This window comes from Megalobrama amblycephala, linkage group LG12 (assembly GCF_018812025.1).
Source record: "Megalobrama amblycephala isolate DHTTF-2021 linkage group LG12, ASM1881202v1, whole genome shotgun sequence".
Taxonomy (NCBI): Eukaryota; Metazoa; Chordata; class Actinopteri; order Cypriniformes; family Xenocyprididae; genus Megalobrama; species Megalobrama amblycephala.
Window position 1 is genome coordinate 14,044,378 of NC_063055.1, and position 288,358 is coordinate 14,332,735.

The 288,358-nt window shown below is 37.2% G+C and overlaps 1 protein-coding gene and 3 long non-coding RNA genes across 5 annotated transcripts; 2 read left to right on the top strand and 2 right to left on the bottom strand.

The window, feature by feature from the left end:
- The first annotated feature begins 36,212 nt into the window (after window positions 1-36,212).
- On the top strand, window positions 36,213-158,576 carry ajap1 (adherens junctions associated protein 1). Of its 2 annotated transcripts, XM_048210415.1 has the most exons (7): window positions 36,213-36,488; window positions 38,889-39,019; window positions 130,274-131,004; window positions 149,439-149,526; window positions 153,974-154,216; window positions 155,291-155,413; window positions 157,070-158,576. In XM_048210415.1, exons 3-6 carry the CDS (start codon window positions 130,278-130,280, stop codon window positions 155,361-155,363), a joined length of 1,131 nt encoding a protein of 376 aa, XP_048066372.1. In that variant the 5' UTR covers window positions 36,213-36,488; window positions 38,889-39,019; window positions 130,274-130,277; the 3' UTR covers window positions 155,364-155,413; window positions 157,070-158,576. The 2 variants fall into 2 exon arrangements, with proteins under 2 accessions (XP_048066372.1, XP_048066371.1); XM_048210414.1 differs by lacking the exons at window positions 36,213-36,488; window positions 38,889-39,019 and adding an exon at window positions 105,080-106,022.
- Window positions 158,577-165,326: 6,750 nt separating this feature from the next.
- On the top strand, window positions 165,327-169,386 carry LOC125280232. Its single transcript, XR_007187559.1, has 3 exons — window positions 165,327-165,383; window positions 168,323-168,564; window positions 168,819-169,386. It is a non-coding gene; the product is annotated as an uncharacterized LOC125280232 (long non-coding RNA).
- Window positions 169,387-250,296: 80,910 nt separating this feature from the next.
- Window positions 250,297-252,515, bottom strand: LOC125280688. Its single transcript, XR_007187698.1, has 3 exons — window positions 252,421-252,515; window positions 251,847-251,949; window positions 250,297-251,368 (listed from the first exon to the last, which is right to left on the bottom strand). It is a non-coding gene; the product is annotated as an uncharacterized LOC125280688 (long non-coding RNA).
- Window positions 252,516-268,302: 15,787 nt separating this feature from the next.
- Window positions 268,303-270,245, bottom strand: LOC125279382. The gene is made up of 4 exons (XR_007187376.1): window positions 269,953-270,245; window positions 268,679-268,850; window positions 268,483-268,571; window positions 268,303-268,348 (listed from the first exon to the last, which is right to left on the bottom strand). It is a non-coding gene; the product is annotated as an uncharacterized LOC125279382 (long non-coding RNA).
- Window positions 270,246-288,358: the final 18,113 nt, after the last annotated feature.

Below are 288,358 nucleotides of genomic sequence, written 5' to 3' on the forward strand. Positions count from 1 at the left end.
TCTAAATCGTCTGCAGTCATCACACATGTATTTTGCATAATTTAAGGCTCATACATCATGAGCTGTCCATCAGTTTTCCTGGGGCTTTTTATCAGATGATTCACATATGACGACATTAACTCTCTTTTTTCGCCCCCTCTGCTGCTCACCCGCTGCCAGTGCAAGGCTGAAAATTAGCAAATATTTTGGAAATTTACTTCAAAAATACCAGATTTTTTAAACAGACAACTCTCACTCTGGCTAGGGATTGACAAACATATTTAATAGCCCAAAAGCTTGTGACAGAACACATTTTTTGCATTCCACTGTGCTGTTTTTCTATAGTTTTTTTTTTTTTTGTGCTAGAGAGACGAGTTTGACCATTGCGCCTTGAATATTTTGCAATGTCTTACGCATAACACAGCCTTTTAAAAACATGGCACTCAAGAAGATCTACTTTAAAAACATGTCTCTAGACCAGTGTTGGGGAAAGTTACTTTTAAAAGTATTGCTTTACAGTATTGTGCTACTCCCTAAAAATTTTACTAATTGCATTAATTAGTTACTTTTTATAGAAAGTGATGTGTTGTGTTATTATTTGTGTTGCCTTTTCTGACCTGGGCTGGGCTTGCTTGTTTATTTTTTAATAACAAAAACAACAAAAATTTTGGTAAATGTAAAGGCCTTTTCACACAAAAAGCTAAATGAATAAGCCTCAGGCTGAAGGAAATGCAAATTCACGGCTGTACATTAGAGGGCGCAGCTCTTTATCATTCTGGATTGTAGAAGAATAGGAAGCAGGAGAGGAAAGTTCAATACTCATATTTCAGCCATTTTTTGCTTATGGTATTGTTGAATTGGATCATCGAAGGTTAGCAGCAAAAACATTAGTTAATAAAGTGAGATTAAATACATAAAGTGTATTAGTATTATTTAACATTTAATTATTGCTGGTTTGCGAAATATATGATGAGTTTTTCATTATGCTGTGTTTATTCATTTTGAGGAATAATGAATCAGTGAGTAAGCTCACGTTTTTACACTGCGCATTGTGTGCAAAAAATTCAAGACCTCCTGGGAAGTTGTGTTTATGACGTCAGGTGCGCTCAAGGATGCATTCCGCTCCAGTTTTAGACAAGCACTCGCAAACTTCCCTATAAGCACTTCCCCTCGGGGGAATCCCTGCCGCCATTTTGAAGTGCGTTCCACTTCGTGAAGTGGATGAGGGAAGTTTATATAGACAGACACTCGCTCCCCCGATTTTGACAGAGTCTACTTCATATGTACACTTCAGGCAGCTTCATATCCCACAATGCAACACGATTGTGACGTCACTGCATATCGCATTTAATTTACCCACCACAAACAACTCTATGATATATTATTTTTTTAATATATTTAAAACACCCAAACACACATATATACATATAGAATCCTGCCTTAAACAATTTTGTAAGGGGAAAAAACAAATCAACTCCATAGCGGATTCTATAACCCAAGTCACTTTCGTTGGAGCAAGATGGCAGTGTACCTTCTCTTAACTTCACAAAAATACAGCAAGGTTTTTTAACTCTACTTCTAGAATATGAAGAACCAATAATGTGCATCAGGTGTGTTTCGCTTTTTTAAATGTTTTTAATTCATTTAGGAAGCCAGTTTAAACTTTATTGTATTGTAACAATTCTATCATATTTTATGCAGGCAGTTTGCTTATGGTGTTGTAAATAAAAAAGCCTGACAATGTCACTGCTAAATACCTGTAAGTATTGTGGTATTCCACCATGTTTCTCACAGACATGCCCCCATTTACAGATTGGGGCTCAAAGAAAATCCCAAGTTTACCACTGATTTTTACGACTTTGTGTCAAATTTGTGTTGACTTTGTTTCGAAATGATTGTTCATATGCATTCAACTCGGTAAATATAACCGACATTACTCCTGATTTCTCTCAACATGGAGACAGGAGATTTGTCAGTCCGTAAGTCCACGAGATCTTGAGACTGAGTGACACTGAAGGTTCAGGAGACCGAAGCAGAGCCTCCACGAGCATCTGAGGTGGAGCCAGGGTGCCAGAGGACTGAGGAGGAGCCGGTTGGACTGAGGGAGCCCAGTGGAGTTGTAAAGACAATGGTTTCCAGGTGGAGCCGAGGGAGGGAGGAACCAAGGTGGAGCTGACAGGTTGACAAGCCAAGTTGGGCTCGGCAGCTGGAGCAGGTGGGAGTGGGAGGCTAAGTGGGATCTCTGGAGACACAGAAGACTTTGAACTGGGTGGGAGCAGCGGAGACACAGGAAACTTTGAGCTGGGCGGGACCGGTGGAGAAGCAGGAGACTTGAAGCTGGGCGGGACCAGCGAAGATTGGAAATTCAGGGAAATATTCCCTTTTTAAAATCATAAAAAACTGCAGAGGCCAGCTGCAGTTAACCCTCAGCAGCAGGAGTGTGGACAGGGCTCCATTCCATCATCACAAACTCCGTGAGCAGTCCCACAGGCAAGGACGGTATAGCTGGCTGGTCAGACTTTTCCATTGACTCGGGCTCTGGGTGATGCTTGGCTCAGTCCTCTTTACTGGCTCTTTCATCACGGCAGGCTCAGGCTCTCAGTCTGCGGTTGGCTTGAGCGTCTTGTCCGTGAGAGGTGTGGGAGGATGCTTGACGACCGGTAAGTTAGTTTATCACACTTTTAGGTCTGGTATTCTGTCACGTTAGAGTGGTTTCAGAAAGTGCATGACACAGGAAAATATAACAAATAGTCTTTAATAATAATTCCAAAGGGAATCACGCAGGAGAATAACAAGCCGTAAAAGCAATACCGAACCAAGAACAGACAGAACTCAGGGTTTAAATACACAGGGAGAAATAATTAACAGAACTAGGAACAGTTGTGGGATTAATTAACAACTAAGAAAGCTAACTATGGAACAGAACTCAGTCAAAGCAAAACAGGGAACAGAATGAAAAGAAACCAAAACAGAACATACATGTTACAACTGTCTTGCAATTTTAACCACAAAAACATGTTATGTTTGTTAACTTTCATTAATTTGACACAATCTGAACATGTCAGCTCCATTGACTTCACAACCATTGGCTGTCGTGGCATTTCATCACAGTTTGCATAGTTGTGCTTAACTTTAAATGTTTATGGTTGTTTTGCGACTGCAAATCGCTATCTATGTAAAGAACACATCAACAGTAAAAAATCAGAAATTAGTTGTCTTTAATGTCTCAATTTCTTTAAAAGAGAGCTGAATTATTAATTCTCCTGCTTCTCAGAGTTTTCTCTTGAGAAAAATACCCCAGTCACCTTGCATGAGTTTTAGAGACCAAAGTCTGCAATCATCACTCAGAGATTTCAATATGAACTCACATCAAAAGCACCAGTTGAGGTCGCACCCAACACCCTTTAATTTTCGATTGATATGAAAATTGAGAGGTCATTTAAGTCTCCTGAGATATGAAAGTACATCCTCTGAGCAATTTTGCTCTGGGCATGCACTTTCACATTCAGCAAAAAGCATTTCCCCAAACTCCCACAGTCTTTCCACACATTTTTGTGGCTCAAGTTCATGTGTCTAAGGTCTATAATTTCCGGGCAGAGGGCAGACTTGTGGGTGGACAGTTTCCTGAATCTTTTCACATGAATTACTCAGAAAACACTGAGCATATTGAAGTCATCAACCTGATGACAGATAAGATCATCCAAGAATAACGATGAGATGACTTTGTGACATGTTCATTGAGAAAATTGACGAAACATATTTAGCAAGAATCACATGCAATCATAAAAGTTAGATGACATTCTGTCACTAGACAACAGAAATCACAGTTCATAATTATGAACCTAATATTTTGTAGCTGCTGCAGTCTACTGTGAACAACTTTTCTCTGCATGTTCGTATTAAGAGTCTAGATACTGCTTCTAGAAATAAATCTGACACATTTACTTGTTGGATCTATTATACTTGGCTTATTTACAGGTAGGCCTACATCAGTTCTGAAGGCGAAAGAGAGGTTTTTAATCTGAGCCAAAGTGGCGCAGTGGAGCATAATATCCTGTGATTCATTTGTGTAATTGCTCATCCAGAGAGAGTTTGGAGTTGTTGACAATGACTTGTATGCTGAATGTGTGCTTTTGTAAAATGAGACACACTGTACTTCATGTTGGATTTTGAAGATGATTTGTCTTTTTATTTTCTTTAAGCAGTAGTCTGGTGTAACTTCACTAGCAGATGAAGTGCATGGGATTAATTAAGCGTTGGCATCATATAAAATCAGTAGCTTGTTTTTTTTGTTTGTTTTTTGTTTTTTAAAGCTGCTGTCTGTAACTTTTTTTGGTTAAAAATTGTCCAAAATCAATTTTTGAGCAAGTACATAACCGGCCATCTCCTTACCACAGTCCGATTGTTACGGTCACCGTCATGCTCTGTTTGTTTTGGTTTGCATTTTGTCACGTGTTCCTTTGTTCTGTTTTCCCGCCACCTTTTAGTTGTCATGGTAATTCACGTAATCATCACAGGTGTTCGTTATTAGTTCCCTCATTTGCCTTGTATTTAAGTTCCTGCCTTTTCACTCTTGAGTTGTCTGGTATTGTTTGTGTTAACCCGTGTTGTAGCACACTGTTGTTTTTGGATTACCTTTAAGTCTTGTAAATAAAACTTGTTGGATTTCTATATTTGCCTGGAGCAACTGTAACAGAATACCAGACCAAGAATGAAAGGAGCAAGAGACATTGCTTCGATTAATGTTGCCCCGATGAGGGGCAACAAACTACTTTTGGAGGGAAGTACTGTTTTTGTGTTCCAGAGCGGCAGAGACTTGGAGCTTTACGTGGAGGAGTTCCTCAACATCTGCCATCACGCCACCTGCGAGGATGTCTGTCTTATGGAGGGATTTCGGTGTGGTCTGGACCAAGATCTCCGCTTCGTCATGCCCCGTGGTGATCCCTGCTGGACCCTAGTGAGCTACATCAACTTCGCGCTGTGGTCGAGCGGATCCGAGTTCACAGTGGACAAAGTTTCCCACCTCCTCCGGGCTGGCCGTCCACCTCCAGAACCCCCTCCAGCCCTCCCTTTTGATGGTACTTTAAGGCGCGAAGATGCGCCTACCGGGAAGGGGGGGTAGTGTTACGGTCACCGTCATGTTCTGTTTGTTTTGGTTTGCATTTTGTCATGTGTTCCTTTGTTCTGTTTTTCCGCCACCTTTTGAAACTGTAACACCGATTCACAACAGTAAGCTTGTAATAATGTTTTCGAATTTCGGGTGGTATTGGTAGAACAAAAGTAGCAGATTTGTTACTTGTTCAGATGACATTCTCTGATGAAAATTCTTATTTTGGTCATACTTCCAAGACTACAATCTGTGATTCTGAAGTACCTGTACAGTATCCACTGGTGCGGTGACTGACAGTCACACATTCTCCTCAAAACATTAGATTCGTCCGCGCCGAGGAGCCGTGTCGATGCACGACCCATGTAAGGATGATAATTCCACAAATAACTGCAATTGTAGGTTTCGAACAGAGATGGTGACAAAGAGGCAAAACTTACAGAGTGCAGCTTTTTATTCAGGATGTATATGTAAATTGATCAAAAGTCACAGTAAAGACATTTATAATGTTGTAAAGTTCTATTTCAAATGCTGTTCTGCATTCTTTCTATTCATCAAAGAATGCTGGAAAAAATTATGGTTTCCACAAAAAATATTAAACAGCTTTCAACTTATGTGACACTGAAAACTGAAGTAAAAAATCAGCTTTGTCGTCACAGGAATAAATTACGTTTTAAAATAGAAAACAGTTGTTTTAAATGATTTCACAATATTATTTTTTTGTCTGTATTTGATTGAATAAATACAGCCTTGTAAGCATAAGAGAAAACAAAACATTATGTGATTTTTTTTATTTTTTATTTTTTTTAATACAATATTATAAAGTATAAAATATATAATGTAAATGATTCATTAGTTGAGTAAATATGATTCATTATTTGAATTAATTATTCAGCTCAGTCCCTGATTGTGGTTCATTCTGTCACACTGAGAATCCAGTTGGAAAACAGCTTCATTTCCTCTTCTCAAGAGTTAGAGTGTGTGCAGCTCCTAAACTGAGAGAGGAAGTGTTATCTGTGCCCTGCACTCTGCCTCCAGACAGAGTCAGTCAGTCAGTCTCAGACTGAGTGCGGAAGGGCTTACCGAAGCCTTTTCAGGGGTGTCGAGTTGGGGATGAAGCTATCTGTGAGCAGCGCTCTGGAGTTTTCTTAAGGAAGGAGTGCAGCTTGTGAGATATATATGTGTGCGCTCTCTCTCACACACACACAAACTTGCACACAAAGTTCAAACATCTTCACTGGCAAACAGGAAGATGTGTGTGATAATTTGACTTTAAAAGCATTCCGCTTCCAGAAACGAGTGGAAATATCTGTGGCAGGCCTGAATCTGAGCTCTCAGAAGTATATGCGCTGCATTAATAAGCTCCGCTCGCCTGTGCGAATTTATACAGACCTACACAAACTACAAATAAGGAATCAATAGTAGGAGTACCTATCTTACACACATAAACACACATATATGAGATGGAGACAGGGTATTTGAAATATATACAGTTAGATCAGAGAACCAATATACTTTTGATACCATAGCTGCTTGGTAGAAGATTATGGACCATTTTGAGACTAAAGATCATCTGTAAATGCCTTTAAACTTTTAAAACACACTTTGAAAAAGTTTGCAGTTACACTTTTACAAGATTACAGAAAATATCAAGGCCATAATGCATAGCAAACGTCACACTGCAGCCGATCTATATTTGTGCCCTGAAAAACATTCATCCCTGACAGTGAAATTTGCTTTGTTGAAAGTGAAGGAAAACAACAGCACAAAACTGTAAGGTTATTTATCTTTAAACTCAGCTTTCACATAGTATGCAAGCAGCTTTTCTGAGATAGCCTGACCCTGTCAAGACTGACAAGAATGTCAAAGAAGCAAGAAACAAATCTTTCACTGAATACTGGAGTCTCCCTGCTCAACAAACTCCTATTTCCAAACTTGTCAGTTTACTGTATGTAGAGCTGAGCAGTATTTCTAGTGCTAGTACTTCATATGTTTCTGAAGAGAGACCTCTTCCTCCATCTAGCCATCTGACCATTACTGACTCTGACAGAGAGCCTCTAAATTTCATTTTCATTTTAAAGGTGTAACATGAATTATACAGAACGGTGGCTTACCAAAGAGCATAATCAGAATAGCCTCTTCCACCCCAAACTACCACTTCAAAGTCACTGCTCATTTGCTTTTATCTTAGCAGGTACAGCTTTCTCACACATGACCTGAGGTGACTTTTCTGGTGCGGTTTTCCCATAATTAGAAAAAATAAAAAATAATAGTAGGGGTGGGCGATACGATCTAAATCCCATGTCACGAAATGTGTCATTTTATTTCACAATAACGATATATATCACAAGATACTTTAAATAAGGTTTTTATGCTACCAAAACTTTTGATACCATTGAAATTTCATAATTCTTGTCACCATTTTCAGTATTGCAAAAAACTAATACTAGCCTAAGTAAAAAAACAAAAACAAGTTTACTGTAGTAAACAGTGATTAAAATAAGAACAACGAAACAAGCATATAGGAAAACAAACTACAATACAACAAAGACACAAATTAAATAGACCTACCTGATAAACTTCAAGCACCAGGCTAATTACAATTATTCTTATTAAACTTACAAAAGAGATTCATGATTTTCTCTCTTTTGTTGTTTGATTAACATTAAAGGGCATATTGCAGGTTAGAGCTTTAGTGATTCAATGTGTAGAAAAATAATGTATGAAATAGATTTTCTTGAAAAAAACACGCATAAATACGCTACATAGGCTTCTGGAGTCGTTTTTTGTGAGAATTTTACTTCCGCATCTGAAAAATGCCAAATCGGACGTGACGTCACTGAAGGGAACGCGATCAATATAAACTATAGGAAAACAATGGATCGCAATGACAGTTCGGATGCTGAGGAAATTGTAAATGCTTATTTATACTCGTATAACTAATCACAGCCATACAATTAGGCCTGCTATGTGGTCAAGAGAGCAGGACAGGCCAGAATTAGACAGAATAACGGTCAAAAGAGACAATTTGAGCTGTTGTGTGAGGAGAAGCAGTGGAGAACAGGACAGAGACTGGTGTTAGCTTATAGATATAACGTTAACGACATGTGCTCAGATCACAATATTGTACAGATTATTATCATGAATCAGGCAATAGCAAAGCTATTGGTCATCTAGGAGTAGGCCTAACTGATTACTAATAACAGAAACGAATAAACTTTGATCAAGCGTATGTCACACGCGTTAATATCCGTCCACACTAACGTTACGTGATATAGCCGTTTCTCATCACGACTGATTTGGTAGTTAGCAAATGTAATAATCAAACACAAAACTTAAAATGTGCACCGTAAGTCTTCATCGAGCTGCATCTCTGACGGATCCGTGATCATGTCTCCCGCCGGCGGCCAAACATATAATGTTAACTTACTGTATGTATTTCATGTTATCCCCCAGCTAACACACGACGTAACAGTTATGTAATGTATTCGTACTTTTTGGTAATGTCATGACTTACTAACTGACAACGTAACTACGACGTCGCATGCCAGTAATTTCATTACCTTCAGATTACCATCTCACAACGTCGTCAGTACGTTCTCCTAACGTTATAAGATTACCAAGAACGTTCCAGATACGTCCTCTATTCGTAATATATTGGTAATTCCATGACTTACTAGTAACGTAACTACAACGTTGTATGCCCGTAATAATATTACCATCAAATTACCATATCAAAACGTCGTCAGTACGTTCTCCTAACGTTACAAGATTACCAAGGACGTTCCAGATACGTCCTCTATTCGTAATATATTGGTCATTCCATGACTTACTGGCAACGTAACAGCAACGTCATGTGCTCGTAATTTCATTACCATCATTTACACATTCTTTATATGTTATTATTACCAGAATTTGCAATATAAAACGTGTAATTAAATGTCAGACACAAGACTGAAATGTCCCTTAAGAAAAAAAAAAATGTTTCTTTTCACCAAATCAGAGTATGGATGACTGCTTTTTATATATAGTGACGTGACATACAGCGCGCGCCTCCACAAATGGAGTGCGCGCCGCGCGCACACTACAGTATGTTGATAAGAGTGTAAAGTTAATTTTTCTGAGAGAAGAATTTATTTTTCCGAGGTGACAACGAATAAATGGCTTTTATAAAAATGTATAAAGTTAACTTTGGAAAGACGCAAAACATTTTTTTATTGTTATGTTTACGTTAGTGCCGGTGTCTTGTTAGAGTTGCCATGGCAACCGGGAAAACATTCAAGCTGCTGGAGAGGACAGCGTCAACGTTTCTCCGTGTTTCTCGTCAGTTTTATAGCAATAAAGTTCAACAACTGCGTGAGATTGGTTAAGTAACATTACCCACAGTCTACTTTAAGTACTTTTGTTAATATTTTTATCTCTGTGATTTCCTTGATCGTCTGAAATATATGTTAGCAAAATGGTACGTTAGCATAGCATATGTTTTTAATGATACTGAGAGCAAAATGTCTTGAATGCTTTTATTTTATGTTTCGCTGTAGGCTATATGTTTTTATTTATAGTTTGAGTGTATTTTATTATTTTTATTTGGAGTTTTGTTCATGTTCTGTGTGTTTTTCAAAATAAATGAATTGAATTCATTTCGAGTCTGCATTCATCGTTCACAGCTGTTGGAATAGCCTTTACATTAGTTTGGGCAAATGAGGACATAAATTAGGTTAAACTACTGCATGTCCGCCCATAGAAAAATAAATAAATATAAGAATTACCAACTGATGACCAACACACAACTATTGATACACAACGTTGCCACGACGTCACAGTTACTAACTGGCAACGTCACAAAGTTACGTTGTGGCGATGTATAGGCACCTTTCACTTTTCCGGTTGCCACGACGTAACTAGTTACGTCGCCACGACGAAAGTTTGGTCACCAAATTACGTTGCAGTTACGTAACAGTCACGTATTAATTCTGTGTTATGAGTTTATTCCGTGCCCATTCACTGATTGTGTGAGGATGTATGACGCCGTGATTATGTAGTTGTGTGAACTTGAATGTATATATAAGTTTACATACATGGCATGCATGAAATTGGAGTATTTACATTACCAGCACATCATTCAAAACTGTTTTGTATGAGTGTGAGACTGTATGCATGTGTACATAATTTGTATTCATCAGTGTTGAAATTGATTCAAGTAAAAACGGTGAAGAAGCATAGCGTGTGTAAGTTTATTCATTTAATATAATCATTTACAGAAGTATTACAATGTTGAACTCCATCATACCGCCAGGATGATAATCCTCCAGTCTAAAATGAACGCGTTTTTCGACGCAGATGCAGAAGTGAAGTCCCGTCTCTTCACCTGCACAAAACAAACCCCGGCACAGAAGATAGCAGCGTAGTTTTTCTTGTTAGTAAACCTCTGTACTCGATGCCCTGACAGGCTGAAGTTTGTGCAACCTCCACAAACACAATAATTTACCATTACGATGATAAATAGAATACAAAAACTACCGAAAACACACTGATTCACGGCCGCTGTTGCTAAATACCAATATATTCTGCACTGAATCAACACAGAGCTCTGCGAACATCTCCCTGTAGTGACGTAAAATGACGCAACGCTGAAAAAAAAGCGGTTTTTACAGAGACCGTCACTTTATCTACTAAATTAATGCCCTTATGTCTCGCAAAACATTTTTAAACCCTGCAGTACCTTTTTATATGGTATTTTTGTACAAGGTTATATATTCATCTCGAAAAAAATGTTAAACCTGCAATATGCACTTTAATGACAGACAGCAGCAGGTTTATTAGGCTGCTGTCACTTTAAGACCGAATGTATGGATCCAATATACTGATTCACATGCGTTTTAACAGTGTTTAGGGTTTGTATTTAATGGGCATTTTGATGGGCATTTTGGCACATAAGTATGTGTATTTAACTGAATAATTCATTACTCACATGCTCTCTTTACTCTCTCAGACATACAGAGTCATCCACAGCATGACTATATTATCTTCGGCACATACTCATTTTTCTGCTTAAAACCAAGTGCATTAAAGTAAGTCACATGACATGCAAGAAAAAAAAATCGTGTGCATGATTTACTAATTCCTTCCCTCAATTCACTAAATCGTGCACACGATTTACTAAAACATGCGCATGATTTACTATTTCGTTCCCTTGATTTATAAATCATGCATGTGATTTATTATAATAAATAAATATATATATAAATCGTGCGCACATTTTAGTAAGTCAAAGGAATAAATTAGTATATCGTGTGCACGATTTAGCCTACTATTTCTTTCCTGCATGTCGTGTCCGGGGCTCCGTACAGACAGCGCACACATATAGCAATATGAGATCTCAGGACTTGATAGTGACACCTATTGGAATGGATGTATAAGGTTTGTTTTTCTCTGACACATACTACAAACATCAACAAAATGGACTTTCTTAAATTCAATCCCAAAACATTTTCATGCATTTCACGTGGCTGGAATTATGACATTGCTGCAACTGATGTCCATGTGTTTATCCTAAAAGTGATACAAAGTAAATGTGTTATTATTGTTGTGTTAATATTACATATATTACCTGACATGACATGGCTGGATTCTCATGTGAGTGTGCATATTTTAATTCATATTTTCCAAAATTTCTGTTAATTTGCTTATGTGTAAAACATTTTTAAATAGCAAAAAATTACTGAGTGCACCCCAGTAAATATTTATAAGAAAATAATGGGAAAAATTATGCAATGGAAAGACTGCTCATGTGCGATAAGAGTTTGAATATGAAAAAGCAACAAAAAAACAAAACAACATATTTTTCTTATTTTAGATCAGCGTCCACAGCATGACTATGATTATCTTCAGCACATGCTCATTTCTCTGCTTAAAACTAGGTGCATTAAAGTAAGTCATCTTGTATTTTGTTTACTGTAAGGTCCTCCGTCGTTAATGTGAATCATGGGATATTTTGGGATACATTTGGCATATCCACCTGCAGGATAAACCAGAACAGCCTGAAACAGACCTTAAATTATTACTCTCCTATCTCATGATTATTCATCAAATATTTTGGACAGACTGATAGTGTCCATTCATCTGAGCTGCATAATATAATTTAATTATGCATTTTCAAGTCATACCCAAGACAATCTGATAAAGACATTCAGATGCTCCCGCTGTCTCTCCACCATTACAAATTCATCATGTGGTCCACATCCACGCTAACAGTCACACTTGTTTTTCCATAAATTCAAACATAACTCTGGGCTTGTCAGTAGGATGAGATCTCCTGAGACGACAATCAGAGGAGCAAATTCAATTATGAGCAGCATGTTGAAAAATCCCATTCTCGCTCTGACCCAGACAAGCTGTTGTGTTGCCGGAATGAACTTTGTAGGATAACTTCAGCTGGTTTGATAATTGGTTTTTCAGCCATGAAAAATAAGGATGACATTTGTATCAGGGGCAGGAGATTGCGATTAAATGTGTTGGTATTTGCTTCACTGGTAGATCCCGCTGGGAAAATTTCTTTTAAATATTGCACATGGATCAACAGCAACAAAAAAATCAAATCACTTTTGGGTGATAAATAAATGAGCAAATACAAATCAAGGACTTCAGCCATTATATGAAATATGGTGAAAGTATTTATGTCAGTTTTAGTTATAAATCAAACGCATAAACTGCTTATTTTCCCATTTCGTTGCATTGCGGTCCTATCACCTGTTGGCAACACCATCAACAGTAGGCAAAAATACCTGGATAATCTGCTGTATGCTGAAATTCTGAAGCGAGATTCTATCCCATAAGGCCACAGGAGCTGAGGAGACAGCAGATTTGAAAGTTGAAAAACAGTATAAGCATCTTTTTTCAAGTATACAAACTGTCCCTGTTTAAAAGGGTACTGTTATGCTGTTTTACTTTTTTTTACTTTTTCAACTTTCTTTAGTGTAATGTTGCTGTTTGAGCATGAAAAATCTCTGTAAAGTTACAAAGCATAAAGTCCACTACAAAGGGAGTTATTCTCTTAATCAGTAAGTGCTGTTGGAATTCTTGAGGAATGTACACATCCCAAAATCCCTCATTTAAATAATTCCTGCACAAAATATGCAAAAAAACAAAAACAAAAAAAAAGGTACGATGCTTGTAGTGTGTAGGAAACTCACGGTTCTGGTAAGGGACGTGACATTTCCTAAACATGCTTGAATGGGTTGACAAATCACAAGACACTGATCTAGCTGACCAATCAGAGCACATTATGCTTTTTGGGAGGCAGGGCTTCTTTGAGACTGGAACTAAACAGGGGTGCTTTTCCCAAAAGCATCGCTAGCCAACTAACATCGCAAGTTCCCTTGTTACAAATATACAGTAGTTCGACGTTTTGGTGTTTCCTGAAACCATAGTTCAACCAAACATTCACAAAGTGCATCGCAAACTTGTGTGTTTGGAACGACAGCTCTCGGGCTGTTGTTAGAAGCATAGTTTCTTGTTTTTATGACGTGAACTTGATAAATCGTTATCGTGCGCAAAATAAGCAAGCTGACATTAAGTACAATGTATATCTTTTATTTTAAATATATACAATATCATGTCATTTACAAAGAGATTTTAAGCATTTTTGAGGAGTGTGCATGTGCTTACGTGCTCTAGTATGTAAGAATGAGCCTATGATTGTATCTGGAAACAAAGCAAAATCACTGAGAAAATAAGAATTAATCCTCAGATGCCATGCAAAAAATCTAGCATTAACTCGATTTCAAACAAATTCATTTAAAGAAGTTATTACTCCACCACCTGCGTGGCTGAACGTCAGGTTTGTGACAATATGATTTCGGGAAACAGTTGTGACTAGCTAGTTGATTTGTTCAACGACACATCGTACTATGTATAACTCCTCTTGTTCTAACCGCCCGCTCTAAGCAGGACTCGAACCCGGGTCCACCGGCATGGGAGTCGGCCGCTCTAACAAGTAGGCTAAAGACCACAGTCTAAACCTCTATCCCATCCGGGTCACGGCACCAATGTAACCCATCCTGTTTAAACCGGCCGCTCTTAGCGGGACTCGAACCCTGGTCTGCTGGCATGGGAGTCAATAGTTTCTAGTTTCAATCACTAGAGCGCCTCTTGAGATCAGGAGAGTGAGGTTTACACACACAGTTTTTACCAGCCTACATCCATTACATATGGTAGTAAAGCAGCGAGTTATGTCATTGTACGATAAATGCACCTGAGCGTTACTGACAGACTGGGAAGAGAGGTGCTGCAACAATGTAAAATATGTGAAAAAATATGTGTTTTTTGAACATTCAAGTGTGAAAACCTGTTCTAGCAGAGAGCAAAAACAAAATCAAGAGCATAATAGGTCCCCTTAAAAAGCACATGAATACATTATTTTTGTGGTTGTTAGTCCATCACAGGTCAAAGTACATAGAACAATGGTACCATGGCAAATATCCAGGAATGTATTTTATGCTACACACCGGCATACCGAATGTACTTCATCATCAACAGTCGAGAAGCATTGAATTCAGAACATGAATTTATACACTGGAGAATGACACAAATAATGTTGTTTATTCATAAAAATTAATCTACTTCCTTTTACCATTAACCCACTTCCTGAAATAGATCCTCCCCATTCACACTCACAAGTGTTCCAAGGAGAGATATTGCTTCTGGCGGCCAGTGTCCTACATTATGCCATTATGTAAACTCAAAAGATGAGGAGGAGATGAAACAGACTTAAATGAAAGAAAAAAAAAATAATACATACAGGAGCATATACAAAACTGATAAATGACAGCAAAGCGAAGCACCTGATAAGGGCCCACACAGAAAGGATGTGATGTCATAGATGGGTTTTGGTTTCATGATTGCCCATGAATATTTGAAATCTGCCTTAGGTAAAAACAGACCTCAAAAGAAATTTCAATGATGGAATACTCATTTTAAATTTTCGAAAAAAAAACTTATAGCCACAATCAGATTTTGCATGGCAACCATCATTAACCATCATTTTTCACAATTCACCCTCCTCACAAAATGACTTTTGTGGTACTAATGTACTGAACAGTTCAAATAGAAATTTATAAAATGTGTGCATTTGCGATAAATTAGCCTACTACTCATTTTCTCCTAAACAGATCAAATATTAATATTCATAAAGCCATCATTCATCAACATAAAATAATGCTGAAAATGAGCCATGAGAATGAGAGGCTCAGTGAAGGCTAAGTATTTCATTCACTCACTCAGACAGTTCTGCAGTGGACTGAAGCCACACGGCTCATTTCCGCAAACCCCTCTCTGCCTCCCCTTCATGGGCCGGTAATTGAAAGTGAGAAAAATTGGTTTTTAAAACATTTCTTTTACTCTTGACAGACAGATAATCTTTATATTTCCTTATAAATCAGTCCTAGCTCATCGAAACGTTATGATCAGGCACTTTCCTGTTGCAGAGGTGATTGGAGACGATGTGTCCTGTCAATATATTATATCAAACATGCTGATCTGGAGGAAGCGCTGGAATGGAGGTTTTGGGGCACAGATCAGACAGGATAAGGAATAATGTAGCCTAATAACATCTGGAATCACATAAGGGATAGTACAGTCAGCTGCAGCTGTTTGCATAAGTGATTTATGTATTCACTCTAGAAATCAGAAGTTGAGAAAACCTAAAACTTTAAGGCAACCAGTAGACTTTTTTGAGTAGGGTATATTCAAATTTCGATCACGTTAAAAGGCAGGTCTGCGAGCCTTACACCGTGTCTACACTGCAACATGTCAAAAGACAATATAACCCATTATAATCAGTGAGATTGTCTACACTGGATGCAGTGCGGCTTGATTCCCCTTCCTATTTCTGACGTAGTCCAAGTGCTTTGCAACGGTCGGTCTGTCGCGTTCAGTGTAGACAGCTTTTAGTGGTAGCGAAGTGGGGACAGTTTTGAATTCCACCTATCATTTTGTAAGACTTGAGTGGCCCAATAACTAGACATTGGTGGGCAGAGCTAGTGTAAATAGCATTTGCCAACAAGGGGCGCTATTTACACTTAGTGTAAATAGATACTCCATTACTGATATTGCACATTATTTATGTAGAAATTTCTCATTTTGGAAGACTTTTCCACTAAAGTGTTTAAATTTGCTTAACTTGTGTATTAGTTAGTTGCACAAACTCAGAAGGTCATATTATTTCTATGCACCAAAAATAAAGAAGCTTACTAAATACTAAATAAAGATAAAACAACTAATTCTAAATATTTGCATGTACTTATAGGTCACATGCTCCAACCAAAAACGCATGATTCAGGGTTTTTTTTTTTTTTTTTTTTTTTTTTTACATTTACAATCAGTTTTTAAAGGTGCCCTAGAACTTTTTTTTAAAAGATGTAATATAAGTCTAAGGTGTCCCTTGAATGTGTCTGTGAAGTTTCAGCTCAAAATACCCCATAGATTTTTTTTTAATTCATTTTTTTGACTGCCTATTTTGGGGCATAATTAGAAATGAGCCAATTCAGGGTGTGTGGCCCTTTAAATCTCGTGCTCCACACCCCAAGAGCTCGTGCTTGCCTCAAACAACATAAAAAAATTTCAAACGGCTAATATAACCCTCAAAATGGATCTTTACAAAGTGGTCGTCATGCAGCATGTCTAATCGCGTAAGTACAGTGTTTATTTTGATGTTTACATTGATTCTGAATGAGTTTGAGGCTATGCTCCGTGGCTAATGGCTAATGCTACACTGTTGGAGAGATTTATAAAGAATGAAGTTGTGTTTATGCATTATACAGACTGCAAGAGTTTAAAAATGAAAATAGCGACGGCTCTTGTCTCCGTGAATACAGTAAGAAATGATGGTAACTTTAACCACATTTAACAGTACATTAGCAAGATGCTAACGAAACATTTAGAAAGACAATTTACAAATATCACTAAAAATATCATGTTATCTTGAATCATGTCAGTTATTATTGCTCCATCTGCCATTGTTTGCTATTGTCCTTGCTTGCTTACCTAGTCTGTTGATTCAGCTGTGCACATCCAGACGTTCTGCCCTTGTCTAATGCCTTTCATAATGTTGGGAACATGGGCTGGCATATGCAAATATTGGGGGCGTACACCCCGACTGTTACGTAACAGTCGGTGTTATGCTGAGATTTGCCTGTTCTTCTGAGGTCTTTTAAACAAATGAGATTTATATAATAAGGAGGAAACAATGGAGTTTGAGACTCACTGTATGTCTTTTCCATGTACTGAACTCTTGTTATTCAACTATGTCGAGGTAAATTCAATTTTTGAATCTAGGGCACCTTTAAAATAGAGTTTGTCTGACAAAATGTCTCAGACAAATATTATATTTTGATAGTTTTATCTCAAAATACCATGTACAAAACAAAACTGACAGACACTGAAAATCATTAGGCTATTTACTCTGTCTAGAAAAGAAACAAACGCCCTTATTACTGAACATTTATTTTTTATATTCTCAAAATATAAACTCAAAAATATATACTCAAAATGCCACACTGTCTTAACATTTATCAATGTTAACAAACAAAGACGGTTAAACTATGGAAACTGTTACAAACCATGAAAGGTAGAGATGCTCACACACTGTTGAATATTCACTAATACAATTAATTTCTGCTTCATGAATGTCAATTATCTGTTTCATATGATAGCTTCAGATGACATGCGTGTTCAGAACAAGAAATGTAATATGAAATGTGTTGAAAGTGTTGAAACAGACCCACTGACTCACACCAGACATTTCTGGCCATGTAGCACAGTTTGGTCTCCTTTTCTGCAGTTCAATGAGTCTGTCACAGCCTCTTTCCAAGATACAGTCAGTTTTATTGACACAGCAATTTGTGAAAAGACTCTATAGCGGGAAGGAAGATTACGAGTAGAAACTGTGGCAGATAATTTAAATGAAAAGTTCACTCAAAAATGAAACTTCTGTCATTATTTACTCGCCCTGATGCCATTCCAAACCCGTATGATTTATTTCTTCTGTGCAACATAAAAAGGTTAATTTTTGCACAAACCACATGGACTACTTTATGATACTTTTATGGCACTTTTGTGTCCTTTAGAAGTTGAAATCTCCAGTCTTCATTTATTGTAACTGCACGGATCAGCAAATTATGAAAAACTCTTTCCACAGAAGAAAAAGGTCAAGTTTAGAATGACTTGAAGGTGAGAAATGATGACAAAATGCTTCAATGATGCCAAGATAATCTTTATAATAAAAAAAAAGAAACCGTTCTGTTCCTTTGATATTATGTCCAACCTTGTTAATACTTTTCTGTCTCAGAGATTTATCTGCAGCATTTTTATTAGCAGACAGTGACTATTGAATACTGCTGGACAGCCTGATTAAAGCTCAATACTGTGCATAAGCAGCTCTCATCGATTCATTCAATACTTTAGAGTAATAAGGAGCCAGGAGCTTCGATTGGTTGATTATATATACACATCTTTTCTCAAAATGAAAACAATTACCTGTAATTTTTTCCCCTTACATGACCCCTCTGGATCTCATTTAAAAACAAAGAGATTTTAACATTAAAGGCACCATCCAGAACACTGAGAACTGTAACAACAACAACATCAGTAACTGTTAACATCAACCTAGGAGCTGTGATTCAGAACACAGATCTAATTGCATGGTTTCGTTTTAGAGAGTGGAATACATAAATATACAATGGTTGTTAATTGAGTTGTTAATGAGGGAATATGCTTTTATAGTTTTATTATTTTAAACATTAACTATTATTTTATATTTTTGCAGGTAGAAATATGAGTTTTGTAGTACAAGCAAGGGGTCAAGTTTTGGCTGGTTATAGCATGGATCCGTTAGCCCCTGCTGGTAGAAAACTGTAAGGTTATATTGAGTAATATTAATTAACTACATGTAACTACTATAGAGTTATGGTTAGGGTTTGGGTTTGTTTTAGAGTTAGTTACTTGTAATTATACATAATTTACTGTTATTACATAGTAAGTACATGTAATAACGTGTAACTACGTCACTAAAATAAAGTGTTACCATTTGGCTGCAAAATCTTTCTCCTTTGAGAGCCATTCAAAAATGTGTGAATTGCTGTGGGGGGTGGAATCATTAATTAGTCACATTTCTAGCTCATCTGACCAGGTCAAAAGAGGCAGAACCTGAGTATCATGCAAAATATTTTTTTGAGTTTGACACAAACGCTGGAAAATTTTAAGCCGATTCCTCTTGAAAGAACTAAGGAATTGCTAATAATGTACGTGGCACCTGTTGCTTTGTTTCTGTCTCCTCCTCTGTCTTCATTAATTGCTTATTGACATGTGTGTGCTTTAGCATGAAATCTCCTAATTGGTTTATTGGGCTCGTTAGAAACACAATTTACCCACAATCCAAAGTGAAGTGGCTGTATTGACCTCAGCATTGAATTGGAAAATCCATCATAAAATAATACATTGAACCTAAATATGTTGTCTTTTATCAGGATCACTTATGATGCGTAATTAAAATACAGTTCTTATGATTGACAGATCAAAAGATTTATATGTTTGCCTGCGAGAAAAGTTACATTTTGATATTTGCATACTTCAAAAGTACATAAATAAACAAAAACAACATCATTTTTATCCTTTAAATACTGACGTTACGATTAACAGCTTTGATCTTTTCCCCACAGAGAAAATATTTTGATAGGATGATAGCATCTCAGAGCCGCAGAAGAATTTTGATGGGGTATCATCATGTAAATCTGTTAAACTGAGCTCAGTTTATCTGGGGTCACTGACTGTTGTGCATTATCAGTCTTCCTTCGTCTGCTCTAACAGCCGTTTAATTCTGCTCCTCTGGTTCAGGATGTTGGATCTTATTGGATTCCCACCTGCGTGATCTGTCATGATCAATCGCCACTGCAGCCATAGGGATAATGAATATAGTTAACGATGGGGACGCCGGTGGAGAATACTGCCTGCCTGTTAACTTATCTAATTAAAACATTGCATCACCAGACAATTAGACTGGCATTGCTCTTTCTTTTCTCAGGCCAAAATCAGAGCCATTAAGGATCTAAGTCTAATTAGAAAAAGTATTTTCTGCACCGTGGGGTGTCCTGCTGAGGTGAAAACACATAAAACACTATCGATCTGTCCTGTTTGCCCTTAATTTTTTTTAGGTCACTGGATACAGAGACAAAGAAGGAAAGCAACTGACAGAATGGACAATGTAAAAAGAGAAGAATGCAATTTGGAATAAGAGAAAGAGGCTCTTACAAATGTTGAGAATTTTCACTCTTTATTGCTTTTCCATATTCATTTTCAGAAACTACATTCATATAACTAAGAATAATTCACTAAGAATAAACAATGGACTGCAAGACATAAAAGGGTTTTTGAATGTTACACGCTGTTGACCTTTGGAAAACAAACCAAAACTTAACCCAAAAGTTAAATCCGACTTTCCAGTCTTATCTGAATTCTCTAGTACTAAAAGTGAAGGGTGATAAATTTTCCCCACTGGCTTCTCATTACACACCTCTGCATTGGACTACAGACAGTCTGCTGATACTGGCTATAGTGTAAATGTTACATGGTCATTGGTATATAAGATCTAAATATATGAACAGAAAATCGAATACACTGAACAAAATTATAAACGCAACACTTTTGTTTTTGCCCCCAGTTTTCATGAGCTGAACTCAAAGATCTAAGACTTTTTCTATGTACACAAAAGGCCTATTTCTCTCAAATATTGTTCACAAATCTGTCTAAATCTGTGTTAGTGAGCACTTCTTCTTTGCAGAGATACTGTAATCCATCCACCTCACAGGTGTGGCATATCAAGATGCTGATTAGACAGCATGATTATTGCACAGGTGTGCCTTAGGCTGGCCGAGTACATTGACTTCTTTCCTTTAATAGGAATAAAGGCAGATGAGAATGGACAATTTAAAAAAAAAAAAGGAAAAAGAAAAAAGAAGTTTACTTGAATGCTATGTAGTTTCACAGAAAATGAACTGAGATTTGGCCATAGTTCAGAGATGTTTATTCCTCTCCAACACACCTGCCTGGAAGTTTCAATTGATCCTAATGGCCTTAGCTGCTTCAGGTGTGTTTAATTAAAGCTGGAAATAAACTTGGGTGGAAAGATTGGACACTTTACCATTCTTGTGTTATTGAAGTGTTGATAAATAGATTAGGCTACATATACAGTACAGTACAGTCCAAAAGTTTGGAACCACTAAGATTTTTAATGTTTTTAAAAGAAGTTTCGTCTGCTCACCAAGGCTACATTTATTTAATTAAAAATACAGTAAAAAACAGTAATATTGTGAAATATTATTACAATTTAAAATAACTGTGTACTATTTAAATATATTTGACAAAGTAATTTATTCCTGTGATGCAAAGCTGAATTTTCAGCATTGTTACTCCAGTCTTCAGTGTCACATGATCCTTCAGAAATCATTCTAATATGCTGATTTGCTGCTCAATAAACATTTATGATTATTTTCAATGTTGAAAACAGTTGTGTACTTTTTTTTTTCAGGATTCCTTGATGAATAGAAAGTTCAAAAGAACAGCATTTATCTGAAATACAAAGCCTCTGTAGCATTATACACTACCGTTCAAAAGTTTGGGGTCAGTAAGAATTTTTATTTTTATTTTTTTGAAAAGAAATTAAAGAAATGAATACTTTTATTCAGCAAGGATGCATTAAATCAATCAAAAGTGGCAGTAAAGACATTTATAATGTTACAAAAGATTATATTTCAGATAAACACTGTTCTTTTGAACTTTCTATTCATCAAATAATCCTGAAAAAAAAATATTGTACACAAATATTTTGTACAATTGTACACATTAAATGTTTCTTGAGCAGCAGATCATCATATTAGAATGATTTCTGAAGGATCATGTGACACTGAAGACTGGAGTAATGATGCTGAAAATTCAGCTTTGCATCACAGGAATAAATTACTTTGTGAAATATATTCAAATAGAAAACAGTTATTTTAAATTGTAATAATATTTCACAATATTACTGTTTTTACTGTATTTTTAATTAAATAAATGTAGCCTTGGTGAGCAGACGAAACTTATTTTAAAAACATTAAAAATCTTAGTGGTTCCAAACTTTTGGACTGTACTGTATATATAATTTAACAGTATTTATAAAAAGTTAATTATATTGTGTTTAGCATATTAACATGACTGTGACTATGTATGGCAACTGAATTGACTTGTTCTTAATTAACATCATGCTTTCTTTTTCAGATTTCAGAGAACCCAAAGGAAAAGAGGCAGTTGTCTGATGCAAGCCAGATTTTGAAAACTTTGGACCACTTGTAGTTATGATGACGTAAGACTTCTGAAAGTAGTTATTTTTAAAGGTTAAAATACTTTTGTCCTTTTTGCCCCACTCTCAAATAATTTAATTTTCTATCTCTTTGTCATTGAATGTGTTTAACTGTCAAAAAAAAAAAAAAAACTGACTCAATTGCTGGAAAGGTGTCATTTATGCTTTAAAATGTTTTCACAAAACTTTGAAATGGTCAGAAATTTGTTGACGTACCATTGAAGTGTAGCTGAAATATTAATGTTGTTCAGAACATTGTTTTATGTTGACATTTCAGTTCAATCCGCATCACATTAAATTTTCTATCTCTTTGTCATTGAATGTGTTTAACTGTCAAATAAAAAAAAAAAACTGACTCAATTGCTGGAAAGGTGTCATTTATGCTTTAAAATGTTTTCCCAAAACTTTGAAATGGTCAGAAATTTGTTGACGTACCATTGAAGTGTAGCTGAAATATTAATGTTGTTCAGAACATTGTTTTATGTTGACATTTCAGTTCAATCCGCATCACATTAACATTGATCAAACAATATTACAAATTATTATTAATTTCAATATTGATTCAACAGCAGTGATGTAGAATCAACATAACATTGATTCAACAATATTACCATTGATTATTTTTGTAAATTTCAATGTTGCCTCAACATCAGTGATGTAGAATCAATCATAGTGTAATGTTGATTCAGTAGCGTTACCGTTGATTTTTTTGTTCACCATTGTTTCAACATTAAATGTGGGTGCAAACGTGAAATTGAACCAACAGCACCTCATAATGTTGACTCAATAATATTGCCATTGATTTGTGGTTGAAATCTCAACATTGCTTCAACATTAACTAAGGGTGCAAGAGTGATGCTAAAGCAACATCACTTTGTAACGTTAATTCAATGTAATTGGCGTTGACGCATCAACAGTGACTCAACATTGTTTCAGTGTGACCATGCTATCTGGGTAGCGCTTTATCATATCATGAGATTTTAATCATGAGATTTCAACAAGCGCCCATACAGCTACAATAAACTTTATATACTGTACGATAATGAAAACATAATCCGATGCACTTACTACCTCAAATGTGACTGTTTCAGTGAGAGACAAAATATCGCTGGTCAAAAACCTCGTAGCTCAATTTGATTTTCATAAAATGTTAATATTATATGACATGTGTAAGTCTGCTATATAATAGCTATATAAAGCCACAATACCAACTTCGATGACAGTGTTTAATTAAATACGAGGTGTAAATTTAAAGCAACGATATGTAATTTTTTTTTTTTTTTATCACTAACATAATACTTGACCTTATATGTGTTCTTACCTGACTCAAGCTCAAGTTAAGCATTAAATGTGAGCCTACTACTTTTAATATAATATTTTTATATGCCGTTTGAAGCAACGCATGTTTGTGCAGTTTTGTTATATATTTTTTAAAGTGGTGTTGGGAAACACTGTCCTAGAGTCACTGAGTGAGACCAGATGGTAAACTGTCAAATTAGAGATGTCTTCGTAGCTCTTCAAAAATGAAAAGATGAGGGCAGAGAGAGAGAGAGAGAGAGAGAGAGAAAACCGGCCGACAATTACTCGAAAATTACTACAGTTTTTCGAAAACAAAGGTATATGTTCATTTACGGAGCTTCCTTTGCTGTAATGTTAGCTCTAGTTGTCTCTAGTGCTTAATTGATTATTAAAAGTCACTGTTGCAGTGTATTGCATTGCACTTTCTTCATGTTTAATATAATGTATGTTTAACCATTGTTTAAGAATGTTGCATTTTCTATGAATATCTGATTACTGTATTTGTCTAAATACATTTTCATTTGAATAATAAATCATCTGTTAGCTACAGCCATGGTAGGTCTCTGACTAAATACTGATACCTAGTGGTCAAAAACAATAGCAAAAGTAATAGGTCGGTATTAGTAAATGTAGACAAAGATTTTGGTTGGCTTATATGTTTGGTGCGGAATGGGGGCGGTAGGGGGCCCAACCTCATAGGGCCTAAAATTGCTAGCGGTGCCCCTGCGCCAAAGTCACATGATTTTAGTATATGACACTTTGTTACGTCATAAGTGTTTTGAAATTTCAATAGTTCATGTAACTTTGGCAGTTTGATACGTGATCCGAATCACTGATTCGAAACAAAGATTAGTAAAGCTTCGAAGCAGTGTTTTGAAATCGGCCATCACTAAATATTGTTGAAAAGTCATTTTTTTGCCGCACAAAAAGTATTATCGTTGCTTTATTATATTAAGGTTGAACCACTGTAGTCACATGAACTGTTTTTAAATATGTTTTTAGTACCTTTCTGGGCATCTGAAAGTGTTCATTTCCAGTCATCGGATTTCATCAAAAAAAATCTTAATTTGTGTTCTGGAGATGAACAAAGGTCTTACAGGTGTAGAACGACATTAGGGTGAGTAATTAATGACAGAATTTTCATTTTTGGGTGAACTAACCCTTTGCTAACACTTTATTTTGATGCTCCCCCATCAGACATTCTACTGACTATAAGTAACTTTGCAACTATCAACTTATTCTAACCCCTAATCTAAACCTACAGTCTTCTAACAGTCTACTAATACTCTAATGACAGAGTTGACATGTAATTATTTATAGTTAGCAGAATGTCTAAAGTGGACCATTGAAATAAAGTGTAACCCAATAAGACAGCTATAGTTTTAAATATTCATGAAAAATAATTAAACCATCCTATGTAATATTAAAAGGGGCAGGGCATGTGCATGTGGCTGAGACTAGTTTCACATCGGCTTCTGTAGAAAATCTTTCACAGATGAATCTGGATACAGTTACAGCAAAAACTGCCTTTTGCCCTAGCTGCTGCTTTCCTAATATTGTAACATCTGCCAAAGAGTCTAGTAAATCTCAGCAAAATCCCTACAACACTGCTAAAAAGAAAGTCTATGAGAATGTCTGAGGTCAGCTGTAAGCCTCTTTCTACCAATCACCTACATGTTTACTGAGAGAAAATGACACATGTAAAGGCCCGCACTGTTTCCCTCAGATTCACCCACAACATGCAGGTGCATTATCACCATGGCAACTGCTGATGCGATCAAGAAGGGCTCACTCCAACTTTTGTGTTACAACATGTCTATTTGAACCAGACAGAATGTGTCACAGGTGTAACATCCGAATAATAATGACTTCCAGGTGTATGAGGATCAAAAGAACAATCAAGGATCACAAACTGGCAGCTCCAAAATATTTGTGCTGACAGTGACAGGGTTTCATAAAGTTATCTAAGTGAAGCTTTGCTTGGAACCGGTTGTAATAATGCTAATGCTATTATGTATCCTTTCTGGAGGAACATTTACTTCATTCCCATTTATATCCATGACAACAAGCATCCTTGTGATCCTTAATTGCTAAAACCAATAGTGTTTGCTCGCTTCAGCAATCTGTAGGATGTCTTAATCTGCTCCAGTTCACAGGATTAGAATTTAACAGCTCCAAGCCCACCTCGAAATGTCATTAGGACAAGATCCTCCCTTAAAAACAAGGAAGATGAAGAAAAAAAAACACTCCCTGTGTTCAAATCCAGCATTTTAAATATATAATGACCCACTCAGACAGGGCAGACTCAATCTGTTTCACTGAGAGGAACATGTTATTACAGAGCAGTGGAGAGATCTGCTTTATTTTTGCCTCCTCCTGCACTTGCTTGCATGGAGATGTTTTTACTATATTTATGTAATTCTCCGAAGTGGCGGCACGCATCGCTGGCATGTGATATGACTTCAAGCTCACAATGATAAAACATTCATGTCCTGCATCCTCTTAGCTGGGGTTACAGGCAGACTGCTCACAAATTCATTACAAAAATGGTGTGCTTTGGAAAGAAACATTTTGAGTCGTCCGCAATTAAATGTTGAATGGTGTCAAAAGTTTGACAAAATGCGTCCCATTGTTGACGCTTTGAGATTTTTCAAAATTTCACCGTCAATTAACTTTTCAAAGTTGATAAAACCTTAAATTCATGTTTATTTAATGTTACACATCTTTTTTTTTTAATTGTGAATTTCTGTTAAAAAGATGTATGAATGTCATATTTTATCTTTCTTGTTAGACATGAAACGCCGACGTCGGGATGCCAGAAAAGATCAAACACAGGTACGTGCGTTATGTTTTGATGTTCAGGAGATTGAGTTTATTATTCACACACTCTGATTTTTCTGATTGATAAGTGTATCTCTGCGTATATTTCAGTCTGCATATATTCAAAAACAATCACAGGCAGACACAGACAGAAGTAACAGCCAACAAAGAACACTTCAGGATCTAAAGAGAATGTTAGATGGTGTGTGAAGGTCATAGGTGAGTAATGCGCCATCTAAGCTGGAGATCAGTCTGAAATCACCAGCTGGCAATGTCACACTTTTTCAAACTGCAGCATTTAATCTTGTGACTGAAATAAATCACATCTGTCAGTATTTTGCTTTGCCACTGAGGAACCTTGTTGAGTTTCACTTTTATATGATGCATGTTATTTAAACAAAATGTAATAAAAAAAGTTGAAACAGAAGTTGTGGTAGTCTTTTCTTCCCTATTGTAACGTATCCAAGTGAAACAGCTTCTCAAACGTGAAAAAATGTAAAGTGGGACTTGATTTTGTCTATTGGGAATTAATTGGATCATTGTGGTTTGCTATCGCCTTTGTGCATCATCAGAGAAGAGATTTTTTTTAAATGAATTAAAAAAATAATGATGTGCACTGGTAAATCATTAATAACAAATATTCCATAAAAAAATTAAATAGTCAATTTTATATTTCTTGGTGACTTTAAAGGGGAACTATAATGCCCCTTTTACAAGATGTAATGTAATTCTCTGGTGTCCCCAGAAAGTGTCTGTGAAGTTTCAGCTCAAAATATCCCACAGATCATTTATTATAACTTGTCAGATTTGCCCTTATTTGGGTGTGAGCAAAAACACACCGTTTTTGTGTGTTCTCCCAGTCACTTTCCAAAAGGTGGAGCTTTAACAGCTCGTGCTTAGTTTGCTCAACAATAAAAAAGCTGGAGAATCTCACGCAGCCAAAATGACAATTGTCAGTAACGGTGTTCAGTCTTACATTATTCAAACCGGAGTCTATTCAAACCAGCCGTTTGTCATCCTTAAACAGCTAATTCTTTGAAAGAAAATATCTCCCTTTGCATTGAACTTTGAGCGTCGTAACTTTGCTGATATTGTTTATACTCTAAAAGCTACATTACACACTAACTAATGTTATAAAAGTGAAATCATAATCAATCACCTCTTTAAAGCAAAATTTTATGATTTAAAGGTGCCCTAGATTGTTTTTTTACAAGATGTAATATAAGTCCTAGGTGTCCCCTGAATGTGTCTGTGAAGTTTCAGCTCAAAATACCGCATAGATTTTTTTTAATTAATTTTTTTTAACTGCCTTTTGGGGCATCATTAACTATGCACTGATTTTTTCAGCACGGCCCCTTTAAGAGATGCGCTCCCTCTGCCCCACGAGCTCTTGACTATATATACATCGCATAAACAAGTTCACGAAGCTAATATAACCCTCAAATGGATCTTTACAAGATGTTCGTCATGCATGCTGTATGCATGCTTCGAATTATGTGAGTAAAGTATTTATTTAGATGGTTACGTTTGATTCTGTGTGAGTTTGAGGCTATGCTCTGTGGCTAAAGCTAACATTACACACTGTTGGAGAGATTTATAAAGAATGAAGTTGTGTTTATGCATTATACAGACTGCCTGTGTTTAAAAATGAAAATAGCAACGACTCTCGTCTCCGTGAATACAGTAAGAAACGATGGTAACTTTAATCACATTTAACAGTATATTAGCAACATGCTAATGAAACATTTAGAAAGACAATTTACAAATATCACTAAAAATATCATGATATCATGGATCATGTCAGTTATTATTGCTCCATCTGCCATTTTTCGCTGTTGTTCTTGCTTGCTTACCTTGTCTGTGCACAGATCCAGCCGTTAATACTGCCTTTCCTTTTCTAATGCGTCGAATGGGCTGGCATTATGCAAATATTGGGGTCATACATATTAATGATCCCGACTGTTACGTAACAGTCGGTGTTATGTTGAGATCCAAGTGTTTTCCGGAAGTCTTTTAAAGGTGCCCTCGAATCAAAAATTGAATTTTCCTTAGCATAGTTGAATAACAAGAGTTCAGTACATGGAAAAGACATGCACTGAGTTTCAAACCCCATTGTTTCCTCCTTCTTATATAAACCTCATTTGTTTAAAATACATCCGGAGAACAGGCGAATCTCAACATAACACCGACTGTTACGTAACAGTCGGGGACTCCGCCCCCAATATTTGCATATGCTCATGATCCAGGCCAGGCGGAACCGCCCAGCGGAATCATCGGAAGTTCTGCAAGCAGAGTGAAGAAACAAGCCAAGCGAGGATAACAGCGAAAATGGCAGATCATGGAAATAAATGTTATGTTCCAGGCTGTGAAGGGGATGTGAAAACTTTTCATAGTCTTCCTCCAGAAAAAAACTGTCAAAAGGCATGGCTGATGTTTATCTATAACCGGATACCGGAACAATTTAACTCAAAGTTGTTAGTTTGCTCTGCCCATTTCACCACGGACAGCTTTTCTAACCTGGGACAATATCAAGCAGGCTTCGCTCAGCGTTTGACACTGAAGAAAGGGGTAATTCCAACTATATTCCCGCAAGCAGTAAGTAGTGCTTTTATCCACATCTTGGCTGTAGAAACTATTTCTGATTAAATGTAAAGTTTCTTAGTGAGCTAACAACATTAACGACCATGTACCCAGTGTTGTCTAGATCTAATGCAAGATGCTAGTACAGTAACAAATAGCAAAGTTTACGTAACTACTATTAACGGTGAGGTTAAAATTTATTACTGTCTTTGTTATATAAATCTATAACATAACCGTAGATACATATGCCAATTCTCTTTTGTCGGATATAATTATAATTTGACCTATATTTAACCAACAACACATTACACCGAAGCTAACTATGTTAGTTTACTTGCTTACAGATAGCTACAGATACTCGATCCTTCTAGCTAACTTTCTACACCGTTCAAACTGAAACGATAGTCATTTGACAAGACATTTAGTCACTTTTTTTCAAATATTTTTATTTTTGAGAACTTGTATGACTTGTATGCGTACACCTGTGGAAAAAGATATTTATAGACGATGTAAGTTTTTGTTACTAATAGCTAAATCGTAATCACACTACGGCAGCTGAGTAGTAAACATGACACTGCTTTTTTGGAATGTCTTCTATGCTTTACTTTGGTTGGCTAAATAAATCAAATTTAAAATCATATCGGTAATGTCAATATATTAGAAACAAATTTTCGTTCGTTGTTTAGAGTTGTTATTGCAAAGTGAAGAAGCTATCATTGTAAAACCATACAGCGACACATTATTACAATTTTTTTTTTTACAATGCTAAAAACAAAGTTGCAAATACTGACGTTATGAGTTATAGTGTAAAGTTAACGCTATATGCTAGTTCCATTGACGTAACAGTTACGTTTTGCAGGTGCATACTGAAAATAAAGACTAACTTACCACTCAGAAACGTCTATGGCCAATCGCAACAAAATTGGTTGTTCCTCTACATCTGCATCTTCGTCAGAAACAGGCTCAAACATATAAGGTTGAATACCAAAACTCTCCATCGTTCACGCCGTACAGTACAGATTTGTTCGCTATCAGTGTGAGCTACTGGAAGGAGCCGAACAGTGAAACAGCCAATCAGAGCGGAGCACCATATTACTATTCATGAGCCTTCCAAATAAGGCAAAAACAGACCTTTTCATTCTAGGGGCTATTTGTGGGGTTATAAATGGAGCTGTAAAACCATATCTGGACAATTTTCGGCCATAAAAAAGCCACATACCCTCTATGTAGATATCAGGGAACAATTTAAAATGTTTTTTCAAATCACTCAAGGGCACCTTTAAAATGTTGCTCTGCAGACAGAAAATTAGCTTTCTGTTTGTGGTCAAGCAGAGTTGCAGAGAGGGGTTGAAAGTGACAAGATGTGTGTCTCTATCAGCTCCCATAATCAGTAGTCAGGACACTGATCAGGGAGTCAGCCGTTTTAAGGCCTGTCTCAATGGCAGAATCCTTCCAGTACACTGTAACGATCGCTCCCTAAAAAAACCCACAATGCCCTGCAAAAACCAGGGAGCATCGATGCTAGCTATGATCCCTTGCCAGAAATTATGTCACATTTCTGAAGCGCGAAACATAAAACGCATGAGCCAACTCAATATATATATATATAATGACAGGCAATAGAAGATTTGAAGATTGTTTTTTATTATATGTCAGCATAAACACACATCACAGACACTAGTGAACACATCTAGTTAAAATATATTAATCCAAAAATAAACAGAAAAAAAAGCTAAATTAAAGCAGCAGTCCTTCACGAACGACCGCTACATAAACAGTCATCACTCTCGTCTTATCACTCCTACTTTTATACTTCCAGAGGTCCTCTGCGGGACTCGAGACCAGTGTGGCACACAGGTGATGCTCATTAGCACTTGCACCACTGGCCTTGCTCCGTTCCCGCGGCTCTCTGCCACCCTGCTTGCCACAGTCATGTTCTAATGTTGTACCTTGACGTTGTACGTAGTCATGTCTCCGGATATTGAGTAATCACTGTCCCAGGGTCTTTACGAGTGCCAGGATTTATGTACACATCACAATATACTGATTTACAAGCTCAGGAGCTAGGGAGCTTTTATTGAGGCTTTTACTGACATATAAACATTGATCAGTGAACCAAACCTGAATGACGTGCAAGAACAAACCTCTTCCAGAAGCTCAAACATGCTGCGTCACATACAAGAACGAACCTTATTGGTTACGTATGAGCTTCCGCAAGAGGTTTGTTCTCGCACGTCATTCAGGTTAGGTTGAGCGTCTGTTTATGTTCTTTGATCAAGGATTATAGGTGAGTAAAAACCTAAATTAAATCTGTTCATCATAAAAAGTGACACGAGGATGAGTAATTAATGACAGAATTTTCATTTTTGGGTGATCTAACCATTTAAATAAGCATTTCTGATTTGAAATACCAGTTAGTATTTCTAACTGTCCATTGTAATGAAGCAGTGTTTAGAATAAAATATTGTTTTGAGGATGGTTGTATACTGTGCAGTGAAATTTCATCCATAATATTTATGCATTTGGCAGACACTGATCCACTTTTGATCAGACATCCACAGAGGGTCAAAACTGCAGTGGAAATGAATGATTTTGTCTGTCGTTTGTCTTAAACAGTGAAAAGGCCTATTAAGAAATGAGTGGAGGATGAGAATGAGACTTGGCAAGAGTGAAGAAAAACAGTGGAAGGAGTGGATAAGGAAAATGAGATGGAGAATGAGACTTTTTTTCATTCTTTCATGTATAATTGCTCTTGAATCTCACTCAACTATGGTAGTAGTTCTTAAATTTCTATTCAGTTTTGTAAATGCGTTCATTCATGTGTGACACTCCTGCTGTGTGCGAGCCTGTAATGCGGTAGCATTGGTCGTTTATTTTGATATTTTTGTCTGGCTTGTATCTAAGGAAGAAAAAAGATGCAAATTAAATATTTAAACCCCACTTTTGCCAGACACCTATGAGGTCATGTGATATCAGAGCCCCTCCTCACCCTTGCGTGCTTTCTGACATTTTTGTCAGCCAGATCTCATGAGAAAAATGTGACTATGCATACATTTATGCAAAACCCAAAATACATACCTGATGGTACAAATCATGGTTTCAATTTTCAATCAAATTTTATGTTATCCAACTCACTTTTTAATCAAACCCAACCAACAGGAATAAATTGATACCTATTCACATTTTGCAACAACATAATCAAATTTTTCCCATGAGACTACACTGAAAAAATATTTGAAGTAGGATTTACTTGAAAAAAGCTTGGAAACAATTTTCACTCAGAAAACGCTAGTAAATTGCCAAGTAAAAGCCTAAACATAATTATTAGTAGCTTTAATTAGAAATGTTTAAGTTAAGTTTACTTGGGAATTCCCAGTAAATTTTATTGACTCTTTGTTCGTAAAATTTGCTTAAGTAATGCTTATAAATTTATTATGATTTATTGCATTTTTTATACAAGAGTATATCACTGAAAAAACAATATGTAAAATTGACTTTGCAAGTTTTGCACACATATTTAAGTCAATTTTACATATGGAATTAAGTAAACTCTACTTAACTAAGTAAAATTAACAAAGAAAATAAATAATTTTAACATTGCCAGTTGGCTTGAAAGGTTGAGTAATTTCTACTTAGTTTAAGTTTTCTTTGTAATACATTTTACTCAAAAAATACACTTTTAAAGTGTATGCTTTACTTAAAAACATCTTAGTTAATAATACAATAGATATTGAGTAGACACCATAACTACATTTTAGAAGTATAATATGGTACCTGAACACAGAGACCTCGATTGGTACACAATACACAATGACGGTTGCATTCGATGGGTTGTTTTTTTTTTTTAGTGTGAATGTGCCATTTTGAGCAGAAAATGAACTCCAAATGTCACAAAAATGGCATGTTACTAAACATAACCACAAAAGCAATGATAAAACAGTGTAAATACAGCTGGAAAACAGCAAAAAAAAAAATCGACCTCATTAATTATTCAAGGCCCAGTGCATGATGGGAACACCAGTATCAGAAAAGTTGATATTATAATGTTGACATTTACACTTTAATTTCTACAAGCTTAAATTGAGTACTAATATAGAATTTACTTAGTTCAGGCAAGAATTTAAAAAACTAACTTTTTCATGCAATTTACATTTGTTTTTTTCTGTAGTATTTACTTCACCATAAAATCATTTTTTACAGTGTAGGTAGCATTTTTTTTTTTTTTTTTTTTTAAATATAAGTAGTATTTCATGACATTTTTGTGACTCGAAAAACCATTCATCACTGCTTGTGCATTTGAGGAGATCCTGGAGTGTTGGAGTGGCTGTTTCAGTACATGCTGAGATTTTACAGTCTCCCTAAGTGCTGACTGGAAATTGTTGGCTGTCAGAAAGGAAATGTCAATAATTCACTTGCAAACAAACGTCTCACAGAATCAGCACAGAAAACAAGACTAAATTCAGACTTACATTTATGTTTCAATTGAGATGGCTCAGAGTGTATTTGGTTTGAGCTTGCAGCTTCATCATTTGTTTGCATTAAATAATTTGGAAAAATTGTCTGCATACACTGTACAATGTCTTGGGAAGAAACCAGCTCATAGTACGATAACCACATAACTGAAGCCAAGATTTCTCTCATATTCCTCAGCATAAAAAGCCCTGGGTTATAGTGCCTCATTAAACTAAATGTAAGATGATACTAACCTTTTGGTCAAATCACTAGCCCTGATTTCTGTCACCTGAGTCTGAGCTCTTTTGTCAGATACAGAAAAGACCTGTTTTAATATTCAGCCTGCAGCGTGACGATGACCATAACCTCAGTGCCACGAATACGGCTCAGGTTATTTTAATTTCTTTGTCGCTCACACTAATTAGATTTCCTGCTCATCTTTTACAGCGGCGGCTTTTGAATGGCGCTTTGAACTTGGCTCCTCTCTGAGGTGGTAAAGGAAGGCGAAACGATAAGAGAGAAAACCGTAGGATGGTTAAAGAGAACTTCCTCGTGGAGGCGAGCCTTGAGAGATTAGGATCTAAGATGAGCCCTGGCTGTCTCTCCCTCCCTTGAAAAAACGCTAGGTCTCATGTGTTGTAAAGACAAAAACAGACCTGCCGTGGAGTAGATTCTATATCTATATATTATAACATGTGTGAGTTCATGTGTGCTTAGTTTCTTCATCTAAACTGCTTAGATAGGAAGAGGAACAGAGCAGCTCCAGCCGCATACATTTCCTCCTTATGTGTTGCATCAAAATAAACATGTTACACGTTTCCCGCATTTGTCATCATACAGTGTTCTCTGGATTTATCAGTATTAGATTTGAAAGAAAAAAGCTTGAAACTCGAAATATTATTCAAATGCTTTCCCACCCCCGTGTACTTGTCTCTCCGTCTTTCTTTATCCGTTTTGTCTCTCTCCCCTGCTATCTCTTGCTATCTCTCTCTCTCAGTCTGTCTCTTTCTCTCTGGCTCTTGCGAACTTCACAGACCATAAAATCAGCTATTTCATTGCTAGGCAACTAGCATTTGCAAGAAGCAGGATGGAGAGGAAGCTTCTCTGTGCTGTTTCAAATGTAGAATATGATCATGATTGTTAATGAGAGACACACAACATATTCAGTTGGAATAAACTGTTCATCTGGCATGCTAAAGTCACGACTTTAGACAATGGGAGTTTTATATTACAGTAGCTGTGAGTCTTTACGTGTTTTATGTTTCAGAAAAATGTTTAATATCTGGAATCTAAAGTCACACTTTTTTGTTTAATGCGGATCTTTGACAAGAATGTACTTTTACATAGCACAGTATAACCAGGGCGGCTTTTAAAAAATGGTTTGCAATATTAAAAATTTGTTTTATATAATAAATGACATCTTCAACTTTGTGAACAAAATCTGTTACCAACCTGAGGCTTCTTGCACACACAGGGACGTGCAGCCGATGAAAATATTACTCATTATTATCTGGGTAACTAAAGTTTTTATCATCTCCTCTAGTGTTTTGAACTCTAGAAAAGTTCCCAGGTACATACATGTAAGCTGAACTCAAAATTCACTGATTTTGTTGCTGTACACACAGAGCCTCAATTTTGGATGCGTTTTGGAAAGTATTGAAGGACAAACAAAATAATCAGGGATTTTAAGTGATGAGAAAAAAACATAAACCCTTTTGTGAAATAATGCATGAAACTCGCACCAGGTTTCACCAGCTTTGCTCATGAATATTAATTACGTGATGTGAAACTCACCTAGTCCTAACTGATTTGCTGAAAGACACACATTGAACTTCGACATTCCTCTCAGAGTTATAACACTACGCCTCTGCATTTGATAAACAGTATAATTCACTTGGAAGTATATTTATTATTAGCACAAATAAATAATTCACAAATTGCTAAAATCTAAGGCCTACTTTTGCCAGCTGGCTAATTAGACACAGGTTGTTTATGAGTTTCTCTTCTGTGGGCACTTTCGGCCTTGTGGACTTTTAGGAGGAAAAAAAATCTCTTAAAACAAAGTTTGTTTAATTTATCCACTTACAACGAGTGCATAAGCATCACAGGACAATTCTTCCCAAACCTCAAATTTTAAAAATTCAAACAGTATTTTTTTTTGATAGGAATGACATTTGAAACATTTTATACCCTGAAATCACAAAATTAACAATATAATCTTTTTCCATAATTTGATTGAACATCCTGATAGGAAATGATTCACACTAATAATATTGTTTATATGAACCTTGATGTTCCTCCCACATCACGTCTAATTTTTCATGTCAATCACACTCTTCAAGCTACTGTCTCATTGGTCATATAAAAGTAACGTATGAGAAAACTTTACAGACTTTACAAAATTGTTGGTTGTGATGGAAATAATTTTCATTATAATTTTTTAAATGTAATAATTCATATGTGATGGATTTTCATATTTTAAAAACGTCCGATTCGCAATTCAATCTCCGTGAATCGATCAAAGCCTAGCAAAAAATGTATCATGAATCGGTTCGTGATTCGATCTGAATCATTCGGTCAGTTCATGCACTTACGCGCTGAATTGTTTGGGGGCGGACTGTTCACACTCAATGCGACGCGTCGCGTTATTCCAAAAAACACAGTGCAGTGGAATGGAAAAGAAGGCAGGACCCCAAGGCGAGTTTTTAAAAGTTTAACTTCCTTTAACTTGACATAGAGTCTAAACGCTGCGTCCAGGCTCGAGACGCGTCAAAGATCTTTACTGTAGCTACAACACAGCGAAGGCCACAAACGCATTCTGCTGAACATTTGCATGCGAAGCCTGTGAACACTGTACTGAAGGTAAAGACCATTCAGTTAAAACATTATTACACGAAAGCACTCCAAAAGTAGTATAACATGTATTTTGAACATGTATTATGAATTATTATGTAGCCATGAGATTTAATATCATTTGTAGAAATTACTTGTGATAGTCTTGAAAACGTCATGTCAAACTTTAAGTTGGCTTGAAAAAGCATAGCCAGAAAGTTTGAAGAAGTTTTAAAAGTTTGTAGTTTAAAGCTTTTCATTTTTAAATAGTTTAAGTTTTAGAATTGTAGTTTTAAAAGCTAGCTAGCTAGCTAGCTAGATAGATAGAATTTAATTTGCTATGTGGTTGCTAGGGTACTCAGGGTGGTTGCTAAGGTTGCTATGCAGTTGCTAGGGTACTCGGGGTGGTTGCTAGGGTGTTGCTATGTGGTTGCTAAGGTGTTGCTATATGATAGATAGATAGATAGATAGATAGATAGATTAGAAAGATAGAAATAGATAGATTAGAAAGATAGAAATAGATAGATTCAGTTTGATAGATAGATAGATTAGAAAGATAGATAGATAGATAGATGAGTTTATGAGTTTCAATGAGTTTCAATGGTTTAGAAATAGTACATAGAATGGAGTCTGATGAGCCTCTTCAACTGTCAAAATTTGAATTTTAAAAAAATTGGCTCATTTGAACATTCCGTCAATGAAAGTCAATGGAATTTTTCCAAGTTTTAATCAGCATTTTTAGGAAAACCGTAAGTCTGATCAGTCTGAAAAGATAAAGCAACTCGAGACAGAACAGTCTGAAGGTCTAGTCTGAGTTTGGTGGTTGTAGCTTGAACAGTCTAGGTCTAGGAGAAGTAGCATTTAGAAATTTTAGTCTAAGAAGAATAATAATAAGCTTAAGTAGTAGATCAGTAAGTTGGCTTTTTCAAGCCAACTTAATAAATAATGTTTTGTCTTGTGTGCCATTCTTTCCCAGCAAAAATGATCTGATTATCTTTTTATGATGAGGCCAAAAAAAACATTGAAACTACAGAAAATTTCATTATTATTGAACCTGATAAGACTGGGGTAATCATTCAGTCTCCATGGTACAGTAAATATATCAGAGTAGAGTTCCCAGTAGTAGATACCATCTCTACCGCTGTAATGTATATGGCACTGTCACTGTAGGCAGCTTTTTTGAAAGGTAATTTTGAGAAAATTCAGCTAGTGCTTTGTCATGTGAAGTCTTTGTAGCCCATAGTTACATTAATGCTACACAATAGTAGACCTACTGAAGAAAATGCTGCTCCTAAAGTCACTAGAAATTGAACTCTTTGGTGCTATCATGTTGAAAAAATTTCCCTTCTAGGACCCCTTGCACTAGATTGAAAATAGACATTTTTATTTATTTAACTTTGTCTCACAATACTTATGAAATTCTAGAAATGTCCCTCATATGTGTAATGTACATTTTTGAAAATATTTGGGTTTGCATGTTAACAAACTTTTATTTTTTCTAGTTATGCCTAGTTTCCAAAACAATTTTAATGTGACTTTCATTATAACGAAAGACCTATCATTCTTTCATTAAAAAAAGAGTTCCTGTAGTTAAAGACCCATATGTGAAGAATAAAGCTGGACATTTTCTATATGCTACTAATTTCCAATTTTTTAAATGATTTGTACTCTCTTTTCACCATTCATTAAACTGTTTATGTGTGAGTGTGACGTGCTGGACTGATTGAGAGAGTGTGTGTGAGAGAGAGCGGTGGGATGAAAGATCATTAGAGGAGAGAAAATTATGAGTTAGCTTATCATTCACCCTTATCTGCACTGCTTGTTAACTCGACTTAATCTGCTGCCAGAGAGAGATGGAGATGAGGGAGGTTAGAGAGAACATATAATACATAATTTATTAGTGTGACCACCACTGACTTACACTACCAGTGAAAAGTTGGACCTACCTGATAAAATTTACGCTTCTCATGATCATAAAAACACTTTGATCTAAAGGCTTATGATTAAATGCTTGAATTAATTAGTTTTAGATTTATTATACATTTAAATTTAAATATAAATTGTGCCTACATATGAATTTCTTTACAAAACTATTTTTAATGCATGAAAGGAACCATAAAGTAAAGGAAAGCTGCAAATAGCATAAAGTACTGTACATTACTTCAATACTGTTGGATTACTCCAGAGTTTTTGTTTTGGTTACTGTGTAATTCTCATATTTTCAGTCTTGTTTCTAATATATTTTATGTTGTTGATCAAACTTTTGACTGGTAATGCACATTCTGAACTGTCTAAGCAAGAAATTTTTCTATATTTCTAAAGTGCTATCATTAACGCAAATAACGCAAATTCTTCAAGCATCGCTACACTATTGACAATAGAATGCTAGTGTAAGTTCGCACCTTTATTTTCATTGTCACTTTGTTTCAGATCCCCTGAAGGATCTTGGGCAGTTTCAGGTCAGCAGACTCTTCCAGTCTGCCCATTTTTAAAGTGCAGTCACTGCTGCGCTTCTCCCAGTGGACTTGCAGCAGGGGATCGGTTCATGCAGTGGAAAGCAGGTATCTTCTTTTCTCTTAATTTCGTCAAGCCATGTGTGGCGAGGGTCAGCAAGCTTAGAGACGCCCCTCTCCACAGTTCACAGCCTGAAAAAAACTGATATAAGGCTCTAAAAAAACACAATAAAGAAAGGGCGAGTCGAGAATAAGAGACATGAAAAACACTGTTGTTCCTGATCGCACCTCTCATTCGACATGGGCCGACGAGTCAAGAGCTCTCAGGCGTAACGAGACAGACAGCGTGAGATGGATGTATCACTGTATTGTTGTGGACCTTGACCTTCATGCCAACAAAACACAGGCCTCCCTCACTGAGAAATTGGAAACTGTGGCCTTATTTCAAAACAACTCCAATGTCAAACAATCGACACATTAAATTTAGTGACATACATCCTTGGCCGCCGCTTTGTTTTAAAAAGTGTTCAGGATAGTTGGGTCACTCAGATGGTGTGCATTGGCTTTTTTTGACATCACAACAGAGCGAGTTGTCATTTTTGTAATAAATAAAAAAAATGTAGTATTATTATTGTTTACTTTTATTTAATATTACATTTAATGTAATATTTAATATTATTTATTTAATATCTGGGTCTTTATTTAATAATAAAAAAGTTTTTTAGTACCTTAAATGACGAAGCGTACAATGCCAATAAGCAACAGCCACTTCATATAAATTGAGGGCCTCATCAGTCATAGTTTTTTTGTTTTTGGTGCTCAATTAAAGTGCCCCTATTATGCTTTTTCAAATTTCATGGAATGTGTAATGTAGCTATCTGTGAATGTATCTGCAAAGTTATGAAGCCGAAAGTGCACGATAAATGAAGTTATTGTCTCTCAAAAGAATCGACTCTGAACAGCCTAAATGAGTTGTCAGGAATTCAAATCCCACTTCCGTGAAGGCTACACATCACTGGGTAACACATTTGCCTAACGCCCGCATATGTTTTACGTTGTCCACCCGCAGACAACTTGACCCCCCCTCAAACACTGTAGCTAGCTTTTCGTGTTGTGTACATGTCGAGAAGACACTGTTTTCTGCTGGGGTAAAGCAAATTCTCTTTGTAAACACTTCCAAAGGATGAGGATGTGATTGGTCAGTGGTTAAAATTACCACATCGATACAACAGCAACTTTTTGATGACTGCTTCTCAAATCTCTATGAGGTCTAAATAGGATTTACCAAATGCTTATCCATTAAAGATGGGACAGTACCGACTTTATTAGGACCAACTTGTTCCTTAGAATCACAACGAACCTGTAAATATGATTAATCATTGATGTACAGTATATATTTTCTACCGGGTGTTCAAAATGCGTAGTTTTGTGTTTTACAATGTGTAGGTCTAACTGAGGTCTAAATAGGATTTACCAAATGCTTATCCATTAAAGTTGCCCTAGATTCAAAATTTGAATTTTCCTGGGCATAGTTGAATAACAAGAGTTCAGTACATGGAAAAGACATACATTGAGTTTCAAACTCCATTGCTTTCTCTTTCTTATGTAAATCTCATTTGTTTAAAAGACTTCCGGAAAACACGCGGATCTCAACATAACACGAGTGTTACGTAACAGTCGGGGTGTACGCCCCAATATTTGCATATGCCAGCCCATGTTCCCAACATTATGAAAGGCATTAGACAAGGGCAGCCAGTAACGTCTGGATCTGCACAGCTGAATCAACAGACTAGGTAAGCAAGAATAACAACAGCGAAAATGGCAGATGGAGCAATAATAACTGACATGATCCATGATAGCATGATATTTTTAGTGATATTTGTAAATTGTCTTTCTAAATGTTTTGTTAGCATGTTGCTAATGTACTGTTAAATGAGGTTAAAGTTACCATCGTTTCTTACTGTATTCCCAAAGACAAGAGCCATCGCTATTTTCATTTTTAAACAGTCTTTTTTTCATTTTTAAGCAGTCCGTATAATTCATAAACACAACTTCATTCTTTATAAATCTCTCCAACAGTGTAGCATTAGCCGTTAACCACGGAGCACAGCCTCAAACTCATAGAGAATCAAATATAAACATCAAAATAAATACTTTACTCACATAATTCGAAGCATGCATACAGCATGCATGACGAACATCTTGTAAAGATCCATTTGAGGGTTATATTAGCTGTGTGAACTTTGTAAATGTGCTGTAATATAATAGAGAGCTCGTGTGGCAGGGAGCACGCGAATTAAAGGGGTGGCAAGCTGAAAAAATCAGTGCATAGTTAATGATGCCCCAAAAATAGGCAGTTAAAAAAATTAATTAAAAAAAATCTATGGGGTATTTTGAGCTGAAACTTCACAGACACATTCAGGGGACACCTTAGACTTATATTACATCTTGTGAAAAAGCATATTTGGGCACCTTTAAAGATGGGACAGTACCGACTTTATTTGGACCAACTTGCTCCTTAGAATCACAACGAACCTGTAAATATGATTAATTATTGATGTATATATTTCAAAATGCATAGTTTTGTTTTACAATGTGTAGGTCTAACTCACGTTATTACTGTATTACTTCTGCGAATCAGCTGTGGCCCACTATTACTTACAATTACGTCCAATAATTCAGATTGTCTGTTGTTCTTACTACTCTGAGTAATGATAAAGGATGGAGCAAGATTTGTTTTACAAGCTTTAATGTTACATCTGTCATTCACGTTAGTGCTTGGCTAAAGTATGCGCTGTTACAGTGAATAATGCTGTTCCAACATATGCACCGCAATAAATTATAAATATACACATCGGTTTGTTGATGGACATACACTTGTTAATACTAATGGTGAGGGATTACATTTACAACATCTCATTCTGTACGACAAACTGAGTAGCGTATCACTGAGAAACGTCCTGCTCAAGTCGTCCTTGCGATGGAGGTTCGGGTTGAATAACTAGCTCTTCCAATGTTTTATCATTGTAATCGCATTCGGATTGATAATGGTAAAATCGACACCATCGTTACTGTCTTTACAGTGTGTACAATCGCTGAGCTTTAGGAAGCCTCCGGAGGTGAAGTTCACCTATGGTAATGGGCATTTGTTTCCGCATGCGCTGTAAGCAGTAGACCAATGACAACAGACTGGGCTGACTGGCCAATCAAAGCAGAGTAGGCTCACAGAAAGGAGGGATTTAGAGAGACTGAATCTTCTGACGAGTCGTTTGAAAATCATTGAAAAATGTGGTGATGTGCAATGTATATTATTAGAAAATCAAACCGTTTTTTGACCTTTGATGCATGTAAACTTGTTTTAGGAGATCTTCAAAACAAAATCATTAACCTTTAAAATAGCATAATAGGGGCACTTTAAGTCTGATGAACAAATAGATGGCTTGTTGGAAGTTTGAAAGGATGTCATCATGACGTACCATAGCAGGTTGGTCTTATTTCAGCATATGTCTGACAGAGGAAATAGGTCACATTTCTGTAATTGCTTTCTCATTTTACTGGTCACATTTCCCACTTTGCACCTGTCTCAGGAGCTGCGCAATCTCAGTCAGATTGACACACCACCTGATTATCACAGTCATGCATCCATCACGATGTATCCGGAGGGGGACTTAAGAGCAACCTTTCATGGAATATGCGTGAAAAGATATCATTTATGATTTTAAATAAATCTTCACCATGCTCAATAGTGCTCCAGATTGCACATATTCTTGTTTTGTGATTAAAATTGTTTATAGTGCTATAACCTCCAGTGTTTGACTCATGAATGGTACATAATGTATGTAAGCTTTTTTATATGAGATAGTGTTCTGATAAGTTTCACTCAGAGGGCTGCAATTTTCCCCCCGATGGCTTGTACACCGTGTCCTCTGTTAGCAGTCATGTTGATTTACCAAGCACTATAGTGCATGCACTCAGAAAATGCTGCATAGGTTTCATATGCAGCAGTCATAAATTATGGGGCGGATTCGTAAACAGGATGGATGGCTTTATGCTTGAGTGCTGTCTTTTTCCACACTGCACCTGGATGGCCGAATTCCAGTTCAGGGCCACGGGCCTTCATCTGCCCCATTGCAACCATTGAGAGACAATATTATTAACATCACTATAACAATAAAATTAGTTTGTAACATTTTTTTTTTTTTTTTTGGCTTAACTAAACAACAACAGTGTTTCAGATGTTACTCTTTGTGTTTGGCTGAACACTCACTAACAATTTGTAACAGTTTTTAGATGCTTTTGTTGAGGTTTCTGTGATGTAACCAAACTGTTGAGGGATCGGAGCCAGGTGAGAGAGTATGCATGCAAATGGAAATCATGACACCCTCACAAAGACGACTTTGCTAATATGTAAAGCCAATGTGAAAAAGATGTGGCTTGTCAACGAGAGGTAGAGCGGGTGAGAGAGGAAACTGCGAGCTTTCTACTGTGGTGACGTTGGAAGGCATCCCATGTTCTGTTTTGCTTTTTGCCAGCGGGTGAGAAAGAGAGATTGAATTGGTCTGTTATCTGCTGGCAGCCCTGTTATTTATTCCATGGTAATTCTGGCCCTCCCACTCCATTCCCTCTCTCTCTTTCTCTCTCTATATTTACAAGCCCATCCCGGCCCACCTCTCTCACACATCTCTCTTCCTGTCCCTTTACTTAGTGCGGTATAAAGATGATAAGGCCACTCGTTTAAGAGTGAACTTTCCAAGGGTTCTTGAGGCACAGGACCAAAGTGCCTCTCACAAAAAAAAAAGGGCTCCAAATAAATTTTATCCCAAAGTTCTCTTTTGATTATTTTATTTTTATTTTTATTTATTTATTTTTTTTTTATTCTTCACACTTTTGTTAATGTGTAACTTCTTAATTTTGATAGATGTTCTCTGTGTTTTGACCAGTGAATGTCAGTTTTTATCTGTCATCACATTACTTTTTCATCAACTTACAGGTTATTGTAGTTATGTGGGCACACATTTTTTTTCTGTCATTTGGCCAAAATCTCATGTTATAAAAGATGAAGTGCTACACACAGGCTATTTAAGGCAGTATTGTCTTAAATAGCCTGTATATAGTGTTTCTTGAATAAAATGCTATACTTATTCAAACAACCAGTTCTTTATTTACCCTAGCAAGCAGAGACAGTCCAACAATGTGTGCAGCACTTTATTCAAGATTGAAGTGGGCTGGAGTTATGAGGTTTTACAGGACAATTTGAAGATTCAATGGAGTTATGAGATTTAATCACAAGCACTTTTTAATACATTTCATTGGTTAAATATTTGCAAAACCCACAGACAGACATAAAGGGTAACTAATAGTAATGGTTTATGGAAGAAAAAAAAACGAAATATGGAGATACAATGGTTCCCCCCGACAGTGACAATATGGTTTAAAGTTGGGCTAAGTGTTTTGTTTGTTTGTTGCCATGCAGTTTTGTGTTAAATTGTTGTGGTGTTTAACTACGGAAGCCATGGATTATTATTTTTTTCTATCTCGAGATCACGAGAAAACAAAATAGAAAAAATATAATAATCCATGGCCGTTTAGGGCTTCCGTAGTTTAACAGTGGAGATTAATCTTCCTTCTAAGTTGAACCTCTTTTCATGTTATTATATTTTTCATATTGAGCATAATATGCAGTATATTACAACACTATTCTACAAATATCTGATAGAAGAAAGCTCAGGAGTAAAGGCTTTCATCAAAGTGTTCATGTAATCATCTGCGTCCTGTTGTAAAAGGCATTATAAAAAATTGAAACATGAAAACAAATCTGTTTGGAAATTACTGCATGTACTTAAAAAGGTTCCTTTTAGCCTTATATGCAAATTTTTGCCACAATTTATCTTAAAAAAAAAAGGTAGTCAAAATAATCATCCCTATAGGCAATTCTAGAGACTGGATGAAGGCAATGACCACCCAGATGGCAAGGATTTGTGTCTGTTTTTAAATGTGTTCCCTTGAGCAGAGAATGTAAGACATTCTCTGTTCTCTTTTCCCCCTTGAGAGCTCTGGCCACTTTTCTTTTTCACATGAAAAGCCAGTTGTTCTCTCAACCTTTCACGTTCATGAACTCTCTAAACGGCTTCTTCAAGTGTCTTTGACTTTGTGGCTTTTGCTCTTCAAGAATAATGAAGATACTTAGAAATGTTTCTTCTCAAACAAACAAAATGCGACAACACAGTGGGAAAGGAAAGAACAGGGGAAGAATTTCTAATGCAGACTGATAAACCAGCAAAAGAGCACGAAAAATGGGGTCATTGTTATGTGGCAATTTTAATTTGTAGCTCATCAGCTCAAGCCCCATAAGGACTCTGAGTCTGAATATGCCTTCCTCATAATCAGGTAAGCTATTATAAATCAAATATTTTTGACAAAGGCAATCAGATTAGATTTTAATACAAGTAACCTCTGTGTGAATCATTTTAATGTATTGTCAAAATCTTCAGTAACTGTAGTATAAGCTGAAGAGCCGAGCATGATACATTTACATGATGTGTTTCAAATCAGATCAACCCTGAGCTAACACTCATCTTGGGTTTTAACCAAAGCTCTTATGTGACTGCATTGCCTACAGTATAATAAGATTTCATATTTTTAGTGCAGTATACAGTACATAGCCTAATTATTACTTGACATGTTAAGTAACAGGTGTAGCACATCTGTAAAATGCCAAGTAAAAATATATTAAATTGTATCAGCATGTTGATATTTCTAAATAAATAATCCTGCATGTAGTTTTAAACTGTAAAACATTAAAAGTTAAGATACTATAATTCATAAGCAATCGCACTGTATAGAACTGAATAGTTAACTTCTCGATGAGCTTCACTGTTTTAGTATTTTACATTTACAGGAACACCATGTTGTTCTTTTATTACATTTTATGATGCACAGTGAACTTTTTTATTTTATTGTAAATATTTGACTTTCTTTTAGTGTATTTACCATTCAAAAGTTTAGGGTCTGTAAGATATTTTTCAAATGTTTTTGAAAGAGGTCTCTAATGCTCACCAAGGCTGCATTTTATTTCAAAAATATTGTGAAATATTTTATATTTTAATATATTTTTAAAAATAATTTATTCCTGTGATGGCAAAGCTGAATTTTCAGCATTATTACTCCAGTCGTCACTGTCACATGATCCTTCAGAAATCATTAATATGCTGAATTTGTGGTCAAGAAACATTTCTTATTATTATCAATGTTGAAAACAGTTGTGCTGCTTAATATATATTTTAAAGGATAGAAATTTCAGAAGAACATCATTTATTTGAAATAGATTTTTTTATTACATTTATAAAAAATTTCATGTATTGTCAAAATCTTCAGTAACTGACAGTATCTGTCACCATGTCTTTACTGTCATGATGTGGCATTGTGGAATAAAAGTATTAATTTCTATAGACCCCAAACTTTTGAATGATAGTGTATTGACTGGTTTTCCTTCAGAATTCAGGACCAATTTTACATTAGACATCAACAAATAAGTGTGAGTTTTGATGGTTTTATGCTGTCAGTAGGCAATAATTCACCACACAAAACACAAACCATGTTTATTTATTGCAGTTGTACCTGTATTAATTTAGTTTGAGTTGTGGATTGTTTCTGGTTTCTGGTTCAGTGTTGGCATGTATAATATGGCTGCTTCCACCAAGTGACTGGCGTTTGATTGGATGCTCAGCCTTTGACATCATGTCAGCTTTAGAAAAAGGGAAACATTTTCTCTCTTTGTTGAAAAGCCTTTGTTTTGCTACCCTAACTATGCATGATTGCATGGTTATTTGCTTTTTATTATTTGCATTGAGCATTGTTTTTTTCACTGCTGTCTTCGACCCTATGTAAACAGATTTGCTAAGTCACGACCCACCAGTTGAGAAGCGCTGTTTTAAAACATTTACTGCCTGCAGCAGTGGAAGCTTCTGAGAGAGACAGAGAAACCATGTTTCCATACTTTCATTAAAATCATAAAAAAAAAAAAACTCTATCCCGAATAATGTCATTTAAAAATTAACTCAGACTTTGCTTCACTTTTAATGAATTTGTTTGTAAGAAGATGCAATAGTGAGAAATTAAAAACAAAACAAAGCCAAAGCCGAATATGAAACCAAGACACAGGAGAGTCAATATCAAATCTCTTAACGCAGAGAGTGTCTGATGTTCTTCTGGATACAGGGCATGGATTATGAAATTATTCAACCCTCTTCCCTCAGCTCAGATGAATAAATGTGCGTTTTAGGAAGCAACCGCTTGCTTGCAGCATAAATTACACATGACGGTCTGTTTAGCTCATCAACATTGTCAGACAACACCTCAAAGAAGAAAACTGATGTAGACTAACTGACGTAATTCAATCAGTCATTGTGAATTGTGAATAATCCATTCAGAGCGATGCTTCTTTTTAAACAATACATTTTAGGTTCAGATATATGGAATCAATAAGCTGCATTCACATGTTTTCAGAATTAGTTTCAGAGGCTTTGAACTCTTTATAAGGGATCGTGGATTTCAGAACAGGAAACTAAACAAAGCCATCACCAGCACATTTCAGAAAAGTGTTATGTGTGTAATAGAAGCATTGAGCCATTCTCATAAATGTCAGATGGCCACCCTTCAGGTCTGTTTTTATGAGGCAGACACAGGGAATATAGCGTGAACTAAAAAGGTCGTTTTGATTTCTGGCTTCAGTCGTTCTTCTGTAATTCCAGGTGGTGCGGATCTTTTCCCTCGAGTTTTACTGTGTGTTTTTATTTTAGTATTGCCTTGTGTCTCACAAACCACACAATACAATCATTCAAAGTTAATGTTATTTGAGAAAAACAGAGAGATCCTTCAGGGTAAGAGCAAGCTACTTTTTAAGAGTTTTAAAATGACTGAAAAAAGAATGTTCTCTGAATATTCAGGAAATGTTTTATTTTTATTTTTTTTTATATTTTAGTGAGAACAGCTTCTGTCTCTCCTTACATAGTTTTGGGGGTAGTGGTAGTTTTATTGATGTTAACATGTTTTTGGGGCTTTTTCATTACAGCAGCTCAAAATCCAAAATGTCCTTTTGAAAACATTCAGAAATGCTTTTTTTGTTGTTGTTGTTGTTTTTTTTTGTTAATGGTTATATAAATTACCCCCACACCACAAAGAGGCAGATCTTGTCTGAGCCTGAGCTTTATTTTAATTGTAAATAGCTTGAAAAGGTCACAGTGTATAGGAATTTAGAAAAGTCATTTCATTTTAAAGAATATGTACTTGTTTGAAATAATTGTTAATTTTTGACTTGATGAATAATATAATTATTATTTAATCTTTTTTTATAATCATGCACTACTGTTTAAAAGTTTAGGGTCAGCAAGATTTTGATTTTGAAGTCTCTTATGCTCCCCAAAGCTGCATTTATTTGCTCAACATACAGTACATTTTGTATACAGTAATACTGTGTAATATTTTATAATAATAAATAACTAAATGCTACATAAATAACTGTATTCCTGTGAAAATTTTTAGCAGCTATTACTCCAGTCCTCAGTGTTGGTGCTCAAAAAACATTTCTTCTGATCAATATTGAAAACAGTTGTGCTCCTTAATATTTTTGTGGAAACTGTGATGCATTTTTTTCAGGAATATTTGATGAATTGAAAGTTCTTTTGTTTTGTTTTTTTTAATGGAAAAGCCTTTACTGTCACTTGCTGAATAAAAGTAATTATTTCTCTGGAAAAAAAATTCAATGATAGTATATTTTTATCAAATATATTTCAGTGTTGTCATTGAGCACTGATTAACGTGCTCTTAAATGAAAATATAAGACCTGTTTTGTCCTGTAAATCTGTTATATTTTTACACAAACAACACATTTACTGTCACCTCAGAGATTATTTATAATAGTGATTTCAACACTGAGCATTACAACTCGACTCGTGTTACACCTCCTGCTCTCCTCGTCTACAGCAGTAACTGTCAGACCATAACAAACATTTCCTTACTGTATTAAAAAGTTCCTGACATTTTAAAAATAGCTTCTTCTCTTTTTAAAATTTCATTTATAGTCTCACTCCTGATCAGAGTTTAGTTGCGTCGTCTGACTTCATGTTATCCTTAGGCAAGATTTCCACATTGCAGAACCAGAGGCTACATAAAGAGAAACAAATTAATGCAAAGGTGAAACACCAGCTTTGCGAAGGCCATAGAAATAAGACAGAGTCAATAACAATACACATACACTTACACCCACACCTTACTGAATTACGACCCTTAAAATGGGCCATTTACACTTTTGGTGCTGCTATAGGAGGCACAAGGCAACATAATACATGTGTTGTTATGTGAGTGGGCCATATTATGTCTTTGTACTTCTGACTGTTGCCCCCCTCGCAGGTCCCTGAGTCTCCGTGCAGTGTACATGATGTGCTTGTGCACGAAGAGACCTTACAGGCTGGAGCCGAGTGCATTCACGTTGCACTGTATATGTGGGAGTGTGTGGGAGTTCTCTTTTTTTCTATGCTCAGAGCTGCCAGATTTTCATACATGCACATTAAAATGCAGGATTTTCTTTTTTTTTTTGTAAGGTAATTTTTCTTTTCTCTGCGAGGCATATAAAGCTTTGTGTTTTGGCCAGGGACTGCTGAGGTTATACAACATGTGTGAGTGACAGGGAAGCCGGCAAAGAAAGAACTGTCATACGCCACAGAAAGACTTTAGTTCCATAGACAGATCAGCTTTGGTTGGAGAGAGCACGAAAACAGAGAGAGAAAGTGTAGAGCTGAAAACAGGTCTATGTTTTTGAATATGCTTATTGAAACTTTTCAGATTTGTAGTTCACATCTGTGGTTCGTAATTTATTAGAACTTTAAAATGACTTGCAAATGCAAATGTTTCTTCTGAAGTTAAAAGGATGGTTCACACAAATTTAAATTTCTGTCATTATTTGGAACTTCATGTTGTTTCAAACTCAAATGACTTTCTTTTTGTAGTGTAACACAGTCATTATTGAAAAAAAAAAAATCTTTATATTGTAATCATTATGATCACAACTTGTAATTATTACTTTAAAAAGCTCATTGTTTCTGCCTAAAATGAATGCATGTTAGCCAACTGCATGTTAGCTTGTACATTTCTGTACAAACATCTAATAAACCTCTTAGAAAAAACAGTTTTACATGCATTCTAAATCATAAACCTCCACGTTTCAAATGTCTATTTAACATCTGACAGGAAACGTCTTAGATACATATTGCAGATAAGCAAACATTCTAAAAAATACATCTTGCAGATGTAAATACAGACATCAAATAGACATATCTGTGATATATGTGAGAGGCGATTTGCTTTTCTTTCTTTTGCTTTTGCATTTGTGTTGTTAATACAGGGGATTCTCGGAAAAAAAAGAAAGCACGTAGAGAACGCAGCATTTGTTGTTGTTTTGATCGAAGCCATTCGCTGTAATACTGAATAAAAGCCATAGCGACCTCTTCTGTTTTGTCATCAGTAAAACATTACAACATGTTTCAATTTTATTTTAAACCAGACTGCAAATGGCAATGTATACGTTCATATTCACTTCATAGAAAAGGATGAACAATGAATAGCCCATGAGAACAACAGTGTGACAATTCCGTTTACACATCATTTTGTCAATTATAACTGTGATAACTCCAAGTACTTACTTATTTTAAAATGCAAAACTGTTACCCAATTATAGCAGTGGGCGTTTACTTCCAAGTCTTGAATGCAGCATGCCTATCAAAACAGAGAGTTCGAAAGAGAGGATAGAAAATAGCTCATTACTTCTAAATTAGGATGTTTTTGATGTAAAAATCTTGACAACATTATACAATTGAGTGCTTGCTTTTGACTTTCGCTTTCGAATTCGCGGTCACGAGTACTCTGCGTGTAGGGAGCAGCGATACTGACCACACATTTTGCAAGATGAGATATTTGTCAATGTCAATAAGACAAACCAGATTCAAATTGCCCGGCAAATTCGTAAAGCAAAGAAAAATCATTTCTAGCTGATCAACATTATGAAAACTGGTAAAACCTTTAGGAACTTTAAAAGATAAAACAGCGAAATTCCTAATATTACTTCCAATATTTCCAAATTATGTTCATTTTCATAGAGCGGGCCAATATCGTGATGATTATTTAAAATCAATCGAGAGAAGCAGATATCGTTATCATGATAAAATACGATTAATCGTGCAGCCCTAATTTAATTTAATTTGACTTGACATTTGATATTCAACAGTATCCTTGACATTTATTCAACAGTGCTTTTGATCTGCCTGCATTGACACTATTCTTTAAAAGGAAAAATTATATACCAATTATCAATGTAAAGCTGCTTTGACACAATCTGCATTGTAAAAAGCGCTATATAAATGAAGGTGACTTGACTTGACTTGACTTGACGCTCAGGATCTGTTGACCACCAAATCCTCTGCCATCGTCCTGTCAGTCATCTCATCTCTCCTTAGACGGTTTCAGTTTATAACTGTAACGTCCATTGTCCAACTGAACTAAATGGTTTTATTTCTATAAAAAAGCAAGACAACGCCGGGGGCAGGGGTGGTTCCGCGGTGTGCAAGTAATGTAATCGGTGTATGGCCGAACACCGTGTAACATCGGTAACACGGACTACTGCAGCAAACCTAATAATGACTAAAATTTCAGGCTTTTTCTCACACAGAGATATCACGTCACTTTAATGCATGTGATAAAGAAAATAGATATATACTGTAACGAGGTCAGTAGATGTGGGAAGAAGGAGGCGGGAACCGGCGAACGTTCAACAAAAGTTTAATTCAAAATAAACAAAGAACAAAACTAAAGTAATGCCGGCAGACCCTCGCGGACGTCTGCCGGCCACACAAACATAATAAAACGTAAAATAAAGTCCAGGCCTGGTCCTCTCTCGTCCTTCACTGATGTCGCTCCTCCTTTTATGCCTCCGGAGCTCCTCCGTGAGAGACTCGAGGCCGGCACGCCTCGCAGGTGACGCTCATTATCACTCGCGTCACCGGCCTCGCGCCGTTCCCTCATGGCTCTCGCCCGCCCTGCTCGTCACATACCCCCAACGCCCCTCGCAGGCCGGGGGGTACTCCCGAGACTGCGCTCAACTCCCCCCCGGGGCCTGTCTCGGCGGCCGCAGCACCTGGGGGTAAGGACAGACGAGACGAGAGAAAGGAGACGGAAGCAAGGGAGCGACCTCGCAGGTGACGCTCATTATCACTCGCGTCACCGGCCTCGCCGCCGTTCCCTCACGGCTCTCGCCCGCCCTGCTCGTCACATATACATACTGTAAGTCATTAAGAACATTTTTGTTGTTTTTTTTGTCATTATAGGACTTGATTGACCCATTTACTCATTTACTTTTATTATTTGCTCACCCTCACCTACCAAATTTATATTTTTGGTGTACTGTTTCTTTAAGGGTTCCTAGTCAAATAAAGTTGATATTCACGAGGTTAAACTGTCTGCTCACTATTTTAATGAGAAAATGAAACATGTACCCACAACAAAGACATTTAAAACTCAAACAATCTTTCACATCTCCTGCATCAACAGGTTCTTTTAGCACATGTTTTTTTTTTCACACAGAAGAAGGTATAAACAGTCTTGTATAATGAAATTTTATTAGACCCTTGGAGCCTTTCAAGTTAATGGAGGAAATAAATGAGGACAAGCACATTTTAAAGGTACTTTCAGTTTTTTGCCCTGATGGAGTATTTTAGTTCAGTTAAATTGTTAAAGTTTCAGTAAAAAAGAAAAAAATTAATTTGCGAAAGTTAAAATGTCTCTGGGCAAAAGCTATAAGTGCCAATATTGTGTCAGTGAGCGAAATGGCACAGTTGCTTTTGAAAAGTTTCAGAGACACAGATCTAGTTCTGGTAAGCTGAAACTTTTCTCCCGTTGTCTTCACAAAAAACTAGAAGACAGCTAAAGACTATAAGATGTCCAGAAACAAATTCATTTTGAAGTAGTATTAACCTAACATGTGCTAAACCGTCCATACCTGCACTCTGCATTACATCTGAAATGATTTAAGTAATGAGGTTTTGCGTACAGATTGCATCATACTTTTGTCAACTATATTGCACTATGTGGCCTAAAACAATTGTGCTAGTGCTCTGTCCTCAATAAAGTTACACTGCTATTAATTTCTGTGGCATAGTTTGAAACCAGTGTCCGAGGGCTGGGGAATTCTTTAAATTATGTCAGCTGTTGTTTGCACTAATGTTATTTCAGTGAGTGGATTATTCTGGGCTCAGCGGGCATGTATATTTTGAAATACCGAAAGCATGTATATCTTGAATACCAATTATCCTGAACACTTGTTGGATTTTGTTCGATAAGTCAGAGAGCTTCATGACTAATGAATGTTCTTTATCTCCTTCCTGATTTAAAGCTTGTGGATGAACCTTTTTGATCTCTCTGTATATTTAAATTTCCGCCTGTTTTTCACAAAAGGCTAACATATGGCTTCAGAAATACTGTCAGATGTAGTGCACAAGTAGTATGGACAAGTTTTATGGCACTTTTTGAAGCTTTTTTTCTATGAAAAGATGGTGAATGTGATTTCACCAAGTACGAAATGTTCCTGATGTTGATCCTGGAACAACATTCCAATCACCAATCAGATTTGAGGGACAAGTTTAACGTTTATGTCAAGTTTAGGCTTGCAACCAGGGTTAGGTGCTTCTACATCAATGTTATTCACCTATCTTTCTCCTCTGATTTTCGGGATAAGTTATGGGTAGGATTAGGTTTAGGGGTAGGAATAGGGTTAAGACTAAATTTTCAGACAGGAATGTTGTTCCAGGATCAACAAAATATGTTGATCCACGAACATGTCTTGGCAAAATCACGGTGACCATGAAAGGATCAGCAAGAACATTTTTTTAAAACAAAATGCATCAGTATTTTTTTTTTTTTTTGTCAGATTTTTCTCTCATCTTAAGCATAAGCCTCACATTTTTATTTTTTCATATTTTATTTAAACTTTTTATACAATATACAAATTGGCAGTATACAAAGGTTTGTAAATGGCTTGCTCTGCCATTTTAACAAATTAGTTCAGTTAAATGAACTGTTATGATGAGTATTTAGAACTTTCTTTTTGAACTCAATATGAACTGTTGTATGAACTAATTTCTTTTAACTTAGACTAACTTAAGTTTAACTGAAACTGGGCTGGGATTTCTATTTCCCAGCATGCTTTGCCCATGGCACTCGAAAGGGAGAGTAAATGCTAAAATTAAGTGTTATATAATGTTTTTTTTGTGCAAAATTAACGGATAAGGGAGATTTAGTAGTGATTTAGTTTTGTTATGCTAATTTAGAAGAGTTTCTGTTAATGTGGGTTTTTGGAGAGTTACCATCATGGTGACAAGTGGTGCATGCTGCTTGGTTTGACAGCAGATAAGTCACGTGTTTTAAGTTGCTGTACTCATTCAGTAAGTGCTATACCATGTTATATTAGCAAATTAGCGAGTTGGTATTTTCAGAACTTTCTTATTAGGGTTTACAGTGAAATAACTCATTTGATTTGGAAGACCTCAAAATAAAAAAGTTAATTAACTAAATATTTTATGTTAATTGCTATCAAAATGTATGAGTTAGCTAACTCAGTACTTCAAGTTAAGAGCAATTATCATGCATGAGTACTACAAACTCAAAACTTGATAGTTCTGCTTACTTAAAATTGGGAACATCATGACTCAAAAAAATTGATGTAACTGATTACCTCAAATTTTTTTGTTATCCCAACTTATTTGGGTTTACCTCACTTATTTTATTATTTTATTGTATAGAATGGACAATTTGACAGCATATGACAGTGAAACAAACATGGTTTGCAAATGATGTCCTCTGCCATTTTGCATAGCTAGCGGCAATTTTGGACACAACACTAGCATGTAGCACAAGACAACATCAGATGACCTTTGGGCCGCCAGCACTTGGTGCCGTACCAAGGAGATTGTGGGTGGTGGCCCACTTCTCTGAGACAGAGACACCCTGCATCAATGGCCCTGATTACAATTTCAGGACATTTTAAATGAGAGGCAGACTCTCTTCATTTTCGCTTTAATTGTCTTTGTTCTCTTGTTCCAAATATCCTGTACTTCATATTACTCTTAAGTGCTCCAGAGGGACCGTTTGAGTCAATGACGTTCCCCTCCCCTTCTCCGTGCACGATGTCTTCAGTACAGCCAGTCAGCATGCTAGTTCTGACTGTCTGCCTGCAATTAAAGTGGCCATGGAGGATAGCGATGCTAAATTAGCCTGTGTTTATAGCTGTTGGTGTAGGCTGAAATGTTGTGCAACACAACACTGAGGGACTCATTAAGTAATGATGTAATATATTGCAGTCTCTCTCTCTCTCTCTATACATCTTCCTCTCTCAACTTGCCTGCTCGCTGGCTCTCTTTGTCATCATGAATGCGTTTATGTCTCACGTAATGGCTGAGTTATTTCGAATGTGAAAAGGTGGGAGAATTCTGTCTCTCTTAATTTCCCCGTGCCGCGTACGCTGTAAGGAGACACTGCTGAGCTCTATTAAGATCTGAATGAACGTAAACAGGAGGCAGATGCTAAAAGAGTTGACACCATTACCCTCATCACACTGTGTGTATCAGCCTCATTGACTTTTAGAGGTTCTCTTTTGTAGCTGTATTACCCTTAATACCAGCTAGGCTGTCAGTGAGATGTGAAGAATGGGGCGAGTGAAAAAAAAATTAGCCCCCATTTATAGCTTACACGTTTGTGATGTCATTATTGCAGGCTGTCGGCGGGACAGATAAACGTAAATGGTAGTTATTACATTACTGAGTGAACATCACCGGAGAGGAGATTATAACCCTCAGTCAATAGTCAAACGCCCCTCTCTCCTCCCGCGCTAAAGTAATAACTCATAATACAATGCGCTGTTTCTCTCTTGCTCACTCTGGTAAGAATGATTAGTGCTTTGTGAATGCCGTTAATGAGCATATTTAGATTTGAATATATCTGCAAGAACATGTTTACTGCTCACGATGAGGCCCTTGTGTCTGTGAAGCAGCCCAACCACAACAGACAGACGAGTTCAACCCTAATGAGGATTAATTGGCTGAAACATCTTCGTATTCATTTGGAATGCATTCATAGTGGTTGGGAAATCCAAAACAAAGAACTATAATGGCAGTAATGAAAGTAATAAATACAATAAATATAGGCGTTTGACAATTAGCTTAAGAATAAAAACAGCCAGAGACCATTACTGTGAATATGTGCTTTGTTTTAAATTTAAATGCAAGATGTGATGACAGTGGTGTGTTTTGGTATGATTTATGGCTGGTGATTGCAGGGGCTGCCTGGCGAGCGAAGTGTAAAAAATGAAATGATGTGTAACAAGATGTGGCCGGGGCGACGGAGGCTCCCTCCTATGCTTAATAATGTCCATTTAATGAGAAGTCGGCCTTCATAAAAATGGCAGCACTTCTCACACAGGGAGTTTATTAATGGATTCATTATGGTGTCAGTATCAGTGTCCTGTTGGTGAAAATAATTTTTTTTTCTGTATTTTCTGCTCAAAAGAAAGGACTAACCGTGACACTATGTCAAATAAACTGGCGTTTTACAAGCAGAATGTCATAGATAATTCTCTCTGCACAATTATTTGCATTTTTTTTCTCTTCTTATCAGGTTTGAACAATTTGATTATATCTAAACCATTATATTTGAGCCTTTTTGTTGTGACATGGAAAGAGTAAGTGCTTATAAGTATATATTTTGCAGTGTTTCTCTGCATGGATGTAGATAAATGACCTTGTTTTTAATCCACTATTATCAATGTGACACGTCTATAATTGCATATCGCCATTTACCTGTAAGAGGATCCAAACATGAGTAAGTGCCTCATCATGAACATTAAACACCCCCTCAAATTCACTTCAGTCCAAAAATGTTTAAAGGGGTCATGAACTGCTTTTTTTTTTTTTTAATTTTATAATTTTATAAAAGGTCCGCTTATAATGTTATCAAGATTTTTACATCAAAAAACATCCAGATTTAGAAGTAATAAGCTATTTTCTTTCCTGTTTTTGACCTTCGCTTTCAAACACTCTGTTTTGATAGGCGTGCCGCATTCAAGACTTGGAAGTGAACGCCCACTTCTATGAATGTTTCTACATATTAAAATCATTTTCGACAGCCTCACCATTACACGCGTGGAATTGTTTTGAGAGCTTCGGATGTTGAAGAAATATTTTGTTACATTGCTGAAACATTTGCCAACAATGTGAAACAATAAGTCTTGGTTATGGCAAATAAAGTTTAAAGGGTTAGTTCACCCAAAAATTAAAATTATGTCATTTATTACTCATCATATTACTCATTTCGTTCCACATAAGACCTTCGTTCATCTTCGGAACACAAATTGACATCAGCGAGGTATATGACTCGTCCATTGACAGCAATTTCAAGGTCTAGAGAGGTACTAAAGACATTGTTAAAAAAGTCGACGTGACTGCAGTGGTTCAACCTTAATTTTATGAAGCAACGAGAATACTTTTTGTGCACAAAAAAAAAAAAAAAAACTTTATTCAACAATAACTTCTCTTCTGTGTCATTCTCATATGCCGTTTATGTTCAACGCTTCCAGGTTCTACGTCAGAATTGGCAGATGCTGTAACGTGAGCAGCATGATGCAGGAGCCGGCTAATAATGAGTCGCCATTCTGATGGCATTCTGACAGCATTCAGGCGTTATTTTTGTTTTTTTTTGCGCTCAAAAAGTATTCTTGTCGCTTCATAAAATTAAGGTTGAACCAATGCAGTCATGTCAATGGTTTTAAAGGGGGGGTATAATGCTATTTCATGTATTCTTACTTATTTACACTGTAAGAGTTGGATTCTCATGCTAAACATGGCCAAGGTTTCAAAACACGAGTTCTATTCAAAAATACTCTTCCAAATCCTCATGAACGTGCACGCGCGCACACGTCGACTAGGGGTGCATTTCCCAAAAGCATCGTTAGCCAACTAACATCGCAAGTTCTGTTGTTACTTACATAGTTCAACGATTTGGTGTTTCCCCAAACCATAGTTCAAACGAACATTCGCAAACTGCATCGCAAACTTGTATGATTGGAACGACAGCCTTCGAGCTGTAGTTGGAAGCATAGTTTCTTGTTTTTATGACATGTGGACTTAATAAATCGTTATCTTGAGCAAAATAAGCAAGCTGACATTAAGTACAATGTATATCTTTTATTACAAATATATACAAATGTCATTTATATATTTTAGTTTGTCAAGAGATTGAAAGCACCGTTTTTGGAGAGTGCACATGTGTGTACGTGCTCTTGTACGTAAGAACAAGCATTTGATTTAATCTGGAAATAAAGCAAAATAACTGAGGAAAATGAGAATTAGTCCTCTAATGCCATGTCCGTAATTTATAGCAAAAAATCGAGCATTAATTCGATCTCAAACGCATTCATTTAAAGAAGTTATTTCTCACCACCTGCGTGACGTCATTCCTCAACGTGGTTGAACGACAGGTTTGCGACAATACGGTTTCGGGAAACGGTCGTGACTAGCTAGTTGATTTGTTCAGAGATGCATCATACTATGGTAGTTCAGCAGCGAGATACATCGTTGTTTGGGAAATGCACCCTAGAGCGAGAGAGCAAGAGCACGCCCATCAACGCGCATCCGGCTTTACGGAAGTCGCCGCTGCACAGGTCACAGGACTTCACAAAATCAACAATGTCACCAAAGAAGTGTGTTTTTGGTTGTGAGGGAAAGATAACCTTGCTTCTTAAAGAACCCAGCGTTAAGTGAGCTGAGAGTTTTGTGCTCACGCATTACATTGATGCGCTCTCGATATTTGTCATTAAAACAACCATAGAAACGATAGTTGCAATCACTTTTTAATTAGTTAAAATGAATGGAGAATATCTCGTGTTTTTCCATGGCTGCTTGAGCCCTCAGGATGGGCTCTTATGGTTTCATAAACAAGTTCTACGCTGGATTTACAGATCGTTTGAAACTGAAAGATGGAGCGGTCACAGCGATAAAAGATCCGCAGTCAGAACCGCAGGTGGTGAGTAAAACGGCTTCAAATGTCTGTTTTGTTGGCAATAGGTGCCTAAGTGCATATAATGCAAACAACACAAACGTAGTGAATTCATAAATTCATTATTCATCATTCACTATACGCTATATTCATTATAGTGATTCAAAAGTTATCCTGAGATAATGCGTTGGTGTATTGTGTGTGTTTAAATACATTTGTTTAGCTGACCATTGATAGCTTGCAGACAATCACTACGCAAAAGCTGCGCGTGCTCATCACTCTTTAGCTCTGCTCACACGGCACACCTCCAGGCGCTCGGTTGTTTTCGGAAAGACTCGGTACAGCTTATGTATCTTTTATAAATATGATAAAACTAAACACTTTTTGGAGATATGAAGGATGCACTACTACTCTATAGGTACTCAAGATTAACACGAGATTGCCAGTAACTGTGTGTGATACCCCCCCTTTAACAATGTCTTTAGTACTTTCTGGACCTTGAAAGTGGTGGTTAAATTGCTGTCTGTGGATGAGTCATATACCTCTTGGATTTCTGTAAAAATATCTTAATTTGTGTTCCGAAGATGAACAAAGGACTTATGGGTGTGGAACGACATGAGGGTGAGTAATTAATGACAGAATTTTCATTTCTGGGTGAACTAACCCTTTAAGTACTAAGTTACCACAGTTATATGAATGAATGTACCATAATTATTATTCAGCCTTCGTGATAAAGTGAAAAACTTATATATTGTCATTTGCAGTGCCGTGCTTTAAATAAAATGAAACGTGTTGTAATGTCTTACTTACTCATTTAAGCTTTTATTCAGGATTACAGCAAATGGCTTTGGTCAAAACAATAACAAAAGCAGTGTTTTATGTGCTTTTTATTGGCAATCCCCGCTTTAACCCCATAAATGCAGAAGCAAAGGAAAGAACAGCAAATCACAACTATTCACAGTTTGACTGCAGTGCAGTATAAATACTCAATGTCAAACTATCTGTAACAAACAAAGCAATAGTGACACATGGTAAAAACATTGTTATTCACATTTATGTGTTGCAACATTACTGTCTGATCCAATATAGTTGGCACTGCATCATCTTTTATTTTCAGTCTCTCTGAAAAGCCTTCGTTTAACTGTGTCTGGTTTAAAAATGAATCCACAGTAAAATGCAGCAAACAAACAAACAGTGTCTTACTGGCTCGATCTGACTGGAACTTTCTTTAAAAATAAAGCTCATTGTGCTTTCTTAACGTTAGGTCACAAGGATTGCAATGCAAAGATTGTGTTTTTCCACCAATTGGTACTTCAGAATATCTTGTAATCCTCAGAGGCATCTTTATCATTTTGTTGCTGGAGTAATCCTGTGTTAGCTTGTCTTGTATTTACAAACCCAATTCCAAAAAAGTTGGGACACTGTACAAATTGTGAATAAAAACAGAATGCAATGATTTGGAAGTTTCAAATTTCAGTATTTTATTCAGAATACAACATAGATGACATATCAAATGTTTAAACTGAGAGAATGTATCATTTTAAGGGAAAAATAAGTTGATTTAAAATTTCATGGCATCAACACATCTCAAAAAAGTTGGGACAAGGCCATGTTTACCATTTTGTGGCATCCCCTCTTCTTTTTATAACAGTCTGCAAACGTCTAGGGACTGAGGAGACAAGTTGCTCAAGTTTAGGAATAGGAATGTTGTCCCATTCTTGTCTAATACAGGCTTCTAGTTGCTCAACTGTCTTAGGGCTTCTTTGTCGCATCTTCCTCTTTATGATGCGCCAAATGTTTTCTATGGGTGAAAGATCTGGACTGCAGGCTGGCCATTTCAGTACCCCAATCCTTCTTCTACGCAGCCATGATGTTGTAACTGATGCAGTATGTGGTCTGGCATTGTCATATTGGAAAATGCAAGGTCTTCTCTGAAAGAGATGACGTCTGGATGGGAGCATATGTTGTTCTGGAACTTGGATATACCTTTCAGCATTGATGGTGCCTTACCAGATGTGTAAGCTGCCCATGCCACACGCACTCATGCAACCCCATACCATCAGAGATGCAGGCTTCTGAACTGAGCGCTGATAACAACTTGGGTTGTCCTTGTCCTCTTTAGTCCGGATGACATGGCGTCCAGTTTTCCAAAAAGAACTTCAAATTTTGATTCGTCTGACCACAGAACAGTTTTCCACTTTGCCACAGTCCATTTTAAATGAGCCTTGGCCCAGAGAAAACGCCTGCGCTTCTGGATCTTGTTTAGATATGGCTTCTTTTTTGACCTATAGAGTTTTAGCCGGCAACGGCGAATGGCACGGTGGATTGTGTTCACCGACAATGTTTTCTGGAAGTATTCTTGAGCCCATGTTGTGATTTCCATTACAGTAGCATTCCTGTATGTGATGCAGTGCCGTCTAAGGGCCCGAAGATCACGGGCATCCAGTATGGTTTTCCGGCCTTGACCCTTACGCACAGAGATTGTTCCAGATTCTCTGAATCTTTGGATGATATTATGCACTGTAGATGATGATAACTTCAAACTCTTTGCAATTTTTCTCTGAGAAACTCCTTTCTGATATTGCTCCACTATTTTTCGCCACAGCATTGGGGGAATTGGTGATTCTCTGCCCATCTTGACTTCTGAAAGACACTGCCACTCTGAGAGGCTCTTTTTATACCCAATCATGTTGCCAATTGACCTAATAAGTTACAAACTGGTCCTCCAGCTGTTCCTTATATGTACATTTAACTTTTCTGGCCTCTTATTGCTACCTGTCCCAACTTTTTTGGAATGTGTAGCTCTCATGAAATCCAAAATGAGCCAATATTTGGCATGACATTTCAAAATGTCTCATTTTCAACATTTGATATGTTATCTATATTCTATTGTGAATAAAATAAGTTTATGAGATTTGTAAATTATTGCATTCCTTTTTTATTCACAATTGCACAGTGTCCCAACTTTTTTGGAATCGAGTTTGTACTACTACATGACATGTCTAAAATGTGGGGGCTAAAGAGGCAATACTTCCCAATGATGTAGAAGTAGGAGATGATCATTTCTACGTCATAGTGTGGAATGACAAAATGACAAAATCTTTCTGAGCTTGGTTTCAATAAAAGCTGTTTTTGGACTAACAAGGAAGTTTTGAGTTCTGAAACTCACAGGATATTTTTATAGTACAATGACCTCTTACATGGCAAAAGATGAAGGAAAATTTTATTTCTTAATTCATGACCACTTTAAAACCTTTTTTTCCCCTACTCACTCTTGAGTGCCTTCATCTACAGTGAGACATTTTGGAATTTTTCATGAATATGGTCTACTTTTGGGGGTCTCTCCTAACAGTTTTTTTATTTATTTATTTTTTTTAAGACATTTAATACTTTTATTCAGCAAGGATACATTTGATCAAAAGTGACAGTAAAGGACATTTATAAAGTTACAGAAGATTTCTATTTCAAATATTTATATTCATCGAAAGAATCCTGAAAAAAATGTATCACAGTTTCCACAAAAAAACAAACAACAAAACAAAAACACCCCAGATGTTTTCAACATTGATTTGAGCAGCAAATCAGCATATTAGAATGATTTCTGAAGGATTATGTGACACTGAAGACTGAAGTAATGACACTGAAAATTCAGCTTTGCCATCACATCTTTTTAAAAATATTAAAATAGAAAATAGCAATTTTAAATTGTAATAATATTTAAGAGAAAATTACAGTTTTACTGTATTTTTAATCAAATAAATGCAGCCTTGGTGAGCATATGAGCAACTTAAAAAAATCTTACTGACTCCGAACATTTGAATGGTAGTGTATGTGAGTTTACTCTCTGGATAAAAATCTATGCAAGAGAATTGTGTGAGAATCATGAAAATTTCCTATTGTTGTGCTATTAATGAGATCTCTCTTCTAATTTTTGTTTCTGGTAGGAACACTTCATACCTGCAGCACAGATTGTACTGACTAACTTGGTTTTTATTCCCAGATGAAGTCCCTGCAGCCTTTAAATCTGAATCTAATGGAGGATTAGACATTCACAGACATGTTCATGTGCAGACATTTGTCCACTCAGTCAGGTGGCCTGATAAAAGCATTCATTTGGACTACAGGTAGCGTCTGACCCTGGTGTGTAGAACAAACCTGCTGCTCACACACTGCTGTGTTTGCTTGGCCTGCAGCGACAGTGATAGAGCTCCGTCTCGCACACTTTTCATTTCCCAGCATGCTCTGCGCTCAAGGCCTAACCCTGCCCCACATATTTAGCACTCATGACACAGTTCTTTCTTTCTTTCTTTCTTTCTTTCTTTCTTTCTTTCTTTCTTTCTTAGTTCAATAGGTTTCATGAACTATTTTAAGTACCTTTTTTGTTTTACAACTATTAATCTACCGTTTAATTTTTTTAAAAATAGAAATGAATACTTTTATTCAGCAAGAATGCATAAAACTGATCAAAAGTGACAGTAAAGATATTGATAATATTACAATAATAAGTGCTGTTCTTTTGAACCTTCTATCAAAGAATTCTGAAAAAAGTATCAAGTTTTCCACAAAATATTACGCAACTGTTTTCAACATTGATAATAATAATAATAAATGTTTCTTGATTAGCAAATCAGCATATTAGAATGATTTCTGAAGGATCATGTGAACCTGAAGCCTGGAGGGTCATGGATCATGTCACATGATCCTTTAGAGATCATTTTAATTTGCTGATTTGGTGCTCAAGAAACATTTCTTCTTATTATTATTAATGTTGAAAACAGTTTTTGCTGCTTAACTATTTTGTACCATTCAAACATTTGTGGTAAAATTAAAAGAAAGAGAGAAATTAATACAAAAATCAAAAAGTGACAGTGATCAAAAGTGACAGTGATATTTATAATGCTACAAAAGATTTCTATTTAATAAATGCTTTAATAAATTTAATAAATAAATTTAATAAATGCAAATAAATGCTTTTCTTTGAACTTTCTATTCATCAAAGTATCCTGAAAAAAGTATCATCATTTCCACAAAAATGTTAAGCAGCACAACTGGTTTCAACATTGATACTAATAATAAGAAATGCTTCTTGGGCATCAAATCAGAATATTAGAATGATTTCTGAAGGATCATGTGACACTGAAGACTGGAGTAATGATGCTGAAAATTCAGCTTTGCATCACAAGAATAAATTACATTTTATATATATTCAAATAGACAGTAACAAACAGTTCTTTTAATTTGTAATAATAATATTTTTGATGAAATAAATGCAGTCTTGGTGAGCATATGAGACTTCCTTCAGAAACATTAAAAATTTTTAATGTTTTCAAACTTTTGACAGGTACTTTATTTAACTTTTTACTATATTTTTTAACAAATAAATAGAGAGACAAAAACACTTTCACAAAGATAAAAAATTGTATTAGCCACAAACATTTGAATGATAGTGTGGGTTCATGTTAATTAATTTTAGTCTGTAATAGATTTAATCAATGTTAATTTATACAACATGAAATGTTAAAAATGTTATTAATATATGTAGAATTTTACCTCGGTTAATAAATGCTATAAAAGTATTGTTCATTTTAGTTCATGATACCTAATGCATTAACTAATGTTAACAAATTCAACCTTAATGTGAAGTGTTACCACGGCCTATGTAAAGTATGCAATTTAATGAAACATTTTTAAATAAATCACTTACATAACCATAGAGGTACACGCATGGTCTTACTGACCAACTTTATACTGAATGTTAATTTTTTTTTTTTAACCGTCTCTATATTCAAGCACTAAATCTGAAGAACATAATAAAGAAAGACAGAAGGATTCTTTACTGCATAAATATTTTAGATGCTCTGAATGTAGATTGTGCATGAACCCACTACTCTGAAATAATGAATCAATGCATTGGAACAAGAAAATATTACATTCAATAACAGACTTCAAGCTAAAAGGAAGCGACGGACAAGTGAGATTATGTTCTGATCAATAGGGATTATAATAGTCATTACACAGCTTGCAGAATACTGCAGTCAATCTTCCCATGCCAGCTGTTCACTGTTTTTCTTTTTTGAGCTCAGTGGGGTCAGAGGGTGGGGAGATGAAGGAAGGTCTCCATTAAAACACCCCCAGCCCAGCCCAGACTCTCTCTGATCCCTATCAAATAATTTATCGTCTCACTATGATGGATGGAAGGAAAAGTAGCATCCAAATCAATAAATAGGGGGTGCCGATAAGCACAAGGAGTGACTGTTGCTCACTGATGTGACAGGTGATGGCATGGAAATCTAAATGAACGCTGACATGTGTGTTTTTAAATGAGATTAAAGTCCCATCCTGAGCAAGAAAAGCATGACATGTATTTAGCTTCCTCTGTAAATAAAGGTGCTGTCGTTAATAGAGTGTTGGCAGTTAGTTGTCCCTTGAGATGTATTCTTGTTGGGTCTGATATCATAAGTATCCACAGTGGTATTTCAGTTTTTAATGCAGGAAAGCCCTTATACAGAAAACCAAGTGTTATTTTAACATCAGACTGTATAATTTGATGGTGCGATATATTATTTTTCACATGATGTAAAAAGCAGCTCTCTCAGCCCACTCTCTTTGTGCGTTCGTTCGCCCCCCTTGAGAACAGAATGCCTTATTTCCTGTCTCTGGGGACAGTTTATTCTGTTTACGGAAGGTGATTGTGCCCATGTTGATTTCCTGTAAGCATGACTGAAGAAGAAATTTAAATAGTTTCCTGGAAATTTGACTTTAAATAGACATTAAATTATCCAAATACTCTGTGCTTTCACATTTTCTTATTTTCTTCTTATTTTTTTTTACTATGGTTGGCAAATCAAATTTGCCATGGTCTAACAGCCTTCAAACTGACACATTGTGCCTCATTTTAATTATTTTTTGCAGAAGGAATCTTGTTTGTGCTGTCTCAGAATGAGTCAAATCTCACCACGGGTCCTCAGGTACACAAATACAAGTGGCAGACATGACAATATGCAGGTCTTTGACTTGATAATCACGAGAAAACAAAGAAAGAGGCAAATGATGAGTTCCCTGTGGCAGGAAATGGAAATGAGTTCATGAATCTTAAAAAATGACTTGTAGAAGAAGCTGGAAAGTGTTGGAATAACTCAAACAGATATTGTACGCTCTGTTGTATGAAAAACTTGACCGTTAAGGGCACTTCCTCCTCCACCTACTGTACATCACCTGTGTGTGGCTCTGTTCCAAAACATAGCGAGCTGTCTCACTGCCAACTGCCTACGTAGACAGTATTAATAAAATATATGTGTACATGTATTATTTATATAAAAAATATACATGTGTTTTATACAGACCCCACATATATTATATAAAATAGAATAAAATAAAATATATTTGTATACATGTGTAATTAAATTCAGTGAATTACCAAACGTATGTATTAAAGGATTAGTTCACTTCAGTATTAAAATTTCCTAATAATTTACTCACCCCCATGTCATCCAAGATATTTATGTCTTACATTCTTCAGTCGAAAAGAAATGAAGGTTTTTGAGGAAAACATTCCAGGATTTTTCTCCATATAGTGCTATACTCCATGTAGGCTTTACACCAGTGGTCGCCAACCCGTCGATCTTTATCACTGTTCCAGTAGCTCGCGAAAAAATAACAGAAATATGAGTACAAAAATACATTACATTTCTCCAGTCTTTGTATTGTATTTTTGTATTTATTTTTATGTTATTTTCTGGAGCTGCTGGGGCAGACAGATAAAGGTAAATAGCCCACATTATGTCTGAGTCTGTAAACGGCCGTTAACAAGAGGCCAGAGACGCTTAAGACGGACGTGAAGAGGAGACAATTCTGTAGCAGGCAGAGCAGCTCACTGTTCACGATGCTCGAAATATAGGAAGAAAATATAAACATTTAATTGTGGGTGAGGGATTATGAATTCATCTCTAAAAGGAGATCAGTCTTCAGAAAGATTTCGATGGCAATGGCATTTTATTTTCCTCTTACCTCCGAATAAAGTAGCTAATTATTAGCGCATTTCAGCTTTGTTTACAGCGGTATCCAAGGAAACACTGTATCACTGCTGCTCCATAAGCGCCACCTGCTGTCAGAGAGTGAATCTGCGTCTCATTCAGCCTGCTGTTTTTGTTTCATACTTTTTTGTGTGTGTAGCATTTATAATTTCACAAAGATAAAGTCAGACCGTTCAGTTTTTGCTTTAAATCTTGAAATTAAATCTAATTCAAATAAAAAACAACTGCTCATGCAATGTGCGTAGCATTTGTTTGGATTGTGATTAAAAAGCAGTGGTTCCCTCTAATTTGAAATGGCTATGTATTTTTGTTTATTATAATAATATTAATAATAAATATCTGCAACCAGTATCAGAATTAGCCAATTTGCTTGTAAAAATAAATAAATAAATAAATCAGAATCTACATTGACTACGAAAAAAATACTAAATACAATCTGGGCTGTCTTTTTCTATCAAGTAGATCTTGTCTTTCAAAAAGGTCGAGGTCAGGGATCTTGGGCTTAAAAAGGTTGGTGACCACTGCTTTACACGATCCCAGCCAAGGAATAAGGGTCTGGCGAAAAAATGTATATACTTTTAACCACAAATGCTCGTCTTGCACTGCTCTGCGATGCACCATGCAATAATCACGTTGGAAAGGTCACGTGTGACGTAGGCAGAAGTACTTCTCATCTCATTTTCTCCTCCAACCTCAAAATCATTTGATATCGTTGTTTTACCTTTTTTTGTAAAGGGAGTTTGACTTAGTCTTTGCACGTTTGCTTTGCAGACACTGGATCGGTACTTCCGCCTACATCAAGTGTGACCTTTCCAACATAATTACATAATGCGTGGCGCATCACAGAGCAGTGCAAGATTTGTGGTTAAAGTATACAAATTTATATATTTTTTAGAAAATGATCAATCGTTTCGCTAGACAAGACCCTTATTCCTCGGCTGGGATCAGGTAGGGCCCTTTGAAGGTGCATTGAAACTGCAATTTGGACCTTCAGCCCGTTGGTAACTGTTGAAGTCCGCTATGTGGAGAAAAATCCTGGAATGTTTTCCTCAAAAAACTTAATTTCTTTTCGACTGAAGAAAGACATAAACATCTTGGATGTTTAAATTTAAATTATTAGGAAATTTTAATTCTGAAGTTAACTAATCCTTTCATACAAAATAAATAAATGAAATAATTTTAAAAAGTTCAGTGTGATTGTAATGGGTTACTTCACTGAATATTTTTGTGTGCTGTGTAATTGTTTGCATATATACAGTACAGTCCAAAAGTTTGGAACCACTAAGATTTTTAATGTTTTTAAAAGAAGTTTCGTCTGCTCACCAAGGCTACATTTATTTAATTAAAAATACAGTAAAAACAGTAATATTGTGAAATATTATTACAATTTAAAATAACTGTTTTCTATTTGAATATATTTCACAAAGTAATTTATTCCTTTGATGGCAAAGCTGAATTTTCAGCATCATTACTCCAGTCTTCAGTGTCACATGATCCTTCAGAAATCATTCTAATATGCTGATCTGCTGCTCAAGAAACATTTAATGTGTACAATTGTACAAAATATTTGTGTACAATATTTTTTTTCAGGATTATTTGATGAATAGAAAGTTCAAAAGAACAGTGTTTATCTGAAATCTAATCTTTTGTAACATTATAAATGTCTTTACTGCCACTTTTGATTGATTTAATGCATCCTTGCTGAATAAAAGTATTCATTTCTTTAATTTCTTTTCAAAAAAATAAAAATAAAAATTCTTACTGACCCCAAACTTTTGAACAGTAGTGTATAATGCTACAGAAGCTTTGTATTTCAGATAAATGCTTTTCTTTTGAACTTTCTATTCATCAAGGAATCCTGAAAAAAAAAAAGTACACAACTGTTTTCAACATTGAAAATAATCATAAATGTTTATTGAGCAGCAAATCAGCATATTAGAATGATTTCTGAAGGATCATGTGACACTGAAGACTGGAGTAATGATGCTGAAAATTCAGCTTTGCATCACAGGAATAAATTACTTTGTCAAATATATTTAAATAGTACACAGTTATTTTAAATTGTAATAATATTTCACAATATTACTGTTTTTTACTGTATTTTTAATTAAATAAATGTAGCCTTGGTGAGCAGACGAAACTTCTTTTAAAAACATTAAAAATCTTAGTGGTTCCAAACTTTTGGACTGTACTGTATATGCTGTGGACAAAATCAATTGTGAGTTGCTGATTTTGTAGATACTTCCAAATTGGCATGTTATAGATTTCCCTAACATTTAATCTCCATATATTTTTATGTTGTCAATTACTCTTTGGCCACAATCATCCCTTCTCTTTTATAGAAAATACAAACACTATGGAGGTTTCGTTATGTGTTACGGTATTGATACTATCCAATTTAAGATTTATCTGAGAGAAAAGCAAAGCAAACATCTATTTGAATTAAAGTACCTCAATGTAAATAAGAACAAGTGTAATTGGATGAACTAAAAGCAGTCTTGTTTTTAATGGTTCATTGAATCTAGTGAATCTAGTTAAAATGTAGAACGTTATACATTAATTTGTGATTTCATAGTAAGTGGAATGGAGCAACGGTGGACATCAGTGTTGTGACTGATGGTATGCTGCACAATACTGTGAACTGTTCAAAGATGAAGTATTTTACTGACGTCAATTAGAGGAAAGGGTTTTTAGTGTCTTAGAAAAGGGCTCTCAAATATTGCATTGATGAGCTGAAGCCGTGATAGTGTGTGCATGTTTGTGTGTGTGTGTTGAGCGGAGGTAGTCTCTTGCAGGTCATGCGCTCTTCAGTTAATTGGACATTAAATCAAACTCTCTGTTGCAGCCTTTCTGTGTGGTCTTTAGTGAATCACCCTGGGCCATTGTGTGCAACCAGCTATAGACATCCATCACTAAATATGAACTTTGTGTATCACTGACTTAGGAAAATACATAATATGCATATAACTCTACTGAAGTCATTTTTTAAAAGAATAACCCTTTGACTGCAATTTAATACATTTCAAAGTGAACCAGTATTCAAAAGAATTGATTTTATGCATCAGGATTGGATGGTTGCTTTACTTTGATGTTATTGGTTAATATACTTTTTTTCAACATGCACAGACTTTGTTACATTAGTGGAAATAATTTCAGTAGAGAAAAGTTAAATTGAAATTTAATTTAATTATTATGAAAGTTTATTTTCAAACAGTGTGCACTATGGATATTTTTTAAACAGTGTATATAGTGCCAGTTATGATTTCCTAATAATTCAATCCTAATTTACATAAAAGGATCCATGTTTGACAAAGAATGACCATAATTTAATTAAAATTTTCACAGCATCACTATTTCATTCATATCACATATGGCTAAAATGGGTGGTTAAAGAATAACCCTTTTTATGCAACTAAAATACCGCACAGAAAAGTGGCACGAAGGTTGAGTGAATTTGCTCCTTAATGAATCTCTTGAAAATCTAGGAGGACGGATTTATTAAGGGCATTTTTAGCAATAAGGTGAAGTAATCGTGATTCTGATTAAACTCTCCAGGTAGTTGTGGCACAGATGGCAAAACTCAATTTCTCAAAAGGGTCAATCAAGCCGAATACCGCTTGCAATAACACTGACAGGCTCCATTGATCCATAAGAGGAGAGCATTAGAACCGCATTAGAGGAATGTTGTTAGAGGAGCATTGTGTTGTGGGAAGGCAGTGTTAGTATTGATATACTCCTGTGGTGAGAAAGTGCAGCAGATGAGGAACTGGAGATTACAGTATAGATTTACACTGCAGCTGCATGTCTTCAATTAACACTCCTTCTTAATGAGGCCAATCAGTGCAGCAAAGCATACTGCACTGCAGAACTACTAGAGAGACTTGGAAATTTGCATGCAAACCAGACTTTTGCTTTTGTGCTCTTGGTCTAAGTATAATTGAAGAAGCATAAAAACCTGGTCTCATTCTTGGTCTTTGATCTCAGACAAGACTGAAGTTTGATGATAACGTTGCACCGCTTCGAATCAGCACAATGTCTTTAGAGGTCTGAGTGATGAATTAATGAATATATGAGGCACTCAAACTGGTGCTTCACCTTCCTTGCTGAAAACACCAGCATCGCTGGTCACCATTATGACTGGGCTCTTTTAAATTTGATGTTTGGCTTGCTGAAATCTGGGTTTCGGCATCTACATCCGGTATTTGTATCCAGTGCTATCGCACACATTACTCAGAGCTTCTGTTTGGATATCACACATAACCCACACATTTCAAATGAGAAGCACAAAACACTTGCTTTTTTTTTTTTTTTACCACCACTTTTTTATTACCACCACTTTTTTATTTCCTTTTTTACTTCTCAATGATCTCAAAAAGACCTTCCCCCTTTCTTATATATTAATTTTTAATCTCTCTCATCTCATTTTTAACTCTTTCCGAAGAAACAACATATATCAACGTAACGTATAGCTCAGAGAAACCTTTGGTACCTTCTGGCATCAGTGATCTGTGATGCAGCAGTATCAGGTTTAGGATGTACAACACTATCTTTCTGAGCATGGTCTTTATCACATGATGTTGAATCTATGGAGGTCTTTGTGGAGAAAGGTATACATTAGCTTTCCCATTAATAAAATATTAGCAATATGTATTGATTTCCAAAGATTTAATTAAGTCTGAACACACTGCTACTTTTAAAAGAGAATCCAAGGAGAAAGAGGCTTTCTGTCCTACATTAAAAGGGTGTATGCTATTTCATGTATTCTGACTTATTTACACTGTTAAACAGTTGGATTCTCATGCTAAACATGGCCAAAGTTTCAAAACATGAGTTGGATGTATGACAGAGTATTTCTTTGCCAAAAATGCTGTTCCAAATCCTCATAAACTTTGCAGTCTTTTTTTCAACTATGGGCGTTCGGCTTTACGGAAGTCGTCAGCAGCGCTGCACAGGTCACAGGACTTCACGAAATCAACAATGTCACCAAAGAAGTGTGTTTTTGGTTGTGATTAGTGATGGGCAAATGAAGCCTCATGAAGCACTGAGGCTTTCCCCTCATTGTTTCGGGAAAAGAGTCAAAGCTTCGAGAGTGTCGAAAACAGAGCCATCTGGTGTTTAGTAAAAATAAAGCCTTCAAAACCCTGTGAAAGAAGTTTCGTCGGACGAAGCAGCCACCATAGAGTTTCATTTTATGTGCTCAAATAAAAGTGTGTGTGTTGAATTTATCTCCGTGATAAATTAATTTACCCATTAAACTGTGGCATTTAATGCCAGTATGGATATCAATATGATGTAAGAGAACAATAAATGTACACATGAATTGCATATGGCAAATATTTTATTTTCCTGAAATAATTTGTATTCTTCATATTACTTGTATAACTAGGTATTTAAAAACGTAATTGAATAAGTCTGAGTGAAAACCTACTCGTAAATTAAGATCTGGGGGTTCAAACATTCCGACACTCAAAGTGAATCGCGCAGGTGATTGGACAGAAAGTGAGGCTTTGTTTGTCATTGGTAGTGTTGTCACGATACCAAAATTTTGACTTCGATACGATACCCAACTTAAATATCACGATACTGATACTTAAACGATACTATGGCAAAAACCTAAAACAGCAGGAAAAGTAAATAAATAACATATGACAGAACTTCTTTCTTCACCAGTGTGCAGGCTGATACTTCTGGATTTGAGCTTCATTGCCATGAAGTTAGAGTTAGATTTAATATAATTTTTAATGTTTATTATTTTCACGCTCAATAAAATTGTAAATTATTTGCTGTTATGCTTTTTTATACATTTAAGTGTTTTTGACAGTAAGATTATTGTAAAAATTATATTACTGTAAATAATTAAAGCAATGTTATTAAGGCATAAATTGGTTTAAAATAACTGTATATACCCTTCACATATTTATGTATTTTTAAATTAATTTTATTTTTGCAACCAGATATCACTTATTAAACTTAGACTCAATAATACACCTCTTTGCGGTCTGCTTGCACGAGTAAAATAAATAAATAACACTCATTTAATGTTTGAGAGCATAAACATAATGCTGGTATCACATTCACTAACCTGTCGCTCTTTAAATTCTTTGTACAAATCGGGATGTTTGACGGCAAGATGCTTTTGACTCCCTTCGCTTGCGTTCTTTTGTAACATCTTTTGCAGACGGGCTTTGTGGTGTCCGTGGGCTTGCCCTGGCTGTCGGCAATGTAAGCAAAATAATGCCATATTTCGCTTTGTGCATCTGTTTTCTCAACAATTTGTGGACGGTCTGCAAGAGCACCTGTATTTGCAACCATACCTCTCGTTTCGTCACCATAAAAGCCGTTGCGCAGTTGAGAGGAATAAACACGCACTCAATGTGCCTTAGAAGCAGCGCGCTGCACGCACACTGCCCCCTGCTGTCGCACATTAGAAAATACAGCTGGCAGTCAAAGTACTGGTACTAATAAAATGAAAAACCGGACCGTTTTTAAAAGCAGGGTATCGCGATACCTTTCTAGTATATTAGAATTAGTATATTGCCGGTATATCGTGCAACACTAGTCATTGGTCACGTGATTTCTACGTCACCAACACAAGCCTCGAATCGAAGCTTCATCTGGCACGCCCATTTATGCTCGGCACAAGCTCTGAAGCCTCGGTTCAAATGTCACATCACTAGTTGTGAGGGAAAGATAACCTTGCTTCCCAAAGAACCCAGCGTTAAGTGGAGCTGAGAGTTTTGTGCTCACGCATTACATTGATGCGCTCTCAATATTTGTCATTAAAACAACCATAGAAACTGATTTGCAATCACTTTTTTATTGGTTAAAATGAATGATTCAAAAGTTATCCTGAGATAATGCAATAGTGTATTGTGTGTGTTTAAATACATTTGTTTAGCTGACCATTGATAGCTTGCAGATGATCGCTACGCAAAAGCTGCACGTGCTTGTCACTCTTTAGCTCTGCTCACACGGCACGCCTCCACGAGCTCGTCTGTTTTCGGAAAGACTCGGTACAGCGTATGTATCTTTTATAAATATGATAAAACTAAAGACTTTTTGGAGATAGGTACTCAAGATTAACATGAGATTGTCAGAAACTGTGTGTGATACCCCCCCTTTAAGACTTCATCAAGTCCTGATGAGAACAGTAATGTAATTATAAAACATGTTTATCATTGATTATATTGCTGTTAAGGAGAATGTTATACATGGAGTCAATCAAAATGCTAATGATGTATAAGTGGCTGCTTGCTTTTTTCTGGTATCACTTCACCTTCCCTTCCCAACTCTACCTTGATTTCTATTAATTAATTACATCTGGAGCTTCATGAGCAAGTCCTTTTATCAGACTCAAAACACTTGGGCCCTCAATTGTCAAACAAACGTAGAAACCAGCATACATCCAAACAAAAAAAAAATCAGCTCACGACAACGCTCACATGTGATTCATTAAACTTTCATATGCGGCCAATTCCGTCGCATGAATGAACGGGTGTTGATAAATGTGGCGGCTGACAACTGTCGGAATTTCAATGTCATGTCCCAAATTTTAGATGCCTTGCCCTATAGTTTACGACTAGGGATGTCCCGATCAGGTTTTTTTGCCCTCGAGTCCGAGTCCGAGTCATTTGATTTTGAGTATCTGCCGATACCGAGTCCCGATCCGATACTTCTATAATACATCAAAAAAAAAGAATAAAGAAGAGCGAAAAAAAAAACAGATCCAGGACGTTCCTTATTTTTTATTTAATTACAAACAGAGCACTTCTGTGAGGTAGCTTGAACAATCAAGTAATAAATAACATAATTTGTTCACTTCACTTCACTTTAGTGCAACAGTAAATATAAAAAAGGCTAATATAAAAACAAATATATTTGTTTTGATTTGGGTATGCTGCAGTCTGTGTAATAACTAAAATAATGTTTATATATATCATATTTTCTGGCTAGTTTACTTTAGTTTTTTATAATACACCATACTTTAACCCAAACTGAATAATAAAAAACAAGTTTAAATGGGTAAATCTTCTATTATTATTTTTGATTCTTAATTTTCTTTTCTGTCATACTCAAATTCTTGCTAAAACACATTAGACATGCGTATTGTGTGCATTTTGAACACTTTTTGTGTGAAATTATATTTATTTTGTCCATCAAAAGTGTGCTTTCACTTTAATTGAGCGTCAGCAGTGCAGCGTGTGTCTCAATCAGCTCCCTAGTTCAGTAGTCAGGACACTGATCAGGGTATCAGCCACATTCACTTTCATTATATACTGATTCACGACCTAGGGAGCTAGGGAGCTGATTGAGACACAGGGATAGACTCGGTGCCGAGACGATCGCGGCACTGCTGCTTACGCGACGCTCCTGCCTGACGCTTTACGAGCTGCTCCTGCTGCCTGTGTGAATGCATCCGTTGGTTAACATGCACGCTGAAAAAAATATGCGCTATTCACGCGCCGCTTACGCTTGCAGTGTGAAACAGGCCTAACTCTGTGCCACCGCATCACTATAGATGTGTTAAAAATAATGAGAATATATATATATACATATATATCCGAGTCCTGATCGGGAGGTAACGTCCGATTCCGATCGAGTCTGAAACCACATGATCGGGCCCGATTTCCGATCACGTGATCGGATCTGGACATCCCTATTTACGACACAGAGAAACGCAACCCGGCCATGAAGAGGAAGTAATCAAAAAAAGAAAAAGAAATGTATCTTACTCTAAAAACACCCCTCAACCTCGTAATTGCAAACAATAAAATTAATTTAAAAAGAAAATACCGGTAAATAAAACGAAAAAAATTACAAACATTATTAAAATATATAAACTTGGTTATTTTAGTACCCCTCTTCACTCCACAGAAAATCCTTAAAATTTATTTTATTCAGAACAGAACAAGAACATTAAAGCTGCAGTCCGGCATTTTTCCTCTTTGTCGCCATCTCTGTTTGAAACCTGCAATTGCAGTCATATGTGGAATTGTTATCGTTACGTGCGTTGTGCCTCGGCACGGCAGTTAATGTTTGCTGTCAGTCACTACACCGGTGTGGATACTGTACTTTAGAATCACAGATTCTACGTCTGGGACTCCTTCCTTTCTGTTTACAGACGTGACGAAATGACGCAAAGACGAACTGCTGCATGCTCGAATTTCCCACAGAAATCCACCAGGTCGCTCTTAATATAAAACATTATTACATGCTTACCTTTGTGAATCGAGCTAAGATAAGGAGATAGTTTTGAACACTGACTGGATATGTACTTGCTCAAAAAATGATTTTGGATTTTTTTTTTAACCAAAAAAAGTTACGGACTGCAGCTTTAAATGATAAATTGAAACACAAATTAGGCTATAGTGGCATTCATTATAAAGAAGAAATTAATTTATTTAAAGCAAAACTGAATTAGGCTCACATAGCCTACCTCTCTCATTTGGGAAGAATCCAAACTTTTCCAGCATCTTTTGAATATTTTAACCCCCTTTCCAGCAGTGACTGTATGATTTTGAGATCCATCTTTTCATACTGAGAACAATTGAGGGACTCAAACACAACTATTAAAAAAGGTTCAAACATTCACTGATGCTCCAGAAGGAAACACAATGCATTAAGAGCTGGGGGGTGAAAACTTTTTGAATTTGAAGATCAAGGTAAATTGTACTTAATTTGTCTTCCAGGAAACATGCAAGTATCTTCTGTTGCTTCGGAAGGGCAGTACTAAATGGGGAAAAAAAAAAAAAAAAATGTATGTATTTTGTATGATCTCTCTTATTTTGTTAAAATTCATATTTTCACAGATTCTGCAAGTGGTTCCCATACTTTTTCATGCAACTGTACTCATACACATAAAAAATGGGATTAACAGTACTTGCATACTAGATATATTATGCACAGTTTTGGATTCCAGCACAAAAACCAGGCTGCTACAGTTCAAAACAATGCAATGGCAGGGAAAAGAGGAAAGGAAAAGTTTTATAGCCATTTCATGATTTGTGCAGCTCAACAACCTTTTGTCACACATCCTTACTGTATCCTCAGGTCTTTCGTGATGGATGACTATAGGAATTTGGCCCATGTGTCACTTCATATTTAGAGCCCAGTGAAACAGGAAGTCATGACTTATCACTTAAGTGTTCCTGATCACTAAGGTGAACTTAAAAACATACCATATGAATAGGAATATACTTCAATCAGATTATTACTCATTAGAATTTGTGAGTTACTAACGGTACCAATATTTGTAGAGCCCACTGTGTGTGTGTGTGTGTGACATATCAGGACACAAATTTGTATAATGACATGGGTATGACATAGGTATTACAAGGAGAGGGTGACTTATTTTTTCTTGCCCATCAAATCAGCAAATTAGAATGATTTCTGCAGGTCTATAGTTGTGAAAACATGGGGCTGCCACTTCTAGCTTGAATTTCTTTAAAGGCATGAAAATGTCTTATTATAGACTATACGTACAGGTCAGGAGGCGTGATTAATTGCGATGATCATTTTTAAATTAATTAATCACTAAATTAACACATTAAATTGACATCCCTAGTAAAAACGGCAATGCTGCAGCAGCAGTAAGATGCCTCTGAAGTCTTTTCTGTGAGCAGGTGATCTGGCGGAGGAGATGAAGGAGATGTACGGCCATCTGATATAGTCTGCGAGTGAGGATTCTGGGCCCTGGGCCACTGTGGTGTGTGTGAAGCTATGGTCTGTGCTGACAATTTTTGATTGCCTTAGGAAGAGACAGAGTGATTGGTCTTATACAGTGCCTCTGTAAAACACCACTACACTTCAGTTTATAGTGTTTTGCTCTTTCTGTTATATGCTTTATCTATTTTTTAGAATTCCCCCCCTCCCCAAAAAATATTCTCCTTTCTTCTGCTTATCCCCATCTCACTCTGACACCCGTGTGATTAATGTTTTTCATTTGATGTCCTCCTCTCGCCTCCACCAAGAACCAACAAATAAAACTCCCAGCCAGAGCGTGCAAATGATCTCTCAAAAGAGCTGTAAAAGAGGAGAGATAAACAGAAGAGGTGGGAGAAACAGCAAGAGAGAGGATGTGTGAGTGTGTGTTGGGCAACATAGGACAATTCAGTAGTTGAAATCTGGCCTTTGGAAAGGAAAACATTTGCGGAGGAATGTGACGGAGGTGTTTCTCGGTGTATAGCTCTCTTCCCTGGAGAAAATCCCTCATTGCTAATCTGCAGTTATTGCGATTGCCAGAGGCACTTTCCAAATTAAAGCAGGAACTCGGGGAGCACTTTAAAACCCCCCAGTTCTACAAAATCGTCATTTCCACTCAGCTGTAACTCTCTCCAGCCTGTTGTTACAGATAAATAATCAGTTGTATGCTCCTTGGTCTGATTTTTTTATAGACACATAGATATGTTCCTCAGGATAAACAAAGATAATGAAGTGTTACTGATATAGACTTGTGGGAGATGTTGATGTGATATTGTTGCAACTTAAAGGGATAGTTCACCCAAAAAAAATAATATTCTGTCATCATTTACTCATGCTCATGTTGTTTCAAACTGGCATGCATTTCTTTAAAATTTTTATTTTTAATATTAAGCTGTGGTTGCCATCATAAAACATACGTAGCAAAATGTTAGGTTTTACGGATTAAACAGTAAAAAAAAGTATATATCAATTACTGATATAATGTTAATTAACCAATGAAATAATAAAATCTGTTTTGTACCTTTATAATACACTGACAACCACCATGAAAACACATGGTAATGAGAAAAACACACATAGAATAGTGAGGCAAAGTCTGATTCATTTCCGCAAACCGGTTCTTTTCAGACAGTTTGGGTCAAGGAACCAGTTCAAAAAGCCGATTCATAGGTTCCTGACAACTCAGTGTCATGTTATATCAATGAAACATTCAAATAAAGTCATTTGTGTCAACACATATTGAAACATTCAAATAAAAAGTTATTTGTGTGAACACATATTGCTTATTATTGCCTTTCATTCACTTAAGTTAAAGGTGCTCTAAGCGATGTCATGCGTTTTTAGGCCAAAACATTTTTTGTCACATACAGCAAACATCTCCTCACTATCCACTAGCTGCCTGTCCCCTGAACAAACTGTAAAAAAACGCGGTCTCTGTAGTCGCCACAAGCTCCAAAAATGGACACAAAAACAAACCACGAAACATAATAAACATGCTCCAGCCAATAATCGACAAGAATGATTTTAAATGCGCGTTCATGACTGTTTCAGGAAGCACGGAGGGGAAAGGAGGAGGAGGAGAAGGGAGGGTCTAGCTAGCCTCTGTTTTGTTTGACAACACTTCGAACGTCAACAGGAAGTTACTCCACCCAGGATCACTTAGAGCACCTTTAATTAAGTTTGTTGTCACAGTTTCATTCACGGATCTTTTGTCAGATGCGACTGACCAATATTGAGTAGTCTACATCTTGGATATCTTGGATACTACTGCACACATTTAATGCACAAATGCGGATATGTTCTACATGTCTAAAGTATATAGAAAGAATAAACCATTTTTATAAACTCATTGATTTCACTTAACAACTTAGAAAAATATATAATCTGCATGTGCAGTAAACCATTGTAAAATTTATTTACATCTCTCCACAGAAAGGTTTTTGTAGCTAATAAAATGTTGTTTAATAACAATAGTCATAATAAGCATATTTCCAGTACGTGCCTTAGCATTGTATCATCAACTCACTCATCAGATTCCTCAGTAATCCTCGGCAAACTTCGACAGTCAGTTGGACCGGCTCGTTCGGTTCATTTTGAGTTTTCGGCAATCCTCTGCAAATTTTGACAGTTGGTTGAACCGACTCATTCGGTTCTTTTTGAGTCAGACATGTTACTTCGGTTGTGCGACCCAGAACTAAAGTTTGATTCAGTTAGATTAATGAACTGGCTCAACTGGTTGCTTCCTGAGAAGCGGAACAAAAGAATGATTCGTTCAAGAATCGTACATCACTAATGTAGAATCAAATCTCATCTCAAGAAGCTTTTCCACAAGCTGAGATCAATACTATTATTTAGAAGTTGCACATAGTGTCATGTACACAAATACAAAACACCATCATGGTGACACTCATGACACTAAAATAATGCAATAAACATTAATTTAAAGGTGCCCTAGATTCAAAAATTGAATTTACCTCGGCATAGTTAAATAACAAGAGTTCAGTACATGGAAAAGACATTCAGTGAGTCTCAAACTCCATTGTTTCCTCCTTCTTATATAAATCTCATTTGTTTAAAAGACCACTGAAGAACAGGCGAATCTCAACATAACACCGACTGTTACGTAACATTCGGGGTGTACTCCCCCAATATTTGCATATGCCAGCCCATGTTTCCAACATTATGAAAGGCATTAGACAAGGGCAGAACATCTGGATGTGCAGAGCAGAATCATCAGACTAGGTAAGCAAGGACAATAGCAAAAAATGGCAGATGGAGCAATAATAACTGACATGATCCATGATATCATGATATTTTTAGTGATATTTGTAAATTGTCTTTCTAAATGTTTCGTTAGCATGTTGCTAATGTACTGTTAAATGTGGTTAAAGTTACCATCGTTTATTACTGTATTCACAGAGTCAAGAGCCGTCGCTATTTTCATTTTTAAACACTTGCAGTCTGTATAATTCATAAACACAACTTCATTCTTTATAAATCTCTCCAACAGTGTAGCATTAGCCGTTAGCCACGGAGCACAGCCTCAAACTCATTCAGAATCAATGTAAACATCAAAATAAACACTGTACTTATGCGATTAGACATGCTGCTTGACGAACACTTTGTAAAGATCCATTTTGAGGGTTATATTAGCTGTTTGAACTTTTTTTTATGTTGTTTAAGGCAAGCGCGAGCACTTGGGGCGTGGAGCACGAGATTTAAAGGGCCACACACCCTGAATCGGCTCATTTCTAATTATGCCCCAAAATAGGCAGTTAAAAAAATGAATTAAAAAAAATCTATGGGGTATTTTGAGCTGAAACTTCACAGACACATTCAGGGGACACCTTAGACTTATATTACATCTTTTAAAAAGACATTCTAGGGCACCTTTAACCACATACGATGTAACCTAAAACCCTAATGTACATGATTACAAAAACTGATTGCTAAGAAACAATTATTTAAAGGTGAGAAATACTGTTGATATTTGAAATCAACCCAAACAAACACACCCCTCCCTTAAACAAAAAAAAACACACCCCTCCTTTAAACACACCCCAAAAAATGAACATACAGTTCACAAGAGTATATACAAGCAAGAGTTGCCAGCAGCACACCAGCTCTCACTCATAATGACACTCAAAACTGTCCTGTTACTATAGTTAACATTACAACAACATATCTTGGTTCTCTGAAACATAGCAAAACCAATGTTTCTCACATATGGAGCAGAAACAATGCAACACCAGTGTCTGTTTTCCATGTCCGTTTACTCTTAGGTCCTTTCTAGTGCTGGTAAGCTTTTCTAATATTAACTAGGAAGAGGGTCAGCATTCTTTATCATTATGACCTGTTGGTGCCTGTTTGCCACAAATGCACTTTCTTATGAGTGAGAACATGGGATTTTGTGCTTGTAATTATAGTAAAACATAGACTGAAAGAGTTACATCTTTCACATTCACAACAAGGGGACGTGAAAAAGTGGAACTGGGAAGAAAACTCTGCAGGGCCTGTTTTATAGTCAATGATCTCATAATATGAACACACATTATGAGGGTAGTTGAAAGGCTAATAAAAAGGCAAGTAAAAAGACTATTTAGACAGTGCAACATAAAAGTGACAATGAGTAAAAGGCAGTAAGTATGATACAGACTGAATTCTTGTTTTGTGGAATGACCCATGATAAACAAGTTACATTTGATATTTCTCTCAGAAAGTTAAACTGCAGTTTTGTAGTACATCATGTGATGTTTTCCTGTACAGATGATGAGGCATTTCCTAGATTTCCATGTCCCTTTGAGGTACTCCTAGACAACAAAAGGCAGTTTGTAAGTCAATTATTTCAGATGTGCATTCAAGCATCAGAAGAAACACATCGAGAAACAGTATATAAACAATTTCGAGCAGATGTTTATATGCAACTTCTCTTGCACATCAATGCGCAACTTTTGAGCAGATGTTTATAGTCAGCCTTTCCTTTCCCGCAGGTTGTTACCAAACTCAGAATTACAGTGGTACTATAAAACTAAATCATGCTGGTGCATATAACATATTCTTTTTTATAGTTTTGTTTTATCTCATCTCTAACCAAGTAAATAAATAGATATTTTTTGTCATTTTTTTTAAGTACCGTTGGTAAGCTGAGATCTTTCTATTTTTTAGAGCACCGGTGGTGAGCTGAAATCTTAGTGATTTGTTTCCCTGCTAAAAAATTTTACATTCCCAGAACATTCTCCGAACATCCCCACTGGTGTTAAGGAACTTTCAGAGTTCAGAACATTAAACTCTAACAGATCTCTCTAGATCTCTGCATCTACAGTACACTTATTACAAACCACTCTGACTTTGTTTCTTTCATACAAATCTTCTTAATGTGTTGATGTTTTATCAAAATTTATAAATGAGGGAATTTATAAATTTATAAATGAGAATTTATAAACGTATTAAAAAATCGAATCAAATGGATGCGGTTGCTCATTGTTGATGATTTTATGATGATTTTTCATTTCAAATTCAAATTTATTTATAAAGCACTGACTAAAAACAACAGCGGCGTTGACCATAGTGCTGCACAAACAATGACACAGTAAGAAACAACTTAAAAAAAAGGGTCACATCCATATAGTTATATAGCCTAAGTAAAAATATAAATAAACCTTAAGACAATCAAAATACATCTTAAACTAGGATCAGAAAAGGCATGATACTAGTAACCTCGCAACCTCCGCAACTTCAATGATCGAACGCTATCGCAAAGAAATACATTTTTAAATGGCTTTTAAACTGGCCGAGCGTCGGTACGTTCCTAATGTATAGCGGCAGGCTATTCCATAATTTAGGGGCAGCAACCGCAAACGTGCGATCCCCTCTAGATTTCATCTTGGTCCGGGGAACAACAAGAACTTTCTGTGACTCAGATCGTAAGGATCTTATTGGCTTTTGTTCCTGAATTAAATCAGCAATATAAGAGGGAGCAATGCCATGTAGGGATTTAAATACAAATAATAAAATTTTAAAATGAATCCTAAAAGAAATAGGCAACCAGTGCAATGATTTTAACACCGGGGTAATATATTCTAATTTACCAATGCCTGTGAGCATTCTTGCAGCTGCATTTTGGACCATTTGCAGTCTGTCTAAGACTTTATTTTGAGCACCATAATATAACGAATTGCAGTAATCTAATCTCGAAACGATAAATGCATGAATAACTGAACATGAATAACAACATTCCTGATCTCTGAATGTTGTATTTCTTTCATGTTGTAGTCAAAAAATCCTGTCCTGCTTTGATATTTTGAAAGTTTTTATCATTCTACAGACTCGTCACACAGAGATCAAAATTCAGCGTATGAACCTCAACAATGGTGACAAAATTTTCAGATAAACAGATTAACTCTGAGCATCACAAAACAAGCTAGTAAAGTCACAAAAAAAGATTTTTGTTTATTGTCACCATTGTTGAGGTTCATACGCTGATTCATGATGTCTGTGTGAGTCTAAAACACACCGCTCATAACTGTCTGTATAAAGAATTTATATAAAAAAAGAAAAAACTAACTGTTAATTAATGAAAAACTAACAGTTAACACTCAGAGTTTGGTCTCTGGAGAGAATCAGTGAATCACAATCATTAAATAGCCAAATCCATCTGAGCAGACTTTCTTTTGCACTTTGTTTCTATAACAAGTGTGTTTTGGAAACACAGTTAAAGCAGCCAGAGAAAATCTATTGTTAAAATATCAAGAATCAAGAGCCCATCTAAAGCAAATGCTCACCTCCATAATGGTGACTTCAAACTTTATTATTTTCTTGAAAACACCCACGTAGAAGGCGACGTTCTCATGTCCTTGTGAAACTTTGCCTAAAAGTTCTCTAAAGGTGACGAAAATTCTGAACCTTTACAAAACATTCGGGACGTTCCTAAAACGTCCTCTTTTGGTAGTGAAAGTGCTGCAGTTCAAGGTTCCTTATGTGACTTTTGGGGGACATTCCAATTTGGTTAATTTTATGGCCACATAAGAACGTTACAATGAGGATATTTGGGACGTTGCCACATGGTCCTCTGTTGGTCATTTAATAACGTTCCCAATATGAGTTTAGGAAGATGTTCTATTTTGGTTATTTTATGGTCGCTTGACAACGTTACAAAGAGGACATTTGGGAATGTCCCCCAAACCTTAAAAGAACATCGTGACCGTCTCTGAACGTTCTGGGAACGTTACTAGACAACGTCCTTAACACCAGTGGGGACGTTCTGAGAATGTTCTGGGAACGTAATATTTCTAGCGCGGTAACCAGAGACGGTCACGATGTCGAGTTCTTTTAAGGTTTGGGGAATGTTATTTGGTGGACCTTCAGGGAACATTCAGGACGTTCTGGGAATGTTTAGGGGACTATTACTATAGGACGATCTGATAACTTTCCAAATGTCCTCTTTGTAACGTTCTTGCGCAACCATAAAATAACCAAAATAGAATGTCCCCCTAAACTCATATTGGGAATGTTATTAAATGACCAACAGAGGACTGTGTGGGAACGTTCTGTTAATGTCCCAAATATCCTCTTTGTAACGTTCTTTTTTGACCATAAAATAATCAAAATGGAACGTCCCCCTAAAGTCATATAAGGAACCTTAAACTGCAGCACTTTAATTACCAAAAGAGGACCTTTTAGGAACGTCCCGAATGTTCTGTAAAGGTTCGGAATTTTCGTCACCTTTAGAGAACTTTTAGAGAACGTTGCCTTCTATGTGGGTTATACCTTGAGACTCTTACTAGAGTGATATTCTTTTCTTAAGGTGACTCTAAACATCTGATTCATCATATAATTTGAGTATTTTGTGTAGGCTATTTTTATAAGAGCCTCTGACTCATTACATCACACAGTGATTTGGTTTATCAGGATAGAACTTTATTATCATGCCTACAGTAAATCTTATGATTTCCTTTAAAAAAGTAATTTAAGAAAAAAAAGGTATTCCTTTATCAATCATAAATAATCAGTTAATCACTTTAACTAGATGAAGTCATATTAATTATATGGAGACTCATTAATCTTTTTATGGAGTCAGATTAATCCGTTCTAACACTTTATCCTTGTACTCAAAACCAACCGTTTTTGGAACACTGACTCGGTTACATCAAAAAATGTTGATAGAAAAGGAGGATGCTGTATTTCTGTATTTCAGAAATTCACTAGAAACTCAGGTTCAGGCAGATTAAAATCAGTAATAATCTAGTTTTCCAGTGATCCTTAAGGAAAAGGGTTTCTTTTTGAATCTGTAGCACTAGCAGTATATATTTCCACTCATATCAGGAAGTTGAGGTGATCATCTGGCAGTTCAAAGTCTTCTGTTCAGGCTTTAGATGTTCTCCAAGTGGATTCATTCTGTTCTCACTCTGTGTGGATGAAAAATGCTGTGCTCATGCACACAAACAGCACTCAGCAGCACATCAGCCTGTCATCCCTCCATGGCAACAGCAGTGAAAGAGAGCTTAGAGTATGTGATTAAACACTGCTTCTCATGTGGATGTTTCAAACAGCACTCTACAAAACCACCACTACCCCTGACTTCTGCATAAAGTCTGGCCCATTTAAGCTTATTACAGCAAAGAACTACAGCCCACTTAGACAGGAAGCAACTGTCTGGTGGTTGTGTGAAATGAGAAATGACCAGCTATAGTTTGCATTTACATGACGTTTAGGGGTCAAATCAAACTATTTTTTGTATAATACACATTAAGGCATGTGAGGTTTACAGATAAAGAAGCAAATGTATTTTTGTTTTCGTGGTGGCACAGCAAGTAAGACGTGCAGCTTAATAGGCCATTGAAATAATGATGCATAAACATTGAACTTGCAGTTCAGTAAGCTATATTTTATGTTGATGCTGTAGCTGCTCTGATTCAAAAAAGTTCGTTCAGTGAAGGATTCGTCTGAATAATTCATATCGATTCTTTTTCAACTATTAGAATTGACTAGTAGTAGTCGTTTTGTTTCTGAATCAGACTACTGGTCAGTGTGGAATATTTTTTTTTTATGTTTTTAAAAAAAGTCTTATACTCACAAAGGTATTAATACGTAACTTTCAAAGACACAAAACGTACATTTTTGTACGTTTAGAAAGGTGCTAAAGCGTACAATATTGATGTAATTACGGCACTAAAATGTAAAAATACTTACGTTTTTACAGTGAAAAAAGTAAAATATTTATGAATCTTTCATGTCATAAAGATATATGTATAATTTCCATTTTATCATTTTGTAGATAAATGTAAGATCCCTAAACCCCACCCCAAACCTAAACCTACCCATTTTATACAGAGTGTTAAAAGAATAAAACATAATGGACAGTAATGTGTAGGAAAATGACAATTTTACTAAAAATATAACATTAAAACGATATTTTGAGCCAATAATCCTACACCTACCCCTAAACCTACCCATAACCATTTCTTAAAACTCTGTACTGTTATAAATAAAGGAATAACAGACAAACAAGTGTAATCACAATAATTTATTTTTTGTGAAAATGTCAAAAGTGTTACCAAAAGTAGTTCAAATGATGATGAGTTCCAGTCACAGTCCTATCTGGCGGTAATAGTTTTTTATAGGGTACAGAGCAGAATTTAATTTATTAATCCATGAAAATATGATGAATTCGGCTTCTCTCCGTGTAGGCGCGCACTCATTTCAAATGTCAATCCGATGAAACACGGCATGTCGCAATCTTTGACGGAGCAGGTGAGAACTAATGAGCATTCAATATCAGTGCCGTAAACCATGTCGTAACGCTTCTCGAGGGTGGCGCTACTTTCAAATTTGAATCATAACGAGCGCAGACTTTGACTGTGACAGTCGCTGTTGCTGAGAATCAAGATGAAGGTCGATGGATAAAGGGCTGAATTTGGATCTGTTCCTTACAAACACATGGATTCTAAAGATATGGAGTACAGCAAACAAATAAAATGGATGTGATTTGTGAATTTATGTTGTGCTTTGGTGTATATTATGGTTGTATTGTCAGTCGCTGCATAGGAGAAAACGCCTTCTGTGTCACACAGTAAACAAACTAAATATTACAAAATGGTTAATTACAGAAATTTTCTTCATAAGGTTTCAAATTGTAGTCTTGTTTAACATTATGTAATCCTCCAAAACGAGTTTGCAGCACAAGTCACGAATAGAAATGTTATTTAATTGAACACAACAGATTGAATACAACAGATTTAAATAATTAAAGCCACATTTTTAATATTAATACATGGGAATTCATATACATGCACACTTTACGTTACATGATTTACCTTTTTTTGCTGTTAATACGTATTATTTTACATTTTAGTGCTATAAATATGTCAATGTTGTACGTTTTTGTGTGTATGAAAACGTAAGTAAATGTGTGGTAGAACCACACTTTACGTAAAAATACACACGTATACTCATGAGATTGAATTATTTGAACAAAAATACAGTAAAATCAGTATATTGAGAATTGGTATATACATTTAAAAATGCCTGTGATGACAAAGCTAAATTTCCAGCAGCCCTTATACTAATCGTCAGTATCATCATTTTCTTCAGAAATCATTCTAATATGCAGATTTGGTGCTCAAATATTAATAACGGTTCTTATTATTATACTTGTTTTGAAATCTTTTGTAACATTATAAATGTCTTTACTGTTACTTTTGATCAATTTTAATGTATCCCAAACTTCTTAATGATAGTGTATCCATCCATACATCCTCTGCAAAAATGGTTTTCAAAATCTTAATTATTCTAAACTTTTGGCCGGTAGTGTATGTGATATTCTTGTGGTGCATCATTTACATCAAGCTCTACCCACCAAGGAACTTGTTTATTAAATTTAAGAACTCATATTTTTCACATTTCTGACGTGGCATGAGCACACCACCATTTTGACAATTTACACGACCCACTTATTCCCACAGTAGGAAAATGGCTGTATTAGACGGTCTGTGAACAGCCCATTGGCAGTTTGTGGGTGGTCTGTGGGCGTGCTGAGACTACAACCTACAAGACACTTCCTAAATATATTACAACACAATGACCAGAGCACACATTTCCCAAACACATTACCACACAGCACTGAAAACACAATATAGGGATGTAACGATGCATCCAGAATCGGTTGAAAATCGATTAAAATATATGACGATTCAAGTCGGTTGAGATGCTAAAAGAATCGTGATACATTTGGGGGCGGGGGTTTATATGAATGTATATCTGAGGAGAGCTGACTGGGTGTTCAGGAAAGTTTAGATGGTATTTTCTTTTCATCTTACTTCCGTACAATGCATTTTAAAGTAGCTTTTATTAAAGTGCAGCGCTGCTTTGTTTACAGTGGTAACCAAGGAAGCTCTGTATTGCCACTGTTCCATAAACGCCACCTGCTGTCAAGACAGTGAATTTGCATTGTCATGCAGCCAGTCTGCTGTTTTATGTAGCATAATTTCAAAGCTAAAGTCTGAAAAAAATTTTTCTCTTCACATTTTAAAAAGTATACAATCTGATTTAAATTAAAAACTGCTCATGCTGCATGTATGTAGCATCTTTGTTGGGATCATGATTAAAATGCAGTGGTTGCCTCTAGTTTTAAATGGATACAATAGAGCAAATAAACATCTTGTTCATGTATTATTCATTTATTTATTTGATTTAGGATTTTTTTTTTAAATTTCAATTCAGTTTTGTTAATTGTTAATTTGTTAATTTCAATTTCACAAAGAAATATGATGCATTTTGTCTGAGAAATAATAAACAGACACTTTCTCGTTTAAATCTCATTTTGTTAAAAAACAAAAAATGTGAGAAAATCATTAGAAACCAATTTGTGAATCCAATATCTTGAAACCGATATCATGAATCGTATCGAATCATGAGTTGAGTGAATCGTTACATCCCTATTAAATGTGTTTGGACATGGTTAAAAAAATGAGTCACAAACACCATTTATAAACTAAAGTAAAATTTTATGTTTACTAGTGCAAACATTACAACCTTTAACACTCATTCAGAAAATTTAGAAACTGTTATAATGTTGCAGTTATTGATTAGTTTGTTGTGTTTTTAGTTTCGAAGACCCTGGGGCATTTAACGAAAGTAGATCCTTAATCAGGGAAGTGCTGGCAAGAGAAGCCAGTTTTATTTGAACAAGACGTAAACCAATACATAGAGCACATTATAAATCAGCGCCATCAGTCAGCATGCACTCTGAGGCCAATCCATCACCTCACTGACACTTGAACCGATAAGTAACACTTTGAAATCCAAGGGCACTGTTCCGAGATCAGCTTTATTCATTAGAATGTGAAAATTAGCTGATCTCACATCAGCAAAGTTACTGAAAGAAATTCAAACAAATGACTGGCAAACAGACCCGACGCAGTTAACTGTTCACTTCATGCCAGTATTTTATGAAGCTTTGGTGCCTCTCAGGAACTAATGATTCTGACTTAATCAGCTTTTATGTATCATGTTTTGCTGAGCTCGGTGGAGAATATTTGAAGGCGAGTACAAAGAAACTCGTATGAGTCAAAGAAGATCTTTTTCTACACTCGCTCTCAGTAAGCACAGTGAAACAGCTTTATGACCAGCAGGAGAACCGCAGTGTAGTTTCTAATAAATACAGCCCTTAGGAGTTTTGTGCATATTTAACATTCAACTAATTAAAGCCCTTCAAAGATGTATGAAACGGCATGATGCAAACTAAGTTTTAGAATTTAAAGTCACAGTTTTAAAAGAAAAACACCTTTAGGTGTTTTTAAGCTTGGTTAGAAATTTAGATAATGTAGTGCAAGATTCATACGAGGCAGGATTTTGCCAATATAACTTGGAGCACGAACCTTACGTACAGACTAAATGTCGATGTTTTGCCTCAACAAATTTCAGTTACATTAAAAGGCAGTTCGTTAATTGAGTCAGGCACTCACAGGAAACAGATGATGTAGAAACAAATTGACATTTCCATTGCAGGACCTCCTAGGGGATTCTCTCTCTCTTTCTCTGCCCATGGAATTGGGTTGTGTCGAAGTATATTGCTAAGACAGGCACAAGCTTTGTTAGATCATTTAATGAAGGTAAAGATTTTTGTCTATGTAGCTAATCTGTCGTGATTTATTGGAGAGCCAACAGAAAACACACATATATTAAATACAAATGTGTTTGATTGGTGGCCGTCAATACTGAAAAGACCACCTTAGTAGGTTTATTACTGATACAAAGTAGTTGGTTAAGCTGGTAGATCAGTATGGTGTTTGTAGTGAAGCTACTGTAGTTGACATAGATGTCAAGCTATATAAAGGGATAGTTTACACCACAATTCTGTCATTTACTCAAACTTGTAATTTCAAAGAACCCTCTCTTTGTATTTACGTTTTTTTTCTTAGAATTGTGAGTTTATATCTCACAATTCTCACTTGCGATTGCATGATATAAAGTCAGAACTGCAAGCTTCCATAAGAAAGGCACTTAAAAGTTTAAAAGTTAAAAGTTTCACACAAAACTATATGTGAGACTTCAGAAGACAGTGCATAAATTATATGATATTTTTACTTCCGTGTCCTTTTTGAAGTTTAAAAGCTTCAGTCCCCATTCATTGTAGTTGTAGTTTTGGGTGAATGTTCGGGAAACTTTTGATCCGTTCGGGAAAACACCAAAGGTGTGAAGAGGTGTGCGGACAGTCAAGAAGACTGAATTAGATTAAATTCATTGCTGTAGTCCACAGGTCATACCGTTATAGACTCGACTAAATCATTCCCGGAAAGCTATAAAAAATGTGACAGCACAGATTTAAGGCACTCTTAGTATGAACTTTCGCTTTAATTCTCTCTCTAGCACTCCGTCTTTCCTTCTCATTCTTTTTCCATACCACCCCGCCCGACTCATTTTCACTCTTTCTCTAACCCCATCCTTTCTGAGGTTGACATTTAGAAAGGAGCCCGTCTGTGTGTGTGTGAGAGAGTGTAGGAAAGAGAGTGATCATCTCTGCTTTATAACTTTAGCCATACACCTTATTCACCCAGCCCCTGTCAGCGAGAAGGAGAGAGATGTGGACCGCTCACAGTTAAACATCAGCTGCTTTAAACCGCATTTATCTGAGATTCTGAAGGATTTTCATCTGAATTGTGTTCACCAGAGTCCTGAACAATCTCCTTGGCATTTCTGCATTCATCTTGTCTCCTTTGATACTTCTTTCATGCTTTCAAAACAATACTGCTCGCCGCGTGTGTGGTGCACTCTGCAGTCACTGAGCTAAATTTAATAAATTGCTGTTTTGACATAAATTAGCATCACGTTTCCTCTTTCTATGGCGTGTGTGCAATGGCCTTTCATAGTGAGCCTAAAGGAACTTCATTTAGACGTATGTTTAAAAGATTATCCAATCAAACCTTGATCGTACTTCATCCTTATTATCTCACAGGAGCTGAGTGTGCCAAGATTGTGAACACTGAATAATGTTTTGGGTCTCTGACATTGAATTTTAAATGGTGTCTTCGGCCTGGAGCTAAGGTTGTGAGTTATTTATTTAATTGTATTTTATTTAAAGTTGCAATTTGTAAATTTTAGGAGGATCTATTGACTGAAATGCAACATAATATACATATAAATATGTTTTCAGTGGTGTATAAAAACCTTACATAATGAATCGTTATGTTTTTATTACCTTAGAATGAGGCATTTCTATCTACATCCACCATGGGTCCCCTTACATGTTAAGTCGTCATTTTGCGGCAACATGTTTCTACAGTAGCCCTAAACGGACAAACTGCTCTACAGAGCTTGTTTGCTTTACTAGCTTCTCTCTGCTGTCTGAGACGACGACATCTTTGTCCTGTGTTGGCCACCGTAGCTTCTCTATATTGCAATTTGCAACCTCATTGCTAGATTCCGCTAAAATGTACACACTGCACCTTTAACGTTTCAATGATTGAAGATTGAATATAGCCTGATTTAAGTCCCCTGAAATCAAAATTTAAGTTTTTAGCTTTTAGTATGAATATGTTAGCCTTAAGGTTATGAATAAACTTGTGTGTTCCAAAACAGTGACACAATTCTCATTTAGGAGATAAAAGCATTCAAATCTTAGTCTCTCACTTCTGCTAAAATGGATCACGGATTTTCATGACATCACCGCTTCTCATCAAATCTTCTGCCCAATCAAATGCTATTTAGAATCTGAAGTCCCGCCCCCTCCTACACTATAAACAGACGCTGAAGCTGCGGCTGAAATCGGTCATTTGTTCACACATTTACTAGTTTCTATATGTTGAATGGCACATAATGCACTATATAGAGGATAGGGAACGATTCAGACAGTGTAAATATGCTTTCCTATGACGCAAATTAAGTCAATTTTTGCGTTTAGTGTCACGCGAACCGCTGCAGCACGAGCGCAGTCTGCTCCGGTCCAGAGACACGAGAGCGGATCATACGCGCGAGTCGGCACAGACCACAAAATGTTTAGGCACATTTGAATTCTGCAAACAGTGCTATATTTTAAAGCAATATGGAGGAGAAACAGTTAGAGATTATGTGGAAAATTGGGTTTTACGAGCTCAACAGCTCTGGCTATTCTATATAGTGCATACTTTTTTCTAACAGTCACGAAATAAGTTTCAAACCAAATGTAGCATGTACTATACAGTATGACGGAACTAGTCACAGGAAGAGCAGAAACAATAGGAATAAGAATATACTTCAAAATAAGATTCCTTAAACACAAGACAGGAATCATAATGACTAAACTGTTACAGTAGCTGTAGAGCATTTCCCTCTTATCAAATATTGTCTATAGGCCTTAGGATACTGGTGGATGTTGTCACATCAAGTTTAACAGGGATGATTTTAATATTCTTTTTCTTTTTTGTTTTCAGAACTCAAAACTACTCAGACTTTAAATAAAAAAACATTAGCATATTGGTTGGCAAATGCTTAAATACATATCAGATTCTTTACTGCCAAGAAATCTTCAATATGTATGAGCATAGTGTCAGGGTACTTTGAAAATAAAGCTGATTTTGCGCAAGTTGCTTTGAACCTTCAGGAGCTTTCTGACTTCTCTCTATTGAGAGATACAGCTTGATAAGCTACAAGATACTGTACATGCCCAAAGCATCAGCTATTTATTATATATGAAGGACACACAGTTAGAGCGGCATGATTTTTGTGATTAGATTCTCTGTTCATGCAATTTAAAAGTGCACAAAGTAGTTTTTTCAGGGTTACACTTTATTTTGATGGTCCACTTTAGACATTCTACTAAAACTGTTAGGTTAGGTTAAGTGCTAGGGTATGGGTGAGTATAATAAGTTTACATGTAGTTGCAAAGTTTACTTATAGTCTGTTTGGGGAGCATCAAAATAAAGGGTTAGCAGATATTAAAGGTCCTCTAAGCGATGTCACGTGTTTTTAGGCCAAAACATTTTTTGTCACATACAGCAAACATCAACTCACTATCCGCTAGCTGCCTGTCCCCTGAACACACTGTAAAAAAACGCGGTCTCTGTAGTCGCCACAAGCTCCAAAAATGGCAACAAAAACAAACTGGTGCAGCCTGTACCACGAAACATAATAAACATGCTCCAGCCAATAATTGACAAGAATGATTTTAAAAGCGCGTTCATGAATGTTTCAGGAAGCACGGATGGAGGAGGAGGAGGGAGGGTCTAGCTGTTTTGTTTGACAACACTTCGAACGTCAACAGAAAGTTACTCCACCCAGGATCACTTAGAGGACCTTTAAGCAGACAGTCTGCTAATACTCTGAGAGTTAGTTGACATAGTTGCAAAGTAACTTATAGTTAGTAAAGTGTCTAAAGTGGGCCATCGGATTAAAGTGGTACCTTTTTCAGGTTTTGGAAAATTTTTCTCACTTCCGACACCTTCTAAAACAAAACACATGTAGAGGTGCATTGAAATTTACACAGATGGTAAGACGAGGGCTGAAAGGGACAGAGGTAGACTTAGGGTCATTTGGAAAAGGGCTGGTGTTTTCACACTCAGATCTCATAAAGTGTCAGGACAGGAAAAAGACTCAGGTCTCACAGGTGACAGCCTGCGCAGAGCCCAAAGAAAGAGCAACCGCTGCCGGCATGTTGAACCTGACCAACGGGGTCACTGAAGGGGTAAGAAGTTGTACTATACAACCCATTAACCACACCGATGTGAGCACATGCTGGGAACATGAGTTCAGGGAAAACACACATATGTCAGTCATTGCCTCTCTCTTTTACTTTAATGCATCCATTCTGTTTTTGTCTTTCCCTTCAAATGGAAAAAGGTCACTAATGATCTATTTAAATACACAAATAACCTAAAAACCAAGTGCAATCACCGATCTCGCCAAAGGCACTCAAATGAACACTTTTATTGCTTGCATACATCAGGGATCCTCTCGTTATTGCTGTCAGTTTATTTTGAGTTCTTCAGCACACATTTCAGTTTCATTTTTGAGGTGATAAAGGACAAGTGAGCTGTCAGATGGAAGAGAAGAAGAGAGGATGTGACAAGACACAGGGTTAATGGGTGTTTCCCCTGTAGCGGAATTAAAATAGATGCACAGATTTCTTCCTTGCCTGTTTGCATGCTATAGTCACTGGCTTAAGTCCATGAAACTCACATACAGGCTGGTATTTCAGCTCCTGTCGATCATTTGCAGTGACGCATACTGATTTTTGAATGTAAATATGAAATTTCACCTTTTAACTCAAAGAAATCACATTGAATATGCATGTTATTCTATTAGAGATTAGGATACTTTTTAAGTGTTTACTGTTTTGGTGCGTTCAAGTCATGTCGGAAAGATCGTATTTACGAGCAGAACCGACATGAACGCCACCACAATGTCGTAAATACCAGTGGGAAGCTCGTAATTTTCTTTAAGCTCCAATCTGTACGAGTTGGGGGCGTGTCAGTCAGAAACATAGTGAAATACCACAATACTAACAGGTATTTAGCAGTGACATTGACAGGCTTTTATATTTACAACGAAGTAAGCTGATTACCAGCAAAAAATACGATAGCATCACAATATCAAAATGTAATATATAACAAAGTTTACGATAGCTTCATAAATTAATTTAAAAACATAAAAAGCAACATACAACTAATGCACATTCTTTGCTCTACATTTTCTAGAAGCAGAAGTGTTGTTATTTTGTGAAATTAATTAAGAGAAGGCACACCGCCATCATACTCCGACGAAAGTGACTTGAACGCACCTACCGTCGTACACACGACTTCCCACCCAAATACGAACTTCCCAGGAGGACTTGAACACACCATTTTATTTTAATGTTAATTTGAAGTATTTTTCAGGTCAAAGAGCTTAAATATCTGCTATGCTTAGGGCTAAAACAATCACAGTAAGAATATAATAAAATATTTGTCCCTGATAAATTAAAGTATGTTGTTTAATTGCAGTAATTTGTGGGCCATTACAGACAACAAACGCCTAAACACTCCTGTTTGCTGTTGCTTTGTCATGGTAGTGACAACAATAAACCATTTAAAAAAAAAAAAAAAAAAAATCATATGGTGACAGTTACTATGGTTTTGGGCTTTAAAATTACAGAATAAATATGGCAAAAATCTCCTGACAAAATTAGTTTGATTTACTGTATGCTTAGAAAAAGACATGGCTATATATATAAGAATAACATGAAGTTATTACAAGAAATATTTGAAAACAATCTGAAAATATTGAAAATATCTGCTTCTGTAAATGTGTCTTGTTTTGAGGATGTCTAAATGATTTAATGTAAATTAAGACAAATACTGTATAAGAAAATGTTTTTGCTGTGTTAGTCAAGCTTTAGGACTTACGTAAGGACTGTCTTACAAAAGATAAAACAACAGCAACCTGCACCTGTTCACGTACACTTGCATTTTCTGAGTTTTAATGGGATCTGCTTTTAGCTGCTTTCAAAGACTTTCAGAAAACCTCTTCATGAGCATTATGAAATGGATGCATCTGGTGACATCACACTATTCATTTCAAAAATGTGTACAGTACAGTCCAAAAGTTTGGAACCACTAAGATTTTAATGTTTTTAAAAGAAGTTTCGTCTGCTCACCAAGGCTACATTTATTTAATTAAAAATACAGTCAAAAACAGTAATATTGTGAAATATTATTACAATTTAAAATAACTGTTTTCTATTTGAATATATTTCACAAAGTAATTTATTCCTGTGATGGCAAAGCTGAATTTTCAGCATCATTACTCCAGTCTTCAGTGTCACATGATCCTTCAGAAATCATTCTAATATGATGATCTGCTGCTCAAGAAACATTTAATGTGTACAATTGTACAAAATATTTGTGTACAATATTTTTTTCAGGATTATTTGATGAATAGAAAGTTCAAAAGAACAGTGTTTATCTGAAATCTAATCTTTTGTAACATTATAAATGTCTTTACTGCCACTTTTGATTGATTTAATGCATCCTTGCTGAATAAAAGTATTCATTTCTTTAATTTCTTTTCAAAAAAATAAAAATAAAAATTCTTACTGACCCCAAACTTTTGAACGGTAGTGTATAATGCTACAGAAGCTTTGTATTTCAGATAAATGCTGTTCTTTTGAACTTTCTATTCATCAAGGAATCCTGAAAAAAAAATACACAACTGTTTTCAACATTGAAAATAATCATAAATGTTTATTGAGCAGCAAATCAGCATATTAGAATGATTTCTGAAGGATCATGTGACACTGAAGACTGGAGTAACGATATATATATACTACTGTTCAAAAGTTTGGGATTGGTAAGATTGATTGGTAAGATTTTTTTATGCTTTTGAAAGAAGTCTCTTATGCTCACCAAAGCTACATTTATTTGATCAAAAATACAGTAAAATCAGTACTACTGTGAAATATTACAATATAAAATAACTATTTTATATTTTAATATATTTAAGATGTTTTTTATTGTTTCTGTTTAGCAAAAATATAGTTCGTAAACTCTAGATGGCCCAGGCTGATACATTCTTAATGCAATCCGCAAACAATGACATCATCTAACATGGCTCGAGCTGATTGGATTTTGCTGATTCTGCAGCCAATGAGCTTGCTGCTTAACTTTTAAATAGTTTGGTCCTTCGTTTGCTGTAAGTAGTTTTGCCAAAACCCTCAACCTCCCCCAGCTCCACCTATATAGATCTGCTATGGGTATTTTATTATATTATATGAACAGCAGCAGCAGCATGTCTTTCATGTTCACAGCAGCATGTCTGTTGATGTATTAGCAGTTGCAATTCTCTGTAGCATAGCAACTATTCCACCAAGACCAAATACATTAACATTATCATATCCATCACCATGCCAAATCCTCAGAGAGTTGTAATTTAAGAACTGAAATTTTTATGGTTAACTAAAATAACCCTGGTAACTAGGCATAGTATATCAAAGTGTCACCTAAGCACATTGATCACAACCAGTTTGATACCATGCAGGTCAGGCAGACTGGCTCTTGGTCTGCTCGTATTTTTTCCCCCCAAAGACTTTGCTGATGCGAATGCACCCTGTAATCTGCCTCCTTCTGTTTTTTTTTTTTTTCAAGTGAATTTCTTCGTTTTCAGTATTATGCCTGTTTCCATAGCAATGACTTTTTCTACACTTCAGCGTTCAGACCCTTCCCAGGTGAGAACTGTGTTACACTCCAGACTCCAGAGGCCTTGTCAGGAATCTTAATCAAAGACAACATCAGATGTCGGGCAAATCTGAGGTCCGCCTCCACAGCCTGGAGGTGAGATTATTGAAATTGCCTGGGCGAAGATCCCCACTTAAAAATGGTCGAAGGTGGTCCGTAATATGTGTCCATATCGGCATCTGCATGTTTATGAGTTCTCAGATACGCTTGTACATCAAACATACACCCGACCTGATGTGTGCTGATAGAAATGCAAATATTTAAAAGTCAATATTCAGCTACACTGTGTATGTCCGTACCAAAGTGTGCATCTCTAGATGGCTGTGTGTGTGTGTGGGGGGGGAGTGGTAATACGTCATGTCTTGCCCTTCAGAGTATAGATGAGCAGAGAATTAATGCACAAGGCCAGGGCTCACCTCCTCATTTGGCTCCTCTTTCTCACTCACTCTGTCCCTGTCATTCTGTTTTATTCCTTGTGCCTCTCATGCACCGTCTATCACTTGTGATTCTTCCCATCATCCTCTTATAGAAGCCTCTAACTACCTGAACGAGAGCTCTGTGCATCAAATGCCAGTTGAACGCTCTGTATGTTTTTGTCTGGAGGGTAAGGCCCAAGTTGGGGCTTATTGCTGGCCTGTTACTCTTAAGAGGTTTGTAAGATAAGTGGCTGTTGAACTGAAAGCCTCACTATTTGCAGAATGACTGATGTAAAATGAGCTTTCTAAAGCAGCTGAGACTCAAACATTTCAAACAAATCTAATTTACACTCTGTATTCTTCACCATAAACACCTGAAATAGAAAATGGATTCCCTGATGTGTACTAAATAATACCATCTGTTGCTCAAGTGCCTACTCAAGACTGCTCTATTGGTGTGCATACTGATATTTTTTCATGTTTAAGACACTGTTTATAAATTCAAGGAATTGTGGCTGTTGAAAAACAAAAGTTGTTTTTGAAAGGTTATAGACCTATTATAGACCTATTTTCTATAGGCACTGTATTTTAAAAAATCTCAAATTCTTCATTTTATTTAAATTTTTGGGTCCATACACCGAAAGTCAGTTGGATGTGTTGTATTGGACTCCACTGACTTTAATTGTATAGACAAAAAGATTGAATCATTCTTCAAAATACCTTCTTTTGTGTTCCGCAGAAGGAAGGGATGGAATGATGCGAGGGTGAGTAAATAATAACTGAATTTTCATTTTTGTATGAAATCTTGCTTGTGAAAAAAAGTGCACTTAATTCTATTTTAGTATATAATATTAGGAAAAAATAAGGCCACTTAAGTGTACTTAAAAAGAGTATGCTTTCATGACTACTTCTTAACACACTTAAAATTAAAAGTATTATTTTAAATAGCATTTTAAATCATTGTTTTAATCTTTTGCCATGCTTTATTTATACATTCAACAGGGCACTTTTAACCATATTTCAAAGACAATAGAAGTAATTATGAAATTACATATACTTACATGGATCAAAAAATCACACTTAAGTGTGTAGTTGAACTTGATTGTAAAAAAGTTTTATTTTGGTGATAACTACTCTTTTTAAAAGTATGCTAAAGTTCTTTTTTACAAGGGGATCCCTTTGAGTCTAATACGTCTAGTATCTCCAGCATCATAATTGGCAACATTTGCTACTTTCTGGAAACCAATCTATAAAAACCTAAACTTCAACGTGTTTATGGACTGCCAGAGTAATGATTAAAACTAGCAAATAAGCCCTTTTGGATGCCCATTGTCCTGTTAACTATCTACGACTCACATTGTGCTCAAATGGGCCCTTTTGTTTCTCTCATCTCCAGCGTTTCACTATCAGATAGAGGAGATGTCCGCTCTTCAGTCCGGTTGTCATGGTCACTGTCTTATTGTTGTGGTAGCTATTTGTGTCTCATGTTGTGTTCAAAGTGATTTGCAATTATTCCACCTTTCAAGGGTTATTACAGCTCTGAATATTGAGAATATTGAGCACATAATGCAGAGTGTTCCTTGAAATATTCAAAGCCTGCTGTTCTTTTGTATGAGTGAAACAATTCTTAGTCATAAAAAAGTTATATAAAAGAAACACAACTGTTATACAATGAAGAGGAATGACCAGGGACATTACTTGTACTTGGGATTCCTATTCATATATCTTTTTAAAAACGAATTGTCATCTTGTAACCGATTATTGATTTGACCCTGGCCAAATATTATATTAGTTTCAAGGTGTTCCACTAATAATTTACTGTGTTTGCAGGTTCAGCTGAAGGATCAATAAATCATTATGTGGTTTTACAGTTCTAAATATAGAGCATTGATTAACCCCTCAAAATATAAACATGTCTTGATTATTGAGTGCTAGTGAGTATCTTGTTAATGAAGTGACAGCTGGGGAATGGAGGTCTGACATTATGCTAACTAGGCACTACTAGTCAAAACTGAAGGGATAGTAAAAAAAAAAGTACTGTATGTGTATCTGATACAAAAATTATGTGTATATTTGGATAGAACCAGGTGTGGGTGGAGTATGAACTGAATGTGCATCAAATCTATTATATTCCACATGATAAATACTGCATGCCTTGTATAATTCATAAAATTATTTATCTTTTTTATTACAACTTAATATGTTAAACATACACTGCCATTCAAAGGTTTAGGGTCAGTAAAGAAATTGAAATAAATTAATACTTTTAATCGTAATGTTTCAAAGAAATGCTATTCTGTTGAACTGTTCTTATTAATTTATTCTATTCATCAAAGAATCTTAAAAAGTCATGATTTTTAAAAAAAATATTAAGCAGCACAACTGTTGCAAATTCGCATGTTAAATTTGCATATTTCTGATGGATCGTGCAACACTGGCTATTGGAGCAATGGCACTTGAAAAAGAGTTTATTTAATCTTCTATTTTGTTCTTCAATGTTGTTCGTTGCATTTTGGTTTGGTTCTGTTGTGTTTCCTTGCCATGTGTATCTTGACCGATTCTGCATCCCAGTTCGCCTACATATACTATGCCCTAATAGTATGTACTGTTTTTGTGAAGAAAAATTACATACTTTTGAGTATGTAGCAGAATAGTAGGCAAGCTTTTGGACATACAGTGCTACTTCATCATAATTGCATCTTTAACGGACAGCTTGGTCGCTTAGTTACATGCGTCCTGACACCATTTAAACTGCCCTGTCAATCATCTTGTCACAGTTAAAATCCTCAACATTCAATTTAATTTCATTTCCTACCATTTTGGAGAGAAATGTAGTAGCACGTTGCTCTGCCAGTCAAGGGTCTTTCATGCGGAGAACTCTCCTCATGTGTTTGCAGTTTGTGTAATGATGCTTTTAAAAGTTAATGACCAAACATTACAAAAAAATCATTCCAAAAGTTCACAGTGCTATTGCAGATGAAATATAATGTGGATAACACTGAACGTATATCTTATCGTCAGGTTAGATACTGATTCTTAGTCACTCAAACCCCTGTATTGAAGATACATAACTGTCTGACTCATACATCCGCCATGTTTGTAGTTTTTTTAACACTTTTAATTCATGTTTGTAGTTCTAATCGAATCCTCATCCAACATGCAATGGGTTGTGGGCAATATTAGCTGTTAGAGTGTGCACAGATCTGATGATAATCAGAAAAAGTAGACCATCCGGGTATGGTTTGGATAACTCATTTTAACATTACCACTATGATTTGGGACTAGTGTTGTTTTTGGTGGCCTGTTTTAATTTTAGTTTTATTCTAGTCTTTGTGTCAAGCTGTCATTTTAGTTTTTATTAGTTTTAGTCACAGTCATACTCTTTTTAGTCTAGTCAAGTTTCAGTCGACTAAAAGTCTGAGCATTTTAGTCTTATTTTAGTCCGAATTATCCATGACTATTTTCGTCTAGTTTTAGTCGACAAAAACTGATGACATTTAGTCTAGTTTTAGTCAATGAAAAGTGTATTTTAGTCTCTTTTTAGTAATGCAATTCTATTTAACCCAGTCAATATAGTATAAGTACCTAGTAGTATAGACAAAACCAAAATTTTCTTTTAGCCAAACCCATTTCAAACAAGGTTATCTTATTATATTATTACCTTATAAAAACTATGCTAAAATGTCTCTTCATTTTCGTCTCGTCTCGTTTTGGTCAACGAAAATGAAGAGACATTTTAGCATTGTTTTTATTTTGTAAACCACATTTAGTCTCGTTTTTATTCATCAACAATATTGCATTATACGTTTAATTATAGTCATCGTCACATGACCAGCATTTACGTTGCATCTCGTCTCGTTTTCATCACGTGATAAAGGTTCGTTGACGACGATATTTAGTCATAATTTTCGTTGACGAAAGCAACACTATTTGGGACACACTAATTCTAATTTCGAATACTATTTAGGACGGATAGTATCCGAATTAGGACGCAACACTAGTTTCTTGTGTTTGCCTGTTGTTAGTATAATTAAGTTCACCTGTTGAGTTTTCTTTACCTCTGTGTATTTAAGTCCTGAGTTTCCTATTTTCATTTGTCCATTCTACGTCATGTACTGTATAGTGGTTGTTTTGCTCTTTAGTGTTCCTAGTGTTTTCATTGCTGTTAAATATATACTATACTGCTGCAAAAATATCCCTCTTTCTCCTTCGTTGCAACCAAGCTGTGACAATATGATGTTGGTCCTGAACATTGAGAGTAAGCTAGAAGTAGTGAATTTATGGTTCTGATTGAAGTACGTTTTGGATTTGGCACAGGGTCACAGTTGGTAGTACTCAAGCGCATGCTATTAAGTTGAATAGCATGTTTGGTTTTGGGTTAAGATTATGTTCTGTGGATGCTTAACACGCTTTACACAATTAAGACGTGCATAAACCTCCTTGCAGATTATAGAAATGCCTTCAGGCTAGGTCTGTCTAGCCCACATCAACAACAAAGCACTCATTTCATCAACTTTGTACCTTCTAAACAACTTTATTTCCAGATGGACTAGTGCACTGCACCCCAACTGTCAAAATTGCAAGCACAGAATCAGATTGACTTGCATCAGGCGGTCAGTGGATGTACTGTGGGCGGTCCGACTAGGGTTAGGGATTTGATTGATAGGATGTTGATCCCATCAACATGTCTGTCTTGTGTAAATCACATTGGGCTCCTATGGACAGTGTGGCGAACGGTGATTCAATATCTGCAATCTCTTTCTAGGCCTGTTTCGAAAAATCTAATCATCATAAAACATCTAAAGCTGAAACAATCCTGCAGCTGCTTCAATAAGGCTGCAGACTGTATCTGTAGGTTTAAAATGAAAGTTTTAAGACAACAATACTTTCATATTTGCATAACTTCTGTCTTGTCCACGCCTTCCCCTTTAGCCTCCCTGACAATATACACTAACTCAGACTAACCCTTGGTCTTGACCCCTCAGCCTTTCAAATGAGAATCAGCTAAATGAATGGAGTGCGATTTGGCTAATTACCAAAGACAGTACCCAGTGAACTCCCCTTTATTTGCATATGATAACACAATTGTCTGAAGCTGAAGTAATAGCTCAATTAAAACAAGACAGATAAGACCTCGGTTTCTTGACAAGTTTAACTAATCACAGTTACTGTATCTAATTATTGCAGGTTAGCCACGTGCCCAAATTGTTATTGAACCTGGAATCGCTGCGGTCGATGTCGTTGTCAAAATGTTATTTTGAGTCAGCATTTAGGGGTCTTTACATTTGGAGGCTTAAATCATCAGTGTAAGGATTACACAGTAATCCTGTGTGAGTAAATACCCAGCCTGATACATACAGAACGTTATGAATAACTCACTCAGCAAAACTGCGCAACTGTTTTCTAAGAACTGCTAGGATTTCATGTTTTACAGGAAGTGAAATGACTGTCTGCTACCATACACACACAGAATATAGATTCTCAATTTGTTAGATTTTTTGCTTATCTTTTTCAGCACAAATTGAACACATATAACTGATATATAATATATTTACACACAGTATATGGTTAAATGCATTGATTTTACAGATTTGATTTGATTTTTTTCTCCGTTACATCAGGCTTAAGAACTCTCAAGTGCATACGGTAGTGTAAATTATCTCTTTACAGATGCTAAAAAATATAGTTTCTCCAAAATACATTTCCAGTAAGATTGTAATGGCGATAAAATGCAGTGCTGCTGGAATCTGCTGAACGTTTGCGTTTTAGGCTGGATTTGATATGCCGTACTGCACTTTAATGCTGCTTATTTATCTCTTCATTTTCTATTTCCACAAACACCCGATTTATACTGGCACAATTTAAAACAGCTTTCCTAGATGATCACAGATGTTGTAAACCTTCTATGCCTCGCATTTAGAGAATATATCTTTTAACTCTGCTTATTTGCTGTATAAAGTGATGTACATATAAACCTGCTATTATGTTGATGTCTTTCCATTGTCTTTATAGTGAGCTAATGATATTTTCTTTCCCTTACCATTAGATGTAACCCTTATTGTATTTTTTTTTTTTTTTTTATTTTTAGATTTTTATTAAGGCATTATTTATTGTGTTTATTAATCTGTTTTCTCATGGGGACCATTAGCTGGTCACCACAATAGGTTTAACTATCCTTGTGGGGATATTTTGGTCCACACAATGAAGGCAAACGTGACATTTCATAACCTCCACACACACTAACATTTTTTTTTAAGAATGTATTTTCTTCATCAGGGTTGTTTTCACAAAGCCTCTCTCTCAAACGCACTGGCTTAATGAGCTTTCCTGCTGTTGCCTGACAGTCTACAGAGTTTTTATTCATTTTCAGCCAGCTAAAGCTATTCCTGTGAAATAAACAGGAATTCAACATTATTCAATACCACCGCTGTCTCTTTCTTCTTCCTATACGGTAAATTGGAGTGGAAGATCAATCATCTTAACAACAAAAAAGAGTTTCTGTGTTTCACAAGGAAGAAAAATGTGGCATTACACTCTCATGTAATTTGCAGGATATGGCTCTATTGCTTCAGTAAACCCACCAGACACTATATTAACCTTGGGATGAGAAACTGATCTCCCCCTTAGTGGAAAGTGCTGTACACTGGTTGAGCTTTTCATAGCCTATATGCAGACTGATATATCTCTGCGAGCAAAGATTGGGATAGAATTGGGTTCGGATGAACTCCTCTGAGGGAAAAAGGGGGAAGGATGTCTAAAATGTTACATATTTTACTTTAAAATGACGTCACGGGTTTGTCAGCTAAAGCAGGACTGGCAGGTTGTTAGTCAGACGGAGGAGGAAAGGAGAGAGAGAGAATGTGAGAGAGAGAGAGAGAGAGGGAGTGAGGGTGGATAGCGCGCGCAGTGGTGATAACACTATCTGTCTATCTATCTACCAAATGACGAGCGTTTCTTTCACGCGCTCCACTCATCACGCGCGTCCGTGAAGTGGTGTTTCATTCCTCACTCTTGTTTTTTTCCCGCATCACCAATTTATTTGGACTCTAGAAAGATTGCGCGAACTATCGAAGAGCTTCTACAGCCGATGTAGGACATGCTTTTGCGCCACGGAAATCTCGATGTTTTATCTTCCGTTTTTGCCTGTGCTCTGTCTCATAATGGCAATGTAGAAAAAGTGCGCGGTGACCGCGAGCGCAGCGCACGGGCGATGTTGACGCCGTCACCTTGCCGTCTGGTTCCCATCGCTTCTTGACTTTTTTTTTTCCAGTGGAGTATAATCTAAATGAACTTGTGAATGTAAAAGAAGGCGGCTGTTGAGAAGCAACTGAACCGTCCAGCTGCCCACGCTGCCGCTGGGTCGCTCTGCACGTCCGTGCGCACTTCTGAGGAGAAAACAGCGAGCAACTAAAAAAGGGGACAAGACGCGTCCTTGTTTTTTGTGAATATTTCGCCCAGTCCTCGTTTGTTGAGCTCTGGAGAGACGTGGAGCTATTTCAAGCTTTCTGTTTCTCGGAATATATAACATTAGAATGCTAGCATCCATAACATTTGGAGTAAGGTGTCTAACTTAAGGTGACCATTACGCTCGAGCGTCGACGTTTGTTGGAACGCATAAATGGACGAATACCAGGAGGACTGATTCGGAATTGTTGTCTGGAAAAATGTGGCTGAAACGGTGTGTCACACGCAGGTAATAAATATCCCTTTTGAAATCTCTCAGCTAAGGGCTGAATGCTTTAAACGCCCATTGCCAAAATCCTGTCATCTGTGAAGAGTTTTGTGGCAAGTTGATGCGCGTCATGCTGTTTTCACTTCACTTGTTTTTAATGCGATGTCTTACTTAAACCTCACAGCTTTGTATTGTTAATATTCCCGAGGAAACATTTTAAGTGATGCTGGTTTTTGAGAATAACTAGAGGGCTCGTAATTAACCAGATTGCGAAACGAGTTGACGTTATTCACACAGCTCTCGCTAGGGGCCGCCAAATAACCGCGATTCAATACCAAATACTTGACGCGCGCAAATTAGGTCGAGTATCAGCTCACACCCTCACATACCACAGTATACCATGCCAGGACAACATTTTCTGTGCGGTCAAGACATTTATGCCATTTTATGAATCATATCTCTCACTGTTTGAGTGACATTTTGATCAGAGGGTTCGAATGATGTGCAATTTGCCAGTGGAAAGTCAGGTTGAGTCAGAATCAGAAGAGCTGTAATGGCCAGGGATTTATTTATGGTTTACACGAGCTCTTAGAACTTACTGCATGTATATGGCAAGAGTAGGATTAAATCCGACACGCATGCAGCAAATCTTTATTACACATTCTGCATGGACAAAAAGTCAGCCAAATGTTAAGTAATACCATGCTCATGAATTACAGAAGCCCATGAGTAAGAGCCATAAAAAGGAAGCACTTTTCATTGAAATGTTCATTACTCCAGCCTAAATAGTTTCCTAGCACTTAGCAACCCCATTCCAAAGATGAAAAATGCACATCTACAAGTTCAGTTATTCAAAGTGGCAGAATTTGACAGCTGTCCTTGCCATTACATCTGTTTGGCAGCTGTTCCAGAGGCATAATGTGGAAAACATGTTTAAGGTGGGAATGATGATGGAGCCAAGTGTGCATTATTGTTCATTCTCTACCTAAGGTACGACGCTGCAATCTTGCATTCAGGGGATCTTCAGAAGGACACAGTGACATACAATAAAGTGAAAATTTTTCTGCATGTTCTGTTTAGATGAATTCTTTCGTTGTAGAGCAATGTCATACTGCCCAAACTGGTCATCAAACACAATACAGCCTGGTTATAGTTGGGCTTACTTAAAAATTGGTGCAAAATCCTTGTTTTTTTTTCCAGAAAATGTTCAGAAACTCAAGGATCTTGGTTTTTAGTGGCTTTTCTCTGCGCTTCATTGATTTAAAGTATCAAAAAACAGTTCAGTATGGTATGACAATAGCAAAGAAGACCATCTTGAGGATCTGGAACAGAGCTCATACGTTTGAGACATTGCTATTGGAGTTTAGCAGCGTGTTACATATGGAGAAAATTAGGTATGAAATTGCTGCTGGGATTTACTGCTAAAAAAACCCAACAAAATACTACAAATTTAGCCTCCCCCATGCATTATATATATCCACATTTTTTTTATTAGTTTTACAATACACAGTGGCAATAAGGCACATGCTTTGTTGCACACCAGCAAGGTCTGAGGTTGATCAGCTGCCAAGTTATGAGACAGCGGGGAATCTCCCTTTAGCGGTTATAAAATTCCTCACTACCCTGAGTAAGCTGAACAGCCTTGATGAAGATTATTAGCCGCATCTCTTAATTGCTCCATCAACTGCTTTAATATCTTCACATCAAGGTTATGCATCCTCTCACGGCTCTGGCTTTCTCTGGAGAGTCTTGATTCTCAGATGTACCTTGAGGGATTATGCTGTTGTACTCATATTAAGACAGCCTGGCGAATGGGTCCTCATATGCAACAGACTGGGCATGTATCTCAGTGTACAGATTAGTGACCTGGAAGCTGTTAGGGGAGTAAACAGTGATATGGGAATGTGGGGAATATCAGCCCGTGTACTGACCTGAGCAGCAGCTGGTTCATTACAGGCTCTGTCACTGGAAAGAATTAGCTTGTTTTTTGCCTTGACACAAGCCGGTGGGTAATTTATTTATTTTTTTAAAATGTTTAAACAACTTAATTTGATCATATTTTTACATTTTCTTCTTCTCCCTGTCAGATGAGTTCCTCTAAGTGCACACTGTACAGCCGTCAATGTCTTAAATGGCAGCACACAACTATCTCATTACCATGTACACTGTAGCGTGTAATAGCATGACACTTCTGTAATTTTTATACCATTTTTTTCTTTCCGGATGTAAGCTCGCTTGCTCGCACACGGTAATGCATGCCTGGTTAGTGCGAGGAGTGCTTTTGCTCTTCATTTGACACTCTTGATGGTCCGATATAATGACAGGACGATTTGATTGTGCCCACCCCCGCTTAAACTGTTATGTAACAACATCTTCAAGGGTTCAATAAGCCAGAAACAACTCTCCATACCACGGTTAATGGCGCAGATGTCAGTAAAACCGAAGTTATCTCAATCAGGAGAGTTTTTAAAGACCAGGCAAATTTGAGTCTGAAAATTTTTTTACAATTCCACTCAGGAATATTCACTCAAGGTTTTGACTACTTCAAAGGCATAAATAAAATTGAGACACCGTGTTCAAAAGTAGAGCTCGACACATTCTAGTTATGTAACTTTTGCCATTTCACAAGGGAAATTGCTGGCATTAGCATATGCACATTCAGAGAGTTTCTTCAAAGCCTTGATCGGAGTCTAGTAAAATATTATATAGCGTTCCGTCAGATTGAACACATAAGTTATAGAGCAGAGGAATTTAACATACAGACTCCAGAGATGCGCACACTCTTAAAAATAAAGGTTATTTATTGACGTCTATAATTCCATGAAGAAACTTTCAATTGCACAAAAGGTTCTTTGTAGTGGAAAAAAAGTACTTCGGATTCTTTAAAAGTTCTTTACACTAAGAAAAAAAAAAGTTTTTTTCTGTTCATTGAAAGCTTCGTTGGAGAATGGAAAATGGTTCTTCTATGGAATCCCTTTTTGGACCTTTATTTATTTATTTTTAGAGTGCACAGTCAGTGTTAATTGTCCAAGTTGAGTCACCATGGCAGCCGAGTGCCCTGTACCCTTCAGCACAGCCTGTCAAACAGGGCAGAGAGGGCACACCTGAACCGCGCACACACACGTTTCATGTAGTGCCTTTGTTCGATCAATACCACCTCTATAAAGCCTCAAATTTATCCGTCATGGCACAAGACCAGCAGTGCCTGCTAAACCTCCAGGGCCATGTCTCTCTCCTTCTTTCTTTTTCCACACACATCTTGAAAATGAACAGTAAACACTTTTATATGAGGTTAAAAGGACTCTGAGGATTTCAAACATTCAGGACGTCTAGGTTTGGCCTGAGAGCGAGTCAATGCCTCTAACAAATGAAACTACACGTTTAGTAATGAAGAAGTGTGTGGTTTTCATTGTTTAAGCTTGCATGTATGTGCTCATGTTTTATTGGGCCTGTGGGCCGTGTACACAGTTATGCTGAGGGATTTTAGTAATGGGTCTGTAAATGCCTGTGGCTGTTCAGGCTCTTTTATCTGCAAACTTTTAGTTTGGAAGATCCCTGCAGTACAAATGCAATGCAGATCTTTTCATCCATAATAACAGCTGATCCTTTCCTCCAAGCCATGTTCTGTATTAGACACAGTTAGAGTCTGTGTGTGTATGTGTGCCAGCACATTTTTGTTGTTGTTTACTGTGTTAAAGTGCCACTTGACTGTACTTACTTGACCTACTATAGCACACACACGCACATATAAGTCATCCAGCACTGGACACAGTCTGTTATCACCAATTACAAAAAGGATAGCGGTTCCTATTTACTTCCAAGGCAGTTTAAACCAGTTTACGTTGTCTCAGCTTAACCCTGATGAGAAATACAATGTGTTCACTCTATTATTTGTGGATAAATTACTAAGTGGGGGCATCAACATTCATTTTCACCAGAACATCTGTTTGACAAACCATAAAATTACATCTGAAAAATATCTATATAATATCTATTAAATAACAAAATGTGTGTAGATGCTGAACAGATTCTAATATCTTTCACAAATCAATTTAAATTGCCTTAGAATTATCAATCAATTCAATTTTTTTGCACAGTTCCACTTATTTTTCACATTTATTTGAGAGGCGATCTCCATTTCAAACAATTTAATCTGCTCAATGGTTTCATTCTGCCAATCAGCCTAATTATTGGATTAAAATTGGATCATTCCTCGGGTTGCTGTTTGGCGTTCGCTGTAGTATTTGTTGGATCTGATCTGAGCATTGTCTTGGCATTTTGGATTTAATGGGAGTAAACAGAATGTAGAAATATGACATTTCACGTTGCAGCCAAACAGTTGTCCTGGGGGAGATGCTAGTGGCATCAGTCCATTATTCATCCACTCAAGAGAAAAGAAAACCATTACATTTATTACGATCAAATTATGTCATAATTTTTCCACTAATCTGTTCTTGTGAATCTGCTAGTAGCAGAGGTGGCAGCTAGCTGTAATGGCTCACAGACTTGTATTCATTCATTATCCATCACTAGCCCTTTCTTGAATTTTAATAATATGTAATTTAGTCACACTGTTTAAATTATGACTGGTTGTAAATGTAAATTGGGGCTGGGCAGTACAGCTAGAACAATTATATCTCAGCATTTGTCTGGTTTTTGACAATATGATAAATGTATCTTAGTATTTATTTATTAGGTCTGAAAATGCTGGGTGATATATTTATTTTTTATTTTTATTTTGAGCAAACAGCTATTGTTGTTAAATTCTAAAACAATAAAAATCTAGCTAAAAATAAGATGTTTCCTTACTATTTTTCACTAAATTACTGATATTTAAAGGCGCTCTAAGCGATTCTGAGCGGAGTAAGTTCCTGTTGACGTTCGAAGTGTTGTCAAACAAAACAGAGGCTAGCTAGACCCTCCCTCCGTGCTTCCTGAAACAGTCATGAACGCGCATTTAAAATGTAAGTAGCTTGCGTATTGACGCTGCTTGTCGGTTATTGGCTGGAGCATGTTTATTATGTTAAGTGGTCCAGGCTGCACCAGTTTGTTTTTATTGCAGTTTTCGGAGCTTGTGGCGACTACAGAGACCGCGTTTTTTTACAGTGTGTTCAGGGGACAGGCAGCTAGCGAATAGTGAGGAGATGTTTGCGGTATGTGACAAAAAAAAAAAAATGGGCCTAAAAACGCGTCAAATCGCTTAGAGGGCCTTTAATCCTTATATTAACATCATCAATATTTAACTTCTTTAGAAAACAATTTTCTATTGATGATGCAAATGATAAAGAAATGATTCAATGAATCTGTGCTCTTTTTTTAAGCCAAGGTGGCATGTTTTATTTAAATTTTTAAGGATTTTATTTTATTTTTTATTTGATTTATTATTATTATTATTATTATTTTCTACATCATCCAGCCCTAGTTTGATTAAGTGAATAATTGAAAACTTTGTCCTCAGACCCTCAGTCTTTGAGTTTCTTTCAGGTTCATATTTTTGCCTGTGGTAATGACTTGCGCTCGAGTTCCCATAACATCGCATCAGAGCAAGCAGACAGGGGAACTTTAGCTTACATGCTAATTACAAGTCTCAGATAGTTTAGAAATGTAATTGGACAGTGTAATTGCTAACTATGCGTGACAGCAATATGGACACCAGGGACACATAAACTGCCACAGAGAGTTCTGGAAGCTAACTGGATGTTTTACATACACTGTGACTTATTGAGGTCAAGCAGGGATCATTTATTTAGCGTGACGAGGCATTAATTTGTGCTGAAATGCAATATATCATGTTAGTGCAAACATGAGCTTCTGTTGGTAGAAGAACTAACAGAAGAGATATAAATTACAGCACTCTGTATGCCAATGAATCCTATGAGTCCATATCAGCTGGTACGCAAAGAGTTGTTTGCGTAGCCATCCACTCTAAGAGACTTTGCACACAGAGGGAACGGATATACCAATAAAGCCATCCTTTCACATTCAATACATAGCAAACAGAGGTAAATCTGGTGGATCAATGCGCTCTGTCATGGCTTGAATGAAATTTAAGTATGTGTGTGTGTGTGTGTGTGTGTGTGTGTGTGTGTGTGTGTGTGTGTGTGTGTGTGTGTGTGTGTACAGTATGTATATATATAGATTATTATTAAAAAAGCTTGGAATCATTAAGATTTTGTAATGCTTTTGAAGGAAATCTCTTATGCTCACCAAAGCTGCATTTATTTGATTAAATACAGTAAAACAGTAATATTGTAAAATATATTACAGGTAAAAGAACTGTTTTCTATCAACCTGAATTGACTCTTATATGAAATGTGATTTATTCATGTGATGGCTAAAGCTGAATATTCAGCATCATTACTCCAGTCCTCAGTGTCACATGATCCTTCAGAAATCAGTGGTTCAATCTTAATGTTATGAAGCAACAAGAATACATTTGTGCGCAAAAACAAAACAAAAATAACAACTTTATTCAACAATTACTTCTCTTCCCTGCCAGTCTCATAAGCTGTTTACATTGTACACAGCACACAGACATAGTGCAGCGCTACCAATAATGAATCAGCATTCTGACATAGAACCCGGAAGCGGTGCACTGTGTGTACAAATGTAACAGCGTAGGAGACAGACAGAAAAGAGAAGAAATTGTTGAATAAAGTTATTTTTGTTTTGTTTTTGCGCACAAAAAGTATTTTCGTCGCTTCATAACATTAAGGTTGAACCACTGCAGTCACATGGACTATTTTAATGATGTCTTTACTACCTTTCTGGGCCTTGAAATTTGTTATGATATTGTTGTGTAGAGGCTGTCTGTTTCATTAATGTTAATTAAACAATTGTGGTGTCATGGGAAAAAAAAGTTGAATATATATTTTTCCTATTTGGTCTTGACTTGGTGTGTGCCATTTTTGGTGTCATTACCAGGGATTTTAAGGTATGGTTGCTAGGTGATTTTGTTTGGGATCCTTCAGAAAACTTAAACTCAATTTTTCTCAAAATTGACTTTGCTGACTCTATCGACCAAACAGGTGTAGCTCATTAATTTTTTTTTTTTTTTTTTTGTCTGATTCCAACAAATCATACATCATTTTGAAGGTTTTTTAATTGAGAATGTGAAAATAGCAATAAATAATTTTTGAAAATTCCTCATGGGTCACATATGCTGATTTGGTGCTTATTATTAGGGCTCAATTATTAATAATGGTTCTTATTATCAGTGTCGAAAACTGGAGTAATTATGCTGAAAATTCAGCTTTGCCATCACATAAATTACATTTTAAAATATATTAAAATTCTTTACACAGTTAAAATTATTTAAACAGTATTGCAGTTTTTACTGTATTATTATCATCAAATAAATGTAGCCTTGGTGAGCACAAGAGACTTATTTCAAAAGAAGTTTTATTTATAGTCTTATTTATTTATTTACTTACTTACTTGCTTGCTTTGGATTTTTTTCTAACACCAGCTTATTCAACATTTTACTTATGCAACATCAACCAATACAAATTCAAGGATTTAGAGGATATTGTTTTAAAATAAAATCCTTTTCTACATGTTTTAATATCATGAACAGTTGTACTTTTTCAATACACTGAAACTAACACTAGGCTGAAACTTAATCAGAATTGGCAAGTCAAAATGAATTCAGTGAACATGTGTTGAAGCTTATGATGTCTCTATGGAGATTTGATTGACATCTCATTTGATTGGACATGAACAGTAATGACAAAGTGGTATAACGTTTGGCAGATAGCAGTAGTAGAGGAGTATGATGGAGAGAAAATAGATGAGTCTGCCCCAGAGGTTGTCCAAGGAGCATGCCGAATCATCTCATGGACACTTTTGAGGTAAAAATATCCAGCTCGGGGGTCAGTAGGAGTTTCACTTGCTTTGATCCAGCAGTTACTGATATTCCATACTCCGATCCATTAAAAGGTCATAAATGTTGTAATGAATCTTGCTCCTTTGAAACTTGATGCTCAGTTTGAGATTTAAGTCATGACCTTGAAACCAGACAGCATTTTAGGCAAAATTCAGCTTCAGTGAAGGTCTCAGACCCCCACGGCCCTCTCCACACTGTTCCATAATTGCCTTCAATGGGGAGCTTTCTACTGAAATATGATTCCATCAAACCGGCTTTATGCTTGGTTAACCAATTAATTTTCTACTGAAGACTTCAATATGAGGAAGATTTGAACATCCTCACATGGGCTAAGCTAAATCTTTTCTCTCTAAGAAAAGAAGACGGCGGTATTCCTTGACAGAGCTCAGCGTTTCGTTCCTGATTAGCAGTAGGCTGTGAGTGAGTAAAGGCTTGTAAAATTGACCACATTCCTGAGAGCTTGCTAGACACAGGAACAAAGAACATTGCATATAACCATCCTTCTTAAAAAATTTGTTAAATTCTTTGATATTTGAGGCATACTTCAGCAGTGTGCAGCATGACGTTATGTTGTGCATCAGAATTCCTGCTGTTTTTGGAATGTAAGTCAGTTTTATTTACTCCCTTTTCCTGCAGTTATGCAATACAGCATACTCAACATGAATCATTTATCTATCAGAAGACTGATTCTGGTATACTACACAAAAAATGCTTTAGATGTACTAACATAAATGTAATGTTTAAACCCAACAGTAATTGTAATGATATTAATATGTGATATATATTAATATTTTTATACCCTAATTATATTATACCCTTATTTACTTACAATTTTTTTACTGAAATAGTAAATATTTAAACTTTTCACTTGGCTAACAAAATAAAACCTTTTAATTAGTTGAGCTAGTTCTTCATTATTCTATTATTAGATTTTATTGCATTCTTCTTCCGACCTCAATGAACCAGGTAGAGGACCTGTTATGCCCTTTTACAAAGTCTTGATTTTGTTTTTGGGGTCTAATAAAACAGGTTTTCATGCTTGAATGTTTAAAAAAACACCTTATTTTTCACATAATTTACATCATTGCACTTTCTACCCAGTCTGTCAGTAACACTCTGTTTAATAGGTTGTTTGATGTCATTGCTGTGGCACAAAATGCAACTGGAGGGCAGGAAGTGATTTTTCTATATAGGAATCACTATCACAAACTCAAAATTCCTATGTTTTGCATCGTTGGTGGTTGCTCAAATCGATCAAACTGAGAAACCACCAGGAGCTTTTATTGTTTACGTAACTTTTATCCTTTTTAACTTTAAAAGTTGTCGCCTTTAATTGCGTTTTGCGTCTGCTGATACTGAAATTAATATGGATACCTGCTTACCTTTTTTTTGTTTGTTTTTTGACTTGGTTAAATATTCACATTCTTCATGGTATCGTTTGCAGGGAAGAGAAGCTATTTTATCCCATTGTGTGATCATTTGGTGTTTTCACTTAAGTTACCGTGAAAACAGTTATGCTCATTCACAAGCTGAGTGAGAGTCATACTCGCAAATTTAATGTTAATTATTAAATCAAACAAAATACAGAACTTTCAAAAACACTCAGCAATGTAATTATTTTATTAAGTGATAGGCAGTGGGTTTAATCAGTGACATTATTAGATTTGCTATATAGCATCTTCCTGTCACCTCCTCAACCTGCTTCCCTTAGTGTTTTTACATGTAGAAAATGCAAAAATTGTATTACACCGTCCAGTTTTTTTTCCCTGAATGATGATATGAGTTCCTATGGCAATTCTCGATTCAGCATGAATGGACTTCAATGACAACATTTTTCACAATCACAACAGAAAATCAAAATACTGCCCTAAACTCACTAGCAGAAAGGCAGCACGATATAAACAAACCAGACTAAAACTCAACACGGCATGACAGCAGCTTCTTATTCTCTATATCTACTGCCTCGATGGCAGGCAAGTCTTTCAATTCAGTAGAAAATCGCTCCTCTTCATAACACAAGGATCACGTCCAACATATGTGGTATATTCTGTTTATATCTATCTTTTGAAATAATGTCGAAAAACCGCTACAAAACAGACTTTCGTCTATGTCTTCCATTCAGTTTCTTTACTTCCTGCCCTCCAGCTGAATTTCGCACATCATCAGAACCACATGATTGCAAACAAGCTATTCATGTCTCGATGAAGCCCCTCCTTCTGAAAAGTGCAATGTGCTCTGATTGGTCGGCTGGATTTTGTGATTGGTCAGCCGCTTCGAGTTTGTTTTGGAAATGTCCCGCCCCTTAACATAACCAAGTTGGATCCTTTGCAGATCTTTTTCATGCTCAAACAGCAACATTACACACTAAAGAAAGTTAAAAATGTGAACAAAAGCATAATAGGTCCTCTTTAAAGATACTCCCAAAGGCAGGTAAGAGCTGGAGAGTATTTTTGGTAACATAAGAACACGAGGGTGAATATTGTTTAGGATTACTTTCTGAGTTGCATGCTCTCTCATCTGAGTGTAATTTATGTACAGGGTATTAATGAATTTTCTGGTTTGCCGAGTCATAAATTGCTTTGACCATCAAATCACGTTGTGGTATAAGGGCACATTATACACACTCGCACATTCATCATCTTAGCAGAGCTCTGGCTCCTCCGCATGCACCGATGTTCCTTTATGTTCAGTAAGGTTAGTAATCTCATCTCACAGATCTGCTTAGGGAAACTCTCTCTCTTTCTCCTTCTCTCACTGTCACTTAATTAGTGTCTTGTCTTTACGGCTCCATATGTGTGTGGTGCGAGACTCGAGTAGAATAATTGCAGGATTAATCTTGGCTTGAGCGTGCACAGGCAGTGCAGAAGAAAATGGAGTCCAGCCCTGCTCATAATTTGCTGTTTGCTCCTCCGGACAGGCGTTTTGCTCAGACACTTGAGCCAGAACCGACCTTAAGGCTTTAAAATGCAGCAGTGTTGACCTCTCTACTCTCTTCAACCTTTATTATTCTGGTCCACTCTGCCTTAAAGGTACAAACTCTTATTAAAGGCAGCGAAAAGAACAAGTCATTGTTTCTTATCTATTGTGAATCCTTCTTCTCAGCTATCTCTCTCTCCTTTTCTTTCTCTAGGGCGGCATTTATGAGCTTTTTGGAGTCCTGACCAGCATTTGATTTCAAGAACCAAAACAAGTAGTTTCTTTAGTACAAAAATTCAAGTAAACAGAAAAAGTTACAACAACGGCTTTAAATGTACAGTTGCTATTGATATATGCTGATCTTTGTAAAATACACATCCATTCACAAGTTTGGAGTTGGTAAGTTTTTTTTTATATTTTTGAAAGAAGTCTCTTATGCTCACCAAGGTTGCATATATTTGATCAAAATACAGTAAAACCAGTAATATTGTGAAATGCTGTTAACATTTAAAATATTTTTTTTTTCTATCTCACAATTCTGACTTTTTTTTTTCTTGCAATTGCGAGTATACATCTCTTGATTCTGACTTTTTCTCAGAATTGCGAGATATAAACTCACAATTCTGACTTTGTATCTTGCGATTTTGACTTTATAACTCACAATTTGGACTTTATAACTCGTAATTGCGAGTTTCATCAGCCATTACTCCAGTCTTCCGAGTCACATGATCCTTCAGAAATCATTCTAATATCCCGATTTAGTGAAACATTTCTCATTATTAACAATGCTGAAAACAGTTGCTGCTTAATATTTTTGTGGAAACTGTAATACACCTTTTTCAGGATTCTTTAATGAATAGAAAGTTAAAATAAAACTGTTTATTTGGAAATATAAATCTTTTGAAACATTATAAACATTTCTTCACTTTTGATCAGTTTAATGTGTCCTTGCTGAATAAAATTCTTATTTTTTTCCCAGTAAGAAATCTTACTGACCCCAAACCTTTGAACAGTAGTGTAGCATAATCTGGCAAGGGTGTTTCCCCCTTCTTTTAGTTGTATTTCATGCTCCCTCACTGCTTGCATCTCAGGCAGGTTACAGGTGAGGCCATGTACAGGTGAGACAGTGCATTTCCTGTCTTGCTCCCACGCCCCGTGCCGGCGTGCATGAGACGACCTCATAGTGCAGCCAAGCTGAAAGCATAGATTATTAATAGAGCAGATATAGCCTGTGGTTTCAGGACCAGAATAAAACAACGTTGATGCTTGTCATTTAGAATTACACTGAGCCACTGAGCATTAAAGAGGCCAGTTTTATAGACAGGTACTCTGTGATCCGGGGTAAGCGAGGACGTGTGGGCTGTCCATTCCCTTTTGCTGATGTATCCACAGAAACCACATTTATTTCATTATTATTATAGTTCTTTCCGCATCAATTTTTTATGGAGAAGTGATTGTCAGTATTATTCCTGTTGGGCACAAAAAAATCTGTCCTTTTCTCTCTCTGAGTGCAGGGGAGGTGCCAAAAGCAAACTTTAAACTCTTCTTCTATAATGAAAGAAGAGAGGGATAAAGCGTATACATTTGGAGGTCATCAGTTGTCTGTTTTCCATCAGACTGCTTTTGGAAAAGGCAAATATCACTGTAAGATAAAGAGAAGAGTGGTTGATGCTCTTGTCTCTCTGTTTCTTTCTATCTATCCATCTATCTTTCTGGCTTTGAATTTAGGCAGTTCCATCCAGTCAGATGAATAGGCATGTTTGATCATGAAGAGTTGCCCCTGGAGCAAGAAATGCGTGAGGGAGAGAAAGAGAGAGAGAGAGAGCAAAAGGACCCTCACGGAGCTATTCATGAGCTTCTTCTAACGCAATGCAAATGAAAGGTTTCTTGTATCTGCTGAGTTCTATTTTAGGTGTGTGAAAAGCAGCATGGAGACTTGCTCAGGGAGATACTCACTATACAACCCAGGAAAGACGGGCTGAATGGACAGGAAGTGTGTGTGTGTGTGTGTGTGTGTGTGTGTGTCTGGCACACATTTACTGTATGCATGTGCTGCTGTGTATGTGTGTACAGGGCTGAGTGTTTGGAGGATCTCATCATTTCAGGGCTGCTCGACCCACTCTGCTCACTAACACTTACACTCTCTTGAGCCACAAGCCATGGTGCTTATCAGAAATCCCCACTGTATAAACACATGATGGATTATGGTTTTCAAAATTACCTCCATCTTCAGTTAAGTTTTCTTCTCTGAATCTTCAGCATAGTGACATCCTCAAAAGCACTCCTTGTCTGCCCTGAGAAGATGAATGCTATTTTTGTCAAATAAATCAATGTCTTTTGCTTGCCCTGGATGACATTACCATTATTAAAGTGTCGAGAAAAACATGTAATTTAATGTGACTGAATTGACCTAAAAACATTTTTTTTTATGTATAGCCTACTACTGAAAGGTAGTTTATTTCTTTTATTCAGCAAAAACACATTGCATTGATCAAAAGTGACTTTTAAATTGTTACAAAAAAATCAGTTTTTCAAAAAATGCTGTTCTTTTGCACTTTCTATTCATCAAAGAATCCTAGGGGAAAAAAATGTATCAATTCAGTTCAATTCACATTTATTTGTATAGCGCATTTCACAATACATATCGTTTCTGTTATCAGAATCATGGTATCATGGTTTCCACAAAAATATTAAGCAGCACAACTGTTTTCAACATTGATAGTATTAGGACTGGGCATTGACACAAATTTCACGATTTGATTCGATTCGATTTGATTTGATTCACAAGCTTGCAATTCAATTTGATATTGATTAATTGGAGCCTATTAGGTACAGTACATGGCAAATTTCCTCAAGGGAAAAAAATATCTCTCAATTTATGTACCAGTTGGTATATCACTATAGCCTAATATAAAAGTTTAACATGAACTGATTTGTGGGCTACTTAGATTTAAATTACAGTTTTTATAATACATTTTGAAGTACAGGTTGAGTAAAAATATAATGAAAAGCAATATAGTACATATATTTAGCAAAATGCTCCTCTCTAGAGTTTTTTGTTGTTGTTGTTGTTGTTGTTGTTGTTGTTGTTGTTTTAAGCTGAGTTTTTGGACAGTGAATGGCTTTCCTGAGATAAATGTAACGTTATTGGTGTCTTTCTGCAGTTGAAACACTGATTGAGTGATTACATGAGACATGATATGGATTTCAGTAAGTTGTACTTTATCTTTCAACATTCATTGTGATGTTCATTTGTGTTTATTTCGTGCTATAACAACTAGTAAAGCGGAATAGATGATCAGTTCATGTGAGCTCTGTGCTCTTGCTTGAACTGAGGTGCTACAGCGATCTGTCGCGCCACATTAAAGAGCAATAAAGCGGTATTTATAGTTTGAATTATAAAATGAAAGCTGAGACTTTGTTTCATATCAGAAGTAACAAAGCTTATTGCAATTTATTGGATGGGATTCGCTCTACAAAGCTTTGTTCATTCATCAACTGAAAACATTCTTGGGATGAGAATCAATAGCGGTTCTTAAAAAATGAGAATGGATTAAAATGGAGAAATCAGTATGTTTAACCCAGTTCTAGATAATAATAAGAAATGTTTCATTAGGAGCAAATCAGAATTATTTCTGAAGGACCATGTGACATTGATGAAATTAAGCTTTGCTATCACAGGAATAAATTACATTCTAAAATATATTAAAATAGGTGATTTTGAATGATAGTGTATTATATTATATTACATTACTTTATTAGTTTAGCATATGCTTTTATCCAAATATAAAAGAGTGCCGCAAGCAAGTTGTCATGAGTCAACAATATTTGCAGTACACAGTGGCAAGTGTAAGATTAGATTAGTACACAAGCTGAAGTGAAATGCAGAAAAGAAGAGAAACTTGTTTTTTGTTTTTTCTTTATTAAAAGGAGTTATTATATGAAGTGTCTTCAGCTGTTGTGATGATCTCAGCAGATCAAGTGGAGGTTTTTTGAGGAAATTGAAATTCAGAGGAACAGAGAGGATGAGGCTTCTAGAAAGCCTCATTGTGAAGCAACCACCGGTCACCACGCATTTACTGACACTAAACAATCAAAAAGCAACAAAAGTCTCGATTTAGGGTGAGATCAGGTTGAAAAAGCTCTTTGTCTTTTTATACATGTATGTTGTTGGTTGAAAGGACTGAGAACTGGATCTAAATGAATTAAAGGTGCCCTAGATTCAAAAATTGAATTTACCTCAGCATAGTTAAATAACAAGAGTTCAGTACATGGAAATGACATGCAGTGAGTCTCAAACTCCATTGTTTCCTCCTTCTTATATAAATCTCATTTGTTTAAAAGACCTCCGAAGAACAGGCGAATCTCAACATAACACCGACTGTTACGTAACGGTTGGGGTGTATGCCCTAATATTTGCATATGCCAGCCCATGATCGAGGCATTAGACAAGGGCAGCCAGTATTAACGTCTGGATGTGCACAGCTGAATCATCAGACTAGGTAAGCAAGCAAGGACAATAGCAAAAAATGGCAGATGGAGCAATAATAACTGACATGATTCATGATAACATGATTTTTTTAGTGATATTTGTAAATTGTCTTTCTAAATGTTTTGTTAGCATCTTGCTAATGTACTGTTAAATGTGGTTAAAGTTACCATCGTTTCTTACTATATTCACGGAGACAAGAGCCGTCGCTATTTTCATTTTTAAACTCTTGCAGTCTGTATAATGCATAAACACAACTTCATTCTTTATAAATCTCTCCAACAGTGTAGCATTAGCCGTTAGCCACGGAGCACAGCCTCAAACTCATTCAGAATCAATGTAAACATCAAAATAAACACTGTATGATTAGCGATTAGACATGCTGCATGACGAACACTTTGTAAAGATCCATTTTGAGGGTTATATTAGCTGTTTGAACTTTTTTTATGTTGTTTAAGGCAAGCGCAAGCTCTTGGGGCATGGAGCATGAGAATTAAAGGGCCACACACCCTGAATCGGCTCATTTCTAATTATGCCCCAAAATAGGCAGTTAAAAAAATGAATTAAAAAAATCTATGGGGTATTTTGAGCTGAAACTTCACAGACACATTCAGTGGACACCTTAGACTTAGACCCTACATCTTTAAAAAAAAAAGTTCTAGGGCACCTTTAAATTGAAAAATGAGGCTGGTTTGTGTCTTGTCTTTGAGTGTGATGTTTTGAAAGTTACACTTGGTGGTTTACAGGTCCCTCAGACTGGACAAAAAAGAGCCTCAAAATGAGCTTGCTCTCTACTCTTGCCTACCCACGCCTTGTCCTGACATTTTTTCCCAACGTTGTGCTGTTGTGACTGGCAGCCTGAAGCTGCGGCGCTGTCCAAGGTGCTGAAGAGAGACCTGCTGTTCATTTGATTTGAGTCTCAGCTCCAGACAGCATCAGCTGTCTAGCATGTCTCTGAAACAACTCAAGGAAATGTTGTTCAGTGTAATCTCAGTGCACTTTTGGGACTTTTATGTCTTACTTCTGCAGGTATTGCACCTTTTTTTGCTGATTCATAAATCTGTGTTTGGAGAAATAACATCTTTACACTGAAGTGCTCAGGCATGTCTTTGAAAAACTGGGAAGATAATCTCACTGATTTGCTGTACTACCTAAGACCTGTCAGCAGATTAATGTGTGAAATCTTTCCTATAGCGAGTAAATGGCAGGGCTTTGCAATGACGTCACAACTCCCCAATGAGAGAGTAGGGATTTGTCCTTTTCCTTGGCTAAGCCTCATTACACACACTTATATACGCAGACACCTCTGTCATGTCTTTCCAGTCTGCTTCTGACACTTCTATATCTGTATAATTAGAGATACTTTCTGAACAGCCTCCCACTGGCCAATTCTAATCCATACAAATAAGTACTGCTGTCCAGATAAATGCAGTATTTTATTATTTTTTATTTAAATTGTATTATTTATTTTTTAATTCACAACTTAGCCTGGTACATGTACAATGTGGCTTTATTTTATTTTATTTTATTTTATTTTATTTTATTTTATTTTATTTTATTTTATTTTATTTTATTTTATTTTATTCACAATTTAGCATTACTTGCCTGTCATATTTAATGTGGGTTTTTTTTTTCTTTTTTTCTCTCTTTTCTTTTCTTTTTTTTTTGTATAGATGTTTGTGTACATGTTCTATTGATCATGTGTGTGTGTGTTGAGAGGGCGTATGTGTGAAGAGGGAGTCATGTTCTGCCATCATTGTGGCAGGGATATGAAATGTCAGTGCAAGGCTGTTGAAGATATCTCCCCCACAGTCACAACACACACAAACACTCTCACAGCTGATCTCTCCAGTGGTTAACACACACACACACTTGTTTTGTAGCACACAGATCAGAGCAAGTGAAACAGTCTTTTACATCCCAGTGATCCAGCAGGAAGCATATTCTGATGCTGCGCTCTTATACGCTCATGTGCTAATGGGCTTGTGCGAGGACAACAGCTGCCTGTTCATTACTGCCACTCTCTAAATATATAACGTGAAATCCTTCCAGTTCATTTATGATCCATATATGAAACACAAGTGCAGTTGTGTCCAACGATGGTATGTTTTTGCAGTGCGGTCTAATTGGTATTCATATTCACTTTTTTATTGTACATTTGGATTGAGCAGTATTCTCACCTTATATTTCCTGCTTGTCAAGGTTTGATTATAATTGATGAAGTCGGCATGAAATTTGGGATGATCCGATATGAAAATTTTGGCCGATAACCGATAATTCTTTATATTTGAAAGACGATAACCAATATATTGTCTGATAAATCTAACTCCAAATTTTTATATAGTTTTTGAGAGCCTGATTACAAAAACAAAAGTCTCACCATTAAAAGCCATGTCCCAAGCACACAATTATAATGATGTTATATTTTATCATTATAACTTTATGTAGCCTATAAAATGCGCTGCACATGTTGCACTGTATTTTCCTTTTTGAAGTGACTTCAATCATATTTCAAGCAATTCCAAACCATCTTGGAGAACAGTGCGCATCCGAAGTGTCTCAGCTGAGGGAAATAATATATAATATATATCGGGCAAATTTTCTTAATGGGCCGATAACATTAAAAATTGACATATATCGGCCGATACCGATATGGTGGCCGATATATCCTGAATCCCTATGTGAAATGTAAGTTGCGATAGTTCTTCTCTATTGTGACTTCTATCTAATTTAAACGACTAGACAACTAAAATGTAGGGCGGTACTTGATTTTGTCAATCGGGAATTGATTGGATGATCGTGGTTTGCTATTGCTGTGATCTCATATGAGTGACAGGTTAATCAGAGTTAGTGGAAGTTATTTTGATTAAAGATTACAAGAGCATATGACTTAAAAAAAAAAATCAATAAAACAAAGAGTGCATATGACTTTTATTAGTGTTAATAGACTTTTACACCATCATACAAACACCATCATATGAAAATGCATGTGAACACTTTACATACAAATAGCTATGAATACTAATCTAATCACCATGTTTTTTAATAAGCAAAACAGCAGGTAGACTGTATTAGTAGGCCTATATTCATGCATTTCATACATTTTTATGAATAAGAACTAAATTAGGTGGGATATCTTCATTATTGTAAGTGTCATTGGAAGTAAATATTAGCCCATTTGATGCATTCAGACTACCACAGGTTATCTTATAAAATAGATTAGTATGTAATATTTGTAAATACAGATAATTCTACCTGTTCAATTACATTTCCGTTATTTTCCACTCTGCTTAGTATAAACCAACTGACTGATCCAAGGATTCAGTCAGCTGTATGAGGATCAGACTGACTCACATTTAAGCTGCCCGCTTATCCAAAATACAGGCATGGAATCCATATTTATTTGCAACACTTCTCTGAAGTGTAATTCAGCTGAAAAATCGGACCATGAGTCATATGTCAGTGAGCATTTGGCGTGCCATCAGAAACCATTCTGGTCTGGTTTCTCAAGTTGCATTTCTTGTGTCTGGAGAGAGTGTGTGTGATGATTCGTAATGAAACGAATGAGTTCGCAGCACTTGATTGTCTTGTGTGAAGACATTCACTCATCGGATGTGAACACAGCTGAGTAACTAGTACTGGATGTTCCTGTATTTTCCACCAGCCATATGCTCATCTACCAAACCGCCGATCTCATTAAGAGTAACCTGGGACAGTGCTTACCATAATCCCTCTCAAAATATAGGGCTTGCATGTGTATTTTTATATTCTTTTGTGTAACATACAGTGGGGTCCCACATTAACAATATGATATCTAGGAAAAAAAAAAGCTATAAAAAAGAAAGTTTGAGGATTTTTATTTACTTTTTTATTTTTTGGTAACACTTTATTTTACAGTGTGCCCATATACACATCTTAAATGTACTTACTATAGTAATAACAGTTAATTATGCAAAATTACAAGAAACTAAACCTTAGTTAGTACATGTTGTTAATTAATATTACTCAGTACTATTTGTATTTGTATAACTAAACTGTAACAAGGACACCTTAAAATGAAATATTACCCATTTTAAAAAATAAATAAATAAATGTTGCAATATAAGGGGAATGAAGAAATATTCAAGATTCTACACAATTTCTTGGTCATGAATCAAATTTGTGACATTTACTGACGGTCAGATGTTCTTGATTCCATCGAAGCCCGAGATGCTCTTTGAATCATGCTAGAGTACATCATTAGGTTTTACACAAACTCCATGCAGCTTGATTGTTACTGTTGTTATAGCAAAGATAATCAAACTTGCATATTACAGAAGGAATCTGCCTACCCGGTGTTATAATGTAGGCCTATTACTTAAATAGCTGTCAGTATTATTTGCTGGTTGTCCAGCAAAAGTACAGTGTGATGTGTTATAGTCATGCCTGGATTTTGACATCTAGTCCTGAGAGGGGCAGTAAATGACTGTCTATAAAAGGGAGTCATATAAGACCTGTTCCACCCTGCAACGCTAATCAGAACTGACTGAGCAATACAATGGATGTTAATAAGAACAGAGAAACGTGGGAGAGAAAGGGAAAAAGAGGGGGGAAAGTTCAAGTGGTCAAAAGAGTGTTCTCTCTTCTCTGTGTAATGGCTAATAAACCCTTTTATTGTATCATTCCCCATTATTTTGCATCATCAAACAAGAAGTGTCTGTAACCTTTTAGCTTCAGAGCTGAACAAGTGCTTCTGTAGTTCCCCATTCTGTGTGAATCAGTGAAACCACAGACAAGATTAGGAGGAGCCAAGCCATTTATTCAAATTTGAATTGAGGAAATTACAATGATCAACAAATGAAAGATGTATAGGATGGGAACATGATATGGGATTACACTGGACTTTACTACAATAGCAGATATTTTACATAGAAAGACCGAAGCTGTGAGTCCTCTTGGAAATCACAAATAAATCAAATGAACCTGATGTCAACATTACGAAAAAAAAAAAAAAAAAAAAAAAAAATCTGATCAGTATTTTATTTTATTAAGACATTTGGAAAACATATCTTGAGTGAAAGTTTGTTTGGACAAGTTATTTTAAGAATGAAATTTTATGAAAACAATTTAGGCATCAGTAAACTATTATACAAAATTTATTAATGCACATTTGAGTGATTCTGAGAATGTAAAGTTGATGAAAAATGAAAGAAAAAACAAAAACAAACTGGCTCTAAACATACGTGTACAAAATTATACAACCCCCAAAAGTCGAATTTTGTGCAGAATCTTTTATTCTTTATAACCTCCAATGAACGCTGCTTGTAAGTGCTTAGAAGCTTCTGTCACCTCTCTACTGGTCCATTCCTTGCTTGAAAAAGCTTCCAGATCACTGATAGTCTTTGGTTTCCATGTTACCACTGCTTTCTACAAATTCCACCACATATTTTCAATGAGATTTCAATCTGAAGACACTCAAGAACATTCACGACTGATCCCTGAACCAATCTAAGTAGATTTGTATACTTTAAGTGTATACTTTATACTTGTATACTTTAAGTAGATATGTATACTTTGGGACGGCTGTCCTGCAGGAAAGACCATTGATCGTCAAGCTTCAGTCTCTGCACTGAAGGCATCACCATCTTTGCCAAAATGGCTTGTTACTTCAAAGAATTCATGATGTCCTTCATACAGTCAATATTTCTACTTCCTGCAACAGCAAATAACCCCCATATAAGACTGGACCATCTCCATGTTTGACCATGGAGATTGTGTTCTTCTGCTCAGATATAAAGTATAAATAAATAAATAAATAAATAAATAAAAGCTTGGCAAACAGTTTTGGAGATTTCAGGCTTTCCACAGAATGTATTTTGCAGCTTATTTGACTGGAAGTATTTGTCTGGGGGTGGTACAAAAATGGCCTAAAAGGACTGAAAACTCGTGACTCAGTTCAGTCATTGTTATGATCTTATCATTATCTTTCAGGCTTTTTCAGATCACATATTTTCCACTTAACTTTTTAGGAAATTCCAAGCCTCTTCTTTTAACTTGCTTGTCTCAGGAAATATGTTTTTTTAGCACATTCATTTATTATGATATATATATATATATATATATATATATATATATATATATATATATATATTCCCCCTCATTATCATGAATATGGATGAGAAAAGAAATTATATATTCCTACTGAGTCTATATTTGTGCTGTTGTTAAATCTAAGCAACTAAGCACAAATCTTATGCAAGCTTGCAAACATAGTGAACATTAGCCTAATGAATATTCAAAATGGGAAATCTTCTTTATTCATCTACTTTATTCATCTTTGTCACTTGTAGTTTTGATTTATTGCATCGCCTTCCTTGCTTTATTTATTTTATTTATTCATTTTCTTATGTTATTAGTTCAGTGTATCGCAGAGTCATGCAAAACTGCACCGAATGTAAGTTTGGTGAGTAAATAAAACAACATAATTCACCAGCTGGCTGGTCATTTTATTAAGAACTTTTATATTACTTGAACTGATTTGTGAGATATGGTTAAAAACAATGGTTAAATGGTTAAAAACAACCACAGATCTACAAATGAATATGGCAAGTAATTGGAAGAGGTTTGCCCATGTCATCTTAATTGGTCGGTGTGGGGGAAAAAAGCTAATTTTGGATCCTGAATGTGCCTGTTGTAGTCTGTAAATTCAAATTGGGTACTTTGAAAATCTAAATAAAAACAAGACCTTTGTGGGCGACGTGTTGAATAACAATGCAGAATCTAAATGGGTTGCACAATGCTGAACTGACCCGAATCGTAGCTGATGCGTTATAAGTAAAGAGCAGGGAGGGGTTGTTCATGAAAAATGTCCTCAGTGTTTCTCACTCTAATTCACACCCTGTCTTGTGTGACCCTTAATTTAGCCCTCATTAATATCACAGCAGCCCCTTGAATTCACAATGTAGCCACCTAATTTCATCAAAAAAAAAAGAGGACGGGTGATCATTAATAGCACAACATCGGTTCCGATACATCTCCTTAAGTAAATACAATGATATTCCTGACAGGAATTACGTTCTAATGGAACACATTAGCACAGGGAGTGTGAGTCAGGCCCCCTAGGGCCCAGCCCAATGGGATTGAAGGACCTTATTAGTGAGGTAAAATCTCTTAAGTTGTGTGGCCAACCCAAGGTTCTGACCCAGTTCAGTCAGACCAGATCCCACAAGTACTTTTTTTTTTTTTTTGAATAGCAGTGGAGAGAAATGTAAAGAGAGGCTAGAAGAGGGAAAAATGGAGTGCAAGGGTCCTCTTCTAGTGTGCTTGAAGAATCCATCTTATTCATGAATGGATGAAGCAGTATTCCAAACACATTGAAGTATAGGTAAATGAAAGTGCTCTTTAGATGAAGAGAAATGTATTCCCCTTTGGAATGGTGGTTTTATAAACTCTTTTAGTATTGTTTAGATCTATGATTTTCAAATGTTACACTTTATGTGGTTGACTTGTTTGTTCAGACATGCTGGTTCATCAACTCAGGGTCAGATAACTCAATAAAATCCATCACGTCTGAACTCAAAGCAACAGCAAAGGCCATTCATAGTATGTGTGGGCTCTTTAATGCCTATAAATTAGCCTTTGACCGTGACCAATATTGTGGAAGGACAGGAAAGATTACAGATATGACTTGATAAAGTCTAATTCTATCTGGATCAATACAGACTCCTGGCTTCTAGGGTTTTTCATATGAGGGTATGGCAGCTCACTCCAATGTGTTTGAGGTTCTGGAATATAAAATTAATAAATAAACAGTACCCCTCAAGTAGAAGTGCAGCTAAAACAAATCATAGAGGTAGAATCGCAGTGGAAATGGGACATTTTGTGGTTTAAACTGGTTTCAGGGATCCTAAGGGTACCACAAGGGGGTGCTAGGATGTCCACAGAAATATTAAGAGAAATTGTACAAAATGCTTTTTTTTTTGGGCTGTCATAACAATGAAATGTTATTTAAATTTTTTTTATGTGTGTGTGTTTGTGTGTGTGTGTGTGTATATATATATATATATATATATATATATATATATATATATATATATATATACACACATACAAAAAAAAAAATTATATATATATATATATATATATATATATATATATATATATATATATATATAAACAAAATTTGATTATATTGCTATTCATTCTGCTTTCAAAAGTCTAGCCAAAAGACGTGAGGTTATTTATTTATTTTACAACCACCGCATTGATTATATTACTATTTCCTTCAGATTTTTTCTTAATTTGTACTTAATTTTGGAAAATTTTCTCAATATAATATAAATGGGTTTTTAAATATTTTTATATACGTTTGATAGCTGTGTTTCTATTTAATAAGTCTGTGGCTCATCATTAGATCACTGACGGACACTAACTTTAGTAGATTTCAAAACATATCAGACATTTAGCACACTTTTATCCAAAGCAACATATAGTGCATTCAAGCAATACATTTTTTCAGTACGTATAAACCAATGACCTTGATGTTGCTAGTGTCATGAGACCAATTCAGCTACAAGAACATTTGTTTACGAAGCCAAGTAATTGAAGAGTGTGAGGGCTAAGTGTTTGAAAGTAAATGTCTTTGAAAACAACATTGAAGTGTGCTTTTAGCATCTAGCTGTTAAAGGAGAATCACACATCTAATTAATATTGGAGTTCAATTTATGAGAACTTAGCGAGTCACAGAGCAGAACGAAGCCTAGAGCAAAAATCGGTAGAGTGGAAAATGGTGTTGGAAATAAGGACATTACAAAGAGTGCCCATAAAGCCCCCCAATCTACTGTAGTCAGTCCTTGAAAGATCTAATAAGAGAGTCTTTAAGGTAAAGAAGTTGTTTAAATTTTGTTGAGCACGCATACTCTCTCTCTGTGATGAAGAAGTCACGCACTTTGTTTAAGGTGATCCAATGTGGCTGATTTCTCTCTCCTTTTTTCTGCTCTCCAGTTCCATGGTTGCTTGGAGACCTGGAGGAATGCTGGGATGTAGAATGTGGATCCTCTTCATCCTTGTACATTTCACAATGGATCTGTCTCTGTGTGCACCAGCAGGCCAGGGGCTCACCCTCAAACTACTGCCCAGATCAGTGCCCCGCCGGCAGCCGCATCCTCTGCCCACCCGGGACACGCTCAACGGCCAGCACTTGAGGACTCTGGGTGTCTTGCATCGTGGTGTTCCCCCTTCCTTGCCATCACTAGGCAACCATGGGGAGCTGGGGGGCACCAAACTGTGGGGGCGGAAAAACCGCCGGTCACTCCAGAAACGGCAACTTTGTGTGGAGTGTAAATTGACCCCCTCCGACAAAGGGAAGTTAGTTGCATTACCAGAGGGGAGTAAATCTGATTTAAATCTGCATTTATCTCGCTCACGGAGGCAGCTGAAAGGGGACAGCTATGACTCCCTGGAAGGGAGGACCACCACAGTGGCGGGATTTATTGACTGGGGCCCTACAGGGGCCGACGAGGGGCTTGAGGAGGAGGCGAAGGTGACCACGAACGCCACCGTCACCTCTTTAGCCCCCTCCACCACCACGGTTACCGTAACTAGCACTACCACACGCAGTCCCCAAAGGACGTATGCGGTGATTACAACCGTGCATCCTAAGAGGCACAGCACCACACAGCCAAGCAACTCCAGAGTGACTGCCAAACCACCGAAACCTTTTGGGGAGACACCAGGTAGGACATAAATCTGAATGGCAAATTTTTTCATGTAGCTTTTGTTACTTAATCAGCTTATGTTTGATCACGTATTTAAAATTCCGAGGCGGTGAAACACGCAGAGATATTTTTAGGGAACGTCAGGCGGTTTAAGGTCATTCATGAACATGGCGCAAAGGTTCTTGGGTCACAAACCACAATGCAGTGCATCAAAAACACTGTGTGGGATCTTTGAAAAACTGAGGGTGGAAAATATTCACGAAGCTGTAATTGGCACACAACTGCCCGGCAATTTACAGCAAAGAAGGTGGTTGACTTGTCAAAGGGCCAAGAGCTAGCTTTTTTTTGTGAAAATATTGGCTTACTCGGAAAATTTTGGTGTGACAAACCTCAGCTGCTGTATAATTATGGAAAACAAGCAAATATGGAAAAATAACACAAGATACTGGTGTTGAAAGTTTGACATTTTGGTTATTAGGCTAATGGGAATGTGGTGTCAAAAGTTTCTTAAGCTGGACGAATACAGAGGAAAGATGGCAATCCAGTGTTGGCTCTTTTTCAGTTTGAATGTGAATTGAGAGTGAATTTATAATGAACTGGCCACACTCACTGCATGATGAATTGGAATTAGAATTGGAATGACAGTAAAAGAGACTGATAATGACATTCTGGGAAATAAACTGTTCTTCCAAGCTGGAAAATGATTGAAATTATTATTTTTTTTTTTTGACAAAAAAAAATCCATATTTAGCAAGTTATGAAGTAAAATATCTAGAATATCTAAAATATCTACCTTACAAAGAAAAGTGTAAACTGGTGTCGCGTCAGTTAAGGTTTTTCTGTAAGTTGAATAGGGAAGGCGGTCTGGCGGAAGCTAGATATTTTACTTCATAACTTGTTAAATATGGATATTTTTTTTACACAAACGCATCGCTTCGCTTCAGAAGGACTTTATTAACCCCCACAGAGCCATGTGAAGTACGTTTATGATGGATGGATATGGATGGAAGAACTTTCTTGGAGTAATTTTCATTTGAAAGTGAACTAATCCTTTAAAGGTGCAGTGTGTAAATTTTAGCAGCATTTAGTGGTGAGATTGCGAATTGCAATATAGAGAAGCTACAGTGGCCAACACAGGACAAAGATGTCGTCTGAGACAGAAGATATGTGTGTGATATGTATATATAATATGTATATTGTTACCATATATATTTGTAACAATGTAAAAGTCTTTACTGCAACTTATGTTCAATTTAATGCATTCTTTCTGAATAAAAGTATTAAATTCTTACGAAAAAAATCTTTTGAACCGTAGCATGTACAGTATATCTTTTTCCAAGTTAAAAATGTTGCCTGTTTAGTCACTGACTGGGAACAGAGGCAGCAACACGGGTTTTATAGTCTTCTACTGTTACATTTATCATCTTTGGCTCCATTGCATAATCTAGACCAGATATCATGTCCGTGGCATGACAGAGTAGCCTACATATGGCAGCCTCAGTATCTGTCAGCTGTATTTGTGTATCCTGGAGAGATTATTCTAGTCTCTGTCCTAGAAGGATGATGATTGGCATTAGCGCTCATGTATGCCATTAGGCAACAATCTGTCCTGTGTGTTTGGTATTGCACAGTATTAGGCTAGTCATCTATTCAATGCAAAGTCCTCTGGGTAGATCAACTATTGTGTTCCATAAATCTGTGCAAAAGGGGGGAATGTCTTGACACTTTCTACTAATTGGCTTGACTCTAGCTGTGTATGTCATGCATTGAGATCTGTTATAGACTGCAAAGTGGGCAAAAGTTTAACGCACAATTACGTTTACACAAGAGTGGGGATCAGCGGCAGACATAATAAAAGATAGATAGCATGACCTCAAAAACAGACACATTGATGATTTGTAGAAAAAGATGTTTTAATCCCCTAATTCTACACCACGGATCTGCAGTACTGTGAAGTTATTAATCTTCAGAAGCTTTGCACATTAGAATGCCATAGATTATATGATCTGCAAAGGATATTAACAATAAAGACTCCCATAAAATTAGATTCATAGTGAGTAATATACAAATAGAATCATTTTACGACTCCCCTGAATGGAAACTTACATACATCCATGCATATCGAATTATATTTCAGCACAAAGGTCAAACTCCAATCAAATGTCACGGCCTCATTAACCATAGGAATGATTAGCAAAATTAAGTCAATCTGGAGTGACGACGGCAGTGTCATTACATCTAAAGGCCAGAGCAAGGTTTCCCTTAATCTCTAAAGTGCTGTTCCAATAATCCTCTCTGCCTTCCTCCTTCTTCATTTCGTCTGATCTTTATAAAGACTAGGTAAAATATCAATCGCACCTGTCAGTTCACAGTTCAGTCTAACACTAATAGAGGACATTGTAGGATCATTTCAAATTGTCTCATATACACACCTATGTGTAGTTAAAAAAACAAACAAAAAACAAATCTTTTATCCCACTATGATACAAGTTTTGGTTACACTTTATTTTAAGGTGTCCGTGTTACAGTGTAATTATATTTTTAATTACTGAGTAATAATATTTACTATAGGGTTAGGGTTAGGATTAGGGATTGGTTTAGGGTTAGTCGCATGTAATTATGCATAATTTATAGTAATTATTATGGTAACTACATCTAATATGTTTCTCTTTTTTTTCTTAAATGTAAAGTGTGTAATTTCTGTTCCATTAGTGGCATAAAATGTAATTGAACTGTTTATTTATAAGGCCTAAATGGGCTAGACATAATAACATTGGCTTCAACAATGGGAGAGTGTTTGAAACTTGAAAACATTTGTTTTTCTGGAGTGCATTAAATATTCTTGTTGCACATTCTGCTGACTGAAATATTAGGCTGGCTAATATAGTTAGGGTTTTAAAATATTCAAATATTCAATATTCAATATTCAAAAATATTCATATTTTAGCTTCCGGTAGAGTTGTCAAAGGTACTGACTTCGGTACCTAGTCAGTACTGAAATGTGCTTTGAGCACTGTTGAGCGGATTCATAAACACCTCTGATTGGCCATTGTGTTGATGTGCTCATCAGAAATGTCTGTGATTGGCTTCAATGATCAATGCTTCAAAAACATGTTGTGAATAGTTATCAATGATGCACTCCAGTGAGCACTTACACAGGTACACACGGGAGCATTTGAAAGCAGCCTGCTTTCAAACGGTCCTGCTCCCGCTTTCAAAATCAAACACTTTCATGCATTGATCACTGAAGCCAATCACAGACATATCCGACGAGCGCATCGACACGATGGACAATCAGAGGTGCTTACGAATCCACTCAACAGCCCTCAAAGTGTCACATTTTAAAAATTTCAGTACCGATTGATACCAAAGTCGGTACTTTTGACAACTCTAGCTTCCGGTTACGGCTGTACGCAAGTCGAGTTTCAGCCGAAGAGTGAACTCTGGTCAGAGTTCACTCTTCTGTCAGAACTCGACTTGCATATGGCCATTACAGGAAGCTAGTGATTATAGCTTATAAAGTTATAAATATGGATATTCTTCTTACAAAAACAGTGTTACCTTATATAAATAGTTTGCCTAATATAAATCATTTATATATAAAAGTGAATGCAAATATGTTGGGTATTAAAAACGCTGGTTATTTTGTGCTTTGCGGGAACCCCAAGGTAGTGGCTTACATTCGTAGATAACTGTCACAATTTGTGCAGTAAGCAGTTTAATCTAATATTTGCCACTAAATTAATTTGACTGGTTTGTGTGTTGTTGTTTTTTTGTTTTGTTTTTTGGGCTCCTGTGTGTGGAAGCAAGTGTAATGGGTTTTTAGTACTTCCTACTGACAATGCTGCAGTGTTTTTGCATATTTTAATTATCTGGTGAATAGGAAGAATACCGGTGTTAATTGCAGTTTTAATACAACTGAGGCGTGAAAATTGAATAATTTGTTAGCTGCACACAGTCCGTATAGCTCTTTTTTAAGTACTATTTTGTCGTAAGGGGGAAAAAAATATGGCAAGTCACTCGTCAGTGACTCCAACAAATAACAAGCAACCTGAGAATATTAAAACTTGATGGAACTCCAGATGGAAAAAATAGTTTGTTGATAAAAATCCCTGAACACAATCATTCACTGTTCTACACTATCCACATGGAAAGAAGTAGTAAAAAACTTCAAATGCTGCATGGTGTCTCTTGAAGGTCTTATATTTGTCTCAAATGTCAAATGCAGTATGTAGTATGCTGTCTTGGCATGTCTTTCATATATATATAGTATGAAAGTGAGTTCTATATCGTGCCCTTAAGGCATGCCATAATTATCCATCTCTGTCGAGCTACAGCCGAACCTGTCTGATGAAACGAAATGCCTATCAAGGTGAAATCCTTCCGCTTCCTCATTCAGCAAGCATCCCGGGTAAATTTAGCCCTTCGCAAACACCTGCACCAGTCCTAAACTGCTTCTGACATGCAGAGTAATGGGGGGAAAATAAGCAATGGGCTGTGAATACAAAACTAGAGCATTAGACATGCGTACGAGCGGGTGTTCAGCTGAGTTCGTGTCAGACCATGGGAAGTGCATGGAGGTCAGTGTAACCGTTCACATGCCTGATTAAAATCCAGGACACTAACAGCATTATGTTATGTTTTACCATTGCTGATAATTTTTTTTATTTATTAAAGGTATAGCTCACCCATGAACTGAAAATTTCATTTACTCACCTTCATATTGTTCCAAACCTGTAGGACTTTCTTCTGTGAAATACAAAAGAACATGTTCTAAAAACCATTTTTGTCCATGCAATGAAAGTCACCGGGACCTAAAACAACATTTGAACTATCAAAATTAATTTTTAGTTGCCACTATGTAACCAGGGACAGCTGTAGTCTCTATCCATTTTTATTATATCAAAAAGAGCAGCTTGGACATTCTGCAAAATACCTCATTTTTGATTCACATGACGGAGATCTAGAACAAGTATATGATGGTGACAGAAATTATTTCTTGGATGAAATATCTCTTTAATTTTCCTTTAATAGCGGTCATCCAAGACAGCCTAGAAACCTTTCACTCAGTTTAATGATGAACTATATCAAGCTTTTCCCCAAGGACCATTGCATCTCAACTGTGTGCAATGCATCAAGTACAAGCTTCTCACCATCAGCTCAGTGCTGACTAGACTATATTTTAGAGTCACGTATTATTCCTGCTGGTGACAGCCTTGACTTTGCGGGTCTGTTGATACAGCACAAGTAAGATTTTATCGCTGCAGACCAAACATGATTCAGCTGTTTACCCATCAGTTTGTGCGTGTTTGTGCACGTGTATGTGCATTCGGAGAGGTCAAGGTTTGGCTGGCTAGCTTAGTCCAGTTGGTAGTTAGTCCCTGCTGGTAGGGACCGTAACTACACCATCTGGTTATACATTGATGGCCAACCCAAAGTAGCCATGTATTTTTTTAGGCAAGCAACATTTACATCGCAAATAATTCATTATTTTGCTCATTTTATATATGGAATAGTGGAAAGTAAGTGAATTAGAAGTCAGCACCCATGAGCAAAGATGTACTATTTCAAATGGCACACTTGCAGGGGTCATGTACCTGCTGAGATGAATGGAAATTCTAACAAATTGCTTTCTCTTGGTTTTATAAACGTCCTCAGTGCATACCTATGTGAATGTGTGTGTGTGTGTGTGTGTCCTTTGTCTCCATCTAAGATACTAGCATTAACATGAAGATCACAGATGGAGCCGTCAGGTTAACGACGTGCGTGAGTTGATTAAAATGCCTTACAGTCCTGCTGCTCAGCACTGCAAGCTCGTTATCACCTCCTCAGGCTCAAAGGTTAATTGAACATTTAATAAGGAAAAGCCAAAATTATGCATTTATTCAAGCTGGACTGTGATTCAAATTTAATGGTTGGAAAAATAATTTTTTTGTTAATTTAATGAAATTATGTTGTAATATCCAAATAACTCACAATAACGCTCTGCTCAGTGAAGAGTGTTCAGTGGTAAAATAAGAATTATAATAATTACTGGAGAGCTGGAAATATCATTTCCATGTTCCACTCAAATGCATTTTCTCATCTAATCCACACCTAATCCTTCTCTTGTAGATAAACAACAGTAAGTTCTATTTTACTGAGGGAAAATACTGTATCTGACCTGGGTCTTGCATGTGCGTGTTGAAAGTTTGATTACTAAACCACAGCTGTAGTAGTAATCATTATTTGGGAATGTTAAATATGGTTTTTAAAATAAATTAAAGGTGCCCTAGATTCAAAATTTGAATTTACCTTGGCATAGTTGAATAACAAGAGTTCAGTACATGGAAAAGACATACATTGAGTTTCAAACTCCATTGCTTTCTCTTTCTTATGTAAATCTCATTTGTTTAAAAGACTTCCGGAAAACACGCGGATCTCAACATAACACCGACTATTACGTAACAGTCGGGGTGTACGCCCCAATATTTGCATATGCCAGCCCATGTTCCCAACATTATGAAAGGCATTAGACAAGGGCAGCCAGTAACGTCTGGATCTGCACAGGTGAATCAACAGACTAGGTAAGCAAGAACAACAGTGAAAATGGCAGATGGAGCAATAATAACTGACATGATCCATGATCCCACGAAAAACGGGACCTTTAATGATGCCCCAAAATAGGCAGTTAAAAAAATTAATTTAAAAAAATCTATGGGATTTTTTGAGCTGAAACTTCACAGACACATTCAGGGGACACCTTAGACTTATATTACATCTTGTGAAAAAGCATTCTTGGGCACCTTTAAAATTATGTCAACAAAACTAAATTAAAAGACATATATGTGATGCATGCACAGCAATTGACCTTCTGTAATGCCCAAATCTAAAACACACACTTCCGCCTCTGTAACAAACACGGAGATGTTGGTCCCGTCAAGTGATAAGAATTGTAACTCAAACGTTGTTTAGAACATCCAAATAGGCCTGTAGTTTGCATGAAATGATATACAGTATAGGCTATACTGAAAAGGTATGATTTCATACAGACATGACATTTTAAAAAGACATAGAGTATTACTGAGTTTAGTATGACTGCAGTCAAGCTCTTAAAGTGCATTGCTAGAACTACAATACCCATAATGCTCACATACTACGCAGTTTCTCCCACCATGAGGCATGGAGATGTTTATAATTGTATTTGTCAGTAAATAAGTCAAATAAATAAAACAGTCATGTGAATAATTTAAAGGGTTCACCCAAAAATAAAAATTCTGTCATTAATTACTCACCCTCATGTCGTTCCACTCCGTAAGACCTTCGTTCATCATGAAATTTCAACCTTGATGTTATGAAGCGACTTTTTCATTTTGATACGTGCTCCGAACCACTGATTTGAAACAAAATATTCGTAATGCTTTGAAGCTTTATGAAGCAGTGTTTTGAAATCGCCCATCACTAGATATTGTAGAATAAAGTCATTGTTTTGTTTTTGTTTTTTGGCGCACAAAAAGTCTCGTCGCTTCCTAACATTAAGGTTGAACCACTGTAGTCACATGAACTGTTTTAAATACGTTTAGTAGCTTTCTGGGCATTGAAAGTGTTAATTGTCTTGCTGGCAATGCAGGATCGGATTTTATGAAAAATACCTTAATTTGTGTTCCGAAGATGAACAAAGGTCTTACGGGTGTGGAACGACATGAGGGTGAGTAATTAATGACAGAATTTTAGTTTTTGGGTGAACTAACCCTTTAATTGAAAAAGATATGGCGTAAATGTAACACAAAATAAGTTTTAAAATGACAAAATTTAAAATTAAATAGCTAAAGAGCTACAATATGACTATACAGAAGACAACAAAAGAAATTAAATTAAAAAACAAATATGTTGAATGTACTTTACCTTTATTCAGACTACTTGTAACATAATACCTCCAATGATCTTCCATTATGCCACTCCACCCTGGATGTTATTTTTCTGGCTACTGAAAGAATAACATAATTTTAGGCCTACCAGACGACCTTGTATTGTAGCAGCAGTACAGGGTTTGTGAGATAGTTTAAGGCGCACTGACTTTAGGTAAATTGCTTTAGTTATTGCTTTCATTTTGATGTGTTCCAGTTTTATTAAAAGGCGAACTTTTCCTTGTCAAAGGTGTGCTAAATTCACTCACAAGCCCTTAGGGATGTGTCTTACCCGCATTGTAATACATGAACTATATTATGTTAGAAGTGCTGTCTTTCTTGAAGCTGTTCATCCAATAGGACCGTTCAGTTTCACAGAGGTAAACCTTTTAAAGACGTGATAAGCTCACAGGGCTGCTCTGACAGACAGCAGTGAAGTAGTTCCATCCAGGACAACTTCATTATCTGTTAAGTAATACAATCATAGAGTCTACTTTGACCACCTCTCCCTCCTGTACTGTACAGAGCGATTGAATTATGCAGCGGAGCCTTTGACACTGGGAAAAGGCATTTAGAATAATTGCCTTTCATCCTCCTTGTCTTTCTTTTTCCTCTCTTTTCCTCTCAGTCTTCTTGCGGTAAGAGTTTGGGAACGTTGTAGCTCAGTGGAAGTCAAGTGAGATTGACATCTTGACATCTGCGTTAATTGGCAATCGTGAACCATCAGCAGGTGCGATGAGAGTTTTCCTGCGATCAGGTGGGGCGTGTGGGAGGACAACAAACGGAGTCAAGGGGAGAAGGTTAACACCCAGAGGAGGAAAGACTTCAAGCCCTTTCTCCCTCCCCTACAGCTCCATTTCATTAAAAATTAGAGCTGGATATTTGCAGTTTGTGGGTGTCGGTTGGTTGGTAAAGATTTTCATCCAGCCCGTTTCCACAAATGAATGAGAGAAGGGCACTCAGCAGGAGTCAACAGCGCTGTGAACAGAAAGCTGATGCAATCAAACGTAAGTGTAGCTAGAATCACAAAGAGCACAAGGATGTAACTGATGGAGATTTAGTCATTCTCACTGGTCTGTGAGAGGAGAACTGGTGCAGAAATAACAGTTTTTTAAATAATGTACTGTGCAAATAGGGTTTACACATGAGCAAGCCTGTTCTTGCATTGCTATTCCTATTATCGCCCATGAATAAGTTACAATTCCATTCATAAGTGGAACCCTCTCATTCACATTCATTTTTCGGTGTGCACACTTTTAAAACTTTCAAAGTAAAATTCTGTGGCCATGAAGCATGTTCTATTCCTCTGCTGAATTATAAAGTATCGTTCTAGTGCTGTTGGCTATTTTGGAACATGGTTTTGGTGAGCGCTTTGTAATATGTATTCACATTAGATTTTAAAGCAACAAAATTCGTTTGCAATAAGACAAACCAGATTCAAATTGCCCGGCAAATTTGTAAAGCAAAGAACAATCATTTCTAGCTGATTAACATTATGAAAACTGGTGAAACCTTTAGGAACTTCAAAAGATAAAACAGCGAAACTCCTAATATTACTTCCAATATTTCCAAATTATGTTCATTTTCATAGAGTGGGCCAATATCGTGACGATTATTTAAAATCAATCGGGAGAAGCAGATATCGTTATCGTGATTAAAATACGATTAATCGTGCAGCCCTAATTTAATTTAATTTGACTTGACATTTGATATTCAACAGTATTCTTGACATTTATTCAACAGTGCTTTTGATCTGCCTGCATTGACACTATTCTTTAAAAGGAAAAATTATATACCAATTATCAATGTAAAGCTGCTTTGGCACAATCTGCATTGTAAAAAGCGCTATATAAATAAGGGTGACTTGACTTGACTTGACTTGACTTGACATAATAGAAGATATTTTGAAGAATGTCAGTGGGGTTCAAAACAACATCCTACTGACTTTCATTGTGTGGACCAAAAAAAAAAAAAAAAACATTTTCCAAAATATGTTCTTTTATGGACCACATAAAATATATATAATGAAAGATATATATAATGAAAGAATTATTAGGGTCCATTTATTACTATTAACTAACTATTAACTATGACTTTTGCCTCAGTAAACTGCTCCTAATTACTGCTTATTAGTAGATATTAAAGTAGTTGTTAAATTTAGGTATTGGGTAGGATTAAGGGATGTAGAATAAGGCATTAATATGTGCTTTATAAGTAATAAACAGCCAATATCCTAGTAATATGCATGCTAATAAGCAACTAGTTAATAGTGAGAATTGGACCCTAAACTAAAGTGTTACCGAAAGAAATTACTCCTTTTATTTTTTATTGATCAAACGTGTCAATAAAGACTTTTACACTGTTACTTCTTTTAAACCTTCTATTTATCAAACAATCCTGAAAAAAATTACAGTTTCCACAAAAAACATTAAACAGCACAACTGTTTTCATCATTGATAATAGTAAGAAATGTGTATTATATTAGAAGGATTTCTGAAGGATCATGTGACACTGAAGACTGTGTAATGATGCTGAAAATTCAGCTTTGCCGTCACAGGAAGAAATTAAATTGACATACATTGTATTGTATTAATATGTCCCATTATTGTGGTTTTACTTGTTTTTATGCATGCAGCCTAGTGAGAAAACGAGACTCATTTCAAACACTTTTAAAAAGTTTGAACGGTAGTGTGCGTCGAAATTCTTGTATAGAAGATAAAAGTGTGCAAAAAGAAACTGTTAATGAAGTTTGTTCTCACTAGAAATCATAATATATTAAATATAAAAGCAGCTAAAGTGGCTAAAAAGCCCCCCAGCCTGTGGGTTAAAGGTCCATGCCCTCTATGGTGACTACTGTATATTCTATATCTGTCATTAGAAAGATGGGTGCAAGAGGGACTTGGATTCTGAATTTGGCTTTCCACTGCAAATCCCCATATTACGGAAAATGCATAATTGCTTTTAGAAAATTATTTAAAAATAGATTCATAAACCCCGGAGATTCTGCATGCACAGAGAATATATATGCATAGACTAATCATTTTTAACACACAGTGAAAAAGAACATTTTTAATAGCGCACAGTCATCATGGAGGAATGATTGCTCTTGCTGTCTCTCTCTTTCTTTCTGAGATTTCACTTATAATGAAATTACAACATTCCCATTAAAACTAAATCCACTGTTTAGATTACTGTGAAAAAATCATCGGTGTTAGTGCTGGGATTTGCTCTGAACAAATTCCAAGGTGTGATTTTGGTTAGATTGGTGCTCCTGTAAAAGTCAATTTAAACTTGCCTTCCGCACAGCAGTTCATTTGAAGTTTGACGGATCTGGATACTCCTGCATATAAATCTGAAGTACCTGTTTTGGTTTTCATGTTCTTGCCTTTTGAATGTGAACTCAAAGCTGTTGCTTTGCCATGAGTTCTCCTCCAGCCAAACCGCAACATGATTGAAAGCACTCAGTGAAGGCATCTCCTTTCCACTCCATCTCACTAGCCCTTTACAGCCATCTGTAGCTGCAGATGCCAGGCCTGGGCTGCACTAATAGAGCATTTAGCCGACAGATCCACACGATGTCCCACTCCAAACCTCTAAATGTCCTTTAGGTGGATAGAGGAGTGTCTGTCTCTGTGGTTTCTACTCTATGGGGCCCCAGCAGCACAAACTCATAACCTTCAGTTAAAATACTGCCCCCTGTGTATGTGTCTCCTTTGCATATATTTTTCAAGGTCCTGTCTGCTAAAACTGTGCTATTTGGGTTTTATATTTGTCCTAGATTTTTTTGAAACTCTTTTCTTTCCACTACTGTCCTATTTTAATGTCAGTCTCATGACAATTCAGTTTGTTAGGCCTAATTTTGTCTGGACCAGTTTACTCTTACTACTTTGCTAAAGCTTTTTGTATATCCTGGTTCTACTTTTTTTTTTTTTTTGGGGGGTAAAGAAAATACTACATGGCATATGCAGTGGCATAATTAATTGCATTTCCAATTTAAACAGATTATTCAGAAGAATGGGGCTTGATGCTACAGTATCTTTCAGGATTTAATTGAAAAAATGTCCTATAGTATTATTGATTGCATGGATGTAGTGGAGGATAAACACATATTTACATTTCTTTTGTGCAAAATGGTATTTGCTGACCTTTTTATCATAATTTATAAAGTTTGTATTTTTTCAAACGTTAAAAAAAAGTTAAATTATTTGGTGGACATTATTGACTGACTAATGTGATATTTTGTGAATTGTTTAAAAAAATGCTTTGATAGTTTAGACAAACTATAGTAACCTCTCCATTTAAATTCAAAAATATAAATGTATTATTATTGTTATTTATTACATTTTGATTTTAATTCAGTTCACATTTATTTGTGTAGCACAAACCATGTAGTTGGCTAACATCATGTATTCATGCAAGCAAGAACACTGAGCTCATTAAAGTAATTATTATAGTAGTTAATTACAGTAGTTATGATCGTAATGATTACAATATATAGAAAATTTGGCAGTTGGGTATGTTGATTTAGAGTTGGCGTCATCTGAAGTCCTTCACATGTGTTGGGTCATCTGAAATCTTCCTAAGAGGCTGGATCCAAACTGGAGGTGGTGTAATCGCTAGATCTCTATGAAACAGAAAGCAAATGGAAAATAATTATCGTAGCTGCTTTTCATAACATTTTAAGTAATAAATAGTCATGTGCATTTAATCGGATATAACTGGAGTACAAGGTTATGAGATGTATTATGTGAATGCTTGGCTAAAGAGATGTGTCTTTAATCTAGATTTAAACATTATTAAGAAAGCTATTCCAGAGTTTAGGAGCCAAATGTGAAAATGCTCTACCTCCTTTAGTGGACTTGGATATCCTAGGTACTACCAAAAGTTCAGAGTTTTGTGACCTTAAAGAGCGTGATGGATTGTAGTGGGATAGAAGATCAATTAAATACACAGGAGCTAAAACATTTAGGGCCTTAAAGGTCAGTACAGTAGCAATACTTTGTAATCAATACCGAACTTAATAGGTTACCAGTGTAGAGATGAGATGAAAATTGGGGTAATATGATCATATGTTCTTAATTTTAGTCTAAGCATACATTATAAATTGACTAGTTTCTATCACAGGACAAACCTGAACTGTCTTCATTAATTAAAGAAATTTCTCTTGCCATTTCAGTTTGGGGAGTGAAATCCAACTAAGGATTCTTTTTTCCCCACAACATTCCTGATTGGTTAATATTTTTTCCTCTATCCATGCAACTTTGGATTTTTCAGCATATAAGAAATGTTATGACTGAGAAAGTTATTGCATTTTGATGAAAGATTATGAAAACAAACATTTTCCTTTAGGGTAGGGACACACCAAACCGACACCAAAGAACTAGCACTGATAAAAGCTGTGTTGTCGCCAATCAGAGATCTCTTTCTCTCGCCCGACGCTGATTCTATATGTTAACCTCCCCCCCCACCAAAAAAACAAACAAACAGACGGAGTCCAAATAGAGCCAATAGTGCAGAACATACTGGGAAAACTTAGTCGACGTTTAAAAATTGCCCAACGGCCAATTGTCGGCTTGGTGTGTCCCGGCTTTGGAATAACATTTACTGATAGAACATGCACAATAAGACTAGGAATGATTGTTAGGAAAGCATATACAGTCAGTTTTGTATTTTATGTTGCATTTAAATTGACACTAACTCAAAACTTTTTTTTTTTATCAAGTTATGTAGTTACAGAATCAACCAACTGGGGCTAACTAGATCCTGCTAATCAGCCAAACCTTGAACTCTTCGATATAACTTAAACAAGCAGCACTCCAAAAAGTTGAATAGTTCAACTTGTTCTAGTAGAGTCGTTTAGCGGTATCTCTGTGTGTAAGGTCTGCACATCTCTGAGGTTTGTGGAGTTTGGGAAGTACAGTGCCTCTGATGGTTGGGCTCTTTTGTCCTTATTATTGGCAAGGTTCCCAGGAAAACAAAGGCTCACCCCAAGCACCTGAAGCAAGGTGACTCCATCACTGGCAGAGTTATGAAGGAGGGAGTCTGGTACCACAGCACCAGCCTGTGTTCCTCTTTTGACACTTTCCCTGATTGGAATTGGTGTGTCTATCTCTCTTATTGCAGGGCCAGGTGAAACAAGGTGATATACGTCCTGTTCTCTCAGCCTGGGCCTGAGTAATAAGAATATAATGGGGGTACATTTGCATTCGTCTTCTCCGGTATTATAAAGCTCTATATTACACAAATGTGATGGGTTCGGTGTGACAGAATGGGGGGAATGAATCTTTCGAACTGAAATCAATACATAAAACAACAGGCCAAGAAGCCAACGAGAGTTTTGACTCAGAGCAAGGTCGAGGCCAGAGAGCTCGTCTCATAAAATTTCACAGATGCATAAACACCTGAATATATCACCTGACACACTCTCTCAATTCAATCTGCTGCCTACCATTTCAGAGCAAGAGGGACAGAGGGAGAGAGAGGGAAATTTAAATAGCTGTCCGATATGTTTATGTGTTGGTGTCGCTGGGGGACTCCATGCCAAAGAGCAGTGTTCAGGCCAGGGACTGAGATAAAATTAATCCAGCTCTGACCCGGACGCAGGACACAGGAAGGGAAAATGAGGCGAGCATTTCACAGATGCATCTGCATGCTTCCATCAGTCATAGTGCCAGCTAAGCAGTCAGGAAGGGTCAGAACATCAATATGAAGTAAACGAGTGCCTGAACTTTTCTGAACCGTGATGAATTCTCCTCTAGTGCTACCACAGTAAGGTGCTACCAAAGACTTTATATCTACAAAGACAGTGCACTTATACTACTATGAATGGGAGAAAGTGCAACGCGCAATATGGTGGAATAAGTCCTGCCTTCTAAATAAAAGAGCCAATCACTGATTGATAAAGTCATTGCATCACTCCAGCTGCCATTAGAAGCTCCGGTTAGGTTTTTTCTGAGATGCACGCTTAGGACACATGCGCGTTGGCTGGTCCAGCCTGAAAATGTATTTTTTAATGCCAATTGAGCATAAGAAACAACATTTATAGGACAGTTGTTGTCAGATTTCATTGGTGGTTTCAAATACAAGCTTGGTGAACAGCTTTGGAGAATTCATTGTTTCCCCATTCAAAGAGATAGGAGTTGTACTTGCATGACTGAAATTGCTGCCCGAGAGGCATTACAAAGATGGCCGTCGAATGAAATGACTTGTCTTAAAGGGACTTTGGCGCTATGTATTAAATCAAAACTGCATTGGAGCATACAGATTATTTTCAGAATATGTCCTTCACTGGTTTTGTTGATTTTTTTGTAATTTTTTTTTTTTTTTTTACTAATTATTATTTATTTTTATTATTTTTATCTTAATTAACTTTAATTATTTTTATCTTTATAGGGAGTTGGGTCTGTAGGCTATGCATAGAAAACCTCCGCCAGTATCGCCATTTTACAGTAGTGAAAATTGCATTTCTATTGACAAAATGCATCCAAAAAAGCTGCTGCTGGAAATGTGCACAATGAAATACGTCCAAAAATGTGAGAATGCTTTACGCATGTGAGTCTGTTTGAAGCGCTTAAAGGATTAGTTCACTTTAAAATGAAAATGTTTCCTCAGTCCACCTTCCGTATTCAACTTACAAAAAAAAACGTAACTGACGTCGCATTTTCCTAAGTTGAATACGGAAGGCGTAGGACGTACTGAAAGCGTTTGGAACTGAACAAATGCTTTGCTTCGCTTCAGAAGGCCTTTATTAACCCCCCAGAGCCGTGTGGAGTACGTTTATGATGGATGGATGCACTTTCTTCAGCTTCATAATCGTTGGTCTCGTTCACTGCCATTATAAAGCTTAGATGCATCAGGATAATTATTAATATAACTCAGATTGTGTTCATCAGAAAGAAGAAAGACAACTTCTATTCAACCCCCCATTTAGCCATTTGTTAGCAACCACCTTTTTCAAGACAAGTAAAAGTTAAAATCACAAGGGGGTATTTTTTATTTATTTTATGTTGTAGAATAAAACCTTGAGCTTGTGTTAACCACAGACCTTCTTCAGGCATTTAAACAAAAACTGCTTCAGTAAACCTATTGATTTCAGAACAACGGAACCGGAAATGCTAAAATGCAAACTCGTTTTCAGGTTTTGGTCTACAAAAGTATATCATCTCTGCAGCACTCTATTAATACGCAATGTGAAACAGTACTTGAAACTTGAATGAAGCCTGACAGCAAGCGAGGCTCCATTAAACTTCACTGAATGAGAACATGCTTGTGCGCGCCCAACATAGCGCACAACATTAAGTGAGCGCAATAATTCAGACTAAAATATGCAGTCTGAAACAGGCCTGCTGTTCAAACCTTTTTCCATTTTTAAAAGCCATTTTATTTGCTTGTCTTGTTCAGGTACAAAAACATAGTTGAAGCACCTTGATTGTCAGTCTAATAAGTGTTTTCTCACTTTACAGTGTATTCTCCTAGACATAAATATTTATTCAACTCATTTAGTATGCTTGCTGAAGTAAGACTGGTTAATTTGAGGAGTTTGCTGGGAATTAATTCTCATACATTCTCAATGTACCAATAAGAGCACAGCTCAGCAGAGCTTGTTGGCCTTCAGGGTTAATGTAATCTGTCAGAACTGGAGCAGATGCTTAACATCACATTCACACATACATGTACAGGTTTGTAAACATGCACACATGTGCACAAAAGGCTTTTAACTCTATCTCGCTCCGCTATTTATATCCCTTCCTCTTTCTTTTGTCTCTCTCTCGCTCTCTCTCTTCTGGTATTGATTATTCAGCCAGAACTTGAGGGACTCAGCACCCCACAGGTCGGTGGGGTTAAGTAAATCAGTCCAGTGTTTTTGTACAGCAACACAGTATAGCACAACTTGGCCCTTCCTGCCAGAGCTGAGACATGCCTGTAATTGACTCTAAAATGAGACACGCCTAATACAAGGGCACTAGAAAGGGAGATGATGTGCAAACTGACAAACGCACACACAACGCAAGCACTTACATTTGCTGCCCTGTTAGCTAAATAAAATGCATTAGGGAGAATTTCTATTTGTGAGATGATATATCACCTGTATTACTATATACTGAATAATGCAAACAGTCTGACAGTGTAGTGGTTGCAAACTGAGCACTGTTGTAGAATTAATTAGTTTTTGTTTACTGCCAAACACTGTTTTCACTTCATTTTTTTCTGGCCACCCCAAATATAGCCAAAATCAAATTGAGGAAGACAACTTTCTGTTCAGATTCCTTCCTGGTTATGATATGGTGCAGTTTTCATGAGAGCAAATATTCCACACAGCATGATCCAGTCAACATGCCTTATTGTAAATCGTTACTGTACGTTTCAGCCTCGGATATGCAGCTGTGAAAGCAAAGTATATGGGAAGTTGATACATAAAATGTCCAATTTAACCTAAAATAAAGATGGGCAAGTTATGTTTTTCACGTTTTTACCTTCATTAATTTATTTAAAGGGTCCTGTGGCACGATAAATAAATCATATAATTGTATAAATATTGCATTTAGTCTCTCAATTAATATGAGATCAAAAACATTGCATGCATAATTGTAAAATATGTTTAAAATTATTTTAATTGTCAAGGTCCCAAAATGACTTCATGTCATCTACACATATATCACAATAAGGAGCATTTGCATAGACTCAAACTTGTATTTGTAATGTACAGAGGTGGCATACATGTATTTACTGTATATGTCTTTCAATAAAATATCAAAAACACGAAATGAACAGACAAATGCAACCAAGATAACTTACATAGCAAATTAGTGCACACTCATATGCGCCGTCCCATATTCAGGTTGACACTTAGTCCCATGTGAAGCTTCTGTGTCAGGTGAGGTAAGGTTAACTAGTGTTAAAACTCTGAAATGGTTCTGTGAATAAATTAATGTTGGAACTGTGAAACTAACCTCTCAAATAATTGCACCAAGCTGTAATGCATTCTCATATACCAGATACTTTAATATGGATGGTGCTGTTCCTCGCAGACCCGCACACAAACACTTTAATATTGATGAGGAAATCCATAAAATTGCTTCCTTTACTCTTATCAGCCCCAGCAAGAAATGGAAGTCGTGGCACTTTTTTATATCTAAAAGTCTGTAACTGCGGCTCCCCGCGGGGCCTCATTTCTATCCGTTCAGGAGTGACGGAGTGAGAAAGACAGTGTAGCTCATAGTTCTTGTGACACTCTTTATTCTGGAACAGAGAGTTCTTGCTCTGCATTAATTGTTGTTTGCTGACCTTTAGCCAGCTGGTGTGATTGCCATCTTCTCCCTGTTGCTTTCAGTCAAGCTGTTTCATGTTCCAGACTTTGTGAAATGGTCAAATAAATGGAACGACTGAATTATTGTCATAGTGGCTGACAGGGCTTAAAAAGAGCTATGGTGACAGAGAGAGAGCAGTACATGTTAAGATGCAGTATCAGTGTTATTGCAATCAAATACCTTACAAAAGGCACTGGTGCTCATGTTAGTTGCCATGGAGACAGTGATAACTATGCTCTCTTTGTTTTCCTTTTCTTAGGTCTGGCTGTTCACCAGATCATCACCATCACTGTGTCCCTCATCATGATCGTTGCAGCCTTGATCACTACTCTAGTCCTTAAAAACTGGTAGGAAACATTCTTTTCTTTCAGCAATGTGCCAATGACTTTTCTGCCTCTCTCTCCCTGTTCCTGTTCCTGTTCCTGTTCCTCTGTCTGTTTATCATCCTATCCCTCTGTCTGTCAATGTGGACAGTGACCCCTTATTGCACAAAGCAGTCAGGACACTCGTACACAATTGCTTTTTCCCCAAACCCAGTGAGCTTCCTCTGTTGGCAGTTTAAGACACCTAAGATACTCTGTATCTTCTGCAGAGAGGTCAATCCCAGAGTGCATTGCAATGTTTAGTGAAAAAATCTTTTTATGTGAAAAATAACTGTAATGTTCATTACCAAGATTAAATTAATTAAATATAATTACATAAATGAATTATTAGTAAACATTCAATTTTACACCAGTTTGTGTAAAATTTCTATTTATATTTATGCTAACATTTCAAGTCGTTCTAAAGTATTGAGTCGTTCTTCTCAAGTTGTTGCAATGAAATCAGTCGAGAGTCGAGTCGCTTTTGCAATTTTGCTGCCTATGTTAATCGTTTCAGATCAGTCATAGCCCCTTTCACACAGTCTTTACTGGTAAATTGCCGGTAAATTACCGTAAAGCAGATCCACCTCCACAGGGGGGCCAGGATGGGCCTGGCACACCCAATCAGGAGCTTGGACCACCTTGGCCCTGCGCCAAATAATGACCAATTGCAAAATAGGTGCGATGTTCAGTTCAGCCTCAGAATTTGAGGGAGATCATGCTTTCGGTGCACTTAGTATACAAAAATCTGCTTGTTATTTGGAAACTATAAAGCAGTGATAGAAAGTGACTGCAATCTTCATCAACATTTTAAACCATTCAAGCACATGAAGACGTGAAAGAAACTTAATTTTGGTACCCACACGCAGTTTTCTGTGCGCACACACACAAAGCGCACACACAGACAGCGCACCATTACCGAGTTCTTTTTTGCGTCTTATTGTGTTTAAACGGACGAGTACACACAAAATTACGTCAAAATGCACTTTTTGGTGAGTATCCTTGAAAGCACAGTCTTAAAATAAAAATAAAAGGTCTTAATGAACGTAAACATTTGGGAGAAAATCCGATGTGTTAATTAACGTTAATGATAATTAATTAACGTTAATTAAAGAACAAAAGAAAAAATGATTCATATGTATTTCAATTATACATTAGAGTATTAGACTTCTCTGAAATCTGTTTATTTCACTTGTATCTTTGTTCTTTTGTATTTATTTGTGCTATTGCTTGAAATTTGTGCTATCTATCTATCTATCTATCTATCTATCTATCTATCTATCTATCTATCTATCTATCTATCTATCTATCTATCTATCTATCTATCTATCTATCTATCTATCTATCTATCTATCTATCTATCTATCTATCTATCTATCTATCAGGCCCAGGCTCATTAGAACATACCTGTGTCAACAACAGTTTCAAAGTGATATGTCCAGTGAGTGGCACTAAAAGCATGTTTAGTTTTTTCTGGAACAGATGAACCCATTATTATGAATAGATATATTATGAACATTTTATTATGTTGGAGTTTGTACGTATCACCGCAGTTCTGAATTGAGCATAATGCTCCATCACGTTTAATAACTTACACCTACACTAAACCCTAAACCTACCTGACAGTGATAACAAAAGCAAATGTGGCATAGAAATGCAATCGTTACCATGGCATATTAGCTTGTTTTTGAGCTCTTGTCTTTGAGCTCTTTTACCGCGACTCGTCTTTTACGGGATTCGTACCTAAGCTCTTCGCATCGCAAGTGCAATTCTGTACCAGCTGAGCTAGCTTGTTACATCAGTAAAACCGAACATCTTGAGCTGGGTTAGTGATGCAAACTCCAAAATATATCCGTTTACAAATCATGCACTATGGTAAAAAGTGTTTTGAGGTCATAACATTATTGTGCAAGGAGCCACGTGAATACAAGTTTCTATTAATCCATAATCTGGTCCTGTAATCATAATTTTGTGTGAACACGATTAAAAGTGCTTGCTGTTTTACTGCCTCTAGTGTTCATTTCATTTAGAAACTGCAGTGATAGGTACGTGTTGGTATGTATTTTGCGTTTTGCAAAAATGTTGACACCGGTACGTTTTTCCAATGAGCCTGTGTTGGTTTCTATATATAAAGGCCCTTTTTGTTATAAAATAAACTTACAAAAGCTATTAAAATAAAATAATGTTAAATCTCCAACCCACCAGGAATGTCACTTGGCCCACCTTAAATCTCAAAACTGGAGCAGGGCCTGTCGTTAAGAGATCATGTGTGAACGGGTCCTTTTAAAAAAATACCGGTAAATCGGTTCTGGCAATTTACGAGTGTGAGAAGTTGTACCATTACCAGTATGTTAGTGGTATGAGGCTGTGTGTGAACAAATCATAAAGCTCTGTCGGAGCTGTTTGCGGCAAGTTATGCCGCTTTTGATTGTTTTCTTTGTAAACATGCACTAGACGTACATCTGACTGTTGCACCGCATCTCGCACTCGAGTCCCTGCCTTCTTTCAGCGCTGCAACTCTGCAGTTACTGTGGTGTACTATAGTAACTACAGTACTATAGTAACTATTATGCATCTTGTGTTTTTAAAAGCAAAATCACATCAGTTATTTAAAGGTCATTTCCGATGATTGAAATAAGAGTTTACCGGTATTTTGGTTCTGATGTGTGAATGGTACGGTGGCCCAGTAGTGCACAACACAACGAAATTAAAAAAGCAAACATAAGTTCACAACACAACGAAATCGAGCCACAATGCAACGGAATAAAGCCACAACACAACGAAATCAAGCCACAACACAACGGAATAAAGCCACAACACAACAAAATCAAGCCACAACACAACGAAATCAAGCCACAACACAACGGAATAAAGCCACAACACAACAAAATCAAGCCACAATGCAACGGAATAAAGCCACAACACAATGAAATAAAGCCACAACACAATGAAATAAAGCCACAACACAATGAAATAAAGCCACAACACAACGAAATCAAGCCACAATGCAACGGAATAAAGCCACAACACAACGAAATCAAGCCACAACACAACGAAATAAAGCCACAACACAACGAAATAAAGCCACAACACAACGAAATCAAGCCACAATGCAACGAAATAAAGCCACAACACAACGAAATCAAGCCACAACACAACGAAAAAAAGCCACAACACAACGGAATAAAGCCACAACACAACGGAATAAAGCCACAACACAACGAAATAAAGCCACAACACAACGGAATAAAGCCACAACACAACAAAATAAAGCCACAACACAACAGAAATGCTCCCAACCACTAGGGGGCTCTCAGAGCTCGGTAAAGTTAGTTTTCCTTGCCAATGTTCTATAGAGTCAGCAGTAATATCAATACCACAATTAGTTTTAACAGTATGTAACCACCGTATATCGACATGAAATATTAATTCAAAATCACCTACGTGCAAAATAGCTTCATATTTATACCTGTGAATGATTTGACGCGCTACCACGGTGCATGGTGAAGGGAACGTCTGCCAATTCCACCAAGTTGTTAAAACGTATAATTTGTATTCATTAAAATTACTTATAACATTTAAAAACAGACATATTCAAATTCCAAAGCTTGTCAGTCTTACCTACAGGAAATAACAAGCTTTGGAATTTGAACATGTCTGTTTTAAAATGTTAAACAAAGTCATTGTAATGAATACAAACAATACATTTTAACCACTTGGTGGAATTGGTAGATGTTCCCTTCATCATGCGCTGTATCGCATCAAATCATTCACAAGTATAAATATGAAGCTATTGTGCACTTAGTTGATTTTTAATTAATATTTCATGTCGATATACAATGTTTACATACTTAAAACTAATCATGGTATTGATATCTTTGTAAGACTGTCGACTTTATAGAACAGTGGCAAGGAATACTAATATTACCGAGCTCTGAGAGCCCCCCAAAGGACGGGAGCATTTCCGTTGTGTTGTGGCTTGTTTCCGTTGTGTTGTGGCTTTTTTTTGTTGTGTTGTGGCTTGTTTCCGTTGTGCTGTGGCTTTATTCCGTTGTGTTGTGAACTTATGTTTGTTTGCTTTTTTAATTTCGTTGTGTTGTGCACTACTGGGCCACCGTAGAATGGTATCTTGCCAGTAAAAAAGATAGAACACCATTGCTTATGTGAACCACATTTGTGTACTTACAGGAAAAGTCGTTCTGGTAATTATACAGTAATTTACCAGGCTTGCTGTGTGAAAGTAGCTTATGAGGTTCCATTTCTATTAGGATGCCTATTTATGAAATTCACAGCAAGGCAGCTCACTAGGTTTTTGGAACAGAGCTCATATGTCTGTGTCTGTCTCCCCAGTTCATGTTAAATGTAGGACAGACACAGCGGTTCAAGGTATGATTTTATGTTGGCTTTGTGATTTTGGTGCGTGTTTTTGTAGTTGTGCGCAGTCCGGGAATGGCCGACACAGCAGCCATCAGAGAAAGATCAACCAGCAAGAGGAGAGCTGTCAGAATCTGACCGACTTCACGCCTGCCCGCGTGCCCAGTAAGGTGGACATCTTCACCGCCTACAACGACAGTTTACAGTGCTCACACGAGTGCGTGCGGGCCGGCATACCAGTGTACACGGACGAGATGATCCAGCACACACCCATCTACAAGACCTCCTACAATGGAAACAGGCAAGAGGCCTTGATTAATATATATTCAGTAGGATCAACTAGGCTTGATGTTGGCACTGCTGACCAAGTAGTTTGGACAGCGAGTCGACTGCACTGACAGCCCTGTCCGTAGTTTCTGACAGGATTTGGCTTCCTCATAGCTTTAGAGTAGATTTAGTGCTGTTAGAAATAATGTTCATTCTGAAAGGTTGAACACTGGACCATATTATGCACAAATGTATAAATTGCTATTTAAAATGCACGTCACATTTAACCCTGGCTGTTTGCCATTTTGAAACTAAATTTCACTATGGTCAACTAGTCATCCAAGGTCACCTAATTTATTTATATTCTTTGCAACATACTTTGGTTTTTATTAATGTTTTTTTTGTTTTTTACAGTGGGACTTTAATTATCAAGCTGTGCTTTAGCAGTTTGCATGTTAAAACCTTCTCAGAAAAGTTCAATTCATCCGCTTTAATGTTCAATCATTGCAGCCATTTACATGCAGACACACTCTTTGGCATTGCATCTTGTCTCATGCTGTTTTTTAAGTATTCATGAGCTATTTTTGAGCTATTTATGACAGCTTGTCACGTTCAATAATAGTCCAACTTTTAAAATGCAGTGGTCTCAAAAGCCCTGCATTCTGTTCCATTCAAACTGTTTTTGAATGCGTCTTTGTTTGAAAATATATAGTTTCATATTTTTCTCTACTACAATCTTCAATAATAGAATAATTTAGTCTTTAATGTGCATTTTGGAAATAACCAGTTTAATCTGCCAGAGAGTCATTATTTTTCAGATAAGCATGTTGCGACAGTTGTGTAGTCTTGTTTTTTGTCCTTCCATTGCCCTCGCCTTTATAAAAGACTGGGTATGAGCTTAAATTGTGTGAATAATTTCTGTGCTGCTTCATTTAATACTGTATGCTTCAGAATACAAAACCTAGATGAGAGGGTTTAGAGGAAATGTTACTGTGGGTGCTTTTGTTTGTGGTATAATGCCATTTTAAAAGAGAGTCTTGAATCAGGGAGTGGGATAGAAGTGCTTATATCTGCAGGATTGAAGAGCTGATCTGTCTGTCTATTTCAGACCGTCGCCCACTGAAAGGCAGCTAATCCCTGTGGCCTTTGTGTCTGAGAAATGGTTCGAGATCTCCTGTTGAGGCCCTTTTACTACCTTTGGGTTGAGCCCACGTCTTCAGTTTGTGCCCTGGTACGTACTTTATTTTGTAGGGCTCTGAAGTTCACATGGTGTAATTCTGGCATGGTTTTCCAGTGATTGTGTACTTACTAGAGATTCACAGTTCCTCGGGTTTCAAAAGGAATAGTTTACCAGCCATAGAATTGAAATGAGTTGCAGGCTTGTAGCTCATATATTTTCAAAAATTGCGTTGATACAGGATGTTCAGCAACAGCAGAAATATTGTGTGATGTGATACAATGGTAACATTTTCATTATATTAGGTAACATGAACTAACAATGAACCATCTTTTCTTTTTTTTTTACAGAATTAATTGGTGACAAAAACAATAAGGTTCCATTAGTCAATGTGTTAACAAACATTAACAGTTAGCAATACATGTCACAGTATTTATTAATCTTTGTTAACATTAGTTATATAAAACAACTATTGACTGTAAGTGTAAGTTACCTCAGGTTCAATAATAATATTAACATATACAACTTTTGATTTTAAAAATTTATTAGTAAATGTTGAAATTAACATTAACTCTAAGATTAAGAAATTCTTTAGAAGTATTTTCCATTGTTAGTTCACTAGTAGTTGACTAATAATAACAAATACCTGTGTGTGTGTGTGTGTGTGTGTGTGTGTGTGTGTGTGTGTGTATATATATATATATATAAAACCTTATTGTAAAGTGTTACCAATTAATTAATCTAGATTAATGATAATTTCTACATGTACTCATATATTTTTAACACTTCAAGTTGTAAGTTGTAACATGTAGGCACAATATGTTAGATTTTTGAATTCAAATATCCAAAAAATCAAGAGAAATAAGCAACTTTAACCAGGATACGGACCGTGTCTGTGCGTCGCCTATAAATGACATCATACCTGCGTTACCCTCGTTTTCCGGTTTTATTTTGTAGAAACCATGGAAACACCAAAGACGCTTTAATATATTATGTTTTATTAGACAGTTTAGATGGATACATTCATAGACAGAAAACTAATCATGTTATATAGCTCAACACAGTAAGTCTTAGGGCCCTATAATACACCCGGCGCAATGCAACGCAAGGCGCAGCGCAAGTGTGTTTGCTTGTTTGCGTCCGGCGCCGTTCGCGTTTTCCCGTTCAGCGACACGTCCTTAAATTAGTAAATGCATTTGCGCCAGTTAGTGCGCCCATGGGCATGCCCATGGGCATTGCCGGCGCATTGCTATTTTAAGGAGCTGAAAATAGCTTTACCCCACATTCGCTTGACTGGAAGAAGCAGAAGCGGCCACTGCGGCATAATAAAAGTTCCGCTGCTCTCGAGCACGTCTCTCATTAGCAATCGCTCCAGCGGCCTCGTTTCTGCTCGCACAACACTCGGGCCTGCTCTGCTTCATACTACCGTAATGTTAATACTCTCATCCATGAACATGATTTCTGCCCGTGTCTGTCCCGATTCTTTCCACCGGCCGTAGACGCGAAGACAACACCTCCCATGATTCCGCTAAATCAAGACGTCATCAAGCTCCGACCTCTAGTAGTGAAAATTTACATATTGTGCCTTTAATGCATTATAATTTTTTAGAGTAATTTATTTACAAAGTTACACTATCAATTCTTGTTCTGTTTAAAAAGTGATATCAGTTTAATAATTCTCAACTAAAATTTTATCTTCTGTACTTTCAGGATCTCATTGGAAAACCTGTGAATCAAACACAAAAAAGACTAAAACACAATAAAGCAAAACACAACCACAAGAACAACAATGACAAGCAATCACAATGACGGGAACCGAGACGAACAGGCGGTTTTGTACAAATGTTGGATCTCTCTAGAAATGGACTGAAGATGTTTATTTTTCTAGACTGATGCAGTGCTATGGAACCAGTCCCAAATTATTTTCCATAGACATGTGATCATTTTAGAGCTGATATAGAGCTGATATATTATATACGTGTATTACTGCACATGTGGGTGTGCTGGAGTGGAGTTCGGCTGCGGAGAGGCCGTGGGGACGCTCTCTGACACGATACGTCTGCTTGTGTGGAGAAAAGACTCTCCTGAACTTTGTGCCAATAATGCCATTATGTGCCACTACATATATAGATGGGACGCGTTCAGTTTCTTGGAAAATTACTGACACAACATCAAGTAATTTCAGTGACTGTCTCCCAATATCAATCTGTCATCCGTTTTTGTATAAAAAGTATGAATATGTATTTGAAATATGTTTTGAAATAGCTGAGGAAACGTGTTACAAATGTCCAAAAAATATTTATATGGAGCACTATTCATTTAGATGAAGAAAAAAAAAAAGAAAAAGAACCCAGTGAGGAATAGTACAATACCCAGGTTTTAATTTCACTACATTGTTACTAGACCCCGTTTTAAAGGAATAGTCTCTATTTTTATACAAACGAGGTTACTAATGAGTCAGACAGACCTAATTTAACTGGACTGTTGGGACTGTTAATCTGCGAGTAGAGGTTCAATGAAATGTTGAAGTGTTTTCTTTTTTTTTTCTTTCCTTTTTTTAAGCTACCAAACAATGTGGATGCCAAATTCAGTATTCATTCAAAGCTTATTTGATTTGCCAAAGCCATTCTTCAGACGCTTGTTGAGTTTCCGTTTCTTATCACTGATGAGAAATTACATGTATGGGTTAATCATGTTTACGGACTCACAGACCCTCAGAGAGGTGTTAGTTTAAGGGTCGATCATAAATAACACAATCAGTTATCTATTAAAACATCACAAAATAGCTAATAAACAACCTCTACATTTTAATTACAAAGCTTAAATTGCATAAAGACAACAGTCAATAGTTATCAGCCTTGTGCATAGACTCAAAAAGAACAAAATATTGTTTTTCATGCCTAGTAATTTGTGCCAGCTTGATTTAATTTGTTTACTTCTATATTTTAATCTGAAACAAAATCATGAATGTCCATTTCTTTGTGTGCTACATTCTACTTTTTAATTTGAGCTAATAGTTTATTATTTATTGTTTTTTACAGTTTGATTTATTTGAGCAGAACTGACTGAAAGGCAAATATTCCATCAGCAGAAACAGTAACGTCTAGTGCCAATCATTTTAATAGCAATCAGAAATGCAGTAATATACAAACAGCAAGTAACTTGCAAATCAGTTTCAATATTCATAAAGCCAGTGGAAATAAATGACACTTTGGATTTTGTGTGTGCGCGTGCATGTGTGTGCGTGTGTCTGTCTGTCTGAGATCACAACACTCTACTCGAATATCACTAGACCAAAGAGCTCCATTGTGGGTAGCAGTATGTTAACAGACCAGGAAAGTTATTCTGTACATGATATGTAAAGAAAATAAGAAGGAGAATAACTATATGATTTTATCCCAAAAACAGATGTTAAATGGTCGCAATTACATATTGTACAAAGGCAAACACTGTGAAAGAGGAAAACGGTTGTTTGCAATAGTCTGTCACTGAAAGTGAAACATCTTGGAGTAAATTTAATTATAGGTTTTCAGATGTTTATAACCAGTAGAGAGTTGTGATTCCTGTTTTCATATTCAGAAGACAGCAATACATATAAAGTTATGCCCCCCCAACCCACCCAAATGTCTATAATTAATTGACCAGTTTATGTGAATCACACTGGCCAATCAGGTTAGATATTTAGAAAGATCTTCTAATCATATATCATATGAAACACTAAAGCTCTGTATTATGTACATGTGTAAATGTGTTTTCTATATATTTACCTCTATTCTATCTTGTGTGATTTTTTTTTTTTTCTAAGCTCTCTTTTTTCACAGGATCAGTGGAAAAAGCTTTGAAAAAGGTTTTGTTTACATTGCATAAGTCGCTGCAGACGTTACAGACGTTGTGCCAAGCCTCAAAAACACTGTTGTTTCTGCTGTAGCTGTAGTTCTCCTAATAATTAGGAAATTCCAGGTCATTTGCATCACAGTTTAATACTCAGAAACTTCATGGGATAAGATGCATTGAAGGCATTTTGCAGGTTTCTAGAGTTTTTTTTTTTTTTACGTGATTTTCTGGCAGATAGGCAGCTCGAAATCCATCCTTTTTTTTGGTTAAATTAAAAACACTTCAGGTGTTTGTCATTTACTTTCTCTCAGAGAAGGAAAATGGCTCCAAACCATCTCAGTCGACAGCTCAATAAACTGAACGTCAATTAAAAACAAAGCAAAAAAACAATAAACCTGAACAGACGACTGGCCCATGTGACTGCCGGCACAGGAGGAGAAGATTTGTGCTGTGAGTCTGATAAACATGTCTGGAGTTTGACTGAGTGTGGAATGTTGATTTGCTCTTCAGTCTTGACACGGAGCTCAGAATCAGTTGAATTAAAAGGTTAATTGACTCTGTGCTAAGCCCCACCTTAAACACTACTGACCTATTGTACCTTAGCAACTGTTGCCATTTGGCATATCATAAGACAAACATTTGCTCTATATTATATTATATTATATTATATTATATTATATTATATTATATTATATTATATTTTAATATATTATATTAAAACGTTTGTCATTTAACCTTGACTTTGCCAAGATTTCATAACATTGTTACATAATTAAATATGTCCTTAAAGACGATTTGCAATTTTCATTCCAACACATGTAAGAATAATATATTTTTTTTTACCACTTGTGGGCACATTTAACTGCAAGTCATGCTTTTTATGTAAATCTTCAATCACTTCTGTAAGGCCTCTCTGAGTTGGCAACAGCAACAAAGGGGGCGGAGCTTAGCGAAATGATCAATTGACCATTTTCATCTGTGCGTTACACCTGAATGTGCTTTCTCACTCATGTAGAGTCTATCAAAACTTTCTCTGAATGAAACCTGCTGAATCCAGTGCAATATAATGTTTTGTTTTTTTTAATATGAAAAATGCTTCAAAATCAGAGCCCTCCTCATTGTTGACATGTAAATCACACACTGCTTATTGTAAAGGCTTATTTTGTTGTTGTGTTGTAAATTTTTTTTGTTTTCATGTGGTACTGTACTCAGGCATCATCTATCTATGAACATGTTATTTTATAAAATTCAAGTATCTAATGTTTACGGACAGGAATCTTTGTTGGCTTTGGTTCTGTTAGATTTTTTTTTTTTTTTTTTTTTTTTTAGCAACGCACATTTGCAGAGTCACGTTTCACGACGACAGGTTTCATATGGTGCAGAACGTACTCCTAAATGTCACCCCCCCCCCCCAAAAAAAAGCCCAGGGCTGTCAGGAGAGATTATGCCAAATTCCTCCTTGTGTGACAGAGATCCGTAAAAAGCGCTTAAACTTATAGAAACCGGAAACTCTTTGCTGAGGCTTAGTCAGGGAGTATCTGAGATGGTCTTTGGCTTTTGATTTGCTGCAGGTACAATTTATTACATTGCTCCATATTCCATTCGAAAACAACCTGACACATGTCCTGTTGTTGCCATAGAAATAAAAACTTTGTACTTTGTGTACCTTAACTTTTTATATTTGTGTCTAATATATCGATGAGTACCTCTTTTTTCTTTTATATAAGATCTATGAATATAGTACACAACACAATATACGAGAAAACACACATGAAAACATACACGGATGCTGTATGATCTAACAGTCTCTGTGTCGAAATAGTGCTGTGTACTTTTATTTTGTGTCTTTGAGTCTCTCTCTTTCTCTTTTTGTAGGTATTGGTAAAGTTACATTTCCAGGTGACATTGATTTTGATTCTTGTTCTAAAGCTCTCTGTGTTTTGGCCACTGTAAATGCAGCTGTCATCAGAATGAATCTGTACATTTAGTACTCTCTCAAGTTGCTATTAATAAGATGTTAAAATGAAATGGGCTGTCTTTCTATAAACACCATCAAATGTTTGTAAAATGATTATGGGGTGTTATTTGGACTGGGAAAATGATATTGAAAATAAAAGTCATTCAAAAAAAGAAATTCGGTGTATGCTGGCATATTACTGCAGATTGTTTAGTGAACATATTTAGTTTATGTTCCACACATCCAATGCTATTTGCAAAAAAATGCATTTCGTGAGCGAAATTGTTGGACGCTCCAAACATTTAATCTTTTTGACTGAGCCAGATGAGATTGTTTTCCAGACATCTTTGTATTTTATTTTGCTAAACCATCAGGACTAGTCCTACAGCAGCACCAGACATGAAAAAGTCTAACCAGGTTTTAACCAGATGGACCGCTGTATGATTTTCCACAAAATATGACATTGTCTTGCCATTTATCAAAAGACTAGGCCTAATGAGCAGCATTTCTCTGATGATGATCAAGATGAAAATGAAAACACTCCATCATGCTCCGAGGAACAACAGGAGGCTGAGAGACAGAGAGAGATTGTGAAAAGGATTGTGCCATGAAATCAACACCACAAAGAGCCAAAATATTGTCCATATTGATAATAGGCAGGTGCTTTTCGAAAAGTTGCTCATTAAAGTCATTTGGTTCAATGAAAGTGCCAGACGATAAGTTCAAGGCAGCTCAGATTTGATATAAGTTCCGGGTAAAAAATTCCCTCTCAGAAAGTAGCCTACTTTCGGGGGTGGGACTTGGGCGCTGAACATTGTTTGACTCCACGCAGCATTTTATTGTGTTGTGGTGCGTGCAGTAAGGGTTATTTGCTATTCGAATAAACAATGGAGTTAAAAAAATATACAACCAATGGACAGACGACGAGGTTCAAACTTTATTAAGCTTACTATATGAGGAGAATGAAATCCAGAGGGGACTGGAATGTCCCGCGCGGTCCTACGTCATCACCTATCTTCACGGACCGCGATGGAAAGGCAAACAGCAACGGGTCTGGGGAAAAAAGTTCCCGGGACAAATTGTTCCGGGTAATTTCGGTGGAAAAGCGGCTAAAGTTGAGGTAATTTGCATTCAGTTTGTTTTGGTAGGTTTCATTCCATGTGTTGTGTAAAGACTAAATGAATCTGCTATGACACACTAAAAGAAATTAGGTGAAGGCTAACATTTGTCAATACATTACACCACTAATTAACTAAAGTAAGTAAATTTAACTCTTACAGTGTTTAAAACAGCTTCTGTAACTCACATACCCAATGTTTTCAATGAATGTTTTCAATTACTGCACTAACATTAGTACAGCTATTGCTCATTGAGTGGAGGAACATACTCAATAAACTTTATTCATGAAGCCACCCACAACCTAACCACATTCTACTCTTCAGCACAATTCTAACCACAAAACCTAAAATGGTAACCAGATAATCTTCTAAATGTCAAACATAACTGAACATTAAACATTAACAGGTCTTTCCCTTTACTCAAAAACAAATTAATACTTACTCTGCATCCGAATATGCTTAGCTTCCATAATATATAGTAGGCGAAAAACAGTATGTGAGCCAAGTAGTAGCCTATATCTGAATTCTTGTATTCATAAAACAGAAACTGTGCGCAGAAAGTACCCGGCAAGGTTCTGAAGTGTGTATCCAGTGGACGCTTTACTATCCCATGAGGCCACAGAAGAGGATATATGAATAGGAGTGAAGTGATGCAACTGATGTCGTAGGTCACATGACATTGACAACATGACAGAAGCAGTATGTCTGGATTCCATTCATTACACACAGTCATACTATACAGTGGGTACGGAAAGTATTCAGACCCCCTTAAATGTTTCACTCTTTGTTATATTGCCGCCATTTGCTAAAATCATTTAAGTTCATTTTTTTCCTCATTAATGTACACGCAGCACCCCATATTGACAGAAAATTGACAGAATTGTTGACATTCTTGCAGATTTATTAAAAAAGAAAAACTGAAATATCACATGGTCCTAAGTATTCAGACCCTTTGCTCAGTATTTAGTAGAAGCACCCTTTTGATCTAATACAGCCATGAGTCTTTTTGGGAAAGATGCAACAAGTTTTTCACACCTGGATTTGGGGATCCTCTGCCATTCCTCCTTGCAGATCCTCTCCAGTTCTGTCAGGTTGGATGGTAAACGTTGGTGGACAGCCATTTTTAGGTCTCTCCAGAGATGCTCAATTGGGTTTAAGTCAGGGCTCTGGCTGGGCCATGTTGTGAAGCCACTCCTTCGTTATTTTAGCTGTGTGCTTAGGGTCATTGTCTTGTTGGAAGGTAAACCGTCGCCCCAGTCTGAGGTCTTGAGCACTCTGGAGAAGGTTTTTGTCCAGGATAATTCTGTACTTGGCCGCATTCATCTTTCCCTCGATTGCAACCAGTCGTCCTGTCCCTGCAGCTGAAAAACACCCCCACAGCATGATGCTGCCACCACCATGCTTCACTGTTGGGACTGTATTGTACAGGTGATGAGCAGTGCCCTGGTTTTCTCCATACATACCGCTTAGAATTAAGGCCAAAAAGTTCTATCTTGGTCTCATCAGACCAGAGAATATTATTTCTCACCATCTTGGCAAACTCCATGTGGGCTTTCATGTGTCTTGCACTGAGGAGAGGCTTCTGTCGGGCCACTCTGCCATAAAGCCCCGACTGGTGGAGGGCTGCAGTGATGGTTGACTTTCTACAACTTTCTCCCATCTCCCGACTGCATCTCTGGAGCTCAGCCACAGTGATCTTTGGGTTCTTCTTTACCTCTCTCACCAAGGCTCTTCTCCCCTGATAGCTCAGTTTGGCCGGACGGCCAGCTATAGGAAGGGTTCTGGTCGTCTCAAATGTCTTCCATTTAAGGATTATGGAGGCCACTGTGCTCTTAGGAACCTTAAGTGCAGCAGAAATTTTTTTGTAACCTTGGCCAGATCTGTGCCTTGCCACAATTCTGTCTCTGAGCTCTTCAGGCAGTTCCTTTGACCTCATGATTCTCATTTGCTCTGACATGCACTGTGAGCTGTAAGGTCTTATATAGACAGGTGTGTGGCTTTCCTAATCAAGTCCAATCAGTATAGTCAAACACAGCTGGACTCAAATGAAGGTGTAGAACCGTCTCAAGGATGATCAGAAGAAATGGACAGCACCTGAGTTAAATATATGAGTGTCACAGCAAAGGGTCTGAATACTTAGGACCATGTGATATTTCAGTTTTTCTTTTTTAATAAATCTGCAAAAATGTCAACAATTCTGTGTTTTTCTGTCAATATGGGGTGCTGTGTGTACATTAATGAGGAAAAAAATGAACTTAAATGATTTTAGCAAATGGCTGCAATATAACAAAGAGTGAAAAATTTAAGGGGGTCTGAGTACTTTCCGTACCCACTGTATATAACATACTTTTGAATGGCCATGAAGTAAGTTTGAAATCAAATGTAGTAACTACTATATAATATGCAATTTTGGACACAGATGCAAAGCATGTTGGGAATTAAAAATACACTGGCCAGTTTCAGTTAATGCTTCAAAAAAAAGTACACTCAAAAAAAAAAAAAAAAAAAAAAACTTCCATTTTACTTATTAAGTATGCAGTTAAAGGTATAATTCACCCAAAAATGAAAATTTGATGTTTATCTGCTTACCCCCAGGGCATCCAAGATGTAGGTGACTTTATTTCTTCAGTAGAACACAAATGGTGGTTTTTACCTCCAACCATTGCCGTCTGTCAGTCGTATAATGCGTGTCAATAGGTCAATAGTCAATCTCACTAACCCTCCACATCCAGTTAGTGAGGTCTGATCTCGCTCTGACAATGGAAGTGATGTCTTGCACTCATTGAAGCAAAGCGTAAGACATCACTTCTGTCATCTGAATGCGTTTTTTGACCTCACTAACCGGATGCTGAACGCGGTTAGACATAGTGGTGTTTTAGAGGAAAAAATTATATAAATACTGTTCGGTTTCTCACACAAACCGATCGCTTCGTGTGTCGTCACGAGCCGCAGGGTTTAATTTGGATTTGTCTGTGCATGTTTTTTTTGACTCTTATAGATGGAGTTCCTATTGCCATGCATTATACGACTGACAGATGGCAGCAGTTGGAGTTAAATATCATTGTTTGTGTTCTACTGAAGAAACAAAGTCACCTACATCTTGGATGCGCTGGGGGTAAGCAGATAAACATCACATTTTCATTTTTGGGTGAACTATATATTCAGGGTAGAAACAATATATTCAGCAATTGTGTTGCTTTGACTCATTTCAATTCAGTACATTTACAAGCAAAATTATTTTTATAGGCGTCACCATATTGTATTTTTCTCATCAGTTCCAGTTCTAAACATTTGATAAATGTTTGCCAGGCAGAATGCTTTCTGATGTCCCCATCGAATGGGATGCTTTAATCTGATTGGTTCTCTTGACAGGGCACTTTCTCTCTGGGGAGTTAAGAGCTTACATCTCTGCCTTAAGCTTCAGACAGCATACAATCCCATAGCCTCAAAAAAGCATCACCCCACCACCAGACCGACTCAAATCCACAACCCTCGCTTACTTATTGATCAGTTTTTGCTACAAACAACTAATGAGGTGTACGTGCAGGTGAACGCCCACAAGGCAACTGATGAGGGGATCCGAATTGCATAAATTCCATCTTTATTGCCAACACTCCCCTCAGCCCGCTACTCAGATCTTCATTAGCGCTGCTGTGGCTTTTTCGGCGTCTCTCTAGTGGGACCCCTGCCGCTCCTGTGACCAGGGTACTAACACGCCTACATTTGCATTAGCTTCAGCTCACCGTTTCTCTCTGTCATACTCGCCAAAAATAAATATTGAAAGGCTTTGTAATCATGACAAGTGTATTTGTGTTGCTAAAGCAATTACGTGCGATAAAATCAAGGTAAATATTACAAAACATAAAAGCAAATTGCGTTTCTCTCTCACACTGCCTCCTGTTGCTCCCAAGGAAGCCTCACTGCATTCATATGAGGCTATTCTGATCCCTAGACTGCCTGACAGTGGATTCTCTATGCACGCACGTACACACACACACACATTCATATACATGGATTCTGACTGACAGCCACACTTGCATCTTTTCCACCCCTTGACAGCTGCATACACACTCCAGACTAGCTGACAAAAGGCCATCATCTCTCACACACACACACACACTCACAGAAGATATGACAGACATCCGCAGAAATGTGCACTTCACACACTCCTGTGCTCAGTGACTCCATCACACACACTCTGTTCCAGCTGTTAGTCTATTAATTGTGATTATGCAGGCAGTGCCCACGTCCTCATCACAGTGGAGGACAGCAGCTGTAAGATGGAGCTGAAATACCTTCAGCCCACTGGAGCTGCTGTCACTCTCCTCCTGACAGTCACGCCGTGCCGCTTCAGAGACCGTCCTTTACACACACATCCTCTGGCATCTACTCTTCTACCTACGTCATTCTCCATTGTTTTAGAATCTTTTGTTGCAGTGTTGTCCAGAATCTCCATTTTACCGATATCAAATCCCTTCCATAACCATACACTGTTTCTGAATCTATAGTTCTGACATAAAATTATCTATATTGATATCTATACTGATATAAAATATACTACAAACTATATTATTTGTATCCCCCAATATGACACACTTTAAAAATTTACAAATTATAAAGACAGCTATTTTCATGTATGTGAAAAAGCATGGATTATATATTGTTGCTATACTGAATCCAAAGTAAAATAATACTATTTAGATAGCACATCTTTTTTCTACCCTTAAAGTTGTGATGAAACAGAAGTAGCGTCAGCTCTTTTCCTCCGTATTGTTATTTACATCCGAGTGAAACAGATCATCTAAAAAGAAAAAAAATGTAGGTTGGGGACTTGGTTATTTCCATTGCTTGTTGACTGAATGGAGACAGATCTGAATGCAGTCTATTGTGAGACAGGGGTGGGGTTTAAGCAGGCTAAATGATTGGATGATGAGTCCAGCATGTGTCACCAGAAACAAGTCTGTCATTTCTCTGTAGTTAAGATCTAGTTATGAAAGTTTGATTAAAAAATGAAATATGCATGGATGAATCATTCAATAAGATCAAAAACATGCATTAAAAAAAGGTGAATTTGTATTTAATGTCGACTTTAAAGGGTTAGTTCACCCAAAAATGAAATTTCTGTCATTAATTACACACCGTCATATCGTTCCACACCTTCATTCATCTTCAGAACACAAATTAAGATATTTTTGATAAAATCCAATGGCTCAGTGAAGCCTCCATTGTCAGCAAGATAATTAACACTTTCAGATGCCCAGAAAGCTACTAAAGACATATTTAAAACATATTACTTGTTATGGAGTGATGAGAATACTTTTTGTGCACCAGAAAACTAAACAACGACTTTATTCGGCAATATCTAGTGATGGCCGATTCAAAACACTGCTTCATGAAGCTTAAAATGCTTATCGAATCTTTTGTTTCGAATCAGTGGTTCGGAGCATGTATCAAACTGCCAAAATCACGTGATTTCAGTAAACGAGGCTTCGTTACATCATAAGTGTTTTGAAATTTCAATGGTTCTCGACTGGGGGGCGTGACTTTGGCAGTTTGATACAGGCACATGAACCACTGATTCAAAACAAAAGATTTGTAAAGCTTTATGGCTTCATGAAGCAGTGTTTTGAAATTGCCCATCACTAGATATTGTTGAATAAAGTCACTTGTCACTTCATAACTTAAGGTTGAAACACTGTAGTCACATGAACTGTTTTAAATACGTCTTTAGTAGCTTTCTGGGCATCTGAAAGTGTTAATTATCTTGCTGGCCTCACTGAGCCATTGGATTTTATCAAAAATATCTTAATTTGTGTTCCGAAGATGAACGAAGGTCTTACGGGTGTGGAACAACATGATTTTCTAAGTACTTTTGTTTCCACACATCCACTGAATAAGGCATTTTGTAAATTGAAACAAACAGACAACTGTGAATTAGAGGTTGGACTTACAAACATTGTGCTTACACAATCCGACAGGACAGAGGTCACACCGCTAACAAAATATTTGTCCACAATTGGCACGTTAACTCTGATCTTCATCTATTCCCCACAGAACTACAGAACAAATGATTCAAGCCACACTGTCTGACCTAAATACATCAGCCTGTGGCAAACTTCATCAAATGGCTAAACAAAAGATCAGCTTTCTCTGCGGCAGGCTTTGTGCATGCTTGGTAAACAAGTACTGATCTGCAGCTTTGCATGACAGTAAAGGGGCAGAGATCCAGTTTCCACCAACAGTTGTTTGGTTAGAGTGGCTGGTTTACAGCTTCTGCCTGGAAAGGACTCTCCAAGGTAATAAATATTCACGTATATCCCACCAATCGGCATCTCCCATTCATACAGAACACAATGAAGCCTGATGGGTGGCTCTTATTTCTACATTAGGTCTGATTTTGTAATCAGACATGTTATGATTGCCTCCTCCTGTCGTGATTCCTCTCCTTAGAGGAGAAGGAGGAATGTTGTGTGATTGCAATTACAAATGAGAGATTTTCATATTTCCCAGACATGACTCCGCCAGTGTGACCTTTTCCATGTTTTCCTAGGACTGGGTGGACCGCTGAGCAGCACCCGGATGGACGTGTGGGGATGCGGCATCTTCCGTGCATGTATTAGACTAATAAATGTAATAAAAGGCTCCTGCACAACTAATTCAAGCACTTTGGGGAAGCAAGACCCTCTTATGTAACACACACATTTGCATTGACTGCTTGTAATTATACTGTTTGTCAAAATGTGTTTTGTTTTTATGCCATTTCTTTTGCCAGGCTTGTAATTTTGCAAGTGCTATTTTGCTTTTTAGGAGATCAGTAATCATGTCAACCAGTTGCACGCAACTAGAATTTAATATTTTCTAAAGACAACATGAGTGATGCCTGTCCAGACAAAACCTGCTGCCACAAGTTGTTCTGGCCATTTGCTAAGGGGTTTTGAGTGGCCACTCCAACGTCTCTATCGTATATCTCTATCATACATCTCTATGGGATTTTCTTTCACCAGGTTCATCCACCAGGAAAAAATTGTAAGTCTGATTGCTTAGGGGGAAAAAAAAGGCTCACCTCTCTACTCAAGAAGCTGCACAATATAGGGCATCATTCAGGACTCAACAGTAAGGATTTATTTTCGTAATCTGATTGATTGATTGATTGATTGATTGATTGATTGATTGATTGATTGATTGATTGATTGATTGATTGGTTGGTTGATTGATTGATTGATTGATTGATTGATTGATTGATTGATTGATTGATTGATTGTGGTTAGACCAAAGGTTCAGATTTCAAAACAAAAATCTATAAATTACATTTTTAATAAATTTAAATGTATACTTTTAAATTTACATATCTAAATTTTAATGTCAAAGTAGGGCCCAAGCACCAATGGTGTGAGGACCCTATTGTAATTGCTCTGTCAATTATTCTTCTTCTCTGAAATGAATCGCATTTTTGAGGGCCTAAACATGCTTGAAAACTCATAAAACTTTGCACACGCGTCAGAAGTGGTGAAAATTTACGTCTGATATGGGTTTCAGAATTAGGTGTGGCAAAATGGCTCGATAGCAATGATAATTGCTTTTAATCGAATTAAAATTTCAATTAAGCGCCCTTCGTGCTACGTTTCACTTACAAGAATGAAATTTGGCAGACAGGTGTAACAGCCCAATACCTACCCAAAAAAGTGCAAAAATTGGGTGCAAAATCTGAAAACCGGAAGTGGAAGTGAGATATTTTGAATTTTCACTGCAAAATTTTTGAAGTTTTTACCATTTCCTCCTAGAGCTTTAATCAGATCAACATCATATTTGGTCAGTTTAATCTATAGGCCTTTGTGAGGTTAATTTGCGAAGAGTTTTCGCTGAAGGGCGTGTCCATGGCGGTTTGACAAAATTCAATTTTTCGCTATGAAACAGGAAGTTGTTGTAACAAACTTCACATGTTTGATAATAGTCCTGGCCTGAAGATATTAACATGGCAATATTCAGTTATAGTCAAATCGCCACCTGCTGGCAGCAGTAAGTGTGGTGCATCAAAATAACTTTGCCATATTTCTACATTTGCCCGCTTGAATGCATGTCTTGCCTACTGTTCACTGTTTTCCTAAGGCCACCAGCTGACAGTGGCCTCGGGTGCGAGGACACTTTGAATGCTGCTTGCAGCTTTAATTTTAATTGTAATTTTTGCATTTATTTAATATTTATTTTTCATTATTATTAAAAACATTTATTATACTTTTTTGCACACATACAAACATTTTTTTCATCAAATGTTTGCAAAAATAGCTGGAAATTATACACACTGAATTTTTTTTTAGATTTATTCTGAAACGATTTTCACTCAGAATTTGCTCACAAATAATTACAAAGAAATGGTAAGTAACACTGAATTAAACAACATTTTAAAGTAGAAATACTAAAATAGTATTTTCTTGTAAAACATACTTTGAAAAATCATTTTCCACTGCAGTTTTTATAATTATACAATTATACAATTAGAAAAAATTCATAAACACTGCTGGAAAATTATGACAAACATTTCAAAACATTATTAATTTGTTTGTAACTTTATCTAGGCAATTTTGTGACAAAAACTGTCAAGTAATTTATCTTTGTTTTTGAACCAGAGAAAGGAATGTGAAGAAAGTGAAAGCAATGATCGCTACAGTCTACGTCATTTACAGATATGTCAGAGAAAGAGTATGTATATGTGTGTGTGTGTGTGTGTGTGTGTGTGTGTGTGTGTGTGTGTGTGTGTGTGTGTGAGAGAGAGAGAGAGAGACAGCCTTTGATTTTGTTTCTAGGCATTCTGTTCTGAGGTATGAGTGTAATCCAAAGGCTCTTTTCAAACCATCTCCTACCTCAGCTAACATAATATTAATCTTGATCCACACCAAATTCCCAGAGTGTGATTCATTTCGGTGTGGGCACATGCTGATGAAGACTATCACACGGACCACGCTGTGTTTACTAATGTCTGAATAACTGTGAGTATCAGCTCTCTCCATCTCTGACCTGAATAAACAGCACCATCCCACCCCCTTTCACTAGCTTAATCTTTCTAAAATGTTTCATTTGGAAGTGTTAAGAGGAAGAGTGCTTGCCAAATACAAGAACCAGTTCCTGGGGTGTAAAAGTCACTTCCTGCGTCTGGCTGTCTGTGAATGACAGCCGGATGAGTTGCGTCTCCGAGCTGCCGTGGGTTTGATTGGTGTGGATGAATGATCATAGCCTGTGTAGCGTGCTGAAATGCGTCTGCTTGAATCTGTCGCCGTGATTAAACCATGCACAACGGCACGTTTCAGTCACAGATGGATGTTAGCGAGCGTGTGTATGCGTGCAAACACTGTACCGGACATTTATCCGTGTTTTGCAGGCTTCACCTCAACCAAATATTAATGGAATTCTGTCATGGTGGAAATGCCTGTCGTGCACAGTAAGCAGACATCAAATATAAAAATGGAATCCTTAGGAGATGTCAACGATGAAAAAGAAAACGTTTGGAAGGCATGTCACTCTTGGAATATTGCATCTGTCGTTGTACTTCTTAAAGGGATAGTTCACCCAAAAATGAACATTTTCAGTTAATGTACTCACCCCCAGGCCATCCAAGATGTAGGTGACTTTTTTCTTCAGTAGAACACTAAAGAAGATTTTTAGGTGAAACCGTGGTCCTTGGTGAAAGTCACTGGCTACCTTCACTTTGAGAGTCAAAACAGGCAAATTAAAATTAATACATGTGGCTCTTGACGTTACATTGAGGTCTTCTGGCAAAACGATCGGTCTGGGCAAGAAACTGAACATTAATTACAACATTTTTACTTGTAATCCACAGCCTCGGCAAACAGCTCTGAGCACGTTCACGGCAGTGTGGAGCGCGAGCACAGAGTTCATTTGGACAGGAGGAGGTTTGGGATGATGGCGTTGAAGGCCAAACTGAAGTCCACAAACAGGATCGTAGCTTAATTCCCTGGTTTGTTCAGGATATAGTGCAGTCCCATGTTGACTGCATCATCCACTGACCCTCAATACGCAAACTGAAGAGGGTCTAGCAAGGGTTCATTGACGTCCTTCAGGTGGGTCAGCACCAGTCTCTCAAATGATTTCATGACCACAGACGTTAAAGCAACAGGTATGTAGTCATTCAGTCATGTGATCTTGCGTTTCTTTGTGATGGGGATGATGGTGGAGCATTTGAAGCAGGATGGGACTTTGCACAGCTCCAGAGATTTGTTGAAGACCGGTGACAGCTGGTCAGCACAGACTTTCAGGTGGGTGAGACATTGTCTGGGCCTGATGTTTTCTTGATCTTCTGTTTCTGGAAGAGCCGACACAGATCCTCTACAGAGGTTCTAAGTGCAGGTTGAGTTGTAGGAGGGAGGGGAAGGGGATTGTAGGAGGTGTTGATGGTTGTGCAGAGAGAAGGTCAGAGTGGGTATGGGGTGTGAGACAGCCTTTGTCAAAATGACAGTAGAACTCATTCAGATCTTCAGCCAACATTGATAATAACATCATGACCTCAGATGACCAACACCTTTGAAGAGACGGCACCTGCGAGGACTTCAGATGACGCAACATCTAGATCAACATGCACATTTCCAAATTTCTATATGTCCTTATTATTGTTAATATGTAATTCATTATTTCCAGGAGCTCATTGCTTCTACCTTAAAATTAAACTGCTAACAGTGATTGTAAACTAAATTGCCTAAATTATTACTTTGTTAGCTAACTGCATGATTATTACACATTTCTGAATTTATTATGTACATTTCTGAAACCACATACATTGGACAGTCACCTCCAATACCAGATTCTCTAAATTGTAATGTTGACATGCATTCTCTGTAAAGCTGCTTTGAAACGATATATATCGTGAAAATCGCTATTCAAATAAATGTGAATTGAATTGAATTGAATTGATAATAAGAAATGTTTCTTGAGCACCAAATGAGTATATTAGAATGATTTCTGAACGATCACGTGACACTGAAGACTGGAGTAATGATGCTTAAAAAATTTAGCTTTGCATTCAATTTTAAAATATATTAAAATAGAAAACAGATTCTTAAATTGTAAGAATATTTCACTGTTTTTACTGTATTTTTGATCAAATAAATGTGGCCTGGTGAGCATAACAGACTTCTTATTTGTTTTAGTTTTTTTCTTTGGCCTGTGTCATCTCTTGAGCAGAAGGAGATACAAGTTTGTGTTTTGTTGAGTTCTGTAAAAAATGAGGGCGCAGCAGTTTTCTGGCCAACATGGATCAGCTCCAGACAACCGGATATATAATTCAAAAACACACCCTCGCACACACACATACAAACAAATTTTCATCATAACTCTCACACGCTGACATTTTTAGTTTTTCAGGGAAATGAGTGTCAACTAATGATTCAGACGTTAAACAATCATTAAAATCTGGATGGAATAACTTACAAGCAATTTATATATATATATATATATATATATATATATATATATATATATATATATATATATATATATATATATATATATATATAAAAGGTTTGTAAAAGTGTTTGTACAAGACTGTTTGATTTGTGGAAAATCGAGGTTTGCTATACAAGGCTCAATCTACTGTAGTTCCAGTGAATTGGCGAATGTATGGCGACAGACATGCACTTTTTCAAAAAGACAAAATTTCCAATAAAACGTCTTCATATTGCATCACAAAGCAGTCCGATCGGATCAGGCCCTGTTATTGCTATATTTCAAAATCCATCATATCTCTGATGGGACAGAAACACAAGGACAGATTGGCTAGCTGGAGGGCACCTTTCCTCATACATCAAGCAAAACAATACACACCTGCTCCATCACCATGGCAACACCACACTGAAAATGCCATTTTGGTGCACCTGTCTAACTTCACCAAAAATACCAGCGGATCATTGCACTCTGCTCTGCCACATTCCATGTATGTATCGTTAACAGAATAGTTAACATCCAAAAATAAAAACTCTGTCATCTTTTACTCAGCCTTGTGTTGTTCCAATCCTGTATGACTTGCTTCCGTAGAAACTGAAGGAGAAAGTCTGACAGTACTTGTCATTCTATTCCATGCAGTTACAATGAATAGAGACTGAGGCATTCAAGCTTGAGAAAGGAAATAGAAGCACTGCAAAAGTGGCCCAAACTTGTGTGAGGAACAGAGAACAATGTGAAAGTGAGTAAATGATGTGATCTATTCTTTTAAATTGCAGTTATTGATACTAACTGTATAGATATATTTTCAGAGTAAGACTCAGGCCTTTGAATTGATCTTCCTGGTCCCCATGATTTTTAGAGACACTGCACCAGAATGATATCAGTTATCTTGAAGTTCTCTTTATTTTGTGGCCGATGGGTTTGCTCATTCTGTCTTCCCCCCTTTTCTCTCTGAAGTGGAAACAGTTTTCTCACAGCATGAGGTGGTGCAATACCATTACAAAGGTTTCATCTCTTTGTCACATTTAAGAATAATTCCCTCCCGTTCTGTTCCTTTATGATGTCAGTACAGTGGATTGCCATTTCTCTTCTGGCTGCTGTGGAGGTAGAAATTTCTTCAGATGGTTACAAACATGTTTCAGATATATTTTTCAATTCAGAAAGTCATTAGCATGACAGATGTATGTCAAAAAAGCACTTGCATATACTATTAGCATAGAATGGCTCGTGGCCACTCAGTAGTGCTACCGTCAGTTGTATTTCCACAGACCTCTCAGATAAACTGCTGATGGTAGATAGTTTTCTGTAGTTTCTGGATGGTCATTAGTACGTCAAACCAGATTTTCAACTAGATCAGGGGCCTCATTTATAAAGCATGCATACACACAGATTTGATCTTAGAGTCTGCTTACGCTTAAATCCACGGCAACGCTCATATTTATAAAAACAGTCTTTGACATGGAAAAGTGCTTAGTACAACGTCAGGGTGTGAGCAGATGTACACACTTTTCCTTGACGATGACTGGTGATCTATTATATGTAAATTACATTAATTAGGTGTCGTTTACAACGCGTAGAACTGAAACCATTGAGAAAGAGAGGCGTACGCTTGTTTTCTGTGTACGTTCATTCTATGAATCACATGTACACACATCTGAGAAATGATCGTAAGATCAAATTTAGGACAGTTTCTGCGCAACATTTTATAAATTTTCAAATTAGGGACTGGAAGAGAGTGCTAGGCTGTCTGCAGAAAAGTTTAGAGAAAATAGTGTAAAAATGTGAATGAACGAACAAACGAATGAAGTAAGGAATGAATGAACGAATTAATGTGTAAATGAAATAAAATTGACCAAACTGCATCCTAAATACTGATGAAATAGTTTCTTATAATATAATAATAATATTATAACAAAAAATGTTACACACACACACACGTTGGGTTTTCATGTTTTTATGGGGACATTCCATAGACATAATTACTTTTATACTGTACAAACTGTATATTCTGTCCCCTAACCCTTAACCTACCCCTACACTGTCCCGTCACAGAAAACTTTCTGCATTTTTACATTTTCAAAAAACTACTTGGTATGATTTATTAGCTGTTTTCCTCATTGGGATCAAAAAAATGTCCCCACGAGGACAAGAATTTCGGATATTGCCATCTTTGTGAGGACATTTTGTTCCCATAACGTAGGTTATACACACACTGAATATGTTATTATTGCATACTGTTTAATAATGTACTACAGTACACTGAGATGCAAATAGTACCTGCCACTTACACTTAGTGCAAATAGTATCTGCCTGCTAATTAAACTTAAAGGTGCTGTAGAACGTCTTTTTAAGAGATGTAATATAAGTCTAAGGTGTCCCCTGAATGTGTCTGTGAAGTTTCAGCTCAAAATACCCCATAGATTTTTTTTTTATTCATTTTTTTAATTGCCTATTTTGGGGCATCATTAAATATGCGCCGATTCAGGCTGCGCAGCCCCTTTAAATCTCGTGCTCCCCTCCCCAGGAGCTCGCGCTTGCCTTAAACAGCATAAACAAAGTTCACACAGCTAATATAACCCTCAAAATGGATATTTACAAAGTGTTCGTCATGCATCATGTCTAATCACGTAAGTACAGTGTTTATTTGGATGTTTACATTTGATTCTGAATGAGTTTGATAGTATGCTCCATGGCTAAAGCTAACATTACACACTGTTGGAGAGATTTATAAAGAATGAAGTTGTGTTTATGCATTATACAGACTGCAAGTGTTTAAAAATGAAAATAGCGACGGCTCTCTTATCTCCGCGAATACAGTAAAAAACGATGGTAACTTTAACCACGTTTAACAGTACATTAGCAACATGCTAACGAAACATTTAGAAAGGCAATTTACAAATATCACTAAAAATATAATGATATCATGGATCATGTCAGTTCTTATTGCTCCATCTGCCATTTTTCGCTATTGTTCTTGCTTGCTTACCTAGTCTGATGATTATGCTGTGCACATCCAGACGTTACTGGCTGCCCTTGTGTAATGCCTTGAACATGAGCTGGCATATGCAAATATTGGGGTCATACATATTAATGATCCCGACTGTTACGTAACAGTCGGTGTTATGTTGAGATTCGCCTGTTCTTTGGAGGTCTTTTAAACAAATGAGATTTATATAAGAAGGAGGAAACAATGGTGTTTGAGACTCACTGTGTGTCATTTCCATGTACTGAACTCTTGTTATTTAAATAAGCCAAGATAAATTCAATTTTTAATTCTAGGGCACCTAGATGTAAAGAAAATACTTTTTAAATATTTACACTTAGTGTAAAAACCATCCATTGATATTTGTGCTTAGTGCAAATAGACTCTGCATTTTATCATATAAATGGGTCTTTATGCTAGAAAATATATAGCTGCCTTTATATTTTAGGAAAGGGTTCCTCACAAGGGGATTGTCATATAGCGGTTCTAGACCACCTGCTGATGAGGCTGAAGTGGAACAAAAAACACAATACCATGTTTCAAAAACCAGCTCAACGCTCTAATGCCATGCAAATAGGTCGCAGGTTTAACAAAACACTTTGAAGCTAAGTTATCATTACAGTGGCTGGAAACTGAAGGGGTCCTCACACATAGGCTATAGATAGATTTGGCCATTTCATCAAGCTGTTCATAGGCTGTAATAAGCTGAAACGCTCCATACATCAGCTCTGGCAGGACAGCAACAAAGTGGGAGACAGCCAGCAAAGATAGGCATTCATAAATCACAGACACACATACAACCCCAACTGATACACACACCTGACTACATATTGTGCTTATATACTGACTCAGCAAAAATACATAGAGTTACAAACAACAGAGAACCAATAAAGAACCTATTGAAAACACACCTGTTGAATATCTCCTTCCTGACTCATAAAATTGTTTTACAAACTCAATTTTCTTTCCTGCGCTGATGAAACATGCATCCTTTCCTCTAGATAACATCATATCCAGCCCTGGCAACATTGTCAAACTTACAAATCATCAATCACAAGGCATTGATTTCAGACCGCCGTAAAACAATATGCATTTTGTTTTGTCTGCAGGTGTGCGATAGCAGCATGTGTTTCGGTTGACACTTGATCTGTTCAGATTACTCCCTCACAGCTGCTGAAACTCAACTCGCGTGATTTGTGAATGACTCTATGTGATTTGGCCTTCATGACGACGTGCATAGAATGTGATGTCACCTTAATACGCCCGAACGGATGGATATTTAACACCATATGAAAACCATATACGACGGTGAGTGATCACAGACAGCAGTAGGCTATGCGTCCCCAGGCCAGCGTGATACATTTAAAGCATCAAAGCCGATACAGATGAAGATTCATCATGCGTTCTCTGACCAGCTTTTATTACATTGTGGGCATCACCTCAGCGACAAAATGTGATTATGCTACGTGGGGATGGAAAGCAGAGCCATGACTTTCTGTTTTGATTGTCTAACTTGAATCGTAACCATTATAATTGTGACCTTTCTGGGATATCAAATTCATTCATTCCTTCCTGAGCCCACAGATTACGACAAGCTGAGAAAAAGAAAAAAAAAAACATTCCGTGACACAGAGTCAGATAAGTAGCAAAGTTCTGACGAAGTTGTGTTGCTACAGATTGTCTTGTTTATTTCATTAAAATGGACAAATATTCAAACAAGCTGAAGTGGATTTCAATCCAAAAACAGTGTTATTAAAAGTGAGCATTTCCCACTACTCTTCCCACCACTCAGAGGCCTGTTTATTCATCTTTCGAACAGTGTCTCTCTTTTCTTGCTTTGCATCAATGTACAATAGATTGTGAAATGTGGAGCTTGTTTTGAGCAGCTGTGCTGAGCCTTGGCTGCATCTCAGCTGAGGTTTTCTTAATTACCTCCCAAAGGACTGAAACAGAGAGAGAAAGAGAGAAGAGAAGAGAGAGGGGTAGTACAGAACAAGAGAGAAAGAGCCTTATGTGATACAGTATATGCTCTCTATCTCTCACCTGATCTAGATCAGTGGTTCTGAATTGGTAGGTCACCACCCAAAAATGGGCCGCAGGTCTGTTCTGATGGGTCAAATGCAAATGACGAACCCCAACCAGCCATATAATCATGCAGAGTCAGGAGAGCGAAACAAATTAAAATTCTACATGTATTTTATCATACTGGCAATGCAAAATCTGGGTCCCAAAGCAAAAAACACTGATCAAGATAGCACTCTCTTCCGTAAAGTGCTCTTTAAAAATGCATGGACACATTGCTTTTACAGGAGCTGGGGACCTAATGCATGATAGCGTGAAACAAAGACCAGCCTTTTGACAAGATCACGGCCTGTTAGCTCTTAATAATCTTGGATCTGAGAAGACAGACACTGAAACTGCATTAGATAGTACTATATGTTCCTGTCAAATGACATGTTCTAGTTTCTGTATACCTTATCTTCCACTAGCTCAATGTTATAAAATGATTAGAATCACACAAACATAGGAATGTGCAAAAGTCGCTCAAGTATGCAAGATGATGCACAGTAAACAACCATTCTGGTATTCCTTCATCACTTTCATGGTGCGTGTAGACTTTGATGCGTGACAGAATTTGCAAAAACTTTACTGAAATGACAAAGAATACTCAAAAGCACTTCACATTCACCAAAAAGTTAACACGGAACACTGAAGAAAGGGAAGGCTTACATATACAGACATGCAGTCAAACCACAGTAACATAAGAGAACTCATGCAAAGGCAGTAGGTGTGTTCGACTTGAAGTGACGCTGCGCAGAGCTGTGTTGTCAAAAATATTGATATTTCGATACTTATCAATACAGAAGTACACAATGAACTTTCACTGTTATTAGTTTCACTCAAACCACCCTTGTTCACATTACTTAAAAAACTCATGTAACTACATGAATGTAATTTAACTGAGTTGTTTCTACTAATAATGAGTATTGTCTGCTTTACTTAGTGTTTGCTTTACATTTACTAAGTGTTTCTTACGGTGGCCCAGTAGTGCACAACACAACGAAATTAAAAAAGCAAACATAAGTTCACAACACAACGGAAACAAGCCACAACACAATGAAATAAAGCCACAACACAACGGAATAAGCCACAACACAACGGAATTAAACCACAACACAACGGAATCAAGCCACAACACAACGGAATCAAGCCACAACACAACGAAATAAAGCCACAACACAACGGAATTAAACCACAACACAACGGAATCAAGCCACAACACAACGAAATAAAGCCACAACACAACGGAATTAAACCACAACACAACGGAAATGCTCCCGACCACTTGGGGGCTCTCAGAGCTAGGTAATATTACTATTCCTTGCCACTGTTCTATAAAGTCGACAGTTTTACAAAGATATCAATACCATGATTAGTTTTAAGTATGTAAGCATTGTATATCGACATGGTATATTAATTAAAAATCAACTACGTTCACAATAGCTTCATATTTATATTTGTGAATGATTTGACGCGATACCACGGCGCATGATAAAGGGAACATCCACCAATTCCACCAAGTGGTTAAAACGTATAATTTGTATTCATTAAAATTACTTTTAACATTTAAAAACAGACATGTTCAAATTCCAAAGGTTGTTAGTTCCTGTTGGTAAGACTAACAAGCTTTGGAATTTGAATATGTCTGTTTTTAAATGTTAAAAGTAATTTTAATGAATACAAATTATACGTTTTAACCACTTAGTGGGATTGGCAGACGTTCCCTTCATCATGCGCCGTGGTAGCGCGTCAAATCATTCACAAGTATAGGCCTAAATATGAAGCTATTTTGCACGTAGGTGATATTGAATTAATATTTCATGTCGATATGCAGTGGTCACATACTGTTTAAACTAATCGTGGTATTGATATTACTGCCGACTCTATAGAACAGTGGCAAGGAAAACTAACTTTACCGAGCTCTGAGAGCCCCCTAGTGGTCGGGAGCATTTCCGTTGTGTTGTGGCTTGATTCCGTTGTGTTGTGGCTTTATTCCGTTGTGTTGTGGCTCGATTTCGTTGTGTTGTGGCTTTATTCCGTTGTGTTGTGGCTCGATTCTGTTGTGTTGTGTCTCGATTTCGTTGTGTTGTGAACTTATGTTTGCTTTTTTAATTTCGTTGTGTTGTGCACTACTGGGCCACCGTAGGTTTCTTCAGTCAACTTAACATTGCTGTGTGAAACGCACAAATTAATGATGACATAACTAACTGGGCAGTGGATCCATAGTTCCCAGCATGCTTTGCAAGGGACTGCATTAGGAGAGTAAATTTAGGGATTAAAGTCTTATTTTATGTGTTTTTCAGTGAAGGGAAAGATGTTGTTAGTTTATGTTAGTGTTTAATGTTCAGTTATGTTGGACATTTAGAGTAGTTTCTGTAATGTTTTTGGATTTTGTGGTTACCATTATGCAGAAGAGTGTCGCCTGTGTTTAGGCTGTGCACACTCATGTACACATGTTTCCCGCTCTCGATTCAATTGAGTTTGTTCAATGAGTTATTTTATGAGTGCATTTTGTAGAGAAAATAGTTCATTTAATAAGGTAAATTAAGTCAATAAGTGGTTTTCGCCTTACGTAATCAACATAACATAATTAAGTAAACTGCACATAAATATTATGTAACAGTGACACTCAAATGATTTGTATTTACTCAAAGAAATTTTGTCAGCTTTACTTGAATTTCTTTTGTTCATTCAACTAAATTGTTATTTGTACAAATTACTCAATATAGTTGCGTGGAACCACTTGACACTTCTTTTTTAAGTAAATCCAACAATTAATTTTTTTGAGTGTATCTGAAATGATACCAATACTCCTTTCTGCAGTATCGATACATCAGCTGCGCTTTCTTACTCTCCATTCTGACAGCGAGTTGACATGCACCCGCCTCCTCTCATTCAGTTGTCTTTGCGCATAATTCTACTCATGCCCGCAGATCTCGCTTACATCAGAAGCACGCAAACACCTAATAAAACTGCCTCTGGCAAACATCACGAGTGCCAAATTGAGCTCTTTTTCCGTGGCTTATTGATGGTCAAATTCACACAAAAATAATGTCAAAATGCCCATCTTGGTGAGTATTAACGTAAACACAGTCAGTTATGTAACAGTTCAGGAAGTAAAATCATACATGCATGTGTAACTTTATTTTGGATGCGTGCCTCAGGTCTTAAAGGGACAGCAGCCTAATAAACATGCCGCTCTCTATGTTGTTAATATTAATCAAACACAAGACAGAGAAAATCCTGCTCTTGACTGATTAACTTATGTAACTTTAAGTGATTAATCTGTATATAATTTTTACATTTAAGATTATTCAATGTTATTTTAAATTTGATTACTTTCAGTTTCATCATTCAGTTTCTTAAGGCGGGTGCACACTGTGGGATTTTGGCCACGATTTGGTCATCTGAGACAAATTTATAATTACTATTATAAATCGCACAGTGAGCACCCAGCTTTACCTGAATACTGCTGTTAGACCTGAAAAGAAAACAGTTTATTTCATTTGTATCTTTATTCTATTGTATTTGTGCTATTGTTAGTAATTTGTTTATATGTTCTTATTTTATTGCTGTTGTCTTTTTTAAATTCAGTTTACAGTTTGAAATCAAGCTACCCCATTGTAAAAACAAATACACTGAGCAAATATTTACATGAGATAATTGTAATGGTAATTGATCAATGTTTATATATGAATAAAAGCTTAAATTAAAATCTGTCATCGTATAAAGTGATCTATTCAGAAGAAATTATCGATTGCCTAGACTTTCAATGCATGGATGGACAAAATATCTATTTGGCAGAATATGCAGTATTTTTCCTTGTGGTATCAAAAATGGTATTGAATATTGATCTTTTTTAAGGTATTGTATTGTAAGTTAGAAATTCCAGTATTGTGATCACCCCAACTCCAACTTATTTTATATCAATTTCTATTATGTAAACTTTATTGGGTTTATTATTAACTAATTAATCCATCATGGACAACATATTTACTGGTAAACATGGCCCCACTGAAGATCTAGGAAATGTAAACTTGTGAATTATTATAATTATTATTATAGATAAAATTATTATTTTTATAATTTAAATAAATTATTATTATTATTAAAATTGTGACTCAAGGAAATTAACAAGGCAAAGTTAAAACTGATATGAACAGCACTTGAATATATACCAATGATATAATAAAACACTATAAATTAAAGATGGATACTCTGCTGTTTATAACAGCTTAGGTCATTAATGGGTATGAATAACACATTATGTACAAACAGTACAATTTTCTCAAGTATTTTGCTTAACAAATACAACATAATGGGGACACATTTGGTTGTATTTTCATTTGTGAGTTCTCCAAATTGATCTGAACTTTATGTAGCTGTTAACATAAAATGCATCTCTTTCACACTTTTTGATTTTAGCATGTAAGACTTTTTTTTCATTGGAAGACACAGCAGCAGAAGTAAGATGGGGAAACTCAAGTACAGAAAATATACAGCGATGGTCTGAACGTGTCTGAAAACAATATGCAGAGAACGTTGCTGCCCTAGGCGGTTGCCTGTAGCCTCTGCCAGTCATGATCTGCCACTGTACACAATGAATGATAATGCAATATTTTATATTGCAGACCTATATCAATATGATTTTCATAAGTCACGTGGTAAGCGTTAACAAAATATAAAACTACAAGAAAGGATTATATAAGGTCAAAATTTTGTCACAACCGTGTCATGTAAAATCGCAAAAGGTATCATAACATGTTTATCTTTCTAATTCCTCGCTCTTTTCCATTTTTATTTTTCTTTTTTTTCTGGGCGCCCTCCAAGCGATTGGTGCCCTGAGGCCTTGTACTGCCATAATCCAAGACCCTAGCTTATACTCTCATATTTGGTAATATACAATAAACTTTAGATTATCTGTATTGAGTACACGCCTCTGACCTATAAGTACCCTCTATGATTATGCTGTTGAATTATGCATGAATAATGAACTATGAAAAGATATGCTCTGACAGATCTGAACCCCAAAATATCTGAATATCTGCCGCTAAAGAAATGCCCAACAGTCATTGTTTCCATCTGCATAACCTGCTGTTCACCAGAACCTGTCATCTATCAACAGGATGCACACTGTTTGAAAAGGCGATGATGATTATGACGGTAATGATAATTACAATTATAATGTCAATGATAATAATAATAATGTCAATGACCGTATGAGCAGTTTTGATGATGATGATAACCAAAACAGAAGTGAAGCATTTGACATAAGGGCACGAGAGAGTGAAAGAGAGAGAAACACCAATGCCCTGATGTCGACAGGAGCCATTTGTGATCACGCAGGGCCTCTCTCACATGCCGATTGCATTTATGAGTCTGAACTGTTGTTCAAGCGTGTGCGCACTGTTATGGAAAATCTTTTGGCATTCATTAACATGCTTAACCATGCATGCAGGCACTCCGCATCCCTCCTCTCTCACACACACCAGGCGTTTTCCACACTCCGTCACAGCGGAGTTCAGCACGCAAAGAGTGCAAGCATATGCGATTCAGTTATACCAAGGTTTTTTGACTCTGCGCACAATAACACTAACAATAACACCATAAATGTGAGAAATATCACTTTTTAATGTGATAATCCCATGTGTTTGGTGCAAATGTTCTTCCTCAAATTGAATTCCATAAAACATACGCTTCAATATTTGACCCTTTGAGTGTTTTTGGCTTATAGGATTGTTCTCACTGAATAAAACACCTGATATATATGAAAATGTGTGATTTAATTGACAAAAAATAAATAAATACATTTAGGCAAGGTTCCTGAGCAGTAGTATAGCGGTAGTAATTTGAATTTTTAAATTAATTTATTTCATGTATTAGGCTTTACCTCAGTGGCATATTATTTGTGCAAAATGCTGGGAGCCAACATTAGTAAACGCATACTGACAGCAGAGGTTACCTTGAACGGGCAGGCAGACCTGGTGGCTGTATGTCTTCATTTAACCAAGTATCTGCAGATGCCAAGGAAAAAAATGAAACGCAGAGTGAGAGAGAGAGAGAGAGAGAGAGAGAGAGAGAGAGAGAGAGAAGTTATTCTCTGTGTCCAGCCCATAGGGAAAAAGAGGAGCTAATGATCTTGGCCTTGGTGATAGTTGACTCATTCTCAGAATAGAGTGTGTGTAACGTGTGTGTGTGTATGTTGAGAGTGTGTGTGTGTGTGTATATGGTGCAGGGTGGTCCTCTGAACCCAGATGTTTCATTACCAGTGAGATTACGCTCGGGTTGACCGGTTGTGATGAATGGACCCTACAGCTCTATATATAGCAGAACGTAAGCAAAGTGGGCCAGTCAGTCATCAAAGTGTGCACACAAAAAGAGGCTTTACTGTAATACCTGTATGGCAAAGAAATCAAACGGAAAAGGTATGTTTGTTTCATCATAACTATCTCATAAGGGCAAATGTGTCCTTCTTGCAATGTTAAGCACAGCTGTGCACAACAACAAATGTGATGTGTTGTGTTCTCAGGGGGAAAGCAACACAAAAATGCAGGACAACTGCCTGTTCACTGACCTTTTGATGCATATTGTACATAAAATGGCAAATGCTGGCTGAAATAGCAGAAAACCATACATATTCTGTGCACTGTAAAACCGAACAGTGAAATTAATGAAATGAAATGAGTTTGTTTCACACAAATAATAATGAAAGTTCATTGTACTTAAAGTTGAGTGAAGTCAAACTTTGATTGTAGTAAGCTGAACTTAATATGTTTGAGTTGCAGCAGATTCCTAATTCCCAGCATGTTTTATGTTTAAGGAAAATAAATGCTGAAATTAAGTGTTATTTTGTGTGTTTTTGCACAATATTAACATAGGGAGACAAAAGTTAGTGTTTAATGTTGTGTTATGTTGGGATTTGCAGGGGTTCTGTTATGTTAGTTTTGTAGGGTTACCATTGTGGTGAAGAGTAGAGCCTGCGGTTAGGTTTAGTATGGGCTGCAACATTTTTAAGACCACATATACTGTAGAGCTGGGACAATAAACCGTTGAATAACAAATTGAGAAATGACTCTGGATTGATTCTGAGATTTTCCAAATGCATTGCGATTCTCTCTCAAATCAATTCTGAGCTTAGTTGTTAGTTATAGAAGGCACTGTGTGCTTTAGAAACAGCCGTATTTGAATTTGATACACACACCACTTGAACCTTCTATAAAATAATCATTCATAAAGTCTGAAAAGGTTGAAGCGAACTTGCAGTGGGCTGTTTACATTAATCTTGTGTCATAAAAGCATTCTGAGGTGCAAATAGGCCTACATAGCCAAACGCACAAGCGTTCTTCTTCATCAGCATTTAAGCGTGTGGTTAAAAACTAAGCTCAGAATCAATTCAAGAGAGAGTCGCAATGCATTTGGAAAATCTCAGAATCGATCCACAAATCAGATGAATCGATTTATTCTCCCAGCCCTAATGTATGTTGTTTCAAGCAAGTATATAATGACGGTCTCTATGATAGTTATAATAGCATGTGTTATTTCCTATCTAACATTTAACCAATATCTGAATGTGATGTTTATGTAAATGAACTGTATGTAATTAACATTATGATGAGTGGGGTGAGGCTGAGAACCGTGGGAGTGAAGGGATGCCAGTGACGTGATTGTTAATGAGAGACACCTGTGCACCACACTGGCCTTGCTCTGCTTCCACGGCTCTCGGACCCGCAAAAAAGTTCTACTAAATTAAAAAAAATGAGTTAGTTTACTTAAAAGTTTTGAGTATTCTGAACTTGAGTTTTACATTGTGTGAGCATACATACATTGTTACGTTAAGTGTATATATATATATATATATATATAGACAGAGAGAGAGAGAGAGAAAGAGAGAGAGAGAGATAGATATAGAATATGTATGTTTTTTGCAAACAACATATAGACCAAAAAGGGACTAATCAAAATGTCAAAAACCTGTGTTTTCAAACAATAGTGCATTATCACTGACAGTTGCAATATTGCTTTATTTTAATTTAATTTAATAAATAATTAAATAATACTGTACAGTAAAATAAAAAAATAAATAAAAATGAAATACATAAATAAATTATATAATATATAATAAAATATACACATTTTGCATATTGGTTGAGTAAAAAAATATGAAATATAATTTAATTAAAATAACTGAAATAAAATGATAATTTTGCATAATAATATTAATAAAAATATTTATTCATGAAAAATACATTATACACATATATTTTGAGAATATCATTCAAAATATACACTACTTTATGATGGTCATCAATGAAGAAAAATACTTTTCGTTGCCAGATGGTGTAGTTACAGCATCTACCAGCAGGGGCTAAATGGGCCATGCTAACCTGCCATACCTTGAGCCCTTGGCGGTTCTAGGCCAGAATAAACTAGGAACTGGACCAGACTTTATGCCGCAAGACAAAAGTCTGGCTATGCAAACCTACACTTTTATAAACACAAGTCTTACTGTGTAGCTTGCATGGGTGGAATAATGGTCTCCTCACCTGAACCCCATACTATATGTCAGGTGAGGTAAAAGGCAGCTTCCTGTAAGGATAGTCCACAGAGATGCAGAAACACAGCCATCACTCATCAGTCCTCATATCAGAGCACAGGAAGTGTCCAGCTGCAGGTCTCTGTGTGAAGATTGGCAACTCTCTCTGCTAGCCTCATCTACTCAGCTTGTCTTTAATCTCTGGAAGAGAGAGAGAAAGTGAGAGAGTGAGTGAAAGAGGGCTTTATGGATCCTTTCAATGGCCCCGCTGTCTTGACCAAACATACCCGATGCCCCTGCTATTACTGTTATGATGTACAGCTGTCAGGCACAGCGGTCCGCACACACAAAATCACTTTAGCTTGGAGGAACAGATATAGTATGTAACAGCACATCCATGCACAATAATAAGTGGCTAATGATGTATCCTTTCTTTATCTGCTTTTTGATTGTGCTTTCATTACAGGAACTGACATCTGGCAAAGTGGTAGAGCAGCAGTCCGAATGAAAGAAGTTTTCTGTGGCCATGGCAACAGCTACTGGCAAAGTGAAAAGCATCAAAGGACGAAACGTCTAGGAAGTTCACGCACATTCTGGTTTGTATAGTAGCAGAGGCCGATTGGTTTTGGCCCCATTCATAGCATCCAGTCCCCAGCTTTATAATGAACAGCAGATTTTCAATGGAGAGGAAAGGACACAGGGACAATCTGGTTTTTACTGAGAGCAATGACACACTGGAGGAATGCAAAATAGATATCGAGCAAGCAAATGACCTCTCATTAATAACCTCGCACAGGGTCTTATGACTTGACACGGTGGCTGGCTGGTGTTAATCAGTTAAGTGCACTGTTACCCTCTGGGCCCTGATGATGGACCTCATCAGCTCATTCAAACACCCTGGCATGGCTCTGGTCCATTTGGATCCATCTCAGACCTAGAACACAATCATTCAATAGACTTTTGGACATCTGAGAGTCAGGCTAGAGGAGTTGAGGCGCCAATCAATGACCATCAGAAACCTTGGCAGAAAACAGCTATTCATTTAGTGTCTCACCCAGCTCTACACTGTTATTACTGCCGGAAAAGAGAAAGCTTTTCAGTAATGCAAAAATGCATTTTCTTTTGCTCTCTAGTGTTATTTTTATAGGCAAAAGTGAGAGAAACCACCATGCCTCAATGTGTTAGAGCACATGCATTAACCACACTAAAACAATTATCATAATTTTAAGACTGTAAAAATGCTACAGTAAAAACCTGTTTATTTTTTTTTTATTTATAATTTTTTGTAATTTCTCTTACTATATACAGTGGAAAAACTGTAATAAATCAAAAGGAACATTTCAGATAATTCACAGTAAAGTACTGTTAAATATTGTTTATGGAAGTGAAAAAGAATCGGTGTAAAGTTTTTCATTGAAATAACAGTTTTTACCCAAGCGTGCCACATGAGTCCCTAAAAGTGAAGTCAAAGCGTTTCGATCGCCCATAGGTGACTGAATGCAGTATACAGACAGCACACATATGTCTGCAAGATGTCTGGTAAAGATCACTTCATCTGGAAAGCATCTGCTGTTTACAAACATCTGACAGACTCTGAATGTAAATCTGTCAGTTTTACATACATTCTAAATCATAAACATCTTAAAGACATCCTTTAAACGTCTATTTGACATCTGACAGGAAACATCCTATAGAAGTATTGCAGATGAGCAAACACTCTAAAAAAATACGTCTTCCAAACATAAACACAGACATCAAACAGACGTCTCAGAGATGTATGTGTGGTATCAGGGTAGGTCATAAACCCTGCCCTCTCCATGTAATAAACGTGAGACAAAATAAAGAGTCAAATTACACGTCAAATATTTTTCTTCCAAAGATGGTTTCTATCATTTTAGTCCGTTTTTATCTCGCTGATGTTAGATAAAGTGTTCATTCTTTAAATAAGTTTGTTTTAAGTTAGTTATTATTTGATGCTATGAAAACGCGGGTTTTTTTGACGTCATGACTGACACCTGAGATTTCATCTTATTGAGCGAAATCACTTAAGCACCAACGGACTTTTCTCTGGATCTTCGGGAGGAGATTGGCACTTTAACTTTAATTACTACATTTCCAGAACTGTTTATTTCACACCGACATAATGTGTTGTTCTGCAGTATTGTGGGCGGGACCTTAATATCGCGGCTCAAATTCGCGCTCACTACTACGCAAATTAGGGCTCCAAGTTCACTATGCGCAGACTCGAGACTCAAGTTGTCAGCGCCATTACTGACACACTGGCGGGTTCAATTACTACAATGGAAGAGAGTGAAGGTGCGTTGTCCATCTTTTTTACAGTCTATGGTTTTTATTTGTCGGTTATGTAGGCTACTTTAGGGATGTATGTTGCATATTATGTTGTTTAATGAATGTTTATTGCATTATTGTAGTGCGTGTTACCCGTTTTCTGTTTGTGTGGATGAAACTATATGTGCACCTTCTAAATATTAGCAATTATCTCAGCTATTTGTGATGAGAGATGTTACGTATTTTTCTCATTATCACCTTGTTATTCACAACTTAAGTTGTGGCCGTTTACACTAAACTTTGTATGCATTTTGGTCATTCATTTACATGAAAACGGCGTTTTGGTGGCCTGAAAACGCAAACTTTTGAAAATCAGTTTCAAAGTGCAAGTTTTTGAAAACGGTTTCCGTGTAAACAACAAAAATGCATATCTGTGAAAACGATGACGTCAAGCACATGCGCATTACATGTTCAGTCTATAGTGTTTCATTGCCATCTAATGGCCTGCCAGCAGAATACAGCGTTTTTAGTCATTTTCACAGTATGAATGGGGATCGTTTTGAAAACGGTGTTGTCTGTACGCGGAAAACTCAAAGTAAAAACTTCTCCGTTTTAAGCATATCGTTGTCGTGTAAACACACCCTGACTGAATCATTTGACATCTATTCTAATTCTCCTTGGAATGTTTTTTTAGAGAAAAGCCGCGATGTCTGATTCATGAATGATTCTTTTGAGTCTGATCTTTTCAATGAATCACTAGATATACTTCACAAAAGTAGTCTGAATATTTCATTCTCTGATCCACTTCTCATGTTCACACTCAAATTACTGGATAATCTCTATATCCTGCTTCAGTTTGGATTATGGTTTTGCAGATAGGCTATACTACCGACAGAACAATATATAATCTCAGAAATGTATTAAATATTACGAAATTCTCAAAGCTGCTCGAAAATACACACCAAAACTGCAGTTTGCAGTAGCTGATGCTTAAGGACTCCAGTGGCGTCAGTGTTTCTTCCCAGGATGCAGATTCAATAACATTAGCACTCTGTCATCTCCTGAGTCGAGCCTGATGTCACAGGTGATTGATTGGCAGTTAAATCTCAATGTATGCATGTGTGAGCTGAAGGGTGTGCATTATACATTACCTTGTATGTCAGTGCAATCTTTTGAAAGCATTATTTGCATATGCATCTGACAATTTTGCAGATATATAAATATATATCAGTATTTTGGACAGCAGAAAAACACAAAATAAAAACAAATGGCTCCCACACATATAAACACACACACACACAGACAATAAGATTAGAAAGAATAGTTCTTCACCAAAAGGGCACAGAGTCTGTAGAAATGAGGGTAAATCACTGTTGAGGAGGATCGAGCACTTGAGAGGAATTTTCTGTATATTATGAGCCTTTGGAAAAGGGCACTGCATTCTGTCCATTGACTGGGTGCTCTTGGATATCTGTGATAAACTGTTGTACCCTCTATGAGCTGTTTTCAAAAGCACTGCTAAACTGCTACTACATGACCTTTTCCTGAAGGCCAAACATCACGTCTGTAGATACACAGAAGCCATTATGACACTAATAATGTGCCTCGGAAACAGACAAGTCAAAGAAAGCTCACCCTCGATTTACCACTTCCCCTCTGGGACTAAATAAATTATGTCTGTTTATCTATCAATCTGTCTGACACTTGTTGAGGAACAATGCTCAGGCAGAACCCATTGTATTAACTGAGAGGTTTTCAAGAAGGTTTAACACCATTAAAAAGATATTTTCACCAGCGGTCTGAGGTTAAATTCTGGGTCATATATTTCTTGGCCTTTCTGCTAATACAACCTCCGTTCCCATCTGCACTGGTGCTTTTTCTGCTGATAATGTTAAACAATCGCACGATTCTTCCTCCAACATCCCCACCCTCAAACACAGTCCTTCTGCCAGAGAGCCCATTCTGCTTATTAAAGCTCAAAGCCAGCAGGATGCCCATACACTGTTTAAGAACACGCTGCCTGTAAAAAAAAAAAAAAAAAAAAAAAGAATAAATAACTGCTGGTAGATCACTTAGTTCTTTTGTTTTTAATGCTAGATGGAGATGTTAAACCTTACGAAAAATAAGTATACTTCAGGTTCATTCTTAAGTAGGGTTAACATATAAGTATGTAGTAAGTATACTAATACTAATGTACTAGAAGTATACTTGTAAGTGTACTGTTTCAATACTACTAATTGGCCCATTTTTTATTGTATAAAAGTATACTTTTAAGTATACTTTAAGTGTAACAGTGGTAAAATTTGAGTACACAACTAGTTTACAACTAGTAATATAGTTTTTTGTTTGCACTGCGACTATATTACAAGTGAACTTACAGGTATACTGATAGTTTACTATAAGTCAAATATTTGTAGCACATTTTTAGTTTATGAAAGTACACTTTGAAGTATACTCTCAGTAAACTACTAGTTTGGTGTTTTTTTTTAAGTGAACATAACATCATACTATTCATATATTATTTTTTTAAAGAAATGATTTTTTCTTTAAGTATACTATGTTGCTATTTAGGTTTTTTTTTTTTATACTTGAAATATACCTTTAACATTTTATTCTATATGCATCCCTTTTTATAAACACTTGAATTGGTGAGTTTCATTTAAAAAAGCAACTTTTTAAACTAAAAGCTGAGAAAATTGCAGACTATGTTTGGATTGGATTCAGAACGATGATCAAGACATAGATTGAGTAGATCGAGTCCATTAACACTCCCAAAACTTTACAGTCCTTAAGCCTTCCTGGGTCAACATTTCTAGGCAGTTTTGAACTTATATGCTGTTTAATATTTGATGATCGCGCTATTTTATCTTTGCATATAAGCAATCTTCTATCACTTTTTTCTGCTTCTTTTTCACCTGTGTTTTGATCAGAGATGCTGTACTATTTCAGAAGATGCGTAATATCGCCCCCTACCACATAACAGTAAAAACATGTTGGAAAATTCAGTCAATGGCGGGGAAAGAGTAAATTAGTTTTGAAGTAAATTCCTATGTACACTAGTGAACTAGCCTACACAAAAATTCAGATACTCAAATAGGAACATAACTGTTTTCAATATTTTCAAACAATGTAAGTTTATAAGACAGTATGTAGATCTATGTGAAAAAACAGTATTCAATAGGCTACTCAATCAAAAGACTAAACACAACTACACGCCAAGTATGCTTAGGGTACTTAATTATACTTTTAAGTATATCTCAATCAAAAGATAGAGTACAATATAGGCCAAATATATTTAGACGTTTCTGTCAGTATGTCAAGTATGCTTGTGTGCAATTTTAAGTATATTTCTGAGAAGCACATAAAGTATTTCTGAGAAGTACATACAAAGTAGACCGAAAATATACTTTATTATTTGTAGTTTAAAAGAAGTATACTAATAGCACACTTGAATAGACTTTTTTGTGAGGGAAGCACAGAGGCATGACTGGGACAGATGGGAGCAGCAGAAAAAAACGAAAAGCGGGAAAGATAAGATAAGATTCATTAATTAAATATTAGTTGATGTATTAATTAACATGAACTAACCATGAGCAATACATTTGTTACTGTATTTACTAATCTTCGTTTACGTTAGTTAATGAAAATACAGTTGTTCATGTTAGTTCACAGTGCACTACCTAATGTTAACAAGATTTTAATAATGGATTAGTAAATGTTGAAATTAACATTAACAACTAATGAACCTTATTGTAAAGTGTTACTGACTTTTCTTAGAGTATAGTGGCTTTAAATTGGGAATCTAAAAAATTGAATATAAAACTAATTTACAAATGTAATCTGGTCAAATATTTTTAAATATCTCAACTATTGGAAGGTTAATGTTCATATACAGTACTTGAGGTTCAAAAAGAGTTTAAGTGTGTGCAATTTAGTGGAAGGGCTCAAAGCTAATTCAAGCAACATTTAAAATCTTTGAATGTTCTTTTATTGAAACAGTCACACACATTTCTAATGGATTCTTAAAGGGTACTTAACTTTTACTACCTTGGTACAGTATTTTATTTCAAATTTCAGATAAAGAATCAGGTGTCTGACAAAGATTAAGAAGGTTATTAAATGTAAATAAATAGTATTGAATACCAGTTGGCTTATCATAATGTAATTGGGGCCCTAATTACCATATATAGTGCCCCAAACTTTTGGATTTTGAATTTTGCACTTTCTGAAGGATCATGTGACACTAAAGACTAGAGTAATGATGCTGAAAATTCAGCTTTTACCATCACAGGAATATATTACATTTTTAAATGTATTAAAATAGTAGTGATAATATTTCACACACAATATTACTATTTTTTTTTTTTTTTTTTTATTAAAAAATAAATAAATAAATAAAACTATTAACCCCAAACCTTTGAACGGTTTTATCACATTAACTATGTGTCACTAATGTTTTCTCAACCAGAAAGTATTGTTTTTCTAAACAACAACAACAACAACAACAAAACATCTCTTTGCAAAATGTTTTGAGAGCTCTTATTTCTTTCAAATAAATAGCTTTGATATTTTGTTATATAATGTAAAGACATTCATACATTTTTAAGTGTTTCCATATTCTGAAAATGTTTTGGGACTACTGTATATTCAACACTATTTATAGAAAGAAAGAAAACACGTGAGTCAGAAGCAAACAATAACTTCTGAAAAACCTGCTAGGGATATGAGTTTTTTATTATTATTATTATTATAGCTAAAGCAGGAGAGTAAAATGAATGGCTTAAAAGAACAAAATGGATCTCCAGACAAATGTCATCAGTACAGTTACCTAGAGACCACTTCCCTTTACTTATGAAACAGTGTTTCTGCTTCCTCAGCTTGAGGACAGTTTCCTCCAACCAAGTGTTCATTTTTAAAGTGTCTATTCAGTGCACTTCACCGTTTACAGACTTTCAATTTGTTCATTTAGAAATGTTACTGACTGCTGCTCCTCATGTTTTTTTATGATTTGGAAGCAATAAATTCTCAAATGTCTATTTTGACTGAATCTGTTTGGCTAGCAATATCTATGATGTTTGTATTAGCTTACAAAAGTACACCCCAAGAAAATACTCTTTAAAAATATACCTCACTAAAATACTTCAAATACTATATCAAGACATGCAAAAAGGCACAGATAAATTTGGCTAAAAACTAATTAATAATTAAAAATTAATTAAAGTATGTGTGCTCACTCATAGAGATTCAAAATAAACAGTTTGTATGGCTAGAACATCCACACTTTTAAAGAAAACTTGAGAAATATACAGTAGTTTAGAGATAGTGTATATTTAAAATCTATCTCTTATCGCTATGGTCTTTATAGCGGTATGAAACTGAAAACACACCAGTAAAATTAAATGTAAACCAATAAAATAAATACAGTTTAACAAAGAATATACACAGTACATTATAAGGGAGTCTGGTTCATTCCAGATATTTTCAAAAGATGTAAAATGTCAAAAAAAAAAAAATGCTTGAACAGTTTAAAATAAGATTATGCAATGTATTCTGCACTGTAAACCCGGATAAGTAGAATCTACTTAAAAAACTGAGGTAACTCGTTGCCTTAACATTTTTAAGTAATGAAGCATTAGTTGAATAAGTGAAGTGGACTACGTTCAATGTACTTAAGCCCATAATGGAATGGAATAGAACATTTAAGTTGAATTTACTTAAAAATGTTGAGGAAACTGGTTGCCCTAAAAAATAAGTAATGTTAACTTAATAATTCAAGTTCATTTAACTTAAAATGTTTTGTAATATTAATTACTTTGTAGTTATTACACCTAGTATATTTAAGTTCAATGTACTAAGCAAGTTAACTTGCCACCAATCAAAATTCATCCATGCCTCCCATCATGCATTGCTGCATGAATAAATTATGAGCTGAATTGTCTTAGTAATTTTCTTTATTCTCACTATTTAAATTTTGCTGTTTTTCTGTGACTTATTAGTAGCTTGTTTTCTAATGTTCAGAGTTGATCTGTTTATCAGAATATGTTGCTTGTCACCATTGTTGAGATTCATACGCTGATTCTTGATGTCTGTGTGTGCCTAAAATATTTAAACTTTAAAAAAAAAAAAAAAAAATTGTATTGTAAAAGTTGATCTTCCGCTGTAGAATCACAGTGCTGCTGTAATCAATAATGTAAATCTAACTCAGAGATTGGGCTCTAAATGAGTTCAGTGATTCAGGTAACCAACATAACCAACACCACCTGATCATCTTTTAACTTTGCTTGTCTGGTTGGTTTTAATGCAGTTAAAACTGCCCAGACAAAATTTAATATTAAAAAGTCATGGGTCAAGAGCTCAACTGATGATGGTAACTTAAAAATTGTGATTTTTCTCCTTTAGTGAAAAACGTCTCGGGTTACAGATGTAACCCCTGTTCCCTGAGTAAGGGAACGAGACGCTACGTCGAATTACATGATGGGAACCCTCTGCATTTTGTGTTCGTGAAGCACCTCTGTATCCAACCAATGAGGAAACGTGACGTCAGAGGCGGGTGACGTCACAGATCAGGAAACTATAAAGCATACCCAGAACAAAGAACGCTAGCTTCTGGAATATGTCTGAAGCAAGACGCTCACAGGTATGCCGGGGGTATGGCAATGTGACATAGCGTCTCGTTCCCTTACTCAGGGAACAGGGGTTACATCTGTAACCCGAGACGTTCCCTTTCGTGGGAACTATCGACGCTACGTCGAATGACGTGATGGGAACGCTATCCAAACTACGCCGTATCACCAAGTACCTGTCTGTTATCTTGTAGACAGAACTGAGGACCCCGGAGAGGAGCCTACGTCCAGGTTGTAAAACCAATAAATGTGTGCTGGGATGATCATCCAGCAGAACCACATATGTCATTAATGGATACTCCTGACATTAAGGCCTTTGAGGCCGCCATACCCCTAGTCGAGTGAACACGGACAGCTAATGGAGATGGCTGTCCGGCCCCCTCATAAGCAAGTGAGATAGCCTCGACCACCCACTTGCTCATTCTCTGCTTAGATGCTGGACCTCCTTTCTAATGAGACCCATAAAACACACAAACAATTGATCTGTTTTGCCCCACAGGGCAGCTCTGTGGACATATGCATCTAAAGCCCTCACTGGGCAGAGCAGATTGAGTTTCTCCTGATCCGAAGTTGTAAATGGAGGAAGATGGAAGGCCTAAAGTACGATGGAACCTGGGACTTTGGTGGGGACCTTAGGCATATAGCCTGGTCTAGTGTGCAGGAACGCTTTGACCATTCCAGGTGCGAATTCCAAACACAAAGAAGCAGCTGAAAGTGCTTGAAGATCTCCTATTCTTTTAAGAGATGAAATAGCCAGTAGAAATATGGTCTTTAAGGGTGAGGAATTTCTCTGAAACTTCCTCTAGTGGTTCGAAGGGAGCCTCGGCTAACCCTTCTAATACCACGGCCAAGTCCCAGGCTGGAGTCCTTGTACATACTGAAGGCCTCAGCCTCAGAGTACCACGGAGGGAGCGTATAAAAAAGGGGGTCTCGACCTACCGAGGCCAGGCCCACAGTCTCCATAGTTCTGGGCGTGGATGAATTATCATGCCGCCCGCTTGAGACAGGAGGTCCTGTCTGAGAGGAAGCTCCATCAGGGAGCCATCTAGAAGTGACACTAGGTCTGAGAACCATATTTTGGTGATAATTAAATATTTTTGATAAGACAAACAACACCAAATAAGACACACAAGATACAGAGAGCGCTTGCTGAAGACAACAGAAGCTAGCGTTCTTTGTTCTGGGTATGCTTTATAGTTTCCTGATCCGTGACATCACCCGCCTCTGATGTCACGTTTCCTCATTGGTTGGATACAGAGGTGCTTCACGAACACAAAATGCAGAGGGTTCCCATCACGTCATTCGACGTAGCGTCGATAGTTCCCACGAAAGGGAACTATAAAAAGGTAAATGTTTGGAAAAAATGTCTGTAGAACAGCCAAAACAAATGTTCCAACTGCTCATCAACAGCTCCTTGAATTCACACCCACCACGACAAAATGGCATCATTACCTGCCGCAAAGCAGTGTGTAGGAGGCGTGGTCAGGAGAAAAACTTCATAATTTAAGTGCATTTAACTTACATTTATTAACACATTCAAATACACCCACAAATTAGTAGAATATACTTATATTTTATAAGTAATGCAACAAAACTTAAATATTTTAAGTATATTGTAATTATATTTTTAAGTAAATATAAATATAAGTAAGTAAATATAAAATCCGGGCTAAGAGTGTGCTACATAAACCCAAGGTGAATTGTTTTGTGAATTACAGCTAAATAGCTTATTTAAATGGTGTCCAGAATAATCAGGTAAGTCCTGCTCATGAAATTTAAATGTAAATGTAAACACTAGTGTTTTGACATACATAAGATTTGTGTGTTGTTCCACCTACTACCATCCTCAGCAAAAAATCCACATAACACATGCCATGACATGGTGTCATACTCCACACTAATAACAAACAAACCTGCCCTGCTGTCTGTGAGTCTCAACCTCTACATAAGAGATATGGATATACCTGCCTCCTCATTTTCCTTCCATGTTTACTTAGTCTCTCTCTCTCTCTCTCTCTCTCTCTCTCTCTCTCTCATTTTCATTCTCTATTTCGTCTCTTTCCCACTCCGTCAGTCGTCTCTTATGATCACATCTATTTTCTTCTAGAAAATCACAATATATTGTTCACAAATGAAGCCTGCACAAAAAACATACACACACGTGCACACAAACACTTACACAACACATTCATACATCATGTTAAAGCTCATTTACCATCTCTCATTTTCACTCTAATGGTTGTTCTGCCCTAGCTGCAGTGTTTGGTAAATGTAAGCCTAGAAACTCAGAGAGTGATCTGCTGAAAAATGAGTTTGTACATATCATTCTGTCTCAATCATTCATGCAAATCACTATGATACAACTATATGATGACGTTTATTTTTACTAATTTAGGTGGTGAGAGTCAGAGTTGTGCAAGATTCGGATTGTATCCTTGACAGAGAAGAATCAAAAATCAAACATGGCAAATGAAGCAAAATAAATTTGATTAAAATATACTTTTTATTCAATACTGAAAAGCATTGTTAAAGTCACCATAGGGTTTTTCACACTTACAATAGTTAACCCTGGGCCATTGTAAACCCTGAGTAAACGGAATCCTCTGTTATCTTGCTTCACGTTTCACACTGTTTATAATTTACCCCAGGTTAACAATTAAAGGTGCTATAGAGGATGTTTTCGACGACTGAGAAACCAAAGACTGTTACTGAGTTTTTGAAATGAGGACATGCGTAAGAACAACCCCCCTCCTTCACAGCTCATTTCGAGGGAACGCCTCCCAAAACTCGTGCACGACTATTGGAACACAAGTGTTTGTTTACCACCGGCATTCGCTGTGTCGTGTTAGTGCATTCATTATGTCGGACTCGCCGCAGGTAACTCATAATCTGCAGTTGTTACTCCTGACAAAAACACAGCGCCTGTGGAGTGTGGAAAGTTACTGGAGCGCGCAGCCGTGCACATCTCTCACAAGGAACGTCATGGCAGTGATTGACAAGCCAGAGGGCCAATCGTTTATGCGATGCTCACACAAACGATTGGTTGATGTTTTTAAGGCCCTACCTCGTGCACAGATGAGGTATATTGATATTATTCCTTTCAGTGCACCTTATAAATAGTCTTTCATCAGTTAGTAAAGACAGTTTCAAGTAATATTGCAAAAATGTATGAAACAAAACATCCTCTATGGCACCTTTAATCCTGGGTATTCATAAGTTGATGATTTACATTGTACATTCCTAAACCCTGGGTTACCATTCTTATTTGCATATTTGTGGTGTCAGTGTCACTGATTGGATAAACCTGTTTAGATAGCTCTAGCACTGTACATCCTCATATTGCCGACTGTACTAAGTTTATACTGAATGGACATTTCGGACTATATAAAGGTAAGAATGAAACGGTCTCTTCTTCACTCAAATTGTCACGTTTTCAGTCAGCATTTGACAATTTTCCTCTCAAATGCTGAATTTACTGTTTAAACACAATGCGCAGCATCTTTGTGACTGTCTAAAGCACGCGAATGAGGCACTTATCCATTGCTAAGTATCTAGTCGTAAAATTCTAACACCGCATAGTTTCACACTGTACAAGTTTGGCACCGAGGTGCTAACCCTGCTCCTTTATAACCCTGGGTAAAAAGTGGTGCTAACTAACTCCACTTCTAAATTACAAGTGCGAAACGTTTCTTTACTGGGGTTAAAAGCAGTGTTTAGAATGACGATAACCCGGGGATACGCGCATTGTGAAAAGCCCTCATATCTCATATCAAAATAACTTCCCCTCGCGCTTGCAGCTACATTTCATTCCTCTGCCATTCATTCCAATTCAAATAAATTCAAATTCCAAATTGTGAATTGAAAGGGAGACAATCCTAATTTCCCCCCAACCCTAGTGACTTATACATTTATATATACTTACTGTATATAATTTAATTTCAGTGGATCAGATGCACAGGAACTGGACTGTTCTGGTTTAATTTTGACTCCCACAAATGGTGTGCGATGTTGTAATTCAGCCAGTAACATCTATTAGAACAGCTTAGAGTGACTGTATCATCAATTACTAATAGATTTTGTTACTTCATGCGGGAAGATGATGTGTCATTTCCTGTCTGAAACATCTCTTTTCCACAGCTTTGAGAGTTCCTGATGTCTGCAGGAAGCGATCAAAGAGCTAGTAGGGGGAGACTGATCTGTAAAGTGTGGCAGAATTTATATGCTAATATATACCGTGGTAAAATAATCTGATGACTCAATGACTCTTCAAAGCAAGAATGCTAACCTTAGAATTATGATGCTCTGGCAGTGCTGATAAACCACAGTTTGAATTTAAAAGACATTTAAACATATTTTTCTTTGTGCTTGCTTGGAATAAGCTGTAGAATAAGAATTGATTCCTAGAGCTGTGTGGTCCTTTATTCTTACTAACTCAAAACATAGCGCTCAACCAAGGAGACTTGTGATGTGAAACACACTTTGATGATGTGTCTCATCTGTGTTAAAAATGTAGGTTACACTTTACTTTTTTTACGGTGTCCTTGTTACAGTGTAATTATACATTTAAGTACTGAGCAATATTAATTAACAGCATGTACTATAGGGTTAGCGTTTGGTTTTGGGTTAGTTGCATGTAATTGAACCTTCGCTGGGAGTTTGATTGACAGGCGATCTAACCAATCATAACACAGAATCCGCCATTTTGTCCGACAAAGCAGTCAGGGGAGTTAGTATATTAGTGGATTGCGCGGTTGAAACAACATTCCTTATGATGTTCATTCATGTTTATTTGATGCTATAAAGGAGGAAGAGACGATTGGTTCATGAGCTGCTTGAACTGAGGCACTACAGCGATCTGTCACGACACATTAAAGAGCCACAAAATGGTATTTATTGTTTAAATTTCCTTAAAAATTACAAAATTTGAAATTTGAGACCTTGTTTCATATCAAAAGTAACCTGCTCTGTCTTGTCTGTCGTTGCGTTGTCAGTGTTGTCAAAGTATTCTTCACTGCTTGAGAACATGATGTGTGGTGTGATAGCAACATGGCTTGGACGTAGCAACAGTAACTAAAGAGGGTGGGTCTTTGCGAATGGTCATTTATGCATAATTTACTGATATAGTAAGTATGTAACATGGTAAAATAAAGTGTTACCAAAATATATTTTTAACCAAATGCATTTAATATTTATGGACCATATACTTGACAAACATGCTAGCAGTAAATATCAGTTACATTTTGAGGCAAGATTTCTTTGTAATACAATGACATTTTGCTATATATGTCACGGTGCACACAAGAACAAGATGGTAAGATCCAAGTGCAGCGATGTTTATTACGGGAGACTCCAAGCATGTAATCCAGAACACAGGCAAAGGTTAAACTCCACAAAAACAGTCCAATACAAAAAGCCAGAGAAACAAAGTGCACGTAACAAAATACAACAAACCACAACCAAGGACAGAAACAACTTAGACTAAATAGACAGACACTGATAACAAACACAAAACAGCGGAGTGCAATGAGTGGGATAATGAGTCCAAGAGTGAGTATGGGTATTGTAGTCCAAGGGGTGAAAACAAGAGTCCAAGATTGAGTGCCCTCTAGTGGCTGATAGGGCACTCTCACTGGTGATCATGACATTACCCCCCCTCAAAGGAGCGGCTACCAGACGCTCCACCAGACAAAACAAAAACACAAAAACTCAGGAGGGAGGTGGACAGGAGGAGGATCAGGGGGAGGGATGGTGGGCCAGCTCCAGGGTGCCCAACTGATAGCCAGGGTGGTGCTGGAGGAACTGACCAGGCTGGTTCCAGTGGTTCTGGAGTCCTGGCTGAGTGCCAGGGTGGCGCTGGAGGAACTGACCATGCTGGTTCCAGAGGGTCTGGAATCCCGGCTGATTGCCAGGGTGGCGCTGGAGGAACTGACCAGGCTGGTTCCAGAGGGTCTGGAATCCCGGCTGATTGCCAGGGTGGCGCTGGAGGAACTGACCAGGCTGGTTCCAACGGTTCAGACGGCCTGGGCAGTGGCGGCAGGGCAGAAAGCCTGGGCGGCGGCGGCAGGGCAGAGGGCTTGGATGACGGTGGCAGGACAGAAGATCTGGGCGGTGGCGGCAGGGCAGAAGGCTTGGACGGCGGCAGGGCAGTAGGCTTGGACGGCGGCGGCAGGGCTGGCCAAGGGTGCTTCGTGGCCATATCAGGGAGAGCGGGCAGCTCGGTGACGGCCTCCGTGGCCGTATCAGGGAGAGCGGACAGCTCGATGACGGCCTCCGTGGCCGTATCAGGGAGAGCGGAGGACTCAAGGACGGCAGCGGGCTCAGACTGGAACTTCTCTGGGACGGCAACGAGTTCAGACTGGAACTGCTCAGGGACGGCAACGTGCTCAGACTGGGGCTGCTCTGGGACGGCAGCGTGCTCAGGCTGGGGCTGCTCTGGGACGGCAGAGTGCTCAGGCTGGGGCTGCTCTGGGACGGCAGCATGCTCAGGCTGGGGCTGCTCTGGGACGGCAGCGTGCTCAGGCTGGGGCTGCTCTGGGACGGCAGAGTGCTCAGGCTGGGGCTGCTCTGGGACGGCAGCATGCTCAGGCTGGGGCTGCTCTGGGACGGCAGCGTGCTCAGGCTGGGGCTGCTCTGGGACGGCAGCGTGCTCAGGCTGGGGCTGCTCTGGGACGGCAGCGTGCTCAGGCTGGGGCTGCTCTGAGAGCATCCTCCAGGCACGCAAGACCGCCAAAACATAGAACGTGAGGACAGCCCTCTTAGCCATCACCGGACTGATAGGGAGAGCATGCCGTACTGGAGCGGACTCACTGGCTGGAGCGGACTCACTGGCTGGAGCGGACTCACTGGCTGGAGCGGACTCACTGGCTGGAGCGGACTCACTGGCTGGAGCGGACTCACTGGCTGGAGCGGACTCACTGGCTGGAGCGGGCTCTGGAGTGGACTCACTAACTGAAGCGGGCTCTGGAGTGGACTCACTGACTGGAGCGGGCTCTGGAGTGGACTCACTGGCTGGAGCGGGCTCTGGAACGGACTCACTGGCTGGAGCGGGCTCTGGAACGGACTCACTGGCTGGAGCGGGCTCTGGAGTGGACTCACTGGCTGGAGCGGGCTCTGGAGCGGACTCACTGGCTGGAGCGGGCTCGGGCTGTTCTGAGTGCATCCTCCAGGCACGCAAGACAGCCAAAATATAAAAAGTGAAGACAGACCTCCTGGCCATCACGGGACTGACAGGGAGAGCATGCGGGACTGGAGTGGACTCACTGGCTAGAGCGGGCTCTGGAGTGGACTCACTGGCTGGAGCGGGCTCTGGAGTGGACTCACTGGCTGGAACGGGCTCACAGGCTGGAGCGGGCTCTGTAGTGGACTCACTGGCTGGAGCGGGCTCTGTAGTGGGCTCACTGGCTGGAGCGGGCTCTGTAGGGGACTCACTGGCTGGAGCGGACTCACTGACTGGAGCGGGCTCTGTAGTTGACTCACTGGCTGGAGCGAGCTCTGTAGTAGACTCACTGACTGGAGCGGCCTCACTGACTGGAGCGGACTCCTTGACTGGAGCGGACTCACTGACTGGAGCAGGCTGTGGAGTGGACTCACTAACTGAAGCGGGCTCTGGAGTGGATTCACTGACTGGAGTGAGCTCTGGAGAGGCCTCCGGGTCTTGGGGGATGGAAGCCTTCCTCCTCCTCTTCCTCCTTTTAGATGTGGGAAGCGGAGACTCAGTGCCAACCTCCTCTGAGGCCTCTGAAGCGGATTCACGGGCTGGGACGCACTCATGGGCTGGAGCAGGCCTTGGAAAGGACACACGGGCTGGAGCGGGCACACGGGCTGGAGCGGGTGCTGGAGGTAGTCGAAGCGGCCCATTCCCACGCAGATGCAGGTAATTGGAGAAATTCCAAAAGTTTAACCCCCTTACCAGCTCCATCTCCCACTGCGGCAGAGGTTTATCCAGACAGTTATTAATTGTGTCTTTGAGGACCGTATCAGAGAGACCATACCCCTCCGCCCGTGACCAGAACTTCTGGACGAATGCCCGCACTCCCATTCTCCTCTGGCGGAGAGTTGCCAAAAGGGCCTGAGCCTCCTCAGCCCCCACGGATGACCGGAGTCTCCTGCTGCTGGATCCTTGCATAGCGGTGGTTTGTTCTGTCACGGTGCACACAAGAACAAGATGGTAAGATCCAAGTGCAGCGATGTTTATTACGGGAGACTCCAAGCATGTAATCCAGAACACAGGCAAAGGTTAAACTCCACAAAAACAGTCCAATACAAAAAGCCAGAGAAACAAAGTGCACGTAACAAAATACAACAAACCACAACCAAGGACAGAAACAACTGAGACTAAATAGACAGACACTGATAACAAACACAAAACAGCTGAGTGCAATGAGTGGGATAATGAGTCCAAGAGTGAGTATGGGTATTGTAGTCCAAGGGGTGAAAACAAGAGTCCAAGATGGAGTGCCCTCTAGTGGCTGATAGGGCACTCTCACTGGTGATCATGACAATATATATACAGTATAAGTTTGATTAAATATGTTGACAACAGTCTACAATTATAATTCATTTGTGTAGACCATAAACTGGGGTAAAATGTATAATCAACACCAGTGTATGACTAAATTAGAAAATTAATTACACTAGAATAATATTCCTTTGTGAACATGACACTATTCTGATAACAGTAAACACTACTGAGGAATTAAATTTAAATACTGTTCTAATTAGGGGCAGAAAGCATAATATGTCACAGTTCCCTTCCGTTCTGGACTCCAACTCCCATCATCCTCCCTGTCTCACACCTGCACGCACTTCCCTATCAGCTCATCATCATCACGGATTCCCCACACCTGGATCACCTTGTCATCTCTCCCTTTTTATAGTCTCACTTGCCTTCACTCTTTGTCAGTGTTATTGTTTATCCTATTTTGTGTTGTAGCTTTGCTTTGGTTTTATGTTGAAGTCCGTGTCTGTGCTCTCTCTACTACACACAACCCTAACATAATACAGCTTTGACAAAAGTTCAAACTATTTATGCACAGTAAAACTTTTTTTTTTAAATTGTTTTCTTTATTCTATTACTTGTAAAGCTTTTCAGACCAATTTATTGTGCACCATATTAGCTAAAACACAACTTTCTACATGACAATACTCCACTCTTTTACTGCAGATGCTGTTAATCTTATTTTTCACCAACAGCAGTTTCGCTCTTTGCCTTTTTTTTTCTTTTCTTTTTTGGATGTGGCACAGAATATTTTTTCTCTTGCCATCTGAATCTGGCTGACAAAACACATCATATATTCCATAATAAAGGGTCTTTGTTCCACAGGCTTAATTATTCAGTGTGGATTCATCTGGCAACAAGACAAAGGAGACTGCAAAAACATCTGCTATGCTAATGAGGTTCTACCTTCACACTATGTTTGATTTATCCTCCTCAATCCATTACTTTAGCCTAAATTTGATATTTTTCATTTGCATTTGCTTTACACTTCGGTTTATTAAATGGACTATGAATCTAATAGAAGAACACTGAGAAGAATCATTGAATTCCTTGAAGAACATGGGATTTTTTTCGTATGCTGCCTGGCGTACTGACGTTCATGTGCCAGCTGAATAGAGACGAGCATGTCAATGATGAAATAGAGGGTGAAGCACAACAGTGTAAGCCACGTTATTTGTTTTTATTGATTGCCACAACTCTTCTCGTCAAACAGCTGATCTATGAGTTTACTTAATAGAGTACTATTTCATGTTTTGAGTTTGTCAGCAGAGTTCTTCACGTGGCTTTTTCTTCTGAATCCTCCAGTGAAATGCCTATATGTGTGTGCATGTTTACTTGTAGGCCTAAATGTGCATGTTGAGGTCATCTGCCATCTTGTATAATTCCTTACATTTCCCCCAAGATTGTGTATCTTCAAAGTCATAAAAAAAAGAAACTTGTCACCTGAGGATTGGCTCTTTAGATGTGCAAATATACAGTATAATGGGTATATCACATGCTTATGTACAATTCAGTGAGTCAGCTGTTTTGCTAGTGCGCTGCTTAGCATCATTGGGATGGTAATCCGTTACAGTACAGCAGGCCTCTGTCAGGAGTCTATAAAAAAAGAAAAAGAACAATAAATGAAGCCGACACTAAGCTGTAGTTTGAAGATTGTTTTTTTGTCCATGATAAACTTTTAAAAGTTGCCTAATTTATTTGCTGTTATGCAACTGATCAAGTTAAACTGAAGGTGACCTCTATTTTATAGCATGACTCTTATTCTGTAGAAGATATTTTGTGGCAAAATGTTTATACAATACAAAAAATAGAAGTTCTTGACGAGTCAAATTATTGTCTAATTAGGTTCGCTTTGTTCTTTTCTTTGTGTTTATCTTTTTTTTTACTGTAAGTATGTACCATCTGCATTTTGGCTTTTGCACCTGTTTTGGCTATTGAGACTGTAAAAAGCTTAATTTATTCTGGCGATTAAAAAGATTCACATTACCCTGAATTGACTAAAGGACACAAAGCTCCAGAGCTATTCAAAATGTTATGATGGTTGATAGCAACAATAAGTTGTTGTTGTGTTGCATTCTAAACTATAGCAATGTTCTCTTGGCCAAAATACATTTAAAACATATACTAAATATATATTAAAGAATATATATTCTTTAAAGGGATAGTTAATCCAAAAACGCTTTATTTTTGGCTTCCAAACGCCCATTCACAGCCATTATAAACCTTGGAGGACTAAGGATATTTTTTAAATATATCTCTGATTGTGTTTGTCTGAAAGAAGATAGTCATATACCTCTGATTTTTGGGTGAACTAACCCTTTAACATATATTCTATATATATTCTTTAACATATATTTTTATATTTCATATATTTATATTTATTATATTCATTATTTATGTGATTTATATTGTGATATATATTATATGTGATATATATTGTAGCACACAGAATCTTTGTAATTGTTTTTGAAATTGCTGTTTATTATTTTGCACCGCAGTTCTAGGGTTAAGGCAGGAAGTTAATGAGCCCGGAAGAGAGGCGGACAGAGAGTTAGTTAGTCTGATGCGGGTGTGTTGCAGTTGTTCTGCGTTCCGATTAAAACAGTTCAGAACGAAGCCTCCCTTGTCTGTCGTTCCTCAGATACTACAATATTGTGATTTATATTGTATACATATGCCAAATATTTTTGTATGTTTTGAAATATGTTCAGTTTATCTGATTTTTTTTTTTTTGGTCATTTTGGAAATAAGATTAAGAAGTAGCTAAATGTCCCCTTGGTTGGTTGGCACCATTTTTAAATCATATCAAGATGCTCTACTCATTCTGCAATATATTGCTGACTAATGCTCATTAGGATAATGCATGCATAGAAAAAAAAATCTTTCATGTAAATGGTAGAGCTGTGAAGCGGTCACATTTCCCAATACGGTCCTATCAGTCAGACCACCTGCTATGATATATGAGCCCAGATTTCTGTTCATAATGGGGTTCAATGACACAGGGAAAAATGACTGTATGCAATATGGAGCATGTCTTGGATGTGCCAAGTTACTTATGGGGTCTTCGCTAATGTATGCCACATCTCTTTTTTTTTTTTTTTGGCTTTGTTGTTGTAATGTGAAGGACACAGGGGTGATTTTCTGCTGACAGACTGCCAACACTGCTGGAGAGGCTGGGAGAGCGAGGTTCCATGTCTACTAACCTTTCCCCTCATGGTAGTAGTAATGTGACATTATTCTCTCCCCAGATCCTGCCTCAACTGAAACTGGGAAACACTCCAGACCCCCTGGACAACTTCACGTCAGAGGCCCTGATCCAGCAGATCAGTGGGAACTGAGAACCGTGGAGAGCCACTAATGTACTTCTGCCAGCCTGGCTTTAGTCACTTGGTTTTACACACACACACACACACACACACACACACACACACACACACACACACACACACACACACACACACACACACACACACACACACACACACACACACACACACACACACACACACACACACACACACACACACACACACACACACACACGTTTGTTTTGCTATCTTAGTGAGGACATAGGCATAATGGTTTTTATAGTATACAAACTGTACATTATATCCCCCTACGCTACGCCTACTCCTAAACCGACCCATCACAGAGAACATTCTGCACTTTTACATGTTTGATAAAACATTGTTTAGTATCTCTTTAAAGCTATTTTAAATATGAGGACTCATGAAATGCCCTCATAAAACATGTTTATGACGTAATACCAGTGTAATACCCATGTCATTATACAAATTTGTGTCCTCATAAATCATGACAACAAGCACACACACACACACACATGCACACACTTTCTGAATCTTCTAGCTGTCCATAGTTCTTTTCTATATGTAATTTATTAATTTCTCCCTCATTTTTACAGTCCTATATATTTCTCTGGTAGGTTTATAAAATACCCTATAGTTGGCTTATTCTCAAGAAAGAACTATGCAGTTCATCTAACACACACTGATTTTGTATGACAGCATGTCCCATTAGCAAGGCATCTTGTCACAATAGGAAGCTGATGTTAAATATCACTATTCAGTACATATTCAGCAAAATGTAAAGAGTAAAACTATTATGAAGAAGAACATGGAAAAGTGTATGACGTACCAAAAAATATCACAACAGCATGTGACAACCCATCCATTAAGCATGCAAAATCTTGCCTAAACCTACATTATTAAAAGTGAACTATGCATTCCAGAGCTTTTGAGGTGCTGCTCGTATGGTCTCAAAATGGGTTTAAGAGTTTGTATTGAAATAAATTATTCATACCACTAATTAAAAAATAACGACAGCAGTCAGAAAGAGTAATTATGCACTTTATTTCTATGTCACAGGGTGACACCAAGCAGTTTTACTGGCAGATGTATCCACTGGAGTGTCCTTGTCAGTGCTTTTAAACAGTGTTGTCCACATCGGTCATCACTCAACAGTACAGCAGGTACACTTCTTCTGTACACCAGGGTCAAATAAGCACAGGAGAAAGGGTCTATATGTGACATGACATCATTAATAATGGTCTACAGCAAGTCCTTGGTAAAGTAACATCTCAACTTTGCCTAAAGGACAAAAATGATGCTACTTTATTTCACACTCATAGTAACACATGAAATGGAAACTGACTTCATCTAAACATACAGTAGATGACCTGATAGACCTATTTTTTTGCTGCAGATAGGGGTGTGACCTAAAAAAAATAATCTTTCTTATCTAAATCCCATTATAATTAAAAAGAGCTCAATCCGACTATTATCCTGCTGATAATTAATTCGATAGATAATTTGTTTCCTCTTGAGAGCGGAACCAAAACTTCTAAAACTACATAAATCTCTCCACGACCTTCTAATCTCTTCTCACAAGTCAAGATTATCGTTAGTGACAGGCTTTTTGAAACGTGGGAATCAAAATAAAGTACCCAGAATCTTGCCCAAGTCCCCTAAGGATTGCAGTGGCAGGCGCCGTGAGGAGCTTCCACAGACTCTTTTAAGCGGAGCTGACAGGAAGTTCTGTAATGAGAGAAGTGACTGTGCCACAGATATGCATCTCAGCGTCTGACAGCGGCCTGAGCCATCCCATCTCTCAAAGTGGGAGGGGAGGGTATGACAGCAGAGAGCCATGCAATTTGAAGTGCCTCTCATCTGCATATTGATTGGGAACTTTATCACGCATCACTAATGAGCGAATGGCTTCGTTTTCCAAGATGATGATAATGTTGATCATCATCAAGGCTTCAGTCTCAGTTAATATTCAGCCGTCTACATCTACGACACTCGGCTCCATTCAATTAACATTTCACACGCTTGCTGCCAATCGACACCTCCATGTTTATTAGAAGAAATTCTCCAGATATGGTTGACTGTGCTGTAATTGCATCGATATGTCTCCAGTGTTGATAAAACATATGAAAGACCATATTTCATTAGACTGTACTTGTGTTCCGTGTATTGCCAAAGGATGTATTCAGATTTTTTTCCCCCAGTCTCTACTGTAAGATTGCCATCTTGTATAACCATTGTATAAAAAGACATCTATAGTGAACCCTATTGGAGTACTCAATTAGCAAGCATGAAAACCCAAAAAGCATTTTAACATAGCATGTTTTGCAAGAACAAAATGTCTCATTAGCTTAAAGTGTTTATATATACAAACATACTAAGGAAATTTCTTTCAAATGAGACCACAATTATGCTTCCATTTCAAAGGCTTCATAAACTATCTGGTATGCTGTTTCTTGGGTTTGGGTTTAGAAGAGTAGTGCAAGTTAACAGGCTAATATTAATGTTCTCAACATTACTCTAAACCTAAAATAAGCATGTCAACAATATCTTTTTATCAGTATTTAGCCTTGTTTTTCAGTAAAAACATCCAAACAGCCATAAAGCTAGACTTGTTTTCAGAAAATATATCTAAAATTTGGCTAGTATTAAGATTGTTTTTACACCATTAGCAAATAGTTAGCATAATTAGCATAATCTCACACAATTTTGTTAGATTTATGTCCAGATCCAGAACAACCAGAAAAAACTTTATATGATTTTAAAACTTTGTAATAACAAGTCTTAATATCTTCTATAATTTTGTTTCTCAAGTAAATTGATCTTATTTTAGACATGTTTAGATATTTTTGGTGGGAAACAAGACAAAAATACTGATAAAGAGAATCAATTTTGCATCAGACTGTTTTAGCAGAGCCACACAGATGGTGCGAAAATACGTCTGAACTCTCTTGAAAGACCCCAGAACACAGAAGTTATTCCTTTATAGTGCAGAATATTAGAGGTTTTGCCTTGATCGTGGCCAAAACAAACAGTATTTAGCATTCATGTGCAAATGTTCTATGAACAGCCCTAAACAACAGCATGAAATACTGTACCTAACAATTTTAAAGGTTAAGCTGCACTCTGTAGAAATGCCTGAGGAATAGGAAGTGCATTCAATGCATACATAATGATTTCCCAGTTTTGTCACTCTATTATTTACATTGTGGTCTTGAGGGATTGCATCGGTGCTAGCAAAATTGGCCATTTAACTAATTGGGCCAAACCAAGTGGGAAAAGAGGTCAAAATCACATGAATGTGAATGGATGTATATCTGCTGTTCTAACCTTTAGCTTGACCAATTAACTTAAATGTGCACCATTCATTTCAAAATGTTGCTGACAGCAAATATATTCCTGTAATGATTATTTGAGTGATTTGCAGAGCGTGTTACTCAATATGAACTGTGCATGTGCCGTTTTTACCCAATACCAAAAGGGATAGGAGGCATTTCTTGAAGCAGGAGAAACTTAAGAGTACTTTTGGCGTTCTGCTACAGCAGTTCAGTAGGCTGCAGGCTGTTTATTGATGGTTCCTCAAACCGTGAGAGAAAGGCTTGCTTTTATCTCCTGGGGAGTTTAAATGAGCGCTGAGGTTAAGTCATGCATTCATTCTTCTTCGAACACAGTGGAAATTTTCCATTCAAAATCCCAGTACACAGGGAGTCCTGTTTATAATCTGCCGCTTTGCTCGCACAATTTGTCAATGGCATTGGATGTCCAAAGTATTGTGAAAATTATTCATTTTCACAGTGTGAGGCTGTGAGCAGTTGTTCACCTTACTTCCTGTCATTGTAGCACTGTATTTCAATAAGAAAATAAAGAAAAAACGGCACAATAGCATTAAGGTGAGTGTTTTTCTCCATTATGCAAATGTCTCAGTTGATGTTATTTCACATCTGCTGATTCGCATGGCTTTTCCACACTGGATCAATTGCTGTGGAAGAATAATGCCACAATAAACAGTATATTGCACTTCGTCTCTCTCAAAACGATTTTCATTGACTTCATACCAAGCTAGAAATTAGTTTCAAATCTCTTTCAGCATGTCAGTGCTGTCAAATAAGTGACTGTGAACTCCATTAAAAGCCTTAAACAATGAGTCAGAGGACACATTTTTATGTAGCGTAAACTTATGATTCATATTGTAGCTCAATAATCAGCATTTGCATTTTATTTGATGCATAGGCCTTCTGCTGGATTACATTTCTGGCTCTGTGGCTCTTCTTTTGTGTTCTTTGTTACATGGTTCGAAGGACTCCACAGGATACCTGGCACACCAAAGCTCGGCTTTCATTCCTTTAAACCTTTGTTAGCTTTGTGCATGAGTCAACGTACACTCATTTAGTATTGGATGAGAGAGGCGGTTCAGAGAAAGAATGACCCCTTTAGGATACCTTCCATAAAACAGCCGCCTTTTCCAGTTTCCAAATAAGGTCAAGATTTTTAAGATTGTAAACATTCAGTTGGGTAAATAATTGTATTGGGCCATCTCAGGCTAATACCTTTTAAGATATTTTGGGGATAAAATAATGCCTTCAGAAATATAACAGGGTTCTCACCTTTAACAGTAATTTGACATTACAATTCTTGTACTACAAGGTGCTTCTTAGAAAGAAGCCTCAAAATGACAGAAAATGCAAGTAAGACTTATATTTCAAGTCCTCTCTCAAGTCATACAACAACTTTGTGTGAGTAACAAGTTGAAAATTAAGTTCTTTTTTGAATCATTCTTTTAAATCAAATCTTTCCAATGAATCACTTGATTCAGTTCACAAAAACTTTCAGTGAATAAAGAATTAAAGAACAGTCTTTTCGTTACACAAAATGATCATATGTCTTTAGAAGACCTGCATATAGCATTCAGTCATTTGGACAATGTTTCTGATACTTTGTTTTTTTCTTTGTGTGTGTCCCTTTAAAAGGACAGATCACTCAAAAATTAAAATTCTGTCATCATTCATTTACTCACTCACTCACCCATCCATCCAATGGAAGTCAAAGCCACCAAAACTGTTTGATTACCAATTACCTTCAAAATATCTTCTTTTGTGTTCCACAGAAGAAAGCCATACAGATTTCTAATGACATGGGGCTAAGTAAAAGATAACAGAATCTGAACTATCCCTTTAAGAAGTTTGAAAGCTACTGTTCTCATTTATTGTAATTACTTGACAAACAGCAACCAGTAAAAGTCCTCAATTTATCCTTTTGTGTACCATGTAAAAGAAACTCATGGTAAATGATGACAGAATGTACATTTTTGGCTGAAATAATCCTTTAACGTAATTTTTTACAAATTCAAATAAAATGAACACAAATGGCACCCATTTTGTAGAATGACTCAAAGGCAGAGAGTGCACAAAACCAAGGGAGAGATAAAGTTCTTTGAGAGAAGGAGCGAGAAAGAAGCATTGGCCACATCAATAATAGATAGAGGAATGGCCATAGGGCACTAGCAAAGCTGTTGCTCACTTAGAAAGGGAGACAGAAGAAATGAGAGAGGAGGATCTGGAACTGCTCTCATTTTTATTAATAGAAGCCTATTAATTAACCCCAGAGGTGTTAAATATAGCCCAGACACTCTGTGCAGACAACAGGCAGTTGGCTCAGCTTGGGAGAGGAGAATTGTAGCAGTGAGAGCTGTAACAAAGCCTGGAACAGCTGCTCCTGTGACTGCACCTGAGCCCAGAGAACACCTACTGAACCTGCCTCGTATCCATCAATCCAAACTGGAGGACTGCCCACCTCACCACTGGTCAAATGGACCAGAGGGGCCGAACCAAGCCCAGCATCTCCCTTTTGCCTGAATTGGTTTGAAAAGAGGGTGAAAGAGCAGGAAAATCTGAGATAAAGAGAGGTTGAAGGGGAAATGAAGGTGCCAGATGGAAAGAGCAACAGATTGCTCACTTTGAATCGCATGTTTTCCTTTAGCGTTGCATAATAATCATCATTACCTGGCAGCTAGATTGCAGCGAAATCTCATTATGTCCCGTAGCTGATATTTGTGATCAATATCAATCACAAAGATGGGGTGCTAAAAGATTCCCTTTACTGTGACAAACATCCATAGGTAAAGTGTTCATTTCATTCGTGAATGTTAATCAAATAACAACATGTGAATGACTAATTAAACTAATGTATACACAGATATCTAAGCCCTACCGTAGCGTCAATACTAATATCATATAATTTTGTATTACAAAGTTCATTCACTCATTTTTTGAAATAGACCAACTATCTAGAGTATTTTACAGCATCTGTGTTTGAGACTAAGTGAGGTGTTTACCCTGATTCCCACTGACAAGCTCCAGTTCCAGACACAGAGTGGGCAGATGCGCTTGCACTCGGCTGTCAGGACCCCTGATGCCAACTCAATGGACTTCACCTGCCAACCGACAGCCGGCAATATGTCCACTGACACCATTCTACTGTATTGTTATTAGCTTGGGAAACGGATGCATGCTTTCTGTATTGTTAGTTAGTGTTAATATGGAAATGACAACTGCATGTGAGTGTCAAATTACCCAGTGGTTTGTGGGATTTGGATTCAGGCTGGAAATAGTATTTTCTCATATTGTTTTTAGAGACTTTGGGAAATGTTGCATGGCAAATGGAGTCTAAACCACAAATGCAACATTTGTCTAATTGCAATTTGTGTTAATATCTCTCTGACAGAAAGTTTGTGTGATATCAGAAATGAGGACCATTGTCCGGTCTCCTTCCAATCAAAACAAGATAAATACTTTTGAAATCAAGTTGCATACAATAGCAAGACTTGGTAAGGCTTGCACTTCAGCAGATTTTTTTTTTTAATAAAGATTCTTCAATATTTTTACTGGCAATCAAGACAAAAATACTTGTAAGCAGCAACTAAATTGCAAAAGCAACAAAGTTTTTTTTTCTTCATCTTTTTAACTTTACTATCACCATTATTATGTGCCAGTGTGGATCCTAGAGAGCTGTATAGGCCCATTAAAGAATGTCAATAATAATGGTCATTTAACTTATTCAGGCTTGCTTGTTTCTGCAGTTGTGTTACATCTGCTATTTGCTCAAACAACATCATGCTTTAATAGGCAATGTGTTCTTAAAGTATATCTGGCAACCCACAGCTGTGTTCATTCACTACTTGTACATGTAATGTTCAAAGTTCCAGATATATAATAAAACTGCAGTGTAGAGATTTTGTCAGGTTCAGTACAACAATGCACACTCTGACAAGCACTAATTATCACCCAGGTGGTTTCATATGAAAGCGCTACTTAGCCTACACAAATGCACTGTGTACTTAAGCAAATTCAGAATAGCAGCATACCTTCGTACATGTTGTATAACCATAACATAAGTGTCCTCTCGGTTTCACATTCCTAATTAGAGATTGGATGCATTAAGTAAGACATTTTACATCATGACATGTGGCTAAAGCAAAGGCACTGAGCAAACAGAATAATCAATGGAGCTGTCAGGCTGAACAGCAGGATTCCACTGACCTGGGATCTGCTGCATGCTGCACAAAAACCTGGTGCTAATGAGAGAGGCTCGACAGAGCCTGTGCCAGGTTCAGCTGACTGCTGTTTGGAGAGCAAGGTGAGAATGGAGGGGTGAAACATGAGCGCAGACTGACCTATAGCAGAGAGGTGAAGGCCTGTCACAGCTCATTAGGGTAAGACAACACCTCTCCTTCAAAAGAACTAGAAGTGAAGGAATCTTCTAAAGAGAAGTGATGCTGTGAGTGTTAGCGTGTATTTGTACTGCAGAGGGGAGTGTGATGTTGGTGGGGGGTTTTGGTGTTTGTGTGAAAAGGACAAAAACAGGAAAAACTCGGAAAAGTCGAAAGCCGGTAAAAGCCAATGCTGGAACAAAATGTGAGAATTAAGAGGCCAACTTGCAGAACGTGACAGCAAATGTGCTAAATATGTTGTAAAGAGGCTTAAATTAATATTTCAAAATAAAAATATTTTTGTTAACACCTTCAAATGCCCAAATATTGTACAAAATGTACTTCAAGGGCCAACAAAATGTATTCTAATCTTAAAATACATTTTGGTTAAATGCAAAATGTATTTTTACAAAAAGATATGTAAGTGAATGTACAGGTAAGTGAGTAAAACTTACTGAAAATATACTGTATAATGTAAATATATATTAAAATCTACTATAAGTTAGTAATACATATCTGTGCCAATTTTGTATATTTTGAAATGTATTTAGGCCTAGTCCACACGTACACAGGTATTTTTATAAACAGAGTTTTTCTTCCTTCGTTATTTAAAACAATCAAGTACGGCTTTAAAAAAATCTCCGTCCACATGAAAACGCAAAAACACGTTATGAAACACTGTCAAAAGCCATGTTGGTTATTTTATTACTATTATTAATTCCATAAACCAGAACAATACAATGAGACATATTCATTCAAAGAAAAAAAACAATGTCATAAGCAGTGACCTGCATAGCACTCTGACGCCTCTAAATATAGGTGCATTCATGCGGCCTTGTAATTCCTGTAGTTACGAGATTCTAGCTTGTAAATAGCGTTCACGTCCTCATAGAGTTCGTAATTACAGCTTGTAAGCTGTGAGTTTTCTGAGAGCTCCCACATGTACCACCTGACCGCTGTACCACCTGACCGCTGTAGATTCATTTAGGTGTTGATAGTTGTGTCATGGAAATGCATAATTCCCAGTTCAAGGACCAAAAGGACGTGAACAGCTCCGAATATAACGTCATGTGTTGTCATCTCAAGATTCCGGTAAATACGAGGTGACGTGAACGCAGCATAACAGCGCGCACTCCGATGTCACTGTCCAAAATCTCTGGTTTCACCATCTACACGAGAAGTTTCTAAAATCTTCACCCTGTCCGGAGTTTTCAAAAAAGTTTGGTTTCAGTAACCAGATGCTGCATTTGCTTGTGGACGAACGGACAAACTGCATAGAAAAAGTTGCTGTTTTGAAAATACCCGTGTTCGTGTGGACAGGGCCTTACCCACGTAGAAGGCGACGTTCTCGTGACCTTGCGTAACGTTCCCTAATGCTGCGTTCACACCAAACATGTCTGGGTCGTCTGATTTACGTTAAGTCAATTTAAACGCGCGTCTAGACATCCTGCGGCGCAAATCAAGCATCTAGCGCGGCGCGAATCGGCCATTGACGTGAATTGAGCGTATGATGCGTCTGACGCTCTAGATGCCCGAGTTGAAAAATCTGAACTTTGGCGAATATTCGCGGCGCGTTAACCAATCAGGGACTTTGCTTAGGTAGTCACGTGTTTATGACACGATCAGCGGTGGAGACCAGAACAAAGATGGAGGGCAAATTAATACCAATGCGGGCCAACAGGTCGTCAAACTGGGACCGAAACAGACGGAAGTACCGCCGAAAGTGGCCGTCATTCAGACGCAGCTCCTGGAGTAAATGGTGAAACTCACCAAACTGGGAGCGTCTCTGGATAATCTTGTGAACCCAGACACGACAGCCCGCCGACGCCACTGATGGGCTTTCCGGAGTAAATAAAGCCAACCCACTCTCTCAGCAATATCCATATCCACCATTATCTAGCAAGGAGGCAAATACACTGGGTAGCATCTTTGCCCTCCATCTTTGTTCTGGTCGGTGCCAACCCAACTCTTCGTCATAACCTTTCAATTCAACTTGGGTCATCAACCATTACTCCTTCCAGGACAGCTAGGAACCTTGGAGTGGTGATGGATGATTCTTTAAGCTTCACAGATCATGTTGCGACAACGGCCCGGTCCTGCAGATTTGCTTTGTACAACATCAGGAAGATTAGACCCTTCCTATCGGAGCATTCCACACAAATTCTTGTCCAAGCTCTTGTTTTATCCAGACTGGACTACTGTAATCCTCTCTTGGCTGGCCTTCCAGCATGCACTATCAAGCCTCTACAACTGATCCAGAATGATGCAGCAAGACTGGTCTTCAACGAACCGAAGAGAGCGCACGTCACTCCTCTCTTCATCAGTCTGCATTGGCTGCCAGTAGCTGCTCGCATCCAATTCAAGGCTCTGATGTTTGCCTACAGACTCACTACTTCAGACTTATGCGCCCTCCAGAAACTTGCGTTCTGCAAGTGAACGGCGCATTGTGGTGCCATCACAAAGGGGCACAAAATCGCTCTCACGGACCTTCTCCGGGTCTGTTCCTGGCTGGTGGAATGACCTGCCACGCTCTATCTGAGCAGCTGAATCTTTAGCTATTTTCAAAAAATGTAGCACTTACCTTGATTTCTATTTTCCTTCCATCTATTTGTGTATTTAAAAAAAAAAAAAAAATTCCTTGCTACGAGCACTTTACTGTCATAACTGTGACTTCACTCAGCACTTATGTACTGTTGTTCTCATGTTGATTTGATTGATTCTACTATTCTCATTGGATAAAAGCGTCTGCTAAATGACTAAATGTAAATGTAAATGTAGCACAGGTAGCATGCCAGGCAGAAGCCCCTCCCATGACGCGAATTTGTGTCTGAACAAACTTTGTTTAGACGCACGAATACAGCGAATTTGACGCGCGTCTGAAGCGTCTGACTTCAAAATGTTCAAGCGTCCAACTAGATGCGTCTGATGCGAATTTGACACACGATTCGCGTTCGGTGTAAACGCAGCATAAAAGTTCTTAAGGTGACGAAAATTCCGAACCTTTACAGAACATTAGGGATGTTCCTAAAACATCCTCTTTTGGTAAAGAAAGTGCTGCAGTTCAAGTTTCCTTATATGACTTAAAGCCCGGGATACACTGCACGATGTTTGGCTGTCCCAGATGAAAAATTGCCATCGTGAAAGAATCGTGGCGATTTCTGTGATCGTGCCTCTTAATCGTTGGTCCTATGTCATACAGTGAGAGAGGTTCAAAGATGGCCATTTTCCCGGTCTTGCGACCAAAGATAGCCTAATCATTTTCTGACAGTGTCAGAAATTCAGCATGATCAACGCAAAGTGTGTTGCTGCTACGACCTACGTCTACTGACCAAGTCAAGTCAAGTCACCCTTATTTATATAGCGCTTTTTACAATGCAGATTGTGTCAAAGCAGCTTTACATTGATAATTGGTATATAATTTTTCCTTTTAAAGAATAGTGTCAATGCAGGCAGATCAAAAGCACTGTTGAATAAATGTCAAGGATACTGTTGAATATCAATGTCAAGTCAAATTAAATTAAATTAGGGCTGCACGATTAATCGTATTTTATCACGATAACGATATCTGCTTCTCTCGATTGATTTTAAATAATCGTCACGATATTGGCCCACTCTATGAAAATGAACATAATTTGGAAATATTGGAAGTAATATTAGGAATTTCGCTGTTTTATCTTTTGAAGTTCCTAAAGGTTTTACCAGTTTTCATAATGTTGATCAGCTAGAAATGATTTTTCTTTCCTTTACGAATTTGCCGGTCAATTTGAATCTGGTTTGTCTTATTGCAAACGAATTGTGTTGCTTTAAAATCTATCAAACTGTGGCACTGGCTGTCGTGTTGATGATGTCTTCACAATGGATGATCTAGTCGACTCGATCTCTGCTGATACAGGGCTGCGTTGTGGTTGTGTCAAGGCACCGGTTCTCGGTCTCATCTGGAAACGGCCCCGAATCCGGTTGACCAGCCAATAAAAATGCGACATGAAATCAACGTGACATGGTGCTAAAACTTAAAACTGCTTACCTCAAGCTCTTTTCCCTTCTTCTTTCGCCGCTTCCTTTTTTTTCAGCACACATAAAAACTACAACTGCCAAAGTGTGATTCAGCATGGTATTTTTACTACTAGCGCATGCTGATGACGTTTTATTCTTCTATAGAAACTTGCATCATAGCCTAAGAGTCAACAGGTGTCATCATCGTACAGTCTACATGCACTTCGTACCCAAGTTTAATAGATCCATGTCGCACAGTGTGATTTGTAATTATCTTATAGGATTGCTAAAATCGTGTAGTGTATTCTGGGCTTTAGGGGGACATTCCAATTTGGTTAATTTTATGGTCACATAAGAACATTACAAAGAGGATTTTTGGGACATTAACAGAACGTTTCCACACGGTCCTCTGTTGGTCATTTAAAAACATTCCCAATATGAGTTTAGGGGGACTTTCTATTTTTGGTTATTTTATGGTCGCGCAAGAACGTTACAAAGAGGACATTTGGGAAGTTATCAGAACATCCAACAAATATGAGTATGTTTTTCATAAAAAGGTGTTTGTACATTTTCTATTGATTCATCAAATGGTGTAAAAACGTAATGTAAAAACAAAACAAACCTGTTGGTCACTTGCCATGTTGATCAGGTGGAGCCTTTCTCTCTAAGTAAGTGGTTCTTGGGCAGAATAAGCTGCATTGTGAACCAGAATTTATACAGTTAGTTTGAAGGTCTGGCTACGTGAGACTCGGGTGAAAAAGACTCCAAAAAGGTAGAGAGGAAGAGAGTAGGTGAGAGAGAGAGGGATGAAATGGAAACGGACGGAAATCCTATACTGCTGCAGAGGAAAGATAGCACTGAACTGTCTTTCTCTAATTGCCTTTCTTGCCTGGCGTTCTCTGCACAGGTTTGGCATGAAGAAGCTCTCATTATACACCTGCACCTTTGGCAGCCTCATTACGGGCCTCCTTCGCCAAACGTCTGTTCTGCCCGGCGTGATCACGGTATGATCCGACTATAAAATCACTCTCCCTTTAACCCCCCCACCATGTCCAGCATACAGGTGACAGACATAGCAGCAGTTTGACCATGTTTTTATTCCCAGCTAAGGATGATTCGTTTGACATAACTGGCACATTCTATGAATACTTTGGTATCCCATGAATATTTTAAAAAGGGCACAAATCCTGTTAGATATGTTTGATAAACTGTTACTTAACAAAGCTCCAAACCAAGATTTGGTCCTATTTGCAATCCTATTACTCATCATCTTTCTTTAATTTTGATGTTAATTCCAGAAAAAATTGCAAAACCCCAAAAATGTAGAAAAAGTAAACACTCTTAAACTGTAATTGCAAAAAGTGAATATAAAACTAATAAAACTGCTCATTTTAAGTATTTAATATTTAGTTTGACCTCCTGAAGTAAACAAACATGATTTATTTATTTTTTTCTGTTGAAAAAGAAAACATTTCAGGTCCAATTTTGTACTTTATTCATGGAAAGTGCCAATTGTGACTTAAAGGGATAGTTCATTGAAAATTACCCCATAATTTACTCACCCTCAAGCAATCCTAGGTGTATATGTTAATTTTTTTTTTTTCAGCCAAACACAAACAGATTTATATTAAAATATCCTGGCTTTTACAAGCTTTACAACGGGAGTGATCGGAGGATGAGATTTTGAAGTCCAAAAAGTGCATCCATCAATCATAAAACGTACTCCACATGAAAACTATCCCCTTTAAACTATCCTTTTAAGATGGGGAACTGTGTGAGTTAGCAAAGCATTTATGCCTTCATGAGTTACACAAATAGAATGAATGGGAGTTTGGTAATGAATGTCACAGAGAAAACAAAGCATATCTAGCAAGAATGTCAAACCAGGTACAGTACAACAGTATCAACAAACAAACAAGCCTCAAAGAAAACACCAATTCATGAGGAACCAGTGACAGATGGGAAGCAGCATTTGACATCAATGTTGTCAGATTTTCTGTCATCCACTTCAAACTTTCACAAAAGTTTACAAAGAATGTTCCATCTGAATGGCTCATTTGTGAGCTCAGATGAGAAAAAGAAAATCAAAGATCTCTTGAAATATGCTGAAGTCTCACACGGTATATTGAGCTGGAGGGATCTGAGCACATTTAGAACCAACCTCTGTCTCTGTGATGATGTGACAGTTTTGAAAGCTCAGAGTGCGATTGCTTGATTGCGATAATCATGACAATGCTCATCTTTTGAAGGGCTCATGACAGACATCAGGCCACCCCAAAGTCACCTGCCAAAATTGCTTATTAGATGCAACTGCGTGGCCGCCTTTTGTGGAATTCAAGAGGAATCAATGAAATTGCAATGCAGTTGCAAAGGCTGTAAAGCTCTTGCCTATTGATCGGAAAGAGTCTGTCTGCAATCAATCGCTCTGGGATGTAAGTTGAACCACATCAACAAAGGCCAACACACGTTCAGCCCTATTGGGCCATTTACAGAGTGATTGCAGATCCTGTGAAGGACAAAAGCATAAAAAGGTAGAAAAAAACATATAGTTGCCCCTGTTAACAACCCCCAAATTCCATCTACAGTATCTCAAGCAGGACTGTTAAATTGACAATGTCTGAGAGTTGAATTACAGGAGTGTGAGAAGAGTTGGAAAAGTCAGAGGCATGTTAACTAGACAAATGAACTTCTCTCACAGTTGAATCAAAAAAGTTCTTCAGTTACAACAAAAGTAGTTTGCAACTTAAGAACTCACAAATCTCTAGGCATATTTTAAATAACATGTCTTTGACTGCTGTGTCAAAAGTTTAGACACATCAAACTTAATCTGCCAATATGGACCCTTATAATAAAAAATGTGTTATACCCAGAGGCCATGCCATTAAGACTAGCGACTATATAATGAGCTCTCAAATGACCCAAAGTATCAGAACACAGCTCCCTGCTCTGAGCAACACTTAGTCAATAAGGTCATTCAACAAAATTTATTGTAATTAGCCATTGGCTGAAGGGCCTCAAGTGAACCACGTCTCCACAGGGAACAATGAGAAAAGCTCTGCATGGCAACATGAGCACATTATTTTTTGCCTCAAGCCTTTAACATGCACGCTTTTATAGATCTGGTGAAGGTTTTCACCTACATCTGGCATTTGTGCCTTAATCTCAACGTGCAATATGCTTTGAGCAGTATTTTAGTTTTTACTGTAAACAATTGCCTTAATTTTAATATTCATTTGTAATTACTTTTCTGCCAGTTGGTGTAATAGCATGAAACAAGACAACCTGTTATATGATAAAATTGAGCTAAGCATAGTGACTGACTCTTACACCTAATCATAACTTTAATTTATAAATCAATATTATACTTCAACGCAGAGAAATACACGATTCTTTTACAAACAATTAAGGGGGTGGAGTGTTTGAGATACTATTGTGGTGAGATGAGTGGTTGTTATCTCGAGTGAACTTTAATTATGAGTTGACAACCAGGCACCCACAGATAACAACACTCAGCATACACAACCCAACAATGGTGACAATCATAATAAGATAATTAGCTATAAACTTTTAGATAAAAAAAAAACCTCAACATTGAACGTGCCAACAAAACCAACAATAGCAAAATAAACAGCAAGTTTATATATAAAAACAGGCTATAATTTCAACTGGATTATTTATTCATGCCACAATGGATGCTAGTAACTTAAATGCCAGTATAGTATGTGAAGATCACACTACTTGAGGAACCATTTGGGTCGCCACACATTCGGAACCTTCTGGAGAACTTCTAGGCAGCTTTCAAAAAAGTTCTCACAAATGGAACCCATAAGAACTCTAAAGACTGCAAATGGTTCCTCCAGTAACACTATCATAAGTTAAAGTCTTTGAAGCATATGAAGGTTTCTTTAGTAAACTGAAGAAATATCACATGAGCAAGTATTTAAACAGGAAAAACCAAGAATTGTCCCAAAAGACATTTACTATTGCTTGGAAAAAATTTGCAAGAAAAATATTCATTTCAAATGGAATCGCAAAAAAAGTTCCCATCAAGAATTTTGCTTGTGCTCAAGTTGGTCACCGCATTTACCAACGAAAAGCTGCTTGGTTTGAACATGACATGCATTGCTACACTACAATGAATATTTTTTTAATTTCACTAATGTAATTGAACCATAACGAGGTGAAAGTATGATTGTGTGATATTGCTTTTATACAATAGTTCAATAAGAAATTTAGTAACTTAGGCTGCTGAACAATTTTGCCTGATTTTTTTCTACCAACAAAAATAGTCACATGATTTGTTCATGAATGAATCAGTGTTTCTGAAAGAATCAGATTGAGTGAATGATTCAATGAAATAAAGATTCACTTGTTTAGTTTCTGAAAAATTCAGTGTTTTGTAATTACTCTGTTTCAGTGAATGATTCATTGGTTTAATTATGAGCATAGTCTCTTGTCACCAACCTTTGAGGTGCTACATACAGTGAGAATAGTGTAGGTGGTTTGATTAAAATATTATGTTTTTTCAAATATTACCTTTCATGCATTGTTTAATGCAGCTGTTTGTGAATATAAAAGGTCTGCAAAGTTTAAAAGATCAAAGTACATGACAAATAAAGTTATTATCTAAAAGAAATAATCAATTCTGAACTGCCGAAGCGAGGCATCAGCAATTCCAGTCTCACTTCCTGTTACAAACCTACATGGGTTTGTAACACATTTGCATTATGCAAGCCTATGCTTCTCATTGGCTGTCTGTGAACAACGTCTACTTTGGCCCGCTCTCAAACACTGTAATTGTAGATGAAGCATGGACGAATTTTGTTAGTGCTGTCGACATGTCGAGCACTGCAAATCCACTTTGCATGCACTTCTAAAGGATGAGGACTCACACTGGAATTGATACATTAAAAAACCATTGCCATAGTTACTATTTATATCACTGTGTTTACAAGTGCTGAAGCCTCTGGAAATTTAGATATGGTAATGGGCGTTGTGTTTCCATCATGAGCTGCAAGTGGTAGACCAATCACAACAGACTGAGTCATCTGACCTTCGATTCAGTTCTGGCTGCAGACAGTGGAACATAGGACAGTGCACCTTGAATGGACAGTGCAACATTGGTCAACCACAATCAGAAATTTCCTGCTTTTGGGAAAGGGGAAAACCTCCCTGCTTTTTTGATGTCAGTAGATGATCAGAGGGTACTAATACTATAACCACCTATACCATCAGGTATTATTAAAACTTCAAGTGGAATAAAGCCCTTTCCACTTGAGATTACACAAAAATGCTGGAGGCAAGTGTTTGATGGCTTTAAACATGGCTGGTAGGATATATATTTTTAGCAAATCGGTGACTGCGTTTACTGTCATTCACAACAAAAAAATGTTTTGAATATTGTAACAGTCAGTTTATGTAAACAGCAGCTTGTGCTTAAAATCTTCTGAATATGTTTATGCTAAATAGTACATATCACTTACAGTAGACTATAGTATGTGGGCATATAAATGTCCTGATATGTCTACAAGGGACTATCTGTACTTGCAAGTTTAACTAAAGCATGTGGGCAGCAAAAGCATTTTAAATAATCCCTTCACTGACATGGTGCCATTTTACGTGCTTCAAATTCAGACATTCACAGGGGTATTCATAAAAGTGTCATATTAATATGATTATCTCATGATGCTTACCATATTTGCACACGCTTTTTACAAAAATGTTTTCAGGGACTCAATGTTTTTATTCATATGCACCTATACACCCACGACAGTCAATCTAGTATAATTTTGCAGTGTCCTTCAAGAACTGTAATTTTATTCCAGTTTCCTTTTTCCGTAGAGCCATTTAATATAATCCACCTACAGTAATTCCTGTGCATTCAAATGCAATGCGTCTCACTTTTTGGCTGTGCATCATACCCAGTTTAAACTATTCTATCCTATCTTAAGTTAGCATGTAAATGCGTGCCAGGCCTGCTTTGTATCATACTCTTGTAAACAAACGGCAAATGATTTGTTTCCAGACTCATCTGTCTGTGTAAATGGCTCTATCTAAAAATGCAGCTCCATTTCGCTGCGCGGCCCTGGCAGCTGATGTTATTTATGTTACCGCGGTGGTATTCAGGCAGTGGCAGCATTATGCTTTTGTCAGTGTTGATCTCCGCAGTGGGTTAAATGGCTTTTGTTACAAATGACCCGACGATGGCGCACTTTGGATAAGAAAACATCTGGACCAGACTGGAGAGGAACTTGTTTGTGAAGCACTCCCACATTTATGAATGTCAAGTGAGTCATTCAGTAAAGCTTAATGAGTAAGTGTAAGCTTGCATAAATCCTTCACTTATTGTCTCTAAGACCAAATCCCGGATACACTGATAGGACAACCCTCGTTCAAATTAATGTTAGATGTACAGTCACATTTAGAAGTACAGTCTGGCCACACATAACAAGCACTCGATTAATGAGAACTTGCATTAATCAGTGCAACCTTTATTTATGCAACTCAATGCAAAATCTCACTCGCTTTGTATTCTCAGTCACTTATTAATAAGAGTTCATATCTTTTTTTGAAAATATTTACATTTTTCTTAATCATAATTAACTTGTTTTTCAAAAAAAGCACTAAGATTCACACAGCTAACAAAAATATATTCTAAGAACTTTTTATAACATTCCAATTAAATTATGAAAACATATGTCCTAACCAGACGCGATGCGATAAGATTCCAGCGACAAAAATTTGTCTGTCACTCCAGACGCACGCGACTACGAGATGTGACAAAATCAATCAAAAAACACAGCCAATCGGAACAGCGTGTGGGCGGGCTCTCGCGGCAAGTGCATGGCACCATCATAGACTGTAAAAATATGGACGTAGTGTCCGTGACGTCACCCATAGAGTTCTGAACAGCAGTTTTGACGCAAAAATGAGGATAAACTTAACTCTTGGTTAAACTTAACTCTTGGTTATTGCGAGATATAAGCTTGCTAGGTAGAATATTTTTAACTAAGATGGAAAGCATTTCAAGATTAATTTATCCTGCATATACAATAGCCATTTCTAATAGAGCCATTAAAAAAATCAATCAGGTTAACTTTGATTACATCTGGAGAAAAAAAACCCATTATATGAAAAGAGTTGAGATGACAAAAAATGTTAAAGATGGAGGTTTGCAAGCAATTGATTTTGATTTTATAAATGGGACCCTGAAAATTAATTGGCTAAGATCCTTCCTGAACCACAACAATTTTTGGTTTCATCTCCCCAGAGAATTGTTTAAAAAATTAGGAGGAATAGAATTTCTATTAAGTTGTGATTTCACCATACAACGTCTTCCAATTAAATTGTCCCAGTTTCACCAACAGGTCTTGTTATATTGGAAGATTCTATACAACCATAATTTCACACCACACAATACACCACTATGGAATAATAGATATATTACAATAAGAAAGAAGTCTCTTTATGACAAAGACTGGATGGAGAAAGGTATTTGGTCAGTGTCCCATTTAATTGATGGTAATGATGGAATTATATCATATGAGAATTTCTGTGTTAAGTATAATTTATTTTGCAATAAGGCCAAATTTAACTCTATTACTAAAGCTATCCCTAACTCTGTTATTTGTCTAATTAAAGAAATTTTATCATATTCTATTTCCAAGACCCCGCTTCTTCCCATAATTTTAATTGAAGGTTATGATTTTAAAGGAGGTAAACTTTCCAATAAAATGATCAGAAATAGGTTTAACAACATTTCTTATCCCATAGTAGCTTATAGAAATTCAATTTCACTTAATTTCTCCAAAGATATTATTCACAAACTTAGAACAATATATTTAAAATTTCCTTTACCTCCCAAAATGAAAGAAAATCATTTTAAAATTTTAAATGGGATATATCCATCCAGTGAATTCCTACGACTTAGATTTGGGTTTGATTCTAACAAATGTATATTCTGTGATGATATAGAAACCACAGATCATCTATTTTTTCATTGTATGTATGTGGAGGCTTTATGGTCTGATATTCATGACTGGCTTTATCCAAAGGTGCCTCACCTTGGAAACTTCACTCTAAAGGACATCACTTATGGACTTATAATGAACAATAACAAAGATGACTTCCTGATTAACAACATTATTATGCTGGGAAAATTTTATATACACAAATCCAAGTACTTGAAGGTGAAACCAATGTTTTATGCATTTCATAATGAGTTTGTTTCTTATATAAAAGCCCTCCAAGTGATGACAACGAAAAATGCAATAAAGCTTTTCTCCATTATAGAAGAATATGATTTAATAGAAAAACCCTAGCCCCCTTTATTAGATGTTATTTAATTATTATTTATTTTATATATTTTGCTTATGTTATATTGTATTCTCTCATGCACCTGTTCTGTAATTTGAAATGCAACAATGTGTTAATAATGCCATGTTGTTTGTACATTACTAATTGGTTAATTAAAAAAAAAAAAAAAAAAAAAAAAATATGAGGCCGCGGCCATCTTAGCTGCACGTGACCGCACGTCACTCACGGATAACTGAAAATGGGCAAAGAGGCGGGACGTAGTTGGAGCCCATGCGACTTGTTGCTGAAACCACGCCCGCCTAGCTATCTATCTTAGACACTATCTAAAATATTAATAAAGATAACAATATCATTAGAAAGTACTAAAGGTTTACTGTCAATCTACAGTGATTTTTAAGATAACGTTATAGATGCTCTAACACCAGTAGGCTAATTAATTTGTGTGGGGTGTGCAAATAACACAAAAAAAATCAACTGGGACTTCATACCTTTAATGAAATAGAGATCGCGAGATGAATCCAATCCGTTGCACTTGGGTAAAATGTCCATTTCAAAACATAAAACATCGTTTATAATGTAAAACTCTATACGTACATATATAGGTACCAGATATCTGTATAATGTTCTCTCAAACTAATGAGTACGTGTCCAAAGTATAATTTTTCAAAATAGAGCAGCAGTTTTAGTTATATCCAAGCAGTGCTGTCGGAGTTGTATATCCTCCTGGTATTGTCATTGTAGTAAATCTCAGGAACAAAACCTTTAGCCAATGCCACGACGATCCAACAACGTGTGTTCCGCATGCCAGCACATGTAACGTTACACAGACTGACATCTGTCTCGAGTATGCAGCAAGCCATATGTTGTATAAAATAATCCAGAAAAAAGGCACAAAAACAGCTGAGATGCCAAATTCAGCGGCTGGAATTAGCTGAGGTAACATGACGGCTCACAGACAGCAGTGCCAATCCACCTGTCACTCAAGTGACCACGCCCTTAATTATGCAGAACTTTAAGGCTTAATATAATTTAAACGGATGAGTTATAAAAAAATTCACCCCCCTCAGAGTTGTCATGAAGGACAAAATTAGCAGTATAGACCAAAACACAATGTGAACCAGAGTGTAAACATGTTTTTTTCTGCTGTAAACTTGGCTATTTTAACATGATGGTCAATGAGATTCTGCTCCCTTTTGCAGCCTGTCCCTAGCGGCCAGTCGATGAATCGCAGTTTAAGTTACTTCCGTATTGGCTTCACGAGAGAAAGGGGGAGGTTGCCGCTTGGGCACCATAGATAAATCTTGACTGCACTAGTTTGCAAGGATATGGGTAAGAAGAGCATAATCAAATTAACAAATATCACACCATTTAAACAATATTAAATATACATACTGCATTACCAATCAATCTGTCACAGAATACACTTGTTTGTCCGCATTTTGAATGTTCTTGTTTCCATTTGTTTAATTTCAAGATGTGAGGTGAATTATCCATTGTTGCTTTGTAGCCTACGGCTACATAGGCACTAAATAATATTCAAAGTCACATTACACGCTTTTTTACATTAAATAAATAACATAAAAATTACCTGAGATTATTGCCATACTTTGTGTTGTTGTTCTAGTCGCGACGACGTAGAAAAATAGAAACCGTTTCTAAAATAGAATCGTCGTGTATGTCGGCGGAGCGGCTAGAACAATACCCTTTATTTCAATAGACATTCTACTAATATCAGTAACTTTGCAACTACATGTCAACTAATTCTCATTAGAGTATAAGTAGACAGGTTAGTAGTTTATGTTGACATGTAGGCTAAGGCTACTTGCTGTTACTTAGGAGTAGAATGTCTGACAGGGGACCATCAAAATAGCAGATATTAAGGAGTCAGTCTACTAATACTCTAATGACTGCTAGCTGAAGTAAAGTTACTTATAGTTAGTATAATGTCAAAAGTGACTAAATCATTTCAGAAAAAAAAAAAAAAAAAAAAGATTTTTGCTAAGGATTTGAGATTATCAAAGATCAGATAACCCTAGTGTTAATATACTTGCAGCAAGACTAATTATTAGTATATTTCAAGTGTGTTAATGATTAGTTAACTTAAAAGTGTGCTATTTTGAAACAACTAATTTTGTACTAAGTATATTTTAGTTGTAATTAAGTTGTATTAAAATACAACTTTAAGTAGCCTATATTTATTGTACTTTTGTGTGCTAAATTGGAACAACTTCAAGTATACTTAGTACACTTTAAGTATATGCCTGTGTAGGGACTAATTACATGCTTGATTAGTGATATTAAAGTGTACTTTATTTGTGTTATAAGTACACTTTGTGTTATAAGTACACTTTGTGTTATAAGTACACTTTATTTGTGATTTAAGTACATTACAAAATAATTACGAGTGTCTTCAGAACACACAAGCAATATACAATGAATGTATTATTTTACAGCTAATAGTAGGCTATATACTGTATGCTCAGTACCTTTGGCTTATTCCAAATACTAAAAAATACACACTTTGCAGTCAATAACAATACACTTTGTTACTACTTATACTTTGTATAATATAGTCAACATTTGAAGCGGATCAAAACCTTTAATCAAAGTTGTCCTAAAACCTTCTTCTTATGACAACTTTGCTGAACTTTTTTGATCCACTTCAAATGTTGACTACTGTACTTTGAATTACATAATCTCACAAAATACAGTATAATTGTGCTACTATTTAAATACAGTTTAACACATTTTCCCAAAGTTGAATGCATTTGTTTTCAAGGCCATTAAAATAAATAAAATGTAACAACATCACTAATGAAGAGACATATTTCATTGACAAATCCAATGGTTTTTATTTAAGCTTAACATAGATTCAGCAAAACTTACCATGTTTTTCATTTAAGAAAAAAAAAATGATTGGACCAATGGTGACCCTCTATACACAAATACAAATTACACATTATATTCATTTTCAGCTTCTCATTATTGTGTTTGATGGCCGCTTACACAGTGACCGCAGAAACCCGTGAAAAACAGCATCTGTTAACAGAATACAAAAGATAGAAGGTCAGACAGCATGTTCAACTTTTTATTCACGTTTACAATAATCTGTCTAAATCCTACATTGAACCAATACTATATTTGAACAGTAAATGAGGATTAGCAGCAGGGAACTGTATCATTATGGCATGTCCATATTGTTTTCGGTATATAATCAAGCATACAACACTTTATGAATTAATATCGTACAGAATATGGGCCGATTTGACCAATCATATGAACAGGGCGTTTTGGTGCTGCACACAAACATGTGCCATAAACCACCACACACAAACTCAAAAAGGAGATATCAAGCCGAAATATCGCTCTCCGTTTGTTAAAGAAAAGAAAATAAAGTTTGTTAACTGGTAGACTACAACTTACCTCCAAATAGCAACACTTTTCTCCGGTTCTTTCAGGATCGCGTAGGCCATTAAAGCGGAACTCATTAAGATTTGCGAAGCTCCCCAGCTCCCCCTACAGGTTCCTTCAGTGAATCACACTGTAGTAAATACTCCAAGCGCAGCTCTGGACTACAACGACTACAACGCTCACCAGCGCAGTAGTTTGCAAATACAATACAAGAAATCTCGATGGAGGTGGGTAATTTTCGAAATTGTCTTATAAAGTCATAATACATTGTTTTTGAATTACCGTAAAGCATTTTGTCACTCTCGCGTGAACGTGAAAATGAGGCGAGATTGTGTCGGGTCGGCGAAGCTCAACTTGCAAGTGCTGTTTTTTGGCATAGACGTGCCAGAGGGGGTTAGTGCTCGCCTCAAACACATCACTACAAGTCAATTTACCATCGTAAGGACTTAGAAAACTATTTATGAAGGTAAAAAAAGTTACTTAGTTCTGTTTTAAAATCCTAGCCGGTTGTCGTCGCCATCTGTCAGTCTGCGATCTCACTTGATTGAACTGGTCAGAATTCCCAAGATCGAGCGATGTATTGCGCTTTCAGTGTTTTATTAAATAAATTATACATTGCGACAATATAATTCATCTGAGCGAGGGGATTCAGATTCAGACGAGGACCGTGGCGTCAGCAGCTCTGATTGGCTGAAGGCAGTGAGCAACAAAATCTGATTGGTCACAGACCAAGTTGAAGAGACATTTGAATTCCGATAAGTTCAACCACTCAGCATATTTTTTTCGCATGTAACGTTACTTGTGCTGCTGGTGTGTTGTTTAATAGATTTGTGTGTACGATTGTAAAATGATTCTGCCAGTGTAAACTTAATAAGCATTTACACATATTTGGAAATTGTATAGGCTACACTGCATGTATTAAATGGGCTTGTAATGCATTAGTCATACTGAAATAAATAGCACAAGTAATATAATGAATTCCAAGGATGAATAAGTAAACTTAAAAAATATACTCAAATTTAACTTTAGATTAGACACTTCAGGATATTAAATAATATATTTTTTAAATATACTTTCAGTGCATTGTTACAATGATCATTTTCAGCACACAGTTAAAATATACCTCAAATATATTACTTCGGTAAAGTTGGTTTTATATTCGCACATTCGGACATCCGTATTCAATAGCCTTGTTAATCACACTACATTGGACATTCAGTGGACATTCAAAAGTAAATATGCCATTAAAACAATACTTGCCTATTTTGATCGACTGTGAAAAATTTTGTAAGTTGACAATCGTTGGTTGTCAATATCATGTCGCTGCTTAAAATTCGCAAACATTAAATTATTGCACATTTATTGGAAAGTCTGAATTTATCAGAAGTCCGAATGTGCGAATATAAAACCAACTTTACCGAAGTAAATATATTTTTATAAAGTGCAATAAATACACTTTTAAAAAATAAACAACTTACACTTCAAGTATATTTTTCTAAAATGTAAAAGTACAATTATTTTAAAGTGTGTTAATAGTTGTACTTTTTATATATTTAAAGATAGTACATTTTTTGTTAGTATATTTGCGATGTACTATAGAAAAAGGGAATATATTTAAAATACAATAAAGTATACTTTTTTCACTATAGGGAACTTTAAACAAATTACTGTATTACTATTCTATTACTCTTGCTGGAGGAATGTTTGTACATAACTTTGAGAGAACCTTGCCAGAATGTTAGCTCTGAGAATGTTCCCTGTGAGCTAGCCAGAAAATATAATCGTAATTAAAGGGATATCTCTTTAAGGTTATTTTTTTAACAGCACAGACATTTTTTCTTGTTACGAGCTTAAACTTCACTAAATATTGTTAGATTAATGCTCAAAACAAGAAATAGTTGTCAATGACAATGAAAAATGAATGGGTGCATCAATTTGCATTTAAATACACTGAAACTGAGGACCTGTTTTAACTAAATTTACTAAGAGAGCAGATTTCCAGGAACATATTCTCATAAAATGGTGGCTGACCACCAATAAGTCTGTCATAAACAAACAACACTCAACCATATAACACCACCACCACTTTATGCTTGTAAAGTGTCCCCTATATATTTGCAGATATGAGTCTGACTCTTGGGGTTTCTGGCCACTGATACAGCAAGAACCGATTACACCTTTAACACCAGTCCCAACCCCTGTGCCCAAATCTTAAATCATTATAAGTGAGTATGATTTTTAGCCCACAGAGCTGTAAAAATTCTGCTGTATGTGAGGTTTTTTCTCTCTTTGACATCAGCCAAGCAGGAGATTCAAATTCCCCTGTGGTTAATTTACCTACTAAACACTAAAGGCAATTTGTCAGTTTAATGATGGTGAAAGGTTGTGTTTGAGCACTGTGAAGAGAGAGAGAGAGAACAGCTAAGTAATGATGAATGTTTGGAGTTTCACATCAGCGTTTGAATTGATTTATACTGTTTGCTCATGTGAAATCAGAATTAATTAGTGGCATTTTTTCCTTGTGAAACGTCATGATGATGCAGCAGCTATGTGCAATTTAAGGAAAGATTACTAATTAAGACACAATGAGATCAGAGCATCTTATTAAGATAGAATTTGTTTTACAGTGAATTCTCGATACCGCTTTTTCAAATATTTATAGAGTACTGCAGGGATGGACAACTCCGGTCCTGGAGGGCCAGTGTCCTGCAGAGTTTATCTCCATCCCTGATAAAAACTCACTTGCCTATAACTTTCTACTAATCCTAAAGACCTTGATTAGCTAGTTCAGGTGTGTTTGATTAGGGTTGGAGCTAAAATCTGCTGGATACTGGCCCTCCAGGACTGGAGTTGTCCATCCCTGGAGTACTGGATGTCCTTCTCTTATTGTGAGCATCAGGGGGCGTGGAGCAATCTGCTTGTGTGACATATATAGTTCAAGGATCGAGATCTGGTATGTCGTGACATCTTACTCCATTGGAAAGAACAGCATGAAAGAAATACTTTGGCTTGCTTTGCACACGTGAGTGCTGAGAGTGTGACACAGGGCAAAAGGGAGCACTTCTCCTTGACACACACCCACCCTCTTCCCACGGGGTGTTGTGGATCAAATTTTTTTGAGGGGTCACCAGTGGCTGTTCTGCTTCACTTGATGCCTAAGGCGAGATGTGACATGAGCGGGCCCATACAAAATCAGAGAGATCCGCTGACCTGTAGAAATCCCCATCTTTTACAAAGGTCTACAAATCATCCACTTGCATGTGTGTTTATTTTTATACATTCAATAATTAAAGAACTTATTGTTCAAACCCATCTCACAGAATTCAAAAGATCTGACCAAAACAATGCAAAAACAGACATGCCACACACATAAATATATATGTGACCCGTGCTGGCAAAATGAGTCACAATGAGCAAATTTTTCAAAAATTAGTTATTGTTATTCTCACATTTTCTATTGAAAAACCTTCATAATGATGTATGATTTGTTGGAATCCAACAAAAAATGAATGAGCTACACCTGTCGCTACAAGTCGATAGAGTCAGCAAAGTCAGTTTTGAGAAAAATCGAGTTAAAGTTTTCTGAAGGTTCCAAAACAAAATCACCTAGCAACCATACCTTAAGATCCCTGGTAATACCACCAAATTTGGCAGTCAAAACCCATATCTGTAGGAAAAATATATATAATCAACTTTTTTTTCCATGATTCCACAATTGTTTGATTAACATTGTTGAAACAGACAGCCTATATTAAGACCTACTGTATCACATCTAATATAATGTTACACATCAGATGTTTTTTCCCCAACAGTTAACCAAACGTTCACTTAAGACATAACAGATAATGTTTTAGATACTTGCCAAGACAGATTTTTGAAATAGGCCTACTATATTTCTATGTATATGTGTATATCGGGATCGCATACTCTCCGAGGCGTCTTTGTGCGCACACTTCGGATGTGTCAGTCAGTGCGAATAAGATCATTTTGTTTACATCAGCATGAGTTTGAAAATCACATTTCATTGGTTCAGACTTATTGAGAATTCACTATGAATATTCACAAAGTTGGAATGCTGTGCTTTACAATGATACCAAACTTGTGGTGAGGGGAAGCGCCAGTAGTCGAGCAGCGAGCAGAGAAAAACAGCATTTTTCTATGGAAAGGGAACTCCTCTCAGAAAATGTACAAATAAAGATACTTTTAGATGTTAAATTGATATTTGGAGCATTGGGATCGCTAGACGAGGGCTTAATGACCTCTTTTACCGAATGACACTTTTGGTTATACCGGATGATGATATTTTCAAACAAGGCTAACAGACTCATATCTAACTAGCTAGCTAGTTAGCTTGCTAGTTAGCTAACAAAAGGACAAACATTTTATGTTTAGTTCAAGTTTTTAAAATATTATGTTTTATAGCAGTTGTACCGAATAACCTAATGTTTCGGGACATGCGTATGAGCAAGTGAAAACATACATTTTTCAAATAGTTGAGAGAGTTAGTTAATTTGCTTCATGACCATGTGGTCCTTTGCAGGTGTCTGAATTATGTCACATCCTGTCACATGATATTGAGCGCATGACTTGATCCACAATGATCCCTTTATATTGTTTACTCCGAATGACATCAATGAAATTCATTTTTCTGGACATTCTTGCTCATAACAAAGCAACGACTTTGTACACATTAATTTTAATATCTTTTTGCACTATATTGATATATGATATTATAAAATTATGCCAGAATAAAAAATATATACATTTATTGCCTTTTAAGATATTTTAATCACAAATGAAATGGCTGTATTGGCCTTTGGACGGTTAAATCAAATGACCTTTTGACACTTTGACACTTTAAAATACCTTTATTTGTAGCAAATTATAATTAAAAACTTTTGGATTCAATAAAAGAGATCTAGTTGTACTACCTTACATACTTTGGATGTCATATCTTTGTTTTTTATCAAGGCCTTTGGACAAAAAAAATGACCCGTCACATCATTGACCCATACATAGTCCACTTCGTTTGGCCATGTTGCTAGTGCTAATGCTAGTGGTCCATGCCCCTGACATGTTAGGATTCTTTTTAATGCAATTACACAGGTATGAATGAGAATTAATTTTCTATGCTACATGAGGCAGAAAATTAAGGCTATTTACCCATATTAGGCTGATTAGAGTCAAGCAGATGACATCAAGAAAAGCAAGAAACAAGGAAATTTAGTTAGTCTGTTGGCCGATTCATTAGGAAATTGTTGTTCTGTCTCTCCTTGTGTTAAAGACACAAGATTCAATGTAACTTTTTAATATAATCATGCCAGTATTTTATGCTGACAAGTGACTTTTTGCTAAATTGCAATTATGCGTTACAGTTCAAAATTCCCACGGTTCTGACGGCGGTTCACAATGATGTGGTGCAGTACTGATAAATTGAGCAGCTCACTCAGTTCCTCAGTGTAAATGGGGTTGAGACTGAGAATAGACCTCTTTCATCTTGGCTGATAAGAATGTCCTGATTACATCTAAATGTAGAGCAACATTTCCAGCATTATCAATCAACGCCACGTTCTCAGACCTCCACAAAAATTAGCTCCAAAATGGTCTCCGCCCATTTTAATTTTCCATGACAGAGCACATTAGTTCTTCCACCTTCCTCAATTAGATTGGCAAATGATTACAGTTTCCGTGGCTGCGGAGCATCAAAAGAGAGATGATGTTGCGGGACACATTTTCCTGGTGTGTTCCTGGAGTGTGCTGTGTCTCGTGGGAAACCCTTTTGCATCAGTGACTGCCGAAGACACACAATTCTTTGCATTTGTTCCATGCTGGCGAGTCTCATTCATTTTGGCCCAGGCCTTCTGCTGTGGGTCTCCTGAGGCGTTGTCCCGCTGAAAAGCTGCGAACCTTCCTCCGAACTTTTATCTCTCTTTCTTTCTTTCTCTCTCTCTCTCTCTTTCCCCTCTTCTTCTCTCCACCCCCTCTCTCTTGTTCGACACTAACTGGGGCAGTCAAGCTGAAAACGAATTATGTGTTGAAGTTTCCTTAGACAAAAGGGAGGAGGCTGACGGAGTTGTGATTCATTTGCTCTTGTGTAGGCTACCTCTCCTATCCCTGAGAAGATGGATTTGCTTTCGGCTGAGAGTGACGGAGATGCTCTGTGATATAAATCACATTACTGCTGCTTGACTTAATTGATGATGAATTTGTTGGTGGAGTCCCAAAGGGTTTGGTAATTATGACATGCAGCTGTTAAGCACTGTCACTCTGGACCAATCATATCGGTTCACTCTGTTAACTAAGCAACACAACCATGCATCTCATTTGCTTGGATTTCCTTGTAATTAATCAAATACGTTTGATACTGTAAAACTAAGTTTTTACAGTTTATGACTATGATGTATCTTTCAGGAGTCACCTCTGGTCATCTTTCTTGCAACATATCCCTGAGGAGGCTTAAATTATGTGTCCCTTATTTTGTATTATACATACATGTATATGTACGTGTTTTTTGTATTATTGTTTCTGGCCTGAGGTTCAAAAAGATTTTACAGCTGGAGGTCGACAGGTCACTGCTGTTGGTCACTAATGGGTGCTTTTACAGCTAGATACCTAAAATTTATTATCGGCTGCATAACTGACCATAGCTTTTGAAATTCGGATCACAAATTTGATATATTGTTTGTGAAAATTAGATTAAAAAAAATTCTGTTCACTGACATCGTACATGGAGATGAACAATTATCAATGAATGAATTAAGCTCAGTCAGAATGCTGAATATTTTCTCTCTAAAAAAAAAATGTTTATTTGCTTGATCAACACAGTAACACACTGACGTAATGAGGGATGTACTGTGTCCTCCAAAAGACTGGAAATGCCCGAGGCATAGTGGGGCCTTGGACAATATGTGCATAAATCCTTGAACAAGATCAGCATAAATCCATAAATTGTTTCTGTAGTCTATATAAATGCATTAAAGTAGTTAGTTTAGTAGAATTTTATCACAAAATGATTATGATGATATCAGTATGATATCATTGTCCAAAACCCACTTTGCCTATAGGGCATTTCTGAACATTTGTTGGGCTGCCTGTAGGTGGCGACAAGTGACTGTCTTTATGAATGAATCGTGACTTATTCACTCAAGTGATTCATTAAAAATCGCTGATTTTAGAACAAAACAAGTGACTCGTTTCAAGTGAGTCATTGAATCATTCATTCAAAAACATCAGTTCATTCAGGAACCAAACAAATGGGTCTTTATGGATGATTCATTGAATCACTCAGTTCATGGCACACTATGTAACTTTAGGTGCTCTAGCGGTTAATAGATTCATGATGTACTCGCTCATTACAGTATATAAATTAAATAGTCCCATAAACATTTATAATTGGCACGCCGTAGTGATTCAGACAAAAACATGGTTTGGAAGATGGATGGTACTCGCTCATTATATACATTTGTTAAAAAAAAAAAAAAATTATATATATACTTTTTTTTAAAAAGTTACATAGTGTATCTCTAAATGTAAATTACTGTACCCAAAACTAACTTATCTGAAGATTATTTGGCCAGCACACCTTTATTCCTTTATAGATTGACTGACAGAAAAACAGACAAATTAGAATATAGTTTATAATCCACTCAATGTCCATTCACAAGTAAGAGGCATTTTGACATGCAGCAATGAGGCTCACCTCAATCCTCGTCACATGTAGCTAGATCACAAGAGACAAATCTTAATACCAAGTATAAACTAGCCTAAAGAAGAAGTGGAATGCTTCTTGGATGTACCAGAGAAAGTACAGAAAAGTGTAGATGAAGCAGAAAGCAGAAGAAATAAAGTTTTACAGCCTTGAGGAAAAACTGTCAGACAGAGACAGCCATAATGTCAATAATCAATGGAAAGAATTTAACATCATACTGTCTGATGATTTCTCAGCTTAGAGCACAACTGCCCTTCTTTCCAATTACAATGGCTGGCTTTGCCCAGAAGGCCAAATGCTGTGGACAGACATATTTACCTCAGAATAATCAGCTTTGTTATTTCTCTAGCCAGAACCCTGGGATACCCAGATCAGATTTAGACCTGGATTTTCCCCCTTTCATCCCCAGAAGGGTGAGCTAAATGGATGCTAGGTGCTGATTGAGCTGATGGGAGCGATTAAAGTGTGAATCTGTGCAGTGTCAGCAGGAAACACACACTAGCTTTTCCATGCTGATAAGAAATGCAGTGGTACACACACAGTGCATGCAGCATGCTGACCGTCACTATGAATGCTCATCAATAAAAATTCTCATTAAAACAAAAACAAAAAAATATGTCAACCCTTGGTATGGTTGGTTGTAAAAGAATGTGCTTTATTATTCTAAGCTTGTCTAGACTCTTGCCAATAAACTCTTTTAATGGCAGTTTTGAACTGTGACCAGCACAGTCTTGATTTCACAGATCTGTCAACCTGCATTACTGCATTTCTAATAATTCTCTTGCTTGGCTGGGCTGAGACGACAGCTCGCCACAGCCAGCATCAATTACTGTGAGAAAGAAGGACCTGGAGCCGAGCCAGACTAGACCCCAGCACCCCTCACATACATGGAGAGAGACACACCTGGCCAGCCAAGCTCAATTCCACATGCAAAAGAAGCAATAGCCACAGCACCATAAAATAATCTTATTAGCTGAGTTTACTCACACGGTTTAAAGGAAATGATTGCTTTGACTCATGTGGGCCTTCTTAATTGATTTATTTGTGCATCTTTGCCAAGCATGAGATACATAGTGAAAGCTTGGGACATTTCTGAATGGAATCCAAGTTGCAGACTTATCTTCATTTGATAAACATATTGTAGGGCTCTTGAGGCTCTTCGATTATTGATTAAAAAAGGGCAGTGCTGTCATGCACACTTTAATTATCCATTGGGTATGTCAATTTCTTTCACTTATTATCTTTCAAAGCATATGTCCTATCACATATGAATCTGTTTGTTTACCACTATGTGTTGCATTTGTGCCGATGCAATCGCAGGATGGATTTACTGCAAGTCACTTTGTGTTTGACTTTGTCTTTTTCTGTTGTGTCAAGTCGGCTGCATTTCCTGGGTCTAACACTCGTTCATCAATGTGTCAGCCACATGCCGGATGTCAATTTCTTTAGTAGCATGCTCATAATGATCTAACGAGTGTCCCACCCCAGGCTGACAGCTGATCAGCGCATCCACGGTAGATTTGCTCTGAGGTGATCGTCTTCCATTGATATTTTCGTAGAGGTTAAAGAATCAAGTTTGTGGCTTCAGCTACACTTCCGAGTGAAAAAAAAGAGGTTAACCAATCAGATTGGAGAGGTTAACCAAACAGCTGTCTAATTCAGTTCCTCCCTCTGAAACAACAAATTTATTTATATATATATATATATATATAATATATATATCACAAATATCATACTCATCTGTCACAGTGCATAAGTGGTGGGGATTTTTCTGTGACACTTTCTGAGAGTACATTACAGTAGGTGGCGACAAGTGACTTAATGAGAGTGATTCATTCAAAAACACTGAAATATTTAGGACCGAAAAAAGTGACTCTTCTCAAATAAGTCACTGAATCTTTTACTCAACCAGTTTACTCTTTCAAAACAAAACAATTGACTGCCTTTATGGGTGACCCTTGCAAAAAAGAAGTATACTTCAAGTTAATTGTATGAAGTATATAAGTAATGTTCAAGTATATTTTTAATATTAATATCAATGTATTAGTAGTAAACTTGTAAGTGTACTAGTGTACTATTTCAATACTGCTTGGGACTAAATTGGCCCACTTTAACTATATAAAAGTATCCATTTAATTGTACTATAAGTGTAACAGTATAGTAAACTTTAAAGGTCCCATTCTTCGTGATCCCATGTTTCCAACTTTAGTTAGTGTGTAATGTTGTTGTTAGAGTATAAATAAAATCTGTAAAATTTTAAAGCTCAAAGTTCAATGCCAAGCGAGATATTTTATTTAACAGAAATAGCCTACAACGAACGGCCTGTTTGGACTACATCCCTCTGCTTCCTTCTTTAATGACGTCACTAAAAGTTTTTTGACTAACCTCCACCCACAGGAATACACAAAAAAAGGGGGCGTGGTCTTGTTGCGCTCCCACGGAGAAGAGCAAGAGTTGCGTTTGTAAAGTGTGTTTGTCGCCATGTCGTCGAAACGCTGTTATTTTCATCCCGCAGTCCAATCACCTTTGTTTGGCCTTCCCAGGGACGCTGTACTTAGAAATCAGTGGTTACAATTTACGTTTAACTCGGTTCCCGAAAATTATAATCCACATGTTAAACTATGTGCAGCACATTTTACTGAGGACAGCTTCCCCAATCTCAGTCAGTTTAATGCCGGATTCGCACAAAGATTATTTTTGAAAGATGGAGCAGTTCCCTCTTTGTCTGGAGAAGGCGTTGTTTGTGGACCACAACCGGTAAGTGCATTTTATTATTTACGTTGGTGCGTTTAACAGTTTCTGTAACTTATCACACAAAGGGCAACGCTGTTTAGCTTTGTTAACTAGATGGCAATTGAAACTTATCCGACCAAAACTTTTAAAAAGTGTAGTAATTCAGCCGGACACCATCGATTGTTGGTGTTTGTTATGATCAGTTTAAATTATTTGTTGATTATATCTGTTGTTTACTGTTTAACCACATGCTGGTTTAGCTGCAGCCACGCGAATCATTGTTCTATGTTTAGGCCTATGTAACGTTACCTACTGTAAATAAACAGCTTACCATTGTGACACATCCTGTAAAAGACGTGTTTGCACAGGTTCTACTCGATCCTCTTCATCTATGTTCTCCGGGTCTGATTCCGGCTCAAATTGATAGGGTAAAATTAAAGACATGTTTAAAATAACACTGAGCGCGTGCATCTCCCCGTTATGGTAAGAGGCGTGACCTTTCCGGGCAAGATGCGCTAAGCTGCTGTCGAATCACAACACAGGAACCGCTGGCACAATCAGAACTCGTTACGTATTTCTGAAGGAGGGACTTCATAGAACAAGGAAGTCATCAGCCCGTTTTTATGACAGTGGAAACAGCGGTATACAGATAAGTAAATTATGTGAAAAATACTGTTTTTTTTACACGCGAAACATGAACACATGTTTTATTGCACACTATAAACACAATCAAAGCTTCAAAAAACCACGAAGAACGGGACCTTTAAATGCCCAACTATTTCACAACTATGTTTCTCATTTGTACTGCATCTGTACCACAAGTGCACTTATAAGTACAGTATGCTAGTAGTTTACTTTTTTAATATTTGTACATTTTTTAGTTTATGACAGTACTTTTTGAAGTGTATTCTCAGTAAGTAACTAGTAGTTTTATACTGCAAGTATACTTATCAAGCAAACATATCATCATACTTGTAGTTTACTATTTACATTTGCACTTTAAGTATACTACTCTGTTCCTATTTAGGTATTATTTTTAAGTATAGGCCAAATATACTTAGACTTTTCTGTCAGTAAGTCAAATATACTTGAGTGCCATTTTAAGTATACCAATGAGAAGTACATATAGTATGTTTCTGATAACTACATAAAAATTAGACTGAAAGTATACTTTATTTTTACTTTAAAATAAGTATACTAATAGCACGCTTGAATAAACTTCTTTTTCATAAGGGTATTAATTGAAATACAATTCACCTAAAACAATTCTTAAATATATATTTATATTAGGAAAGAAACACTACTGTGTGCTGCTTAGAAACAAACAACTTTTGATTCTGCTGTGGCTTCATCTGGAACTATTTTCATTCGCGGAAAATAGACAAAGTAGTTGGCAACATTTTGTCTAAAGTTACTCATTATTTTTCTTTTTCTTTCCAGCATCTCACGTCTTTTTCAACTTATTCAGAGAAATAACGCTGGCTGATGCATATAGACTTAAAGATAAGCTTTATTTCCAAGTATTTATACTGTTGCTCCAAAAAAAATTATATTCTGCCGAAATATATTTTGTGTTAGGTCAGTTACTTGTGCAGTAGGCAAAACCTTAATTTTCTATATCAGTTAGCTGTGGGAACTGACCATAAAAATTAGACATTTGCAGTAGCAATTAATTTATAGACATGTATCCTACAAATCAATCCTGTCCAACCGATACGCTGCACACCGGGTCAGTTTAGGTCAAGGTATCGTCTGTCGTCTGTCAGCCAGTGATGCCCTCTACTGGTTAGGGAATCGCAATATGGCCGTTCGAACTGTGTTTGTGTGTGAATGGCCCTAACACTCTACTAAAAACAAAGCTGGTGTTGATGATGAATGACCACCATCTGTATGATGAATGGGAGAAAATATATAGGACATATGGGCGACTTGTTGGTGACTAGCAACATTCTGAAGAGTAATCAAGCATAATATTTATTTTATTAGAGACTGACATTGTTCTTTGCAGTGGTGTGGTCTAATATATCACCATTTTCTGGATAACAGTCCTGATGGTGTACTTTATCAGACAGCCTGCTGGAGTTTGGCTGAATGCTCTGGCAAAAAGGATGAGAGAGGTGGCTTGAGGCATGATTGGTGTGTGTGTTAGTGAGTGATTGTGATGTGTGTGAGAAGAGTAAGCTGAGATGAGATCTTATCTAGTTGAGTCAATCTTGAGTGGGAATTCAATGAAGAGAAGGAGAGAGAGTGTGCTGCTAACATTGAAGGGCTTGTGCTTTTTTCTTTTAAATAGCCAGAGAGTTTTTTTTGAAAGAAATGAATACTTTTATAATACTTTTAATTGGCTAAAAGTAATTTTTTTTCAATATTTATGAGGACACTATAGCATATTCATGTATGTCTCAGAGCTAACACACACACACACACACACACACACACACAGAGTAAAAGGCACCCTGTCATTCCAAACCTGTATGGTTCTCTTTCTTCTGCAGAACAAAAGGAGATAATTTAATGAATATATGATTGGGTGAATTTAATACAATGGCAGTACATTGTGACTCACTTTAACGCTTAATAAAATACTCAAGTGTGTCATCAAAAAGGAAATTGCGGGACAGCGCACAGGAGAGCAATATCAGCCTCCATTTTACTGTATAATTCTTAAATATCAGGTTGTTTCTCAGTAAAATGAGTCGGCGCACTTAGAAAATGATCAGCGAGCCATGTACTTTTGTGCTGACACTGTTGGGTACTTTATTAAATTAAAGTGAGTAACTATGTACTGCCAATGTACCGAATTCCCTTTAAACATGATTGGTTGCAAGTTTGGATCACAACCAATTCAAACTTTCTTTTTTAGATATAATTTAAAATTGTATCCATTTGTCAGTGTAACAGTATATGTATTTCAGTAGCTAAAAGTTGCAGCTTTGGTTGGTTTACGGATTTAATGCAACAAAGAACATTCAGACAAGAGACTGAGAAATGGAGCATGTCTGTGACAGCTACTGTATGTGCATTGCCACTTTTGACCAGGTCTACCAATGACTAAAGTGTTTTTTAATGACTGGTAAGGAGAGGATTCAGAGTGAACTAACCTCAGATAGCTTACTGCTGCTGCTGTTCTCAGTAAACATGAAGAGAGATCACATAGTCACTGATTTTAAAAGTGCTGACAGCAGAGTAAACAGATTTTTAGAGGGGTTGAGATGAAAGATGGCAGTTGAAGTCCTTAATATGGCCTAACAATGCCTATGAGCAAGACACTGAGACATGAGAGAGACATTAAGACAAAAAAAGTATCTTGAAACATACTGCTTTTCCACTGAAGCTGGTGCCCAATCTGGAACCGGGCTGTGCTTTTCCACGCAAAAAAAATCTTGGATCGGTGTCCAAATCCTTTTTCTAAACAGACCCCAAAACTGCTTGAACAAAGGAACCATGATGCTGGTGAGCAGAACCTAAACACCTCAGGCGGTGCTACATGAGGAAGACTACAAGGAGAAAAATATAAAATCAATATAAACTATAAAATCATTAACATCATCCAGTGTGTATTTACATGAAGCATCAAAAGAACCATAAAGCAATTGAAGATAAGGATGTAAAGACTACCAGGATGTCTCTTCCAGGTCCTGTATGATGAGCCACCAGCCATTTCCAAAAGGTTTTCACTTGTTTTTGTTTGAAACTAATGTGACACATCAGCTTGTGTAGGCGTTCACATCCAGGAAAGTAGAGAGGGAACAATCAAAGGAGGGCAAAGGTACACACAAAGAGACACATCAAAGCACACGGCTACAAAAACCACATCTGAGTTCTTGAGAAGACGTGCTCGTCTTTGAGTCCATTTACTCTTTCAACCGATCCACACTGCAAGAACCTGTGAGGCAAGAAAAACAGCAAAAAGCTAGAAGAAATAGCAACTTTAGCTCATTTGCCAACAACATGGCTCAGGTGAGTGCAGCGGCAGCAGCGATGATCCGTGAGGAGCACTGCAGATTTTTTTCCTCAACCTTTAGTCAAAGTGAATACCAGAGCGGGTTAATACGCTGTGACCCCCCGTGTGCACCTAACACAGAACCGGTATGAGCTCACTGCAGACATTTATTCCATTAAAGCCAACTTTTCACCTCATTTCCTTCTAAGGCATTTCCAGGCTGAGAAAGGAACAGAGAGAGGAAAAAACAGGACAGAGAGGGAGGAGTGCAGGTAGGTCTGAATTGAAATCTAAGACAGGCCTAATGTTGCCTTGCGGAGTGAATTGATCAGTTTTTGCACACTATCATACAACCCTCCGACTGTGAAATGAGGGTTTGTATGCACTAGAAAACCAATATGTTAACCAATCTGGTTAACCGATTCCTAAAATATGGCTAAAATTGCTGTTAAATTAAAATTTAAACTTTAATAAATTAAATGATATGCCAAATATGAATCAAATAAATCAGATATTATCAATATTTGCTGAAGAAACCCAAATAAAGTTCATTCAAATTGTGACTCATTCAAACATTATTAATTGCAAAAAGTGGCTTTAGAAGTCAAAAATCTATATCAATTAAATTATTCAGGATTATTCACGCCTCCACACATACTCTCTTTGTAAACAAAAAGTGTCTTACAAAATTTAAATCAATATATTGTTTAATGAGAATGAATAGGCAGGATGATTTTCACATAATTTTGAAGCAAATATTCTAGGCTTCACCCTCCAATACCAGAAGTCTTGTGAACACATATTTAGTATGTGTTTTGTGGCCTTATTTCAGTAACTTACATTTGTTGTTTTTTCAATACCCACACATAAACATTATTCGCTCAAATATACAAACATGTACATACATGTTACATATTATGGTAGCCTAGTTCGTGCTGAATATAGTGTAATGGCACTTTTGCCACTTTTTTTATAAGCAACTGAAAAATGCACAAATGTCAGGGCATATCAAAACTTCTCCAGGGCTCCAAAAACCCTCAGACCCCAGAGTGTTAAACACTATTCACACACTAAATCAGAAATCAGAATCAGAATCAGAATCAGAAAGAGCTTTATTGCCAGGTATGTTGTTTACACATACTAGGAATTTGTTTTAGTGACAGAAGCTCCACAGTGCAACAGAGTAACAGCGACAAGACAAGACACATAATAAAAAGAATAAAATAATAATATACAAATTTACAAGATAGACAAAGTGCAAAAAAAGCAAAAGACAATATATATTATAGACAATTGTATGTACAATTATGTGTGCAAATTGAGATATAAATAAGTGTTTTAAGTAAATAATACGTAATAGTGTTGTGTGTTCCGTGTTTGTCAAGTGTTCATGAGATGGATTGCTTGAGGGAAGAAACTGTTCCTGTGTCTGGTCGTTCTGGTGCTCAGGGCTCTGTAGCGTCGACCGGATGGCAACAGTTCAAAGAGGGAGTGTGCTGGATGTGAGGGGTCCAGAGTGATCTTCTTTGCCCTTTTTCTCACTCTGGATAAGTACAGTTCTTGGAGAGTGGGGAGGGTTGTGCCAATGATTCGCTCAGCAGACCGGACTACCCTCTGTAGTCTTCTGAGGTCAGATTTGGTAGCTGAGCTGAACCAGACGGTAATTGAAGTGCAGAGGATGGATTCAATGATGGCAGAGTAGAACTGTTTCAGCAGCTCCTGTGGTAGGTTGAACTTCCTCAGCTGGCGAAGGAAGTACAACCTCTGCTGGGCCTTTTTCACAATGGACTCGATGTGGTTGTCCCACTTCAGGTCCTGGGAGATGGTGGTGCCCAGGAACCTGAATGACTCCACTGCAGTCACAGTGCTGTTCATGATGGTGAGTGGGGGGAGAGCAGGTGGGTTTTTCCTGAAGTCCACGATCATCTCCACTGTCTTGAGCGTGTTGAGCTCCAGGTTGTTAAGACTGCACCAGACAGCCAGCTGTTCAACCTCCAGTCTGTAAGCAGACTCGTCACCGTCCTGGATGAGGCCGATCAGTGTGGTGTCATCCGCAAACTTCAGGAGCTTGACAGAGGGGTCTTTAGAGGTGCAGTCGTTGGTGTAGAGGGAGAAGAGCAGTGGGGAGAGCACACAGCCCTGAGGGGCGCCGGTGCTGATGGTGAGGGTGCTGGATGAGAATTTCCCCAGCCTCACTAGCTGCTGCCTGTCTGTCAGGAAGCTGGTGATCCACTGACAGACAGAGGTGGGCACGGAGAGCTGAGTTAGTTTAGGCTGGAGGAGTGATGGGACAATGGTGTTAAAAGCAGAGCTGAAGTCCACAAACAGGATCCTCACATAAGACCCTGGTCTGTCCAGATGCTGGAGAACATAATGCAGTCCCATATTGACTGCATCATCCACAGACCTGTTTGCTCGGTAAGCAAACTGCAGGGGGTCCAGTAAGGGTCCAGTGATGTCCTTCAGAAAAGCCAGAACCAGTCTTTCAAATGACTTCATGGCCACAGACGTTAGAGCCACAGGTCTGTAGTCATTTAGTCCAGTAATTTTGGGTTTCTTTGGGACAGGGATGATGGTGGAGCGTTTGAAGCATGAGGGGACTTCGCACAGCTCCAGTGATCTGTTGAAGATCTGTGTGAAGATGGGGGCCAGCTGGTCAGCGCAGGTTTTCAGACAGGCTGGTGAAACGCTGTCTGGGCCTGGTGCCTTTCTTCTCTTGTTCTTTCTGAAGACCTGGCGCACGTCATCTTCACTGAACTGAATTGCAGGTGTGGGGGAGAGTGGGGTTGATGGAGGTGTGAATGGTGATTTTTCAAACCTGCAATAAAACCCATTCAGATCGTCTGCCAGTCGTTGATTCTCCACAGAGCTGGGGGATGGTGTCTTGTAGTTGGTAATGTCTTTCAGACCTTTCCACACTGAAGCTGTGTCATTAGAAGAGAACTGATTCCGAAGTTTATCAGAATAATTCCTCTTTGCCACTCTGATCTCCTTTTCCAGTGTGTATTTGGCCTGTTTGTACAAGACTCTGTCCCCTTTTCTGCGAGCATCTTCTTTGGCCTGACGGAGCTGGCTGAGTTTTGCAGTGAACCAGGGTTTGTCATTGTTGTAAGATAAATGAGTCTTTGTAGGAATGCACAGATCCTCACAGAAACTGATATATGATGTAACAGTCTCTGTGAGCTCGTCCAGATCGGTGGCAGCAACTTCAAAAACACTCCAATCAGTCCATTCGAAACAGGCTTGTAAAGCCTGCTCTGTTTCGGTGGTCCATCTCTTTACAGTCTTTGCTACAGGTTTAGCTGATTTCAGTTTCTGCCTGTAGGTTGGTATGAGATGAACTAAACAGTGATCAGAGAGCCCCAAAGCTGCCCGTGGGACAGAGTGATATGCATCCTTTATTGCTGTGTAACAATGGTCGAGTATATTACTGTCTCTGGTGGGACAAGTAACATGCTGTCTGTATTTGGGCAGTTCACGTGAGAGAATCGCTTTATTAAAGTCCCCGAGAATGATAAGAACAGAGTCCGGGTGTTGTTGCTCGCTCTCTGTGATCATATCAGCGAGTAACTGTAAAGCCGAGCTCACGTGCGCTTGCGGAGGAATGTAGACGCTCACCAGAATGAACGAGCAAAACTCCCGCGGCGAATAGAACGGTTTGCAGTTAATGAAGAGTGTTTCAAGATCTGGACAGCACATCTTCTTTAACACCGTTACATCTGAACACCACCTTTCGTTGATGTAAAAGCACGTCCCGCCGCCGCGCGATTTCCCCGTTGATTCAGCGTCGCGATCTGATCTAAACAGCTGAAAGCCCGGCAGACATAACACGCTGTCCGGAATGGCGTCGTTCAGCCAGGTTTCCGTGAAGCACAGAGCAGCCGAGTTCGAGAAATCCTTATTTGTCCGGGAGAGCAGAAGGAGTTCGTCCGTTTTGTTGGGCAGAGAGCGGAGATTCGCCAGATGGATGCTAGGCAGCGGCGTTCTTAATCCGCGCTGTCTGAGCTTCACGAGGGCGCCGGCGCGCTTTCCCCGTCTGCGCGTCCTGAAGCGTCTAAACAGCGCTGCCGCTCCGCCGACTACAACATTCAACAAAACGTCTGAATAATCGAAATCCGGTAAAAGATTTTGTGGTGTGAACTGCCGAATGTTCAGCAGTTCATCCCTGGTAAAACTGATGGTGTTTGAAAAACAGAAAACAGGAAAAACTAACAAAAACAGAACAAACACTGAAGAGCTAAGCACTGTGGCTGCCATGCGCATCTTCATTCTGAAGATGCGCGGCGCCATCTTCAGAATGATATAAACATGCATGGATAAAAGCATACACACACACACACACACACACACACACACACACACACACACACACACACACACACACACACACACAAGCATATGCTGAGTGAAAGTGTCTGGAAAGTTTATTTTGAGTGGTTGTGCAGGCAGTTCTTTAATTAGCACTTAGAACTTAAAACCATTTAAAATCCATTTATTGCTTAAAACTGCAAGTCTGTCACACTTAAAGAGCCAACAGCACTTAGAGGAGTGTTACTGTGACAACTCATCTTCAGACAAGGGGCCATTTCTAAACAGATTAGATTAAATTTGATCCAGTCTACTGAGGAAATATTTAAATCAGCACAGCAGACACATTTTTGAATGTCACTAAATTTAACCATAATTATTACATTGTGAAAATATAACCTGAACTTGTTTGCCATTTTAGTCAAGTTAAAATGCGATCATAATATTTCTCTAAACCAATTTAAAAGATGAAAGACATCACAGTGTACGCATCATGCTGAAATATTATAAAAATGAAGTAAAACATTAAAATCACTTTTTTTCCATCAACTAAAGTTCAAACTTCTCTTGCTGGTTCATCATTATTGTCACTGTCATGCCTGCAAAGAGTCTGCCAAGGGAAGGCCGGGTAATAAAACAATTGAAGCGGAATATCTTCAGTTCCACTGTTGCTATGCCAACATCAGCCTATCGAAACAGTGATGTGACTTCCACTGGAAGTAGATTGGGGTTATTGCTGGCTACATCTGTCGTTATGAGAACACAGGATTGGGAACAAAGACACAATGTGACACAGTCTAGGAGGGAATATTTTAATTTCATATAATGATTGATGGCTTTCATGAAGATATAATCTGGTCTTGAGCAGTTGAGACTCTTGGTGCTCTTTGAATGTGACTGTGTGTGTGTGTGTGTGTGTGTAATAGAGGAGCTTTAATTGGATGCTGTGAATGTGAGAGGGGAAATAGTACTGTTTCCTGCAGAGGATGAAAGTCACAGACCGTGACATAAAAGGCTAGCACTAAATGGGTGATTACTGCTGCTGTGCGAGTTAACATGTTTTATTTATATATATATTTCAGCATTTGGTATGTCCATCTTTTGTCTAAGGAATCTGAATTTTCAATATGGTCTCAGACTTTTGGACCCTAATGTATGTGTGTAAACTTACAAAGGTATGAGTAAGTCTCAGACGTATCCAGGGCAGACTCCATCTGGTCTCCAATCTGAAGGAGAGAGAGCATTGTACAGTATGACCATTGTACTGTATGGTGATGTTCTTAAGCAGGTTCATGTTATTGTGCATAGAAACAGTCTGTCCCTAAGAGGACAATGCAGTTGAAAAGAAAAGAAAAGAAAAGAACAGAAAAGAAAAGAAAAAAGAAAAGAAAAGAAAAGAGGAAAGCATGATGAAAGAGCAGGATTACATCACCTAGTATCATTACTCCCCCCCCCCTTCTATCTATCTTTTAACATCTTTAAAAGCTTTTCTTTCTTTCGATTTGTCTGTCTCTTTATAGTAGGTTTTTGTTTTTCATAACAAGAATTAAGTTTATTCATTTCCATAATGTGCCCCAGCAGAGTCAATACAATATCTCTGCATCCTTCTTTTATTTGCCATGCTTTCCTCTGTTCTTCTCCTCTCTTTGATATCCCTCCTTTGGGACTCATAAAATGAAATAGCAAATACTTATGTATACCAACCTCGCCTCCCACCTCCATTGTACTCAATTGGCCTGGAGCAAAGTTCTTCAGCTTGCGTATACACCTCAAATCGCTCCATCACCAGGAAATTGCATTTATGGATCTGTGGGATATTGTTTTAGAATCAGGCCACATACCAGCATATGACGCACAGGTGAGATTAATCTGAAATGAAGCTGAATAGACAAAACTGTAATAAAGGCATTGTTGCATAACTTTGTGTATTTTATTTTATTTTTTTAAGATTTCTTCCCAACAACCTGTATTTTATTTGCCACAAAATATTGGGAGTGAAAATATTATTAAGACTTGGGGTGGGCTCTTTTGGCCAGAATAAGTTCCAGCACCCCAGCAACCACCTAGCAACCCACAGAACACCTTAGCAACCACATACAATAGCAGTTTTGTATGGGTAAACATTGGGTATGGGTAACTCTTCAGAAAATGTAAAAACCCTCTATTCTTTATAGTCAACTCTTCTCATTATTTTGATTAATGATCATGAATTAAGCTCTTGCTGAAAAAGGAAGGTTCTGATGGATTCTTTTGTAAAACCACCTGTGAATTTATATACCTCATCTGCAGATGATTTCAAGTTTGGCTCGTTTCAAGAGACGGTAAGAGTGAACATCATTCATTAGGCCTTCATTTGGTTTCTGTTTTTCGCTTCTATGGAGGTAAAGATATAATCAAAAATGAAACATTACATACAGTTAATAGTCTTTCTTTAGCATTTATTATCCATATATATACTAACTCATTCATATAAAAATTTATGTATATGTATATATACATATATATATATAGTCAAACCTAAATTTATTCAGACACCTTGAACATTTCATTCATTAATACAGCTTATTCACTATAGTTTAAAAAAAAAATGGTAATAAAATATGACAAGATTTCAGAGTTTAACTGTGTCAGAAAAAAAAAGAAACTTAATTATGTCAGATAACACACAGCAAAATATGGTCAGGTCAAAGTGTCTGAATAATTTATGGTCCCAACCTGGTAGTCCACTGTATGAAGAAGTTTTGGTTATAATATGTCACAGTTTACTTTATTTTGCTATCCTCACTTACATAAATGAACTATAGTGTCCTGCACCCATTAGTACAAATATATAAAAAAATATCAAAAATGTCTGAATAATTTTGGTTTGACTATATATATATATATGTGTGTGTGTGTGTGTGCGCGCTTGTCAAATTTTCAACTTAAAATTTATTTAGTTATATTCTTACTTACATTTATGACTGTATGATTATACTTATATTGATATGATTTAAACTTTCATTGATATTTTAGATTTATGTTGATTTTTGTCTTAATTTATGCAATTTCAACATCTCTGACTGCACTTTAGAAAACTGTTTATACTTAAAACCATTTCAGAATATATTTGTGTTTCACGGAATAAAGAAAGTCATACAGGTTTGGAATGACAAGAAGGTGAGTAAATGATACCCGAATTAGGTGAATTATCCCTTTAACATTTTTCCACACAGCACATCCCTCATTTACAACTATTACTACTATTCCCCTGAACCCACAAGGACACTGCAAAACCGAACAGTGAAATTAATTAAATGAAATGAGTTTGTTTCACTCAAATAATAATGAAAGTTCATTGTACTTAATAGAAAAAAAGTTGTGTGAACTCAATTTCATTGTAGTAAGCTAAACTTAATATGATTCTTTTGAGTTGCAGCAGATTTCTAATTCCCAGCATGCTTTGTATCAGACTGTATAAATAAATGCTGAAATTAAGTGTTATTTTGTGTGTTTTTGCACAAGATTAACATAGGGAGACAAAAGTTAGTGTTTAATGTTGTGTTATGTTGGGATTTGCATGGGGTTCTGTTATGTTAGTTTTATAGGGTTACCATTGTGGTGAAGAGTAGAGCCTATGGTTAGGCTGAGGATGGGCTGCAAAACTTTTAAGACCACATACACTATATGTTGTTTGATTATGCAAGTATATAATGCTAGTCTCTATGATGGTTATAATAACATGTTATTTGCTATTTAACCAAGATCTGAACGTGATGTTTATGTAAATGAACTGTATGTAATTAACATTATGATGAGTGGGGTGAGGCTGAGAACTGTGAGAGCGAAGAGATGCCAGTGACGTGATTGTTAATGAGAGACACCTGTGCACCACACTGGCCTTGCTCCGCTTCCACGGCTCTTGGCCCTGCCCCACTTGTCACAAAAAATGTAAATACACAATGAGGTGTCAATATCACCCATATAATCAAAATGTAAAGAAAAAAAAGAAGCTTCTGTATCATATTGCAAGCCTCTGTTAATGCTCACTTTATCCAGTCAATGTTTTAATATGTGAGAATTGTTCCGCACACAATGAGGCATGGGATGTCTGGACTTCTGCCACAGCCCTAATTACTCGCCTTTGCTGAGTTTCCCTTTCTCGCATCCGGAACCCTGTCTCTGCATCGACTGCTTTGACTACTTGAATGACTAGCTGTCTGAAATTTCCAAACACTGTGTGGAAGGTAAGCTGTAAAGACATAATTCTAGTGGTGTAACCCTGCTAGAAATTGTACGTTCCCAGAGCATTCTCAGAACGTCCTCACTGGTGTTAAGGGTATCGCCTAGTAACGTTCCCAGTACGTTCAGAGACGTTCACGATGTGGAGTTCTTTTAAGGTTTGGGGGACGTTATTTAGTGGACCTTCACAGAACATTCAGGATGTTCTCTGAATGTTTAGGGATCCATAATTTATTTGGAAATGTTCTCAGAACGTCCCTGCTGCCTTTGTCAAAAAATTTAATTGAAAATGAAAGATAAATTGATTAACAACAGTGGATGTTCAAGCAAAAAATAATTTCTCTTTAATATCTTACAAAAAAGGCACTCAGGTATCTCCTGGATTATTATGAAACCTTTTCCGTAAAACACAAATCTCTTACAGTAGTCATTAGCTGACAACATCACATGCATGAGCTAATGTAACTGCTGCATCACCGCATCAGCAACTACACAGTTACTGCCTTTAAATAAAACAACATGCAGCAGAACATCAGTGTTTCTAGATCATCACTGACTGAAGCACAGGCGCTACTCTTCAGCACAATGGTAACCTCACAAAACTCAGATAACAGAAACATTAAACTAGCCTGGGGTGCGTTTCCCGAAAGCATCGTTGGTGAACCATGGTCGTAAGTCCCATTGAACTCTATTGGTAACGACGGAACTTGCGACCATAGTTCGCTTTGGGAAACGCACCCCTGGATGCCAGCCGAACTTAGCCCCGCCCACAACATTTTGAGGTCGGGGAGTTCGGTCTGGACTCGATCCATAGAGGAGTAATTATGCCCGAACAGAAACTGTTCGGACCAATCACATTGTCAGGGCGATGACTGAAAGATTAGGCTTGTTTGAGATGAGCAAATTCTGCGCAGAACCGATCACCGGTGATCACCGCGAGATGCATGCCGGTTAGAAATGTGTCCGAGGGTGGGCCGCCTTGCTCTGATGTCATGCTGACGTGTGTCAAAAACCTCTCGCGAGTGGAGGCGGACGTGTCGGATTCTGCAGTCGAGCGCAGTTGCTCTCCACCGACTGCGCTGACCAAAAGCACGATGGTAAACGACTTGCTGACGACACAGCTTAAAGCTTATTGGTTTAAACAACCGCGATGTATTGATCTGATTTAAAATGTTTGATTTTAAAACTCTAATATCATGTTTTTATGTGTAAAAATAATGTGTGAATATTCCCAAACTCTCTGACACAGTGATCTCTCTATGGGTTATGCGAACGTTGTCATTTATAAAAAAATATATAAAAACATGTCTATAATTAAAGTAAAAATGATTGATACATCTTTCGAATGGAAACACATAACAAGTACTTTGGATGTATTGTTCATTATGTTTATTTTCATATAAAAGCAACAGAACTTAAATTACATCCAGTTTATCAGCAACACAGCGCACGAGTGTGAATCCCGCGATATCCGCCTTTAATCTCGTAGGTTCTGATCCACTACGAGAACAGAGAACTGTTCGTCTTGCCTGCACTTTTTTCACTCCTCCCCTAACTGCAACCGCCTACTCTCGGCTGAACTTCAGGCGAGGCTAGGCGCATCTCAAACATAGACAGTAAAAGAAATGGACACAGCGACCCCATTGGAACTCAATTGAGAGAAGTGAAGCCCATTTTTAGCGATTTTTAGCACTTCCGTTTCTGACGCGCAGACTCAAACTAAGCTTGATGACGTCCGCAACCTGTCTGACAGATGTAAATCTTCTAGTAGCTGTGCGTCAAAACTGCCATCGTTAATCTTGCAGAGACGGCGAGCTTGAGCGGGGAGTTCTTTGGCGTGAGTGAGCAGGAGTAAGTATTCTGATTAATTATTTTGTATAGTATTTTAAAATGTAACGCCAGTACGCCATATTAAGATAATCACCCCGATTGCCTGCGAGCATCTCCTCCTGTCTCTACGGTAATTTCTCTACTGTGCGACAGAGAGTCGAGTGGTTATGACGCAATCGTTAGCCTATTTTTACAAAAACTGTTTCTACGGGGCCATAATGTAACATAGAAGGTAATGGAGCCCTTTATACATTGTCGTGTATCTTTAGAAATAAATAATGGACAAATGGAGTCTTTAAACGCCTCAGATGTAAAGTTATTCACTGTCAAAGTGACGCCAAAATGAATAGGAGTCAATGGGGATGCTAACGCAAGTGAAGTTCTGCTACAAGATGGCGGCACCCGGCCGACTTCAACTTCCGGTCGACTTCCTTGGGCACTGATCTCAAACAAGCCTATTATCACCAGAAACGTAATCAGCCACGTCATCAAAGAGCGCTTGGGGAGTTTGATTGACAAGCGATCTAACCAATCAGGGGTGCGTTTCCCGAAAGCATCGTTGGTGAACCATGGTCGTAAAGGTGCGTTCACGTGGCCTCGTAATTCCTGTAGTTACGAGATTCTAGCTTGTAAAAAGCGTTCACGTCCTCGTAGAGCTCGTAATTACAGCTTGTAAGCTGGGAGTTTTCTGAAAGCTCCCAGATATACCACGTGGCCGCGCTGTACCACCTGACAGCTGTAGATTCATTTAGGCGTCGACAGTGCTGCCATGGAAACGCATAATTCCCAGTTCAAGGACCAAAAGGACGTGAACAGCTCCGAATATAACGTCACGTGTTGTCATTTCAAGATTCCGGTAAATACGAGGTGACGTGAACGCAGCTTAAGTCCCATTGTCCCATTTAACTCTATTGGTAACGACGGAACTTGCGACCATAGTTCGCTTTGGGAAACGCACCCCAGAACGCCGCATCCGCCATTTTGTCCGACAAAGCAGTCAGGAGTTAGATTAACCTCGGTGGAGTTAAACTTGAAAAATTGTGCATATTGACGTCTTTCCGCGTTTGAAACAACATTCATTCTCATGTTCATTTGATGCTATAAATGGACTAGTAGGAAGAGATGATCGGTTCACGAGCCTCTTGAGCTGAGGCGCTACAGCAATCTGTCACGACCTTGGCCACGACACATTAAAGAGCCACAAAACGGTTTTTATTGTTTGAATTTTTTAATAACTACACAGTTTGAAAGCTGGGACTTTGTTTAATATCATAAGTAACCTGCTCTGTCGATGTGTTGTCAGTTTCCTCTTTGCTCCGCGATGTATTTTCCACTCTGTGTGGCGTGACAGCGCCACGGTTTGTCGGACAAAGCAACAGTAACTAAGGGGGGCGGGTCTTTGCGAAAGGTCAATTAGTTTACAACAATGATGGCTGTTGAAGAACTGAGATGTGTAGATTCCGCCATCGCGTCCGTTATAGAAGATATCAACAGCGAATTAATTTTAAAAAAGGAACAGAGGACCGCGATCAAGGCATTTGTCGATGGGAAAGATGTCTGCTTCCTTCCTACGGGATTCGGCAAAAGTTTGATTTATCAGCTGGCCCCGATGGTCGCTAAGAAGAGTTCTGTTGACAACTATGCGTCGCTCAACATACGTCACTTACTCTGTAGCTCTGATTGGTTGTAGGTCTATCCAATTGAGGTCTTTCCTGGATCGGTTGAAATACGCCCCCATAATCAAAGCCCAATGGAGCATTATCAGACTCATATTCGAACTAGAATTGAGTATGACCACGTCAGGCTAACATTAAACACTAACAGATCTCTCTAGATCTCAGCATCTTCACTTATTACAAACCACTCTGACTATTTATTTCATGCTAAACTTCTTAATGAGGTGTTGATGTTTTATTGAAAATAATAAAGTTTGAGGTCACCGTTATGGAGGTAAGCACTTGCTTTAGTTGGGCTCCTGACCCTTGACTTTTTAATTTAAAATTTCTTCAAATTATTGTAACTGTGTGTTTCTAAAGCACATTTGTTACAAAAAAAGTTAAGGAAGAAAAAAAAAAAAAAAAAGAATCTAATCAGATTATTTTAGTTGCTTATTGATGATGACATCAACAAATAATGGCCTTATTCACTGTTCTCTGAATGTTGTATTACATGTTATTGAAACCCTATAATACTCCATATAATCCTGTCATGCTTTGATATTTTGAATGTTTTTAAGTCATTATGCAGAAATTATTCAGACAGGATCATATAGACTCACGTAGACATCAAGATTCAGCGTATGAACCTGAACAATGGTGATAACATTTTCAGATAAACAGATTAACTCTGAGCATCACAAAACAAGCTACTAAAGTCACAAAAAAGATTTTTGTTTATTGTCACCATTGTTGAGGTTCATACGCTGATTCATAATGTCTGTGCAAGTCTAAAAGACACTGCTCAAAACTCTGTATTATAAATTAAAAAACAAAAAAAAACAAAAAACAAAAAAAAAAACATAAAAAAAGACAAATCTAACAGTTAACAGACACAGAGTTTAGACTCTGGAGAGGATCAGTGAATCAGAACACTCCATGATGATTGAATCAATATCACTAAATAACTAAATTCATCTGATCAGAATTTCTCTTGCAATTTTTGCTGTAACAAGCATGCTTTAGAAACACAGTTAAAACAACCAGAGAGAATCTATCGTTAGAATGTCAAGAATCAAGAGCCCATCTAAAGCAAATGCTCACCTCCATAACAGTGACTTCAAACTTTATTATTTTCTACAAAACATCAACGTCTAACCTGTCACCTGGTAATGTTTCCAGAACATTCAGAGACGGTCATGATGTGGAGTTTGGGGGTGATGGTTTTTGGTGTGTTTGGGGAACGTTATTTGGTGGACCTTCTGGGAACATTCAGGACGTTCTGGGAATGTTTAAGGGACTATTCCCAGCAAGCAATTTTATGTCTATTAGACGTCTAATAGCCGTCAAAACATAGCCCGGCCGTCTAGGCTAAAACAAGGCAAAATTTGGGCTGTCAGTGAAAATCTAATAGACGTCTAACCATAACCCAAAAATAGACTAGTCATCTCAATTAGACGATTATTAGACGACTACATATATATGTCTAATAGACGGTGAATATGGGTCTAGGCTAAAATAAGGCTGAATTTGGGCTGTCAGTGAAAATCTAATAGACGTCTAACCATAACCCAAGAGTAGACTAGTCATCAATTAGACGATTATTAGACAACTACATATTTATGTCTAATAGACGGTTAATACGGGTCTAGGCTAAAATAAGGCTGAATTTGGGCTGTCAGTGAAAATCTAATAGACGTCTAACCATAACCCAAAAATAGACTAGTCATCAATTACACTACTAATGAATGATTACATCTATACATGCAATAGACAACAAAATGGCTAAAGGATTCTTTTCACTTAAATATAACAGGTTCTCATAAATGACAATCCGTCCAAACAAATTAAATATAAAAGGTTTTATTTAGAAAAAGAACTCAAGATAATGCACAATGATAAAAAAAAAAAATTAATTAAATTTTACAAATACAATACAAATAAACATTACAAGAAAATTACAAAGTGTAACATAAAAATATAAAACATTGACAAAAAAAAGTTAAATAAAAAATGTTAACAATATTTTTTGGTTTATAAAACAACCTGATTAATTTTTAGTTCCATAAATTCCATGTTTTATGTAAAGCACTTTGAATTACCTTGAACACTGTTGTTGAAATGTGCTATACAAAATAAACTTGCCTTGCCAAATCAAAAACTCATATTTTTATGCCATAATGATCAAAAGATTAAAAGATATACAAGGCTTCCATAACAAATAATAGTAGGGTGCACAGGTTTCATGTTTACCCCCTTGTATTTAGATAATTACAGAGTTTTAGGGCACAAGGAAACACTACAGTACATGTGCATGTATGTTAATCTAACCACGTTTTACTGTCTGCACTGTTACCCGCTAAAATGTCACGGTTCCTACACATAATGTACATAAATAATAAACACATGTCAAAATGAAAAACACAGATACTTACAAGACCAACAGCAGGAAAGAATTTGCTTTAACATTTGCTGTTGCTTGCTCTCCGTCTCCAACGGTTGTAAAATGCGGAAATGTTTATCGCGAGATCTGGCAACAGTGATCGAGAGCTAACGTTCAAGTCTCGCGTTGCCAGTGGTCACATCTCAGTAGAGCCACAGTTGCCATCTAGCGGTTGAGAATTGTAAATGTTTAATTAACTTAAAATTAAATACAGTCATATATGTGTGTGGTATATAATTATAATTAAATTATGGTTTGGCTATACCCTGAGATATATATATATATATATATATATATATATATATATATATATATATATATATATATGATATCGTAGAATGTAGGATTGTGTGACAGCAAAATATGCTGTTTCAAATATATACTTGCATATAAATGTATATTATACGTGCATATTTATGTATAAATGCAAGCATATCAAGAATCCCACAAGCTTTGTGGTCGAAAATAAACACTATTTTGGTTACACTCATTGGTCTGAATCAGGGCTATAGCCAAGCCGTAAAAACTAGACTATAAATTGCCTCGATTTCGCCGGGTGGACTAAAAGCAGACTACACATAGCCTATCCAATTCAGAGCTAAATCGTGACTACATATAGACCATGTCATGAAATGCCACTTAAATCTTGTAGAAATCATTGACATTGCGAACATGATGAGATATCAACCATCTCATGCACTTCCTGTCCAAAAACTACAATAAATCAGGATTGACTATAGGTGGGCTACAAATAGCCGGTCTTACTACGAGCTAAATCGTGGCTACGCACAGCCTACACAATATAACATGTCAAAGATGTGAAACCAAACACCTTGTAATCACTGTTGACTTCACTTACATGATGCAATATCATACAACTCGCAAGTTATTTTGGCAAAAACGACATGTAACCAAATGAAAGATTATTTTGGCTAAAAGTGGGTTACACATAGCCGGACTATATCGGGTCTATAGTTAACCGAGACGGTGAAATGACGGCTATTGCTTGCTGGGTTACTATAGGACTTCCCAAATGTCCTCTTTGTAACGTTCTCGCGCGACCATAAAATAAGAACGTCCCCCTAAACTCATATCGGGAACGTTATTAAATGACCAACAGAGGACCGTGTGGGAACGTTCTGTTAATGTCCCAGATATCCTCTTTGTAACGTTCTTATGTGACCATAACTAAAATGGAACGTCCCCTTAAAGTTATATAAGGAACCTTAAACTGCAGCACTTTAATTACCAAAAGAGGACATTTTAGGAACGTCCCGAAAGTTCTGTAAAGGTTCGGAATTTTCGTCACCTTTAGAGAACTTTTAGGGAACGTTGCGCAATGTCACAAGAACGTCACCTTCTACGTGGGAAATCACCTTCTGCACACTAACGAACAAATCACGTTTTTTTAATTCTGTAAAAAATATATTTGTTCACTATTTCAATGTTGTATTTATATATCCATTCACAAAAAGCAAGTATGTATCTGGTGCCAGTTAGATAATTGCCATGTATTTAACCTATTTGCAACCGCAGTTGTGCTTTAAAGGGTAAAATAAGACATTTGCGACTTCAGGGTTTGTGCAATGCTCACTATGACATACAAATCTACCAAAACCAGCTGCAAATCAGACAGGTCTTAAGAGAAATAAAAATGTGATGTACTATAGTTATTTATTTTTAGCATGTTTGGTCATTTTTAGTTGAAGTTGAATGAAATGCTAATCTAAAACAGCTCTTTTCCAGCTGCCTCAAGAACTCTGAAGTCTCTCCTCTGAGCATTTGTTTGTAAACAGTAATTTCATCTAAATGCATATACATATTATTAAAGACAATGAGAGAGAGGGCAAGTCGAGAGAGAACAAGAAACTCACAAGTCAGCAATGGATATTGAAGAAATCTGATCCTACATGTAGCCTGTGGCGCCCTGGCAGATGACTGGAGCGAGTGTCAATATGTTCCGAGTTGGAGAACAGCATCCTGTGTCACTAAAGAAGGCTGTCAGTCGCTATGCATCTGGGGAGAGAGGACAGGCAGGCCTGAGGCTTCCTATCAGCCAGACCTGTGACAGCCAAAAACCACCTTTTCATCCACCTTCCATACAGTCTTGTCTCTTTTTTCTAGGTCTTTCTCTAGCTTTTCTTTCTTTATGCTCCCCAAACACCTAGCAGGGTCGAGAGGGGTTTTTCTGCTCCCTTCTGATTGCAGAGCACATGCAGTGGTGTGGCAGGGGACAGACTGCATGAATGTGGGACAATTTTCACGCCCGGAGCCGCTTTGTTTTGACAATCCGTGTGACAGCTCCTCCTGAGCTGAAGCCTTGTCTGCTGTGAACAAGGAACATATTTTGTTTTCATGTGAATGCCTAACTGCACACTAGTTAGGTAGAGAACAGTCAGCTGTATACTGTAAAATCTGATTCATTTACTATACTTTGAAATACCCTGTCACTGTTCAGCAAACTTGTAGCCCCACCCTCAAAATAATGCCATTGGTTGAGATGGAGATTGACATTTCAGAACCTTCAAACAAATAGGGAAATGTTTTGAAAGCACCACAGAGATACAATCTTTTAACGTTTCTGAAGGTCAACCTACAGTACAAATGGAGAGTCAGACAGCTGCAAATCAATTTTTTTCTGTTCTTTATGATTGTTGGTTGTTAGATTTGACCCCGTTGAGACCCCAGGTAGATTGTGCAGCATCAATGGTCTTTTGTCAAACTTTATACTGTAGTTTTATTATATTTTGTAACATTATAAATGTCTTTATGTTCACTTTTGATCAACTGTGGCCTTGCTGAATAAAGTATTATTATTTGTTTTAATCCCAACCTTTCCAGTGATAGTAGACAAGCTAGTAAAAAAACGTCAATTATTTGTCTTACTTGGCGATCACAGACTGACAGTTTTGCCCTACAATAAAATAAATCTTTTGCAGTTCTCACACTTTGACCACATCAAACTCATGGCCAATCATACAATGTGCAATGGAGTTTACTTATACTTATGTGAATGAAAGTAGGTTAAAGGGTTAGTTCACCCAAAAATGAAAATTCTGTCATTAATTACTCACCCTCATGTCGTTCCACACCAATAAGACCTTCGTTCATCTTCAGAACACAAATTAAGATATTTTTGATGAAATCCAATGGCTCAGTGAGGCCTCCATTGCCAGCAAGTTCATTTAAAGTTTCAGCGTACAGAGTAATAAATGACATTATTTTCATTTATGGGTGAACTAACCCTTTAAGACAGTGTTGATGGTATATTTATTCAGCCTAAAATAATACACAATTTAAAACCTTAAACAGTGTGAAGCATTGTGGTCTAGTTACACTCTAAAAAATGCTGGGTTAAAAACAACCCAAGTTGGGTTGAAAATGGACAAACCCAATGGTTGGGTTAAATGTTTACCCAACCAGCTGGGTAGTTTTATTTAACTCAACTTGTTTAAAAAATACTGTATTGCTTGCTTAAAATGAACCCAAAGTATGTTGGAAATTAACATTTATTAATAAATGTAATGAATAATAATTAAACAATAAATATTTATTAAATTGCTTATTAATAAATGTTTACCTTTTGATTATCATTGTTGCCTCTAGTAATTATGTGTCTGATTTTTAATTTCCAACTTATTTTGGATTCATTTTAAGCCAGTCATATAGTAATTTTTAACAATAGCTGGGTTAAATAAAACTGCCCAGCACGTTAGGCAAACATTTACCCCAGCCACTGGTTTAAAACAACCAATCGCTGGGTTTGTCCATTTTCAACCCAACTTGGGTTGTTTTTAACCCAGCATTTTTAGAGTGTATGAAGAAAGAAAAAGAAAAAAGCGCATAAATAAAACAAACTCTCCTGAATGTTGTGTAAATGTGAGCCGTCCGTCATAACCCACAGTGACCTGAAAACACAATTGCTTCCACAGAACAGAGACCCTTGCAATTCCAGGGACAGTGTAATAAAAAAGCCAACAAAGCCTCAATTCAGCAGTTCAGCGACTGGACTTCACTGCGGCTGTAACTGTACATCCCATATTAAGGTGCCTTTTTGCCCTCCGCTCCGTTGCATTTCTGATACCTTTGCTTTTTGGACTGAAGCTGTGTGTGTGTGTGTATGTGTGTCCCAGTTGGTGCCACTCTCCAAGGTCTTCCCCCCTCACTCACTCCATTTCCCCCAAGGAGATACACTCAATAAAGAAGGGATACACTCATCCAATGGAGCATGTTCTAGCGTTCACTCTTCATTACAGTGCCACTGTGACATCTCACCCTCTCTCATTTCTCAGAGGATTTAAGGACGAATAAAAGTGTTTTATCTCCCTCCTACTCTCTCTCCTCTTTTCCATCGGCTGCCTTTCACGATTCCACAGAACCGATAAGAGCAAATCAAAGAGAGAGACGAGTCGGGAGAGTCATTCTGTTGTGTGCGGCAAAATATTGAGGAGATTTGAAAGGGGATTGATATTGAGTACTGTGCACAGGGTTGTGTCTTTCAGAGTGAATGCTAAGAGAAGAGCGCCTAAAACTCCCTCACCCGTCACTGTAATGCACAGTCTCAAGTAGGGCTGCACGGTTATTCGAAATAAAACAGAAATTGCAATTTGGCTTTGTGGGATTATGAAATTGCAAAGGTTGTGATGTTTAATTGAATATATGAACAGCGTGTTTCATATTGAGTAGCAGCAGTGTGATCCGAGCTGCTCAATCGGTTTTAGTAAATGCTGCTCCATCTCTGCAAGCGCTGTGAGTTTGAATCACTTATGATGTGCATTTGAAAAGCGAAACATCAAACATCACGTTTTTGCTCCAAACTCACTTCATAATGTCAGTCAATTGTTTGAAATAACTTCCATTTGGGATTCTTATCACAGTATGAGGCAGCCAGTATATTATTTTGTAGTATTCTATACTGTAATTAATGCTATGTCAATTAGCATTGCATTAATAATATACTTTAATTTTTATAAAATACTCAAGATAACTTGAACACAGATAAACCATATATTGTCGCAGTTGTGTGTTTATTGTCTTCATGTTTAAAGCATTTCTATCTTTTTTATTCAGCTACCTACAGAGATAAGAAGATTCGTCGTAGGATTTATTACTTCTGTGAGGCATATTTGGACTTTCTGCATGAGGGCACCCTCTGGCTTCCAGTATGAATGAAACACACATTACATGTGTTTAAAGCGCTCAATACTGCTTACACCACCCTATTTTGCAATATTATCCGTCTACAATACTGGAGGCTGCACTTTCAGGACCACAGTTCTAGGACCGCATTCCTAGGACCCTAGTTTTTTGTGACAGTGCCACCTACTGAATCGGAGAACCTCAGTGCCAGGATGTCATGAGCACCAGTTGGAGTGCCCATATTTGCCACTAGAGGGCACTCCAACCCGGACTGTTCCTCACCACATTCTTGGACTTCATTTCCCATAACACACTTCCCGGACTCATTATCCTGTCATTGCACCCAGCTGTTTTGTGTTTGATCATTAGTTCTATGTATACCTGGTTTGTTTCTGTTTTCTTTATTTTATGTGGACTGCTCTGTGTACTTTGACCCTCGCCTGCCTGGATTATGTTTATGGATTTCCCAATTAAAGCTGCATTTGGATCTAACCTTCTTGTCTCTGTGTCAATCCGTGACAGAAACCTCGATCATGCCTAGATCCAGCAGCGGAAGGAGCTGGCCATCTGCTGGGACTGGGGAGGGTCAGGCCTATTTGACAACACTTCGCCAGAGGAGAATGGAGGTGAGGGCCTTCACCCAGAAGTTCTGGTCACGGGCGGAGAGGTTTAATCTCCCTGATGCGGTACTCAAGGACATATTCAACAATTGTCTCGATGATCCTCTACCGCAGTCGGAGATGGAGCTGGTTGGGAGGTTACATTTCTGGAATTTCACCAATTACCTGTATCTGCATAAGAATGGGCAGATTTGGATACCTCCAGCACCTGCTCCAGCCCGTGTGTCTGCTCCAGAGCCCGCTCCAGCCCGTGAGTCCGCTCCAGCCCGTGTGTCCGCTCCAGAGCCCACTCCAGTCCGTGAGTCCGCTCCAGAGCCTGCTCCAACCTGTGAGTTCGCTCCAGAGCCTATAGAGGAAGTGGGCACAGAGTCACCACCTCACCCACGTAAAAGGAGGAAGAGGAGGAAGAAGGCTTCCCTCATCCCTCAAGGCCTGGAGGCCTTCCCAGAGCCCGCTCCAGCCCGTGAGTCCACTCCAGAGTCGCACGCTTTTCCTGTCAGTCCTGCCATGGCCAAGAAGGCTACATTCGCCTTCTATGTTTTGGTTGTCCTGCAGGCTTGGAGGATGCATTCAGGCTCCTTTGACCATAGATCAGTCCACCAGGCTGCTGCCGTCCCAGAGGAGCCCGCTGCCATCCCAGAGGAGCCCGCTTTCTGCGTCAGTCCGGTCATGGTCCATAGGGCGGTCTTAACCTTTTACATTTTGGCGGTCTTGCGTGCCTGGAGGATGCACTCAGGTTTTGTTGACTCTGGATCAGTCTGCCAGTCCGAGGCCGATGCCATCCCAGAACAGCCCGTTGCCATCTCAGAGCTGCCCGCTCTTCCTGATACGGTCACTGAGGCCGTCACCAAGCAGCCAGCTCTCCATGATACGGCCTCGGAGGCTGTCAATGAGCAGCCCGTTCTTCCTGATATGGACTCTGAGCTCCCTTGGTTTGTCCTGCTGCCGCCGCCCAGGCCGTCTGCCCTGTTGCCGCCGCCCAGGCCTTCTGACCCGTTGAAACCCGCCTGGTCAGTTCCACCAGCACCGCCCTGGCACTCAGCTAGGACTTTGACTTGGCTAGAGCCCCCATGGTCTGTTCCTCCGGCTCCCCCCTGGCCTTCAGTCGGGGAATCTGGACCTGGCCCACCGTCCCTCCCCCTGGTCCTCCTCCAGTCCACCTCCCTCCTGAGAGTTTTGTTTTTGTTTTTGTCTCATGGAGCGTCTGGTAGCCGCTCCGTAGAGAGGGGGTACTGTCATGAGCACCTGTTGGAGTGCCCAAATTTGCCACTAGAGGGCACTCCAACCCGTACTGTTCCTAACCACACTCTTGGACTTCATTTCCCATAACACATTTCCCAGACTCATTATCCTGTCATTGCACCCAGCTGTTTTGTGTTTGATCATTAGTTCTGTCTATTTATACCTGGTTTGTTTCTGCTTTTGTTATCGAGGTTTCGTTTATGGTCACTGGCTTTTGTTTCTGTTTTCTTTGTTTTATGTGGACTGCTCTGTGTACTTTGACCCTCGCCTGCCTGGATTATGTTTATGGATTTCCCAATTAAAGCTGCATTTGGATCTAACCTTCTTGTCTCTGTGCCAATCCGTGACACAGGACCGCATTTCCAGGACTCTAGTATTGGAGAACTGAAAAAAGTTCCACCAAGGCAGTATTTCCACCCAATTCTAACTAGTTTTTTAAAGGTTTATAACACCCAAATACTACTTTCATTCTTGCAATTAAAACTGGTTGCTAAGAGCTGAATGTTGAGTAATTATTGTGACTAACTAGCATAATATAACAACTCATCAAGTAAAATAAACAAGGAATCATGGTATAGCCTTTTCAGTCAGATCAACCACATTTTCAAGTACAGAGGGAAAACACAAGGATGACTCTGGGGGTATATTTAAGATTGTGTACATTTTTATAAAATAATATATTACAACAGTTGAACAATTTTGTTCGTGATGTGAACCACACAGAAAGAACTTCAGCGACAACATCTTCACTGACTCCTGTAAGAGAGAGAGAGAAAGAGAGAGAAGTGAATGAAATAAGGAACATTTAGTTGAACTTGTTCAACTCTAATTTTAAATTTCATATTTAAAAGATCTTCGTGACCACAGATCACACACATTATATACGATACAAAAATAATTATATCAATCTTCATACCAATTAATGTTCATATTACTGTTATTGCATACTGTTCAAAGATTTGGAAACATTTTATTTTGATGCTGTGGGAACAAAGGTTCTTCAAGAAAGGTTTTCTCAGTTGTTTCTATATCACTCTATTAAATTTTTCCACTTCACTGAAATAGTAAATGGATAACATAATCACTGCTATGTTAACAGAAATGCTGTTAATGCTTAAAAAAATGATACATTGGACACTGTGGAAAAAAAATGACTTGTGGAAAAAAAAAATGACTTTTTCTATTCTTACCTGTGATGATAATCCAGACCAGAGAAGAAGGCCTTCTCAGCATCCCGCAGAGACAAATTCTGCAGCCCAGCCAGGCCATATATGATGGTCTATCAAAAGAAAATTGTTCATAGAAATATACATAGATCTAGGAATTGAGGTCAAATTAAATTAATCATAACATTGCATTTCCCAAAAGAATGTTTGCAAATGTTACCTTCATAGAGAACTGTGTGTTTGAAATGGCTCTCCAAATGGGATTTCACTTTGCTCAACTTTGTTGGGTGAAACAAAGCAGAACTGCAGAACGAGCAGAGGAACTCCTTGCAGCATGTGGTGCACCTCTAAAGTCCAGGAAAGGATCTCCCTTCTTGGATTGTTATGTGTTTCTTGAAAAAGAGAGAGTCCAATTGGTCAAATAAACCATTTCAAGTCCATTTCATATAAATAAATAGACATAAATTAGGCCTAAGCCTAGTACTTGACCAATTTATTTATTATTCTTTTGTCATATATTGCCAGCACTGAAATCACTTATAGAGAACACAGTACATGATACAATATAACACGTGGTATTTTAACAGTCAATTATTATGATGGCCTCTGTTACGTCTGACTATTAAAAATGTCAAATGCCTCAGTCAACATTATAAAAACAATGAACATGAAGATGCATGTCTCTTCATGTTATGAACATGAAGAGACATGCTCATAACATGTATTGTGGGGTAAACATCCCCCGGTGAAAAAATAGTATAGTAATTTATAGTAAATACTATACTTTTTTTTTTAACCATACAATAGTAAAGTACTTGAATTAATTTGTTGTGGTAATTCTATAGTTGCTGTGGTAATATAACTATAGTAATATAAACAAATTACTTTACCCAATACTGTACTAAGTTTTCTACAACTATAGGGTATATTATACTACAATATACACTACAGTTTACTGTAGTAAAAACTAAAGTATATTACAGTATGTATTACAGTTTATCAGTTCACTGTAGTTAATACTACAGTATGCTGTAGCATTCATTAACAAAGTGTTGTAAATACTATAATTTATACAGTATACTACAATTTACTTTTGTTCAAAAACACTATAGTAAGTATTTTTTGACATGGGCAGGCTGACAGTGAGCACGCATGTGACAGTTAAAACATTAAGATTATTTTAACTTACTTAAAATGGAAAAACATTGAGTGACAAACAAGATTTTACAACAAAGTGCTACAGGTTATTGTACTGGCTAGGATTAATAATCATACTATATCACTAAGTCAACACAAGCTTGCCAATCGTGCTACAGTTTTGTTAAACGAATATGCTAACAAATTTGTTTTACAGCATTAGAAGCTAATATATGATGGCTATAAAGTGCATTCAAGACTATTTAGCAACTCACGATCGCTTCACTTCACAATTAAATGCATCACAATTGTTTTTAATTTTAAACAAATAAAAATTGATTCACATTTGATACTCACACTCTGAATATCGTCCATCTTCCAGAAAAACATGCGGTCACTGGTCCTGTAATTCGGTAGGTGGCGATGTATCTAAACATCTAGGGTCCTAGAAATGCGGTCATAGGACTGCGGTCCTGAAATGCAGCCTCCGGTTGTGCAGGCAGATGCTACTCCTATTTTGGGTAAAAATATAAAAAAATGATAGTTCTCTCTAAAGATATTTGAAGTAAACATATGATGTTTTTCTCTAGTGTAATGTTCCTTTCTAAAGATTTAAAGTTATAGGCCGCCTGCATGTTAACAGGGCACCCTGCAGTTTTCCCATAAAATAAAGCCCACGCCAGGCTCCACTGTAGCACCCAGGCTGCATTCGAAAGCTTAAAAATGCTGCCTTCGGAGGCATCAAGGCATGTCCGAATCCAGTGTTAGTTTCTCTTCCTGTCTCCTGAGATACCTTCATCTGATCGTTTTTTGAAGGCAGCATATATGTATCCTGCCTTTGAAAACTTTTTGCCTCGCTGCCTTATCAGGCAATGACTTTGTAGGCAGCGTCTGCACACGCAGGAACCTTCTGAGGCAGCGTAACTGTTTAATAATCTACAGAAAAATAGAGCTAGCATTGGAGATAACTAAGCAAATATTTAATTATTAGAATAGTCAATAGAAAATTACTTCAGAAGTGGAAAACGTTAGCCATAAACGTACATTTACATACAGACTGACCACCAATCGCAACTTTCAGACAGCATGTTTATTTTTTAGCTCAACTGTCACAGAATGTAAAGCACAGGATTGCAGGATATCAAAGTCAGAGAAGGATACATCTATGCTGCCTTCAAAAATCGATCAGATGAAGGCATCTCAGGAGACAGGAAGTAAAGCTAACATTCGCACATGCCTCCCTACCTTGGAATGGATCTTCTGAATGCAGAATTTTTCAGCTTTCGGACACAGCTATTGTCTGGCCTTGACTATGGAAACAGACTCCTTACTTGCTCCACTTAGGTGAAGCTCATTAGTCCTGACTATCTCTTTCGTTGATCTCCTGTGTCTCCATCTTCAAAAATAAAAATTAATTTATGCACTTCCTCATGTCATTCCAATCTAGAGAACACAAAAGAAGATATTTTGAAAATGTCTCCATTATTTTCTGTCCATCTGATGGAAGTATAATTTTGTTTGGACCAACATTCTTAAAAATATTTTCTTTTGTGCTCCACTGAAGAAAGAGTCTGGTTTGGAACAAGCAAACAAAGAAAGAATTTTCATTTTTGGGTGAACTATCCCTTTTTTACTCTGCATGGATACACACCATTTACAAGATACACAGTTACTTAATCTTCATACTGGTTCAGTGACATACATCCATTATAAAACATGAATCTGCAATGTAAATATTACCACAAAAATGTGAATCTGCATAGATGGATATAAAATAGATTTTCCAACTATAAACTGCAAACATATATGAAAAACAAGAACGTATACACATGGCACTTTTTTGAGAACATGTAAACAGATTTCTAATTAAAATTTCTTTAGCCTATGACCTCTCCAGGCTACATGCCTCAGTTAAGGTTCCGGTTTGAATTTAATATACGCTGAACGAAAATCTGACCTTTTACATTTTGAATAAAAGTGCTAGCAGCTGGCAGCACAGGTGACAGAGCTTTCACCATCATAAAATTAAAACCTCTAATCTATAGCTTTGTGTGCACATTTCTGTTATCAGAGTAAACCGGGCACGCAGAAGTGTGACCTGCATCCCTAGCGACGGACAGATACTAATTTGGTTTTGCACTGTGTACCTGACCCGAGGTCTTGTGGGATACCTGCACTCTAATTACAGTTTCGTCTGACGCATGAAACCCACATGACCTTCTTGCACTGAACCTGATGCGTGATTAAGCGATTGGGATGCAAAGAGAGATCTTGGGCAACTGGGAGCTGTCGAAAGGAAAGCCCCTGAGCCTGAAAACAATGCTTCAGTTTTACATGTAACCACTCACTCTGAAATGTGATCTATCACTTCTTAAGCATTTTACATATTAATTTTCGATATAGATGTGGTCTATAGTTGAGCACAGTGAGTGGTATTAAGATTCTGCTGCAGAGGTTACTACTGTCAGTCAACCCTGTGAAGTCCTGTGAGAGGACAGCCCTGACTCAGCTCAGCTCTTTCTGCTCCCATACTGCAAAAGACAGCTCTGGCCTGCCAATCAAACTGAACTCGCCCTCAGAGATGGGAATATCAATGACTCAGGGCTTTCAAAGATCACATCGTTCATATGCGGTGCAGCCTAGTTGCCATGTAAGAAATAGGAAGAGAGAAAAAAAGAGACCCTGGTCTACTCAAACGTTTGTGTGTGTAAAAACGTGAAAAATGCTAGCAAGGAGATAAATGTGGAATCTGATCTACTAATGCAGTCTGTTGAGGATTGTCTACCAGACAAGGAACACAAAACACACCTTGTCAGTTCCTCTTAATGAATACAATATTTGGGTATAAGTGTGTACTGAATTTAAATTTAGGCCTGCTCTCATATTCATATTTTATAAAAAATAACTTTAATCTTATTCTTTATTGCTGCCTAACAATGTAAGTACCATATACAAAAGCTTAAAAATTGACAAATTCAACATATTTGCATGTATGCCTATTTTCACAATTATTAATAACAAAGTAAATCAACTGCAACATGCCTATGCAGCATACATGCAATTTGTTAGATTGCACAAGCAAATTAGTACCTTTTACTTGTGATCTTAGAAAACCCGAGCCAGAGACACTTAAAGAACGGGGAGGGGGGGTGACATTGACTCAGAGAGGGCTGAGTCATAAGACGAAGTTCAAAAGTGATCACTTGAATATGCACAATCTGCTCTCAAAATCCTCCAGTAGCTTGAAATTATCACTTCAGAGTGTTTGATGTTCAATGGCTGCATTTTTTTTTATAAGAGTCCTGTCAGCTAAATCATCTTTCTCTAGATTTTCCTTTGGAGGACTCTAAAAGAGATCTTAAACTGATTAGTTAAGTTTGAATCTGTCAGCATGTCATGATTTTCTCTTATATCTTCTGAATCATTCAGCCATTGTGATATATTTGACTTTGCTTAATTTTTTTTTTGCATTTGAGTTGCATGGTACATGCATCCCCTTTACCTAAATGACAACTCAGAAGACCTGTTCTTTCCCTTTACATTGTCCACAATGAGCCAACCAGAAATACTCTTCTTAAAGTTGTTTGAATGTAACATCAGCTCTATATTATGAAACTAATGTTCCTACTGAGACTGCAAATAGGTTTCAAACTTTTAATCTGCAATTATTGCCTGAGGCGTTGACTTGCTTACAACCGTCATGTTTATCTGACCCAAAATGGTAATTCTTCAAAAGGCTCAACATCATTCACACAACAGCCAGCAGGATTTGGAGGTCTACACACTGGTGCATTGAATTTCCAGACGTTTGACTTCAGAGTTGCTGAGTAATGGCACAAACGTGCAAGGGTTCTACCTCAGCTGTGTCCAAAACTGCATACTAGGTAGGTAGTTACTATATTTAAATTTGAACTTTGCGACTGTTAAACAAATATGTTCTATATAGTACGAATATGGGTAGTATGAATGAAATTACTACATCCGCCATGTTGTTACAGTCACGTGATCTACCCGCGTCAGATGCATCGCTTCAATGCCATTCATAAATCGTCTCCCATGGCCTAAAGTGTCCTTTGAATGTGCACTTTAGAATCTCAGTGGAAGTAGTAGCTAATCTGGGGACTTTTCACCTACAGTTGATTGAATACTGTGTATTTGGACATACTAATCTTTTGGCAAACTGTTTTTCCACATACTTTATAGCAGGGAAGTATTCAACTTCGGACACAGTGCATCAGTGCTGGAGAGGTTAGTTTTGTAAAATGCATATTTTTTCTCCTCTCAGCAGCAAATTAAATTTATTATAACTGTTTATGTTTTTCAAATGTGCCATTTCTAAATAAACAGAGGGAAATGTCAAGGCTTTAATATTCCCACAGAATTGAACAAAAGACAGTGAAAGAGTTTCAGCAGTGACACATATTTATTGAGTTAATAGCTGTTATTATATCCCTACGATGCCATGTGACCCACACATCACCAACTGATGACAATATAACAATTTCAGAAAATTTAAGTGTCAAATCATCTTCCCAATTACCCAAGCAACAGAACTACAGAGCAAACAAAAAATCGTCCCCTTGGAATTATAAGGTTCTATCTGACATTTTTGTCAAAATTGAGTTATTCACACATATTCATATTCTGTGACAACTTATTTACATTATGTGATGTTTCTTTTTTTAAGTTGTGTACATTTTGGTACTTTTTTTTTAGAAAATAAAAAGGTTCTATCAACAAAGTCGCACTCTGACTTGATTCTATCCGCTTGTTAAGTCGTGACGTAAGGAACGCCGTTGCTGGGTCTAAGCCCTGGCTCGTTTCACTTGAGAATGCCATCTCGACGGCTGTTTATGAGCGCTATTTGTTCAGATTAAACATTTAACATTTTAAAAAGTTAAACATTTAAAATACTTACAGTCTACACAACAGTCTCCATGCTCACAGCATCACAGACTGGGATTTTGGTATGGAGATAAAGGTTATGATTCAAATGTTTTGGTAGTATTACACCACATCATGTGTGTATATTAGCACCGTTTGTTGTTTTCTTGTGGTACGGGACAGAGTGTTTGGACCCGGAAGCGCTGCTGTGTGACGTCAGACTTTATGTTTTAACCTTGATCCATCCTGTGTGCTTGAATTGAGCTGTATAGCTATAAAGCTCTACGCTATGGCATACTGGATTAAAGTGTATACTAGATTTAATGTTAAATTTTACATTGTTTGTAAACAATACAATAGTTGTTGCATAGTTTAAATAATTTAAATATTTTAAATGTGAAATATTTTTAGGCTAATTATATATAGTCAGTGAAACATTTTTCAATGTTTATTAAATTTTGTTAAACACCTTTGCTGAAGCATTGTCTGTTTTCTTGCAGTTTTTTAGTCTTAAAATGTCTTAAATTTTACAATATTAAGCTTTAAAGGTCAAATAGTAAATAATTTATTGATGGGGTCTTAATTACAACAATAAACGTTAGCATGTTATTTCAGAAATACTGATGTCTAAAGAGAAAGCCATTTCACCTGTCCTTCTTTCTGTGGAAAAAAGTCCTGCTCAGATGTTTTACAGTAGCTGCTTTCTGTCTAAACAAAAGGAAACTTAAACTTAAATGGTTCCTGCAATAATGTTTTAAATTACCCATCATATTCCTTCCTAAATTTAACATCTGCACTGGACAAAAGATTTTGCACTGCCTTTTATGCTTAACTTGAACAAGAAAAAAATATTCATTTAAAATATGAAATGTCATAAAAACTATTAAATTGAATGTCAACACATTGTTACAACACTAATTTTATGTTTTAAAACAAATAATAAGCAAACTGTATGTGTTTCTTGAAAATTATTGCTTCAATAAATGTTTTGGCAGATAGAACCTTATAATTCCAAGCGAAAAGTGTTTTTTTTTTTTTTTTAATTAGAAGTAATTTCCATCAATCTTTCAAAACTGCTCAGAACGCAGATAATTATAATTCCAAGGGGATGAAATGTCAAAAATTATTTACATGCATCCTAGCTGGAACTGGCCAATAAAAGCAACGGGGACATTGATGGTACAATATGAAAAATGCTTAAATAGAGCATGAACTTGACTTCTCACTTTTCCATCTTTATAGAAAGCAGTCAAATTAATGGTCAACATGATTAAATTTTGGTAGGTGAAGGTAAAGCTAACCCAAATACATTCAAATGTTTTTGAACTTCAAACTGTAGATGGGTAGGATCCAGTCATGGTTTTTTAGGGAAGTCGCAGATATATACGGCACATCCTATGCCCAGGCATGTCCTGAAGCCTATGTGTTCAGTCACAAAAGTCAAAATGTGTATTCTTCCCAACACTCTTTCCAAATACAAAGTTAAAAAAAAAAAAAGTGAGGGTAAAAATTATTTACGCTTTATTTACGATTTATTTTAACAGAAGTATTAATGTAAGTGCTTCATTATACACTGCAAAGTATAAGCTTCATATTTCTGTCTTTAAGTCCTCCACAAATTGGCCCCATTTACTTCCATTGTAAGTGCCTGCACATTAATCAACATGGTAATGAACAGTATGCCACAAATGTGGATAAATGAGCTTAACTGAACCCAGAATATTCCTTTAAGCTTAAAGAACTTTTTCCAGGTCTGAATTACATAAACACCTTACTGGACATTAGTTTGTTTTGTGTGCAGGCACTTTGCACTGTTGTGTAAGAAAAATGGTTTATAAAGACTCGACTGCTGAAGACTGAGAGTGGGAGCTGAATCTGAACTGGCCCAAAGGGCAGCAGAGAGATCCGCGGCATCTCTGGCGAGACCTAGAAAAGCCATAATGGAGGACAAATTGAGCATGTAAGTAGCAGTGAGCTCTGTGGTCAACTAAGGATCAGAGCAGCCAACTCTAAAACCCCGCGCTCTCAGTATCTGCTCAAAATGTGTGCTCTTTCCCACTCTAATAAACTATTTAGCTGATCTATGGTTGCAGCCCACTGTTTGAAATTGTAGGGGGAGAGTGGTGTGTTTTTGCCAGGTGTTTTGAACCAACTGTGACCATTAGTTTTGGACACAGGCATCTTATGATGGAGGGCAAAAGGTTGGGAACTACAACCCACTATCTAAACACGCACTTCAACAGTAACACGGTACAATACAGCTATTGCAGTTGCTTAGCAACAAGTGCCTAGCAATAATAAATATACAATAATCTTTACCTGGTTTGGCATTTTGACTGTTTGCGGATCTTGCATAAGCCTCAGCATGAGTCTCATTAAGTGTAAGTCAATAGTAGTTTGAGAAGGGAAAGCTGAACAGTTTGACATCTGTGTGTTTACCTGGTCTGAAACACTGTAGTCTGCCCTGCAGGAAACTCAGCAGGTCGGAAGACGGTAAGACAGCTAGAGCAACACTCTTTCTGCATACAGATTATATAAAAATGTGCAACAAAGCCAAAAAGATCAGAAATGGTTAATAAACACACATAAAAAGATTGCAAAAAGTAGGATGTGATGTGTCATGTCCTAAAATAGAGGAATCAGATGCGAGTTTGTTCTCGAAGCCTTTTCGACCTTAATTTGTAGCACTGTCAGGATCAAACTAACAAGGCCGAACCTAACAGTGTTTTGAAGGTTTGGTGGAAAGTGTCAAAACAAACTTGTGCCGGCTCAGTTCTGGAAATCTCACTTGAACATATTGGGAAACTTTTAAACAGGCTTTGGGTAAAAAAAAATAAACAAAATAAATCTTTTGAGATGCACTAAACATAACTGCAGCAACTGGGCAAACAAAACACTGAAAACAAAAACAGACATCTTACTCATATACATAAAGCTTTGACCTGACGAGTATCTTAAAGTGGTGTCTATATATAATTACATCTATATATAATTACAAAGCGGAGAGATAAGATTCTTGTTTTTTAAATGTGACCTCTTTTGCTTGCCTCAGCTAAAACAAACAAAAAAACCAAAACATATTTTCGCTTAAAACAGCCAAATGCTTTGTAAGTGAGCATCAGAAATATTCATGAGTGCAATTAAAAGTCTCCGTAGGGGAAAAAAACACAAGTACAAATCGGGTGTATTTTTAAACCGTGCAAATCCTCTGCATAATTGCACCAATAGATGAATTTAACCATAGCCTTCTGAATCCAGGGCAGACTTCTATGAAGAACATCAGAGACACAGAACTTGGATGCTGTACCCTGAATAACCGAGGATATTATGGGATTGGAGCCTGTTAAGTAACAACAATATAGCATTCTGTGGGGTTGTCGTGTTAGTAAGCTCATCTGGAAGCCTGCGGCAATAATACTGGTGCGTCTCTAAGTGTGTCCTGGCAGGGTACGTTGCCCCTTCATGAAATTAATATGGTTTGCAAACTCTCAACAGGTTCAGTTGTAGAGGAGCTTGAGCCAAGCACATTGTTTTGTGATGACAAAAAAAAAGAAGAACATGGAGCAGAGAGGGTATTTACATTCTTCATTTTCTCTCTACAGACGGAGAGATTATTGCCTGCCATTATGACTGCGTTCCAACTGGGAGCAATTTATTTAGATTAAACTTCGCTGTTGTTTCCTTAATGCATTTCAGAAAATATTAAATTGTATGAGGAAGGGCACAAATAGAAGAGAGAGAGAGCTGCAATAAGCAAAAAGGTGTGGAGCGACGGAGATGGAAAAGAATTATTAGCGTAAATTCATTTTATGGACTCGCAGAGAAATGAAACAATTCTGTGATGATTTTGTCAGACGGAGAGATGCAGTCAGTTCAAGATGGAGCATTCTCGTGTGCAGTTCGAAAATCATAATGATCTCAATTACACGGTCATCTGTCAACACAAACAAGTTTGTTTTCTCCAGGTCTCACCATCTCTGATGGAAATGTCAACAACCCCTGCGTAGATTTAAAGAAAACCTTTGCATTGTAATGACAAAAAACTTGAGACAGATGCAAATTGTTAGAGAACAAACAGGTAGATGATAGAGCTGGTCGGGTGCAGTTCCTTCCACGGTGAATACTTTCACAAATGAGAGTCCATTATTTTGCTCACTCCTCAGGACGTCATGGATCCAATAGCTTAAAGTGCTTGGTATAATGAAATTCATGAAACAGACCGCATATAGGAAATGACATCAGATGTATTATGACTATAGATATATTACAGTTCCCATATTTACTGTATGAACTCTCAGCCTGATCTAATTAGCATTTGTATGTAAAGTTTACATGTGCGTTTTGGGATATCCACTGAAATTTACAGTATGGATGTACAGAATTGACCATCTAAATAAAAAAAACATATATATACGCTGTATATACAATTGCATGTAAAAGTATGGGAACCACTTGCAGAATCTGTGAAAATGTAAATAATTTTAACAAAATAACAGATATACAAAATGCATGTTATTTTTATTTAGTACTGTCCTGAGTAAAATATTTTACATAAAAGATGTTTACATATAGTCCACAAGACAAAAATAGCTGAATTTATTAAAATAACCTCGTTCAAAAGTTTGGGAACCATTGATTCCTAACACTGTGTGTGGTTACCTGGATGATCCATGACATTTTTTTTTGTTTTGTGATGGTTGTTCATCTCTCTTGTTTGTTCTGAGCAGTTAAACTGAGCGCTGTTCTTCAGAAAAATCCTCCAGGTCCTGCAAATTCTTCAGTTTTCAAGCATTTTTTTTATAACCCCTTGAACCTCATATTTGATTTTGAGATTCATCTTTTCACACTGAGGACAATTGAGGGACTCAAACACAACTATTAATTAAGGTACTGCCCTTCGGAAGCAACAAAAGATACTTGCATGTTTCCTGGAAGACAAATTAAGTACAATTTACCTTGATCTTCAAATTCAAAAGGTTTTCACCCCCCGGCTCTTAATGCATCGTGTTTCCTTCTGGAGCATCAGTGATTGTTTGAACCTTTTTTAATAGTTGTGTTGGAGTCCCTCAATTGTCCTGAGTGTGAAAAGATGAATCTCAAAATCATACAGTCACTGCTCAATAGGTTCAAGGGGTTCAAATATGCAAACAATCCTTGAAAACTTAAGAATTTGCAGGACCTGGAGGATTTTTTTGAAGAACATTGGGCAGTTTAACTGTTCAGGACAAACAAGGGACTCAAGAACAACCATCACAAAACAAAACAGTCATGGATCATCCAGGTAACCACACACAGTATTAAGAATCAATGGTTCCCAAACTTTTGAACAGGGTTATTTTAATAAATCCAGCTACTTTTTTGTCTTGTGGACTATCTGTAAATGTAAACATCTTATATATAAAATATCTTACTCAGGACAGTACTAAATAAAATATAACGTGCATTTTGTATGATCTCTCTCATTTTGTTAAAATTATTCACATTTTCACAGATTCTGCAATTGGTTCTCATACTTTTTCATGCAACTGTAACAGCATTCGCAATTGTAGTGCAAACTTAGGTAAAAGGATGTATACTGGATATACACTGATCGGGCATAACATTAAGACCACTGACAGGTGAAGTGAATAACGCTGATTATCTCTTCATCACAGCACCTGTTAGTGGGTGGGATATATTAGGCAGCAAGTGAACATTTTGTCCTCAAAGTTGATGTTGATGCACATTGATGCACGTGGACAGCAAAGGCTGGCCCGTGTGGTCCTATCTAACAGACAAGCTACTGTAGCTCAAATTGCTCAAGAAGTTAAGTTCTGATAGAAAGGTGTCAGAATACACAATGCATCAGTTTGTTGTGTATGGGGCTGCATAGCGAAAGCGCCAACAGTGGGCATGTGAGCGTCAGAACTGGACACCGGAGCAATGGAAGAAGGTGGCCTGGTCTGATGAATCAAGTTTTCTTTTATATCACGTGGATGGCCGGGTTCGTGTGCGTCGCTTACCTGGGGAACACATGGCACCAGGATGCACTATGGGAAGAAGGCAAGCCAACGGCGGCACTGTGATGCTTTGGGCAATGTTCTGCTGGGAAACCATGGGTCCTGCCATCCATGTGGATGTTACTTTGACATGTACCACCTACCTAAGCATTGTTGCAGACCATGTACACCCTTTCATGAAAACGGTATTCCCTGGTGGCTGTCGTCTCTTTCAGCAGGATCATGCGCCCTCCCTCAAAGCAAAAATGGTTCGGGAATGGTTTGAGGAGCACAACAATGAGTTTGAGGTGTTGACTTGGCCTCCAAATTGGCCTCAATCCAATGGAGTATCTGTGGGATCTGCTGAACAAATAAGTTCGATCCATGAAGGCCCCACCTCGCAACTTACAGGACTTAAAAAATCTGTTGGTGCCAGATACCACAGTACACCTTCAGGGGACTAGTGGAGTCCATGCCTTGATGGATCAAGGCTGATTTGAATCCAACAAGGCTGATATTATGAAGGTGGTCATAATTGTATGCCTGATCAGTGTATACTGTTAAAAAAAACTGAGGGTGTTAAGATTTTTTAAACATTATTATAAGTCTCTTATGCTCACCAAAGCTGCATTTTTTTTAAGAGAGAGGAAATTATTATAATTTAAAAAACTGCTTTGTATTTTAATATATTTCAAAATTTAATTTATTCCTGTGATGGCAAAGCTGAATTTTCAACATCATTACTCCAGACTTCAGTGTCACACGATCCTTCAAAAATCATTCAAATATGCTGATTTGGTGCTCAGCAGTTCTTATTATTCTCAATGTTAAAAACTTAATCATGTATCAGAACTAACTCCCTATGGACATCCCTGATTATTTGTGCTTACAAAAACTGGACGTTAAACAGCCAGTGTGCTGCCCTAAATGTTCAGAGATCGAGTTAAAGTCTTAAAGCTCTGTCGAGGGGGATATTATTTTACGCTATCTCAGTGCGACCTCATTAAACCACATTGCCGAAATCACCTCATGCCAGCCTGCTCCTGAGCCTGAGGCTGTGCTTATGCCAGTCTGCCCCCTGTGCCCAAGGCATGCTGAGAGTAAAGGCCTCCGCTTCATACAGCAAATCAACATCATTCATCTATATCATTGTACTAAAAACTTCACAACAAAGAATTATAGCTAGTTTCCTGTTTACAAGCTTCTTTAAAGCATTAATTCTTTGTTTCATCACTCTTAACACATGAATGTAGATTTAAATGTAATGGAAAGTTACAGTAGGTCAACAGAGAAATGCTCTCACTTCAGAGCCTACAGCTTTGAAGATTTCTAGGCAAGAGCAAAATCAAACTTTGGTCTAAGCTTGAAAAAAGAGGTCTGTCATTTTAAAATCAAGAAAACAAAAACACTATAGCATGAAATAAATAAATAAATAAATAAATAAAGTCCTTTAAAATAAATTAAAAAAAAGAAGTCATAACAACTCTGGCTCTAGGCATGTAATACTTGTGGGGAATTTAGTTTCCAAGGCAACAGTGCATTCCAGGAGAGCTGAAGGGAGGGGTATATGAGTTTAAATATATATTTTTATGAGATTATATAAATGAAAGGTGGATGAAGAACAGGGGTGTCAGGATGATTATGTAAAAACTAGCAAGGAGGGTGGTGGGTCATGCTTTTGGAAACATTTGAATTCCCTCACTGCAGTGCTCTGAGCACGTGTCTGTTATTCAGGAAGTACTTCTCACATTCTCTGAATTTTGTTTCAGAGTTAAAACACTCTTTCAGTATTCAGTAAAGCAGATTATTAAATGCAGAACAAGCATTTCAGGCACAAACATGACTTCTGTTGTTGTTTTTTTTCATCTTTCTGCCCAGTTGTTTGTAAGAAAGTAAATAAACAAGACAATTATGAATAACTATATAACAATGCATTCTTCCATACAGCTTCACTGATCTTGTATCACATGAGAAAATTACATTTTAAAAATTTTTTATAACCCAAGATTAAGGTTGTATTGTATGCATCTTTAGATCATTGAAGTCACCATCTGCTTTCTGAACAAGTAAACAGATATGTCTTATTTAGTGTATCACGTCTTATGCAAAACATGATCTATTTAAAGTGCTGTGAATTATTAAATATTTCTTTTCGTTTAATTTATTTTCTGTCAATCATGGTATATCATTAACGCTTAAGCGCTGGAAACGAAATGGCGCTTGCTTCACATGTAAAGTATGCTTCTGAACATTATGCATATAGGGCGAAAGACTGTTTATGTTCACTTTGTTTCAGAATGGTGCTAATTTACATAATAAGTCTTTCATCTTTTTCATGCTGTGAGAAACGAAGTTGACACCAGGATCCCAGAAAAAAACAGCAAGACGCATTAACATCAGACACAGACACAGACTGATCCTGTGTTAAGTGGCCAGTGATTCAAATGGACTGCTGCTCCAATCAAATGCAAATGACCAACAATGCATCACAACATTTCTCTTTTTCCTCCATTAAGTATAAGCTGCCCATACAGTTTTCTTAAGTTTGCCTAATCGATTGGGATTATTTATTGGGTCTAACTGCTGTAGTATTGGTCATTTCACACCCAAACTTTGTCTGCTGTGACCTGTATTGAAGACTCCAGCTGGAGCTCTAGGTCTCCTCCCAGTGGTGGATTCATCTTACAATCTGTATTTGTCTACCTGTATTAGATATATTTTAAGGCATTTAGGTTGCAATGTCTATGAATACTGCGGTCATTAGTATCCGTCAGAGCCCAGCGTGTGCTGCTGTGTTAAACAGATCTGCGAGGAGAGGAAAGAGTAAACGGATCTGGCCTGGGACAGAGATTCTGCCAGACCTTGCAGAGAGTGTGAGCCTGCGAAGGCCCTCAGGTAGTGATGTATTAGCCGTATGGTGCTGATACGACGAGTACAGAATGAACAACAGCTCATGTAAGTTCAAATTCAGATTTTGGAGGCACTTCCCAGTTCACTCGACTTATATAATGAGATAATATCATCATTCCACATCCTGGACATGAGTTCCTCGTCTTGGACTCTCCCTGGACCATCTGCTCTACATCTCCAGGCTTGAATGTCACTGCTTTCCTTTGCTTTCATTTGAGCCAGCTGAGAATGACTGAGCTGTCGGACCAGCCAGAAGCCCCTGCTCTCTCTCTGGACTTCTTCCTTTTCAGTCCACGGTGCAAATTAAATACACAGGGCTTGGCACAGATGCCCACTTCCCTCTTCCCTCTCTTCATTGTCCACAGGGTTCATTCCACTGACCTACATATGCATCTCACTACTAGGGATTGAAATGATAGATTTCTCAATTTTAATAAACTCTCATTTTAATGAACCGATACTGTTTCTTAAACCCTAAGAATCAATATTTTAGTCTATGCTGTTTTCAGTTGATGAATGAACAAAACTAATTATTAGTAAATTAGTATACAGCATTAGGGAATTGTTTTCATTGAGGGAAAACTGACATGCTATATCTGATATACAGTATATCCAAATGAATCGATATCGGAATCAAATCACAGGCTTGTGAATCTCATCGAATTATGAAATTTGTGTCAATACACAAGCCCTACTTTACTACGCAGTGACAGTAGCCGCGTTTCCATTACCCTTTAAATTGCGCAAATTGAAATTGTGGATTGAAAATACGCCTAATAGAAACATGTCAATTTCACAAAAACTCACAAAAAAGTTTTTACACTCGCATGAGGTGGATTTTCAGGCAATTAGAAAAAGGAACATTTTTTGCAAAACTGCAATGGAAACGCATTTTTTCGAATTTACAGGTCACCTGCCATATGTAAAAGTCAATCATTCTTTAAAGAGGGCGCAGTATGTTTGGACAGAAGACGAGAATTCTTCATTAAACTCAAAAAAGACAAAAATATTACAGGACTACTGGATTCTAAACAACAAAGAAATGCCACAATTTGAATTTATCAAGACCTCGAAGCAGATAGGAGGGAGAAACACCCAGAAACACCTCATATGTGTCCGCTCCCAAGTATAAGGGTCTTTCCTTGCCATAAATGCTTGGATAACATGCCAACGTCTCCTTTGATTAAAAATAATGGCTGGTGAGGTGGCTGGGATATACGTAAATCCACCAACATCTGTTGCCATGATTTTTTGAATGATTTATCACGAGAGGATAAAAAAAGACGTTGTAGTCGCATAGCGTTAACATTTCGCAATAGTTTTTTATTGATATTTAGAAAATAGTGCAAAAGTTTTTGTAATGGAAACGCAGCTAGTGAGGATCTCAAGCTGGACTTTCTCATTTCTCTTTTAATGCAATGTCTTCTCATCAAATCTCAACCACCAAGGGCACAAACCTCAGGTGAAAATACTGAGGTGAAAATCACATTCAATTAGAGATCAAATTCAACACAAGAACAATAGTGTGCAGTGTAAAAGTACAGTGTGGCTGACATGAGAGCTGAACTACATGGATATAAGGTTTCTAATGGATCCTCTCACCAACCCTGTTATGGCACTTTAGTGCACACTTAACAGCATGCTCTCTCTTTCTTTCTCTCTCTCGCTCTCTCTCTCTCTCTCCCTTCATTCTCTCAGGTCTGTAACGGTTTAATTGAGGTCTTGGCAATTAAATTGTGCCCTGGAAGCCGCATTCAGCTCACTCGATAGATAGTGGCAGCACATCCTGAGGAAATAAGGGCTCTAACCTGTCCTGTCCCCACTCCTCCTTCTCCCTGAGGAAATTCAGATGTGTCACAAAAATTTAAGCTCTTTCAGTCTGAAACAACAACACCCTTTCACCACTAGACCCCGTCGTTGTGACATCACTCCTCTATCTCAAAGATCTATAGCGATCTCTCACATGGCTGCAGCACCTCGCTGCTTGGCTGTAATTAGCGAGCAGTTCCATTAACGCAAACGAAAGGGTCTATGAGGCTTAATGGCTTCGATATCAATGGCTGGAATAAATATCATCCATCAGAAGCCGTCTTACGTTTAACAAGCTGACGAACTCAACATCACCTTTGTGGCGAGCAACAAACAAGATGGACATTACTAATTATATTATAAAAGCTGTTCCTGAATGGTCTTAAGGTTTCAGTCTATATGGGCATAATGTATTGCAGTTCTAATATGGTTTACTCATGTCATTCTAAACCTGTGAACGAATATAGTTTGGAGAATGTTTTAACTTTTTTTGTCTACACAATGAAAAGTAATGGGGTCCAATATAGTATTGACTTTCAAAAATTGCATTCATTTTTTCAGATGAACTATCCCTTTAACATACAGCACAAAGCATTACCGCTTATCTATCTCTCACCGTAACCGCTGAGATGTCAGCGTGACTCTACAGTCTTTCATGAAGAATGATGTCTGTTTTACATCGTAAAGACATGTGTTGACATGTTCAGTTTCATCTTTTTCTCTCCTTTGTAGTCAGTCTTCTTCACCATTAAGAGGATTCACTGCACTCTTACTGAAAAAGACATCATTTTTCAATCTTGCTAGCACGTATAAAACACAAAACATTTGTTCTGAAAAAAAAAGAAAGGAGTTTGTGGATTAGGTCGTATATGCAATGACCATTAGTCGTATCAAGACCATAAATGCTTAAACGTACTACTGTTTAAAAGTTTGGGGCCATTAGGATATTTTAAAATGTTTTTAAAAGAAGTCTCTTATCCTCACCAAGGCTACATTTATTTGCTCAAAATTACAGTAAAAACAGTAACAATGTGGAAAATTATTACAATTTTAAATATCTATTTAAATGTATTTTAAAATGTAATTTATTCATGTGATGACAAAGCTGAATTTGAATTTCTCCAGTCTTCAGTGTCACATGATTCTTCAGAAATCATTCTAATATGCTGATTTGGTGCTTAAGAAACATTTATTATTAACATCAATGTTGAAAACAGTGGAAACCATGATAGCTTTTTTCCAGGATTCTTTGATAAATAGAAAGTTCAAAAGAATAGAAAATTATTTGTAACATTATGAATGTATTTATTGATATCTTTAAAAAAAAATATATATATATATCTTACTGACCCCAGACTTTTAAATAGTAGTGTACTGCATATGATAAAGTTGCCATAAAAAGTATTTGGACTCAAAATATCTTAAATGCTATAGACACAATATCAAACAAAGCAGCTTCAGCATTGGGCTTTTCTCAGAACTAACTTCACTTTCCCAAGGCATTTTTCAATGGCTTTTAACCAGATGGTGTCAAGGTTTAGACTAGAGGAATAGAGCAGAGCATCTCTGATGGTCACTGCAAGTAATACCAATTGAAACGGTCACGGAGTGATTGTTATTCTCCCACTGTTTTCCATGGTGTTGTAGCCAATGCCCTCTAGACTATCACTCAAACCAGCTCTCATGCTTCCTTCCACATTTTTACTGCCACTTCAAGTAAGAGTCAATATTACACCCATACCCTTTATGAGGTTCTGTCTGCACTGAGAAAAATGTGTCCTATTAAGACCAAACAAGACCAGGTTGTTTAGACTTAAATCACTTCCTTTGGGCAAAACATTGGTGTCCATAGATGAGCCAGAGTCGTCCTCTGAAACAAGTTTCTGCTCCATTATAGGTTTCCTAAATTATAAAGCTGCAATGTTTCTGAGCTCTCAGAGATCGCTAAACCTTTTAACAATATACTCTCAAAGGAGATCTGCCTGACTTTACCCCATGAAAATGAACTAAAGAGATGGATGAATCCTGCCTCGGTCTGAAAACAGACCTACCATTGTATAACTTCACCAATGCTTAATCAACCTGACATGGACAAAAACATACACCTGAACTCATACAACTTTGTTGCAAACCGATGAACAGAACTGACATCTAGGCTAGATTACTTTGTGCTCATAACATGTTCCAGGAAAGGTCAAATTGATTATTAACATTATTGACTGTATACACAAAGTATTAAAGTCATGGAACTCAATGTAATCATCTTCACCTTCACACTTCCCACCACTTCAAACACTTAAAAATCTTGGCCACATTTCAAATATATGAAAAATATATATGGTGCAAACAGTATAGTAAAAAAAATAATAAATGAAAATGTATTTTATTTAAACCAAAATATATTACAAAATGTACTTCAAGGAAATGCTAAATGTTTTTTTTTTTTTTTTTTTTTGATGATATAATTTTTGGAAACATCATATTATTAGAACATTTTAAATTAAAATGCTTTATCTTGATGTAGAGCAATGCTTTTTGTCTTCACCAATGCCGAATATGTATGATTCTAACAGTTCTCCTGCCTCATTGTGAGGAAAAAAAAAATTACAGAGGGTTGAAATGGAACCACAAAAGTTTGGGTGAACATTTCAATTGAATATCTGAATAACAACTGAACAACCAATCCTGCTGAACTTAATGTAAATTCACTGTTCTGTATTTAACATATGCTCAAATGGAGGCAAAAATCACTGTGTAAGAGGTTTTTGAGATGAATCTAAAGGTTTACTATCTTGGGAAAATGGTTTGACTTTGATCCATCTGTTTCTATGCAATTTCCTTTTCTTCTCTGATACATGAAACAAAGTATATAAAGAAAAAAGCTGAGAAGGAGAATTTCCAGCATAAAATAAGGTAGATTAAGTTAGGAACATCTTGTTAGATGTTCTTTGCAGTTCGTCCCCCTCCTTTCCTTATCTCTACCTCACACCATGTGTTTTTTGCAAGTTTTTTTTTAAAATGTTGAAAAGAATTTAGTATGACATGCTGGTAAATTAAGCATTGACTGCTACAGGGTTCTTGTTAGAGAACTCATGAGTCATGAATGTGACGCTGAACTTTCGTTGACAGCTATTTGGGTTAATAGTGTGAAGGTTTACAAATAACACAAATAATTACCCTAC

Bases quoted from the DNA above. Each gene is read 5' to 3' on its own strand.
- ajap1 (XM_048210414.1), top strand. From the start codon at position 105,994: ATGTGGCTGAAACGGTGTGTCACACGCAG. The intron at 106,023-130,273 runs GTAATAAATATC...TCTGCTCTCCAG, and splicing joins AAACGGTGTGTCACACGCAG to TTCCATGGTTGCTTGGAGAC. The intron at 131,005-149,438 runs GTAGGACATAAA...TCCTTTTCTTAG, and splicing joins ACCTTTTGGGGAGACACCAG to GTCTGGCTGTTCACCAGATC.